General features: G+C 40.6%; 2 protein-coding genes across 2 annotated transcripts; both read left to right on the plus strand.

The window, feature by feature from the left end:
• Window positions 1-52,716: 52,716 nt before the first annotated feature.
• Window positions 52,717-203,625, plus strand: LOC310940830 (zeta-sarcoglycan-like; the record flags this gene model as incomplete). Its single annotated transcript, XM_083905853.1, has 7 exons — window positions 52,717-52,926; window positions 98,435-98,536; window positions 134,661-134,748; window positions 158,448-158,570; window positions 160,189-160,261; window positions 186,435-186,558; window positions 203,419-203,625. 7 exons carry the CDS (start codon window positions 52,717-52,719, stop codon window positions 203,623-203,625), a joined length of 927 nt encoding a protein of 308 aa, XP_083761979.1.
• A 74,345-nt stretch (window positions 203,626-277,970) lies between these two features.
• On the plus strand, window positions 277,971-279,017 carry LOC310940685 (galactosylceramide sulfotransferase-like; the record flags this gene model as incomplete). Its single annotated transcript, XM_083905674.1, has 1 exon — window positions 277,971-279,017. The coding sequence occupies one exon, from the start codon at window positions 277,971-277,973 to the stop codon at window positions 279,015-279,017; it is 1,047 nt and encodes a 348-aa protein (XP_083761800.1).
• Between the last annotated feature and the right edge of the window lie 9,341 nt (window positions 279,018-288,358).

A 288,358-nucleotide genomic window follows, 5' to 3' on the forward strand; every position in this document is an offset into this window, starting at 1 on the left:
TCCCGTCACATGGTTGGCATTTATGTGATTCCTGTTTCACGGATACAAATCTGTGGGGTTCCCTAGTGGTTCAATATATTTTGTTCTTTTGCCCTGCAAGTTATAGCTGTCATATATGGGAGATGTGCATTTGTTGTATGTATTGCAGCAGACATGGAGGTAATACACAGGGAAATTGTAGGGAGAGTCAAGTCCGTCTTTGCTGTATATGATGCTGCTTGTTCTGGGCCTCGATACGTTTTTGTCAGAATTATGAAAAGCCTCCATGGTTATTTCACAATAGCAGAGATGGATAAAGCAGATGACATCATTAACCAAACGGACCAAAATTAAATGTCACCTTGCATATAAATATGTATTTCTATGGATATATAAAGTGGGAAAACTCTAATGTAAGTAGACCACTGAAAAATACAGAACATCAGTCTTGTCGTTTTTCCGATATATGCAGAAATGTCAGATATTATCTTTAAGACTAACACCTTCCAACAGTTGTATTTAAATGTAAATTTTCTTCATCGCGGCAACCGCACATTCGCCCTGTGTCGGAGACACACCTACATGCACAGAAAGAGAGCGAGAGTAAGAGAGATACTGGCAGTCTTACTGACAGTGACCATTAGCAGGTGATGAACTCATGTGGTGAGAGAGAAGGTGAGGGCAGATGCAGTATGGGAAAAGTTTAAAATCATAGGACGAGAGTGAGTGAACATATTTTGTATCTGCATGATTGATGCTGATCTTTAATAGACCATCCATGCCAAAGAATTGATCACTGGAAACAGAGAGAAATTGAGAGTGTCGCTTACCCCAGCCACATTTGTCTTCTAATGGTAGGCGACTTCTCGGACCCTCAGACCTTGTTTCAGATCATACATAGATGCTACATATTCTCATCCTCTCTCAAACACAGCCAGATTTTCTTTTCATTAGCTCTCTGCCTCTCTGCAGTGTATAAATACACACTCAGGCAAGTCAGGCAGCTGCGGTTTCAGGGTGATTGGCAGCCATTTTCAAGCCATATCTAATAGCTAATTAGCAAGCAGTTAATGATCTCCAGCTTTCAATATCTTTCTCATTTTCCTTCCTCTAGAGGAGAGTGTTTTCTCCAGAGGGCAGAAGGTGGAAGTGGAAGTTAACAAAGACTGCTACACACTGAAGAGTTTCGTTCAGTTAACTGATGTAAGTTCTTTTTAAATTGAAGATGATGGTATGAATATAATGATTAGCACTATTGTGTAAGATATTCCTCCTGGATTCTCTTTAAAGGGACACTGTGTAGTATTTATGGGTTTATATAACCCAAAATCCACTTTTTTATACATATTATGTGCTCCTGCATTGTCTAGTCGCTGTATAATAGTTTTTGTTTCATTTTCGTAGTGTTTCAAAAAGTCATGTAAAATAACATGGTCGCGGGCCGCTGTTGCATAGCCACTGTTAGCAGCGCGACGCCATGTTCCTACTGAAACCTGTAAGGACAAACGCGAGAGAACAAATCAAGCGTCGCTTTACTCGTAGCGGAAGTCCCGCCTCCACTCTCTCCGCTTCGTCTGCTACGGCCGCGGTAGCTCGCCCTCTCCCTCGCCTCACGAACCTCATCTGCTGACACGGAGAAAGACGACGAGGACGACATTTGACCGGCTGCGGATACCGTAGCGCTCAGGGAAGGGAGGGGGTGAGCAGAGGAGCAGTTCTTTGTTGTAAATTTCAGCCTCTCCTCTAGATGTCACTATAAGCTACTTACTTCACCTTTAAGTAAAATGTGAATTAATGGTTTGTGTTTTCCACCTGCATTTGGCTCAGATTTTTGGATCGTTATATCTGCATAAAATAAGGTCAAAGCAACTTCCTTGTGATACAAGTTAAGTCGGTGGCTCTTAGCTTCAAACACGAGTATATCACAATGTAAAATGGATACTAGTCACCTATGACTCAGTTTAGAGGAGCAGCAGAGATGTAAGTGAAGAAGAAAAAGGGAGTTTGGCTCACCACAACCTTTAAGACCTGTTTTAAGAGCTTACTTTGACTGGAGCATACAGTGAAGGTAAAAAGCTAAAAAAAAAAAAAACCTCACGGGTAGATTAGTGCTGCCAAATAAACATGACGCATACGCATAAGATGAATGCTAAATGTGCCTTTTCATGCAGCTTTGATCTTGAAGCATCTGGCTTTTGGTAGAGGTGACCCATTCATCTGCTGTCAGTCACTGACTGCTGTCAGTCATTGTGTGTGTGGTAACAAAGTCCCACACTCTGTAAGGAAAGTTCTTGCACGAGGTTTTACTGTTATTCAGTGTTCAGACATGTCAAATATTGGTCTTGCCCACCTTGCCCATTACAATTAATGTAACAACGTATTTCTGGGGAAATCAGAAAACAATATGCCTCCAACAGCAGCATCGTAACAGTCTTTAGCAATAATGGAGATACACATCACACAAGTCCGGAAACCTAAACAGTATCCACTGATGTCCAGCTGTTAGGAAATAAAGGATGACAAAGTGCCCATACCTGCGAATAAGAAAAAAGACGATTTAGGAAGTACTGATAAATGTCGAAAGATTCCGCCTTACTCCAGGGACTCAGTTCAATTGAGGGTTTCTACATTCAGCCGATCAGAGTTTGCTTTCACACGGCACTTAAGTGAAAAGAGTCCGAACCTTTCGAAAAACGTATTCCCCTCCTCGCCTGAGGTGGTGCTGCATCAAGAATTACTGAAGGAGAAGACGAGACGAACAGAGAAAGGTTTTACTTTTGATTGGATCAAGTTTGGCAGCGGGCCACACGGTTGGCGTCGTGGTTAGCACTCTTGCCTTTGCAGCAAGAAGACCCGGGGTTTGAGCCCTATTTGGAACAATGGCCTTTCTGCAAGGAGTTTGCATGTTCTCCCCCTGTGTGTGTGTGGGTTTTCTCCGGGTTCGCCGGCTTCCTCCCACAGTCCAAAAAACATGCAGATTTAGGAGGATTAGTTGAATTGGTCACTCTAATATGATCGGGAAAGTGTGGGTGAATGATTGTTTGTCTCTATATGTGGCCCTGCAATGGACTGGCGAACTGTCCAGGGTGTACCCCGCCTACCGCCCTATGTCAGTTGAGTTAGGCACAGCACCCCCCTTGACCCTCCGGTGGAGGATAAAGCGGTAGATGATGGATGGATGGATGGAAGTTTGGCAGCTCCCAGAATGAACCTGGTGTTCATAACTGGCATTAACGTGTGTCTTGGGATATCCAGTGACAAGTGAACCGCTTTCAGTAAAGTTATGAGTGACCCTAAGTTGCTTTGAGGACACATCATGACATCATTCCACGTTTGGAGGTGGTCTGAGCCAAACTCGGCACTGTGTACATGCATAACATGTATCTATGTGTCTTGGGCCATATTCCATTGACTGCATCTGTGCAAAAAACTATTTTGTTTTGGCCTTTAGAAAACCAAAATAATGTCCATGTTTTGAGTGGCGATTTTGAGTGGATCACTCCAAAGGCTTTTTCGGGGTGTGAACTTAGAGGAGCTTGTGAGCCGATCACCAGAGACCTATCTGGTATGAATGCAGTTGAATTTGGCTTATTGCATTAATCACCAGGTGCGTGGCATATGGTTCAATCCCAGTGCTTTTAATTTGGCTTTCAATCAGAGCTGCTTTGTGTGATGTTATTTTACCTGTAGATTTGTCAAGAGCGTTTGTGTGTGTGTGTGTGTGTGTGTGTGTGTGCGTTTGTTTGTGTGTTTGTGTGTGTGCGAGCAACCTGTCAGTTTGATGCAAGGGTAATCAGCCTGGCTAATGGAGTCCTCAGGCAATTAATGGGTGTCTTAACTCCACCTAAGGGACACACACACATACGCACAGACACACACACACACACACACACACACAAAACTTCTACACTTATGCAGTAAACTCCTCAAACCGCCCAAGTCAGCATTTCCATTTAAAACCAATTACTGAAGGCATATTTCTTCGTCTATTAGATGGCCACTTGCTACACAGAACAAGAAAACAAGTCATTGCGCTCATCGGTTATCAATGACAATTAATCAATACAATAATACAACTCAGAATTAAGACTTTGTGAATGCGTCCATGGGGAACATGCACTCACAAACACACACACACACACAGACACACACATTTACAGGCGTTGTGGCATGCACAGACAAGTTGATTAATACAAACCAAAATTGTATCGATGGGACACAATAATATTAAGATACAATGAATACAATACATGCTTAAACTACATTGTGGTCATCTTTGTATTCCCTTTTATCATTCACTCTTTTCTTTTGTACCTCCTCCCTATCTCCTCCTCTCTCCTCCTCACCGAATCAATGGCAGCTACTTTTTAATTACTTCCCCTGACAGACTGAGAGTAAGACATGTACATTCTGTCAGTAGCCTCAGTTATCTGTTACTTTCAGTGCCTACAAGTAGAAATTCACCTGAAGTTCATTTCCACTCTGCTCCTTGTAGTCCCAACTTCATTTACTGATTTATTTTGGCCGTGGTACAGCATCAGTCATGAGGCCATGATGTTCACAACAAATGTGATATGCAGCATGTTGTTTCTAATGTCCGTACTCGTAAAGTAAATTGTAATTGTACACACTCACTAAGTAAGTAAAGTAGAGGACTTACTTTCAATGCCGAAGTGATCTATACGATATTCGTTCAAAATGCAACATGGACGTGACTTAGAAAATAATATACCAGGTGAGGATTTGTGTTACATCCCCTTTCAATAAAAGGTAAAATACGGTCACACACACACACACACAACAATCAATATGACTTCAATCAATTAAGTCAAATATTTGTGGGTAAAAAAAACACATATTTTAATGTATAATGAAAGTAAAGTATGGTGGCTCTGAGGTGCAAAACACAAACGCAAATCACAAAACACAAACGCAAATCAAAAAACACAAATGCAAATGAAAAACACAAACGCAAATCAAAAAACACAAACGCCAAACGCAAATCAAAAAACACAAACAAAATCACAAAACACAAACGCAAATCACAAAACACAAACGCAAATCAAAAAACACAAACGAAATCACAAAACACAAACGCAAATCACAAAACACAAACGCAAATGAAAAACACAAACGCAAATCAAAAAGCACAAATGCAAATGAAAAACACAAATGCAAATGAAAAACAAACACAAAACAAAACGCGAATCAAAAAACAAAACAAAAAACGCAAATCAAAAAACACAAAACAAAAAACCAAAAACGCAAATCAAAAAACACAAACTGTGTTCGTCCGCTGTGGGCTCCAGTAAAAACATGTCGTCTGTCGATCGTTGTTGACTTTGTAGCAGCCTGTGACCTTTTATTATAAATTGCTTTTTCTAACGCCATGAAAATCATACCACAATTATCATACATCGATTATACAACACAGGTGTTCCGTTTATGGACAGTAAATTAGATTTTTGCTAACATAGCTCCAGCAATACTACAAAATGTACCTTCCTGTCAATCTCTCCCTTTGAATTGTTCCTCTCCTCACACCACCTACAGATACAATTTATTTAGCATGTTTTCTTCGTGTTTTTAAAAGTCTGTAGTTGCAGTATACTGTACATATTTATATCAAGGTAAAAAGGAAAGAAACAAAATGAATAAAACAATGCATTCGGTGCAGTCAATGCTCTATGTCAGGTAGTCATCGGTGCTGGAGTTCTGGATTTGAGTATTACAACACTGTTCTCAACACAGTTGGAATTCCAGAACTGGAATGTAGTACTTCTAGATGCAGAAGTTTTTATGTTTTCAAAATACAAAGCATGTTTTCTCACCTGTTACAGCCACGTTGCCTGCAGGGAGAGAAGGAGTAATGAAAACTGCATGTAATCAGATTAAAATGGTTTGTGCATGAGTTTCAGTATATAAGAACGGTATCATGTTACGCTGTGAATTCATCATTAGTTTTGTTTTGCAATCGTTCCTCTGGAGGGAAAATTGTGCTGTAAACAATATTCCAACTGCACAAACACTGTTGTTTTTTTTCATGCAGCACACACACACACACACACACAAAACATTTACTTTTTACACAGGTTGTCACTAGAGACACACACACCGCACAAGCTGACAAATAAATTAATTCACTATGAGTTCAGTAATTCTTTCCCTCAGTTTCACTCAAAATAATGCAAGTAATAGTTCACTGGAAAAGATATTGAATAATTGACAAAAAAAATATTTTATTTCACTTTATGATTACAATACAACCTGTTTCTATAGGTCCATTCACGCCACCGGTTCTTGCATAAAACCCAATAAATAAAATAAAAAAAAACAGCTCCGTGTTTTTCTCTTGGTAAAAACAGAACTTTTCCTGCATTAACCAATAGATGAGCGAGTTTGCTTGTTCTCGTCTTCTCCTTCAGTAATTATTGATGCAGCAGGTTTGAGTTGTTTTCATTAAAGTGCAGTGTGAAAGCAAACCTCAATTGAACCGAGTCCCCAATAGTACCAGTACGAGTCTAGCGGACTATTAGGCGGGAGAACGACCTATGATAATCAACTGAGAGCTGTTCATCCACCAAATAGTGTCATGACTTTGCAAACAGATGAGGAACAAGATGGGATTCATTTTCTGCTTTATATTCCCTGATCAAATATGTAGGTCAGACCAAAGGTATTGATATTGTCACTGTTAAGGCCACATTATACTTCTCCGACTGCGTAATGCGTTATCCGACTGCGTAACCACGGAGACCCCTCGAGCCTTCATAATTCTCCTTCGTGGTGCCGGATACGCACTGCGATTTCCCGCCCGATCAGTAGTGGTCGCTACGCAAGGTTGTTGTCGCTTCTTGCTACAGTGAGCAATGGTGTCCGAGGAGAGAAATACTGTTGTTGCAGCTGAATAACATTGAAACAGTGGCCGTTTCTCACTTTTCTGTGTCACGGAACCCAGTTTTAAGATAATTTGAGGCGAGAAAATGGCCATTTAGAGTCTGAACATGTGCTGTGTGTGTTAAGATATGACGTAGTTATAGTTTGGCAGCGACGTTGTCGGCGGTGATCAGCTCCGCCTCTGTGGACGCTCGGTGCGCACTGTGAGCCGGCACAGAGCAACGTTAGCTCGGCCTGTCCTGAGGACCAATCGCAGCCCTTGCCGTCTCCGTTGTCCCTTTGACGGAGTGACGGACACTTATTTCGAACAGCCGGAGACGACGCAGCGGTTTTCCGACAGCCTCTCCGGCAATGTAGAGGGGCCTCCGTATAGTATAAATTGTAATGGGGCCTCCGTAGAGTATAAATTGGGCTTTAGGATGTATCCACCAGGTGGTTCTAATAATGAAAGGAACTGTATGTAAGATAATGCATAATAATAATCCTCCTTAGAGACCTGATAGACCAGATCATTTGAGGAACCAATCCTGCAGAAAAAAAGATGGAACTAAAAAAAAGAGCTGCACTTCGAACTCCTTTCCACAATATAAAGAGAATTTGCAGGTTCTAAACTGAAATTGAAATTGTTTTTGTCCATAAAGCCAGTTACACACAGCTCCTGAAAATGTGGGCCTTATTTGAATATAATTGACCATGACATAATAATAATGCATTATATTTAAGGCGCCTTTCAAGACACTCAAGGTCGCCGTGTATGAGATTACATCCACAAAGGCAATCGAACTTAACCAAACAAGACAATTTCAATAAATCTTTCATGTACTTTAAATGTTGTTGTTGTAAAATTTATTTTGACTTTATCTATTTTTTTTTGGGCCTTAAGTAGATTCTTACTTTCTTTTGTGAGTGATGGCCTCGTAGTGTGTGGAATTTACACCAGCCGTGTGACTTTGCACCGTCGGTGTAATTACATGTAATGCTCACCATGAATCGAAGGGGATAATGAAATGTGTAAACAAAAGGCAGCCATTTTGGCAGATGCGCACTCGCTAACCACTCTCGATGGTGTCCTTTGGCAGATGTGTGTGTGTGAGTGGCTGTGTGTCAGTGCATACATACAACGTGTGACTACATGCTTTAAGCAGCCCTTGAAGGAACTAAGGGAGGAGATAAAGAGCAAGTTATCAAGTGGGGGTAGCCATTAATCCTCTCACGTTGGTTTTCTCTCGCTCTTTTCCTGTCTTTGTCCAGATAAACTCTCACCACAGGGTTTTCAGTAATCATCTAACACATTACCGTAGGCTTGGACTATAGAGGTCAGAACTAGAGGTGTGCGACATTTTACATGTTGATTTTATGTCGATAGATAAACGGTATATGAACACAGCTCCACGTATTTACAGTCATTTACAAGAACAGACGTGCAGTTGAATCTCCAGGTTGTAAGGACCATTTATTGCCAGAAAGTTTGTTTTTTTGCAGCTGTTGAATAAGCATTTTAGGCAAGAGCCTTTTGCTTTACTGGAGCCGTCATCTTGTGCTCTATGTACAATTTTTTCATTCAAATGAAGAAAAATGGCTCTGCACCCACGAGTCAATATAGATCTGAAAGAGTGTTTACATCCTTTCTGTATGCAAAGTGGTATTTCTCCAACAGGCTTGGGAAAGGGAGGTATGGGCAAGGAGGCGTCAGTTTATTGCATTTTACAGTCAAACTATTGGCTCTTAGGTAACTCTACTAATATCTACTACTTTGATTTTAACCTAGCTAAAGTAGAGTGACTCCTACTGCTCTTGAAGTTGTATGTGCAGATTAAAAATATATTTTCCAGATCCTATTTTGATGAATATGGCCCCTAACACTGGTTTAACCAGAGTAAACCATTGCAGAAGTGGGCAAGTTGTGCCTGAAACTCCATTTGTTCATTCTACTGCTGCAACCCAAGTGAACGCATTATGTGCTTGGTGTGATGTAATTGTTTTGTTTTTTTTAATTATTATTATGTTGCCAGTTAATTGTGTTAATCAATGCTGAGAAAAATGACTTCACACTGATTTTGTACATTTACTTGTAATTTCCAACTCTACAGGTTTTCATTCTAACCTTCCAATCTCTCTTTACCCTGCTGTCTTCCTCCTTCCTCCTTCTAATTTCCCCTCACCACAAGCTTCTCTGCTTTATTGTCAGAAACTGCTGGAATAAAAGGCGATGGAAAAAAAGAGGGAAAAGATGCATGAATCGAGCCTAAAAATAGGGCCTACATTTAGGGATGATGAGGTGTCCTGTGAAGTGCCTGACTGTAATCAGCACTGTGGAGAGAGGAGAATAATCATCTGGCATCAGTGGGGATGGCCATGGATAATAAGAGGGAAGCGTAGGGCTTCAGATTAATAGCACATTTTGGTTCCAAGAGATTTTACTGACAAGAGTAGAATAGATGAAATCTGTGTTCTCCCTCTCTCTCTCTGTGGAGATACATTCATTTTTTTTGCCTGGGCGTTAGTGGATTACATGGGGTTCAAACCCACGGTATTTCTTTTTTTCTGACAAAACATTGTGCATCCATTGCAACACAGTTCTCTTAAAACTGGAGGCATGCAAGCGAAACACTGCCACGAGCAGCTGTTTGTTCTTGTCATTCAGTCCCGTGTTAAACTCACAATACTAAGTGTTCTAATTGAGATAGTCTGGAGATAAATGCAGGATGGTAACTAACAGTGGTGGCTGTCTCCGTGTTGATGAATCAAGCTCACATTTGTACATTTGATGACATAAAAATGCATCATGCCCTTGCTGTTACATTGAAGATGCTAGGATTTAAAGCTGTACATCTACCAAAAGCGCCAGCGCTTGTTTTTGCAAGAGGTTCAAACGGATAATTTGGGCAGTGCGACGTTTGCCTCCCTCCTCAGGCATTCACAGTGAGCTGGAGCCCTTGAGGGGAGAAGAAGAATCAGTTGGATTCGGTTGCCTGATTTGACCCCCAGTGCTTGTTCTACTTTTGTTCTCGTGTATATTACCCCCAGATCTTCTCACTGTGTGCAATGTTGTACGCTTAACTGTGGCACAATTAGCACTAATGGTGTCTTTGTTGTTTTCTTTCATCATACCGACCGCATCAACAAAACCAGTCGTCACACCATTTTCTGATCCGAGTAGATCCTTACAGTCCCAGGTTTTTATTCACCAAATGACGATAGGCACATTTGTTGCTATTTACTTGCTTTGTGATCTCGAAACCCTTTTTTAATTACTTACCCAAGCATGAAAAAAGTCATTTAGATCCAGACTTGGAGTTAGTCGAAAGTATTTTTCAGTGGAAGTATCTCGGGTCGTTTCACTCCTCACACACTGAAGGGCTCGTCCTGTTTATTGAAAGTTCACAACTTTTGCCAGCTGGTTTTTCGAACATGTTCAGAGATGACGATCCAGATTCAAAGTCTTCTCTCTTGTTATGTTTCTGTGAACAGCCTGGAAACTGTGTGCGAGTTTGAAAAGCAACCGCTGACTTCAAAATAGCCCAAAATGTTTCTCATCTGTCTGCACCTCATACTTCCCCATTAAGAGTTCGACTAGATCTTCATAATGTTGACAGTCGGGCTCAAAATGCACAAAGGAGCATATGTCTAAATACCAGCTGTTGTGTCTCTCTGCTCATTCATCCTTCTTTCTTTATTCCCTGTATGCGCTATTGTTCCCCGAACAGTAGCCTCTGGCACTTTTCCACCTTGGTCTGTTTTACTCTAGGGGTGCACCGACAGCATTTGGTGCGCACCAAACGTGTTTGGTCCCTTGGTTCGGTTGGTTTGCGTAGGTGTGAATGTAACCTCAGTACTTTGGTGCGCACCAAATCAACCGGTCCGAGACCTGCCCGAGGGGGTGGTCTCGGACCGCTTTATCTGCCCTACTTTGGTACGGTTCCTGTGGTGTGACCAAACCAAACCAAATGGGATGAAACTGTATAGTTTAAGGCATTATGGGTATGAGATGAGATACGGGATACATCAGTGGCGCTTACGTTCCACGGCGGTGACGCGCCCGGTGGAAATCGGGGCTTAGTCTGATTCCGGTGCCGATGGTCTTCGCGGTCTATTTTGGTACTGTTTAGAACTCTGCATATGTGAAAGCAAACTGTACCCACATCTGTTTGCTACATTGTAACATTTTTCTGACCGGTGCAGACCAAAGCAATCGAATTATAGGTGTGAAAGCGCCCTTAGATGTGCAGCTATCTGCCTAGACCGGTTGGGGTGAAAGGAACAATGGGGGTATGGGACCCAGGTACAAATGCTCCAAATTGCTTTAGTATTTCATTTATTACCCGTGTGAATAGGAACATTTCATTAGAGCTAATGCAAGCATTAACACTTTTTGTGAACCTCCTTAAGTCATTTTCGATTCATGAAATAAATGTTCCTAACAAAAACATTTTAAACAGAAACAAGTGTTGACAATGTTCAGTTCCCCGTCTCAGCCCATGGCAAAAATGTGCAGAATAAAACCCCACATGGGACATGCACTTAAAGTGGCCTGATGATAATTTCTCTCTAACTCTAAGCATTAAGCATATCAAAATATGAATTTAATATGGAAGTAAAGCCCGGAGTAAACCAAGCATTAAATTAAAGATGACGCTCGCTGAATAATTAATGTTCACAAATTAGAATGCAATATGTGGAGTGAAGCACAACTTCAAACAACACGTAACAATACGTTAACGCTACAGAAAAAATGTTAACTAACGTGATAAATCAAGTGAGATGTCGTCTCATTTTCCCCATACACTTCAATTCAAAGAAACTCTTGTTGCAACCTTGGTGTCTATATTTTGTTCCTTCCTGATTGACTTCGCTAAACTGCCGAGTTACTTTCCCGATCTTTCCTCCGTTTGTCAACCTTCTGCCAACCGATTTTATTCATTTACTTACACACAGAGAAATCTTTGCAAGGTGATCCGTGCTGGGGCAAACGTTGTTCCTTCTAAAATGACATGTTCAATAGGATGTTTGTTGGAGCTAAGTCTGTAAACAGTTGCGATAATGACTCACCGTGGAATTGGATCTTGGATACCAACCAATAATAGAGGCTAAGCGGCTTTTAAGAACATTTGATTGAACACTCTAAAGATAGCATGCACTGTAAAGTGTTTATACCTTACAGTTAACAACATCTTAATGTTGTTTTGGTGATACAGCAGCTATTTCCATCTGGCCTCAACACACCCTGCGGTGGAAATGCAAGCCAGATCAAGGTTTACTATTCCAAAGTGTACCGCGGGTGAACTGATCTGCAAACGCAGCTTTGAAAAAAAAGCATCATAAGTGTGGTGCTTTTGTTAAACTCTTGGGGGGCAGCTGCAGTTTTGTGTGAAAACTTGAATAACTGTCTGTGATTAATTTATTCTCTCGTCCCCTTTTAACTCTTCCTGAGCCGCACCTCGCCTCGTTTCTCTCGTGCAAAACAATATCAGCAACTGGTTTGGAACACATTTCTTTGGATCGTGAATATATATATATATAACTCAAGTATCAGCTTTTATTTTAAACCTAATTAGTGTGAACTAAATGTAAGTGGGGGGGAGCATCTAAAAGATGTCAGACTGAATTGACCAATTCATGCAAACCATTCCTTCATTCGCTTTGATATTAACAAATCTGGTGTTATCTAATTTTCGCAATCAAATAGACTCTGTATGTATTTTACATGGTATGTATTTATATATGTTGTGTTTATACAAAAGAGAATTGATCATTAGGGCCAGGAGCCAACGGCACAAAGTGTTTCTGTTCGGTTGGTCATTTTTCTCCAACGTTGCGCTCAATTTTGAGGGGGTTAACATGCATAAAAACTCTTGAAATTTGGCATGGAGGCAGTTACACAAAATATGCGATATTGGCATAGGGCTCCAACCCGTGCCTAGTCCCAGGGCTCTATAGCGCCCCCAGAAGTCAGGCTATGGTTAGACAAAAGTAGTCCGATATGGACGAAATTTGGTGAGTGTGTTAGGCTTAGTCCAAAGTGGTCAAAATTGCGTAAAAAGCTATTTTTGTGTGTGTGTGTGTGTGTGTGTCTAAGTTGCACATAGTTGTTCCAATTTGAACCAAACTTGGTACAGTTGTTGCTCTCATGATTCTAAACACATTTCTAATGTACTTCCATTAGCTCCGCCCACCCAGAAGTTGGCCATTTTTGGAAAAATTACTAGTCTATGAATGAAAATAAAGCGAGATGACGGAGAAGAGAATTTGCTCTGCTGGATATTTTTATGCAGTGTCAGTTCACCCTCATTCATACCTGCAAGATATAGAGAAGTGAAATATTTAGGACAGAATTGCAAAGTGCTCTTGTGGGTGCAAGACAAATGATGAGAAAAGGGAATGAGACAGAAAGTGAGGAAGTAGGGGGAGATATTGTGCTAAAGAATGTTCAGACCTGTTCTTATTTTGTTGCGGTTTCACGGTTCCTCAGATGTCTCTGCATGACTGGGTTCCTCACAGGGACAGAGCAACAGACTGATGAACATGAGAAACTGAAAGGCAGAGTTAATATGTTTAAATATAAATTTATTTATTAAATCATTTACAATTTCTTGTGTACCCGGCCCCGTCATGTGACGTCATATTTCCTGTTCCTTTGGGGCACACAAATCTTTACCATAGACTCTCGTTATAAATGGTGCATGCACAGCAGACCCCCCCCCAACTCCTAGTCCATCTATTTTGTTAGATGATTTTTTTATTTTTTACCCCTAATTGGTGATTGGAAGTGTTTACTATAATATGCTCTAATGTTAGTTTAGCTTTTTCCTCCGCTCCACAGTTAGGTATTTCACATCATGTCAAGTGCCTGCTCTTGAAGTGTGTCCTGTCTCTCTTGGTTTGCTGTGATGTAAGACAGCTGCAAAGCCGCATGTGTGTTTTCATGACACAGGTGGAGCTGACAGCAGGCACTGGCAGAAAAACAAGGTCTAACAGTTGGCATGGTACAAAGAATCTGTACCGAACGCTCACCGTGCTCTTAAATAAACCCCAAAACACACATACATACTGATTTACACGCACTCATTAATGTACAGTAATAACTCGCCAATATTGAAAAAAATACACCCATAGCTACTTCTAAGTATAGGCTCCGATTGGCAGAAGGTGTCGCATAAGGAACTGATTACTGCTCTGATGTATGATTTTTCTTACTACACTTTCTTGGATTCCATTTCACTTCCTGATTGTATTTGCATTTGCATCATTGCCTTGATTACGCAGTTTATTCATTTACATTATTTTGCAAGTGCTCCCGCATTCTTAGAAAGAAATGTGCTAAGTCGAACCATATAAGGTTCTTCCGCTTGTCCTAATAGGAAAACCATTTTTGGTTCCAGGTAAAACCAACCCTTAGTGTTACCAAGAACCCTTTTAAAACCCTTTATTCTGGAAAGGGTTTTTCAGAAGCAAATGGTTCCAGGTAGAACCTCAGCCCTTGTGGAAGAACACTTTTGGGACCCTTATTTCTAAGAGTGTGTTGGTATATAACAAGGCTATTCAACTTAAGGCCCAAGCAATTTGGACCGGCCCATTAACCCATACATAATGAATGTATTATTAAAAAGCCAACCATAGCTTTGCCTATTTCTGGCACTTTGCGACACTTCGCGTCCCTTTTTGGCAAATACTAGTACAGCTGTAATTGTATGCAGCCTGTGCACCAGAATATTTTGCACTATGAGCCAACTGTAGCGGTTGTACCTGAATATTATTGGTACTGTTACTTTTATTTCTGCAAAAATAGCCTTTTGTGGCCATTGCACCTTAGTGTTGTTTATATTGTTACCACTAATTTTGTAAGAGCCTTATCCAAATGTTGGTGGTACTGTAACTGTAACCTTTTTGCACTATACGCAAATTGTATTGTACCTGAATGTTGGTGGTTTGGTTACTTACCTTTTTAGCACAAAACTAGCAGCTATTTCAATAAATAAGTGCTTAATAATCGAAAACATTTTGTATCTATTTGTTCATGCAACACAAAATAGTAGTACAGGGGTTGACCGGCCCACTGGCTGGACAGCCTTCCAAAAAGCCGGCCCTCCGGAAATTTTTTGGAATAGCCCTGGTATAGTACATCATGTTAGACAGAGATGAGGGTACATAACTATACATCTCCTCGTAGCATCGGTACAGTATTACATTTGTCTTACCTGTGCATTTTCTATGATGTATGGGCCCGATCTCCTCGCTCACACTCCCTCACAGCAACACAAGAATCCGATTTATTCTCTGTCTCTCCCATTGGCTTTTCATTTTAAGGAAACAAAGAGAGATGACTTGATTACAGTATCAGTCAACGATGATTTATAGAGAAAGTACACATGGAGTAAGCTGTTAAAGTTGCCGGACAACAGCACGTTGTATTTTTTTTTTGTTTTTGCCCTTGAGTGTTTATTGTGTCAGTTGTCGGAATGACACACTGACTGGAGGTTAAACTGCTGCCTGCCTGTTGAAATGAACACACAGCTGCCTAAAGATGTAGGTAATTGTTTGAATATCATGCAGGTCAAGGTGGCAAAGTATTTGGATTTTTTTTTTGTGCTATATTTTTGGGGGCAGCGCCTCATCGGTTATGCATAATAACTTGTGCGGTGCAAATCAGTTATCCGTGGAGTAAGAGGAGTGACCTTTCAGTAATGAGAAGCTGGTGCTTTAATTTCTACAGCCTGCGAGTTTATACATTTTTTGAAATGCCACGCAGTAGAGCAGATGCCATTCATGTTATTTTTTGCTGTTTATGATAAATTCATTCTTTTTTTCCCCCTGATAAGAGTCTCCATAAGTCTTTAAAGTTGAACGTAATCGTTGTTTTGCATATAGGCAACATAAAGGTTCAGCACTGATCTACTGATTAAATGTGAATTTGCTTTTTGGCCTTTGCAACAGCAAATGTTCTAATGTAGGTGCAGCATGACAAGTTTAAAAAAAAGAAGAACATAATAATGGAAACGCCGCTTCAGTTTCAAGATCCTGGCTATTTTTATTACTGTCACTCTATCATATTTTAATAGGGCACTCAAAACAAGAATGTGCTTGAAATGTCAAAAATATCTGCTGTGAAAAAGTAGCACTGGATTCACTGACCTTCTTTTTTCCCATGTAATGTTATGTAATTAATTAATTAAACAAAAAAAAAACATTAACATACTTGGACTGGCTAACTGTCCAGTGTCTACCCCGCCTATCGCCCTATGTCAGCTGAGATAGGCGCAGCACCCCTCGCGACCCTCCGGTGGAGGATAAAGCGGTAGATAATGGATGGATGAACATACTTGGCTCTAAACCAAACATTATAGAGTACATGTTACATGGGAATAGGTAACACATTCGGTATTGCCGTTAGGGCGTTAAACACAACAAGCAGACCAGAAGACGCTCTCAAGGAGGATCAAAATCTACACTCAAAAAACGTAACGTATACTTGGTGACTGTCGTGGTTCTTGGACGACAGGATTGTGAAGCAAGACAGGCAAAAACAAACTGACACAAGACAAGGGAAACAAGGACTATGTATACACGAGGTAGGGGAACACAGGTGAAACGAATGAGGGGCAGGGTTGTCGATCTCAATGGGAGGAAATCATGGTCTAAAAACAGAGGGAACAGATGAGTACAAAATAAAACAGGAAGTGCATGACAAGACTCGATATAAGTGACTTCAAAGGTCCCATATTATGCAAAATCAACTTTTTTAATAATTGTAATCCTTATATTTGGGACTCTGGAGGCTCTACCAGTCGCCAAAGTGTGAAAAAAATGACTCATTCATGTTTTTGTGGTCCTCTTCACTCTAAGTACAGGAGATAAAAGATGCGATGTGGGACGTCACGAGACGCTAAATTCCTGTACTTATGTAAAACACGCATGAGTGCTGGCGAGAGCAATGGCAATGGCATCCAAAAACCGGGAGTCTGCGAAGTCCGCCAAAATGTCTATTCTTGGCTCCACAGTGCAGCACAGAGTCCTACACAAACTTCCAGCCTCAGAGGATTTATCTGTCCAGTGGATACATGTTATATATGATGACAATGTGCCGGCTAGAGCCTGCAAATGATCACTTTTCCAAAATGCTAACTGCTGTTAGCTCCCAGTAGCCTCTGTGGCTGATGTCATTTCCTGTCCATTAAGTTTCGTTTTACTTGGAGAAAGTTTATAAAGCCACTAACAACAATAGTAAAAGTTGCCACTGCTGCTTATTCCATGCGTGTTTCCAAATGTAAACCACTGTTTGTTTCTGATATGCCAATGTGTGGTCATTTGTGCAAAATCATCAGTTTTCTGTAAACCGATATTGGCCAACTATAGGTTCATAGATGTTGTTTGATCTCATTGAACATAATAATATGATAGTGTGCTGCACAGGAAGTGTGTGTTTGTGTGCCAGTGTTGTGATTAGTAGGTAATCTGAGCCAAACAAATTTTTCGACATCCAACATACACGCGGGCATTCGTACACACATGCGTACGCAGCTGCTCGTCCTTAGACACAGACACACTTGCCCACACACTCACGCCTCATGGGGAAGCTGCTATTATGCTGAATTACAGGTAATGAAGCAGTCCATATGTCTTCAGTCGGTTTCTAAGTGAGAGGGCAGCGTGTGAAAGCTGGGAAAAACTGAAAGCTACAATAAACTGCAGAATTAGTGCTGCCTTCCTTTTCTCTATGTCTTTCCTGACTTGATAATTACATCCTGAGTTTTTGTTCTTGTTTTTCCTGCTGCAGGAAATCATATATGTGCATAAGATTATCCTTTCTGCAGTTGAAAAACTGACGTTCGTTGCTCTGGTTTCTGGTTTCTTAAACAATTTCTGACATTCTGGCAGTTGTGAAATGAATACACGGTACATGACCAATGGTAAAACAGTTATATTTTATGTTATCCTTACTTGTGCAGTGCCCATAAGAAGTATGTATTCCTACAGTGGGAGCTGAAGTAGATTTTTCAGTTATGGTAATGCATGATAGTGAACCACTGGCATGGCTGACAAGTCACAACAGCGAGCTACGCTAATGCTAATCGAAAATTAAAACATTTGCGTTGTGCCTAATGAGGTTGCGCAGTGTTTGTATTATGTAAGCCCTACGCTAATGCTAATCGTAGCCTCGCTAACTTACCTTTGGAAACAGGTTCGCCAAGTTAGCCGCAAAGTAGTAGCGTGCTAATGCAAAATAAATATGTGCTCGCGTATTGGTGAATGGACACCTTGTCGTTTCAGTACCATGTTCTGCGGTGAACCGTGTGAAAATGTCTCACCCACCGTAAGGACAGCCTCTTCACTCCCACCTCCCTGCCTCAGACAGCGCAGCTGCTGCTGATGAGCCGCTGCCTGCCTGCCTGGTGTAGACAACGGCTGAAATTAAAATTGCTCCAAAAAATTTGAAAATCAAGGATGCATACCATCGGGCCATGCGCAACCCATATCCAAAGTCTTAGGGCGATTTAACTAACGTTCAGCGAGATATGCCTGTCACAGACAGACAGATAGACAGACACAACTTGCTTTATAGATAGATACTTAACTTCACTTACAACTTTGGGAGTCATTTGATGGGGGAGGGGGGTGAAGTTCTTTAAATTATCCAAAACTGCAACAGAACTGACCTTCCCTATACTTAATTAAACGATAAGACTGCAAAATTAGACTGTGCCATTAATTATAGATCATTACCAGGCTATATTATGAAGTCTGTCATTGGGCAAACACACTTGCACACACACACTCATGTTCTGTGGGAAACCCCTTGGGCCCTGAACACTACCAGTACTTGTTAGGTATAGGTAATTAATCATGCAAATTACCTGCTCCTCTCTTACTCCAGGGACAGATCGACATTTTTATGTTTGCATTTTAGGAGGTGTTCAGCAGCATCGCATTCCAAGTGATTAGCAACATAGAATCGGTATATTAAAACACAGTTTAGGTTAGTCACACATAGGTTGATTTAACTCTGCAATAGTATTTTTTTTAGGAGAAGTGAATAATGAAAGAATCAATTTGGGAGGGTGGATTGCATAGGAGAAGTATGATGCATTTGAATACAAACTAAACTCACTGAAACACTTTTTCTCATGAAGAACACAGAACACCCTGCCCTTATAGCTGCAGTGTATAATGTATGGTGGTTTTTCTTGTTCTTATTTTGCCTCTGTCTAATGGACATAGTTATGTACTGCATCTGTAAAGAAAAACGTACAATAGGTCTTAACCTACATCAAGCACACTAGCCAGCTAGATAGATCCTGCAAGTGCCTGTGAAGGTTCTCGGTCATCCAGGTCACAGTAATTTCTCGTTAACTCGAGGCCACCGCACTTGCCTAAGTAAAGTTTGAAGACATTTCACCTGTAAACCAAGAGGCCTTTCCTGCAAGTGTCGCTCTCATTCATGTGTGGGTCGTGTTCAGAGGAACGCATGCTGTTACCACAGCTGGATCAACCTGACCTCCAGACTTTCATGTCGCCATGGTTTCAGACAATGTTTTCAGATGCTCAGGTTGCTGCTTCATGCAGGCCCAGAGGGGGAAACAAAAAAAAAGGCAGTGACTTTGGAAAATTGAGTTGAGGCTTTCCTTCATCGAGGCGAGACTCTGATGTTGGCCCGACCAAAAAATGTATGATGTGTCAGAAATGTATTCGACCATCTGATCAGCTCCCGCCTCAGCGCTGCACAACAAACAAAGCCTGACGACGCTGAAATTGGGTCCTAAATGGGGTAAAATTGCAGAGTTTATGCCCAGCTTTAGGGTGTATAAAGCCTTTTCGAACACATTAGGAGGGTAACAAATCTCTTTCAGGAGAACTATTCTATTCCTCGGGGTTCAGTGAATTGATGCCTTTGCTAAAAATGATAATTGCCACCCATTATACTTGGGAAGCCGATTTATTAAGGCAGATTTTTACACACCTTTGCAGTTTTAGCTTCCTTCTGGGAACCTCTTGTGTCAGCAATGACTTCACTAACTCGCTTCCTGTTGTTTTACATTTAAAATCCCAACAGTGTTTAGAATGAATAATACTCTAATTTTTAGTGAACCGCTGCTGTGCCTGACACACATTTTCATTAGTCTCACAGCAACAGCATCTAGCAACTCAGAGCAGTCCCCATAAGCATCTGTTTGGTGCTGTTGGCTGAGAATGGGTACCCGGTGGGTGCATAGGTTATCTCCCATATTCATTCTAAAACAGGGGGAAATATGGGTAATTTGGTTTTAATGCTGTGTTTAATCGGGAGCGGATGAGCAAAGGAAGGAATATGCAGCAAAAAAGAGGAGGATGCAAACAGGAAGCAAAGAACGAAGGCAGAAAGGAAAGGAAGATGCTATAAAAGACATGTCTCCAGGCTTGCATCAGCAACCATGAGGGTACTTTCCCTTCTCCTTCTTTACTGCGCCAGATGGCCTTGGTCTTTAATCATGGTGAACGTGTTTGTGTGTCAGAGAAGTGTCAGTGTGTGTGTGTGTGTGTGTGTGTGTGTGTGTGTGTGTGTGTGTGTGTGTGTGTGTGTGTGTGTGTGTGTGTGTGTGTGTGTGTGTGTGTGTGTCAACCGGGGTATAAAGTCTAATTAAATGAATGTGTTTGTGTGTCAGAACTTGGTTTTATGTTGTTTTTACTTAAGCCATAACAAAAAAAAAAAATCCCTTTTCACTGCAGCAGACGTGATGTGATTTTTGTCAGATGTGATTGCGTGTCTGTTCAGCTACGACTGACAAAGTGGGAAACCAACCCTGCACGTCTAAGACCTTTTAATCGGATAGTTCTGTACCACACTGATGTTGACGCTGATAATTTACTTTCACAACATATTTATTTCTGAGTCTATAAGTATGTAATGCATCAGTGTTTTAAAACCTTAAGTATACCACAAGATGAAACTGGGATATGTATTTTATGTTATCCCCCTGAATTACAAGCCAGGTTTTTTCCATAAAAGAAAGTTAGAAATAGTAATATATTAGCTTTGTGTTTTCAAACAACATGCAAATTGCAACGGATACGTGAGGATTTAACTTATTTGGCTCCTTTAGTTCATGTTGGGCAGCTGCTTGTCAAGTTGCCCCGTGATGCTCTTTCTCAGCCAAAATACATACCGAGATGTCGAATGAATTCATCGTGTGTTTATTACATACATGCAAACAAACGTGGAACCCAGTCATAAAAACATTGCTGAAAATGTCGATCTATGCAGCCCACATGAACTTGGGGACATATTATACCCTATTTCTCCAAGTTAAACTAGTTCCCTGGTGTCCTAATGAACATGTCTGTGACAAGCTTTGGTCAAAATACCATAAGGATGAAGCACCACAGCAGTTCAATCACCCTGCCAAAACAGCCCTGTTCAGAACTCAAACTCGGTTTTGTAGTATCTCTTTATGTCCACCTTAAAAAAACAGGAAATTGCATCAGCCACAGAGGCGACTGACAGCATTTGGAAAAGTGATCATTCACAGGCTCTAACAGACACATTGCCGTCATATATAACATGTATCCACTGGACAGATACATCCTCTGAGGCTGGAAGTTTGTGTAGCACTCTGTGCTGCACTGTGGAGCCAAGAATGGACATTTTCTCAGACTTCTGGTTTTCAGATGCCGTTGCCCTCGCCAGCACTCTCTTGCATGTTTTACGGCCAAAGCGGAGCTCCGCGAGACAACAATTACAGTAATTTAGCATCTTGTGACGTCCCAAGGAGCGCGGAAGTCAACATCGCATGTTTTATCTCCTCTACTTAGACTGAGGAGCACCACAAAAACATGAGTGAGTCATCTTTCTTTCACACTTTGGCAACAAAGAGTCCCAAATATAAGGATTAAAATGATTAAACAGCTGGTTTTCGCATAATATGGGACCTTTAAGGAAATCAGTCAATGAGGATTTTGTGAATATGCATCAAAACATTGATACTACACAAAAGACTACACAATTTTACCGCGGTCGTGATTTACTTTGGCACGCTCCCATGTTCTCTACGAAACTGACACAACTCAAGTACTGTATATACTACAGATGTTGAATCTGTACTGAAGCAATCCCCTCTACACATCACACACACAACACACCTGCCAGAGTTGTCCATGCCAGCATGTTTTAACCCTGGGGCTCTACTGGCAAGTCGACAGAACAGAAGGAGAAGGCGAAAGAGAGACGGAGAAAAACAAGAGAGATGGAAACAGGTGCAGATGGAGTAAAAAAAAGAAAAAAATCAGAAATACAAAATAATGTGCGAAATCTGTCGGGTCTAATTGTTCGGTCCATAAATTGTTGATAAATGTCGATCAGTGTTTCTCAAGCCTGGAAATGATAATGTGATTTGTCCACAAACCAAAATGATTCGCTTTTTGATTGTATGGATCAAAGAAACCAGAAAAATGTTCACATTTAGGAAGCTGTTAAATCAGAGAACTGTGTTGAGTTATTTAAAAAACTGAATAATCAATGATCAGAATAGTTGACGATTCATTTCGGAAATAGCCTTTAACATCGAACGTATCGCTGACGATGCATCACTGTAGTTACGCGACTGGTTGTGCTATCAGAAAAATTCCGGTGGTTTCTGAAAGCTGAGATATTGAAAGTTTTTCTGCAAAAATGGGCAAAAGCACTTACTCACACGGCATTTTCTGGCCCTTTTATGGTTAAAACGAGCTAAAAAAAAAAAAAAAGTCCAGTCAATTTTGAGGTTTAAAGGGTTAATAATCTGTGATAATCTCTACTAGGGTGTAGTACAAAAATAGAGACCAGAGAAGGCGAATGTGAGAGAAGAGAGTCTGTGGGAGCAGAGGCAAAGGAATATATGTGATGTAATAATATATGTAAGGTTGATCACCTATCTGACCCTGAGCCGGGCTGCATCTGCAGTCAAAAACACAGGAAGGATGGAGGGACGAGCAGCTGGGAAAGGCAGATGGACACAGAGGCCGTGTACAGAATGCTTGTGCAGAGTTGAGAAAGTACACTCGAGCACATTTTGACAGCGGGAAAAACAGATGTCGGAGTTGACGGCCGTGTTGACCGTTGTCGACACACTGTACTGTATATGTGAAAGGAGTTGTAGATGAAGGGTGTGGAGCGCTGGAGTGAGATCGAATTAAAAAAAAAACAACAGGAAACACACACACACACTCTTAGGAATAAAAGTGCTAAGTAGAACGTAGAAGTAGTAGAGTAGTAGGAGAACCCTTTTTGGCTCCAGGTAGAACCTTTTTCTAGGGTTCCACCAAGAATCTTTTTAATACCCTTTATTCGGGAAAGTGGTTTTAAAGGGTTCTCTGGATCAAAATGGTTCTTACTGGAACCATTAATGTTACCAAGAACCCTTGAAAAACCCTTTCTTCGGGAAAGGGTTTTTCAGAAACAAATGGTTCCAGGTAGAACCTCAGCCCTTGTAGAAGGACCCTTTTGGAACCCTTATTTCTAAGAGTGCAGTTAAACACTTGCTTGTGTATAAGTGGATTAAAAAAATGGCTGAAGAGCCAGGTATTTTCCATTAGCAGCTGCTGGTGATTAAAACATACATGAATTCTGCAACCGTTTGTTGCCCCAAGTGGAGAAGCGAAAATCTCTGTTTCCAGTCAAGTTGTCAACAAGAGTTTGGGCAACTGCATAAAAAAAATCCGCCTCGATTGACTCTGTGAAAATAACAAAGACAAGTACGACGTTTCACACCCCCTTGTCTCTCCCCTGTGCTCACCAATCGTGCTTCGATGAGAAGTGAGTGGTCAGAGTAACAGGGATGTACCCATCTGTTGGCCATCCCTTCTAGCCACCTCTCTCTCTCCCTCTTTTCAACCCCCATAACTCTATGAGTCCAATCAGTTTCACTTCTATCCAGCCACGAGCTCAATTCTGCTCAGTTGAAGTCTCATCATCATTATCCTCTTTTCTCCCTCCCTCCAGCCCACTATTTCATTTTGGCCTCCATCTGTCCATCTCCTATTTTCCCTTTCTTTCCCAATCTCCTTTTCTCTGCCCTTTTTGTCTTGTGCCAGGTCCTCATCCAGGGTACCAGCTGCGACCCCCATAGCCCTACGTCCTCTCATCTCTGCCAAGCTTTGGGTCTTTTTTTTTTTCCCGATCAAAGATAGAGAAAAAAACAGAGGAAGTGAGGACACATGGATGAAAAAGCAGAGGAGGCAAATGAATCAACGATCGCATTTTCCGTTTTGCCAATGCCAAATACTCTGTGATACGCTGTGGACATCACAGTGTTAACACTAGAGGGACAAAGAAGTAGCTGAATAGTTTTTTTTATTTTTGAAGTAATAATTTCAAGTACTCAAAGTTGCTTTGTTTTGTTTTTCCAACACAGATTTAGACATAAAGAGGATATATTCTACTCTATCTTTGTAATTTAAGTTTACAACATGATTACAATTCAGTCTATGGCGCACAGTGACTGTGGTGTTAAACATCAAAAAGTTATGTATAAGTCCCTACTTAAAGGTCCCATATTATGCAAAATCTACTTTTTAATCATTTAAATCCTTATATCTGGGACTCTGGAGGGCCTATCAGTCGGCAAAGTGTGAGAAAAGACGACTCACTCATGTTTTTGTGGTCCTCCTCAGTCTAAGTACAGGAGATAAAACACGCGATGTTGACTTCCGCAATCGCTGGGACGTCACAATGTGCTAAATACCTGGAATTGTTTTCCCGCGGAGCTCCGCTTTGTCCGTAAAATATGCGAGAGTGCTGTTGAGGGCAACGGTATCCGAAAAACTGAAGTCCACGAACTCGCGAAAAAGTTCTATTCTTGGCTCCACACGGCAGCACAGAGTTCTACACAACCTTCCAGCCTCAGAGGATGTATCTGTCCAGTGGATATTGACGGCTAGAGCCTGCAAATGATCACTTTTCCAAATGCTAACTGCTGTTAGCTCCCAGTAGCCTCTGTGGCTGATGTCATTTCCTGTCCCTTAAAGGTGAAGTAAGTAGTTTATAGTGCCATCTAGAGGAGAGGCTGAAATTTACAACAAAGAACTGCTCCTCTGCTCACCCCCTCCCTTCCCTGAGTGCTACGGTATCCGCAGCCGGTCAAATGTCGTCCTCGTCGTCTTTCTCCGTGTCAGCAGATGAGGTTCGTGAGGCGAGGGAGAGGGCGGAGCTACCGCGGCCGTAGCAGACGAAGCGGAGAGAGAGGAGGCGGGACTTCCGCTACAAGTAAAGAGACGCTTGATTTGTTCTCTCGCTTTTTGTCCTTACAGGCTCCAGTAGAAACATGGCGTCTCGCTGCTAACAGTGGCTATGCAACCGTGGCCCGCGACCATGTTGCGACTTTTTGAAACACTACGAAAATTAAACAAAAACTATTATACAGCGACTAGACAATGCAGGAGCACATAATATGTATAAAAAAGTGGATTTTGGGTCATATATACCCATAAATACTACACAGTGTCCCTTTAAGTTTTACCTTCTTTTTTTTCAAAGAGATACTACTAAACAGAGCGTTGTGAACAGGGCTGTTTTGGCAGTGTGATTGAACTGCATTGGTGCTTCATCCTTATAGTATTTTGACCAAAGCATGTCACAGACATGTTCATTAGGACGCCAGGGAACTATTTGGCGAAATAGGGTATAATTTAAGACCTTTAAATAAATAATAAATTACTAAATTGCAAAAAGTGAAAAAGTGGCCTATGTTGCTAAGGTGCCTGAGGTTGTCACAGAGGGAGTCCGCTGGCAGCATTTAACTAATCTTACTTCTCCACAATTAATAGAATTAAAATGATTGATTGTTGAGCAATCAAAGACCATTGCAAAATAGCAACTCCCAGAACAATGTTTCAACGACTGCATTTTAACTTTCAAAGTGAGGATTTTCACTGCGGGAAAGTTAATTTCCAGAACACTAATAATTATCGTCAGCAGGGAGTTTCTCAGTACGCTAAGGCAGGAGTGTTTTGGCTTGCAGTTGGATTCCGTCATTGTTTGTGTTTTTAACAAGACGAAAAAGGTTTTGGTCGGTCATCGTCTGCTGTAACTTGAGACGAGTACGACTCTCCTCTCTGCACGGCCATCTACTCCACGTCTTCAGTTGGCTGTAGAGGCAGATGTGTGATTCGCAAGGTCCTCCAAACTGCAAGGGAATGATGTTAAACACTAAAGCAGTTAACCACCCAGATTGTGGGAGTTGGGTAACCTCTAAAGTTGGATGTTGCTGGTTCAGATTTTGGCAGCATATGCTTACCAAGGATATACCGTACTCTCCATGTTGTTACATGAAGTGTAGAGCGTGATACGTGCTTTGATTATGACCATATGCTGTCTCTTTTCCTATCTCACACTAGGGCATTTATTTATTGATCCACACTCTTAGAAATAAGGGTTCCAAAAGTGTTCTTCTACAAGGGCTGAGGTTCAACCTGGAACCATTTGCTTCTGAAAAACTATTTCCCGAAGAAAGGTTTTTTCAAAGGTTCTTGGTAACACCAATGGTTCCAGTAAGAACCATTTTGATCCAGAGAACCCTTTAAAACCCCTTTCCTGAATAAAGGGTTTTAACAGGGCGACTGTGGTGAGCGTTGATGTTGTGCTGATGCAAAGGTTGGATTGTTGGACGATTGTCGCGTTCTGACACTGGCTGTTTCCACGACATCAAAGAATAAATGTTTAGCGAGAGACAAAGTTTTATTCCAGGTGTGGGGTCGGTGCTGCAGTATTTGTGATGTTCTGGTTTGGATGTGGCTCGCGGGGATGTGTTATGTCAATGAGCATCCTTACAATTCAATTCTTGACAGACCCGATGAGTGGTGGGCGGGGTGCACGCCGTGGGCTCTACATTCTCTCTCTCTCTTGATCTAACCTTCATCCTTCCCCCTTCTTGTCTACATTTTATATTCTCACATCTTTCAAAGAGATTTCCCAACTCTTGCAGTTCAGCGAACCTCTGCCATGCTCGAATCTAACAAGAGAGCAAACGTATTTAATTGGTGGACTCTGTCCTCTAGCGTGCCACTCTGGTCAGGAAGCAGCCATTTTGTCTCCAGACAAATCATTTGTTTTGAGCCGAAGAGATAGTGTTGGAGTTTTTCTCCCTTTTTTTCGCTAAAACAATGGCACGCTGTTTAGCCTCATTAATTACAATGTTCATGTGGAGCAGGGCACTTGGGCAGTAGGACTGGACATTATCTTTGTTATTCATGAGCAAGCGAGCTTTGTGAGTAATTATATGTGGGTATTTTTTATATAGTCAGGTTGTCATCAAGCAAAGCTGGTCTGCAGTGATAACAAAACACCCAGTGGTAATTCGTTTTATCTTTGGTTTTAAAATAATGCTCATTTTAATGGGATTCAGCTTGAAGTGAAATCTCACATAGCGTTTGTTTAAGCAGAACCCTTTTTTCGCGGAAGCACGTTGCTAATTTCGGGGATTATGAAGTCCTGTCCTCTCGCTGAAAATAAACAAATAAGTACACATTCAAGGACTTTCATCACCCAAAAAAAGAGGCTCTATTGACAGTGTCTGATGATGAAGATTCAGAGCAAATTGCATGGTATTGATGTGGATGCTCAGACACTCTTCCAAATTGGTTCAGTGATCTCAGTATATATATATATATATATGTATATATATATATGTATATATATATATGTGTATATATATGTATATATATATATGTTTATATGTATGTATATATGTAAATGTATATATATGTATGTATGTATATATGTGTGTATGTATATATATGTATGTATGTATATATGTGTGTGTGTGTATGTATATGTATATATATGTATATGTATATGTATGTATGTATATATGTATATATATATATATATATGTATGTATGTATATATGTATATATATGTATGTATGTATATATGTATATATATGTATGTATGTATATATGTATATATATGTATGTATGTATATATGTATATATATGTATATGTGTATATATATGTGTGTATGTATATATATGTATATGTATACATATATATATATATACATATGTATTAATATATATATATACATTTTATTAAAGTCGTTTCACCAATCTTAATTAAACCAATAACTTGGCGGATCATGGCCTTTTGCCTGCTGAGACGTACATGATGTGACGAGACAAGCTTGCCTCCCCCCGTCAGAGCGGGAATCTTGTGGCCACGCTTCATTTGGCTGGTGCGCTAAATAAACACACACCTTATCATTAAATGCATTGGTAATCTTTGCGGGGCGTAATTTTATGTCGCACAAGATAATATTCGCTGTCGAACACACAACATTTGGTTTCCTGCTGCTGTATAATTTTCGGGGGACTCATTATGATTAGCGTTGCTTCACTTTACATCAGAGGAAAATCCCTTGGGCTCATCTTGAATTTGATCATAAACAAACAAACAGTCAGAAATGCCAAAGCTCTGTGATGTAACTTGGTGTAACCCAGATGCAATGCATGCTGGAAAATGACACTGATATTAAAAAATAGTAATAATACAATAGGTTGCTGTGTTATGTCTTTGCTGTCAGGGAACCCCCCTCGTGAACTGCGACTTTCCCATTGCTTTTCCTGAAGAGTGAGAACATGTTTGCTTTGAAGATATTCAAATTATTTAACCTGCTTGTAGCGGAAATTGCTGTTATATTATGAAATGGACATCATCAGTGCTTACTGATGGCACAAATGGTCTTTCCTGTCATTCTACGCTCCTCTCTAGATTTCTCTCTATGTATTTGTTTTTCTGCATGGCGGTGTGACGAATGTCCTTAGTCTCTCTTTTGTTCGGTTTTTGTTTGCGTCGTCTCAACCTTCCCTCACTATTATGTTATGGAATTAGATTTGTGTCAACAACACTTTCAACGAATCAAACCATTTTTAAGAAGCAAATGAAATATCGATTTAAAGCTCACATAGAGTGGTCCTGTTGCACATATATGTTAGTTATGGAGGTCTACTTACATACATTAACTTGTTTTTATGGTCAAAAACCTCCTAGTTGCTGTAAACGAGCCGATAGAAATCCTCTTTTCTGACGCTGTTTCCCAGCCGCGATATACTGTCTTGTGATTGGCCAGTACCCGGAAGTGACATATTCAGCACACCCGCTCTCAGAAGCACAGCTCCCCCCTCTGGAACGGTGGATGCACTGCTACTCATTATCAAAACATTGTTTTAACAATGTTTAAAAATAGCTTCTTCACGACTCCCCGCCGCAGTCCCTTTTACGACTTTGACCCGGAGTCAGACCCAGAGTCAGAAGACACTGTCGCTCGTTGAAAAACCTCCACAACGGACGTTATTCTTCTTCTGCGGTTCAATGTACGCAACCGGATGTGCCCGGACTAGTGCCCGGAGCAGGACGATCTGCTGTTCCGGAGAACCGTTGTTTTACGTGACCGGACCGGGTTTTTTCAGAGATCTTAGCTGAGCCCGAGATTACAATAAAACACAGCGTTCTCAGCAGTGGCTGAACTGTTTGTTTTGAACCTTCAGGGCTTCTTAAACAAGGTAATGACGCAGATACACACTAAAAAAAAGCGTTAATTGGAACTTCCGGTCAAGGTCCGCTTTAATCATTCAAAAATATTGTATTTTATTGTTTGAAAATACACTTGTTCTTTGTGTCCTGGTTATTTTGTTTGCGGGCGGGCTTTAGGAAGCTGCCTGCTGATTGGCTACTGAGTTTTGGAGTGGAAACTCATTAGACCAGAAATCGACACGGGTTGCTGTACATCGGACCGTCAACATCCAACAAAATAATTGTAAATATCTAACATTTATTATCTGACAAACGTTAGATATTTACAATACTTTTGTTGCATGTCGACGGGGAAAACTTGGGGAACAATATTGACACAAATCTAATTCCATATTTCAATAAAAGCAACGAGAGGTCCTGACTGATGATGAGTAGAGCAAGGATGACTCCCAAGGACAGAAATGTATTTCAATAGCACCCGTGGTTGTGAAATGTAGGATGAAGGCTGTATTTGCATTGTATGCAGCTTGACCTGTCCAACTCTAAACTTGTGAGTTGGTCAATATGGTGTCAGCGTTAAACTTTCAGCAGTCTCACCCTAACAGCAAGAAAGACACGCGCCGCAGATAAAGATAAAGGCATGACTGGGAACACCATATTACAGTGAAAGAGGAATTGTTTTACGAAAAAAATGTGACTAAATCCTGTGCTGCTGTGACTAACAGGAATAATTGGTAACACCAGCGCACTGGAGTTGTGGGTAGAGCTCCGAAATGACGAATGATTGCAACAGTTGAATAAGATCACAGGATGAAATTGTCCAGAATCCAATCTCCGAAATGACTCACAACAACATGATCTTTTTCTGCTTTTTTACCATCTATGTGTGAAGTTCTCTTACTTTGTCGTCACAGATACTCAAGTTTTCTGCCACACTGTCCATTTCAGTATCAACAGACAACTCAACAATAAATAATTGAAGAACTGAATAGCTGACTTGAAATAATTGTAATTATGGAACCACAAATCACAAAACCCTCCTGGGGTTCTGGAAAATAAGTAATATTTCATGTCCTCAATTCAGCTCAATCCCCCCTTTTGTAGACATACTAGGTATGAGGGTATGTGAAATATTGTCTGTATCTTCACATAACCCATAATCCCCCTGTAACAATTAACAATGAAGGTTTATTTATTTGGGACACAGGAAGCAGCAACCTCTATTTTCACTTTGTAAAACCTGCACCATTTAATGGCCATTTTCATGTAAAGGTCTCTGGGTGCTTCACAGCTCACTGTCTGCATTACTGCAGTTCGGACTGCACCAACATGACATAGACGTGAGAGAAAATCTGATTCATGCATTATTCACTGGAAGCCAAGTCTTTACTTATTAACAGGAAGGAAGTGGAGGGATTCTGGGTTTTAAATCCCACATGAGAATTGTGTTGATTCGAAGAAGGCGTCTTCCACTCATTTACACTCAGTCCATTTGCATGCATGTCCTATTTTAGTCGGACTAAGACAATAATTAGGTTCATGTAAACGCCTTATTCTGACTGAAATGAAGTTAGTCTTACTTGGGACCAACATACCTGGATAATGCAATTCATAGTCTGATTACTCCTGCATGTATACGCTTAGTCGGACTAGAGTCTGATGTGGCGGACTCCCCGATCTTTGACCTGGAAGTAGAAGGAGATAACTGGAGTACTGTTGCCGGAAATCCTACGGTGGCGAGGTCTTTCTTTCGGACAACACAGCAACCACGAGATTCATGCTCCATCTAATGTTGTATCACGATTAACATGTACAGCAGGTACGGAACATAGAGAACCACAGCACGATCTATCTCACCATCCATCTCGCCGTTCACGGTTTGTTTTTCTGTGACGCGACCAAATGAATCGATTTTCTCATTGCCTGACTCAGTTGTACAATGGCCTTCACTCGATTGTGCTGCGCACGTAAACGTACTGACTCTTACAAACTTGAACAAAATTATTCTTAGGACACTTTCACACCTAAAGTTTGATTGCTTTGGTCTGCACCAGTCAGAAAAATGTTACGATGTAGCAAACAGACGTGGGTACGGATTGCTTTCACATATGCATAGTTCTAAACAAACCAAAATAGACCAAGAAGAGCATCGGCACCGGAACCAGAAATACCCCTGATATCCACCAGAGGAAATTTGGGGTAATCCCATATCCCATCTCATACCCATAATGCATTAAACTATACTTTTTCATCCCGTTTGGTTTGGTTGCTTTCACACCAGAGGAACCGTACCAAAGTAGGGCGGATAAAGTCCGGTCCGAGACCACCCCTTCAGGCAGGATGATTTGGTGCGCGCCAAAGTACCGAGAGCACGTTCACACCTACGCAAACGAACCGAACCAAGGGACCAAACACTTTTGGTGCGCACCAAATGCTGTAGATGCGAAAGCACCCTGAACTACATATCCACAAAAATGAATTCATCATGAAATGAGTTTGTAGTGTAGTATATTTCCAATCATTGTTGTGTTTCTTCTCATCCCTCTCACCCTGTTGTGGTATTCTTGCAGTTACTCCCAGTTCGCCTCAGTGAGATTTGTATTCCTCTCATCATCCTGAATAGTGACACCAAGTTCCCCGTTGTTACTTTCACAGGGTCACTTAGTCGTGGTAGCAGTACAAACCCAGCGAAAACATCTCTTTACAGTGACTCTTCAGCATCTCATTCACCAAGGTCAGTTGTTTCCCACCTGTGATCAGAGCTCCCCCTCGCTCCCTTCATGTGATGCCAGCTCCGTGTTTGGTACCAGCTGGCAGACCGGTTTTCCTCTTAGACTTGAGTTGGTTTCAGATTCAGATTATTTCATGGCATTTATCACAAATGTTCACTTACGTCCATGTCCACCGCCCAGGAATTTTTCTAGGTGGATTGTGTGTTTTAATGTTATAATACATGTCATGTGACAAGAGAAACTGGCGATGGACATTGAGATTGACAGTATGACTATCGGACTGGAGCTTAATGGAGTGAAAGGGACTGAGGGAGTTTTGAAATGGGAGATGAAAACCGAGGAAAGAGAAAGAAGACGTTGGGGGGGGAAGGTAAACAAAGAAAGGTTGTTGAAGTGGAGGGCACACAGCTAGCAGGAAGCCAAAGATAACAAATCCAGAATTGTGTGTGTGTGTGTTATGTGTGTGTGTGGTGCAAGGGCACCAGATGCTCAGATGATGAATGGGTTGCTATCACAGCTCAGGCAGTGTAGTGACACAGAAGACCTTAGATCACATGGCTGTCACGCACACCCGTAATATACACACACACACACACACACACACACTTCCTATGGAACGACAGCGCTGCAGTAGAACCCCGAAGTTAATTAAAATGATCAATTGTCACGTTCCCTGTTTTCAGTCCTCAATCCCACATTTGACGTTATTTTACTTGAAGCCGTTGAGCTCGGTTAAAGTCGCTCAAAACCCCCGCTTCCTCTCGTCTCATGTCCTCGTTCCTTCTCTCTTCTCCTGTCCTGTTGTGTTCTCCTTTCCACTTGACTTCTTCCCTTGCCTCCTCTGCATTCATCTCCATTTCAATCGACCCCCTTCCTGCCGCATACCTTCTCGCTCCCTTTACCCTTTTTCTCCCCCCATCACTTTTTTTTTGCTCTGCTTCTTTTGACCTTGCCTCTTTCTCCGACATCTCAATAGTTCTTCGTGGGAGCTGACGCCGCGCCGCTCGTCGCGCTGCTCGTTTACAGTCAAAGTTATACGTCGACAATTCACTTTTGCCGCGTATTTGTGTAACCTCACACAAGCACGTACACTAAGATTATAGTGCATCCGGTCTGTAACTGGCACACAAAGTGTATTCAACCTTGTCTTTATACAGGGCACACATTGCTCACAGTGGGGGAATGGTGGAGAGAACAAAACTATGTTAGATGTTTCATTCCATTGTTAATGTTTTTATTGAACTATTTCTTTTTCCTTTTGCCAGTTCTCAACATGATTTGCTGGCCAAAGAAAGAAAGAAAAAGGCAATAAAGGCTAAGAATAAGATTCTACAGCCATGGCGTTTTGATCCTTTGAGGGCAGCTCTGGGATTCCCATTGTGTGTCTTTGTCTATGTATTGCCGTATTTATTTGTATGTATTGTGCGTGTGTGTGTGTGTGTGTGTGAGGCTGAGAGAATATTTTCTTTCTCAGGATGTAAGAATGAAGTGAAAGAGCACGTTGAATGTGGAGAGAATAATGTGGATTTCTGCAGGTCGGGTAGGGTCAGAGAAGTAAATGGATGAGGTGAAAAAGGGAAGATGTTTCAGAATAATTCATATTTACCCCAACCTTCACCTTCTTGCACATCAATCAAATGTGTATTCATTCAGCCAAAAAATATCTAAATAAAAAAAATAAAAATTATCCAAAAATTCTTATAAAAATATAATTTCCTTTAGATGTTTGTGTAAACTCTCCAAAACACACTGAGTTGGTAGCAACTGGACTGGAGGTTTTTTCAGCTCTCTTCAGTCTTCTTCAGTTCTGATAGTTTAACACTGTAAAGATCATTGTTAACAACTTGGTGCTCTCCAACGACTGTAATTGACTCTCAGTGGCAGTTTGTTTTCACACCTTGCGGCAGCCCAACAACTATCGTTAGAGCACAGTGGAGTTACAGTGAGCACTGGCCACTTTTCACAGAGTTTCCATTTCCCGAGTTCCACGACAAACTTTCAGAACTAAAGGCCACGTTACACTTCTCCGACTGCGTAATGCGCTATCCGACTGCGCAACCACGGAGACCACTCGAGCCTTCATACTTCTCCGTCGTGGTGACGGATACGCACTGCAATTTCCCGCCCGATCAGTAGGGGTCGCCACGCAAAGGTCGTTTCTGCTGCTTCTGGCTACAGTGAGCAATGGCGCCCGTGAGAGAAAGACTGTTGTTGTTGTTGCAGCTGAATAACATTGAAACGGTGGCTGTTTCTCACTTTTCTGTGTCACGGAACGCAGTTTTAAGATAATTTGAGGCGAGAAATTGGCCATCTCGGAGGCTCTCCATCGTCGCAGAGGGCTCCGCGTAACCTACGTAGAGCACTTTACGCAGGAGTATGAATTGGGCTTAAAGAAGCCTCCTGGATTAGGCCCCTGGTAAACTACCCAACATTCCCATGACACCAATTGGTTCATAGATGCGCAGTCTGCATGTGCAGCCTAGATTTTGGAACCCGCATGCAATTAGCGTAGTTGGGTGCGCGCGCGTGGACAGCGCATGTGCAAATTTAATTTCCGCCCCACTCACCAAGCAGAAAAACCCCATTTCAACAACAGCGACCTTGCGACCCTTGAATTGACTCACACCCTTACTCCTGACTCACCATTTTCCCGCTTCTGTCTACATTTCTGTTAATCATAATATGGGGATCTCTACAGCGAGTGCTATATACCATGATTAGTCAGGGGGTGCTTGTATATTTTGCAAATATCGCACCTTATGCTCATTATTTTACCGTCTAATTGCCTGTGTAATGTTTTATTCCCGTCATGTTCGAGCATTCACGCTCAAAAGGGTTAATAATCCTGAGATCGCACCCTGTGATGCCCCAAGCACCATTAAGTCGGCAATATGGGAGCATTTCTGTTCTATAACTAAAACAAGCATAAATAAATTCTAACCACTTGTGCTGCTGAAGTCACTTTTCCTCAGCCTGGCTTTGCTGTTTAATTATGACTAAACTGTTGGCCTGGCCTGGTCACATCATGTTGTAGAAACACACCCGGGGTCCCTGCTGTGACATACGAGGACCTTTGGCCGTGTTCAGGGTCAGCGCTGCTGGAGTTGAATGTTGAACCAGTTTCTCAGTGTGCTGTGTAACTTGGTGTCGCATGTGAGCAGGTGTGAGTTGGTCTCATCTGTTTGTTTGTGTGTGTGGGATGATCGACGTCGGTGATAAATAACCTCCACCTCTTTTATCTAGTCAAACTCAAATGACCTGAGGGCCAATTAGTGTCTACTTTCGTCAGAAGGGGGCCAGTCGAGTGAAAAAAAATCCTGCTTTTTGCAGAAAATGACATCAAAATAATACTATTTATGATGATATTTGACATAATTTCTCTTTATGATGCAATATGCATCTATTAATACAAAGAAAACATACATAAGTGACTCATTATAACTTAATATTAAGTGGTGGGCCGCATTCAGTGAATTGGGGGGCTTGGGGAGTTTTATAACTGATATCACCACAATAACAGCAGGCAAAGGTCAATGATGCATGTGTGTGTAAACTGAAGTTGAGGAAAACTTAATTTCCCGTTCAGTAAAGTGAGAAAAAAAAAAATACATTTATAAGAAACATTCAAACATGTCTGACTGATTATTGGCTGTCACACCACTGAACTTGCTAACTTTATGGAAAGTCAGTTTAATAACAGCCTTCATGCTGACACTGTGGTGTCCCGTAGCCTGCAGTAATGATACTGCGTGTTTCTGGATTTAAAATTATAATGATCTATCTTTCGCTATTAAAGCCTATTTCAGGAGTTCAGGGTCATTTTATAATTTTGTATGAATTTAAATTTCATAATGGCATGTTCCACATAATTTGACAGTGTCCCCGACAAAAAAGACAGCTCAATAAACATCTCAAAGTGATGGTAAGTGTGTGTTTTTAGAAATTAATTTTCCTTTTGCAATTCAACAGTCCCTTTCTGAGTCACTGTTAAATTATACATTATGGTGCCAAGAGCACCAGATGAGTCACACTGTACAAACTAAATGCATATAGATGAAAAACCTTGGCATAGCTTTTTTTTATTTACTGCTATACAGGATGTAGCATGAGGTGTTATTTAATATGCAAACATATGCAGTATACACCTAAAGCATACAGCTTCCATTTGGCTTATTTATTGAGTTTAGATGAGCACTTTAAGTATTTATAGGATTAGATTTGTGACAATATCTCTAAACAACACTTTTTTAGAAGCAAATATAATATTGACAATATTTAATCATTAAACAATTGTTCTTTGCGCTCCCTCACTCATTCTTATGGAAGCCTGTTTACGCCAATTAAGTCATAATTTTGCGATTTTAAGTCGTCATTTTGAGATTTTAAGTCATAGTTATGAGATTTCAAATCATAATTATGAGATTAAAAATCAAAATTTTGAGATTAAAAAGTCAAAATTATGAGATAGGAAAGTCAAAATTCTGAGATAAAAAGTCGAAATTATGAGGTAAAAAGTCAAAATTATGAGAAAAAAGTCAAAATTATGAGATAAAAAGTGAGATAGGAATGTCAAAATTGTGAGTATTTCATAATTATGACTTTTTATCTCATAATTTCAATTTAAAATCTCAAAAATACGACTTTTAATCTCAGGATTATGACTTAAAATCTCAAAATTATGACTTCATTTCTCATAATTCTGACTTTCTATCTCATAACTTTGTTATCTGGCAGGTTTTTCCCCCCAAGTGGCGGAAACGGGCTTCCATACATTCCCCGTGTTTTCCCCGTAGACATCCGACAAAATAATAGTAAATATAACGTTTGTCAGAATATAAACGTTAGACACTTACAATTAGTTTGTCAAATGGGGAACAAGTTCCAGATGGACAGGAACAAGTGTGGGAGCACAAAGACATGTATTTTCAAATTAAATACAATATTTTTGAATGATTAAATAGATATTTTATTAAATTTTATTACATTTTTAGCTTTAAAAAATGTGTGTATCAGATTGACTTCACAGTCGTGTGTGTGTGTGTGTGTGTTAGTCTGTAACTTTGAAGTATGGCGGCTCCCGTTTCTGTACACACAGTCTTCTTTATTTGCACCTCTCCTGACCTCTGTGTTGGTTAATTTATTAGTGCACATCCAGCTTTGCTCCACATCAGCTTTAAAACAGCAACTCAGCTCTGACTCCTCTGCTGACATGAGCAAACGTTAGCGACTCATGTGATGTGTTTTCCAGCGACACCATTCATCTGTCTGGGTGTCTGTATGTGTGTGTTATTCTGAGGTATTTGATGACTTAATTAAATGTACTGTACATACTGGTAAATATTAGGTTAAACATTAAAGTCTATGTCTATTTTTTTTAAGATGTTTTAAAGGGGAAATAAGTAGTTTATAGTGCCATCTAGAGGAGAGGCTGAAATTTACAACAAAGACCTGCTGCTCTGCTCACCCCCTCCCTTCCCTGAGCGCTACGGTATCCTCAGCTGGTCAACTGTCGTCCTCGTCGTCTTTCTCCGTGTCAGCAGATGAGGTTCGTGAGGCGAGGGAGAGGGCGAGCTACCGCGGCCGTAGCAGACGAAGCGGAGAGAGAGGAGGCGGGACTTCCGCTACGAGTAAAGAGACGCTTGTTTTGTTCTCTCGTGCTTGTCCTTACAGGCTCCGGTAGAAACATGGCGTCTCGCTGCTAACAGTGGCTATGCAACCGCGGCCCGCGACCATGTTATTTTACATGACTTTTTGAAACACTACGAAAATGAAACAAAAACTATTATACAGCGACTAGACAATGCAGGAGCACATAATATGTATAAAAAAGTGGATTTTGGGTTATATAAACCCATAAATACTACACATTGTACCTTTAAGTTGTATTAACTAATTAGTAATTACAATTTTTAAAAAGGGGACTGTTTAGAAAGGTTTGGGGCTTACTGTCTGCTAATTAATATTGTATTGAAGTTGTTTACAATAAAAAAAAAGAAAAAAAAAAAAGAAGTTGTTTACAAAATAAAGTAAACGCTTTATTTAAGGTGTCGTAGCTGGAAAAAAAACAGCGACAATCATCATCGACAAACTGCAGGGGATCAAGAAAATCATCAAATGTGTGAGAGAAAATCCGACATAAAAGACTTGCCGGAATAAAAATGAACATCACTGGCGGTGTGTATTTTTGCTTCATAGAAATTAAAGAGTTGCAAAGAAAGGGAGAGAGAAAAAAAGAATTGAATAGCAATTTTGGAGCAAAAGCATTTCTGATAAGAGCAGAGAGATGCTTTTGAGTTCATAATGGGAAAAGGCGGCTAAAGAAATGGCACAGAGGCAGACACGATTACCTCAACTCACTCGGCGTCAATTGGTTGTCGCTTCGTCTCTAATTTCCTTATCTCTCTCCCACTTTACTCTTTCTTTCTTTCTTTCTTTCTTTCATCCCCTCTTTGTCAGCCGGTCTCTCCTCATTCCATTACATGGCGGCAGGGCTCAGAGGTTGATATACGAGTGCTCCATAGAGGGACCGGGACATGAGCGACTGCCGGACGTTCATCATGCACATCACTCACATATATATACGCTCTTTGGTCAAACCCATGAAAGGGAGTGTTGAGTAGGGGCTGCTGAGCTGACAACACAACTCAATTAGGATGGAAGTCAGAGGGAAATGCAGGTGGAGTGAGTGATGGCAACAGAAGTGGACGAGGAGGGGAGGCGGGCGGGCGAGAGAAAAGGGTTAGAGAGATGTAAGTAATGCTAGAGACGGAGATAAAAGTGAAGCACAAAGGAGGATGGACGGGGGACTCTTTCTAACAATCACACTGCTTACACTGAATAATAGGCTATGTGCATACATTACACTATATCAGTTGAAGCTGTATGGTCTCCATGGTAACACAAGCACACAGGAATTGGCATTATTTGTAAAACTTTTTTGGTCATTGTGAGTGTGATTTAGTGTGTTTTCTATTTGACATATTATAGTATTGATTAGGTTCTTATTTTAAAGCGGACCTAGACCGGAAGTTCTAATTAACGCTGTTTTTTAGTGTGTATCTGCGTCATTACCTTGTTTACGAAAGCCCTGAAGTTTCGAAACCAACAGTTCAGCCTTTGCTGAGAACGCTGTGTTGTATTGTAATGTCGGGCTCAGCGAGATCTCTGAAGAAACCCGGTCCGGTTGCATAAACACCGGTTCTCCGGAGCAGCAGATTGTCCTGCTCTGGGCACTAGTGGAGCAGGACACATCCGGTTGCGTACATTGAACCACAGAAGAAGAATAATGTCCGTTGTGGCGGGGAGTCGTGACGAAACTATTTTTAAACATTGTTAAAACAAAGTTTTGATAATGAGTAGCAGTGCATCCACCGCTCCAGAGGGGGGAGCTGCGCTTCTGAGAGCGGGTGTGCTGATTATGTCACTTCCGGGTATTGGCCAATCACAAGACAGTTGGGAAGGCTCTACGCTGGCTGGGCAATCACAACACACTCTGTCTTCTGGGTGTGAAATATCGCGGCTGAGGAGAGCGTCAGTAAGGAGAGATTTCTATCTGCTCATTTACAACAACTAGGAGGTTTTTGACCAGAAAAACAAGTTAATGTATGTAAGTAGACCTCCATAACTAACATATATGTGCAACAGGACCACTCTATGTGAGCTTTAAAATGATCAAAACCAGTATTCATGTTCTCATGATGGGCTGTAATACTCAACCTCAAATACAGAACAATGTGCTTTCAAGGGCGGTGTACTGGCAAGAGTCTGCTGATACAGTACTGTGCATATCCTGATACAAGGTGTCAAGTGAAAGGAGTGGAAAGAGTCATATTTGGAACAAAGGCAGACACTAGGAATGACTGATGGAGCGTTGTGACAGGAAGTAACACATGTTGTCTGCGCATTATGTGGCTGTGTGTGTATTAATATCTGCTTAAAGGGTTCGTGATGATGGAGGAAGCAGGGTCATAAAGCCTGTGCTCTGATTCTGTCATCAGGGAAGATTTAGACACACACACACAGACAAGGGTGTAGTTATACCGCAGGCGTCCATCACATCTCTTATAGCATGTCTGCACCTCTAAATGACCCCCCAAACAAACATACATGTGAACCTTCCTTTCAGTCCTCTCCCCGTAAGTGACACTATCCTGCACACAAATGCATGTTTGTGTCCTGTTTTTAATGGAGTTAATTCTTGACCACCTCTAATGTCATTTCAAACTTGTTTTAAAGGTCCCATATTATACAAAATCAACTTTTTAATCATTTAAATCCTTATATTTGTGACTCTGGAGGTCCTACCAGTCGCCAAAGTGTGAAAAAAGATGACTCACTCAGTACTCAGTCCCAGTACAGGAGATAAAACTCGCGATGCTGACTTCCGTGCTCAGTGGGACGTCACAAGGCGCTAAATTCCTGGAATTGAAGTCTGTGAAAAGTTCTATTCTTGGCTCCACAGTGCAGCACAGAGTCCTACACAAACTTCCAGCCTCAGAGGATTTATCTGTGAGTGGATACATGTTATATATGCCTGCTTGAGCCTGCAAATGATCACTTTTCCAAATGCTAACTGCTGTTAGCTCCCAGTAGCCTCTTTCATTTCCTGTCCCTTCAGTTTTGTTTTACTTTTTTTTTTTAGAGATACTACTAAACTGAGCGTTCTAAACAGGGCTGTTTTGGCAGGGTGATTGAACTGCTGTGGTGCTTCATCCTTATGGTATTTTGACCAAAGCATGTCACAGACATGTTGATTAGGACACCAGGGAACTAGGTTAACTTGGAGAAATAAGATATCATATGGGACCTTTAAATTGAAATTATGGATCATGGTTTCGTGAGGAGATTAGATTGTTATTATTACACCAGGTACCTGTTTTAATGGTGTGGTTAAATGCTGATAAACTCACACAGCCATCATGTCATTATGCTTCATCCTTGAAGAAAATTACAAGAGAAACAGTAATTTTCTCTTGTCCTTCTCTCAAAGTCATAGCTCTTATCTTATGGACTGTAACACACCAACACGCACACGCAACTTATTATAACTTTTGTTCTTGCGCTCATATTTTGTCCTCTCTGCCTCTCATTGTGTTCCTGATCTAAGTGAAAAGTGAAAAGTGAAAAATGTATTCAAGGGAAAAATGTATTCAATGTGACACACATTTTGTAATAGGCTTTTAATACAAGACGTAACAGTTGGACAGTTGAGATGTTTTTTATGTTGGAGAATGAGTGGCATAACAGAAAAACTTGAACTTGGAGGTTTACTGATCAAATATTTTCTCGAATGAATTTGAAAATTGAATCTGAAATTGTTTTGATTCTTTAAAAAAGCTATACTTATGTGGAGTATGTATTTATTAAGTTATACATTGGTATCAAACTCGTATCACTTAACATGTAGCAACTTGGGATGGAAGATACCACTTCTGTGTGTCCGATATATATATATATATGTGTGTGTGTGTATATGTCTGTATATATGTATACATATATGTATACATATATATATATATATATATACGTATATGTATGTATGTATATATATATATATATATATATATATGTGTGTATATATATATATATATATATATATATATATATGTGTGTATATATATATATATATATATATATATATATGTGTATATATATATATATATATATATATATATATATATATATATATATGTATATATATATATATATATATATATATATATATATATGTTGAAATCCATCCTTTATGTAGACACTTTTCCTATGGTTGTTACCAAGCTATTACTTGGTGATTACTTTAGATTACTTTGTGAAACCCATTTTAAGACACAAGGCGGAGTAATAAAATAAAAGGAATGGCACCACATGTAGTAGCGTTAAATAAACTTTACGCTTTGACTGTGTAGTTAGATGTGGCGCCTTTCGGTACATAGCACTCGGAGACAAACCTTGCTCGTCAGCTTTTGTTGTGACTTTCAAGGAGCTGTAAAAAGCAACAAACTCTCTTTCCATCAATCTCTCAATAAGAAGAAGGAGAAACCCAAGCCTGAGCCGTTGTTGTTGTTGTTGTTGTTGGCAGTGTTTAAGAGAGGCGGCTTTCTGATTGACAGATACCGACTCAGTGGTGGGGGAGCATGCCAGAGAGAAGGAAGGAAGGGGGGGGGGAGAAGCTGAGAAAAGAAAATCAATGAAACTGGAAGAACAAGAATGGGGATGAAGTATAATTCAAGGAGAGAGAGAGACAAACACTCATAACGACAGAAAGAAAGGGGAAAGGGAGCGTAAACTGATAACCCAGGAGGGTTGGACTGAAGCACACTGATGCTGCAGCTGTGTGTTACTAAAATTAAAGTACACGTTAACATGAGCATGTGAGACTCTGTGGATGCTGTGGCAATTCAATACTGAGATTGTGTTAATGTCTTCACGGCATTTTATGACCACTGTAAAGGAAATCACACCTCGGGGACATTAAAGTTTTCTTTACCTTACATTCAAGTGTGCACAAGGTATAAGAGACTCATTGTTGCCAGGAGTGAATACACATCACTACAATAAAACGCTGGACTGGCTGCTATATAACATTGGACATGTAGTGAAAGAAGTATAAACTAAGTTTAAAGATAAGCTCTAGTGTAAAAACAAGAACTACAGTATGTCTGTCTTTGTAAACATGTTAAAATGGTACCATGTTTCAGCACTACGGAGAGCTCTTTGTGTGCCCAGTATACAGGAGTACAGACCAGAGAGCTGTCCATGGTGCTGAAATCTTCTTGTGAGCCAGTTCTGTTTTTGCAGAAATCACCACCGTCATGCAATGTTACTAAGTACAATGTAAAAAATAAATAAAGCAATTGGGGCTGTGACATTTAGTAAAAATTTCATCTATATCACTTCACCCATGTTGCACACCGACTGTTGCTCATAATGTCATTGTAAATGACTTAGATAGATAGATAGATAGATAGATAGATAGATAGATAGATAGATAGATAGATAGATAGATAGATAGATAGATAGATAGATAGATAGATAGATGGGGGGGGGGCAGTACCTGTTAAAAAGCCTGATGGTTGTAGGGACAAAGGATTTCCTGAACCGTTCAGTCCTACAGTGCAGTGAGATGAGCCTCTCACTGTGACTGCTCCTCTGTCCTGTCAGGATGTCGTGAAGGTGTGGGGTGTGTTTGTTGTCGCCCATTATGTCATGCAGCTTCCTCCTCCACCACAGTTCTGAGAGGGTCCAGCCCCCTACCTAGCACATAACTGGCCTTTTTTTCTTGTCTGCAATGCTGCTCACCCAGCTAACAACATCATACGTACAACATGCATGCTGTTTACAGTGCACTTTCCACAACTGATTGGAAAAAATAGGCGCGTTGCCCTTTCATGTGCACTGCATCTGTGTTAGTAGACCACTTGCAGGTACTTGGAGGACTTCAGTCGCTACATCCGCTCATATGACACAGTAAAAGAAATATGATCAAGCGTTAACTCTCTGACGGGGATTTGGGACCAATGGGGTAAATTAAACTTGCCAATAATAAAAAAAAGAAAACAGGGTTTCTATTTTCCCTTTGGTTTACCTGTTTTCCCTTCTCCCTCCTCTCATCTGGACTCTCTCTTTTTCTGTCTTCATTTCCTTCATCCACTAATTAGTCTCGTGGGTCCTGAAAAATAAGAAAGACATCATTGGACTGAGATAAATCTAGACAAAGACAAATGAGACGAAGTTCTCACTCCAGAGCCTCTATAAATAGAAAATCAGGCCCTTTAGAACCAAAGCGGGCTTTTAAGCAAACAACAATATCCAATGAACAGGAACACATACTGCAGGCAGCATTCTCCAGAAACTCCAGAAGACGCTTTGTTAATTAAACAACTTAACAAAAGCCATGTTTTAATTTGGAGCGGAAATGTAAAGCCAACAAAACATGAAAAACATGTTGGTGATAAAATGACTTACTTCCTTCAAGCTTAAAAAATGATTCCTTAATATACCATAATATAAATTAGTGCTCTAAACACAATCTTATTTGGACATTACATTGCTCCCCAGTTTATGGAGGACAAATAGCGTTTAAATAACTTGAGGCTTATGGACAGTCACTTGATTTGATGAATTGCTGCTAAATCCTTGCAGGAGTATTCCATTGACAAAATACTATGAATGATTATGACAAAAGCAAAGGCCGCATGCAAACTGCTCTTCTGTTGGATGATAAAGACTTTGTGTTTATGTATACAGCATATTTAGTTTAGGTAAAGATGTCGGGAATTATTTTAATAAATGAAGGACAAGCATATGTCTGTGTGTGTGTGTGAGAGAGAGAGCAATATTTGTCCTTTCACGCTTTCTCTTTTTACACCAGGTCAGCAACAGAACCTCGTAAATCTGTTGGAATAGTGAACACACCACTGCACAGGAGTCCTTTTTTGTGTGTGGGTGTGTGCGCATTCCGTGCATTGTTTATATTTACCGATGTCCCTGTGTGTTTGCTGGTGCGTGTAGCTGCAGTGATGTCCACCCCCATTGTGCTTTTGAGTATTTGAGTCTAGCATAATATGCACGTGTCTGTTATTTTTGTCTTTCTGGCATAAATATTAGTTTCCATTGGTACCAATACCTAGACCTAGGTTTCTGTGGAAATGGTTAAATTCATGTTTATGATTATATGATTAAGGTTAGGGACAGAACTTTGTTGAGGTTAATCAATGCAGTGTCCTAAGAAGAATAACAGAACAAACCTCTATGTGTGTGTGTATGTATGTGAGATCTATCCGCTGGCTCAACACCTGAGTGCCCACATTGACAGAGAAGGATGGCGGACTGTCCGAAACCATTGACCTACAGCCAACACCCAGTGTTTGGCTTAGTGTTTTATCACACCGTCTCCAACACAATCGCACACACGTGAACACAAAAACAAATGTACATGTATGAAAACAACCAGCAGTGCGTCGCGCGTGTCAGCGTTCCCCCCCCCGTGAAAATCCCACGTTGTTTTGACGGTCACACAAACAGACAACACACCTGATCCCCCGCCGCCAGTGTCGCTGCTGTTTTTATGAGGGTATTTATACATTATTCACTTCATACCCAACAAGGTCTGTGAGAGACAAACATCGAGTACAAAGACGTGATATTATGGATGGTCTGCTTTCTTTTATGCTGGAAACACAGCATGCAGGAACCTCGTCAACATACAGCAATCTGAGAACAGGTTTTTAATTATGTCTCTGCATTAATTGTACACACTATTTTCTTTGGGTACTGATGGTGTAAAATGGTTTGTTTTTCTTTTATTTCACAGGGTGAAATAAATCATTAGCATCCAAGACAACACACGTAACAGAGACAGAGTCACTCGAGTCATGTTAAGAGACCAATTTTGACAATAATTTTGTTTTCTTAATGTCATGTAATAAACACGTTAGTCTGACTAAAATACATTTACATTTACATTTAGGGCATTTGGCAGATGCTTTTGTCCAAAAATAGAGCTAGTCTTAATCAGACCAGGATACCCGGATAATGGGATGCATAGTCTGATTACTCCACTGCATGTATTCACTTAGTCGGACTGGAGTCGAGAGCAAAAGTTACAGAGAAGACGCACTTCTGGGCTTGATTAACACGTACAGCATGGTACAAAACACACAGAACCACAACACTGATTCAATAGCAACTAGCTTATAGAGAGACACAGCGCCACCTAAGGAGGCGTAGTCAGATGTACACAGCCAGTAAGACTCGGCAAAGTTGTCCGATTGCCTGTCTTAGTCGGACTACGGCCTTAGCTCGATTTAATCTGTGCATGTAAACACAGATCGAGATCAGAAGATGACTTCTTTTACTGAAGATTAAAACACCATGACATGTGATATTAACGCTGTAGCATTGGGAAGTGGAAATGAAGCAAGCAACTTCTATTGCAGGTATATTTAAAAAGACGTCAAATCCACAGATATAATATCAGTGTGTGTTCCTCACTGCTCTGTAAACACATAATAATCTAATTACTACCTCTCATAAATAGATGCACAACAGAAGCCTTGAGTCGCGTTCAAATATAAAGTAGAGGCACCAAATCACTTTGATTTGCTCTAAAAACAGCCTTTGCTTTTGATAAAAAAAAAAAAAAAAAACATTTGGAACTGTTGTTTAAGAGGCAAACAATATTTTAAGTATTTCCAACCAAGATATATATAGAAGTAAACAGTTGAGCTGTGATTACTGCTCATAATTAGATATTCAAACAGCAATGATCGTCAAGAAAATAAACTTTTATTTGTTTATGCGCGTCCAGAATAAAGCCACAGGATTCATGTGATTTATGAGACATGACGTGCACTTTCAAAGTTGTTCACAAAGCTTACATTATATAATAACAACAATGTAATAGTAGGGTGACAGTATGGTATTCATTTATGAATAGAAAGTATTGATAAGATAATAACATCTGAAACCATAAGTGCTTTTTAGGTACATAAGCCGTGGGTCGATTTGTTCAAACTGGTTTAACTGTGGTTAAAACCTGGCAGCTGAGTTTCTCTGTTGTCAAAGGAGAAAATAGAAATCATCACAGTAATATCCGAGTAATAGCGAGGTAATGGGATATAGGCTAACGTCAGTCTAAGATCCTTCTCGTTGAGTTTGGGAATCAAAATTGGCAATTAGCGTCGTAGAAAGTTGAGCTGGTCGAAAATGGCACTCGCACATTCACAGTAAAGACCTTTCCGCTGGAGCCTGCATGAAAAGGAAATGGAGAGAATATCAAGGGCTTTGGGAGTGGAGTGATATGGAAGTGGTGGTATTGATTGACTATAAGCAGATGCAAGGACAGGCAGTGTGAGGCTAAGTGATGCTGGCTGACGGATACATTGGATCGCCGCCAGCCTTTCACATGTAGCGGCGCCAATCAGCTGACCGCACATAGTAATCACGCTTTGACTTCAGATTTTCGGTCGTGAACCCAAATCTTGAGCTGTCAATGTGCGGACGTATCCGTCCGTCCGTCCGTCCAGGCTGCCGTTCATTATCCCCACCCGTGCTTCCGTGTCAAGTCCATCTATATTCATCATTCTGTCAATTTCTCATACATCAGGCGGCGCACGTTCTCCCTCTTCCCACTCTGCACCTTTAACAAACTGAATCTGACTTCACACGCATGTGAAATCCCACATGCATTAACATTCATTTAGTTGCATAATGAGATAGAGTCGTCGTGCATTAGTGTCTGTGCAGTCTGCGGTGTCTTTCAGTGAAAATGATGTAAAACATAAACATTATCTATAGCATATTTACAGTATGACACTGTATATATACTTGTATATATATATATATAAGTAAATGTGTATATATGTATATGTGTATATATATATGTGTATGTATATATGTATGTATATATGTATATATATGTGTGTGTATATATATATGTATATGTGTATATATGTATGTGTGTATGTATATATATATATGTATGTATATGTGTATATATATGTGTGTATATATATATGTATGTATATATGTGTATATGTGTATATATGTATATGTGTATATATATGTATGTATATATGTATATGTGTATATATGTTTATGTATATGTGTATATATGTATGTGTGTGTATATATATATATGTATGTGTATATGTGTATGTATGTGTGTATATGTGTGTATATATATATATGTGTTTATATATACATATGTATATATATGTGTATATGTATATATATATATGTATGTATATATGTGTATATGTATATATGTGTATATATGTATATGTGTATATATATGTATGTATATATGTATATGTGTATATGTATATATATGTGTGTGTATATATATATGTATATGTGTATATATGTATATGTATATGTGTATATATGTATGTGTGTATGTATATATATATGTATGTTTATGTATATGTGTATATATATGTGTGTATATATATATGTATATGTGTATATGTATATATATATGTATGTATATATATGTATATGTGTATATATGTATATGTGTATATATATATATGTATATATATAATATATACATAAATATATAAGTATATATACAGTGTCATCATCATGGTGATATGCAGAGTATTGTGGCCTCCAGGCCTGAGCTTTTATTCACCCTGATATATGATGGCAAACGTATGATTGCTTATTAGTCATAATGGATTTTCAAAGCCTTTTTTCATCTGGAATTAAGCTGAAAGATGAAAGACACATTTCATAGAAAGTCTCTTATCAAGTAATAATCTCTCTGTCCTCTCATCTCCTGTTATTCCTTTCTTCAAGCTGAAGCTGTTTATATTCTCCTCTTTTGCGGAGAGGGAGGGGAGGGTGCAAAAGTGGATAAGCCATGTGTGAGATGCCGCTGAAGTGGCGTTTTTTTTTTGGGGGGGGGGGGGATTTTGACCAATATGTCTTGCATTTCACATCCAAACCCAGCTAAAGTCAGCACTGCACAAACTGTTGCAACTCGTATCAGGAAATCGCCTGTCACGTTTGAAGCCCGTCGCACAGTTATGCAACTGACAGACAGACATTTCCCTGCATTTATAAATAGATGACAACGTCGTCGACGACATTGCAGTTTTTTTTCTTTTCTCGTCCACATCCAGAAGTCAGTATTTTTCACCCTCTACATGTGCTGAACCCTTCTTTTCATGTACTGCATGTAGAGTCTAAATTAAGCTGGTCTTTTAAACAAATAATAGCTGCGCTGAGATCATTGTTAGATTGCTTTTGACCGTATGCTCCTCTGGTAACCATAGTGACGTGACTCTAGTAGCTGATTTTTTTTGTTGTGGCTGTCAAGATATTATGATGTTAATAAAGTTAGGTCACACTGTGCAGAGCCTTCAGGCTGTTGCACACTATGGGATTGATTGATGACTCTTTAGTCAGTTCAATCTAAGAAATGCATCGGAAGGAGGGAGGGAGGGAGGGATGAGTGCGGGAATGAATAAAGGAGGGAGGACAAGGGGGGAACAAATGGATTGACAACAAGGAGTGTGAAGGAAGAAGGCAATGAAGTGAGATAAGGAAACAGACGGAAGGAGGAATATAGAAATGGAGAGGATGGGTGGTTTGCTGGTGAGTAAGAAGTATCTAAATCTGAATAACAATAAAGTAAAATAAAACACATAAGATATAAATGACAATATAAAATAGAGATGGAAGGAACGAGCTATAGTAAAGAGTTGAGCGTGAGAGAGAAAAAGGACGGAGAGGTTTTGAAAAGGCAGGGGTGCATTTCTCTGGCAAAACAATGTGTGGAAAAACATGACAAATGATATCATAATAAAAAAAAAATGGCAACTTCTGGGTGGGAGAAACTAGTATTCTTTGAGTTGGATTGATAACCGCGCACGGCTCTGACAGAAATGCGACACAAGTGCAAAGTCAAAGACGGAACTGAAGTCACGCATCACTTGTCGATTTGGGTGGCGGGGAAAAAAAAGGAAGAATAAAATGCACACATGCATCTATCGATTCTCACCGTGGAGACATAAAGGAAGAAAATGATAAGAATTTTTGGAGTCACAGAAATTCCACAACCGCACACCGCTCAGTTATTGAATCAATGCAGATGCTGAATACTGAGATGAAATGATCAGCAGGGCCATCCCAGTGCCCTATTACACAGCAAAAGCCTACTATTGATTCATATTCATTGTGTCTGCACAAAGTGAAAAGATGCACCCCAAAAAGTGAAACAGCAGCAGCCAGCTGAGAATATTGGAGCAGAATTGTCTTCTACGGGAAAGCAAAAAATGCCATTAATCCATTTTCCCATTTGACAAATATTAAGGTGTATTTTCACTTGGAATGAGAATGCCTCTCATCTCCAGATCGTGCCGAGATATAAACGAGTCGGATTCCGTTTTCAGCAAAAATCACAATTGTGTGCTTGTCAAACATTGCTTTGTCTTATACAGAAAAGATATATATATATATGTGTCGCATCCTTTCATCGCTTTCTCAAATCTGATCGAAAATCCAGGTTATTCTGTGTACAATATTAACAAATCCCTGTGCTAAAATTTCAATAACTGCTGCACACGAGCACAGCGAGTTCATACAATATAGTTAATATAGACATTTTTCTTGGTTGGCTCTTCACTGAATCCCCAGTGCATTTCCGCATGGATTTCTTGTGCCTTTACTCTGTTCAGTCGGTCCAGTGCACTCTGTTTATTGGAGGGCTGGTCACACTGTTGAATTAAAGTGACCTTTAGATGATTGTTCTACGATGTGTAATTTAAAATGACAAGTTCAGCTGCGGTTATCATGAAACAGTTCTACGCAATATGTGAGGTGATGTTCAGATAATGATAAACTGCATTGATTAATCTTTGGTGTTCATTCTGCCTCGGTATGCTCTTTGTAATCACAGAGAGGCAGTTTGAGAAACAATTCAGTCTCGTGCACACATGTTACTATCATACTCTCTCACAAACACTACTATAGTCACGCACACACTACTATACTTGTGTTAGAGAGTATGATAGTAAGTGTGTGTGACTATAGTAGTGAGTATGATAGTAAATGTGTGTGTGACAATGGTAGTGTTTGTGAGAGAGTTTGATAGTAAATGTGTGTGAATATAGTAGTGTTTGTGAGAGAGCATGATAGTGAGTGTGCGTGTTTAACTAGAGCAGTGTGTGACAATGGTTGTGTTTGTGAGAGAGTATGATAGTGATTGTGTGTGACTATAGTAGTGTTTGTGAGAGAGCATGATAGTGTGTGACTATATTAGTGTTTGTGAGAGAGTATGATAGTGAGTGTGCCTGTTTAACTATAGTAGTAAGTGTGTGACAATGGTCGTGTTTGTGAGAGAGTATGATAGTAAATGTGTGTGACTATAGTAGTGTTTATGAGAGCATGAGAGTGTGTGTGACTATAGTAGTGTTTGTGAGAGAGCATGATAGTAAGTGTGTGTGACTATAGCAGTGTTTGTGAGAGAGCATGATAGTAAGTGTGTGTGACTATAGTTGTGTTTGTGAGAGAGCATGATAGTAAGTGTGTGTGACTATAGCTGTGTTTGTGAGAGAGTATGATAGTAAGTGTGTGTGTGTTCAACGATAGTAGTAAATGTGTGTGTTAATTAATTAATGGAATGCATTTTATGTCAATAAGGATCTGGGAATATAAACTACAGCTAATGCTTATCCATCCATCCATGTTCTACCGCTTTATCCTCTTACATGAGTGTTGCGGGGGTGCTGTGCCAATCCCAACTGACATAGGGCGATAGGCGGGGTCACACCCTGGACTGATCACCAGTCCGTCACAGGGCCACATAGAGACAAACAGCCATTCACTCTCACACCTATAGCCAATTTGCCTAATCCCCAAATCTGCATGTTTTTGGATTGTGGGAGGAAACCGGAGAACCCGGAGAAAACCCATGCATGAGAACATGCAAACTGGGTCTTGAACCCGGGTCCTCTTCAAGAGTGCTAACCACTACACCAACCAAGTGGCCACATAATATTTAAAAAGATAAATTATACTTATATGTTACACATACATTATGCATTGTCATAATATCAAACCCAGTAAAAGAAGCGAAGTGAAAAACAATGGCCTTGTGTCGATGTTTGTTTTCCGTCTTCTGCTGAAAAACTCAACAAATCTCGAAGAGGCTGAGTCTGCATTCCTTTATTTATTTATTTATTTATTTATTTTCATGCAGGTCAGGCAGGAGTCAGCGTTTTTGTTTCCCATCAAGGCTTGTCGGTATCATCATGTGCGAGTGCAGATGGAGAGGGAAGAGCATCGCAGGCAGGAAGAAAACCAAGAGTCGCTGAGGTGTTAAGGGTCATGCAGTCTCAGCAAGTAAAGACATTATGTGTGAGAGAGACTGATAAAAAAGGGGGAGAGAGAGTGAACGAGAGGGACGGAGAGCGAGAGTGAGAGAGTTTGAGGTAGGTGTGAGAGAGTTAGAGAGGAGATAGTAGAGATAGTAGTGCTTTTTGCAGCCAGTGTCCATATCTCTTGCCACCAATGGCTCCTCTTGCTCCACTACAACTAATGGACTCTGTCCTCCTCTGCTGTCTTATCTGCCCTTTCTCTCTCCATCCTCCCTTTCTCTCTCTCTCTCCCTATGCTATCTCTCCACTTCACTGCTTCACCTCTATATTAGTTTTTTTTTTTTTTTTGTTCATGATTGGATCTTTCTCTTGCTCGCTTAACCCCCCGCTCTATCACTTTTAGTCTCCTTCAATCTCCTGTGCTTTGTCTCTATCGTTTCCCTCTTCTCCGCCATCGTGTTCGACTTTAACTGTTCACTTCTGTTTGTTTCCTTTCCCTCCACTATGAACAAAACCTTCAAAGTTCATCCTCTCCTTTGTCTGCCTTATTTTTAGGCTGTAATGCAGACGTATCATCTTTGTCTCCCCATTCTGTGCAGAGCTGAAACAAACTGAGATTTCTCCTCCTGAAACCACAAACCTTTAGTAAAACAAAACTAAGATTAAAGGGGTGTAAAAAAATTAAGCCGAATTGAGTGACTGACTTCTTTTTTCCTCTCAAACGGGATGACATGGCTACGGTGATAAATCATAAGGATCTCATTTACATGAGTGATCGTCACACGTATTCGCCCGTATTTGTGTCTTTCAGATGACCCAGGAGCAGTACATCCTCGCGGCGCAGCCCAACCCGCTCCACCAACGAGCGCCGTCCATGTGCGGCGCCCAGGTTTACCCGGCGGTGGGAATCTACGGGTGGAGGAAAAGATGCCTGTACTTCTTCATCCTCCTCCTTCTCGTCACCATGATCGTTAACCTTGCACTGACCATCTGGATCCTTAAAGTCATGAATTTCACCCCAGTAAGTGACGTGTATGTGTGTATGTGTGTATGTGTGTCTGTGTGCGTGTGTGCGTGTGTCATTAACATGCAAGGATATATGATTTTGGTTTATGTGAAGAAGTTCATATCCTATTCTATTATTCTTTAACATTTAGCAGCATCTATATGGAAATAACACAAACATATAAAACATGTTAATTATTTGTTATATTATAGCCAGGATTTTATTATTTTTTGATAATTTAAAGGTACCCTAAGGGAAACGTTCTTTTTACACGATATATTCTTAATGGGTAGGTTTCATACCTTTGTGTCTTGGCAGTGTGTAACCTTCACAAAGGACGTTGACACAAGATATTCAAAGGTCCCTATATTATGCAAAATCAACTTTTTAATCATTTTAATCCTTATATTTGGGACTCTGGAGGCCATACCAGTCGCCAAAGTGTGAAAAAAGATGACTCACTCATGTTTTTGTGGTCCTCAGTCTAAGTAAATGAGATAAAACACGCAATGGGGCAATGGAAAACTGGAAGTCTGCGAATTCTTGGCTCCACAGTGCAGCACAGAGTCCTACACAAACTTCCAGCCTCAGAGGATTTATCTGTCCAGTGGATACATGTTATATATGACGGCAAACATGTCTGTTAGAGCCTGTAAATGATCACTTTTCCAAATGCTAACTGCTGTTAGCTTCCAGTAGCCTCTGTGGCGGAGGGTTAACCCTCATTTCCTGTTCCTTAAGTTTTTTTTTTCTTCTTTTTTAAAGAGATACTACTAAACAGAGCGTTCTGAACAGAGCTGTTTTGACAGGGTGATTGAACTGCTGTGGTGCGTCATCCTTATGGTATTTTGACCAAAACAAACAGACATGTTCATTAGGACACCAGGGAACCAGTTTAACTTGGAGAAATAGGATATAATATGGGGCCTTTAAACTCCCCAACAACCCAAAAACAGAGATAACAAATGTTTTATTCCGAACACACATATTCAAATCATCACAAAGCCAACTAGTACCACCTGGATCTGGTACACGGCTCAAATCATATCTCATTAACCACATACACAGTTGGTACTTTGATCACCACATGACATTAAGCCTTTTTTTTTTTTAGACATGCTAGCCCAGTTGTCACACGCAGGGTGTTGGCAGGGGGTCCATTTAGTGGGCTAGTGACGCGCAGAGCAATTGACACATTTAAGTTGAGAACGGGGCAAAGCATGCCTCTAAAGTTGTTTACGCCGGTGCAAGCGGCGGTCCAGACGGCAGGGCCTTCCGAATATGGTTAATGTATGCTAACGTCATAATTAGTTCTTGAAATCTAATGGAAAGTGCGACGCTGCTGGGGATGGTTGCCATGGGTTCGGCAGTTGATTGGCATCAGAGTGCCTTTTGTTCTGCTCGCTCGCGGGGGAAAAACTGGGTGGGAGATGTTTACGTGCTACTCATGTTGTGAGTTTTGTGGGCTGAACGTCGACGGGATTCCTGCCAATGTGTGTGTGTGCGATCTATAGCAAGAATTTTGATCAAAATTACTACATTATCAATCACTAGCTAGAAGCCTGTGTCAGAGTTGGCAGAAATGCTAGTTTCCATCTGACGCATTGTCAAAGGGTCAAAGGTCATATTTCATTGTTGTCTGACGGTCAAGAGGAAGCTGAACACTTAAAAACTGCTGAATCAGCCCAAATAATCATAACTCATCTCAAAACCTATTTTTATTCATTGCCTTTTTGATGTAGTTACTTTCCTGTGCTCATTTGTTTTCAGTTATTTTTTTTTTTTACCCTTATCTTTTATGGCTATTGCTATTTGTGTTTTTTTTTTATTCCCTTTTCCATTGTTTTGTTTTGTTTTTTTGCTGTTGATGTTCAGGCTGGGCCATTTTGCTTCGTAAGTACATTCGGGATGCATTTACAGGAGCGATGGTTTTGTGCCAGATTAGTACCATTTCAGTTGACTGATTGAGGGAAAAAAAAACAACCACTAGAGAAACATTAACATCCACTGAAGAAGATATTAAATCTGAAAAAGTGGGCAATTCAAAGACCCTGAACACAGAATGGAAACACTGGCACTATTAGGGTGAAAAACAAACACATGGTTTAGATCTTTCTCTAGTCAGTACTTTCCTCTGTAAGTATTTGTGTGGTCTTTTAGAAAAAAAAATCTCAGTGTCCCTGAGCATGTCATCCACGGGTTACAGCACCCATAAATCCAATATCCTATACTGCCTTGGGGCACTCGAAACCACAATGTGATAGTATACATGCAAATAAGACAAGATTTGACCTCTGCAAACCCCCGGTAAAGCCTATCCACATCATGCCTTATTTTTTTTCAGTGAGGCAACTTCAAAATATGAGACAGGAAAATAGAAAGGGAAGGGCAGCGAAAGAAAATGCCCAAGGGAAGGTAGAGCCGGCATTAAGTATAAAAGAGGGGAGGATATTCAAAAGGCTGTGTACCAGTGTGGAAAAACAGAGACAAGTATGAGAGATCAAAAGGTAGAAGGAGTTATAAACACAGGGAGGAAGTGAATAAGTGAATAAAAGTTATTATTTATGTGTGGATATTATGTTACGTTAACTGTTTATTAAACGCACACAACCTACTAAAGGCTGCAAAGTTTGTAACCTATGGAAATGCGATCAACTTTGCAGGGTATATACGTCAAATAATGTTGCCTTTAAAAGATGATATGTTAAAATCCAACACGTTTGCGTTAGTTGTTCTGCTTTTGTCGGACAATGTAAGGGTTTAAAGCTGGGGTGTAAAACTGGTGGCTTGTTTATATATATATATATATATATATATATATGTATATGGGTATATATATATATATATTTATGTATATATATGTGTATACATGTATATATATGTGTGTATATATATATGTATATATATGTGTATATATATGTATATATCTAGTGTATATATATGTGTATATATGTGTATATATATGTATATATGTGTATATATATATGTATGTATATATATATGTGTATATATGTATATATATGTGTATATATATGTGTATATATGTATATATATATGTATATATATGTATATATGTGTGTATATATATGTGTGTATATATATATGTATATATGTGTATATGTGTATATATGTATATATATGTGTATATATATATATGTATATATGTGTATACATATGTATATATATATATGTATATATATGTGTGTATATATATATATGTATATATATCACAACACAATGGAAAACACTCTGTAGCTTTCTTTCTTTTTTTATAATTAAATATGCTGAATAACAGAAGCAAAAACAGCAGAATGGCTGTCAGAATATTCATTGTCTGTAGTGAACGTTTCAAAACAACCCAGTGGCTATGTAGATTAAAAATGATTAATAATGGGAGACAAAAATCCCAAACATGACGAGACAAAAATCCCAAACATGACGACTCAGTTTGGCACTTCAGGTTATAGAAATCTCCATTAAAAAAAAAAAAAAAAAACACCAAGAACCAGTTGAGTTGAGAAGGCATGCAGGTGCATTATACAGCAGCAATTTCAATTCTTGCAGAGAAATCTTGTTTTTGGCAATTTTAAATCATGCTGCAGAAAAGTCCCAGCCATACATTCAAAAAGGCTCTTGAGCAGCTCAATGTGAGATAAATTTGACACAACTTTGTCCCACGAACTTACATAAATGAGGTGATTGCAGCAAGAAAAAAAAAACATTATTCAGATATTTCAGTACACAAATATGTTAAGACAGTTAAGAAATGAGTTTATACAAAAAAAAAATATCAGAACATGATTGACTTTTTCAAAATAGACTTCTGGGAAAAACGGAGAGAATTACACTGATATTGTACGAGACTGAAAACGAATTAAAAATGCACTTGACCTCTCTCTGGGGCCTGGTTTTTTTTTGTTAGCTGTCAGGTTGATCTTGAAAGTAATATTGTAGAGATTAATATCCTGTGTGTTGTTCGCTTACAGCATCATTTCAGCTGCCAGCTCCGAGTCCAGTCTCCAGCTCTGCTTCAAAGTCGAGTTTTAAAGTTGCCGGCTTTAAGTGTGAACTGCACGCTTAATAATATAATACAGAAGTCATATTTTTTCTATTCCATTTAATCATCATACTCATTTTCTTGAAAAAAAAAAGAGTCAAACTCATCATGTTTTTGAGAAGAACTATTAACATATTGTGCAGGGGCAACTTTTACCTCCTGACAGTGGCTGCGCTCATAAAAAAACATCATTACATGCTCTATTAGTCATGTGAAAAACAAGGATGCAGGAGGTCATCTAAGCTTCAGTCCATCACAGCAAATAAGAAATGACACCCCAAAGGAATATGTGACCTAAAACTGGCTGCTAGTTGCTTGTTAAAGGAGCATACCGTGCATTTTCCCTTACACACACACACACACGGACCGTCACCAGGAAATGATTAGCATTTCAAAGAATGTTTACAACTGTGTTTGACTGCATTAAGCTCTAAATAGGACCTGAAAGATGAAGCACACGAAAAGATCATAAGAGTGAGTGAGTGAGAATGGGGCTGTTTTGCTTTATTACTGCTTGTTTTCCCTTGTGGTACAAAATTGTCTCTAATCTGTCTGCAGGAAGTAAATTTGCCTGTCCTTGCGTCACAAATTCCTAAATTTCTGATACAAGTTGTATGAAATATAACGTTCCTCGTGAGAAAAAGTGACAACATTTGTCAGTTTGTAAATCATTTAGATCATTTTGTTTAATGTAATTAGAGGTAAGGGCACAACTGATTCTATCATTAGAATCAGCAGCAACATTAAATAATACTAATAATAATGGTATGTATTCATGGAGAAATTCTGAAAATAGAATTAAGATAAGATAATAATAATCCATCCATCCATCTTCTACCACTTTATGGGGGTCGCGAGGGGGCGTGACATAGGGCGAAAGGCGCTGTAACACCCTGGACAGGTTGCCAGTCCATCACAGGTCCAGTAATAATATATATTAATAAAAATAATAACACTTTATACACCAGATTGCGGTACAATCATGAAATGCCGGATATAAAACTACCTTTTAAAGTTAAAGGAAAGCGTCTTACTCACTCTGTTCAAATTTTAAAAGATCTACCCAGCTTCAATTTCAGCAGATAATCTCCAATTGTTTAAAAAGGCATTTTGTCAAGAAAGAGCTGAAATAGCGATAAAAGCTCGCCAATATACTGGAGAATCATAAATACATTTTTAAAACATACCGGAAGCCAGTGTGAATAGGCTATAAGTAGGTCATAATTATGTTGAAACATGTTTACTCATGTGTGTGTGTGTGTGTGTGTGTGTTCTTGTACTTGCGGCATACTGAGGACCAGTGAGGGTTTTTAACCAACAACGTGAGGTCATTTATACGAAGTGAGGACATTTTGGCCGGTCCTCACTTCGTTTTCGTTGAAATCACTTCCTTAGGTTGTAAACATGTTTTTAACAGAGGTCCTCAATTTGGCACAAATTTTCACACACTTTTTTGCTCTGGGGCTCCACCTGCAGACATTTTATAGCACTGCACCCAGTAGTTCTTTATAGATGTCATTCATGAAGTAGATATTTGTAATTGTGTTGATTTATAAAGTAGAAATGCTGGTCCTCACTTTGCCAGCATTTTTTCCCCGGTCCTCAGTATGCAGCAAGTACAACTGTGTGTGTGTGTGTGTGTTTTGACCACAAGAGGGAATTAAACCAGCTTTTTAACATGTATTTAGACATTTTAAAACAGATGAGGTATGAGCACTTACAAATTAATGTCAGACTGTTGCACCAAGAACATTTTTTCCTCTGATAACCTTGAGTCATCATTATTATTTTTAAACTTTGCGTACACACACATTCATATCATCCTGACTCTACTATCTATTATTTTTAGTTCCAGGACTTCAATCCATTCATCCTTTCATTCTTACAAAATCACACTATCACTCAAATTTCCCCCAAGTTCCCAACTGGAAGAAAAAAAAATTCGACCTACTCTCCCTCTGATTAACTAGCTCTCATCAGTATCTTACGCTGCAGGTCTTGATGCCCAATTTCGATATGTTGCCTTTATCAGATTTGTTCTGGAGGACTGGATGACATTGTTCTGCAAGAGTGAGCCATATCTGAAATCTGCTTTTACACTGGTTAACCTTGGGGGAGACGATTCGCTCACAGGAGCGCGCTTGGCTACAGACCTGAAAATGGTTTAAACCCAAAGGTTTTAAAAGGCATGAAACCTCGGCATGAGTCCACTGGCTCGAACCCTTGTTTGTACAACGGTTGAAAGAGAGTCATGTGATCATAGATAGTACACACGTGTCAACACACATAAGTGGCATTGACAGGGAAGTATCTGATCTGTCTGCTTAAATAGCCGATGCAAATGTACATTATCTGATTCATATCTTATAGGAACGAGGCCTGAAACCAATCTGACAACATCTGAATTCAAATTTTTTTTTCCTGCTTTGAATTTGCTTTGTTTACATGTGTTTATGCACGTTTGATAGACAAAGAGAGGGCGTGTGAACGGTTGCTCGTGTCCCGAAATGTGTCCTGTTTGTGTGCTTTTCGTGTCTGTGTGAACAACTGCATCTCACTTTCCCTTTGTCGCTCTGTGCATGTGTGTGTTTGTGTGTGTGTGTCCTCCCAGAGTCCTCTGGGCTTTCACTCCAGAGAAATTCAATTTCAGCTGTCACTCACCAATCAGTCTACCTAATTCCTGATCTGGACTAGTGTGTTTGTGTGTGTGTGTGTGTGTGTGTGCGTTCCATTGTCATTACTACCTGCTCAAACCACAATGTTTGGTCTGTTCATAACACAGTTTGTTTTGTGCCGTTTTTGCATGACGGCATCAAAGAAAAGCTGAAACATACTGAATCCCTTATGGGCTTTACACTCCACACAATCTTGGTATGACATGCTTGTCCAGTGCTTACTGTAAAAATAGAAAAAAAAATAAAAAATAGTTATTGTCAGAATTAGCAACAGTGGAAAAAAAACCATGAATAACTGTGGGAAAAGCATTAAACACACACACATAACAATAGTAAAGTTTTCCTGGCAGTGTTTGAAGTGTGCCTTTTTTTTATTCTGATTGGGTGCCAATCAATGGGGATATAAAATAAAAGTTTATTCATGTGGACGCTTCCTAAATCATAGTTATAGGGCGCTTTATAGACGATAATGAAACCTACAATGAGACGATCAATATAAATCACCAGCAGTAATTATCAGTAGGGTTATTGCTGCAGGACATAGGGCTGCAGCAGGGAAACTACAATAATAAAACAGTGAAACAGAAAAACAACAACAACAACAACAAAAAAAAATGATCTCTGGCCCATGAACAGCTCTAAAAGAAGTTAAGGAAGTGAGGCTGACTCGTGGAGGGGTCAGTATTATCCCTCAGTGTTTCCAGAACAAGGGCTTAAATGACTCCCTTAAATATAATATTTGAATTTTAGCATAACACTTGCTGAACTTGAATCTGAGCATTACAACACAAGTAAAGCAATTTATTTAGTCTTAAAGGTCCCGTTTTATGCAAAATCAACTTTTTAATCATTCAAATCCTTATATTTGGGACTCTGGAGGTCCTACCAGTTGCCAAAGTGTAAAATAAAGGTGACTCACTCATGTTTTTGTGGTCCTCCGCAGTCTAAGTAGAGGAGATAAAACACACGATGTTGACTTCCGCGCTCACTGGGACGTCACAATGCGCTATATTCCTGGAATTGTTGTCTCGCGGAGCTCCGTTTTGTCTGTAAACATGCGAGAGTGCTGGCAAGGCCAGTCCAAAGTCCGCGAAAAGTTATATTTTTGACTCCACAGTGCAGCACAGAGTGCTACACAAACTTCCAGCCTCAGAGGATTTATCTGTCCAGTGGATACATGTTATATATGAAGGGCAATGTGCCTGCTAGAGCCTGCAAATGACCACTTTTTCCAAATGCTGCACTGCTGTTAGCTCCCAGTAGCCTCTGTGACTGATATATCCATGCTGGTTAGCATCCATTTTGCATGCTTCTGTGTTTTTCATTCGAAAAAAAAAAAGCCTGTCTGATGTTCAGTGGTGTGTGGCCGCTCACTCGGTCAGACTGTTGCTTCCCTCTTTTCTCAGATTCTTTTTCAGCGGCTCTGCCATGATGAATATCTAAAAAAACTAGAAAATTCCGCCGGCATAATTTCGATGGTGCCTGCAGCTTCCGGCATGTGTCGCCGCGTGCAGGACCTTTGCTGGTAAAGTTGTACAGCAAAGTTAGTGGGCACTTGCCATTAAAATGGGTTGACTTCCTGTTGGGTCAAGGGCGTGTCCCTTAACATGTTCAGGATGGGTCCCTTGTCTTAAATATGATGTTTCCTGCAGATCGGTCAATGTATGGCAAAATTACATTTAACTTCCTGTTCCGTGCGTTCCATTTCCTGTTGTGAGGTCACCTTCTGCAGACATGTTCAGGACGGGTCTCTGGTCTCACATATAAAGTTTTAGGTCTCTACGTTAAAGTATGACCCCACTGTGAGGTTCTGAATTGGACTGGGTCCTGATCATGTTTTTGACTGTTTCCCATGTATGTGTATGTGGAAATGATTGCACAGTTTTTTGGGATTTTTGTTGCCATGGTTACTCGAAACACTTAGAAAAGACATAGCACACCTTTCTCGATCAAACCGCACATTTTGATATAGGATGTGTGGGGTTTTTCCCAAAACTGTGGGAGGAGTTGAGTGTCAAAGTTTGTGGTGGAGAAGTACATTTAGACAGTTGGAGACTGACAAGCCCCCCCTAGCCCCTCCCCCTCCTCCTCCTCCTATCCTCACGCACACACGCACCTGTGTCTCTGTCGAAAACCTCAGACAACAGAGAAAACAGGCCCTTTTAAAGTTGTCATATCTCATGAACGGTAAATGATAGAGCTAAAATTCTTGGTTTGTGAGCGCCACAAGGCTCTGAGCAGCGTGCACATTTAATTTCGTAAGAAACGGGTGAGAATTGACCGAGTAATGACAGTTTTAAAATGTCCTAAACTTGACTTTTCAAAAAATCCAAATCCAAATTTTTAACATGGCAGTCGATGGGGACGTTGACCGGAACTCTCTGCGCAATTAGGTGATTTGAAGAGAAACCGCAAGTCGTATGAAAATAAAAACAACACACAGGGTTAGCCAACAACCATAGCAACATTTCGATGTAAAAAATGTCTGTTTAAGTTGGAAATTATGGGCAGGAGAGGAGTTTGTTTGGAGATTTTAAGTGAATAATGTTCTACTTCTCACTACAGTGTACACTCTAGCTACCGCCCACGCACGCAATACACACCCATTATAAAATTTAAAAACGTAGTTTTTTTTTGCAAAACTTAAACTGCGATTGTGGAAAAACAGTAATATGTATCGAAACCGTGACTTAGGTGATAAAAGTCCCAAGTCTTGTGACCCGTTTAAAGTTAAAATCACGTTTCTACGTGAAAGTATGACGACACTGTGAGGCTCCAAAGCAGGCTTGGTTTTGTCGACTTGTTCCGTCCATTTCCCATTCATGTCTATGTGGAACTCGTTAAGGGTTTTTCGCAATTTTTGTCGCCATGGTAACGCGAAACCCTTATAAAAGTCATAGCACACGATTCCCGATCAAACCGCACGTTTTGATATAACTTGTGTCAGGGTTTTCTCAAAGCTGCGGGACAAGTTACGCGGCAAACTTTTGGCGGAAGAGGAATATCAAGAAGAAAAAAAACACGAAGGATTATAAGAGATGCTTGCTCCGCAATGCATTTAGGCCTGAACTCTAGTTCTACTAGAGTTGAGGCCCTAAATGCATTGCGGTGCAGGCACCTAATAACACCATCACCGCCTTGATCTTATAGCCGTTGTCTGTTGAGGGTCGTGAGTGTGTCGTGTTTTTTTTTGCATGTCCTCCTGACTCTGGGTTTCTGCTTCATGTAACAAACAGTAGGGGGAGTGGAGACGGTCCCTCAGTTAATCATCACAATGACTCTGAAGCTGTTAAATTAGAGTAAAAAATGCTGCATAGTCCAGCTTTAATCTTTACAGGCAAAGATGCAACAAACAACTTTCCCTATTGGTTCTGGCATACAAGAGAACATTATGCAATTTTAAATAAGAAAACATTTGCAAGCATCCCAAATGCTGGTTTAACCATTTGACTAAATCCCCCATGATGCCCTGCTGAGATTTGGGAGGCATTTGCGTGTCACATGACCACGGTCACAAACCATGGTTTTGAACCGTCTAGGTCATTTTTCGCTTACATGTTCCCTCGGACTCACCTTATCGTGCTCAACGCGTGAATGTTTGTCATCACTCATCGCAAAAAGGTGAAGCATTATAACGTGTAGATACAATACGTTCATGTCAAAATGATGTACATCGTCTAAAACAAATTACATTGTCATTTTTATTTCCTTATCTAACAACAACAACAACAAAATAAAGTACAAATATTACGTTTAATGTCAGCAGACAATTTGATTTAGTAATTTCCTTCGGGCAAACAGAGCAACAGGTATGCAATCTCAATTAGTGGATGAGGTGCCCTTTGCTGTCACAGCTGCACTTTTGAGTTATGTTGATGAGATGTGTATTATCTATATATATATATATATATATATGTATATATATGTGTGTGTGGGTGTATAAAAGCCTTGCCTGAGGTACCTTTGTTTCTCAAAGAAATAAACTAATCTGTGAGATTAGTGTGGTAAAAATAAAAACAGAGAGATTGGAGTGAAAGAGACAAGCGAGGATGGTGCATGCATGGAAGAAGACTGATAGGAGGGGGGAGGTGTGAGGTGTGTGTGTGTGTGTGTGTGTGTGTGTGGTTTAAATAGAGTGTCCCATCATCCACGCTCAGCTTCTCCCTGCTGTCCCTCTGCCTCTGGGGTCCTTGGGGACTTGGAGAGGTATCCGTTTCACTGCCTCATGGAGTAGAAGTAAGTGGATGATGGGCTGGCAGAGACAAGCACAAGAGTGTTGAGTTTGATGCGTGGCCCGTGTGTGAGTCACCTTCACCGTCTCCTATACTTCAGGGTCTTGCCATATACGGACGCTACGTGAACTGTTCTGTTGTTGTGTCTAGATGTAGTTTCATACAACCCAGCTTGCTTAGGTCCACCTTAAAAAAAAAAGTAAAACAAAACTTAAGGGACAGGAAATGACATTGGGCACAGAGGCTACTGGGAGCTAACAGCAGTTAGCATTTGGAAAAAGTGATCATTTGACTCTAGCAGGCACATTGCTGTCATATATAACAGATAAATCCTCTGAGGCTGGAAGTTTGTGTAGGACTCTGTGCTGCACTGTGGAGCCAGGTTTTCCAGATACCGTTGCTCTAGCCAGCACTGTCGCGTGTTCTACGGACAAAGCGGAGCTCCGCGAGACAACAATTCCAGGAATTTAGCGCATTGTGACGTCCCAATGAGCGCGGAATTTAACATTGCATGTTGTATCTCCTGTACTGAGGAGGAACCACAAAAACATAAGTGAGTCATCTTTTTTTCACACTTTGCCGACTGATAGGACCTCCAGAGTCCCAGATATAAGGATATAAATTATTAAAAAGTTGATTTTGCATAATACGTCCCCCTTTAAAACTAGCAAAAACCCGACAATTAACACACAGAGTCCGAGCGCACGGAGGCGAGCACAGAACTGCTCACTTCAAAATCCCAGTAACACACGACGGTTGCTGTTTTTTTTTGTGTATGTTGTGCGTGAGTGCATTTTTGTGTACGAGAGATAAAAAAAATGTGCTGTTGGAGGCAGCCTCCAAACCTGCTGTTCTCAGCTCCTCCGTCTAGACCAGCCAGTGTCATTATGGCTGCTCACACCTGCATTGTGTATTTTATCATGGGCACACAGGCATGCGCAACACACACACACACACACACACACACACACACACACACACACACACACACACACACACACACACACACACACACACACACACACACACACACACACACACATGCCTGCTCACATCTTTCTCACTTTGTCAGTAACAGTGCTGACCTCAGGAATTGGAAGAGTCCAGCATGAAATACTCTTTCTCGCACACATACACAGAGATATTGGAGAGGGGTTGATGTGTCGTATCCGTCAGACTTAGAGTGCTGACACACCTGATGTTAAGTGCTTGAATGGTCAGTGTGCGCACACACACACACACATACACACACACACACACACTAAAGATGTATGGAGTTTATTTGTGTGTGTCTGTGATGCAAAATATGTCAAAACACCAAACTCTTCCATGATTCTAAGCAAATCCATAGAGCAATGAAGAGATGTATTTAATCAAGGGTACAGGGGTTGAGCCTATTAATCCTTGTTAAAACATATTATGGCTAATTTTTCAAACTACATCTATAAGTAGAGCAATGCATCAATTACCTTGTGTCTCATTTTTGTTCTTAAAAGGTAATTATGTTATAATGAGACTCTCGGCTTCAGGATACTCACAGCATTGAATTTCCATCTAATGTCCTTCCCACACATTAAGTCTTTAACCTCGGGAGGATCTTCCCTTTGCCTGCTGGAGAATTTAGCCTACATAGTGGAAACTATTGGACAGGTTGAATATCACATCTTATTCAGAAGTTTCCACAGTTGAGACTTGTATGTAGGCACTGACGTTGCACACTAACCCTGGCAGGAACAGGTCAAAGGTTATCCCACTCTGTGAGGCCTTGTACAAACACAATCTTTCCAAAGTTACACCATTGGAACTATTCATTGAGTGGATGTCGAGCACAACAACTGAAGAGGTTAGGGAGAGCGATAGAACCCTGGACTTTCACTCGCTCGTGTTCCTTATACTGTAAATTCCATGTGCATACTGTGTATATTCTGCAGACCGGTTATAATGTACATTCTACATTCTATTTTTAAACCTATTTTTATAAATATCTTTATATATTATATATATTGTACTTTATATATTGTATTTCTTTTTGGTAATGCATGTTAATTATTTATTATCCTTATCTTTATTGTCTTGCTGCTGTAACACTGGAAATTTCCCCACTGCGGGACTAATAAAGGGCTTATCTTATCTTATCTTATCTTATCTTAAAAGGAATATGGAGGACCAAACCAGACATAATAATAAATAAATAAATACAGGAATAAATAAATAAATGCATAAATACATGCTTTACATTTATTTCTACATTTCTATTCACCTACATTTATTTATTAATGCATTTATTTGTTTATTTATTTATTTATTTATTATTACGGAAGGTTTAGTCCTCCTTATGGAATAGAGTCAGTGTATGGAGTCAAAAAGTAAAAAACAACAACCGTGTTTTAACTTTGAAATAAAACAAAAGATGCACATAAAACAGTAAAATACAACACAGGGTGGAATAAAATAGGAGAAGGCTAGAGTCTTTAAAACCCTATTATATAGTTTGCTTATAATCTAAATGATATGTGTTTTGAGCTTGCTGTGTATCAAGTGATTCAAGTCAGCAATGAAGAAAATAGATTTTGTGTTACTTTTTCTGTCTGATATATTGAAAAGACAAGTAATAAGACTATGCAATAGTATGTGTATACAATGCTATAACACAGGCTCCTGTACCTGGTCTAAAAAATATGGTTGTTCCATGTTTAACAAACAATACTGTTTGCCAACTATGGGGGGACCTAGAGAGCAAAACCTACATTGCGTTACTTTAAATGATTAAATCACTATGTATGTGTGTGCGTGTGTGTGTGTATGTGAAAAACCACCATGCAGTGTCTCAGAGTATACAGTATGTGACAACTAAATCTGAATCAGTCAGCACTTTAGGCCTATTATTTCCAACGGCAATATGTCAAATGAAGATAAATCAGGGGCACACACACACAAACGGCAGAGCCGCTGCCTGTTTGTACAGTTTTATACACTCAGCGACTGTGTGTGTGTGTGTAGTGTATGTGCTGTTTATGTGAGAATAAAACACGTGTCAGCACTTTTTGCTTTGTTATCTCTGCTGGCACTCGATCAAAGATGTAAACAAGGATAAATAATGAACACACCTCATTTTACTGTATGTAAGCTTGTGTGTATGTGTATGGGGGGGGGGCCGTGCAGGCCACAATTCCTTTTTTACCCCACACAAACACAATTTTACCCCTCACATACACAATTTTGTAGTGAATGTGAGAGGCAAAGTTGTGCACGTGAGAGGTAAAATTGTGTATGTGAGGTAAAAAAGGAATTGTGGCCTGCACGGCCCCCCTCCATACACATACACACAAGCTTACATACAGTAATATGAGGTGTGTTCATTATTTATCCTTGTTTACATCTTTGATCGAGTGCCATACACAATTTTGTAGTGAATGTGAGAGGCAAAATTGTGTACGTGAGAGGTAAAATTGTGTATGTGAGGTAAAAAAAGGAATTATGGCCTACATGTGTGTGTTTTGTGTCTGTGCATGTACTCTACATTATACATGTTTATGGGGTAGGCATGCTTGTTTGTATACGAGTGTATAGTTATACATGTACCAAGACATTTTTTAGCATAAAGCCAAGAAAGTTTAATCACTTATACTGTCTTTACATACATTATTATTGAGTATTTATTATTCCGTATTTGTGACTTTTTGTTTGCGGCAAACAAACAAACAAACAAACAGATGGCAGTCACTATAAGACTAGAAGAGAAGAAAGAATAAAATGATCAAACAGGAAATCTACATTTGCTCAAATATGAATTTTCAGAGTTAAAAAGTTGCCATTTTCTTTAAATTAATAATTATTCTTCTCTTTCTCAAGTGACAGCTCAAAACCCCTACTGAAGATTTTCTACAGTGTGTACATTTGGAGATGACCCTCAGTTGTAGTTTGATTTTAAAAGTTTCGAGCATCATTGGACAACAATGGTTTCGTGCTATGGCTCAATAAAAAGGTCAGTTCTTAAGGCGGCTAACACATGTGACCCTGCTAGTTTCTGTTTTTGTGTGAATCAAATAATGGAAGCATCCAAAATAAAACGAGGATGTTTGAAAAAGCACTTGAAAACAACCTTTAAAACAATGGAATCGACTGTACATAAAATTATGTTTTACAATATAATGCATGGCTATAGTTTTTGGCTCTACATTAAGTCTGTAAAACAGCAGCATTTAAATACTACATATAATGCAGCAGTGATTTTAAGAGAATGGAATCTTTATAGTCATCGAACAATGAAATTAAATGCAAATATGCAATTATAGTACAGCAGCTTTTCTTTCTGAAGCAAACAGTGTTGTTTCAACCTACAGTAAAGTCAAATGTTTGGAATTATCTTACACCCATGTTCATTTGACTTTTTTTTACTCTCAAGTGGAGGATCTTGCATGAAGTTTCAAGATAAAAATCAATTGGCAATTGATAAAAAAAAAAAAAAAAGCAATTTTACACAATATACCAAACTACCGTTCAAAAGTTTGGGGTCACCTATACATTTTTTGTTGTGTTTTCCATTAAAAGTCACACTGTTATTCATCAAAAGAGTTGCAAAATGAATAGAAAATATTGTCAAGAAATTGACAAGATTAGAAATAATGATTTTTATTCACAATAATAATTTTGCTCTTCGTCAAAGAAGTAGCAACACTGTTTTCAGCTGTGCTAACATCATTGCACAAGGGTTTTCTAATCATCCAATAGCCTTTTAACGCGATTAGCAAACACAATGTACCATTAGAACACTGGAGAGATGGTTGCTGGAAATAGGCCTCTATACACCTATGTACATATTCCATTAAAAAAACAGACGTTTGCAGCTAGAAAAACCATTTACCACATTAACAATGTATAGAGTGTATTTCTGATTCATTTAAAGGTGCCATATGTAAGAATGTGTCCAAAAATGGTTACTACATTCAAATTCAAAATACCGAGGTTTTTTAGGTTTCGTTTTTCTGACGTAACTGGCAACCCGTGGTTGCTCGGCAGCTGAGACTCTACTGACTGCAATGATCCGGTAGACGGCGGTAGGTGGCGCCACATGCCAAAACATGATTTCAAAACATAAACATGATTTGCAGTCTGCAAAATGTTTTTTTTTTAAATGCAAATATTTTGTCTGTACTGTTGTTGTCGGTGAGTTCAGTTTGTTATATGAACATTATTCCTGAGTCTCAGTGACATATTAGGAGGATTTTATGGCCAGTTGCTTTAGATTTATTACATAATGCACCTTTAATGTTATATTCATTGGAAAAAAAGAGCTTTTCCTTCAACAATGAGGACATTTCTAAGAGACCCCAAACTTTTGAAAGGTAGTGTAGGTGAGGCCAATTAGATTTGTAATGTCATCTTCTACAATTAAAGGTTAATAAATAATATACTACTTTTGTATTTACCCCCACACACACCAAAACAAGGCTGTTTACATTTGTTTATATTGCATGTATAATTTATAAATATAACCCAAACATTTATTGATGCTATCTGACAAGTAAACGCCATTAGTAAAAAAAAAACACTAGTCCGCTTTAATTACACACAATGCTTAAAAACCCTTATGGCTGCAAAATGTTTAACCTCCACAGCTTTAGGAACAGCTGGTTTTATTATTATTATTATTATTATTATTATTATTTAAGTATTTACAGAAGAGACAACCCCCCAAAGGGTTAAAAGATGCTTTCTCTGTTCATTTGTGCATTAAATGGTGTCTGAGGGAGATGAAATTTTAATGACCCCCAAGGGGAAATTAGATTGTTGTGGCGGCAAATAAGATACACAGCAAAAAGAAGAAGAAGAAAAAAAAAAGACCGTGTTATAAATAAGAATATGAGAGAATGAGGTGACAAACACAACGAAGCAGACAATCGCAACACTACAGCTTATGTCAGTGCAGTCGTGTGTGTGATCACACTAGATAACATACCGGCGTTATGATACAAATACAGTTAGTTAGTTTTTTTTTTCATATATTTATTTAAGAAACATAATTGAACACATGCATGGATCCTGTGAGATGTGGGATGAAAAAAATAAAGGAAACAGTAATGGACCAAGCTTTAATGTTACAAATCTTCCCCCCCCCCCCCCCCCCCCACTATAATAGCTTCTCCCAGCTCCGGAAAGTTGAGTGTCAGGGCTCTGTTGAGTTGACAGTTTTGGATGTAATGGTTTATACCACTGCACTCTGTGCAGGCACTTCTATAATAATAATAATAATGGCTGTGACAGCAAAAACTGACACTTGCTTCCCAACCCCCCCCCCGCCTAAGAATAGTAAAATATTTCAATCTAAAATATGGATGAAAATGGCGTGACATGTGACAGCAGGTCCACATGAGCTACGTTACACTCTACCGATGAAAACTCCTAATGCTGAGTGTGTTGTTTGCCGTGTTCAACATACAAAATAAATATAAAACAGTGCACGCAGAATAGATGCTCATCAGATTAAACACTGGTTCAAAGCAAAGAAGATAAGAGAAATAGAAGAGATAAATAAATGGGTTTGTATCACTTACCCACTTTAATCCAATTACCTTCAGTTTATGAAAATAAAGTATGAACCGATAGAAAATAGTTTTCAAATCTTCACACAAATTCAGAAATGAACAAACCAAATAAATAACTTTTACAGTGTATTTCGAAGGTTAAAATCTATATAGAGGACATATAGATCTTATCTTCTTTTGATAATCAGGAAATCAAGAGGAGGTAAAAATCTGATCCTCATTTGGTTGAAAATACAACGTTTGATAATACTACATCTACATGAGGCATTTATACTGAAGTGACTTTATGAAATATGACCTGAAGAATGTACACATCAGTCATCACAGATTTGCCGTTCGAGGTGAGAAATAGATTCAGACAGTGTCGTAAAGAGCTTTTAACATGGTGTTTACTGCTGTGCTGTGTGTGTGTGTGTGTGTGTTTGTGTGTTTGTGTGTGATCGAGGGAAACTGAGAATGTGTGACTAATGTCCTTCTTTACATTACCCACTAATACTGGCAGTCATTTACTCCCTGAGGAGGCTCTTCAGGCAAGGGTGTGAAGTAGACGTCTCACTCGCTTATGTATATGTATAAGCTATGTACGTGTTATATGTTGACAACTATGAGAGGGGAAGAAAACACATATTATTATTATAAATGAAAATAAATGCCTCTCTTTGCATTTGCTCCTCCTCAGAGGTTGAAAGAGGTCTGAAATATTCCAATCTAAATTCTACTCAAGTTAAAGTTCATTCACCTGTCCCCTTCATTCACTTGTCCTCATCATTCACCTGTACTTCAGTTCACCTGTCCTTTTCATTCACCTCTCCTTGTCATTCACCTGTCCTCGTCATTCACCTGTCTTCTTCATTTAGTTGTCCTTTTCATTCACCTGTCCTTGTCATTCAGCTTTCCTCGTCGTTCACCTGTCCTCTTCAATCCCCTGTCTTCTTCATTTACTTGTCCTCTTCATTCACCTCTCCTCGTCATTCACCTGTCCTTCAATTCACCTGTCCTCGTCATTCACCTTACCTCGTCATTCACCTGTCCTCGTCATTCACCTGTCCTTTTCATTCAACTGTCCTTTTCATTCACCTGTCCTTTTCATTCACCTGTCCTTTTCATTCAACTGTCCTTTTCATTCAACTGTCCTCATCATTCACCTGTCTTCTTCATTTAGTTGTCCTCTTCATTCACCTGTCCTCGTCATTCACCTTTCTTCGTCATTTACCTGTCCTCGTCATTCACCTGTCCTCTTCATTCACCTGTCCTCATCATTCACCTGTCTTCTTCATTTAGTTGTCCTCTTCATTCACCTGTCCTCGTCATTCACCTTTCTTCGTCATTTACCTGTCCTCATCATTCACCTGTCCTCGTCATTCAACTTTCTTCTTCATTCACCTGTCCTCGTCATTCACCTGTCCTCATCATTCACCTGTCCTCGTCATTCAACTTTCTTCGTCATTCACCTGTCCTCGTCATTCACCTGTCCTCTTCATTCACCTGTCCTCATCATTCACCTGTCCTCGTCATTCAACTTTCTTCGTCATTCACCTTATCTCGTCATTCACCTGTCCTTGTTATTCACCTGCATTCACCTGCCCTCGTCATTCACCTGTCCTCTTCATTCACGTGTCCTCTTCATTCACATGTCCTCGTCATTCACCTGTCCTCGTCATTCACCTGCCCTGATATTTCTGTGATCACATTCTCTATTCCTCCACTCCACTCCTCTATGACAAAGAGCACAAGAGGAGAGTGTTTCATTTCCCTGTGAGATGCCCTCTGGTGGATGAGATGACTGAAAAATGAGCTGAAATGCAGAATGAAGGTGTGAAAAATGTGAGGAAGAGACAACACAAAGAAATATGAAAGTGTGTGTGTGTGTGTGTGTGTGTGTGTGTGGGGGGGGGCGGGGGGGGGGGGGGGGGTTGACAAGAGAGGACAGAAAATGAGGAATAGAAGAAAGGAGGAAACAGTGCTGGAGACAGAAGATACAGGAAACAATCAAGGATAGCTTTATAGAAGAGAACAAATGGCAACTGGTGTGTGAGGAGATGAGTGTATACGATAAAGTAATGAGGGAAGAGGAAGAAAGTTATTAAAGATCTGATTGCATCACTTGTATCGATGAAACAAACCCGATGAGAAGATTACTATGTGTGTGATTTGCTCTGTAGACAATTTCCTCTGCTACTCCCCCGGTACATTACTGCTGATCAGCACCTTGCTATTGCCATTATTATGTTTCCTCGATTTTTAAAAGGGAAGTTGTACTGTATTAGCCCCTGTGTAAATCCAATAGGAAATTGATCTCTGCACCGAGTCCCTTAACGTGGCAGTTTTGTTCCAAATGGAGAAAAGCCAAAGCTACTTACGAGACAAAACACTGATTTTGTTAGTCTGATTTCAGGTTATTCTTATTTTGTGTGTGTTTGATATGTGAATGTGCAGTAACGATTTCAACAAACCAGCCGGACAACACTGAAAAACACAGAGATGAATCCACCTTTGATATTTACTTTAGTTTTCAATCCTCCTTAACTTTATTCCATTATGTTTGGTAGCTAAACCTTGCAGACCGACACAAATGAATTTAAACATTATTGTTCTCGAACAACCCTTTTGTGTTCGCTATGACCCAATGTTCCAACATTTTTTTAACATGATTGATTCTTTGAAGTACATGCTCTATTCTGCTGGCCAACAATATCTTTAATATCAATCTTACATGCAGGTAACCCCTATATTAACAAAAAAACAACAAACAAAAAAAACTAGCATGCTTGTACTGCAGCTCTTTTGGGCCGTTTAATATCAACAAGACTGAAGCAGATTTTATCATTTGTAGTTGCAATAGATGCACAATGTGCTGAAATAAATACATAAAGGCAAAGTTTATCATGTGCATGCCATCTCAGATTGCTGGAATTGCACACTCTGTATGACACCGCACAAAGTATAGTTGGTTTTTCAATGACCATCAATGTCCACCATGCAATATTATTAAAAAAATGTTACATAAATGACACTGGGTTACAAAAAAGTTGTCGATGTCTTTTCAACTGAATTAGGACCCTTTTGCACCGCTGAATCCAAAAATGATTTTTCTCAGTCAGGTCAGGTTTTTATTTTAATTTGATTTTCAAAAATCAGATCTTCTGACTAAATTGATTACATTTTTTGTTGTCACATTATCAGTTGATTTTTGTTAATATTTATCATCCCAAAAAGGTTTTTAGGAGAAAAAGAAAAATAGTTTTCTCACAGATTCCTGTTAGGAACAATGGCGTATTCACAGCAGATGTAGCAGAATACGTCAGGGTTATGAAAAAAAACATTTGCCAATTAATTGTCATGAATTGGCAAATCTTCAGAATTTGTTTATTGCAAGAAATATCAAAGAATTTTGCATCATATGACGTGAAAATACCCGTACAAAAAAAACCACATATGTAGCTTTGTTCACAAAGTTTAACTGATTGAGCAAAACCAATGTGATTTTTGGATTCAGCATATCAAAATTATGCTAAATCAGCTTAAAAAACTTAAACAATAAATTTAGTGTAATCTGTCCACATAATAATACATGCACCAAGATTTTACTGATACTATATTACCAGATGGGTACATAAAACTTTCTTAATTTAACTTTCTTATTAGTGCTTCATTTACAGAGTATTATTTGGCATAAGAGGCCATCAATTTAGTTTTCTCCTTGTTGAGACCAGGGGGCAGTTTTATTTTCTTGACATTCAATTGTAAGTGAAAGAGTTTAATTGCAGCACACACGGTTTTTCCCTCTATACTAATGGTAGCTTGTGACCGACGGTGAAAGGCGATGAGGAGCTGTGTTATCATAGGGCATTCCTTTTCTTCTTTTGTCTTTGGTTTACATTCATTTTCTATTACAGTCCAACAGAGATTGTCTTAATTTTTTTTTTTTTTGGGGGGGGGGGCTGTATTCAAATTCAACAGCTGTGACACAAAGAACAGGGAGGTTATGCCCAATGGAAGAGCTTTATCTTGCACTCCTCTATGATTTATTCTATTTCAGATAATACCCAGTGTGCGGTCCCACATATTTCAATTTTGAAATGTGGCAGGACATGTTCCTCACAGATCCTCACACAACGAGAGCATGACTCCCGGCTAATGAGCCAGAATGACATTACTTCTGCTCCTCGTGGGTTCTGAATCATAGTCAGTGAAATATATCGCAACAATACAAATGACACATACCAGTTTTTACGACGGCATAACACAAACATCACCCAGTGTCTGTTGTTATAAATCTTAAAAAAAGAGGCGAACGTGATTGATCACCGGAAGCGATCGCAGCCAATAAACTCAGCAGACTGTGAATTATCAATTACGGAAAAAAACATGTGTGTTCCCCAATCAGAAGGGTTGGGATAAACTACATGTTGTACAGTGTACAACGTAAATGTATACTGATGGGTGTTTTACTGCTGAACATCGTGTTCAGAGACACTGGATGTGGAAGGTTAAGTTGAAAAATGGCTGTTTACAGGGGAGCTATTTGTGTCATCAACAGGGGAATCCTCTCTCTCTCTATGTCTAGAAGAGTATAATGGCATCATGTCACCGTCTGCCGGGGATTGTCTTCATTTCTTTGCTACCTCCACTCAGTCTCTTCATCAGTTTCCGTTGGACAGGAGGGGCAAAGTCCCTCGAACGCACAAGAACACATTGATCTTGCCAAAATCTCCATCGCAATTTATCTTAGTTTTCGTACTGTCTCAAAGGCTGCCTGGTAAACCTCACAGGGGATTGTGTTTGTAACCTTTACGGTGCAAACATGTAGGAAAACGAAAACAAGAAAATTAGGAGATCGTGGTCAAGTGATCTTTTTCACAAACAAGTGATTTGTTTGTGAATCCTATCTATATGTCAATTTATCTTTGTTGTTGAAAATGTATTAACCCTCCATGGACGTATGTTGGAAATCACCTTAGTGTGGATGTTGCAGTAGCATAAAGTATGGGTCATAGTCACTGTCCAATAATTCTACCCCAAACATAGTATAGCTTCCAGTGGGTAAGGTTGTAATGATTTTCTTCTTCTATCATGGCTCTTCACACCATTTCTCATGATTTGATTTGTACAGTTAACATCACACCTGAGAATGTCATCTTATAGTTAAGTGTGTCTGTCTGTGTGTGTCTGTGACAGGCATATCTCGCTGACCGTTAGTCAGATCGCCCTAATACTTTGGATATGGGTTGATCATGGCCCGATAGTGTGCATCCTTGATTTTCACATTTTTTGGAGGTAATTTAATTTTCACTGATTTATCATGCTATACCAGACAGGCAGCGGCTCATCAGCAGTAGCTGTGCTGTCTGGAGTGGGTGGTGGTAGTGAGAGGCTGTCCTCACTGTGGGTGAGACATTTTCACACGGTTCACCGCAGAACATGCTGTTATACTGAAACAACGAGGTGTCCATTCATCAATACCGAGCACATATTTATTTTGCATTAGCATGCTACTACTTTGCGGCTAACTTGGCATATCTCGCTGACCGTTAGTCAGATCGCCCTAAGACTTTGGATATGGGTTGATCATGGCCCGATAGTGTGCATCCTTGATTTTAAATTTTGTTGGAGGAAATTTAATTTTCACTGATTTATCATGCTGCACTTTCACTGATTTATCACGCTGTACCAGACAGGCAGCGGCTCATCAGCAGCAGCTGTGCTGTCTGGAGCAGGGTGGTGGGAGTGAAGAGGCTGTCCTCACAGTGGGTGAGACATTTTCACAATACCGAGCACATATTTATTTTGCATTAGCATGCTACTACTTTGCGGCTAACTTGGCAAACCTGTTTCTAAAGGTAAGCTAGCCAGGCTACAATTAGCATTAGCATAGGGCTAACATAATACAAGCAAGCTACTTCTTTGCAACTAACTTTGCAAACCTGTTTCCAAAAATATGCTAGCGAGGCTACGATTAGCATTAGTGTAGGCTGACATAGTACAAACACTGTGCAACCTCATTAGGCACAACACAAATGTTTTCATTTTCGATTAGCATTAGCGTAGCTAGCTGTTGTGACTGTCACCCACCCAGTGTATTATGTTCGCATTTTACATTCTTTATCGTGCATTACCATAACTGAAAAAACTTCTTCAGCTCCAGCTTTAGGAATACATACTTCCTACGGGCACTGCACAAGTACTGTATTCTGACAAAATCAGATATGATTCTCATACTAGTTTAATAACTGCACAGCCTATCTGTGGATGTATAGCAAATGTATGATTCAAATAGTAAATACTATTTTGCTATAAGAGATGGGTATGTCCTACTTTCTTACTTGTGTCTGCATTGACTTTGTTGTCACATTCTTTGTCCGTTGGTTTTGGCTGGTGTTTTGAACATCCGTATTACACACACCTATCGGTTTTCTATGCACACCTTGCACACAATTGCACACAATTACCATGAGGTCCTTTGAGAAAAGACCATTGAAAAATGTGCTCGACTCTCATTTAAATACAAAAGCGGATGCATTCCTTGGAAAAACTCAGTTTAGGTCTTGAGAAGATGTCTCCTTTGGTCACTTAAGTTCTTTATGAAGGGCTTGCATACAAATCTTCCTTTTTTTTGGTTTCGCCGCTGTTCTCGAGTGGCCAGAGAATGACAGCGTAAGTCGGAAAAGAAGGATCTTATGCGGCAGAAGTCCTGAAGCTCTTATCAATATGTATTATGTGCCTTTTAGTGGAGTCACTTTAGCAGAATAAATAAGGCTGCAAGGCTGAATATTTTTATATACAGCATATTTTTAAACAGCACCACAGAAATTCAGTAAATCTACTCGACTTTTTTTGACTTTTCTTAATGGAAATAAAGTTTTGTTTTGCAATGAAAATATATACTTGAAACAGGTCATTTAAAACCTAAATTAATTCACAGAATAATACAGTTTTGGACAATAAGTCAGGGAAGTGCTAACCCTCCCTACCTTGACCCCTGGCCAAAGGTTTGTTGGACACATACAGTACTATGTACAGTATAAAACCTGACCATAACTGGGGTTATTTATATAGTATATTTGAGTCTTAAAATTCTCTCATTTCCTCAGTCTCATCCTTCTCCATCACAGTCTCACGTCTCACAGTACAAAGTTCTTCAATGCAGCTCAAAATCGCTTTCTTGTCTCTTCAGTCCTCCTCCTCCTCCTTCTTCTTCTTCTAATAATTTCCGGCAGGCTGTACACTGAGAGGTGTCATGCTGCCCACAGTTCGAATATCTTTTTTTTATATCACAGTTCTTCCCCATTTTCACCTCTCTTTTTCGTCTAATAAATTCTTCAGCACAGAAGTTCAAAGCTTCAGTTTTCTGGCAAGGTGACGATTCCTCTCCATATTGAAACTCGGATTCTAATCCGCCCGTTCTCTCTCGGTGGTTCTTTAGCACAGAAGTTCAAAGATTCCCATTGCAGATCAAAGTTCTCTCCTTCTTTTCGCAAATAAAAGTTTCTGTTGCTTCATAGTCCCAAGCATTGACCAGTGTGTAAGAAGACATGCTGAAATTGCCTTAAAGCGGAACTAGACCGGAAGTTCCTATTATCGCTGTTTTTTTTGGTGTGTATCTGCGTCATTACCTTGTTTATGAAGCCTGACGGTTCGAAACAAACAGTTCAGCCATTGCTGAGAACGTTGTGTTTTATTGTAATCTCGGGGCTCAACGAGATCACTGAAAATCCCGTAAACGTTACGTAAGCAGCGGTTCTCCTGAACAACCGATCGTCCTGCTCCGGGCGGTAGTCCGGGCACATCCGGTTGCGTACATTGAACCGCAGAAGAAGAATAACGTCCGTTGTGGAGGTGTTTCACGAGCAACAGTGTCTTCTGACTCTGGGTCTGACTCCGGTTTAAAGTCATAAAGGGACTGCGGCGGGGAGTCGTGACGAAGCTATTTTTAAACATTGTTAAAACAATGTTTTGATAATGAGGAGCAATGCATCCACCGCTCCAGAGGGGGAGCTGCGCTTCTGAGAGCTGACGTGATAGATTACGTCACTTCCAGATACCTGGCCAATCACAACACAGGTGGGAAGGCTCTACGCTGGCTGGCCAATCACAACACACTCTGTCTTCTCGGGCGAGATTTATGGCTAAAAATAGCGCGACTGACAAGCGCTCCGAAAAGGACAGATTTCAATCGGCTCGTTTACATCAACTAGGAGGATTTTGACCATAAAAACAACTTAATATATGTAAGTAGACCTCCATAACTCACATATATGTGCAACAGGACCACTCTATGTGACCTTTTATGGCAGGGTGAAGATTCTAATGAATAGTGAACGTTGATGTTCTCTTGCTGTCAGGTTTGAAGGACACATAACTGCTAGTTACAGGCCTTCGCGAATCCACTGCTTCCTATAAATGTACAGTTTCTGTCTTAACGTCCGCGTCATTGGGGGTAATTCGTTCTGTTTACAATGAAAGTCATCACACCTTTGGTGAGCCTCGCCACTCCAGAGGGATTACTGCAGGTTAATTGAACATGTTAAGGTCAGGCAAAGCTTATACTTCTGCTCAGAGCATTGTGATAACAGATGTCACTCAAACACATACTGTATCTTAGTGTGTGTGTGTGTGAGAGGAACACATTTTTTACCCCCTCTGTGACCAAACCTTCTCATTATTTCCATGAAGGTCTTTCTTGTTGTTTTGTTGGCTCGTTGCTCACAGGAACTGAATCCAGGCTGGATAATACCCACCTACTGCCTCCAAGAGCAAAATTACACGGTGCCACCGGTTTTTGTTTCACGCTCACGCCGAGGTACAGAATAGATACAGCTCGAAAATTTAATACCATTCCGCAATTGTTTTTCATTTGTCAGTGGAATCTAGTGTCGACGAGAGTGTGCGTTCCAATACATTTACTTGTTCTACAGGAGCATTGTTTGTTTCATTGTTATCCATAACTATGAGTGGAGAAATGATGTTGTTTTCTTTATTTAAATTGACTAAAATTGATCATTTGTGAAAAGCAGATAAGAAGCGATGATACGGAGACTTTCGGACTTGTTGTCACACGCTATCACTTTTTACGGGGTCCAGTGTGTGGACGGGTAAAAAGATTGTGTGGAAAAGTAACTGCTGCATCGGTAAAAATTTTACAGCATCGCTGTGTGTTTTATTTGTTGATCATTGTTTCAACGTGAAACGCCAAACTAAGGATTTTTTCCGCTGCAGGCAAACATTACACATTCATGCATCATAAATGGCAACAAATCAATACGAGCAGAAAATCCAAATCGAGACCTTTCTATGAACCACTGACAGATATTGATGTCTGCTTATGAACCATTTTTACAGTGTTTATTTTATTTCTTACTTCACATATTATTGGGAATAAATGTTTATCGGGGGCCCGTTACACAAACCACTGGACTGGAATCTGACCACAACATTGCGTTCTTCACGGTCACCATGTCGTGTTGTATCACCAAATTAAGATTAAACCCAAGCAACAGTGAGGTTAAAGTGTGGCCATTTGTTTCCGTGAGCGACACAGAAAAGTTCCACGAATATGACTTGATGAAGAACTTGAAGAATGCTGAAAAAAAGAACCATATGGAGAAGGCATGACTGGCTGACTGTCGTTGACAGATGTTTTATTTCTTTAAATAACGTAATGGTCTTGCACCAGTCAACGTGACTGACATGCTTACAAAGTTACAGTGAAAGAAAAAACTTCCAGTGAAGCAACTATATTTTTTTGCTGAGCTGTCAGTCTGAGGAACTTGGTACCAAAAGGAGCTACAATCCTAAAATATTCCTCATTAGTTTTTGTCCATTACTTCATTATTAATTGTATGTAGGATTTTCTATTCCCTTTTCGCAAGTTTAGTTTCCTCTGCTTGTTATGCATTAATTAATTATATATCTTTTTTTCCATTCACCTTTAAGTGTTCACTAGAGCTGCAACGAACGATTATTTTCGTAATCGATTAATCTGTCGATTATTTTCTCGATTAATCGATGAATCGTTTGGTTCATAAAATGTCAGAAAATGTTAAAAAACGTTGATCAGTGTTCGTCAAAGCTGGAAATGACGATGTTCTTGAATGTCTTGTTTTGTCCACAAACCAAAATGATTCAGTTTTAATGATTTCTTTGTTTATGTGGAGCAAAGAAACGAAGAAAACATTCACATTTAAGAACCTGAAACAGTACGAAATCTTGTTTTAATCATGAAAAAAGCTTCAAACCGATTATCGATTATCAAAACAGTTGCCGATTAATTTAGTAATCGATTAATAATCGATTCATCGATTAATCGTTTCAGCTCTAGTGTTCACCTTTGTAATGTTAGCCAGCCAATAATCTTTAAAACACTGAACTTACCATACTCATCTGTCCTAATATTTTGTTGTAAAATAGCAGTTGGTGTAATAGTTGGGGACATGAGAGACAGGGTGAAATGTAGGCAGATGATCCGCTGTGGCGAGAAGCCCAAAGAAGAAGATGGCTTCTCACTTTGTCTCCCCTAGGAATGTTTGGGTCTTTTTTTTCCGCAGTGCGGACAACGCTGTCAAACTCTCTCCTTAGCAACAAAGTTGTTCAGGCAGGAACACTCTCATCACAATTACACAAATTATTTCAACAAAAGAGAAATGCAGTTAGACTTGGCACCACCGGCGGCTCCGCTCTTAAGATGCTCCCTGGATATCAAGATGCCAGGCTGAACAGGGAGTGCAATGCTAGGATAGTCCCCTTACAGGTGTGAGCCCAAGCAAGACACTGAAAGATTCATGTCATACCACTGTGATATTATATGTACATGTGTAGGTCCATGTGTCTTCAATACTCATGATTACAACATTACAAACCTCTTCTTATACTCGGTCTCCCTCGCTCTTCTTTTCATAGTTTTTTCTTTGCCTTATTGGCTCTTTTTTCTTTCTCCTGTCTCTTTCCCTCTGGCTTTCTGTATCCGTTTTCCAACTTCCTTTGTCTCACCCTTCTTACCTTCTCTGTCTTTTCCCACGTGTATATTTCCCCGTTTCCTTTCAACAATTCTTCATCCATCTCTCTCAACTCCTCACTCTTGTATTGTTTAGCCAATGGCTGTCTGCTACGGTGGCCCTGAGGTGCAAAGCACAAATCACAAAACACAACCACACAACAAAAACACAAACGCAAATCACAAAACACAACACAACACAACACAAAATAAAAACTCAAAACACAAACGCAAATCACAAAACACAACAAAAAACACACACGCAAATCACAAAGCACAACAAAAAACACAAATCACAGTGAGCTAGAGTGAGTTAATGTTTTTGCGCTTTGTGCTTTTGTGTTTGCGTTGTGCAATTTGCGTTTCCGTTTTGAGTTGGGTTAGTTTTTTGATTTGCCTTTGTGTTTTGTGATTTGTGTTGTGTTTTGTGATTTGCGTTTTGCGTTTGTGTTTTTGTTTTGTGTTGTGTTTTGTGATTTGCATTTGTGTTTTTGTTTTGTGTTGTGTTTTGTGATTCGCGTTTGTGTTGTGTTTTGCGTTGTGTTTTGTGATTTGCGTTTGTGTTTTGCACTTCAGGGCCACCGTAGTCTGCAGTGACTGACGGCGTACAAGCAGCACTCTTGAGTTGTAGGTTAGGGGCACACGCAACAACCATCCTCACTTCCTCTCTCACACAAAGATGATCATATGAAGCATACTGGGGAATATGCATATGAAGGAACATGTTTTGCCAGTGCTTTGTGCAATTTCTTACACACTGACTACACACCTGACATCTACACTCATGACAAACATCACACGTACAATAGAGTCATCTGTCTTTACGGTGCCATATGTTGCACTGACAGATTGTCTGTCTTACACACATGCACACACACACACACCACACTTTCCCTATCGACACATATCACTTACACATACTCTAGGACTGATGGATTGATATGAATCTGATGAGCTCATAGCCCGATGTCACTCAATGCCCTTAACAGCTAGTCAAGGTTTTACGCACACACACACGCGTATGAGGGGCCGTGTAGGCCATAATTCCTTTTTTTTCTTTACCTCTCACATACACAATTTTACCTCTCACATACACAATTTTACCTCACACATTCACAATTTTACCTTTCACATACAATTGTTTTACCTCTCACATGTAATGTGTAAAAACTCACACATTTAACTCACACATTAAATGTTTTTACCGCTCATATTAAATGTTTTTACCTCACACATTAAATTTTTTTACACATTACATGTGAGAGGTAAAACAAGTGTATGTGAAAGGTAAAAGAGAGTATGTGAGCGGTAAAACAATTGTATGTGAGAGGTGAAATTCTGAATGTGTGAGGTAAAATTGTGTATGTGAGAGGTAAAATTCTGTATGTGAGAGGTAAAAGAAGGAATTATGGCCTACACGGCCCCTCATACACTCGCGTGCATTTGCGCATTCGTAGTGAGGACACTCATAGACAAAACATTACTGAGCCCCTTACCCTAACCATAACCATCACCAATAAATGCCTAAAAGCAAGTCTCAACTCCCAAACAATACCCTTTTGATCCTGCTCTGCCAGCTCTGAAAGACAGTGTGCCCTTCTGTGCTGTCAGTTTGTAAGTGTGTGTAAATGAGTGCATGTGATGTGTGTGTATGAAGCAATTTGAATGGTCAAAAGGAAAATACAGTCCATTTATCACCCACTTCACCATACCCACTGTTCGCTCGATGAGCCTCTCAATTCAAATCAAATTACTACAACCATCACTTACCCTAATGTGAAGACTAATAGAGGCAAATTTCTAACGGAACAGTCCATTCATGCAATGCTTGTCTTTCAAAGACATGCCGAAATTGTGTTAATCCTTGAAATAAATGTTCAACTTTTAGGCCCCGTCCCATTTCTCCCCCTGAAAATTTCCCCTTGGTTTGGAGTGCCATCAATCGTAATTCCCCCTCATTGAGGGCAGTGGCTTCCCTATGGAATTGGGAAGCCACTGCAAATTAGCATAGTGAACTTAAGGAACGTGCTAACCTACGTCACATGTTCACAATTCTACCGTTGGAGCGTGCTACTATCATTTTTACTATACATATATTTTTTTGGCCTTACCACCGTCCGCCATACCATTGTGTCCCATATCATATTTCTTTCTCAGGGCTGATCTTTGACTGACAGCATTTTCATTGTCTTCTGTGTGAATCGAAAGAGTCACTTAATAGTGTTATGCAAATGTTAATGGTCTACACTGGTAGAATCTTGCCATGAAATTCAAAACAATGGATATTCTTAATGGCAGCTAGCAGCGGTAGTTCATTCATTGGCTTGAAGCTAACTACGTCTATTAATAATGATAAGCTGGTAATTAAAGGTATTCCAATAACTCCAGAATCGACCATCACGTGATGTCCAGGCATGAAAGGTATTAAACTAAAAGATACAATGATCTACTACTAAGTTATTTATTACCTTCATCAAATGCGTCTTTACACAACCACTGATCTTGTCACTCTACGATATCTTTGCAGTATCCTGATCATATCTGTACCCCTGATCTGAGGCACACATTTGCTGAGAGATGTTTTTGTAGGTATAGGCTCTCATCAGCCCATAACACAGCGTGAAGGACACACGCTGAGAGAATTTATGTGGCCTGATATCGACATAGACAGGCAAACACCGACGTCCGCCCTCACTTGTCCGTCAGCTGTGTAGCCATTCATGATACTTTCCACTCGTTTTGGTATTCGGGTCGTATCAGTTCCAGGCTGACAAGTGACCAGATAGTTGACAAAGGGGCTGAAACTGCACAAGCATTCACTTGTCAATCACAAAGTCCTTATCACATATTATTGTGTTGTTAGGTACTGTCTGCATGGCAATCACAAGACTGGACTTTATTCTGAAATTGGCCTGCGTTTACACAAAATTCCTTTTTTGTTTGAATTGTTATCCAATGCATAGGTTTGCATTGCCTGTTTAATTTAATGTTATTATATTTATATATATAAGGCATCAGACAGCCAAATGCACTTGTCAGACAGACAGGTAGAAAAAAAAGGCATATTCCTGGCAGTTCCAATCAGTGGGCAGAAATGAAGAACAGAAATAGAGGGATGATGGATATAGCCAGACATGTTTTGTCATCTGTTACTCAGCGTGTCACTCAAAAAATATGAAGCATCCCAGATCCTAAAATAGTTAACTTTGCACCTTTATTTTCTGCCTCTTTTGCCAGAAATGGATCAATACAGACCCAACAGATGAAAACAGTTGCATTTTTTTATGCTTGTCACTCAGAAACAATCCCAAACGTGGAAGAAGACACGCTCTGTGTGTGGGTGGCCTTCGTAGGCATGTGATTGGCAGACAGGGGAGCTGGTGGCTACAGGATCCAGCAGTGATGATCTGTCACCCTCAACTCATTACACCAGTCACGTATCTGGTAGAGGGTGGTGAGGATGACGCTGGATCATATTCATCTGGCTTATTTTTCCTCTCCGTGCACAAGTCATACAGTCAGACTCTGTGGACTTGGACGGATTAAGTCAGGCATCATAATCAGTCGTCAGCTCTGTTGTGTATTAAAGCGGACCTAGACCGGGAGTTCCAATTAACGCTGTTTTTTAGTTTGTATCTGCGTCATTACCTTGTTTAAGAAGCCCTGAAGGTTCAAAGTCGTGAAGAAGCTATTTTTAAACATTGTTAAAACAATGTTTTGATACTGAGTAGCAGTGCATCCACCGTTCCAGAGGGGGGAGCTGCGCTTCTGAGAGCGGGTGTGCTGAATATGTCACTTCCGGGTACTGACAGTTGGGAAGGCTCTATGCTGGCTGGCCACAACACAGTCTGTCTTCTGGGGGTGAGATTTATGTCTGAAATATCGCGGCTGAGGAGAGAGCGTCAGAAAAGACAAATTTCTATCGGCTCGTTTACTGCAACTCGGAGGTTTTTGACCATAAAAACAAGTTAATGTATGTAAGTAGACCTCCATTACTAACATATATGTGCAACAGGACCACTCTATGTGAGCTTTAAAGGTGGACATTGGTGCACAATTGCAACACATGTCATTGTAATTGTGTACGCTCATGTGTTACTAAAGGTTCTTTGCACATGTTGACCAAAAAAGACAACCCTAAAGCCTCAAAGTAAAAATTAGAATGTGCTTTTACATTTGAGTCATATTCTGCCTGTGCAATATTGACTGTGATTGATAGCACTTCCACTTTTATTTTCATTCATGAGCATCAAACAAAAGATGACTTGCTATTTATTCACCATTGACTGAACATGGATCTGGTAATTACTTGAATATGGAGAGCAACATAATGAAGGTTTAAACATTATTCGGATGAAACGGAAGTTCCATCTTCTTCTTGCATCCGTACGTTGGCTTTGGTTGAGGATCCTGGCAACAGACAATCGAGTGTAGACCCGTCCGTCACTGAATCTTGAGTCCAGTCGTTTAATATGAAGAAGGAAACACAGATGCGTTATACATGTGGATTAACCGTGATTCTGTGTGTTGTGAAGGTTAATAGCCAACTAATGCAGAACATGACACGATGCCTTGATTTCCTTGTGTTTTGATTACTCTCTTGGCCCCCAACTGTGGCTCTTGTTAACACAAAACATAAAAACTGACATAAGGAGAATAAGATAAATTATAAATCAATGTGACTGTTCACAGTCTGAAGTCCTGACTTCAGGCTTTCGGTAGCAGCTACAGTTTTAACCTCCGTGTACGGTGAATGCAAGGAAAGGATAAGTGGGTCAATCAGGAGTCAACACCTCGAGAAGTGCTTCAAAGAATAAAAAGTGTTTTTTGTTTTTCATTGTGAAACCTGCTGTCCTGTGGCAAAATAGCATAGTATGAGTTTCTAACCCACCCATGATCTCAACAATTTTACAATTTTAAAGTTTACATTGCGGTAAGAGATTATGATTTGCGGGGCCCACTGTTGTTGTAGTGGTTAGCGCTCAATTTGCAGCAAGAAGACCTGGGTTCCTGGGGTCTTGGACCTGGTTGGAACAAGGGCCTTTCTGCAAGGAGTTTGCATGTTCTCCCCGTGTGTGCGTGGGTTTTCTCCAGGTTCTCCAGCTTCCTCCCACAGTTCGAAAAACATGCAGATTTGGGAGTTTGGTGAATTGGTCACTCTAAATTGACCGTAGGTGTTGATTGGTTGTTTGTCTCTATATGAGCTGTCCAGGGTGTACCCCGCCTATCGCCCTATGTCAACTGAGATAGGCACAGCACCCATCCAGTGGGGGATAAAACGGTAGATATTGGATGTATGGATTATGACTTGCATGTTAACTATACTGCAGTTTCAAATATTACTTTTGAAAATGACCAAATTGTAATCTTGGTCATTCTTGTGAGCAGTTAAATGTGAGAATCTAACAATATTCAGTGCAGATTGTAGGTTTGATGCAACACACACCTCCTGATATCGGTCGTTCAGCCTGTTTCTGATTGTTTTAGACAGATTTTTGCAGATCAGATGGAAATGAAGTCTGCAGTCACTTATATCAACTGGTCCACTTGTATTTCCAGGCACTTAAGAGATTTTGTCACGTCTTGATGCTCAATGGCGTCTCCGTAAAAATGAAACATTTCCTCAGACTGGTCATCCAAACTGCTAGAATGTGTTTGCCTCTCTTTATTAAAACAGTAAATATGAAACGGTAAAAGAGTTCGAGAGAACTATATTAAAATCACACAATGATGTACACTCTGGCAAAGCAATAGATGTTTAATATGTGTCCAATGAAAAGTAAAAAAAAAAAAAACAAATGATGGTATGATAGCCTTCATCTAACTCCTGAGCCTTGTAGAATCACCTTCCCCTCTCTCTCTCATCTCATCCAATATTTTAGATTTATTTCAGCTTTTATGACAAGAGAGTCGAGTAACAGCAGTGAACCCAGGCAGGCAAACACAAGTGTGAAAATGCATTAGACCTTTTGCTGTCATTTGTCACTCAGACTGTCTCAGGGGCTGCAGAGGTGTAGTGAGACACAAAAGGGAGGTGATGTTAACTGCACTTGTCCACTTGTGTCTTTTGCGATTTGAGGAGGCGAGCGGGTCTGCGTGGAGTGAGCGAAGCAGGAGGAAGCTCTCTCCGCTTGTCAGTTATCAATCAGAAGCGATTTGGGACCCCAGGTCTTGGCTCCTGAGTTGCGAGACAAGTGAGTGCTTTGTTTTGCGGACAGTTTGCTGTCTGTTCATGTAGATCCATGGTCAAACAGAGAGCAACAAATAAGTACACGCGAAAGGCCAACACCCGTGCTCATTTGAAAGCTGGGGAATCGTGACATCTCTTAACCATTAACAACATTTCCACCAAAACTTTTGTGACCGAACTGAAAAAGCTGCAGCGCATAACAATTAAATATAAATCGATATCCTTTACATTCAAGCCTTTAAGGTCAAACAACGCTGATTAAGCTGAAAAGCTCCACACGACTCTTGGTATTCCTCAGCCGTGTTTTGGATTTCGTTTCATCCAGTGACTTGTGATTTGTGTGCTGCAGGAAGTGATTCTTTATTTTCCCAGGACTGACGTTAGACCCTGTGTGAACATGGCTATAAGAATGTGCAATATAGAGTGTCTTATATCGTTTATTCCAGCAAAACGCAATCAGATGGAACGTGTTGCTCATGTTCACCATCTATATAAACACACCTGAGCAAAAAGTACTCAAAATGTTTAAAGGTGCCATATGTAAAAATGTGGCCAAAAACGGTTTCTACATTCAAATTCAAAATACAGAGGTCTTTTAGGTTTCGTTTTTTTCTGACGTAACTGGCAACCCGTGGTTGCTCGGCAGCTGAGACTCTACGGACTGCAATGATTGGTAGACGGCGGTAGGTGGCGCCGCATGCAAAAATGGGATTTCAAAACATAAACACAATTTGCAGTCTGCAAACGATTTTTTTCAAATCAAATATTTTGTCTGTACTGTATTGTTGTTGTTGGTGAGTTCAGTTTGTTATATGAACATTATTACTGAGTCTCTGTGACATATTAGGAGGATTTTATAGCCAGTTGCTTTAGATTTATTACATAATGCACCTTTAAAATTGGATTGAATTTGTGAAATTTGGAAATCCGTCACAGTTCAAAGTTCACTATGAACAATAAGAAATGAGAAAAAAACGGTCTAATTCTGTGAATTCTGCACAATTATTGGTACTTTATATCCCTATACTAAGTATCCCTATACCTTAACTCAGCAGGAGATGCATTTTATTTTTTTAAAAGCCTGATTATGTGACATATAAACACACCCCCCAGGATGTCCATATAAGGAGTTGCGTATTATTCCAATGGCAGATCTCCATGGGTGCACCTGCGGCACAGCACTAAGGGTTAATAATACATGAATAAATAAATACATTTAATGAGACAGTTACATCAAAGATATATCTCTATATATAGCCCATTCCAGTCCAGCTCCAACCTTTGCCACCTGACACATCCTCCTCACACCTACTGTCTTTTGCCTCGAGGCGTCAACTGTACTCTCTCTGACCCCTTTTTTTTCTCTCTTTCACAGTGTTAACAAACCAGCGCAGTAATGGATGGGGTGATTGCAGTAATTGCAGACTATAACCATAGACGTACGCAGCACATAAATGATTTAATCCTGCGCACCTCATTTTTTTAAAATTCATTTTATTGATTGTCTGCAATCTCGAGCAGTGTTTATGTTCCATTTATACTTGAGATAAATAATGAGACATGTACACTGGGGGATGTCAGATAAATGGAATGAAGATGAGGCTTTATTTTAAGAGAAAAGAAAAACAATGAGCAGAGAAAAAAGAATCCACTCTGAATTCCATACAGAGCTATACATGTTAACTTAAGTAGATTGCGATAATTCACATCTCATACAGGAGACATGTTATGATGTCAGCGTGATATTAGTCCATTATATGAGTTGATGAAATTTGAAATGAATGAAAAAAAAGATGTTTGGACGTGAACATAATTGTTTGTATGTCAAGCATCTTGGTAGAAATCCCAGTCCTTTTTTTAAAAATAGAATTTAAATTGGTATTTGTGCAGCACAATTTGTCTTGTTTTATTAAAAGTCATCAGCCAAAGGACGCCATTGGAGTAAATATAAACATTTTTTACCAATAACAAATGACTTTAATTGAAACATGTTGAGTAAAGCGTGGGGCTGGGGCCAATCCCAGCTGACATAGGGTGATGTAAAATTGTGTGGATAAAATAAATAAACAAGTAAATAACAACAGTGATGCTACAATCAGTAGAACCCGGCAGAATGTCTTTGTCAATGCTCCTTCCCATGTTGTAGGAACTTCGATGTATAGCATTGGCTGCATTCTTCTGCAGTGTTAATTTCATCACTAGTGGGTTTTCCTGGATCAGTAATGGTGTTTCTTAAAAAAAAAAAAAAGGGTCCTACGGGGAGGTGAAACAATTCCCCCATTTGAACTCCTTAAAGTGCTTTAATTTGAAACAGATGGAAAGCAGTGCTGACTTTACATTAACCGCAAATGGAAGCGACGAAAGCTTGACACAGCATACGGGAGGGCAGTGTGTTAAGCTGTAGTACATGGAGATTGTCCCTTAGTGTAAAATGTAAAAACTTGCAACACATTCGAAAAAATGAATTCACGACACTAAATCCATCCATCTGTTAATTCAACGTGGGGAAAAAATAGCTTCAAGGACCAACGTGAAATAAAGATATACTCACAAAAAAAAAGCCACACAAAGTCATGTTCTCAGACAGAAATACGTTACCGTGTCTCCAAATGGTCAAAAGGGCAAAGAATGACTACTTTACTAATGTGCGCATCACTTCAGCTATTTTCCCTTTACCTTTACGCTTTTACCTCTCTGTGTCTCTCTCTCTCTCGCTCTCCATCCTTTATCTCTCTCTCTCTCTATCTCTCTGTGGGTCTGTTGGCTGACATAAAAGGTTGTGTGAAAAATTACAGCAGGCCTGAATATTAGAAGTGCCTGCAAAATACTTTCCTGGTCTATCCATCACCACAGGGACACATGGGTATATCCTGTAAGTGTGTGTGTGTGTGTGTGTGTGTGTGGATGCCTAAAAGTCATGGTGATACTTGTCAGTACTTGGTGTTTGATTGGTGTGGGCTGTTGCGTATGTGTGTAACCTTGCATATTATGATATGCTTTCACGTAATGGGACAGTTTGCCAGTTAACCTCAGTCTGATGGCGGAATCCATCATTATCTCTACCACTGCTACACTGTGGAGGACGTCCATGGACCCTGTTGACCTTGCCCAAAAAAAAAAAAAAGAAAGAAAATCTCTCCCACAGACCTGTTTTTATAGCTGGTATAAAGATGTGTGTGTCATCTGGACACTGTCTGAACATTCTGCGCTGCATGCTGATTGGGTTGCCAGGTTGTTGTCATCGACGAGTAGTAACCACTTGCGCAATACTGGTCTGGTGCAACTGAAATCAGTAAATTATGACTAGCTGCATGCTTGTTATACATTCCGAAGGGTTTAGTCGTTTAGTAAATACTAAATCTTGAATTTAGTAGGGACTTATGCCGTGTTTCCACTATGTGTTCCCGGCTTGTTTAGCCTTGTTTCACAGCGCAGCGATGCTAACGGCAGACATCGTGCTAGCTTGAGCCCGCAAGCTACCAACCGCCGGCATATTTTACAGACCGGGTTCGCCTGCTCATGGTCGCGTTTGCAGTATCCAAACCACGTCCACACAGTTAACGTCGTGCTGCCTTTCTTTTCAACAATCTCTTCGCTGTCTTCGCTCATTTTGTCCTCATTTCTTCAACTTCTTTCCCGTTCTCTCTCTGGTTGGAACTTTAGCGGCACTGCTATGGGAAGTGGGCGTGTCCGACGGCGGCCGACAGACTCTGATACTGTTGTTGTTGCGCTTACCTTTTCATATCGAATAATATGTCCCGAGCTTATTATCGAAATCAATCAAAATTTTATCGCGATCCCGAATCGAGATCGAATTATCGCCCAGCCCTAGGTTCTTGGTAACACTGGTGGTTCCAGTAAGAACCATTTTGATCCAGAGAACCCTTTGGAACTCCTTTCCTGGATAACGGGTTCTGAAAGGGTTCTTGGTAACACTAAGGGTACCTGGAACCAAAAAGGGTTCTCCTTTGAGGACAAGCCGAAAGAACCTTATATGGTTCTACTTGGTTTGGTTGTATTTCCATTACATTATAGTGCCTCCTCAACATGGGCAGAGTCATCACAGCACAGCTTGCGTGAGTGGCCAGGACTTCTTTTTACACACGACTCACACAAACTAGTGACAAGTGACTTGCACTGAATCATTAGAATCAATTAATTAAAAAGATTAGTTCAGCACTTCCTGCATGACCGGAGCACAGCGGCTCGCCACTCTAGATCGCCCGCTTTCAGCAGTGCTTTCGCTAAATACGCCAGACTCCTGTGTTAAATTTAGACATTTCCTTAATAACTGTCGGAGATTGACCCACATTTTTAGGATTGTTAAGTATTTTTAACTGATCTACAGTTCGGCATTGTTCGGCTTGATTCTTGTGTCGGACGTCTTGCTCATGCCTCTTCCTGTGACGGCACTCTGGCCAATCAGTGACTGGCAGTCTGACGACGTCACGCATAGTATCATCTCAGCTCGCTTGGAAACAGAGCAGATACTTAAAACAACTACCAGGTACCAGATACTATAGCTAATGCAAAATAATCGTACCGTGCCAAGGCGCGGCGTGCCGCACTAGTGGAAAAGGGGCTTTTTTCCCGCAACCCCACCCTGCTCACTTAAGTCGCCGACAACCAGCCCATGTAAAAATTTTAAAAAATCCCAGATAGAGATCAATCTAAAACTTGAGATCAGGATCAGAATATCCCAATTCCAAACTGTTGCTACTGGATTGCCAGTATTTTTCAACGTAACCCTGAGGTTTATTTTTGTAATAGAGAGGTTACTGAATCTGAAAACTGTGCAGGGAGATGTTGAACAGTAAGGAAGGATGATACAGGGGGGACAGAGACATTGACTTCCACCCATGCATTCTTTTTTTTTTTCCATTTGCAGATTTTATAACACGACTCTGTAGGTGTTGTGTCAGGGAGTCGTACTCAATCTGCATACTCACTGTGGATATATATGACTTTTTGTTACACTGTCATTTTTATTGGGTTTTATTTTGTGTGAGCTCAGCACACCAGGAGTTTTTATTTTTTCACATCCCATACAAATATAAATGTACTGTCAGTCATATCCCAGATAATAAGTAAAGTACAAGTACAAATGTATTTTCCCATTTTTTGGGGGAAAATACTCGATCTGTGAGTCATTTTATCAACTCCTGTACCTTCCAAGACAAAGTTGTTGGTCCCCTATCAGTCCTGTGATATATACATACTGTATATTTGTATATATATGTATTCAGGTGTCACGACTGAGGTATAGAAAACAATTTAACAGGATTTAAATGAACTGAAGAACAACAAAAGAACCTAAGACTTAACCTAATCTAAGGCTTGAAACAATAGACAGCCATCCAAAGAGAACACAATCATGAATCCTATATTCTACTCACGTCTATAGATGTCCTAAATCATTCCCTGAATGTAAAGCGCAATGTAAAGAAAGAAAATGGAAGAAGTAAGCACAGTTCACAGTTTGGTGATTAACTATTGTGTCTGCAGTCATTCTCACTGTGCTGGGATTTGCCGTTTTTTTCTTCCTTTGGCAAAAGAAATTCCTTGTAAACCAAAGAAGCTCATTTCTATTGGCAGGACAAAAAGGAAATAAACAAAGCCAAGCTTTGGATAATTTGTACTGCGATCACTTGTTTTCTTTGTCACCGGTCGAACTTGAATCCCCTGCTATTTTATGTTGTTTATTTTTATTAACTAAGCTTTGCAAAAAAAAAAAAAAAAAATGCCAAAAAGGATGCATTCATTGCTAATGGAGCCATGACGAATGGAAGACTGCGTGTTTGGCCTTCTTGTGTTATATCTCGGCTCATCAACACACAAGCAACTCAGAGCATTCATTCCCCGTTTTTTTTTCGATTTAAATTTAAAATCTGAAAGCCAGAATTTATTCTTTTGAAAAAATATGAAGCTACCATTGAGAATATGTTAGTGAAATCTGACGCCCTGTAACAATTGAAACTGAAGGCTGATGTTAAAGGTGAACAATTATATAAATGACCCAAACAATGAACAGTAATGAGTTGAGTAATGTAATAGAGCCTACACACTCTTAGAAATAAGGGTTCCGAAAGTGTTCATCTCCAAGGGCTGAGGTTCTACCTGGAACCATTTGTTTTTCAGGGGTTCTTGGTTAACACTGGTGGTTCCCGTACAAACCATCTTGATGCAGAGAACCCTTTGGAACCCCTTTCCTGAATAATGAGATTTTACGAGGGTTCTTGGTAACACTAAGGGTTCTCCTATGAGGACAAGCTGAAGAACCTTATATTGTTCAAATTGGCCTTTTTATTTCTAAGAGTGTATTATGTGAAACTTTGAACAAGAGAGCACATCATTAGAGTATAATATATTTATAAAATTAAAAGACAAGCCTGAACTATTATTGATTTTGACATTTTGATCAGAACTGGTGTGAAATATTCATCCTATTATTAGGGATAGATTGGTTATGCCTTCCAGAAAATCATCAACACTTAGTGTTCACGCGGCACGAATCAGTGCCGCAGGTGCATCCGTGGTAATTTGCTGTGGGAATAATATACAACTCCTTATATGGACATCCTGGGGGTGTGTGTTTATAGGTCATATATTCAGGCTTTAAATTTCTTATGATTTTTTTTTTCTTCTTATGAAGACTTCTTATTAATCTTATGATTCATTTTAAATCACATTTTTAGTAGTGATATAAAGTACTGTTTGCACATACAAATGAACCAACTGTGACGTATTTCCAAATTTCACAAATTCAATCCAACTTTATACATTTCGAGTACTTGCTCAGGTGTGTTTATATAGTTGGTAAAAAAAAAAGGAAGTGCTAAACTCTATATTGCACATTCTTATAGCCTCTGTATATACTGCACGTTTAAACATATTTGGAAAAAAGCAGCGAAAATTCTCTGTGTTCGAAAGGGTTAAACTCAACCAATCTCCAAGATGACGTAAGATATCCACATAACCTGATCCTGGCACACGATTTGAAATGACCAGTACCCTGCAAGGCTTTGTAGATTACAGGAAGATTGAAACAACTGCTGGGGAGCTTGGCAGGATAAAATGTCTCCTGACATTTAAACAGGACAAGACTGAGCATAGAATAAGAAGAAGAAAAACAGTCGGTGAAGAAGCACAGATGTAATTACAAAACTCATTAAAGCCGGCCGCTTTCACAGAAACATAAACAACTGTTTTTTTTTTTTAGTTTGTATCTGTTATCAAAGCAGGCCTGACAGTATTCATATAAACCCACTGTAACTAAGCATCTGTGACATATTTTGAAGAATCACACACAGTGTGTGTTATTATGAAGCCCAGTTGAATGAAACAAGGGTTCCTGGGGTCAATTTGATTTGTAACATTCTATTATGATTAATTAACGGGTTTATTTATTGATTTTTTTTAATTATAAGGAACCCGACCTCTGATAGTCTTTCCTGGATTAATCCCACAACAGGAAAGAGGCAGACAAAATGGAGAGAGAAATGAACAGAAGTAGGACAAAGAAAAGCCTTGGCATAAAGAGAGAACTAAACTAATAAATGAACGTAGAGATTTACTTTCCCCCTTTTGTTTTTCCCGGGCTTTGGCAATAGTGTCCATGTAGAAATTCATGCAGGTGATGCATACTGGACTGCAAATACATTCAAAAGATCGGAGTAAGTGAGACACGGAGTGAGGAGGAAAGCTCCCCCCTGCCGAATCAACGAGACTTCAGTGTTGGACAGTGGAGCAGTGAGGTGGAATAAAAACCACCTGATTCATTTTTACATTATCGTCTTCATGTTTTTTGGAGCTGAGCAACACGGAACCGTGAGTGAGAGAGCGGGAAGGATTAGAGAGGCATCGCAAGGGAAGGCACCGAGTGCAAAATATGTTCAGGGAGAAGCTAAATCTATATGTATGACACACTCCTTCACCCTGTGTACGTGTGCATGTGTGTGTTCTACACTGCGCGGTAGCATTCTCGTCCATGTACGTGGGGTTCTATGTAGACTTGTGATTATGTGTAAGTAACGGTTTCAGGGAGTGAGTACATTTTTTTATTTGCCAGGTCCTCAGGGGTCTGTTATAACTTAATGAATAAGCTCCACGTGCCACTGTATATTCAGTGTAATGATTATGGATCTAACAACAACACTGAAAACCTTACCGCCATCGATCTGACCCCACTCTTATCACTTGGCTATGCAATCAGTTGTAAGCAAGTGTAAAAGGGTTAATATCGGTCTTGGCTGCCTGACTCTGATATGATAAGGTTTACTTGTTTACACGTGTGCAATGAAATGGATCGATATTAACCCTGCAATGCTATCAAAGACGATATGAAAGTTCTGAGGATTAGATGTCGTACAAATGTTCTCCCTCCCTTCACGTGTCTGCCTCAGCGTATATATATCTTCTCTCTCTCGTACCCTCTGAGTATATTTTCAATTTGACACGCTCGGTTGGTTTGTTGCATCTAACAATTGCTGATAATTCACTGCCGCACTCCGCAACAGAATCCACATCTTCATGGAGAGGTTTTATGTTTGTGAGCATGAAAAGAAAGCCGTGGAACCCCGGGAAGTGAGACTGATTTGTTGCCCATCACAACATTCTGTGGGAGAAGTTACTCCAGCTGAAGGTTGAACTGGTTCAATCTGCAACATTTGGGTTGACATGTTTCCTATTAAAATCACTTCATTTCACAGGAGACCAATTGCTGTAGCCTGGAATGACGTTGACCAGGAACACAAATGCTGTTTTTGTTATTTTACTTTATTGTTTAAATACTGTAGGCCATTTTGTGATAATAAATCGGTGTTCCCAGTCCATTTCAGCTAATTTGAGGGTCTGGCATGTGTATCTGTGATGGTTTGAGATCAAGCCCACAGACAGCAAAGTTTTTGCATTGCTCTGCTCCCTGCTCTGTTACTCCCCCAAGCATCGATTTGACATGGTGCAGTGGCTGCTACTTTGGTCTGAAAGAGCCCCTCTATTCCAGTAGCCTACATGAGTTTGATCTAACCATGTAAGTCTGAATCCAGTGGTTTTGTAATGCTCACTCATGTGGAATCGATAAAAAGCTGGACATTGGATCAGAAACCAGCACAAACCCCCCCTTTTTTTTAATGGCAGTTGCTCAGAACTGGTGTGGCACAGCATGCAAATCACATCTTTGCCTGACATAACTTTACAGAACCCTGCAAAACGATACTAATAGGTCTAACAAAAAAAAAAACAGCATACATATCTATGAGAAAAAGTTTCTGACCTTTGTTTGAAGATGCTCCCCCAAACTTGCACTGTTTTCCCTTAGCATACATCAATTTCATTCGCCTCAATAACCCTATGGGTTTTCTCAGCAGGAGTTTCTTTCATTTGTCTTTCTGACAAGCTAAAATGTATTCCTGGTGTTTTATGTCTGCATCGTAAGCTAAATTGGCTTCTCAAGTTTCAGCACCTTTTCGGGTTGTTGTTTTTTTTTTGACAAAGACATAGAAAACAACGGTTTTGTCAGCGTTTCAGAATTACCGATCTCATGTGGCTTTGACAGTGTGCTTTAGGTTTCTTTTTTGGATGTGTATTAAGATATGTATGCATTAATGTCCTTTGAGGTTGAATATATGCATTGATAAACATATGCATATCCGTCCATCCATCCATTATCTACCGTGCCTATCTCAGCTGACATAGGGGGATTGGCGGGGTACATCCTGGACAGTTCGGCAGTCCATCGCAGGGCCACATATAGAGACAAACAACCTTTCGCTCACACTCTCACACCTACGGTCAATTTAGAGTGACCAATTCACCTTATCCCCAAATCTGCATGTTTTGCCCTCATATGTAAACATAATGTAAACATATGAGGGCATATCACAAGTAGACAGCTTAGGGTGTTTATAAATGGGGATCCGACTGTGTATGAAGTGGAACTTCAGTGACAATACATGATATGCAAGTACATTTATTCATTTTTAGCTGCTTTATCCTGCTTGAGGGTTTTGCGAGGCTGGCATGAGGTCCATCACAGGTCCCATTTTATGCAAAATCAAATCGTTTAAATCCTTATACTTGGGACTCTGGAGGCCCTATCAGTAGGCAACGTGTGAAAAAAGACGACTCACGCATGTTTTTGTGGTCCTCCTCAGTCTAAGTACAGAAGCTGAAACACGCTATGTTGACTTCCGCACTCACTGGAACGTCATGATACGCTAAATTCCTGGAATTGTTGAATGCAGAGCAAAGCATTTAAGGATTATTGGCCTCCAGCCACATGTAAGATCGGGATGAGATGAATAAATAAAATGTATTTATTCATCTCATCCCATTCATCTCAATCAGACCCTAATCGTATTTATTACATATGTAAACGAAATCCTGACAAATGTTCTTTTATATGATGTGAGGGGCTGATAAGATAATATTTAACTGGATCAGTTTGCTGTACACATTTTGCTGCATGTCGAAGAATTCAAGATGAGGCACTTTTGTTTTATGGGGGGAAAAAAAACAGAACTCAAACCTTTTTAACATAAATTTAGAATGAGACTTCAAATATCATTTCAGACATTCTAACTTTGTACATGCTGTGTTTTGCTGTAGGCTGGAGCTATAAATGGTTGCTATTTATTTATTTATTATCAACAATTAGCCTACGCACAAGTGGGGCTACTTAATAAACAAGGCTGGAAAAACAACAACAAAGATACACGGATAAATTAAAACTTTATGTTTCTTGTATTTTCACACATACATTTGCATTCATTTGACTTGATATTAATTCTATGAATAACCACTCTGTGTTTTTGTGCATATCTTCTTGTTTTCTTAGGATGGCATGGGGAACCTGCGGGTGACAAAGGAAGGCGTCAGGTTGGAGGGAGTGTCCGAATTTATGCTGCCTTTGTACGTGAAAGAGATCCAGTCACGCAGGGTAAGACTGTCTCCGTGTCTTTCTGTACTGTATACGTCATGTGTGCCTTTGCGTATCAAAATGAGCTCTGCGACTACAGAACAAAGTATTATTAAAATTAAAATTATTATTTGTATTATCATTAATATTTTTAACTGCAAACATCCCTCTACCAGTACTGCTTTATTACTGTATTACTGTGTGTCTGAGTGTTACAATGCCAACATTAAGTGCAGCAGTGTGGGGGTCAACATTTGTCAACTTTGTGACAGAGCAATAGACGTGACACAGCGCTCTTCTATATCGCCGTTAATCACCGATATCACAGATTCATCATTGGTTTCCAGCAGCAATGGCAACACGGTGTCACTCCACATAGACGCTGTGTGTATGTGCGCTCGAGTCATTGTGTGTGTGTGTGCTATGAATGATGAGCGAGGGTGTATTGACTGAAATAGTGTCACACTGTAGCAAACAAATATGGCCCTTTTCTACTATGGTCCCCGATCTCCTCGCCATGGCACGGCATGGTTTAGGTTGGTTTTCCACTACAAAAATAGTACCTACTCAACATGGGCGGAGTCATCACTGCACGGCTGCATGGAACTACGGTTGTCTTTGTTTTCACGAGTGACTCAGTGTAACTGAATCATTAGAATCAGTTAATTAATTTTAGTAAATTATCTTTGTCATTGTTTGAGATTAACCCATTTTTTACAGATTGTTAAAGCTCCCATAGAGTGGTCCTATTGCACATATATGTTAGTTATGGAGGTCTACTTACATACATTAACTTGTTTTTATGGTCAAAAACCTCCTAGTTGCTGCAAATGAGCCAATAGAAATCTCTCCTCCCTGAAGCTCTCTTCACACCGAAATCACACCCCCAGAAGACAGAACTGTGTTGTGATTGGCCAGCCAACGAGAGCTTTCGCAACTGTCTTGTGATTGGCCAGGTACCAAGAAGTGATGTTATTAGCACGTCAGCTCTCAGAAGCGCAGCTCCCCCCTCTGGAACGGTGGATGCACTGCTACTCATTATCAAAACATAGTTTTAACAAGGTTTAAAAATGGCTTCGTCACGACTCTCCGGCCGCAGTCCCAGGTTTTTTCAGAGCACTTGCAGAGCGCGACATTACAATAAAACATAGCGTTCTCAGCAGTTGAACTGTTTGTTTCGAAACTTTAGGTCTTCATAAACAAGGTAATGGCGCAGACACACAAACAGCGTTAATTGGAACATCCGTTCTATGGGCACTTTAAGTCTTTTTTACTGATCTCGGCTCAGTTCAGCATTGTTCGGCTTGATTATTGCGTTGGACGTCTCTACCTGTGACGGCACTCTGACCATTCAGAGGCTTGCGGTCTGTTGTTGTTACGCTGTCAAGTACCTACTCATATCGATTGGAACCTTGCCAGAGCAGGTACTGAAAAAGTATCTGGTAACACAACATAATCGTGCCGTGCTGAGGCGAGTTGAGCCGGTGGAAACACGCCAATAGTTTGGATGTGTCTGTATGTACTTTAATTTAAACTGCATAGCACAAGATGAATGGGCAGATGGAGAGGAATAAAAAAAATATAGCACATTTTAGTGCTGGGGAATATACAGGTTCATGCATCAGTATCATCAGTATCATTATCAGTATGTTTCCCACATGGCATTGTTCATACAGTGAGATGATAAAGAGCAGCTGTAGCAACAAACTATTAGCTGTAGCCATGAGCAAGAGCAGAAACCTGTTCGCTTGTCACTTGAATTCAGTTGCCTACAAGTCAACACACACATACAGTATAGCAACACACCGCAGCAACTTATTGCCAAAAGAGAGGCTGTCTGCACTTTAGATTTGTCTTTGTTTTAAACGATGCAGACCAAAAGACTGTATATTGCAAAGTTAATTGACCCATTGTTGTCGCAGCTCGTGGTAACACTGGAAACTTACAGACGCTTGCGTCACCTTAACAGAAGACATGTGGTGGAATACTAAGAGTGCATTAGTCTTTGGATCAAGGACGTTGGTCGCTGAAATAGCTGAAGGTCAGACTTTGCTTAAAGTGGCGTTTTTCTTGATGTGCTGCATAAAACTGCAAACGAAAGAGAGGTATCACGAACACGGTAACGATATGCAAGGGCATGGTCGCTACAGTCATTCAGGGAGGACGGGCTCAGAGAAGCGATTAAAATACTGAAATCTGAAGTATGTCTTACCACAGTGGAAGCACTTGAGCCAGAATGCTATTCCAACATTCTCATCAACAACACCAAAACAAGCTCGTGGCAGAGATTCAGTCACTCTCTTTTTCTTGAACTATAGACCAGTGGTCAAATCACACAACTGAGCCACATGTGGTGGGGAAAAGCCTAATTTCTTACCTTTGCAATAGAAAATTCAAGGCATGCTTTTTTTGGTATATTTATAGCTGTTGGTATATTTAGTTGGATGTTCTGTTTATTATGTTGCAGTTTGCACAATTGAAAGTTTACATAATGCTACTTGGGCTTTAGTAGCCTAGTATAACACGGTGCATCTGCTTAAGCCCAATTATCTACGTAGGTTACGCTGCTTCGACGCAGAGCCTATCAGAGAGCCTCTGCATATTTTTTAAGTGTCCGTCACGCCGTCAAGGGACAACGGAGATGGCAAGGGCTGTGATTGGTCCTCAGGACAGGCCGAGCTAACGCTGCTCTGTGCCGGCTCACAGTGCGCACCGAGCGTCCACAGAGGCGGAGCTGATCACCGCCGACAACGTCGCTGCCAAACTATAAATACGTCATATCTTAACACACACAGCACATGTTTAGACTCTAAATGGCCAATTTCTCGCCTCAAATTATCTTACAACTGCGTTCCGTGACACAGAAAAGTGAGAAACGGCCACTGTTTCAATGTTATTCCGCTGCAACAAAAACAACAACAGTCTTTCTCTCCCAGACGCCATTGCTCACTGTAGCCAAAAGCACAACAACCTTGCGAAGCGACCCCTACTGATCGGGAGGGAAAGTGCAGTGCGTATCCGTCACCACGACGCAGAAGTATGAAGGCTCGAGGCGTCTCCGTGGTTACGCAGTCGGATAATGCATTACGCAGTTGGAGAAGTATAATGTGGCCTTTATTCACCACCTAATCATGTTGCACTGCAATACATGGAATCATACAGATGAATACTTTGATCTTTGATCTTTTAGTCTCCCGGGGTGTTTCGCGGATGACGGTCTCTCAAGTTTTTTACTCAGAATAATGAAAAAAGGGTCACGAGAGAGACACATTTTCCGATTGTAGCTCACAGAAGGAGTGTTGTAACTCAGAGAAAAAAATGCTCTTTACAACCACGCAGAGCAGAAAAGCATCCGAGAACACGCAGCACCTGAAACCTTGAGGCAGATCGGCCAACAGCCAGAGATGTTTATTTTCAAGTTCCAATCATGTCAGCCAAAAACAGAAATCTGATGCTGTAATGGACACAGGCTCACCAGTCCTTGACAGCTGAAAACTGGAAATGAATGAGCTTGGTTTTAACAATGTAATCTGGATTGTTGCAAAGGCACGCAGATGGTTGGGCCAGTATATGGCGTCAGCAGAATGAATCCAATCAACAAGGGTTTGAATCCCATCATCTATACTATTGTTGTCATGTCAATCCCTCCGCGGCCACTTAACTACCTTCTAATGGCTTCTACCACTATGATAATGCACACTGTTGCAAGTCATCTCATATTGGCGATACCCCGATTATCAACAACATGGTTGTGAGTCGAATAGATAATAGAAAAAGGCTTCTCCTGGTCTACCAGTACAGAATAAACCTTTTTGTTCTGTTTCCCTTTCCAGTCTCAGTGGCTTTCATGTTTTCTATGTGAAGTGATGAGTAAAAATCATGTAATCTGCCTCACAAATCAGAGATTAATTAGTAAAGGATGAAATTGTAAACAAAACTTTAAGCAATTTAATTATATCTGATTAAATTCTTTTAAAACAAATATGTCTGGAAGGAACTGATTTTATAAGATACAACTTTTTATTTTTATATTTCCGGTGAGAAATTAGAGTCAGTCTCCACATTGCCATGTCGCTATTTATCATCTAAAAGCTGACAGTGCTGGCATGTTCGTGCCTCTTGCTACACAGGTATTACCCATGTTACGTAAATCACATCCACATCAACATGATTAAACACGAGTCACTTTCACCCCAGTGTATTGCTTTCAAGATGACAGTGAATTATAGTCCACCGCCTGACTTTATACCTTGAAAGTATTTACTGAGACAAACGTAATAAATCACTGAGATTCTGCGATTGTGTGACTCATCTGATCTCGTCAGAGTGTCTTCTGTAGCGCAGTAGTACTTTCGTTCCTGGATTGTTTATGAGTGAACATGTGCTTTATGTCACCAATACATCCAGGACTGGAGAGATTCAGAGCCTCCCCCGTCTAAAGCTCCCCTGTGAAGTTCATTACTTTTGCATATATCTGCAATCTGCAATAGTTCATTTCAAGCTGCACCAAGCAAAGAAATATAACTCCAAAGCATGTTTTCCACTGTGGTGATATAGGTAATCAGTATCTAGTAATATCTATAATCAATAATCTGTTTTGTTTTTTTTTTGTCCACAATGGCACATTCCGGTAATGTAGTACCATTTGTGTCATGATTCTCAGTCAAGATTAGTAGCGTGGGCACAAGTGTGCGTCTCACACAATGGAACATTGTGACTCCTATGGCGAGAGAGCTAGATACAGAACACGGGGTATAAACTAAATGCTAACAACAGCAGCAGTGACACAAATAAAGTTGTTTTGCTGGGTGCATGGTGATAGAAAAGGACTGGGTACAGGAGTGTGAAAGGTAGCTGGACAGATAGAAAAGTGCAAAAAAAAAAAAGGAAATGTAGAGGTGGAGAAAATGTGTGGATACAAAAACAGGAATGAGGCAAAAGTTAAAGGTGCATTATGTAATAAATCTAAAGCAACTGGCCATAAAATCCTCCTTATATGTCACAGAGACTCAGGAATAATGTTCATATAATATACTTGCAACAACTCACCAACAACAACAGTACAGACAAAATATTTGCATTAAAACAAATATTTTGCAGACTGCAAATCAAGTTCATGTTTTGAAATCATGTTTTGGCATGTGGTGCCACCTACCGCCGTCTACCAGTGATTGCAGTCGGTAGAGTCTCAGCTGCCGAGCAACCACGGGTTGCCAGTGACGTCGGAAAACGAAACCTAAAAGACCTCGGTATTTTGAATTTGAATGTAGTAACCGTTTTTGGCCACATTATTACATATGGCGCCTTTAAGTTACAGAAAATAGTTAAAAAATAACGACCGAAAACGTGGGTCTCACAGGAAACAGACTACAACGCAGGGCATTGTGGGTACAACACAGGGCACTGTGCACGTGTAGAACGATAGCCAGGAAAAATGACTGAGCCCATTGTTGCAGTGTAAATGTGTGGTATGTTTGCAAATGTTAGTCAATATTAAGCATGTTTTAACACCTTATGCAGGAAAAATCTTAATTCATGTCGTAATAGAGGTAGAAGAATATGCTGTTAATATGTGCTAGTATGCTACTTATATATGTTAGTAAGCACCCAGTTAATGGTGAATATGTGTGACCGAGTTTTCTTGTTGATTGAAGTCTTCTCCTTCAGTAATTCTTGATGCAGCGCCGCCTCAGGTGAGGAGGGGAATACGTTATTCAAAAGGTTTGGTTGGTTTCACTAAAGAGTGAAAGTGGGAAAGCAAACTCGGACCGGCTGAATGTTGCAACCCCCCACTGAACCCAATCGTATGGAATCTAGCGGACTATGAAGTGTGAAAACGAGAGGGGGGAAAGGGGTTTTCAAGGGCTCTTGGTAACACTAATGGTTCCAGTAAGAACCATTTTGATCCAGAGAACCCTTTCCTGAATAAAAGGAGCCAAAGAACCTTATATGGTTCTACTTAGCACTTTTATTTCTAAGAGTGTAGTCAAGCTGTCTTAGCCTGCCAACCTCGTAGCAAGGCTTTGTGAAACCCACCTCCCCTATGCAGCACCTTTTCATGATGTATCTGGTCTAAATCTGCGTAATGTCTTGTCATCGATGCTTCCTCTGATCTGTGCTTTCATAAGCTGCTGCTCACCCTGCCTCCTTTTATGTGAGAGGTGTGCTCTTGCTACCTTTCCTCATAAACCCATGGGGAGGGAAAGATGTCACAGATCAGAGCCATGCTTTTTTAACATAAATCAATCTTCTTTTGACTGATGTTGTCCTGGCTCAAATAGAGTTTGTTTTACAGCGTGAGCATAACCACCGCAATTGTCACCAAATGGCAGCTGAGCGGCAGTTGAGCAAGACACTGAATGAGATGAGAACAGAGACCTCTTTTGAGGCATACATCACGCAAAGATATAAGAGGAAGACAGGAGTCACTTGAGCTCTTGGCAGTAAAAAGGCAACATAGATTATGTGGAAAAGAAGCACCACAGGCACCAGCCAGGAAGTAAAAGGCACCAGAGGAACACAGGGAAGTGTTCAGCCGTCATTTGAAGGAATCAGAGGAGCTTTGAGAGACACACAACCTGGAGCAATGTGAGCGTGGCTTCTGAATAAATCTGAAGCAGCCAAAGTCAGCCAGCCCCAAGAGCAGCATCAAATGCTAATGCTCGGAAGATATCCAACCCAGCACGCTAGATGTGTTCTTACAACAAATGTAGAGCCACATGTGACTTACATTGACCACAGACAAGTCAAGGTACACTATATATTGTAAACCGATCACTATAATAAGTTTTTATTATAGTGATAATAATATAGTGATTTCTTTTAGGTTTTAGACCAACATCCCTCATTTCCATCCATATCAAATATTAATATATATATGTTTGTTTTTTAACCCTTAAATTGCAGGATTTATTCATGATGCCCCTTGATTATTTTCAATATATTTCATTACTTCATGCAAACTGGATTTGTTTGTTTGCCTGGTATATGTGAGTGTAAGAGTGCCCTTGATCAGAAATAGCATTTTTTCTCCATGTGCCAAAAAAAGAAAAAATATGTTATCTTGATGGAAATCTGTCAGAGCACATATTTAAAGCCTTTTGCTTCAAATGATGTGAAAAAATCTGATGATTCATGTTTTTTACTTTATATTTGAGCAGGATCAAAAATAGTGATTTGAATGGGCTTCAATGAGCACATTTTGGTGCAAAGGTGTGTTAACGTGACTATTTTTGTTAATGTTGTTTAAAATGGACAAAAAAAAAAATCACATGAAAACTTTTTTAAGCACCCAAAAATACACAACCTGGCAAATTTTGAACAATATGTATGAAAAATGAAGTCAAAAACACAAAAAGGTGTCTCGGTGTGTTAAAGGGTTAACCGAGTCCATTGTTGCGGCGTGTATTTGTAGTATGTTCTCATAAAAAAAACCAAAAAAAAAAACAAGACCAATGGGATTTGATGCAGCTCCATGTTTTGCTCTTATGTGGAGATGAGTGAGTTCATTGTGTGTCTTGTCTTCTCCTTCAGGAGGGGAATACGTTATTGTATATGTTTGTTTCACTAAAGTGTAGTGAGAAAGTAAACTCGGACCGGCTGAATGTTGCAACCCCCGACTGAACCGAGTCCCCGATCGTACTGAGTCTTGCAGACTATTAGGTGTAAATATGACCTGATTCAACTTCACTTTCATTTGGAGTCCAGTGCTTCATTCCGGCACAGTTCAATAGTGGACATATACATAAAAAAGTTCTTTACAACATGAGAAGCTATTAAGCTTTAAACTGATGGTTAAAATCTAATATTGCAGTATTAATGTAGAATGAATGCAAAAGTACTACAATTCATTTACTATTGTTTAATAAAACATAGATCCTCTCCAATGAACTACAGGTGGAAGTACTTACATAAACATAAAACAAGGCCAAACTAAAAAGCCGAAGAAGAAAATCATACCGTGAACTACTCAAACAATAGTAATAGTGTTAATTTTGGATAATAATGTTGTAACTAGAGACAGTGTTTTTGAATTTTCTTGCTCAGATCTGACCATTTTATGTGCGTCTTCTCACTTTTGTGACTTCTCTGCAGGTTCTCCCTGTGCTGTCGTACAGCAGCCTCAAAAAGCAAGACTTAGGGCCAATTCCAATTCCTATCTTAACCCTCAATCTTAACCCTCAAGCTCAACCCTTAATCTTAACTGGCCCTCAAAACCAAGTGTTGAGGGTTAATTTGTCACTTAGAAATGGGACACCCCTTAAATGCAGATACGTCTTCAGACTGTGGGGGGCAGAATAACGCGAAAGCTGCGTCCTGTCTGTCAACTCCAAAAAAGAAGAAGAAGAATGTTATTTATTACGATCCGTTTGTCAGTCAAGTTATTAGGTTGTCAGTTAGTTATAAGATGATACTCATACAAATACCACAACCACGGACATATTCAGCTGACAGTTACCACACACCACGGCTTATTGAAAAGTAAACCATAGCAAACGATCGCTTGTCCGCACCGGCCGGCTATTGACAAAAGATCATAAAATTAAAATAAATCTTACGCAACAATGACGTCAGTAATCCATTATATGGGTCTAAACTAAACCAAGGTAATACAATGGTTTTCATCAACAAGAAAATACTTAATTTGTAGCGTACTCGTTTCGCTGCTTTCGACGACATCTTTATTATATGAAAACACGCAATGCATTCTGGGTAGCCCTTGCTCCCAAGGGTGGTCTCGGAAAATCTCAATATTGAGGGCGATACAGCCCTTAAACTCGCCCCTCACTTAATTTTCATGAGAATCGGGACAGCAATTGCACTAGAGGGAGCGCACATTTTTGAGATTGAGGGTTAAGCAAGGAATTGGAATTCACCCATATTTTGACATGGTAGTCTAATTAATGCTTATTTTAACTATGAGGGAAAATGAGCAGTGACCATGGTTACAGCAGTAGTGTGTTCTGCTAAGTTTATTATCTTAGCTGCGTCGCGCTCAGGGTTAAGGTCGACTCGGCCGCATTAATCGTGTTTGATTTAATTATGATGAACAAGTTAACGAGTTGTCACGAGTCTTGGAAATCAGGACTTAAGTCGGACTCCGGGACTGGGATAATAATTAATATGCTAACTATGATATAATACTCCCAACACTTGCTTCAGTCCTGATGATTTGTGCTGATCTGGGCGTGAACCGCAGCTTGACTGGTTGGCGAAGGCGTCCAAACACACCAGTAATTCTCAGTTTTCCTCAGTCTACTCTGTGCACGGAGATTCGTATATACTCCCCGTAATAGAATGCATTTACTCGGAAGATGACTCCATTGCACGCCAGAGGCAGTGGGATTATCACGAGAGCAGCAGGCTTTGTAGGATATATTTCACGAACGCTGGATGCAATTCTTGCTCCATCTCTCGCTCTTCTCGCCGTCATTAGACACATGCATGAGCACCCACGTCCACATGCAAAAACAGACTCTTGCCACCACGTCCTATAATTGTCTCTGTAGTGATCAGATGATGACCGATTCCAACCCGCCTATACTGTATATATATCCTTTTGATTGAACTTTTCCTTTCATCTCCACCCTTCTATTCGGTATTTTTCCTCTATCCCTTGTCTACAATATTTCTTTCCATGTATCATTTTTCTGTATGTCGGCCTCTATCACCCCTGTAGTGATACAGGCTCCCAGGGAAGAGGCCTTGTTATGTGCTATATCGACTGCTGGGATAAGGCTTCCACTTCCTGGGGAGAGAGAAGAAAAAACCTCCCCGGTGCACACAGTCATGGTAGTGTCAGTACATGTGAGCAAAGGGAGTGATGCAGAGTATACAAAAGGGAAGTCTTGGGAGGGTGCACGGAAACCATAATTGAAAAAGTTCAAAGCAACAACAAATAAATACATAAATAATCCATATCCTGTACTGAAGCTTCACGGAAGACTGAGGAATGTGGGGGTTGGGTGAAGGTGGGGGAGGATGCCATAACTTTATTTTTTTGTCAGTTTTAGATTTATTACTCCACCTCTCTCTCTCTCTCTCTGCCACATACTCTCTGTGTGCTTCTTCTCCGGGGACCTGAGCTAGCTGAAACTTCCCCAACTCTAGAGTGGTAATTGAATAGCAGAGAGTTCTAATGGAACATTAGGCTGTCCCTGTCTTGGCAGCCCCTATTGATTTTGACTTTGCAGCATTGTAAACAATTCAGGGTAAACGCAACCGAACGGATGCAGACCTCGGTACAGGCTATAATTTGAGGGCTATTGCTGTGCAACGGTTGTGCTGTGACATAACTGTTACAGTGTGGCTTTGTTTTCCCCCTTTAATAGCAAGTGGTTCATGCCAGGTAACTGTGTTAGCTTGATTTCCTATTCGTCCCCTGTCTCCGCGTTCTGGAAAAAGGATGCCGTAAAAGTTCAACTGTCAAGCACACTTGATTTTAATTGCATGGGCTGCACGATGGTGACATATATCAGGAAATGAAAAAAAAAAAAAGCTTATTTGATTTCATTTTATTCTGTCCGTGTTTGTGTCTTGGGTAATTTGTGTATTTTATGCCCATGGTGATTCCCATCATCACTCTTACACAGTCTGATGATGGCGAATTCATCCAGGCAGACTTTAGCCATAAAGAATGCATGAATTGGATTATATTTCACCCTCATCAGGTGTGATCTGTCACATGAAGAGTCTATAGGTGAGAGACATTATGCAAATGAAGTTGTTACCAAGAACAATTTCCCATCCTCTCAGAGAGCGCTAGAGAGGGAGACTTTGTTACGCCCCCCTCTAATGAGCAGATTTCACGAGATTTCAGATTTCACAGCATCTATTTGTCATTTTGTGACGTATACAATAGCTGTGCATGTGATTCAATATTATTTTTCGTGTCATCATCATCAACATAGAATCTTTCATTTCGGTATAGTCCACACGACCGTTACTGTGGCTGCACATGCACACGCAAAAATATATTTGTGTTTGTGTCTTGTATTTGCCTGCTCTAAATCTACTTACTCCTAATTGCCCAGTTGTGTTGCAGTGGGTTACAAACACTATAGCAGCATTATTGTTTACATCTGTTTACCGATGTCTCCGTATTCCTGGTATAATTTTTTATATTCAAAGAAATTGTCTTGCGAGAGCATGGCCCCTGTTTTATTTGAATTCAGGCAACGTATATGACATGTTTAAAAGTGCCCAATTATGCTCATTTCTAGCTCTATATATATTGTGTTATTCTGGAACACCATTGACAAAGCTTTGCCCAAACCGCAGTTCAAAAAAAAAACCTCCTTATTTATCTCAAATTGCCTGTTATGCAGCCCCTCAAGTGAGCCTCTCACTGATACAGGAAATATTATCTTAAGGCCTCTTGAACAGTATTCTAACGGATACGTTTGCTTTTGACTCGCTTAGTATCTATTAGCCTTCTGAGTGGCAGTTCTTGTGAATGAGCTGTAAAACTATGCAACTACTAACAACATAAAATACATTGGAAACGGCCACTTTTCTAATCTGTTTGTACATGCTTGAGCCCAAATATGTTCCAGAATATGATCATTAAAGGCGCCATCTGTAACAATGTGGCTAAAAACGGTTACTGCACTCAAAATCGAAACACTGCGGCGAGTCGTATCCGGATCTCCCACTCCACCCCTCCCTTCCAGAGTCGAGGTTGCCAAATCGGTTGACATGCAACTCCGTCAGCAACGAGTGAGGAGCGAGCGTTTAATCATAAATGAGTGACTCTAAGACACACAACTACGTTGTGGGCAACGCCGTCCACCACGGGGCGGTGGTGGTCGTTCTTCCCGGAGCCACAACCCCCGCCGCACCGAAGCGGAACAGTTCACAACAGAACTCGACAGTCGAGCTATGATGCTAACGTAGTTAGTTATTTTCCGCACTATAAGTGTGCTAATGTCCTATTTTAGAACGGTTTTCATATATAGGGCGCACCGGATTATAAGGCGCATAGAATAGAAGATATTGCAGTCAAACGTTTGACTGGGCTTGCGTTATGCATCCACTAGATGGAGCTGTGCTAAAGGGAATGTCAACAAAACAGATAAAGTCAAACTTTACCAATTGATCCATATATAAGGCCCTCCGGATTATAAGGCGCACTGTCGTTTTTTGAGAAAATTAAAGGCTTTTAAGTGCGGAAAATACGGTAGCCAAGCTGAACTTACCTGTCTCGGAGAAGAGTAGCCCATTCTGCATCCGTTTGAAATTCCTCCCAGCTTTATTCCTCTCCACCGTCCAAAAGCATGTCTTATATAGACCCTCGCTTTGCCGTAAACTTTATCTTGGCGTTTTTGACATTCACACCGGGGTCTTTTAGGTTTCCTTTCGTTTGATTTCAATTGTAGCTACGTAACTGGCAACCCAGCAGCTGAGACTCTACTGACTGCTATGATTGGTAGACGGCGGTAGATGGCGCCACATGCCAAAACATAATTTCAAAACGTAAACAAACTTTCCGGTGCGGAAAATATTTTTTTAAATGCAAATGTTTGTTTTTTTTACTAGTTTTGTTGGTGGGTTCGGTTTGTTATATGAACATTATTCCTAAATCTCTGTGACATATTAGGAGGATTTTATGGCCAGTTGCTCTAGATTTATTACATAATGCACCTTTAACATACAATACCGATGATATCTTATACAGAGGAATGGGTTCCAGTGAAATGGTTCACTCATTTAAACCAAAAAAATCCTCCTTTATTCATGATGCCTCTTCCATGATCTCTCACAGTATCTGTTCACCTTTATGACATGCTTTAAGACAAGCTGAGCTGCTGCTTCCTTGCATTTCATTTCATTACTCCCATATCCCATTGCTCAAAATTGTATCACCACCAATCAACCACAAAAGAACACTCGACATGCATCGTTCCCCGAGTCCAGCAAATGTAAAAATGTATTTGATTTAATCAGCGTGTCACCTTTACCGGGTGGCTTTCTGCACATGAGAGTTTCTCCTGCAGCCTGCCAGGAGGAATGGCTTAGACATGCTGTCAGTGATAATACGTGTCTGTGTCAGAAGATGAGAACCCGACACATCAAACAGACGCATGCAAAGGGCTTTTCTGGTGTCCTGTAAAACATTAATAAATATATCACATCAGATTTATGTGCCGCCACTAAAGTTAAATTGAGGATAACAGGGGAAAAAAAAAAATCTGAGAGAGGTTTTGATCTTTTTCTCAGGGAGTAAGAATATGATCATAATGTTTTTAATCAAAACTGAACATAGAGAGGAGTTTGTACTGTCTGCATATTTGTCTCTCTGCGTGGGGGCGAACGTCCAGAGTCTGCTCTGCGAGTGTCCAGCATTGCACGCGTGTACCAGACGTGGTCACGACCCGCGTAAAAATAGTCCCCATTAACATTTAACAGCGTTTTCAGAATGTCAGGACAATGAAAGTCACACTGGCCCCTTTAGGGGGAGAGCGGGAAACGGCACAAAATGAATGACAATATTAATCCCTTGCTCCAAAGGATCACTCCATCCATCCATCCATCCCTCTAGCTGCTGTCTCAGAGGTCATATCGTCCAAAAGCGACAAAAGATCCACTCCTTACACAACTTCACTGGAGAAAAAAAAGTAGTACATGTGGCACCATGTTCAATGTGACATGTTTGACAATGCTGTGATTAAAGGGGATATCTCCTCACAGGAAGTCCATCGACACGTTTTGTCCATTTCGTCTCGTTAAATTGTACATCTGCTCAGATATTCATTAAGGAAAAAAAAAAACTAAAGTGTATGCTGTGGCGAACACATCTTAGATACAAGATGCAGTAGCTCTGAACACTGTTTATACCCGTGGGTGTTATTTTATACCTGTTTTTTTTTTTGTCAGGATAAATTACACATTCATGGAAAAACTACATCATTAATCACCTAAAGCTGTATAGTGTTTTCTTTATGTTGTTCAGCTTCTGTTGATTAAATCCCCACTAACATAAAAGTGCAATCATTATATATATATGTATATATATATATATATATACTCAATAAAGTGATTCTAAAATTAAAGAAATGAATAAAGTATCTGCCTTTGAGCACACTCCCTAACATCTGATCCAGGCTCTAGGCAGCTTACCCATCCACATTCATAAATACTGAATTACTGGCATAAAGACAGTAGTAACCACTGAGCACAAGGCCAGCACTCCATTTAATGTTTGATTTAGGGAACAACACACACTCAGGGTCAAGGATAGTTGGCTGCTTTTCTTCTTGAGTGCAATTTTAGTTTAGACTTTAAACCCCAAAGTCATAAGTCTGTATTGTACTGTGACAGACGTGCGTTGAGTTATTATGCCAATATTTAAAGCAAGCGGAATTATTCTCATTATTTATTGCACTTTGGAGACGCTTGTCCTGTTGTCTGTGAAGTAAATGACACGGGGATCAGGCAAGTGGATAGCTCTGTGCATTAAAATCAATCTTTAAGCCTAGGTTTCATTGATGGCGGCAGTGGGAAAATGAAAAGTAGTGCGTGAGATTTTGGTGAAATTAGAAGTGGAAATGTCGCCATGTCAGACCACTAAGGAATTAGATCTGTCAATATTTTCAAGCAAATAAAATACAATATTTTTGAAGAATTAAATCTATATTTTATGATATAATGATAACTGAAGGCTGCCACATGGGTCTCTTATGTGTTTGAAAGGGAAGCTTGAGGTGAGAGATGTGTATGTCTGTACACAAGTTTGCCTCTCACATTCACTATTTTTGGCTTTTGTACTTGAGAGGTAAAATTGTGTATGTGAGAGCCAAAAATAGTGGATGTGAGAGGCATAATGGTGTACATGAGGGGTAAAATTGTGTTTGTGAGAGGTTACATTGTGTATGTGAGAGGTAACATTGTGTATGTGAGAGGTAAAATTGTGTATGTGAGAGCCAAAAATAGTGTATGTGAGAGGCGAAATTGTGTACATGAGAGGTAAAATTGTGTATGTGAGAGGTAAACTTGTGTATGTGAGAGCCAAAAATAATGAATGTGAGAGGCGAAATTGTGTACGTGAGAGGTAAACTTGTGTACATAAGAGGCAAATTTGTGTATGTGAGAGGTAAAATTGTGTATGTGAGAGGTAAACTTGTGTATGTGAGAGCCAAAAATAATGAATGTGAGAGGCGAAATTGTGTACGTGAGAGGTAAAATTGTGTGAGAGCCAAACATAGTGAATGTGGGAGGCACAATTGTGTACATAAGAGGTAAAGTTTATGTGTGAGGTAAAAAAGGAATTATGGCCTACACGGCCCCCCATAGATGTACGCTTGCAACATGAAACTTCGCCAAAAGATGTGTCTAAATCCTACACACTATACCTTTAACTGCTGATTGTACAGTTAAGGAGAACAAAGAGTATCCAGTCACTGTGTTGGTGTGAATTGGACACAACACCTGCAGCAGAGTGCAGGGCAATGTGGTAATGCTGAATATACTGTTATTCACAACAGGTTTTCGACTGCCACTACGCTGTCATAAAAAGCACTCTGCTTGATAACTTTCTAAATCTATGACAGCACTCTTTCTACTGTACGTCTCGGCTGTCTGGAGAAAAGCGGGCCCTGTGCCTCCTTAGCTTCAAAACACTTTCATACATAATGTACAACACCTGCACCGTACAGTAAAATCACTATTTAGGTCATCTCTCAAAAGTGAAAAGGATGTTTTTTTTAAGCTTCTCACTACATATTATTTAAATTACTCCCATTCCTCATACATCATTCTCAATCCACAGCAAACGACGTTAAACACACTACAATATGTTTCCTTCTAAATTCATTCATCGATAAAAGGATTATGGAAATGAATGTGATAAATGTAACATACATACATACATATTCATACATTCATACACAATACCTTCCAACACTGACAGCTGACGGTGTATTGAGGTCAGGCATCCTTTTCACAAGATACATTTGAAAGAAAAAAAAAACAATCCAACTGTATCCGAAATACTCTGACGTGCTTATAAGCAGCCAAACGTACTGAAAAATACATTAAAGTGACATTTTTTATGTGCGTCCCTGCTCTTCACCGTCCCTGCAGAAAATATGCATGCAGGTTGTTATGAGGGGAACGGTCTCAATCCTCTGTGTGAAATTAATTAAGGGTGGACATTTGAATTAATTAACTGCAAGGGAGTGTGGCATTACACTGCTGTGACCTCATGACATTAAACACACTCACATTAACACACACACACACACACACAACCGCAAAGACAAAGACACGCACAGATTGGATTTAATTACCAGTATGCAGATCATTGGTACAATGTGGTTCAGCCTTAATTACATATTGTAATGTCCTTCCCTGTCTCTCTTTGTGTGGGTGTGTGTAACAAAAAAAATAGAGAGTACATGGATGAAGTGCATTTTTAGTTCCGTGAATCTTAACGCAATTTGAGCAGGTTTAATTTTATGCTGCTACAGTGTTACAGTCGCATATGGCACGGCTTGTGTGTTATGCTAACTCAGCTTAAAAATAGGCATCTCTTCACAGTTGCAATATGTGTTTTGAGTTTTTTTTTTCCCTAAAGTAACATTCTAGCAAACACCTGTCTCCACTGTAGGGCTTAAAAAGTTGATACTAAAACTCTGCGATCTCCTGTTTGGCAAAGGACAACAGCTGGAGTCGGCTGAGATTCAGCTATTTAAATGCACCCAACGTACCACTTTCACAATTTCAAATAAATATACGTGAATATTCCACATAGTTTTGTTGTTTAATTTTTGCCCTCACCAATGAGTAGCATTTGTCCACATGCATTATGTCAGCAGAACACCGCAAGGTTTGCTACAACCCTAGACTTACACGATGCCTCAGGTAAAGCCTGCAGAGCTTTCTGAAACGGCGACTGTCCATTTTCCAACAGTTCTCTTGTTTTAGTATCTCATTACTTAACTCACATTTTAGTCAACTGGGGATTATTTCTATAACTAAAGTTTGCTGCTGTCTTTGATCTCCCTCAGTCAGTAAAATGCATCACTCTGTGTAACCACAGACACAAAAACAAAACACTATCATTCTGAGAAACAGAGAGAGAGCGTCATGTGTGTCCATTGTGTTGTCATCGTTTTCATGGTTGAAGATAAGTTAAATAATGGCTTGCACAGCTTGAACGTGGTCACTGCAAAGTGCCAAAAGTGGCTGTGCTGTGGTAAACAGCCTCAGGGAGATTATCCTCATGCATTTATAATTGTAGAGCAGAACCACTGAAGTAAATGTAGAGGGACAACACCTAATGCTTAAGTGCTCCATGTCTGGTGAATACCGCGACATATCGAGGCAGGCTTACTTTAGGCATCGTCGGCACATTAAAATAACATATATATATAAAAAATAAAAAAAATCTCAAAAACTGCCTTTGAAAGTTAATCAAAAAAGCAGAGCATTTGGCAATGCATATTTTAAATCAACTTTTTAATAATTTAAATCCTTATATTCGCGACTCTGGGGGCCCTATCAGTCGGCAAAGTGTAAAAAAAGATAACTCACTCATGTTTTTGTGGTCCTCCTCGGTCTAAGTACAGGATATAAAACATGAAATGTTGACTTCCGCACTCCTTGGGACGTCACAATGTGCTAAATTCCTGAGATTGTCGTCTCGCGGAGCTCTGTTTTGTCCGTAAAACATGCGAGAGTGCTGGCGAGGGCAACGATATTCGGAAACTGGAAGTCCGTGAAAAGTTCTATTCTTGGCTCCACAGTGCAGCACAGAGTTCTACACAAACTTCCAGCCTCAGAGGAGTTAACTGTCCAGTGGATAGATGTTATGCCAGCAATGTGCCTGACCAAATGCTGTTAGTTCCCAGTAGCCTCTGTGGTAATTTCCTGTCCCTTTAGTTTCATTTTTACTTATGTTTAAGGTGGATCTAAAGAGATACTACTAAAAAAACATAATAGGAGCGGACAGAGATGTATCTTTTTGCGCAGGAGTTATTCAATTCTCCGGAGTGGCTGCAGTCATTCTCTTCCACTCTGCCAACCCCAGTTCTCCAGATCAGAATTAATTTCTTAAAGTGTATTGCCAGAATTCAAGAAGCTGTTATTTCATTAAAAGCCAGGCTGAGTTTGTAAACAGGTTCCACGATAATCAATTCTAAACATCATCATTAATACCAGTGTAAACAATTTTTCTTATTTTAATGAGACAGGCTGATTGGATACGTTGAGCTGAGGTTTTTGTCATTTCCAGGTAACGGATGGTGTTAAAATTTTATTTTATGTCACAGTTATTAAGAGCCCACCCTCTTTTGCATTCTGTTGAGGAAGAAAATAATAATCCCAGCATTTTCCAAAGATCAAAACATTCTGTATAAAGTAGGCAGGAAACCGTAGGGGAACCGTGATGAATGGAGATAGAAGACTCAAAACGTATATTCAACTGAAAATGACCACAGAGTGTATAGTTATTTGGAGCTTGGTCGAATTATCGCAAATAAAAACCCATTGGACATTAGGGCCAGGTGATAAGGCCAAAATGTTGTCACGATACAAGCGTTTCACCTCAGTGAATCAAAACCAGTTGATTGTTGAAAATAGTCATATTGTGATGTATATTTTTATTGAATGATTTCCTTGCCCTTGGTGGCAAAATATGACATTTTCATTGATAATGCAGGGGAAAATACGTTGACTTGTTGCTGGGCTGTCTATTGCATTAATAAAACAGATATATACTATAGAGGCGCTGGACAAGAAAATGTGCAATGAGGAATGCCACACAAGATTAAGCACCAAGTAATGGATGGAGATCAAAGTGAGATGTAACAGGAATTGTAAAGGCAGGGGGTCTTTGGTCTTTGCCTGTGCGACTGAGAGTTTAAAATTAAGTGAAGATAAGACGAGTGAAAGAGAGTTGAAGGAAAAGTGAAAGGAAATGACAGAGGAGAAACATGAAAGATTATTGATATTGTATTTTATTTGTGCATATTCATGCTTTTGCCGTTTCCACTCCTAGTCACTCATTTCATAGTTCATGTACACTATCTTGCATCTGTCAAGTATCACATGTTTTCCGTTTTCACTTTCTCAACACCCTTTCGCCCTTACCTCTGTTTTCCGTTTTCCCTGTTAAGAAATTAGGGAGTATTTCCTCACGATCTCTGCAACCCCACCGTGGTGAGATGTTAGCAGGGCGTTCACTTTTCAGGCAGGTAGGGAAACAATATATGACTCTTTTTTGTCTTGAGAAGCAGCAGCTGGCATGTAGCAGCCCATAATATACCTCAGTGGTTACTATAGCTCCATAGGGGCTTCACTAAATGTAAAGTTGAGTGGTGGATCTCAGTGTGGTGGTCCCTCCCTGGGAACCACTGCTCTGGATTTACTGAGTACTGACAACTTATTGATAGGGTCCTTTTCAACACTCTACTTACTGCTCCACTGTCTCCTACATTCTGCTCACTTGTTAAGCACCCTAAAGATTTGTCAGTACCCTTCCCTTGGGTTACTAAAGTAATAGTACGGTATGGTTGAAGCTGGACCAACGACAAAAATGTCTATCCTTTGTGTCCGGTGTCTATTCTCATACGAAGTTTGGCGTCTTGTTGAGACAAACAGCCACAAACTGAGAAGGAATAAATTAGCTGCTGGATATCCTTGATTGTTGTCCATCATGGTTGTCTGTTGTGTTGGCGCACCAGTAGGGCGTCATGCTTCATGATTCCCGCCGACACGGCCATCGCACACACGGCTCACACCCTGCATACCAAGTCAAGGTACTCAGCCCAAACGCAAGCCTGTATTGTACTGTACCAAACCAAACTGCACCATGATTGAAACCCTTATGTACAATGACGAAGGGGTCTGGGGGGGGGACTTGATGGTGGGTATTGTGCTCACAGGGTGTGTTGTTAGTTGTGAGTGAAAGTCATTAGTAGTGTGTTGATGATCATGTGCATGTTTTGCTGCAGTGCTGAATGAATGTAGGGCTGACACTGAAGTGCTGTGAGGAAAAATAATGAGTCCATATTACAAAAATGGAAGTAATTCAAATGTTGTTCAATGGGTTTGAACTATTCTGTCCTTTTTTTTTATTGCCATCATGCTGTATCTCTCAGTCCAATTCCCACTTGTGCCTCTCACACTGTCCTCGCATCTTTGTAAACCATTACCATTGTCATGTTTTCACCAAAGACAATCCTCTTCATCTCTCCCATGTTCCATCCTTGTAAACCATTTTCAGTAATTATGGAGGCAGTTACCCCGACTGGGGATTTATCGCATGGCTGCAAGCGCTGCAAAGAGGCCAAATTCAGGGAATCCCTATCACAGTAATAACAAAGCGCAAGACACATTATGCTGCTTGAAAATGAGCCAAATAGCCTGGAGGGTTTTGAAAATAAAACCTCAGTTCAGAAACCAAATACAAAGGGTTGCTTCACAAAAAAGTGAAACACAATGCATATTTTGCATTTTCTTATTTTGCACCGAAAGAGATGATTGAATCATATCTGATTGTTTGTTGTTACAGCACACATCAAATCTGCAAGCAGTCAGTAAACAAACATCAGTGTTTCTACAAAACTTCTAAAAAGTGTTTGTATACAGACACACTAATTGGATTTGTTTCCTCCTGAACTATTTACGATGATTGGACCTTCATGGAAAATATGACCATGAAAAGTCTCATTAGTCTCCCACCTAGTAAAAGATTGATGTTAAAAACACATTGCACATTTGAAGGTGCCAGATGCCTTCTACAAGACCGTTCCATCGGGATGAGATTGCATACATTATTTAATAGCCGTTGCCATGAGACAACATGCCGAGAGACTGAGCTGGATAAGATGGATAAGAAAGAGTCAAGAAGAAGGTGATATATGTTTAATTATAACGGTCACTTGGGGAAAAACATACTGTATGTGGATGCACTTCAATGCATCCACATATGTTGTCACACTAAACAATTATAAAGCGATATTCTTTTTTTAGTTCTGTAGCGATTGCCTTCCGCTTGTAATGCCTCAGCATCAGTGACAGCCATTTATCTTTACTATACAGGTACATTCAGAGTTATAAGCTGGTATAAAATATGAGAATGAATAAAATATCCAAAAGGTTAAAGGCCACATTCATTTGGACATCAAGATGTTCTGCAGATTAACAAAACATGAGGTCTTTGCAAGGTAAACCTTGCTGATCCTGCACGCTCCAGGGTGCAGGATTTTGTTTTTTAAGCATTTTAATAACCTGTGGATTTGGATTAGCATTTCTTTTGAGTTGCCTATGCCCAAGATGGCCCTGGTAGAGCTACTATAACCATGGCCCTCACTTAACCACTGTATGGTCGCCTCTATCAGTGTAAACATAAGGCAATTCAAATTAGTTATAGAGAATGACTCTATGTTAACAAAAGAAAATTACAATTTCCTCTTAACAGACATGGAGTTACATTTGACTGCTTGGTGATGGCATAATGAGCATGACTCTTAATTGCGTTATGTGATTCCATCGCTTCTATAGTTGTGCCGTCTGTGATGTAAGTCAGCTTTGAATGGCGACAAACATGAGTCAAAGGCCATGCCAGTACATTTTTTTTTTATTATGCTTCTCAAGAGTATATACATATATATTAGCACTTAAACCAGCAGCCTTTATGCCAAACATAAATGGTAAATGGACTGTATTTATACAGCACTTTTCTAGTCTTAACGGCCACTCAAAGTGCTTTACATTACATTTAACATTTGCCCATTCACACACACACACACACACACACATTCATGCAGCACTTCTTTATCCAGCGCTCACGCATCCCATTGACTTCCCATACATCAGGATTTTAAATGATATTTATTTCAGCTCGCGATGATATCCACGAGACAGTGCGAGTGCTGTTTTGATGAAGTGGTTTGCCTGACTTTGTAGAGGTGACAGGGTTAAAGAGAAGAGTCTGTATTGGAAGGAAGGGATTTAAATACTCACACATACACATGCGGTCACATCCATGTGTTAGGTTTCAATGAAAGAAAAAGATTTGTTATGGTCCCCTGAGCAATCAGATGGAACAAAGACAGGGAATAAAGAGACATATCAGACCAGTAAAACATATTAAAGAAATAGCATGATAATCCTTTATTAGTCCCTAAATAAAGAAGATATTGACTATGTTAAAGAATTTTTGAAATACATGATATCATTGAGTGACTGCTTGAAATTCCTTGAACCTTGAGCATCTGTCTTGCAACCAGGGCACCCACAGAAGTCATGTCTGAGTCATGAGTGAGTAAAAAACACAATTTGGAAGTTGTTGCCTGAAGTTATGTTTAATGGAAAAGAACTGAGAAGACTGCAAGTCAATAACACGATAGCTCTTATTCATCAAACGTGCATATACCCCAAAATAAGTGGGTATACGCTCATTCCCATGCAAAAATCGGACGCTATCAACATGGAGGTTGCACAGTGCAGCACAGAGTTCTACACAAACGTCCAGCCTCAGAGGATTTATCTGTCCAGTGGATACATGTTATATATGACAGCAATGTGCCTGCTCGAGCCTGTAAATGATCACTTTTCCAAATGCTAACTGCTCTTAGCTCCCAGTAGCCTCTGTGGCTGATGTAATTTTCTGTCCCTTAAGCTTCATTTCACTTTTTTTTAAGGTGGACCTAAAGAGATACTACTAAACAGAGCGTTCTGAACAGGGCTGTTTTGGCAGGGTGATTGAACTGCTGTGGTGCTTCATCCTTATGGTATTTTGACCCAAGAATGTCACAGACATGTTCATTGGGACACCAGGGAACTAGGTTAACTTGGAGAAATAGAGTATAATATGTCCCCTTTAATATATCACAAATTGATGCATTTAATTAAATAAAAACTCAGCTTGTCAACACCATTGTTGTTGTTGTTGACTGCAGCTGTGATTTATCTCCACATTGTTGCTTTCTGACTTCCTTTGATCCCATTTTTCAGTTTGACAAAACAGAGTCACCCTGTCATTTAGAATTTCCGATGTTACGATGCTAATTCTCAGCTTCTAGTCCTCTTGGTTATAATTCCGCATCTTATTGTCGTCAACTCAAGGGGCAAAGTCTCTAAACCGTGAATGGTATTCAAATTACGATCATTTTCAGCTGCCACATTTATCAAGGGCTGATCAGGCTTACGGCAGGATCAGCAAGTTTCACACGTGAGACTTTGCGTACGCTGATTTTTGCACATGAGTCAGTTTCTATACACGTTTGATAAATGAGGGCCACTGTGTGTATTTGTGGCTTGGAAATTGACTCTGATCAATACTCTTTTTGCAGGAAGACAGTTCTTTTTTCGACGAGCATTAAAGCGCATGCACACACAATCAGCGATAATGCAATTAGACACAAATATTGTTAGATTTGTAATGTGCATTACATACGCACGCACAAACTTCCCCAAAGTTAACTTATTCCTCTTTCACCTCGAGTTTTTCTACCAACAGAGTAATATTTCACAGTAAAGGCAACACTGCAACTTTTATCTGCTCTGCTTTTCTCTCCGCCTCCGTCCTTTCCACTTATCTTGTCTCCTCTATTTAACTATGCGACAGGACAAAGAACTTGAGGCGAAATGTGTTTCTTTGAAGACAAATGTGACCATAATGTCGCCACAGATGTTCACCCATGCTGATTTGGTTTCACTGTATGTGTATACGCCCAGATGAGATTTGTGCGGCTTTGCGAGCCTGTTATTGTTTGAACACATACAGCATAATTAATAACCTATGGCCTAAGTATAATGACTTTGATTGTGAGATGTGAGATGTGATGACATATGCAGCCTGGCGTGCATGCGTGCATTAGCACATATGCTTACATGTGTCGTGATGGATCAGTTCTGCTGGTTCCCATAATGCTGTGACAGCACAGGATCGTTCAACGTCTCACTGCCTCATTGCCATAACAACACAATTGAATTTGCACGCAAACATAGCAGCAAGCATATCCCGCTGCACAAACGCATGTCACAGCACACAAAATATTTTTTAAGTGTCCGTCACTCCGTCAAGGGAGAACGGAGACGGCAAGAGCTGCGATTGGTCCTCAGGACAGGCCGAGCGAAGCTGCTCTGCGCCGGCTCACAGTGCGCACCGAGCGTCCACAGAGGCGGAGCTGATCACCGCCGACAACGTCGCTGCCAAACTATAAATACGTCATATCTTAACACACACAGCACATGTTTATTAGACTCTAAATGGCTAATTTCTCGCCTCAAATTATCTTAAAACTGCGTTCCGTGACACAGAAAAGTGAGAAACGGCCACTGTTTCAATGTTATTCAGCTGCAACAACAACAACAACAGTCTTTCTCTCTCGGACGCCACTGCTCACTGTAGCCAGAAGCACAACAACCTTACGTGGCGACCCCTACTGATCGGGCGGGAAATTGCAGTGCGTATCTGTCACCACGACGCAGAAGTATGAAGGCTCGAGGGGTCTCCGTAGTTACGCAGTCGGATAACGCATTACTCAGTCGGAGAAGTATAATGTGGCCTTTAGCTGTCCACCTATATCTGAAGGACAGGGGACACTCTTTCGAGGGTTAGACTGTTCACATTCTGGCCAGGGAAGACAGATGGTTTGAAAAGTGGAGTGAAAGAAGCCATCTATGTTAACCTGGAGGAAACCATCACTCAACAGAGGAGGTGGACAAAGACACCGGCTATCAGCCACCTGCAACCCTGTCCTGAGCTGTCTTCCAAGAAGGAATCAGCAAGCAAACACAGAACAACAGTGAAGTCCAGCACCCACATAGTAGAAGACTCTGTCTCTCAGGTGACACCAACAACCTTGTCAGAGCTGAGGAAGCCTCTCGGATGAGAGGTGAAACGTCTTCGGCCAACTCCTGAAGAAGAGTACGACCTGGATGATTGAGAACCCTTCACCGACAACATATCTTAATGTTAGTGGAGGCTTAATGCGGTGCAACACCGTGATTCACCTTCACCTTATTTAACAGTGACAGTATATCGCCACGAATAAAACTGTCAGACGAGGTGAGGACTAGGTTTTGGTTTGGTTGCTGCAGCTGTCTTTGCTTCATGTGTGATGAGAACTCCCCACCAATCCCTGTGACAAAAGGGGTGCAACAAAATCAGTCGTGGGTTATAAAGTAAAAAATTCTATAAGCACACTATAAATCTACTGTGAGCAATGTGTTGCTCATAAATAGCAAGCCTTAAAGCGGAACTAGACCGGAAGTTCCTATTATCGCATTTTTTTTTGTGTGTATCTGCGTCATTACCTTGTTTATGAAGCCTGACGGTTCGAAACAAACAGTTCAGCCATTGCTGAGAACGTTGTGTTTTATTGTAATCTCGGGTCTCACCGAGATCACTGAAAATCCCGTAATAGTTACGTTAGCAGCGGTTCTCCTGAACAACCGATCGTCTGCGACTGCGGCGGGAAGTCGTGACGAAGCTATTTTTAAACACTGTTAAAACAATGTTTTGATAATGAGGAGCAGTGCATCCGCCGTTCCAGAGGGGGGCGCTGCGCTTCTGAGAACGGATGTGCTGGATAATAATGGCCAATCACAAGACTCTGTCTTCTGGGGGTGAAAGTTCACTCTGAAACATCGCGGCTGAAAAACACTGTCAGAAAAGAGGATTTCTATCGGCTATTTTACAGCAACTAGGAGGTTTTTGACCATAAAAACAAGTTAATATATGTAAGTAGACCTCCATAACTAACATTTATGTGCAACAGGACCACTCTATGGGACCTTTAATGCTTTAAATAATTGTTACTGTGCGTCTGAAGTCTGAATTATTTGGTTGAATGCACTTAAGACATTTCAGTATCAAAGTATGGATGTATCTAAAACACTGTTTGATTTTAATATAGTACCCCGTAAAACTGTGTCCAGTATCATTCTTTTCATCTCTTTCGCGTCAATAGTGAAACTGAAATATGTGCTTTGTTTTTCAGTTTTAGAAGAGGCTTTGCAAAGTTAATAAATCGCAGTGTCAGGCTAAGGAGAGCCGTGGCTTTAGGTTTTGTTTTGTTTTGTTTTTCATATTTTCCCAGCGACTGCCAAAGTCAGGCACCTGGGCATGAGTGTGTCAGGCAGGCTTAACTTTATATTTGCGAGCTCGCAAAAATGTTTGTTCATAAAGTCTAGGCCTCGGGACTTTTGTCTAAATGTGCCTAAGTAAATCTAACGGCAGGGTAGGTAGTTCTGAAATGATGCATGGGTTATAAAATGAAAAGAAAAACAAAACAATTAAAGAGTAATTAATAGGATTCTCTGCTCTTTTATTAGGTACATTAAATGAAGAATGGTGCATCCATATCAAATAGTTGCATAATAAAAAAGTATCTTCCCTGAACTGTATCATAGTATCTAGAACGTCCTCTAAGGAAGAGCTACACACACATAATAGACAAAATAAAGAAAAAAAAAAAAAAAGTATACAGATGCTACGATACACATTTTTGTGGTTTTTGATGCATATCTTTTGATTGTTTTTTTTTTTGTTTTTCCTTTCTTTTATCATGTCATGACAAGGTTTTGTTCAGCCATGGCAGAAACTTGCAGTAATATTCAAATGTCACAATAGGACAAACAGTAGCCTTAGACTGTGGGCTCAAATCCATTATATGAAAATGTAGCCGAGCGCTCTAATCTGAAACGTTATGAAAATGTGTTCAAATGCATTTTTATCTCCAAGCCCTCAGGTGGAAGGTATGATTTGTAAAGCCTAACACCCTGGGGCTATAAAATACATGGCCTGAATACTAGTCAAATATTGCAGTGAGAATTTCCACCCTCAGTGTTGGGCAACTGTGCATAAATCATCTATTTAGCACAAGTTTACTGCTCTGTACTTTTTTCAAGACATTCCGAATTAAACTTACATATTTGAAACGAATATCCCCATATCTACTATCACACAGAAGTGCCCTGTCTAACCTTTATTTTTTCTCAAGTATGACTTCCCAAGCGGGCAGATATTATTTTCTCAGGCTGGGGTTGACTTTGTTGACTGGTCCCTTAAAAAAAAACGTACGTTATTGTGGAAAAGCAGAATGTATGGCTTCTGTGAATCGGGCTATTTATTGTTGCTATCTCTAAAACAAATGTTGTGTATAGTTTACCCTCTTCTGCCTTCCATCTCCAACTTGCTGTCCTACATCTTTTTTTCTTTCTCAGTGTTTTGAGATTTATCACTTTGCACGTGTGAAGCTGGGAGGTCCCAGCTTACCCTACTTCTCCTAGTATTCAATGTGCCCATTTTCCTTTGAATCTCTCTTTTTGCCCTAAACCCCTCTGATAGTCTAATCATTTTTCCCCTCACTTTCCCCCTGTGGTAAAAAAAAAATATTCCAGATTTTCCAAAAATGAGCAGTTGGACCCAGTGGCACAGGGGATAATGTGTTTACCCACCACATAATGTTGAAATTGAAAAGGCATTTAAGTGTTTTTGTTTGTTTGCTTGTTCAGTCAATACAGCTGGATTATAATACATTATAGTTTTGGGAAACATGTTTCAGTGGGATTTTACAGTGTAAACTGAATTACGAAGATATTGCCCATGGGGCAGGGAGGAGAGCTGGATTAATGGTTTTAACTGTTTTAGATTAGTCTGGAGATTTACAAATATCACCCACCTGCTCCTGTTACCAACCTATGCTGTATGTAAATAAAAGCATCTGTTAGCTGACGTGAGGTTCTTGCATGAAGATACTGAAAATCTTAAACTTTGTCCTCACTGCTCAATGCTCAGATTTACATACTGCAGTATTAACTGACACAGAATGCAATGCATAGATATGTAACGACAATTTGCAATATTGTCATCCTGTGTGCATCGGTATAGATCTATCAGGTCTCAGCAGTGCTGTCCAGCAGTCCTGACCTTGAGGTACACAAAATAACTTGCACCTATTTGATTTTGGTCATGTATGACATTATAGTTTGATATGTGCCACACAATATTTTTTTTACTAAGGAAGTAATGTTTCAACTCGGACCAAAGCCATTGACAGATTAACATGACGTAGACACTTGGTTAGGCATGAGGAGGCCAACACATAAGATTTTAATATCCATGCAATTTAGTACCACACTAACTACGGTGGCCCAGAGGTGTCAGGCCAAATACAACACAATTCCTGTAACACATATAAACTAAATAGTGACGGTCCTAACCGCTGCCTTGTCAACATCCGTTACCGTTCACTTCCGTTGTGGGTCACTTCCGTTGTGGCTTTTGCATTTGTGTTGTGGCTTTTGTATTTGTGTTGTGGCTTTTGCATTTGTGTTGCGGCTTTTGTATTTTTGTTGTGGCTTTTGTATTTATGTTGTGGCTTTTGCATTTGTGTTGCGGCTTTTGTATTTGTGTTGTGGCTTTTGTATTTATGTTGTGGCTTTTGCATTTGTGTTGTGGCTTTTGTATTTGTGTTGTGGCTTTTGTATTTATGTTGTGGCTTTTGCATTTGTGTTGTGGATTTTTGTATTTGTGTTGTGGCTTTTGCATTGTGTTGTGGCTTTTGTATTTGTGTTGTGGCTTTTGTATTGTGGCTTTTGCAATTGTGTTGTGACTTTTGTATTTGTGTTGTGGCCTGACACCTCTGGGCCACCGTACACTAACACTGCAGTCCTGCAGAACCCCTGGTTCAAGGGTAATTTCAGTTCATACTTTTAACTAGTAATCTGAATGCCAGATCAACAACTCTGAGCTCAGCTATAGAGAGAGCTGCCCCTCGTTACAAGTTATAGGGCTGCATCAGCATCCACTCAAAGCAAACTGAGTTCCTTAATAACATTAGTTAGAAACATTTTGAAAATGGTTTTGCACTCATTCTGCACCCAAACCAATTTAAATCTTAGACCTTAAGTCAACTATTTCCTCGGAAGTAAGGTTCTGCTTCATTACGACCAGGGTTTCGTCTCCATGAGGACGACTAGTCCTGACAAGGTCAGTGTTTATGCCAGAAACGGTCCTTAAGTGGTTACAAGAATGCGCATGCACACACACACACACCTGACGCGGCTTGACTGGCTCAGGCTCATCTCAGCTGTCACTTTGAGATTTAATGGATTATACTGATCTTAAAAGTGTTGACACAAGGCTTGTGCAGGACATTGATGATATGCTAAATAGATGATAAAGCCCCTGAATGCACATAAGGACAGTTGAACATATTAAATTCAAGTGCCCTGAGACTACGATCAGGACTCTGATTTATTTCCTGTTGTTATACGACCATGGGGACCATAAACAACAAATTAGCACTGCACACCAACAATCACATCACTAATTTAAGAACCCTTAATTAGCTGACTTAAAGTGGAAAGAGTAATGGGAGGATACAGCAGACTTTTCCTCACAGTTTGATTGGTATTCTATTACTCTGCTATCTACTTGTCCTGACTGATTAAACAACTTTTGAGTTGAGACAACCCTTTTTATATCGCTCCCCACTCCTTAACTCATTCCCCACTCGCTGTTGTTGTTCAACACACCTTCTGTTTATCCGGTTCATGAAGTTGACTTTCCGCATTTATATTTTGTTGAAGAGTATGCGTGATTTTTGGACCTAATTCTCACATATAGGCAGATATTATTGACAACTTTAGCTCGAGCTTTTCCTCATCTGGTTTTAAAAAAGAATCCTGTCCACACACATCGAGTTCTCAAAAACATCTTTGTCCACACAGAAACTCCAAACCCCTCTGTTAAGTGGTGTCAAAAGCCATGGAGTAAATGCCAGGTAGCAGGTAGCAACATTACATTTACTTTTAAGCATTGAGATACAAAAGAGGAATAAGCTACATAGAAGAATTCTTGGAAAGAAATCCACTAGATAGGAACAGTGGACTGACAGAGGGTGAGAGTGCAGTGTATCCAAGTTCAGAAGGAGATAGGGGTAAGGTAAGTGCTAGGACAGAAGATGCTCTTGGAAGAGCAGGTCTTCAAGAACTTCTTGAAGATAGACATGGACCCTGTTCTGGTAGCGCTCTGAAGGTCATTACACCAGCGTGGGACGACACAAGCAAAGAGTCTGGATTGCCTTGTGCAGCTTTTATGAGAGCATTTAAGTAGGTGAGAGCAGACCCATGGATCACTTTGTAGGCTAGCATCAGCCATTCGAGCTCAATAAACAGAGGGGTGACGTGCCCTTTTAGGCTGATTGAAGATCAGATACGCTGAACCATCTGTAGCAGGAGATGACCAGAGCTTGTACAAGGAGTTGGGTCGCCTGTTGGGTTAGGTACGGCCGGATTTTTCTTATATTGAATAGTGCAAATTGACATGACTCGGCGACAAAGGCAACGTGATCTGTAAAGGTCAACTGGTCATCAATCATGACACCCAAGTTTCTTGCTATCTTGGAAGGAGCCAGAGATAGGGAGTCGATATTAATCCAGATGTTATGATGTATCGTTGGCTTGGCGGGGAAGACCAGCAGTTCAGTTTTGGAGAGGTTGAGCTGGAGGTGATGGGCCAATCAGAAGACAAGCAGACAAAATGCCATTGCTTGTCACAGGAAACATCGAAAATGCGACGGAAATGCAGCCCATAGAGTTTGCAGTTTACAGTTTTTAGGGCCTTAAAACACAGTGGACAGCAGGCATATATGGAAAACGACGATGGCCATATAGCAGCCCTCTTGGTCGGAATTAAATGTGCTCCCAAATGGGCTGTATCAAATCAGAGTTTTTGGATTGGCTTGGTCAATTGACATATTTTTATTCTGATTACTTGTGTCCATGTAAAACATAGCTACTTAAAAACATTGGAAACTTACCAGGAACAGACAATCAGCTGCAGAGGACACTTTACATTACTGCAAAGCCAACTGAAAGAGGTTCTGTGATTATTGCATTATCTTCTTAAAATGACAATACCCGTAATCTATGCTTGTAGTCACACCCACCTATAATTATAAATCCTACCATGGCTGATTACTGAAGTGCAATCACTGAGCATTGGAGAGTCAAGTCGCCTGGTTGAAGTAGATTTTTGGAAAGTCAGAAAGAGGGAGGCGAGCTGAAAGCTTTTTATTAGATTGGCAACTTAAAGTATTTCTTGTTAACCACATGACCATGATACCGAGATAGTATTCAAGTGAGATTGGCAATTACAGGGATGCAGTCAGGAGAGCTAAAAGCTGTTATTAGGCTCATGGCAAAAATGAATCAACCAAATGTATCTTGGATGAGGGTTGAGTACACTGCTGTTGAGCTAAAGCTAGTGAGTCCACCCATTAGAGACTGAGTGGAGACGTGAAAGCTTTTACTACTGTGATGACGAAACACAAATAAACAATCGCATCATTTCTTTACCTTCCTGACCTGTTTCACCTGACAGTCACAAAGAAACGGGGGTCAGTTTCGAGGCACAAACAGACATCTTTGCTAAAAGCTGTTGTTAGGATACATCTGCACTTGTGTTTGCACTGCTTTGATGAGCCACTGTTCCACAGATGATGCCTATTACCTAACTAATTACATTGACTACCTCAGGCTGGACGGCCTGTGCCTGTAATTCTAATCAAGGCAAAATTCAATTATTAACCCGGATTAATGGTGCTGTGGTGTGTACGTTGTGCTCACAAGAGAGTGCATGATGTGTACGTGTTGTTGTTTGGGCCTCTGTGCACATTTTGCATGATGAGGAGAGATTTATGCGCATGAGAGTGGAAACAAATGCCAGAGGGGCAATGCAGAGACTGGGTGAGGGAGATAAACAGAGAATTAAAGTGAATGTAAACACCTCAAATGATGTATGGCGGATGGGAAGAAACTCTATGCATTAGTGATACACAGGGTAAAAAAAAATATATATTATTCATGCATCCATGTCCATGTGGTTGGGAATTGGACTTGAAGGGATGCTGGTTCAAGTTTTGGGACCGGTCAAGGACGGGGGTGCCCCTGAGCAAGATACAGTACCTAACCCCCTATTGCTCCCCAAGCGCAGATAAAATCCTGTTATGTGCGTTATTCCGAGGTCACTAATTGGTGTGTGTGTGTGTGTGCAAATAAAAGTGATTCCGAGTCTAACCAGTCATTTACAGATGGAATTAACAGTGTTCTGTTCCACAGACTTTAGCTAGAACTGTTAGAAAAAACAGTTAAGAAAACAACTGACTAAACAAGAGATCTTCAACTGGAAAAAAAATACATAATACACATCAAAATAACAAAAACCCAATCATAGATTTTGATTAAAATAACTCTCATAGTTTAGACTACTACTACTACTACTTACTTTACAGTAATGCATCAATGCATCTTACGTAGTGGAGTAATGTGTTACGAAATAAGGTCCCTTTATATTGCATTGTTTAACCAGCCTGCTTATCCAGAATTATTGTATGTGAGCGTGGTGGATGATGGTTCGAGGTTGGATTCATCTGCAATTGTCGTGACGCAGTGATTATGTAAATGTGCCACAGAAAAAAAATCTATTGGCAGTCGCCATCAGAGTGCAGCTGTTGTCATAATATTATAATAGATCAGTATTATATGTCAATTTCTATGTAACTAGCAATAAACCAGGCATCTGGTATACACTCTGCCCACACACTCTTTCTCCAGTGTGCGGAAATCCGAATACCAATTGCGCCTTAAACACGAAACATGGTTGCAAATGTATGATGTCCATCACCGAATGGAATAAAATCAAAATTATATATACATATACAGTATATATATATATCATTCTGCATCGAGAACGTCGTTCCACTGTAACTCCAAAGCACATCACATAAAAAGGTTGGTCATTGTACTCATTGCACACTTGGCCTTACTGATGAAGTAAGGCCAATATGTTCCAGTGATATTTCCGATGTTTTGAATTATGGCTGTATGACGTATGACTGATGCATTCAGCACTGACTTTGCCATGTGTGCCAAAAAAATGGCCTCCAGCAAAGACGTTGGAAAAAAAAACAGATTGGCTATCACAAAATGCTCACTGAAAATAATCAGGGCGGCTTTTTCTCACAGCCTTTTTTCAACTGGAAGCCGAATAGTCCCTACTGCACTGCAATCGGTGTTAAAGAAAAGAATATCTGTGTTATAGCTTGTGGGAACACAAAGAGCTGGTGGTCTACTACTGCTTTGTTCGGTTAGTTTGTGTCACTCGCTGTAAAATAACACTGGACAAAGATGCTCAAACACCAAAGTCACACGATTCGAAACTTAGCAGTGGTTGTAGTAGTGGATCAACTACTCACGGGTGCTGATTTTATTATTATTGCACAGGCCTTCAGTAACATGGCTGTGTTTCCCCCCTGCAGGCAGCTATGTCCTTGCTGAGAGAGTGGGCATAGCAGTCAACACCTCATGCAACCACACATCAAACAAAGTTGAAGCTTTACCTGTAAGAGGTTCCTTATGGTTTGGAGAAGCTTCATGAGACAGATTGTATATTTTCAATCAGCCGCTACATAAATAGACATTAGCATCTGTTTAATGTGCAGCAATTATTTACCCCCCCCCCTCTAATTTCCATGTATTTGCATATGGGTGCTTAATCAAATAAGACTTTCCATCTTTGGTCACTCATCTAAATGTCAGAGTCCCGCTCAAAGTGAATAGGATCAGGCGTGTTCATGCACACTGCCCATTGAGCTGGAATGATTCTAAACACATTACGTCTGTCATGCTTTACAAAGCGCCCGTTGCCTTAAACAGAGTGGAAAGATAATACAGTGAAGCCTATCACACGCCCCGTTGAAAATAATTAATCCAGCATACAAGCATTAGGAAAAACAGATGAGGGAGGCAATACTCAATAAACTCTGTGCGGCGTTCACTTGTTGTTTGGCAAATTTGTTGCCCGACTCTCTGGGTGGATGAAGGATGTCTGTCCATTGAGGCAAAAATGCACATGAACTTGCACCTGAGCATGTATTCCAGTGAGAATATTATGCAAATGTGGAGGAATAAATGTTGAAACACGTCGGAACACAAGTCCATATGAGGGGCCGTGTAGGACATAATTCCTTTTTTTTACCTCTCACATACACAATTTTACCTGACACATTCACAGTTTTACCTCTCACATACACAAAAACATGTAAAAACATTAAATTAAACGTTTTTACCGCTCACATTAAATGTTTTTACACATTACATGTGAGAGGTGAAACAATTGTATGTGAAAGGTAAAAGAGAGTATGTGAGAGGTAAAACGATTGTGTGTGAGAGGTAAAAGAGAGTATGTGAGAGGTAAAACGATTGTGTGTGAGAGGTAAAAGAGAGTATGTGAGAGGTAAAACAATTGTATGTGAGAGGTAAAATTGTGAATTTGAGAGGTAAAATTGTGTATGTGAGAGGTAAAAAAAGGAATTATGGCCTACACGGCCCCTCATAAGTCCAAGTCCTGTTTGCATTGTGTTTGTGAATGTTTTTTGTTGTTGTTATTTGTTCCTCGAACTTGTGCAGTGACCTGTGTTTGTGATCATTTTGTGCGGTAGTCTCTGGACAGGCGTGACAGATTTTTTTGTATCACACGAGCAGACAAAGAATATCTAGAAACAACAAAAAGGGGGGGGAGGAGGATTTCAACTTTTTCAACAGATCAACAAATTATAAATTTTTTTAACACAGTTCTCCTTTCCTTGGAATACAAATTGGAACGTTGCACAATGTAAATGTGTGGAAATCAGCAGAGAAACGGGGTCACCTGTACGCTAGTCATTTCACGGTGACAAAACAAATAAGCAATTTCAAAGAGCGAGTAAAACAGAGGTGGGACAAGTGAAGGGAACTGGAATGAAATAGAAAACGACGTGAGTGTAGAAGTTTAAAAATAGAAGGAGAGAGAACAGTTAGTTAAGAATGTAAATGTGGATGATTTGTAGACGTTTTATATGCAGTAAAGTGACTCCAGGCTGAGTGAAAATGGAAGACACAGGGTTTGCATTCCCTGGTAAATGTTAACGGGCAGTGTGTTTGTGTGGGTTTCAGTCCGACCGTTATCGCGTGAGCAGAGGTCAGGGTCATCTTTGCCCTAAACTTGTTTAGGTTGAGGATAATTGCCTTTTTGCAGACATGCTCACATAGACAATGGGAAACAAGCGAACACTCAGACACAGGATGCTATTGTGAATAGATTATGCAAACGAGATGCAGAGTGTATCAGGCTGGCGGAAGAGAGGGAGTCAAGTGTGAAGGTTGATACAGACTAAGGCATTATTGGTTATGCAGGTTAATGCAGTACTGATTGGTGCTCAGAGGGGTGATGGCAGGTGTTTCAGGGCAGAGGATTTTAATTCAAATGGAATGTGTGAATATTTAAAGGCGCATTATGTAATAAATCTAAAGCAACTGGCCATAAAATCATGCTAATATGTCACAGAGACTCAGGAATAATATATAATATATTATATTATATATTATTATTATATAATATAACAAACTGAACTCACCAACAACAACAGTACAGCCAAAGTATTTGCATTAAAGGTGCATTATGTAAGAATGTGGCCAAAAACAGTTACTACATTCAAATTCAAAATCCCGAGGTCTTTTAGGTTTCGTTTTCTGACGTAACTGGCAACCCGTGGTTGCTCGGCAGCTGAGACTCTACTGACTGCAATGATTGGTAGACGGCGGTAGGTGGCGCCACATGCCAAAACATGACTTCAAAACATAAACATGATTTGCAGTCTGCAAAATATATTTTTTAATGTAAATATTTTGACTGTACTGTTGTTGTTGGTGAGTTCAGTTTGTTATATGAACATTATTCCTGAGTTTCTGTGACATATTAGGAGGATTTTATGGCCAGTTGCTTTAGATTTATTACATAATGCACCCTTAAACAAAAATCTTTTGCAGACCGCAAATCATGTTTATGTTTTGAAATCATGTTTTGGCATGTGGCGCCACCTACCGCCGTCTACCAATCATTGCAGTCAGTTGAGTCTCAGCTGCCGAGCAACCATGGGTTGCCAGTTTCGTCTGAGCTACAATGGCGGAGAATACGAAAACCTAAAAGACCTCGGTATTTTGAATTTGATTGTAGTCGTTTTTTGGCCACATTCTTACATAGGGCTCCTTTAAACTGAAAGGGTGCATGAATATACATGAATGTGTTTTTGAGAGCTGGTTTTCATTTCTCGTCAATGGACTGACTCTTTCCTCTCCCTCCCTTTAGGACAGTCCACTTATTCTTCAGTCAGACAGAAATGTGACAGTCAATGCTAGAAATGATCAAGGACAACTGACCGGTCAACTAACCGTGGGTAAGATGTACACACTCACACATGTGCACATAATACAGTCATAATAATACCTGGTTTTGTGGAACAACAACATACAAAATACAATAAACTACAAACCGCAACATAAAAGTCATCCATGCATTGTTATAATATTAGTGCTGAATTGATTAATTGCTGAAAAGATGAGTGAAGAAACTGATCAAGACATAAAAAATACAGTAGAATGGTGGCAATAAAACGTCCACTTGCTGTCCTGTATATGTTGTGTCACTGCCATCACAGAATCTATTTACTGTATAGGACCTTTAATGAGCAAATGCTTTCAGTAAGTTTGAATTTGACATTATGTTTAAAATCTAAAACTAGTTAATTGAATTCCATTATTGCTATGATACTATGACCTATGAAAATCTTTCACCCTGTCTTCCAACCCTTGGGAACTTTTCAGTTCAACATTTTTTTAATGATATATACATATATTATAAATATTAAATTCCAAAGGCAGGACCAAATGTTGACAGCCATCTCTTAATTATCCTTTTTTGGCGCCATTGTCCTTTGCAATTCACCAATACGTACATGACGTACGTCACATTGTCCTTAAATCCTCTGTAATTCTGATTCGCTTTCTTTTTTTTTCATAATAATTTACATACACCTTTTAGCTGCAATAATTTACTATATGTGTGCAATTTCCAATTATGAATTATTATTATTAACAATATTTTTGTAGGTACCTTATTTTTATCGGCAACCTGCAGAGTTTTTGTAATATTTTAATTATAACATATTTGTATTCATGAAAATAATTTATTAGGGCCACTTGACAAGGCCTTGTTAATTAATAAATCTGATTTAATGTAATTACTTTAATTATCTCTCTAGGTTATCCCGGTCTCCTTTCAGATCAATTACAGCTGGAAATGGGTATTTCTTCCATCCGCGATGACAATTACACCAGCTAACATATTAATCTATCACCATAATTGTCTCGCTGAGCTATTGCTATACTGTGTCACGACTCGGCTCAAGGCCCTGAGAAATAAAGGAGGGAAACTCAGCGTTCAGTGCTACGGGAAAAAAAAAAAGGGTAATTTATTTTATATCAAAAAGGAAAAATAAAGCAGGAACATAGAACGAGCTGACACAATATGTGGTGTGTCATCAGCAGTGTCAGTGGTGAATGTGGGTGTTTGGATGAGAAGTGTTGATGGTGGAGGAGTGGTTTAGAGCTGTTTCCATGCAGCAAAAAGACCCGGGTTCACGTCCCGGTCGGATAAAGGAACTTTCTGCTAGGAGTTTGCATGTTCTCTCTGTGTGTACGTGGGTTTTCTCCCACAGTCCAAAAACATGCAGCGGTTAATTAAACGCGATCACTAAATTGCCCTTAGGTGTGAATTTGAGAGTGATTGGTTCGAAAGGTCGATCCTCTCTATTGGCGTTGTTTCCGCCTCGCTTCAGCACGGCAAGGTTAAGTTGTGTTTCCACTAGCTTAGTACCTGGTACTACTTTTTAGTACCTGCGCTCAGGTTCCCAAGCGAGCCGAGTAGGCACCATGCGTGGCGTCGCTAGACTGTCGGCCACCGATTGGTCAGAGTGCCGTCACAGGAAGAGACGTCCAAAACAATAATCAAGGGTTGTAATAATGTCTAAAATCTCAATATTTAACAGAGGAGTCTAGTGTACACTCTTAGAAATAAAAGTGCTAAGTAGAACCATATAAGTTTCTACGGCTTGTCCTCATAGGAGAACCCTTTTTGGCTCCAGGTAGAACCTTTTTTAGAAAGGTTCATCAAAAACCCTTTTAAAACCTTTTATTCCGGAAAGGGGTTTTAAAGGGTTCTCCGGACAAAATGGTTCTTACTGGAACCGTTAGTGTTACCAAGAACCCTTGAAAAACCCTTTCTTTGGGAATATTCCAGATCCAATTCCAATTCGCAATTAGATCTTATTTCATTTTGGGTTGTTTTTACAGTATATTTCTGTAATTTGCCTTCATAATCCAGTTTTTATTCGTGGCATAAAACATAACACATATAATTGATTGTAGCAAGAGCAATGTAAAACAGCAAACTGTATTTCTCTCTTTTCAAGAGGAGGCCAAATAGCCAAAGATTCAAACACTTACTTACTTTCCTATCTGATTTTAATAAAAGTAATGTTTTTTTTTCTTGACACAGATAATACTGAAAAGCTTTAATATATGATTTTTTTAATTAAGCGAGGATTCATAATCTTCTCTACCATCATATTTGCCCCCAATCTTCACACTATAACCAGGGTTTAACCATTTTTGTTCTAAATAACTTCCATTTCTAAAACCATTATTTGATAATGTGTTAGTATCATAATAGAACAAGTGGGTTAGATTTTAGCTGATATGATCTTGTAAAGGCATAAATACACATAAAGAGTGTTACTTAGTATCTAAGACTTATTTTTATATTATCTTTGTTGTGTCATTTTTATAAGTCATACCCATCAGATTTCCTTCAAATGTTGTCATCTTTAAGACAGTGGACCAGCAGTCCAATAACAGCATCCAAAAATTACTGGGTTTAGAAGTCAGCAATGCTGTCAACCTTGAGATGCAATAATGAAAACAGATAGCATATACAGCATGTCTGTAAATAGAAGGAGGTAGAATGGATGTATGAATTCAAGCAGAAGCAAAGCAATATAAAGGACTGCAACTGGACAAATGATCAGAAAATATTTACTGTGCCCAAACATGAATAGATGATATTGTGTTGTGTGCTTATGTACGATAAGGTTTCCAATGCAGGCGGAGTATAGTTATCTTATTCCTGTGGGTTACTTAGCCATTTGACCTCCCTGTTCTTGCTAGTTGCAGAGGGAAGCATGAGCGAGGATAATTACCTAGTACTGAAGACCAAATACTATATATTAAGGGTATCAAAACATCAAATAAAACACCTTACCATTATGTTCAAGTATAAAGACGGCCTGAAGGAGTTGCATTGTGTCTTTGTGGATCGAGAGAAAGCTTCGGATTGGGTGCCAAGAAAGGAACTGTGGTACTGTGTAGACAAGAGTGGCAGAGGCGTATGTGAGGGTGGTGCAGGAGTTGTACGAGGACAGTGAGACTGTGGTGATGGATGGGTTCAAGGTGGCAGCGGGATTACATCAGGGATCGGCTGTGAGCCGCTTCTTGTTTGCAATGGTGATGGACAGGTTGACAGATGAGGTCAAGCAGGAGCCTCTGTGGACTATGTTGTTCGCAGATGATACTGAACGATTCGGTGAACAAATCTTTAGAACAAATCATTTTAATGAACGGATTCTAGTGATTCAGTACACTCAAATGATCCCATCACTGAAGACACATTTTGTCTGACATCTGTGATTTTTTTTGTTGTGGTTGGTGGTGACATCAGAATTCAGGATGTTAGGAGAGAGAGAATAATTACCAAGTCGCATTGATTTCATGACAGGTGAAGTAAATGCTATTTTCAGGGCGAGGGCTGGTCTACTCTCCATATGCAGCTTATAGGCATTCTCCTGTAGGCCAGCGAGCCACCTCTGGTGTTTTTCTATGCACTTAGAGTTTTTTTTTCAATCCCTGACACTTTGAAGGTTTGAAATCCCTGACAGCTTACCTCCTGCTGATACAACTCCCCAAAGTAGCTTTCCTCACAAAGAAAAAAGCACTTTAATGCTTATGTGGATCTGAGTGAGTATCTGTCTGCCTGTCTTTGAGTCAGCAGAATCGGTCCGTGTTAAAACGAGATGGCCAGACCGCCCACTGCAGCCAGCTTTAGTAAGGCTGCTGCAGGGTGTCTTAGGGTGTCCGGGCAGACAATTGCTTGCGTTGGACAGCCATGTACAGGTGACTGCATTTTTTGCAATTATTTGATTTAGTTTCTGGTGCTATCTTGTAGGGCTTGTCAGTAAAGATTACGCCGACTTTTACCTGGTGTAAAAAGGTCCGTAAAAATGACCCCAGGTAATACTAAACCCAATGCGAATAGACCGGCAGTAAACGTGTGTGAATATTCCATCATCTCCTGTTGACAAGTAGTTCTCCGTGGATTTACAAGCATGGAGGCGCCATGTCAATGTGTGTCTGCACTTGTGTGATGTCAAGAAGCAACATAGTACGTGGTGACAGACGGTGCCTTGTCTAGTGGTCACCTGCCGTATGGCTCTGGTCGACCAGACTGGGGCCTGCAATGGCAGGGAAGGGCAATTTACCCTGATTTATCCCTCCCAACTGTGAGTTAGGGTGGGATAGGGTTTTAGTTTTACTGAGATTTCTTATCCACTGCAAATTGGGCATTAATCTTACAGATGTCCTGTGGTATAATGACATTACTCCACTTCCCCATGTAAAACTAATCCTGTTCGAATAGTACTGTGTCTGCATAGCCTCTGGTTTTGTACCCAAAGCAGCAAGGCATTAACATGTGTGCCCTTAAAGCTCACATAGAGTGGTCCTGTTGCACATATATGTTAGTTATGGAGGTCTACTTACATACATTAACTTGTATTTATGGTCAAAAACCTCCTAGTTGCTGTAAACGAGCCGATAGAAATCCTCTTTTCTGACGGTGTTTCCCAGCCGCGTGATTTCAGTCTCAACTCTTTCACCCAGAATACAGACTGTCTTGTCATTGGCCAGTACCCGGAAGTACACCCGCTCTCAGAAGCACAGCTCCCCCCTCTGGAACAGTGGATGCACTGCTACTCATTATCAAAACATTGTTTTAACAGTGTTTAAAAATGCGGTTCAATGTACGCAACTGGATGTGCCCGGACTAGTGCCCGGAGCAGGACGATCTGAGAACCGGCATTTACGTTACCGGACCAAGTTTTTTCATTGATCTCGCTGAGCCCGAGATTACAATAAAACACAGCGTTCTCAGCAGTGGCTGAACTGTTTGTTTCGAAACTTCAGGGCTTCTTAAACAAGGTAAGAACGCAGATACACACTAAAAAACATCGTTAATTGGAACTTCCGGTCTAGGTCCGCTTTAATTATTAGTTTAGTTAGTTGGTTATTTATCTCAATGCATGTTTTTCCAAACATTGTGCAGCTCAGCTGATACATGCTTATGCTTCACACAATCCCATGCTTTCTGTCACCTTTTCATTCACATGCAAAACAGTTCCACCTTTGGGAAAAAGATTTCCCCACACACAGAGACGATTGCCAAGTAAGTAGTTCCATCAATAAGCGCTTTGTGACACACAAGCCAAACCAAAGATCTAAAAGGCTTGGTGATAAGTTGGAATGGGACAGAATGAATATCCCTGGGGGAACTTCTTACTGCATATTGGTTTCTGGAAATCCCTTCATCTACTCCTGCTGCCACCTCCTGTTACCTCTTTGCTGACACGGCAACACTTTTCACACACACAACAAACACACACCCCTCCCTCCTATCTCTATGTCTTTTATATCCTCATAGTGATATTCAGAAATCACAAAAGTAAGACGGTTATAACCTCTCTCCAGATGCTCGCCACATCGGCAGCGGAGCGGTTCCACCTCAGTGAGCGCCCTTATTAATATTCATCACTGAAACTCACCAGACAAGCGGCGCGCTTGTACAAGACCTTACAGGAGCACCGTGGTCAGTGGTATGGAAAGGTGAAATGGCCGAAAAACGTTTGGACTTGTACGCCGGCGGAATACCGAGACGCCATTGCACTGACGCCACGTTTACGTATCGCACTGTGAAATAGAAGCTTACAGAGAGAGATACCTGACTTTAAGCAAAATGTAGATGGCAGCAGCTTTTCCAGGAAAAGGGTGTATAGAGTTTTGATCTTTGTGCTGTCTAATGTAATACAATAATTATCTATTAGGGAGTGTCTCACACCTACACCCTCCCACCTTGTGACCCAGTCAGGGCCCTTATTTTGAGAGACAGAGACAGACTGAGTACATGTGTTGGCCTTGAGCTTCTCATCTCAGTTTTATCCCTCTCTTGCTTTCTCTCTCTCTCACTCTGTGTGTGTGTTCCTTCCGTCGCCTCCAGTGCATCTCTTCCTCCCTGTCCTTTTCCATTGCTGTCAGCTCGTTAATTTGAGGGAGAACCTGCCATCTTTGTCTTCTGAATGGCCCACCATAAAGATGATGAGTGAACTCGTGAGGTTTTGAGGCTATACCCTCTTTCCCACCTTGGTGATGATCATTGGAGGCGGAGCGGTTTGTGTCCGAGCAGCATACACTGAAAGGAAACAAAACAGGCAAAGGGATCATCGTCATTTAGGTCCATTTTTTACAGAAATAAATAAAATGATGTATAATGTGTATAGTTTTGTGTTATAGATTCAAATGTATTCTTCAACAGCAAAACGATTCACACCAAATTCGAATGAAGTAGTGTTTGCCTGACGAGGAGAAATAATACGGTGGCCCAGAGGTGTCAGGCCAAATAAAAACGCCACAACACAAATACTAAAGCCACAACACAAATACAAAAGCCACAACACAAATACAAGAGCCACAACACAAATGCAAAAGCCACAACACAAATACAAGAGCCACAACACAAATACAAAAGCCACAACACAAATACAAAAGCCACAACACAAATACAAAAGCCACAACACAAATGCAAAAGCCACAACACAAATACAAGAGCCACAACACAAATACAAAAGCCACAACACAGATACAAAAGCCACGCCGTACATGAACAACGAAAGGCATGATGGGAGTACACATTTCATGAATTCACTCAACATGTTTATATTCAACTCTTGTGGCTTTTGTATTTGTGTTGTGTCTTTTGTATTTGTGTTGTGGCTTTTGTGTTTGTGTTGTGGCTTTTGTATTTGTGTTGTGGCTTTTGTTTTTGTGTAGTGGCTTTTGTGTTTGTGTTGTGGCTTTTGTACTTGTGTTGTGGCTTTTGTATTTGTGTTGTGGCTTTTGTTTTTTTGTTGTGGCTTTTGTTTTTTTGTTGTGGCTTTTGTATTTGTGTTGTGGCTTTTGTGTATGTGTTGTGGCTTTTGTATTTGTGTTGTGTATTTGTATTTGTGTTGTGGCGTTTGTATTTGGCCTGACACCTCCGGGCCACCGTAGAATTGTGCTTGAACTTGTGTTATTCTTATTAAAAAATTGTTCTTCACTGCGAGTTAAAGTATTAGCAAACCCCCATTTACATTTAGTCACTAACCTGCAGTTAGTACACTTACAGTTAAGGCAGCAAATTGCTCATGTTCCAATTATAATGACGACATAAACTTTCATGAAAGTGTGCACTTAGAATAACACATAGGACATCAACTGCTGCTTAAACTGTCCATCTCAATTATTGTTAACTGTTTATTTCTCATTTCCCGTCCTTTCACCTGTGTGCCCGTGTCTTGGCAGAGCTGGCAGTCATTACAGACTGCCTGAGTGTGTGTTTATGTTCTGGTTGTCTTATTGACTTTTCATTTTTCTAAGTGCATGGTGCTGATAATGAATGCTGCTTCTCCCCGAGCAGGGAGAGGTATTTGTAGCACTCATTATCCGCATGTGTGTGTGTGCTGATTTTATGGGAGTAGGGAAAAAATGCTGCTGCATTATTGAGTGAGTACAGAGGAGTGTTTCCTTTTTTTCGCCTATGTATGTTTGTGCATACGTGATCATGCTTTTGACAGTGAAAAGGTTGCCAACTTTTACCTGCTATAAAACAACCCTCCTAACTTTAAGCGTCTTTCAGTGCTCATGCAATAGTTCCTTATCATTCAACACGCGCGCCGCTCTATCTTTCCCCTCTTTGCCCTCTCTCTATCCTGTCATCATTTTTTACCTTCCATTACCGCTTTTTTAAACATGCACAGACCTCATCTCCTATTAAAAAAAAACCCTGAATTCCCTTCTAACCTTGTCACCTTTTCCCAAACTTAAGCTCAAATGTATAACTTCATTATCGTTATCTTCCCACTCTAATTATGTTCCATTTCATCAGAATTTGCTTACTTCATTTCTCTGGCAATCGGCTGATTATGGTTCATAATGGATTATCAGAGCAGCAACATTAGGATATTCAAAGGCAAAGGCCATAGAGTAATAGATGATTAATGATTTGTGGTAAAAGTTGGGTGAGTTTCTAAAGAGTAAGTCAACGTCTTAAGACTCTCAGTTTGTAGCTGTAGATATGTAAGAACTGCATCATAGCTTGGAACACATGGAAACATGAAAGTAGTTTAACAGATGAATGTTGACAATTTATTTTATGATTAGTATACAAAATGAGCACTTTCAAAGCCTTGCAAAAAAAAAAAAAAAAAAATCAGTTGTTCCATTACACACACTCCAATTATGAATTGTCATCTTTGTAAATCCCCCTCTGAGAAACAAACGATGTACATAACAATCACATTTCTCAGTGATCACATTTGAGCAGCCATTGTGAGATCTTTGGGATTTGGCTGACTAAAAAAAAACACAACTACTGAGGAGTCGGAGTCTTTGTGTCTCCAATCAGCAAAGTTCAGACAGCACGTCTTCCCTTTTTTTAATGTTGCTACTCTATGATCAAATCAGTGGTTTTAATGTGGCAATTAAAAATACATAGAGCTGAGCATTAACAAACTGGAATACACTTAAGGGGCCATGGATGACTCCATAAAGGCACGGAGTTGACTGCCGTTGTTGTCATTTGTCTTTATGATTGCACTTTAATTGGACAAAGGCTAATTGTCTGCATACTGTTTTGGCGGCAAGATGGCAAATATCGTTCACGTCATTTGTTCATGTGCTGAATATAGATTCAGTGGTCCATATGAAATCATCCCTCAATTTGTACTGTTTGCTGGTGGTTTGACATCATGATAAAACGGCAAATGCCTACTACTTCAAGCATGGGAGTACACTCTTAGAAATAAGGGTTACTTATTCAAGGGCTGTGGTTCTACCCATAATCATTTGCTTCTGAAAAACTTTCCAGGAAAAAGGGTTTTCCAAGGGGTCTTGGTAACACTAATGGTTCCAGTAAGAACCATTTCGATCCAGAGAACCCTTTAAAACCCCTTTCCTGAATAAAGGGTTTTAAAAGGGTTCTTGGTGGAACCCTCCAAAAGAGTTCCAGGTGGAACCTTTATAAAAAGTTTCTAGAGGAGCCAAAATGGCTTCTCCTATGAGGACAAGCCGAAGAACCTTATATGGTTGTACTTAGCACTTTTATTTCTAAGAGTGTTCATACATTTGGTTTTGGAGGTGGTATTCAATAAAGGAAAGGTTTGGGGTGCAACCTGTAAAAAAAGTTTATTTAATACTGTAGCTTAGTTTTTCCTCTCTTGCAAATGTCAGTTGTAGTACTATTTACATTTGTCAAACAACAAACGGTGGCATGATGTTTTATTGCGTTCATATACTTGATTTCATTATGTCTACAGCAGCACCATTCTTTTGGCCACGGAAACTGAGTTTTTTTTATTGCAAGTACAAGACCTGCAAATACTGCTACAGTATTATTTTACAATTGACACACTGAAGTGAGTTCTACTGCCCTGGACAATGCCCTTTATGTGTAATAAGTGTTTAGTGTTTCATAAAGTGGATACAATATATAATTCCGGGTGATATAACGCAAAGAAAAAACCATGCAAACTCCATGCAGAAAGGCCCTTGTTCCAACCGGGTCGTAAACCTGGGGCATTTTTGGTCATATATCTCCCAAATGTGAGCACATGTAACAGTCCTAATATTCAACTTGATTATTAAAACACTTTTATTTTGTCCACAGGACATTAAAATACTATTTTGTACATTGTCAGAGTCAAAGACTATGAATAATGCAGAGACCCTCATGGTCAAAACGTCTGCTACAAGGTCAGAGCAGTGACTTAGTATTCCTTTAGGCATGTTGGGGGGGGGGGGGAAGCAAACATAATTTTGTGCGTTTTCAATAAAAAAGATAGAATGGCCAAGCTTCCTGCAAGACTTGAATTCAATTTCAAAAACTATTACAGCCCCTTGGGCACTTTTGTCACGTGTTGAGTTGTACATATTAGGTATGATGATTTTATCCAGAGAAGAGTTTCAATCAAGGGAGATAGTCAAATATAATAATTATTTTCCTGTTATTTATATGTTAAACAGCTTAGCACCGGTGGCGGTTGCTGGATCTTTGAAATGGGGAAGCTCATTTCAGTTATTTACACATGAATTCTTCTATAAATTCTGCAAACGAACAACTAGGACAAGGAAACGCTATAATTATGTAAAACTGAAATTATATAATAGTGTTTTTTCTTCACAGTGTATATGTACAAAAGAAAATGGTCCATATCGCCGTGCAAATAACACTCAACGACCAGCTATTTGACTTCCCTCGCAAAATCCATATGTTCCATATGGCGCGTTTCCATTCGCTCGACTTGACTCGCCTCACCTTGGCACGACGTTCTTATGTTTGCGTTTTCACAAAACATCCGACACGTGAATCAAGCCGAAATGTAGGTCAGTTAAAAAGACGTAAGAATCCTAAAAACGCGAGTGGCATCACAAACCCCTACAAGTCACTGGTCACTCCGCCCACGTTGAGTAGGTACTATATTGTAGTGGAAAACCAAACTAAGCCGTGACGTGTCGAGGGGAGGCGAGGCGAGCTGGGACCATAGGTGGAAATTGGGGTTATGGAGAACAGTTGAAGCCGAACTTCGAGTGGTTTTAATGTGGAGGCTGCTACGGGAATATGAAAATCACGTAAGGCGAACCACCGTCCGTGATAAACAGCTGATTCTTAACGAACTGCTGACACGTTGTCATCGCGTTGTAGTCATGTTTATGTTTTGAAGTCATGTTTTGGCATGTGGCGCCACCTACCACCGTCTACCAATCACTGCAGTCAGTAGAGTCTCAGCTGCCGAGCAACCACGGGTTGCCAGTTACGTCAGAAAACGAAACCTAAAAGACCTCGTTTTAACTGTTTTTTGGCCACATTCTTACATATGGCACCTTTAAATGTAAACACAACACAGTTACATGTTTGACCACATCTTCCGTTGCTGTCTTAAAGCAATCGCCACTGCTTAGGCCATAGCAGGTGTAGCTCTGGATGTGTGATGTTATTTTTAGCATTGTGTTGTTTTTTTTTGTTTTTTTTTTACACCTCTAAGTAAAAGAAAGAAGGGTATTCAATATTGCACAATTGGCACGAGTCAATACAAGAATTGATACTGTGAAAAGATAAACTGTCGTACTGAGTGAAACACGTTTACCAAGGACAACAACAGAACACGAGCACCAGTCTACACAGAATAGGGTGAAGGTATCGTATTAGAAAATAAATATTACAAAGAGATATTACAAAAACACTCATAAGTAATAAGAATATGAAGGGCATGTTTCTATTGTCTTTTCTTTGTCCTCATTTTTGTTTGTCTGATAAAGAGATTGAAGGATGCTACAGTGACACAGAAGGCCTCTCTTTCATAGAAAGCCCTCAAATGACACTCTTTTCCTGCTGTTGCATCAAATTCATGCTGCAAGTTGTTTACCTTCAGACGGCCAAAAAATTATTAAGTTGCTTTTTTTTTCTATTTACCACTACTCTTTCTGTTTTTTTTTTCCTGTCACTCCAGTCAGCAGGTGCTGCACTTATCTCTTTAAAGGTTTAAAAGCTGCAGCTGCTCACTTTACATTCCAGGCAAATAATTCTGCACCCGTTTGACTCGTGCCTTTATCTCTTCCTCTCTCACGGTTGCTCTTCAAGATGTGGCGTCTTTTGTCTCGGTCTCATAATTGATTTGCCTTCAATTGACAACTAACAAAGTTCAAATAGTTCATAAAGGAGAAAACGTGTCAACTACAGAAACAACACATTTTATGTGAGCACTTTCCGAAAAGCGAGTGCTGCTTAGCACTCAGCCTTTATTGCAAATTATAAAAGGTCAATTAATAAAATGTTGTAGTTCACAAGCTCACAAATGCAAGATTATTATCTCATCCAGCTCATATTTTTCGTGACTTCAGGATGTGAATGCTATTACAAAAGAGAAGTCACTGTGAAAGAGCAGACCCATCTTTAGGCCATGCATTCTTTACCTTTTCTCTGTTATGGAAACAACTTTAAAAGTTTGCACGTGAATAGAGGGGAGATTTCTTTTCCTTGTTTAATCTTGTTTCTCAATCATGTCATATAGTATCTTGATTTGTTACAGGACTGAAGTGAATGCCTCGAGCTTTGAGAGTCATACTAATAAGGAAAGTGGGCATGGATGTGCTTCCCTTTGCCGGCGCTGTGACCTTGATCACATTGGGAGCTGCAGTGCCCCATAATTGACATGTCATAATGCACATCATTTAGCATGCAAAACCCGACAGTCAAGGTTGACAGTCAGGTTTGTTTACAGACGTCGTGCTTAAGTGTTAAAGCGGACCTAGACCAGAAGTTCCAATTAACGCTGTTTTTTTAGTGTGTATCTGCGTCATTACCTTGTTTAAGAAGCCCTGAAGGTTCTAAACAAACAGTTCAGCCACTGCTGAGAACGCTGTGTTTTATTGTAATCTCGGGCTCAGCGACCCGGTCCAGTTACGTAAACGCCCGGTTCTCCCGAACAGCAGATCCTCCTGCTCCGGGCACTAGTCGGGGCACATCCGGTTACGTACATCGAACCGCAGAAGAAGAATAACGTCCGTTGTGGAGGTGTTTCACGAGCGACAGTGTCTTCTGACTCCGGGTCAAAGTCATACAAGGGACCGCGGCGGGGAGTCGTGAAGAAGCTATTTTTAAACATTGTTAAAACAATGTTTTGATAATGAGTAGCAGTGCATCCACCGTTCCAGAGGGGGGAGCTGCGCTTCTGAGAGCGGGTGTACTGAATATGTCACTTCCGATCACAAGACTCTCCCTTTCGCGTTCCTCCAATAGACAAAGGAGTCTGCCTTTCCAGGCCGTGTTTGCACACCTCTTTGTCCACTGCAGGTATCGCGGAGCCGACTCCCAGCCGATGTTGTAGGAAGGAACAAGTTCAGTCTAGTCATCCTAATTTGAATACACAAAAGGACCTGACACCAATGAGCTTAATTTGTGAAGTACAGTTCTGTATCTTTAAAAAAAAGAAAATAAACAATGTCAGCTGGTTCTTATTTCAGTGTGAAGATCAGGAAAGTTTTAATGAAATGAAAATAATTTATTGATAAAAGTTTCCGTCTTTTGCTGCAAGTATAGGCCCTCATTAATTAATGGTCGTAATTATGACAGTGTTGCTGTTTCATATTCTGGGTTTAAAAATTTCATAGAGATATACAATGTAGGCACAGCCTGACATGCCAGTCTTTTTCATTTCGCACTCACTCCTGAGATCAGACTGATTAATATAGGTGACAAATGGCGGCCGACTAATTTATCTCTCCTTCTGTCTCTTTCTGTTTCCTTACTATATTAATGAGTCTAATCAACGCTAAATAAATAATTTGTGTCCCTTGGTGCATAAATCTCACTCCACCACAAAACTTGAATTGACAAAAGTACTTTGCAATGCAGTTTCTTTCCCCATAACCCGCCTTCACACCCCCCCCTTGATGGAGTGCTGTAGTAAAACAGAAGGCCTCGCTCTTAAACATGATGCGATGACCCCTCTTTCCCTACTGTTGTGTCCAGTGTTGTTTACATTCAGAGGGACAAAATGATAAAGTTGCTTTCTCTATCTACAGCTTCAGCTGTTCACTTTTGATTGCACTCAAGTGATCGTGCACCATGTTGACTCATATCTTGAACTGTGTGAATGCGCGTAATGATTTGCAGTGTGCGAGGAGTTTGTTGAATGGCTGAGGTTCAGGCGGGCCTTGCGGTACGGGTCATTCTGCTCTTTTTAGTGGTGAATTGGTGTTGGACAGTGTGTTTCTGTACATCTTCATTTATTTGAGCCTGAGTTGTATAGATATATTTTTTCTGTGGACGAAAATGACCCAACTGCAGAGGTCTTTTCACATTTCTAGTAAGTAGTAGCCTTTTCTGCTGTTTTCTTGGGGGGATCTTGGCGTGTTTGCCGATATCTGACAATACTTGTTACAACCAATATCGGCCAATAACATCGTGCATCCTGTCTGGGGCCTTTTTCCTATTGTGGTTTGTCCAAATAAAGAAGCCCCTCAGAGACTCCTGCTCCCAGTGGCCACTGCAGTTTTTACACCTCTAGGTGAAATCTAGGAGAGCAAACCGTCTTCTGTCATTGGCTGCTTCAATCAAATAATGTCCTGCTTGACCGACTGGGAGCATGCATACTAACCTCACTTACCAGTGCCTTTGCCTTCTTGACCGAGGGTAATGAAGGTGCTGTCACGTACGTCAGCCTTGCCAGTCTTAACCTCGCTGGTCGAAATAGTGACTTAGTATGTTCAATCATCCACAGTTCTTGGATTCTCTGCTGAACACCAGTGTTTTCCACCCTTTACCTGCAGTAGACAAGAAGGGAAAGAGTCTTCTCCAAGACTCTGAGCTGCTTCCCTCACCTCAACGCAGAGGGATCAGCTGCGCTTATCCTGCACATTCGGATAACAGCCCATCAACGCAGCACACTCCCTATCATCTCACTACCTATAGCCACCCAATTAAGAGTGTAGTTTCTGGGCAGATGAGAGTAGTTGTGTTTGTTTTCACACATTTGTTTGAGTACAAGTTATTGTCGGGTGTTTATGCTTGCTCCTTTGGTTTTAATTGCCTGCTAACGGCACTGTCTGCTCCGCAAACCGCTTCGCTGTTTGTTAGCGGCGCTGACCGCATTTGCTGCCGTGTGTTTGCTCCACTGGAACCTAGTGTAAGCTGTCACAGTCATGTGGCTAAAATAGTTGATCGTTTCCGAATCTTTAAAGCTGCAGACTGACCACGCTCTCAGCTGTGCCCATCTGTGCGATTAGAGACAAGTCAAGTCCCATCGTGCTGCTCGTGTGGCCTTGTCAACACTCTCACGTTCTCTTTCTGGGACTTTTTAACTACTTTCTGCTGTTCTTCTCACCACATCATTTGCCTTTAATCCCCATTTGTGCCAGTAGCGGTAGTCATATTGTTTTATTTTGAAAATTAAAAAAAATGTTGTGCATGTACATGATGGCGTTGAGAAAGCCAGTGTGCGGATTCACCCCTGATAATCTGACATTCTCCAAATATTAGTGAGGACACGGAGGTCCCCACCGTCCATACACAAACCTTATGCCCTTGAATCTAGAAACTTTTTTATATATAACTTCCAGGTACTATAAGCATTATTCCAACACAGTCAAGTGACGTCATGTCAATCAAAACAAAAGGCTTGAATTCCCACCTGAAAAATATGTTTGGTAAATTGTATTCCTTGTAGCAATATATTTGCTATAATTATACCATTACTGTGTGCCAAATTTTTAACAAACGTTATGTATGGCCCAAAAACATACCCATACCCCTACCCAGGATTTGAACTATGGGCCCATTGTTTTGAATGTTTGGGTAAATACACCAAAGGCAATTGCTGTTATATCTGGATGCTGTGGCTCCGCACACAATGAAAATGGCCAATAGCACTATATTTTACATAGCAACATATTTTGCACTCAAAAGGAAGCATGTCCTTTATTTGTACTTTATATGTTCACATCATCAACAAAACTGCCTAATTCTCTGTTTTAATTTGTGTTTGCAGAGACACCAAGGGCCCCGATTTACTAAAGTTTTGCGCGTGCAATCCAGTTTTCACGTGTTTTTGCACGCGCAAACTGGATTGCAAATTTGGGTTGATGCTGATCTACTAACACGGTGCAAAGAGGATTGCGTATCTCAGGCGGGCAAAATAGCACTCGCAATCCATTTAGCGGTCTTGCCTAAATAAATAATGCAATAAACAAATGTTCTGTGTGGCCCACAAAACTCCAGCTATTTTCCTTTTTGGCCCACCAGCTTCTGACATTGAATAGCCCTGCCCCCCCCTACATCATATGGAAACGTCTTCCGATATCTCGAAAAAAGATGGAGTAGTTTCTCAAATAAAAGGGAGGTTAAAAGTAATAAAAAGCATACACCGTCTGCACTTTTACAGGGTCATTTAGCGAAAACTTAGCTGAATAGCAGTAACATTTAATCAGATTAGAGTTAAATAGACAAAAAAAAAAGCCCAGAAAGACACTTTGTGGGAACTCCATCAATTTGTCTCTGATGTATAAAGCGAGTGTCGGAGAAAGGCACGACAAAGAGTTCATCTTACGATAAGTACTGCACATAGTAGGTCAGCACTGTTTCTTATGTAGATCTGTTTTAATGGCATGGAGGTAGATTCTATTTTTGATTAGAGAGATACGAAACCACAATTATTATCGTTACATTTTGACCTTAGCTGCTTCTTACATTAATTATGCATCTTTCAAATCAGAAAAAGTTCCAATAAAACACCAAATAAATTACCTGTTTGTTTCTAACTTCTTTTCATCCCTTGTTGTTCTCATTTGTCAACATGAACCAAATGTGCCACATTATTTGCTCAGTAGAAATAAAGGAGCGTTATTTTTCTAAAATAAAGACAGACAGATATTGTTTCACACATGTGCTCTGTGTTGCATAAGCTGATTGGCACAAATCTTCCCCTAGGAACATCCTTGTAGAACACACAAAATGTGCCGAGTGAATTTTGAATATTTGAATATTCATTAAATTTGACATTGTAGACAGGAGGAGAACTGACAAGCATATCAGCCAGACTCACTCAACAGAGTGCCCATCTTAATCCACTGATTAGCTGTGCCATGTTTGAATAACAAATCAGGAAAGTTTGATGAATGAAATCACCTGAGAAATTGATTTTCAATTGTGAATGCATTTAAATTATAAATATATATTAAAAAGACACAATTTGCAAGTATACATGTTGAAAAGTTTAAACATTCTACAAGGAAAAGATTTAAGCCCGTTCATGGTTTTCTGTACATCACAGAGCTGTCGTCGTGTTTATGCTCTGATCCATTCTTCTTCGTTTGCGTGGCTGTCAGTAAACACACAAATATGTACCTCTCCATGAATAAGGAACCAGGTTTGCGGTCTGCTTTGTGTGAATTCATGCGCGTGCCTCGCGTGCGCTATGGTTGCTGATCACTGAAGTGTAGCCGGGGTGTAGACTTGAAACCAATATAAGCACAGGGAAAACAAATCAAAAGTCAAAAACATTATTTTCAAAGTTCTTTAAATTAATGTGTTTCTGCCAAAACAGATTGCCTGATTTGGTGGATTTTGTGTTAGGCAACATGTGGGTTTTTAGGATCAAGAGATTTTGGGAGCTTACAATTAGTTATTTTTGCACCAATTAGTGACAGTGAATTTGACCTCTGGATTGTACACATCCTTATTACACCCCTGTAGAAAGAGCAGTGGGCAACACTTACAGTATCTGTGCTCGGGGAGCAATGGGGGGGATTGGTGTGCCTTGCTCAATGGCACCCCAGCCCTTGGCCTTTCCCAGGATTTGAACTATGGGCCCATTGTTTTGAACGTTTGGATAAATACACCAAAGGCATTGCTGTTATATCTGGATGCTGTAGCTCCGCATACAATGAAAAAAGCACTATATTTTACATAGCAACATATTTTGCGCACAAAAGGATGCAAGTACTTTGTTTGTACTTTATGTGTTCACATCATCAACAAAACTGCCTAATTCTCTGTTTTCTCTGTTCTCGTGCAAAAACACATGCTAACTGGATTGCACACGCAAATTTGGGTTGATGCTGATCTACTAACAGGGCGCAACGAGGATTGCGTCTCTCAGACGGGCAAATATGCAATGTGGGGTGTTGTAAATATATAATTTTAGCACTGGCAAAGTGATTTATGAAACCGGAAACTCATTGCGATGCTTATTTTTGCATCTATAATTAGCAATCTTTAAGCTAGCGCGCGCAATTTAGTGCTCTCTATTTGGGATCGTAGTAAATCAGGCCCTAAATGTGTTTTTTTTTCAGGCAACATACTTGAACAAACATATGTAGCACTCGTGTTTAGCACTGGTGCACATAGTTGGTGAAAGGCCAGTTTTTCAGCTCCACTGTCACATGGTAGAGTAAAGGACACAGTATTTTCCAAACTTATGACGCCACTTACAAAGAGTGCGTTTTACAGAGGCTCCTGTACTTTTAAGTGTAGCCTATTGTATATCGTGATAGGCCCAACTAAAGATCCCCGACTTTATTCCAATTCATAAAAGATGAAAAGTGATTTAACCATTGGTCAGACCCAGCCAAGCACTAAAAGCAGTCAGAAAAAATCTTAAAAAAACAGCCATAAAATCCACATTTCACCAGCACAAGGACGCTAAATTCTGAGTTATAACCTTGCATCTTGCTTAAAAGCATTAATGCAGCATTCAACATATTGCCAGAATTTTGACCTGAGGAAAACTATAATGATTAAAAGGAGACAAAGTACGTTTAACTTTTTCCACATAGCCAAGTGAGCCAAAAGTCAGTTTTTTAAGACTTTATTTATAAGAATTTGTGTTAATACTGCCCTATTTGCATGGATGTCACACACTTCTGTGATCTCATATCTCTGGGACAGTGAGAGTAGGATAAGAGAACATTGCGGAGATGCTTAATCACAAAGCACATCGGAGCTGCTTTTAATTGAAAATTCACCCTGACCTGTTTGAGAAACCCACTCATGAATGCAGTGTTTACTTTGCCTTGCCACACTTCTCCTCTATGTACTTATCCCTTTGTCTTTTTTTGCGTCATATCCCTTCATTGCTCGAAGCACCAATTTGAAGCCATGAATTAAAAAATCCAAGATTGCAAACCCATATAACTTTATTACGGCCTTGGTGCCTTAATGTGCTGTAGTAATAAAAGTTACACGAGTACCATTTTAATGTCCTCGAGTAGCTAATTGCAGAATAGAGAGCGAGAGAGAGAGAGAGGGAGAGAGAATTGGAGAACTCCAAATTCCACTGAAGTACTTTAAAAGTTTGACGAATGCTGTTCAGAATTTGACATTTGCGAACAAGAGTAAATTCTCGCTCCGAACCCAAAGAGAAAGAATTCAGCGAAAGTTGTGATTAAAGGAATCGATGACCATCAGTTTGCTGCACTTGAGGAGAGCGTAGTATTTTTTTACAGTTGTCAGCATCAAAATGGACTTAAATGTTCCATTGCGAGGGTGTATTTGTCCTTGTGTATCATTTAAATTCCAAACATGATGAGGGTATAATGGCGTTAAAGTTAAGCATCGCAGGTATAGGTTGACATCCCTCTTAACTGTTTTTATGGCTTTTCAAAATTCAAACCAGCAGTCATTCACAGCAATTACAGTAATTATTTACTGACATACCGAGCTTCGAGTATTTAGTTCCCTTTTATCTGGTGGTTTATTTTTATGTGCGTGTGTGTGTGTGTGTGTGTGTGTGTGTGTGTGTGTGGTGTCCTGCACGTCACATCACATCACATTTAAACAGATATGACTGACAGCAGGTCATGCTTCGTGGGTATCGTTGTTCTCTGCCGGTTGCGTTCAGAGCTCAGGAATAAAATGACTAATTTCAAGTATTACCAGTAGCATTAGGCTGCAAATCAATCAATGGCTATAAACAATGACAAACAGGCTACACTGAAGGATTTTATTGGACTTAATGAATTGCCAAAGAATACTGAGGATCAAAGTGGAATAAAGTGCAGTTTTTACTGTTTTTGACTGCCTGGTTGTTCATGGTAAAATACAAGGCTGTGTTTGTTACCAGCCACACGATTGGTGTAGTTTCCCCGGCTTCCTCCCACAGTCCAAAAACAATGCAATATGGGGATTAGGTAAATTGGACAATTGACCATAGGTGTGGCTGTGAGAGTGAATGGATATATAACTGCACAGGGCTACTTTTAAATCAGTTAAGAGAGGCAGTCAGATCAATACAGAATGAAAGAAACATTTCTTTAAAAATGTATTTGAAATGCTCCGTCGTCGAAAAAAAACAAAACTAATGTTTCTGCAGTCGGGCCGTAGCATCCAGTAACTGGAAAATCAATGATTAGTTATGTGGGTTAAGTTAAGTTTCAGTTAAAGCAAACCAATCGGCTTATGTGTGAATCGCTCTTAGGGCCAATTCCAATTCCTATCTTAACCCTCAAGCTCAACCCTTAATCTTAACTGGCCCTCAAAACCAAGTGGTTGAGGGTTATTTTGTCACTTAGAAATGGGACACCCCTTAAATGCAGATACGTCTTCAGACTGTAGGGGGCAGAATAACGCGAAAGCTGCGTCCAGTTCTGTCAAGAACGCATTTACGTCAAGATTATTTATTACGATCCGTTTGTCAGTCAAGTTATTAGGTTGTCAGTTAGTTATAAGATGATACTCATACAAATACCACAACCACGGACATATTCAGCTGACAGTTACCACACACCACGGCTTATTGAAAAGTAAACCATAGCAAACGATCGCTTGTTCGCACCTGCCGACTATTGACAAAAGATCGTAAAATAAAAATAAATGTTACGCAACAATGACGTCAGTAATCCATAATATGGGCCTAAACTAAGATAATAAAAAGTTTTTTGTAATTTTTATATCTCTATTAACAAAGAAAATACTTAATTTGTAGCGTACTCGTTTCGCTGCTTCCGACGACATCTTTGTTATGAGAAAACACGCAATGCATTCTGGGTAGCATTGCTCCCAAGGGTGGTCTCGGAAAATCTCAATATTGAGGGCGATACAGCCCTTAAACTTTGGGACAGCACTTATCCACTAGCGGGATCGCGCATTTTTGAGATTGAGGGTTAAGCAAGGAATTGGAATTCACCCTTAGTCTCTACCTCATCCCATGTGGCCCTTAAGCAGCTAAATGCTCCACTTTGTCCGTCTGCTTTAGCTTCCTTGCTTTGTCTTGGTGCTTTACAGGTGATATCCGCAGGGCAAGAATGTCCAAGTTCATGTCAAACGTCCAAGTACAGATCAGATTCCAGTCTCATAACACAAGAAGTCTACTTGGACGTTTTCTCCTGCATGTCTCCTCCTTGGTGATATGGTGTTGCTATGGTTTTATTATTATTATTGAAGGGTGCTGCTAAGGTAGGCTCATGTCAGCAAGTGATTATTCAAAAATCAGTGCATGTAATAATAAGTCTGCCTAACAAGGACTCCTGGCGTTACTGTTGACAGCAGAATTACAGTGGGATATATTTTCTAATTGACCAAAAGCAGTTAATTTACAAAGCAGTAATATTAGCTATACTTGCAGATTGCTAATAAGGTGACGAGGAGTGATCGGATTGATATGCAGACTAATCACTCTTCATCAAAAATGTAAAATGTGTACAAGGAAATTTAGCAAACCCCCCCCCCCCCCCCGCAACTGTTTCAAGAGCCTGAACGCTTTGCATGCTCCGTTCTCTTCATTGTAGGAAAAAAAGTCTGAAACGATGACAGCCATAATGAGCCATTCTTATTACTTTGCATTGTAAAGCGTTACTGACACATCAATTAGACCAAAAACTCAAAGTTTTTTTACAGCAGAATAGGGGAGAGGAAAAAAAATGGGGAGAGAACACATCTACTGTTTAATTTCCCATTGTGACACGACATCACTGCTTATTCTCATAAAGTAATGCTGGCAGTCATTTTTTATTGAAGCAATCATGTGAAACAAATAACTTCTGGCCATTTCTGCCTCCTGTTGTGACTGCTGGTGTTGTGCGCTTACGCACTGTGAATTTCACCGTATATTTTTCCCTCCCATTATTACCATCCAATGGCGTTTCATAACGCCCCTGTGAAGGGAATATGGAGTCATATTGTAGCTAAAGACCTATTCATTTTAACATGATATTCCATACCTGTATGCAGTGGCCTGAAATTAACATTCACCAAAGTACCAAATGCAGGTAGGTTTTTCCATTATGGGAATAAGTCTCAGGGGCCTCACCGGAGTAAATATTTGATCCAAAATAATCATATAATAAAACCCTATGCTAAGAGTTTGTACCTCGTGCACTTACCCCACCGTGTCATGTGAGAAATGGAGGCGAGGCGATGTTGGAGTTTTCCTGTGTGGAAGCAAAGGCCATTTGTCACAAACCTGGAGAACTTTTTCTCTGGATTGCCAACGTTAAAGACATCTATGAATAATATATTTGCTGAATTAGTTTTAGCATTAAACACAATAACCTTGTTTTCTCAATAACATACTGTACCATTAAAACTCAATTTATTATGTTGGCTTAGAAAGAAACATTTACAGGAGGAGTTTTGCCTCCCGCACCTTGCCCAGTGAGTCCCTTAAGTCAATTTCAGATCCTGCCCTCATATGGTTATTTTTATGGCAGCGTGACACTGATCTGTAAATGCACTTTTTATTATAAACTGTCATGTCATGGCAAGTATTATGTCTTGTATAACCCCCGTCTAATACTAAAGATGGTCTGCACCATGTCCAAATAGTGTCCACAAACTTTTCTAAATTCTGAACCAACGTGGCCACAGATTTCCTGCCGTTTTAGATCCGTTCATGTCATGAACCCCCCCCCCCCCCCCCCCCGCTGAGAAGAAAAGGAGAACATTCTCTGCGAATAATAATACGCACAAACTCTTGGAAATGTGCTGACCTGGAAACCTGCACTGTGAGCCGTGTTATGGGGACAAGAGCTGAACAGCTAAAGGGAAAACCAGCTAGATGACAGTGACAGCAACTCTCCCAGCACCATCACCATTAACTGTCTTCCCCACCAACACACACAGACACAGTCTGAGGAGGAGTGAAAGGCTTCATAGACAGGAGAAAGCCCAAAATAGACGAGGAAAAGGGGAGTTTATTCCGAAGTTGATGGCTGCTAACAAAGGTTGGTTTTGACTGACAAGGTAGTGTGGGTTAATAATTGACACTTGAGACACTAATTGACAATGAAGGAAGAGGACGGGGGAGAGAGACACGTTCGAGACTTGTGTTTCGCCCTCACCGCAGGGTTAGAATCACAATCCAGATCACAAAATAAAAAGGATTAACAGTCGATTAATCTTGCCACTGCCACTGTGACCACAGTGGTTAATTTAGCAACTTTGTCAGTTGATTTACCTTGTCTTCAAAACCACACTTTTCTTGAAAGGCTTTCCCAGTTCAATTACAGGGGAGCTCGGCTCCCTCTGAATAGAACACGAGCTCCTGTGAGAGCCTGCTTTAAAGCGGACCTAGACCGGAAGTTCCAATTAACGCTGTTTTTTAAGCGTGTATCTGCGTCATCACCTTGTTTACGAAAGCCCTGAAGTTACGAAACAAACAGTTCAGCCACTGCTGAGAACGCTGTGATTTATTGTAATCTCGGGCTCAGCGAGATCTCAATGTCGCTGTCGCCTCCATCATCAAATCCTAAAGAAACAAACCCAAAATGAACGTCATTTGAACAGCACTTTCCCTTTCCAGACGCAATACACTGTCAAAAGTTGACTGTTTGTTCAGTAGAAAGTACAAGAAAAGTTGGAGGAGAGCTTGATCTCTGGATTTTTCTCCTCAAACTGGGACATTGTTCCGCATGCGTTTTTTTTTTTTTGATGATGACAACTCCCAAAAGCTCTACAGACTGAGACAACATGAACCGTACAGACAGATACTGGAGATGCTGGGGTTGAGAGTTCAAATCCCTCTGTAGTCATTCAGGCTAAACTGTCGCGCACTAATGGTTCTGTAAAGACCTTTTTTTTTTTTCAATGAGATCGTCCACCAGATGGTACATGTCACGTGTTTTTACTCTGCTATCAATTTTAACCCAATACCCCCCCCCCCCCCTCTCTCTGTCATGTCCACCTTCTCAGGCTCAGACATGGTGGAGGCTCAATGTCAGAGGTTCGAGGTGAGAAGTACGGACGGAGAGCGAGTTCTGTTCTCAGCAGACGAAGAGGAGATAAGCATCGGTACGGAGAAACTCCGAGTTACAGGTACGGATGTACACCGACATATACTCTGTAGACCAGAGGGGCCACATGCAGCGCAATTTGAACTCAAGTGGGCCGGACCAGTAAAATAATAGCATAATAACCCATAATAACAAGAACTCTGAATTCCCCTCTCCCTTTTTTTTATTTATTTTTACCTTTAAAGGTGTATTATGTAAAATCCTCCTAATATGTCACAGAGACTCAGGAATAATGTTCATATAACAAAATATTTGCATTAAAAAAAAATATTTTGCACACTGCGAAATCATGTTTATGTTTTGAAATCATGTTTTGGCATGTGGCGCCACCTACCGCCGTCTACCGATCATTGCAGTCCGTAGAGTCTCAGCTGCCGAGCGGCCACGGGTTGCCAGTTACGTCAAAAAACGAAACCTAAAAGACCTCGGTATTTTGAATTTGAATGTAGTAACCGTTTTTGGCCACATTCTTACATATGGCACCTTTAATGAAGTATATTTTTTTTACAAAATATGAGAAAAAATGAGGAAAAATAACTGTTATTTCAATAATATTACCCCTAAATTTACCATTTACACATCACAGAGGTACTTTCATATAGTTTTTCAACAACAAATGAATCCCGTGGGACCAGAGCAGACCCTCTGGCGGGCCGGTTCTGGCCCACGGGCCGTATGTTTGACACCCCTGCTGTAGACTCATCTAAGCTGTTTGTTGGGCTAAAACTATTAGCTAATCTTCAGTCCGCGATTTATTTTCCCTGCGTTCAGGAGCAAGCTTTTTAATAAATGTCAGAAACGGAAGGCAAAGGGTGGACTTAGTTCTGTTGAGTCATATGGTTGCTCTAAGACACAGGCACATAGTCACATTATAAGCTTGGAGACAGAGTGTTTTTAATGAGTGCAGCGAAACAAGATCAGCGGATGAATTTTTTTTTTCTTTTCATTTCTGTAATGGAGAAACAGCCCAAAGAGAGAAAAAAAGGGTATTTAGGGGGAAAACAGATAGAAACATTGACCTTTTTGCGGTCACTACTTTCCTAACTCTCTCATTTGCACATTCTCTCCTATGAGATGAGTGAGAAATATGTGTGTGTGTACTGTTGTTGTTGATGTTTAGGAATAAATGTGCATTTATAAAAAAACTCACACATTCAACATCCAAGTTGAACTGCACACAAATAGGACTTACACAGCTGCACACTCACATAATATATCTACCCCAGTAATTGGTTAGATTTTTCTATTAGATGCACTCTGGAGGAATGAGTGAGCAGAGGACGCAGAGTTAAAGGGGAGGAGGTCTAGAGGTGACTGTTGCTGTCATTTACTGGTGATGGAGGTGAGAGAACGGCAGCTGAAACGGCTGAAAGAATGCAAAACATCAACTCGTCTATTCAGCTCATGCACTGAGGGCCAGTTGAGACATGCAGTATTTGTTATTTATTCATATCTAATATATATATATATATATATATACATATACATACAGTATATGGAGCTCCAATCGCCATGCATTTTAAGAGTCCCATACAGCTCTACAAAACAGTCGCATGATGCAATATTGTGCAGATTTCCACACAAACTGCGAATTAACGTACCGTCTTTCTTTCATCCGCTCTTGCTCTCTCTCTCTCCAGGGAATGAAGGTGTGGTGTTCAGCCATTCTGTAGAGACGTCACATGTAAGGGCAGAGCCCTTCCAGGACCTAAAGTAAGTGTCTCCTATATCGTTTTTGCAAGTGAACGTGTGTCAGACAAGCATTCACCTTATTTTCAATATATTATTCTGTGTGATTAGTGGGAAATCACAAATACATGTATGTATTTATTAAAAATGAGGGTAAAAACGTGTTGTTATGTAAGACTAAATATGTGGCCTATAGCTCAGCCAGCCCTGTGGTACAGTGTGCTTGCGACTTGTAATCGGCTCTCTGCAGAAAGACATGTGGTGGTGATTGGCAGTCTGACAGGCCTGACAGAGGGAACAAAATCCCTGCAGGCGACTGTGTGCTGGGGTCACGTTGTTACCAAGCAGAGACTTACTAAAACATGCACATGTAATGCAGGGTGTAATGTAGAGTAGATTAGCTGTGCTAAATCTTATTTTAAGTGGGCGAGTTCATTTTATGTAATTATGAAAGCATAATATAGCCATTACGCTGGCCTTACACTAGGAAGGGAAAAAAAAACACGAACAGAAAGACAGGAAAAGGAAAAAAAGGAAGAACCCACGATACAAGTCAGAGAAAGGAGTAGCCAGGGATCGGGCAAACATATAGAGGAGGGCAAACAAAATATCGAGGAAAAGGGCAACAGAGGTGACACAAAGGCTTAGTGTGGAAGGAGGCAGAAGTTAGAATAGATTTAATCTGGAACTGGACTCCCGCAGGGATTTGAGTCATATTAGCATCCGATAATGGGATACACTCATATGTACATGTTCAGGGTGTGCAAAATGGCAACAGCTCATTTCTTTTTACACAAAACCCCCGTGACCCTCTGGTGGAGGATAAAGCGGTAGATAATGGATGGATGGATGGATTAGCAATAGCGTAGCTAGCTGTTGTGTCAAAATGAGGTTGCAAAGTGTTTGTATTATACACGAATGCTAATCGTAGCCTCGCTAGCTTAACTTTGGAAACAGGTTCACCCAGTTAGCCCAGCCTCTTCACTCCCACCTCCCTGCTTTAGACAGCGGAGCTGCTGCTGATGAGTCGCTGCCTTCCTGGTCACAAAAGCTAGCTAAGCTGATGCTAATCGAAAATTTAAAAAATTTAGTTGTGCCTAATGAGGTTGCACAGTGTTTGTATTATGTTAGCCCTACTCTAATGCCAATCGTAGCCTCGCTAGCTTACCTTTGGAAACAAGTTTGCCAAGTTAGCCGCAAAATAGTAGCATGCTAATGCTAAATAAATATGTGCTCGCGTATTGGTGAATGGACCGACTTTTTCGTTTCAGTATAACACCATGTTCTCCGTTGAACCGTGTGAAAATGTCTCACCCACCGCGAGGACAGCCTCTTCACTCCCATCTCCCCGCCCAGACAGCGCAGCTGCTGCTGAAAAGCCTCTGTCTGCCTGGTGGAGGGTGATAAATCAGCAAAAATACTTCAAAAAATGTAAATAAAGGATGCACGCCATCGGGCCGTGCTCAACCCATATCCAAAATCTTAGGTCAATCTGACTAACAGTCACCAAGATATGCCCGTCACAGACACACAGACACTTTAAAGATAGATGCTGGATATTCAAACTTAGACAAAGAGGCTCTGTAGACTCATATCTACCTCCCTATGTCTTCTTTCCAGGCAATAACCTTTAAAGAAAAAGTCAGACATAAAATACGGTTCAGGAACAAGGGGAAATTGAAATAACTTGATACAAAGGTATTAGACGGATCAAAAGAGAGAGACGAGAGAATAGTGAAAGCAACACCAAATTTGTTGTCGATGAAACAGGAGCCCACACATGCTGATGGATCAAAAATAGATGAGGGGATTGCTTGAAGAAAACAGAGTAGTGATAGCAGGTGGAATGGGGTCGGATGAGGACAGAACGATACAGAAAAACATGGCAGCACTGAAGAGGTCAGTGCAAATAAGTAAGGAAAAGAAACCTGTGATAAAGGTCCATGGAGAAAAAAAGGAAGCACTCATGTGACTGGTGCAATTATCAGTGCAGCATATTATTAGGGCTGTTTTTAATTTCCATCAATTTTAACAGATTCTGTGTCATGAACGTCATCGCGGAGAGACATAAAACAAATAATAGCTGCTAAAAAAAGCACTTAGTGGATCGGTTTGAACTAAATTGAACTTGTCATCATTACCGCCACCATGAAGAAGACTGTCAACAGAAAGGGCTATGCATAAATCTGGATATAATAATAAACTAACACCTTATACATGACTGTTCAGCGGTCGAGAAAGAAAGAGACAGAAGCGTCGTTATGATAATAATGTTTTCTTCAGTTGTGTTAGAGTTAGATATTCTACACTATAGATAATTCCCCAAAAAGAAAAGTATGCTTTTCTGCTCTTTTCCTGTTTCGTCCTTTTCTGGTGTGAACTGTCTTCCCTTAGATTTATCCTTCCTTTTCTCCTGCTTTAAACTCCCGCCCCCGCCCGATCTCTTCTGTCTCATTATGAAAAGTAGAGCGTTATGCAGTGAAGGTAAATGGGACATGTAATGAGTGGATTGAAATCCATTTAAAACTAATGATCTATCTTACAGTCACACAGAGGAAAACGGGGGGTAGAAGAACGGAAGAAAACAGGAAAGATAGATCGTACACACTTTGCATGATAGAGTACAGGTCAAGGGATTCCAAGAAAGCCTTGGTGGCCTCATAATTTCTGCAGATAATGGTTGCACGTAGTGATCTGGATGTAACGTGGCTTCACTGAGTGTTGAAAACTGAATTTATACTGCAAAACATAGGTTAAAATGCTTTAAAAAACGACCCTAGTTCTGCATATCAGTCTTTTGGAAATAAGTTGACCCAATGTAAACAAACAGAGCCATTTATATCTGCTGTATATTTTCCCTGTTCATGACCGAATCAGTGTAGAAACGCAATTCCTGTGGCATATGCGTTACAGGGCAACAAACAGAGAGGACGCCATAGATAAGGTGGCATGGACGCCAACAACAACTTGCCAGTGTCTTCGACTGTCCACCAAAGCCATAGATTGGTGCCTTCACCACAGAATCACAGATATTCAGAAGAGTCAGGTGATACATTTCATGTAGCAAGTAACAATAGAAGGAAAAAGCAACTACTAGCTGAGCAGAGGTTAATTAAACCTTCATGTTTTGATCTTGAACAGTACACTCTTAGAAATAAAAGTGCTACGTAGAACCATATAAGGTTATTCGGCTTGTCCTCATAGGAGAACCCTTTTAAAACCCTTTATTCAGAAAAGGGGTTTTAAAGGGTTCTTTGGATCAAAATGGTTCTTACTGGAACCATTAGGTTCCATGTAGAACCTCAGCCCTTGTAGAAGAACCCCTTTGGAACTTATTTGGAACCCTAACCCTTATTTGGAACTCTTATTTCTAAGAGTGTAGATCCTTCTACAGGTTCTACATCTGGGTTATAGTAGAAACATCTTAACAAAATGCTCAGTTGCTTTACAGAGAATGCTTCAGGACACTGTGCCATCAATCTTCTTCTTTGACCATTGCAAGCCTTGATTTCATTCATCTTCCTTAAAAGAGTACAGGAAGTGGCAGGGACTAGGGCAGAAACCAGCCAATTTGGAAAAGAGACTGTGGTTGGCATCTCCTTTAAGCTGCACAGTCCTTACAGAGGCCTTCACGACGGCGTCTACATCGCGCGACAAAGGAAGCAAGGACTGACAATAGACTGGCAACCAACAAACAAATTGAAAAATGATGAATTATCCTTACAAAAGTTAATAAATGTCTCCTGGAGGAGTTTGAGGATGTATAGCTGGTGTAGTTTTCTGTTATAATAAAACAGATTTCCATTATTAACACAATATGCAGCTGAGGTTGCTCTTTTAATACACCATAACCACAACAGTGCAAATTCACCCTTAGGCAGATAAGAAATGTGAAAAAGAGTGCTACTATTGTTATGTTATCTAGCAAAACAAAGTAAAGGGCACCTGGCTTCAAGGTGAAAGGACAACATCAAGTATCGGTCAAGGTTTGATGCTCACTGCATCTGCTTATTTTAAAATGGATAAAAAACATATTAAATATATTATATATATATATAAACTCCTTTTGCACCTGTATGAGAGCCTTAAAAAAAAAAACTCTATGTTTCTATGTGCTGGCAATCATGAGCAAAACTGTCTTTGTACAGCTGGTGCATTATACTCAAATCAAAAAAACAAATCAAACGTTGAAATGATGAAATCAGGTGTCGAGCATGTTCCCTGTCGTCTGTCAGATTACTGATTAACCTTTCATTTGTTGGTTATTTGTATTTCACCCACTGTAATTTGTGACTCAAATCAAAACAGTGTCTATTCTTTTGAGGTTTATTTGAGATCTTGGTCATTTATTTCGTTTTCCTTTGCCTTTTTTACTGAGACATATGATGTCGGTTGAGTTGTTGGTTGGCCTTTGGGTTTAGTTTTAATTATTTACCTACAGTATAAAATCTCACTGCGGTGAGATTATCATTCCAAAAACAAAAATTGCCCATCTCTGCTGTGGTTATTGTTGTTGTTAGGGTGGGTGTCACGGGAAGAGGATAGAATATATGTCACTTGAAATAAGCACAATACACAGTTAGACAAGGAGAATGTGCTACTGTTAAAAAAAAAAAGTACAATTACTGCTTGTCTGTGTGAGTGACATGTGTCCTGGAATCGCTCAATAAATACTGACAGCGAGTTGCCAAAGGTGTCAACAGACACTGTGGTAAAAAGGAATGAGTGGCTGGAAAGTTAGAGTGACAGTCATTCAGGCAGTTTGACAGACTTGAGTAAGTCAGTAAGTCATTGTATTTATATGGCGCATTTCACAGATACAATCGCGAAGTGCTTCACAATAAAAGTGCATAAAAAGCAGAGCGTTAAGTAGACACAAGATTGCACACAGCAAATTAAATTAAAAAGAATAGAAAGCGGAATAGGCTGAAAAAGATAAGAGTAAAAAGAACACAATGCTATACGGAGCAAGTGAGTCTTCGGTTGCAGTTTAAAACTGTCCACACTGTCAGCAGATCTAATGACAGGAGGAGGAGCATCCCATAGTATGGCCGCAGTTGAAACAAAAGCGCTATCTAAGAAAACCTATTTCTACGATGTAAAACCTAAAGAAATGGGGAACAACCCAAAGGAAAGTTGGACAAATATCAAATGATAGAATACGCTGTAGACTACAAAGGGACTCTTTGGTTGTGTGGTACAATACCCAAAAAAAAGGGATTATTATATTATATTATCCACTGGGGGATTAGGTGAATTGGTCACTCTAGAATTGACCGTAGGTGGGAGAGTGTGAGTGAATGGTTGTTTGTGGCCCTGCGATGGACTGGCGAACTGTCCAGGGTGTACCCCACCTATCGCCCTACGTCAGCTGAAATAGGCACAGCCCCCCCCCCCCCCCCCCCGCGAAGGAGGATAAAGCGGTACTTGATGGATGGATGGATTATCCACTGGATACCTCAGATTTGTACCTGTGCCAAAGCGGCACCACCACTGCAGAAAATCACAAACCGCAATTCTGACAAAAATCGATCGACAATTAACTGACCAAAAAGTTAAAGCAATCTCACAACAGTAGCTTATCGTCCACTGCACTGATGCTAGCAAACAATGGGTTACCTCAGGTCTCTGACTTCACTTGATACTCAGCACCACATCAGAGAGAAACAATATGCTGCCAAGTCAATATCTCCAATTCCATCCACTCTTTCATCCTCTTATCCCTCCCTCTGCGCTGCCTTCTCCTGTCCAAGTCCTGGGGTCATGAGGAGGCTCCCTAGAGAGTTTTAGCCCCAAACACAGACAAGGGCATCAGAGAGGGATTTGTTCTGTGCCCCTTCCTCTATCCCTGGATCTATTTCCATGTATCTATCTCAGAATAGATATGGCTATAGAGCCCTGTCAGATACAGGAGCATGGGAAAGGCTTTCATAGAGAAAGGTTACATTACTTTAGGTTAACAATTTTTAAAAAGTGGGCTTAGGATTGTCACTGTCTCAGATATGAAGCCAAAGTTTTAAAAAAGAATGTACCTAAAGAACATATTGTATTTTGTGGGGGGGTTTTTTCTCAAAAGTGAGGTATTGATTCAGAGAAAACTGCACATATTATGGTATCTCTATGATTTACAAAGAAGGCTAAAGGGAAGTTAGCAAAAATGGCTGCCATTTGAAGTGACACTTCAAGCCCCAGTTAGTTAATACAGGTCTGAACATAGAAAACAATCTTCTGCTAAAACCTTATTTCTCATAATGTCCTGCATTCTGACATTTATCTCTCCATCCCAGTAAAAGCTTCTAAGTGTGGAGAGAACTGCGCTCTTATTGTTCTTGATCAATCGAACCGCTCTGCAGCCAATGCATTACACAAGTTGTTTTACATGTTTCTATGTAGAAGGTCCCTAAATGACAAGAGTATTAATATTTCTTAATGCTCCTGTGTCCTACAGATACTTTCAATTGAACCCCATCACACATCGTAAACTTTTACGAGTCCTTGAAGTAGAGAATGGGAAACTGACTCACCCTGCGGCCTTAATGGTTCCCCCTCTGAACCACACATCAAACAGCTGCCTCAATTATAAAAGAAACCACTAAATCTGATGCTGAGAACAGAATATATTTATATTTCTTGTTATTATTCTGTTTGGAAACTGTTTGATATGAAAGTGAGTAAAACTTGTCTAGTGGACGATGATGATGATGATGATGAGGATTAAGGGTGCTCTCACACCCTCAGCATTTGGTGCACACCGAACGTGTTTGGTCCCTTGGTTTCGGTTCGTTTGCATTGGTGTGATTGTAATCTTGGTACTTTGGCGTGCACCAAATCAACCGGTTCGAGACCTGCCTGAAGGGGTGGTCTCGGACCGCATTATCCGCCCTATTTTGGTACGGTTCCTCTGGTGTGAAAGCGGCCAAACCAAATGGGAGGAAATGGTATAGTTTAATGAATTATGGGTATGAGATGAGATACGGGATTACCCAGAATTTCCACCGGGCGAGTCAGCACCGCAGTTTTGCGCCGTCCTCTGCCCAGCGTCAATCCCCAACCGGGCGCATTACAGTCATGCCATGCCACGCTACTCCGGTGACTGTGAGGCTGACGTTCCGCGGCGGTGGCGTGCCTATTGGAAATCAGGGGTTAGTCTGGTTCCGGTGCCGATGGTCTTTGCGGTCTGTTTTGGTTTGTTTAGAACTATGCATATGTAAAAGCACTGTGCGAAATATAGGTTGATTAACATTCGAGACCCCTGAAAGCCTCAAAGGCAAAACTTGAGGGGGGTCTAAACATGTTGCATTGTAATTGGAAAACAAGTTTTTTTCCTAAAGCTTTTTATAATTTCAGTTTTACATACAGTATATGATACTACATATACACTTTGCATGCTTTCTTATCCCTCAAAACCACACAAAATGTAAATGATTTTATCTGTAATGATGTATTTTAATGTTTTAATGTTGTTGCTTTCCAAATGGCGCTGTGGAAAAGGCAAACACAAGCCCACATTTGACAGGGAAGATAGCCAATAATTCAGGGGGAGATGGGACCCCCCCCGATTATGAATGGGTATTTCGTTCGCACACTTTGGTGCGGACCAAAGCAATCGAACTATAGGTGTGAAAGCGCCCTTAGAGCAACACACTGTTTATCTGGAAAAGTAGAAACAGCAATGTGAACCGAACTAGATCCTCTTCCCACACTTATTTAGAAAGTCTGATAGAACATGAGTCGATTTGGTTTTCACATGAGCAGCCAAATGGAGGAGCGTGGTGTAGGATTGCAAAGAGCACCACCTAATTAGCTTTAGAAAAGTCAGAAGTGAGTCTGCCCCTAGCTGTTTTTTTTGTTGTTTTTTTTTGATTAAGAAGTTGGGGGTTGTGTCAAAGTAATTGGAAATCATTAAAATTTAGAAAAGGCCCAATTCTCTTTGAACTGGGCCTTTGGGAAAAAGCTGCTCTCCACACAAGTGTTCCCTATAAAATAAATAGCAATTTCACTTGCACGGTGCTTTTGAACAATGCTTTTGCTATCGTGCTACTGTGCTAATATGACAGTGACTGATTTCAAGTTTTGTGTCATCTGTAGAGGAGCTTCCCGTTTACTGTTGCTGAAGTGGAAATTCCGATATAAAGCCACAATTTATTCACTGTATTGGCAACTTTTTAGTAAAACCCTGAAGACAGGTGAACCAGAACCACATTTGCACTACAGCCTCACCTACAGTTTGCTGTCCCGAGATTGGATTTTGGATTTATCTAATACTTCCCTTTTTATTGGTACAACAAGGACAATCGGCCTTACCCTGCTCTGTTTTGTCTCTTATTGATTAGACACACAGGGAAATCATTGAGAAGAGAGAGAGAGAGAAAGTGTGTGTGAGAGAGAAAGTAAGCACAGTTATGGGAACAATCCATAACGTATCTGAATGCCTGTGCGCTTGTGTGTGTTTTTATTGATGCAGGACTCTTTTCCCAGACGTTGACATTTCTCGATGAGTGTCATACATTTAATGAAGACGGTGTGATGTGTTAATAATGTAGCTGGTCCTGCAATGTCCTGAAATCAGACGTCCTCTTTCCCGATTATCCCAGCATCCCAAAAATACGGTGGACCGACAGGGGCAAACGCACTGCAAACCCCAAAACACTAGCAAATAAGAAAACACCAGCAAATAAGAAAACACCAGCAAATAAGGAAACACCAGCAAATAAGAAAACACCAGCAAATAAGAAAACGCCAGCAAAGCCCCCACAGACCCGGAGCACTTCCGTTTTGTTACTTGCTGGCGTTTTGTTATTTGCTGGTGTTTTCTTATTTGCTGGTGTTTTCTTATTTGCTGGCGTTTTCTTATTTGCTGGTGTTTTCTTATTTGCTGGTGTTTTCTTATTTACTGGCGTTTTCTTATTTGCTGGTGTTTCTTATTTTCTGGCGTTTTGTTATTTGCTGGCGTTTTCTTATTTGCTGGCGTTTTCTTATTTGCTGGTGTTTTGTTATTTGCTGGCGTTTTGTTATTTGCTGGTGTTTTCTTATTTGTTGGTGTTTTCTTATTTGCTGGTGTTTTCTTATTTGTTGGTGTTTCTTATTTACTGGTGTTTTGTTATTTGCTGGTGTTTTCTTATTTGCTGGTGTTTTCTTATTTGCTGGCGTTTTCTTATTTTCTGGCGTTTTGTTATTTGCTGGCGTTTTCTCATTTGTTGGTGTTTCTTATTTGTTGGTGTTTCTTATTTGCTGGTGTTTTCTTATTTGCTGGCGTTTTCTTATTTGCTGGCGTTTTCTTATTTGCTGGCGTTTTCTTATTTGCTGTTGTTTTGTTACTTGCTGGCGTTTTCTTTTTTGCTGGCGTTTTGGGGTTTGCAGTGCGTTTGCCCCTGTCGGCCTCTGCACAAAAAGATAATAAATACCACCCAGCTGAGGTAAGATACTTTTTGTGCCAAGGTTGGTTGCAAGGACAGTGCATCTCAAGCACAAAGGAAGGGGGCTCAGTACTAAAAAAGAAACCACTGTACTTTAAGAATGTTGTTGATGTCACCCGTGTTGTCCCAAATCAAACACACCCACTGTGCACACAGTACCTAGAGATAGCAACCGTGGCAATGTCTGTCACAATGCAGTCACGATGGTGACCTTTGAGGTGGAGAACTTTCCGTCATTTTACAGTCAACTTTTTTTGGCAGTTTTGAGTGCACCTTCTGGGTATTAGTGTGCTGCATTTTTGGCATACTTGTCAGTGTCAACACACCCATGCACTCAAAATAACAAGTGTGAGGTACACAGTTTCAGACACGGCAAAATGATTTTATTTCTACAGTCTGGCTAAGCCTCCAGCTTTCAACAGTGTGTTTGTTTTGCTAAGGCTTTTACACTGAGCCCTGTGCACATATCAACCCTGGGTCCTATCGTAGAAATCAACCCATGTCCTACTAATTTGTTTTGCCAAAATATATTTATGTAGTATTTTTTTTTCTAGTGGAAGATGTGCTAGAATGAAGTCGTACAGGCTGGTAGGTGGTCAGTGTGGGTGGTTGCGTTGTTATGTCCAGGCCTGCGGGAACACCTGGGAGCAACATGAATAAAGGGATTTCTTTCCCCCCCCTCAACTCCCAAGAAATCTCTATCAACAAAATAAACAAACCATTTTAAAGGCTCATTAAAAATAAACAATAAAGATGTCTGCTGGTCGCCTGACTGTGAGTGGTTCAAGAAAAGTCCATTGTTACCGGAGGAAGCCTGGCCTCTTGTACCAGAACCATCTGTGCAGGACCAATCAGCTCCCAGGACTTATCTTAAGTCAGTTAATCATGCACACACATACATGGATAGAGAGAGAAAAACACAGACGGGGAAAGTTCAACCCTGGGGTTACAACGGTGTATAAATCACAGATTGCGATTTGCGCGTTGATCCCTACTGAGCTTTGTTTCAACTGTAACTTTAGATAAGAGAGTGGTTTTTTTAATGAGTTTCATGCCACTGACAAGTCTTGGCCAACCCTATGATGTAGATCTTTTTAATGAAATTGGAAAATAAAATATGATGCTAAAACAACATTAAATACCCACAGTCCAGTCATACTATTTAGTCATAGCCCTCATAATAGAGTACAAGGCTCTCTTGACATGTTTCACATAAAAAATTATGTGTTTTTCATCCATGTTAGCTCTAATTTATCAACTGCCAATTCATTCATCAATTGTTCAATTGCTATTTTATCAAAATTAAGCCCAAATGAAGTATTCGGATCAGAAAATTGCCTCATTATCATTATATTGCAGCTACTGTATGTGTAGTTGTTTTTTCCCCGTTGCTTCATAAATCATTTTAAGATTAAACAGTCTGATGTAAAGTGTGATGAATTATATGGATTTATGCAAACAAAACAGTGATGCAATATATAGATACAAGGTTTCTGTTGTTAAACGACTGTACTGTATGATAACAAGACAACAAAAAAGGAAAAAAGGAGCAAGTGTGCGATTTTTTTGGCAAACACTTCCAGTTTTTAAGTACCTGAAGGCAAAATACCAGACTTCCAGTGCTCCAGGCAGGATTGTAGTACATAGTTGAAAAACCTTTATACTAATTGTTTTATAAATGCATGTAAGAGTTGTGTTGAGTTAAGTATCCTCTGCTTGTTTTTTGTGTTTGTCAAATAGGAATTGGGAAAAGCCTTTTTTATTTGTCACAGATGAACCTGTTTCACTGTATTAGCAGCGTTTTTATAACTTTAATATGGTTTTAAAAGTTGATACCTATCTTTTTTTTAAAGGTGTGGGGAGACAACACAACAGCGTCAAAGAGTGAGAAATGAAGAGATGTACACACAAAAAATACCTTTCATCAAATATGGCACTGAATAAAAAAAAAAAATAGGCGGCTGAAAAACGACACAGGAAAGAATTAAATGAGTAAGATAAAGTGGTGGGAATGTGTAACATTTTTTTTTTACCAGCAGGACTCCTCTGTTCATTTTCAGCTGGGGGAGAAAGAGTGAGCACAGCCGGAAGCCTCCCAGGAGGCAAGGGACAGGCAAAAAAATGAGAGAGGCGTAGATATGATGACTGTAGGAGGGAGAGCAATGAGGCAGAGAAAAATAGACAAAAGCAAGAAGTTCACTGTATGATTGTGTTTGTCTCTGCTCAAGCCCCCATCAACCCCCACCCCCCCAACACACAAACACAGTCCCTTTTTTGTCTTAAAGTACATTTCTCTTTATTTCCTACAATTCCACTTCTCTGTACCATACAGTATCATCGATCAGTGTACTGCATCTACCCACCTGTGTTGTGATTCACATCATCGTGTGACAAATTATAACATTCTCTGGTAAGATGAGGTTCACTACGATGTAGCTCAGAGTTAAAGGTCCCATATTATGCAAAATCAACTTTTTAATCATTTAAATCCCTATATTTGGGACTCTGGAGGTCCTATCAGTCGGTAAAGTGTGAAAAAAAGATGACTCACTCATGTTTTTGTGGTCCTGTCCAGTCTAAGTACAGGAGATAAAACATGCAATGTTGACTTCTGCACTCATTGGGACGTCACAATGCGCTAAATTCCTGGAATTGCTCCGCTTTGTCCGTAAAACACGCATCTGAAAACCGGAAGTCCGCGAAAAGTTCTATTCTTGGCTCCACAGTGCAGCACAGAGTTCTACACAAACTTCCAGCCTCAGAGGATTTAACTGTCCAGTGGATACATGTTATATACGACAACAATGTGCCTGCTAGAGCCTGAAAATGATCACTTTTCCAAATGCTAACTGCTGTTAGCTCCCAGTAGCCTCTGTGGCCGATACCATTTCCTGTCCTTGTTTCATTTTTTTTAAAGATACTACTAAACCGAGCATTCTGAACAGGGCAGTTTTGGCAGGGTGATTGAACTGCTGTGGTGCTTCATCCTAATGGTATTTTGACCAAAGCATGGTCATTAGGACACCAGGGAACTAGGTTAGCTTGGAGAAATAGGGTATAATATGGGACCTTTAACATGACAGTCATCTCTTGACTGATTCATTTGCTTTACTTGAGTTACACATCATTTCCACGTCTGCTGCTTAAGCCTATACTCACTCGTACTAACGACGACCGAAAGTTATTACACTCATTTGCGTACACAACCTACGCCAGTACAAATCCTGACACAAATATATAATTATTTTACCAACTTAAATCTTGAGCAATCTTTTTTTGCCTAAGATTAGTACTTTACAATTAGGAGTAAAAGGTTCTGCTTATTTTATAGTGGCATCAAAACAAGGTGCAATTATGGCTGCATAGAGGGGGATAATACGGTGGCCCTGAAAGGTCAGGGGATTAAGAACGAGCAGACAGGCAGCATCAGGACATCCGGTTTCCAAATTAAGATAAAATGGTTATACATTATAAACTTAGAGGTGCACCCTGCAGGTGTGGAGACGTGCATCACTTTCAAGTGTCCCCTGGAAACACTTCCGTTGTGTTGTGATATTTGCAGCGCTCCCTGACCGCTCAGGGCCACCATAGGAAGAAATATTCAAAAATAAATAAGACACAACCTTCACCCGTTCTTAACCCAAAAGGACACCATCTTTGTCATTTTGTGTTGATTAATGTTAGAAAATTGCGTTACATACTGAGCTACCGAACAACACCTGATGATGACATGAAATCCGCAGACTTTTTTTTTTTTTACCCTCATTATCGGCGCAAAAAAATCAGCCAAGGCAGTCGCTTCTGAGAAGAAGAGTGGGTTTAAATACCTTTCCCAGGGGCACTTTAGGTTTTATGGGAACAGAGTGACATTCACAATCTCATTTCCCAACATATGTTCGTCCATCTGCATAGCTGCGAACATGAACAACTAAACCTGCATACTTGCAGGCACATCTCTCAACTGTAAATCTTCTGATGAGTTCACACTGTCTATCTTCCTTTTTTAATCTACTGTTTAACCTGATATGTTCTGGCAAAAACTAACAAATTATCTTAAGTGCTTTCTCTTTGTTCCTTGCTTTATCTATATCCTCGTCTATGCCTCTGCAAATACCCAGCCTCGCCATAGGGATCTGTAACATTCTATCCTATTTAGGAAAGGATAAAATAGCACGATTTGGTCGAAATTTTAAACAACTGTGACTGTGCGGTACAAAGGACATGTAGCAGTCGAGGCAGCCGATTCAATTTCATTCCCGGGTCACAACGAGCCTTAGCTCTGTCAACATGATTGATTTTTACACGAGCAGCTGAACTGCAGTTTAAAGGTGAACTTTGGAGTTAGTTGAGTTACATAAAGAGATTCGTTTTTTTTGACTTATTACGTCTTTAAAAGAATGAATTTTGATCGTCGTGTCGAGTTTCAGGATAGCAGAGTGCACGGACCGTCACAGTGGGGACCATTTCCGTTCTCCGCATCCTCTCTGATCAAACCATCGCAACTTTATGGCGCGTCAGCGACGTAATTATTGTTTTTTTTTTCACGGACGTGCGTGTCGCTGTAGTTTCGGTGAGAAAATATTATTCTTGAAACGCTGTGGTTTAGTTTCAGTTGCTTTTTATTGAGGTGTCACCACCTGACAGCGACAGACAAGAGTTTGCGGCGCGCTCCACATATTTTCACACCACATTTACACACCATTTATACATGAGGCAGCTGCTCTCTTCTTGTAATGTGTACCGCCAGTAAATCCTTTGGTGGGACACTACTTTCACCCCTGCCAGAGACATTCACTGTCAGGTTCCACCGTTTGAAATACCGACTATAGAAGCATAGGAGATTGTTTGTTTGTTTGTTTGTTTGTATCTGGGTCCTCCTTTCTGTACTTTGTGATAGAATGAAACCAAATTTGGCGAAATTGGCACTCTCATCTTCCCCAGGATAGATGGAGGCAGTGCCACCTCCTGCCACCAGGTACAATCAAGGACTTTTCACCAGCCACAGCTCTCTGGACTCGCTGCTGCCCAGTTCTTCGGATTCACTGGCACCAACTCTTTCCTCTCGTCTTCAGTCGGTGGCAGTAGTCCAGCCGACTCCGGCTCCTCGTGCCCCTGACCTTCAGTTGGAGACTGTCCGTCAGCATCCAGAGGGGTTCCGCCTTCACTGCCGGGCCTGACACTTGTCTCGCTTCCTTGCCACCCAAGGCGTCTCCTTAAACTTCCCCATGGGCCTGCTCTGACTCCAGGCCATCTGCCTGCACACCCCTCCACTTTCCTTGGCCTGCTCTTGGGTCGTCCCTTTGCCCTCCTCCCTGACCCCGTTCTGCCCACCCGTCTCTGGGTTAAAACTTTTGAGGTGCTGTCTTGATTTCAGACTTTTTTTTTTGTCCTTTCTGTTTCCTTACCTCTGCTTTTTAGTGTACCGTGTCTGGTTTTGTGTTTTTTTATTTTGAAGTGTGCACCTTGTTGAGTTTTGCTTCGTGTCTTGTCTACCCCCGCCCTGATGAGTTTCACCCGCGTCTTATTACTCAGTCTGATTATCCCTGCCTCCCTAGTATTATTTAGTCTCAGTGCTCCCCAGTGTCTTGGTTGGTTCATTTGTTTATTTCAGGAACTTTGTTCAGATTCCTATAGTTTTTACTCTCAGGCTCCACCGTCGAAATATTGACTAAAGAAGCAAAGAGGAGACTGCCCAATTATTTATGTGTTTATTTATTTTTTATCTCAAAACAACAACTTAGAGCAAAGCAAATACCGAAATTCATTGTTCTGTCACGATCCCTGGATTTATCCAGACACCCTTTGTTTTGAAATTTGTCTTTGAACTTTTTTGTTCTTATATGGTTCTTGCTTGCATGTGTTTCCTGTTCATGTTATCCATATTTCTGCATCTTCCATTTGAAGGTATTTTTGTTAGTTTATTTTATTAGAGAATGTTTTTTTTTTATGCAACCTGCGTTCGGGTGTGTGTTTGGCTGTTTTTACGCTTGTACCAAAGTGTCAAGAAACGAAGCATGAAGCTATTTTTGTTGGTATTTTTATTTTATTTTCTTCTGCTCAAAAGCAACAATCTTTGGTCTGCGTTGAAACGTTCAGTGGAGGATCATTCCTCGTGGAACAAATTAGTTAATGGCCTTTAAAAGATGGAACATAATGCTGCAGGGCTTTTGGGGGTTATACAAGAAAAAGAGTTTTACTTTACTTTTAGATTTTAGAGATGTTTTGAAAGAGAGAGTGGGAAGTGTTTTTACCTTTGGCATAAAACAGTAATTAACTGTATTTTATTCAGACTATCAAACCTGGCCATGGTTCTGAATAATGTTTCCTAATATTTTCCAGTCATAGTCATCATATCTATTACTGAGGAACAAACGTGTGACTAGTTTTGTAAACTTATCCAGTTGCCCCATTCTTTTACTTTACTTTCTTTTAGACTAAATGCATTTCCAGCTTTTTCCCCCGTATGTCAATAGGTAGAAAGACTGATCTTGTGAAGAAGTGAGACTAGTCCTTCACTACTTATTAAGCTATCAGCTTGGTGCCCCATCAGAGGTACAAAGGCATGAGATTGCTTGACATTGTTCCTCCTCGTGTAGTCTGCCATCACCTGTTTCATTGTCTGTGTTTCACAGTAAGGGACCTTGAAACCAAGTTTCAGGTTCTCTCTACATAGGTTACCGAGACCCCTCTACGTCGCCGGAGAGGCTGTCGGAGAGTCTCTGCGTCGTCTCCGGCTGCACGAAATATTTTTTAAGTGTCCGTCACTCCGTCAAGGGACAACCGAGACGACAAAGGCTGTGATTGGTCCTTAGGACAGGCGGAGGTAACGCTGCTCTGTGCCGGCCACTGTGCGCACCGAGGGTCCACAGAGGCGGAGCTGATCACTGATGACAACATCGCTGCCAAACTATAAAGTATCTTATTACAAAAACCACATGTTTAGACTCTAAATGGCCAATTTCTCGCCTCAAATGATCTTAAAGCGGACCGAGACCGAAAGTTCCAATTAACGCTGTTTTTTAGTGTGTATTTGCGTCATTACCTTGTTTACGAAGCCCTGAAGTTTCAAAACAAACAGTTCAGCCACTGCGGAGAACGTTGTGTTTTATTGTAATCTCGGGCTCAGCGAGATCTCTGAAAAAACCCGGTCCGGTTACGTAAACGGTTCTCCAGAACAGCAGATCATCCTGCTCCAGGCACTAGTCCGGGCACATCCGGTTGCGTACATTGAACCGCAGAAGAAGAATAACGTCCGTTGTGGAGGTGTTTCACGAGCGACAGTGTCTTCTGACTCTGGGTCTGACTCCGGGTCAAAGTCATAAAAGGGACTGCGGCGGGGAGTCGTGAAGAAGCTATTTTTAAACATTGTTAAAACAATGTTTTGATAATGAGTAGCAGTGCATCCACCGTTCCAGAGGGGGCGGATGTGCTGAATATGTCACTTCCGGGTACTGGCCAATCACAAGACAGTTGGGAAGCCTCTACGCCGGCTGGCCAATCACAACACACTCTGTCTTCTGGGGGTGAGATTTATGTCTGAAATATCGTGGCTCAGGAGAGCGTCAGAAAAGACAGATTTCTATCCGATCGTTTACAGCAACTAGGAGGTTTTTGACCATAAAAACAAGTTAATGTATGTAAGTAGACCTCCATAACTAATATATAATATATATGTGCAACAGGACCACTATGGGAGCTTTAAAACTGTGTTCCGGTGACACAGAAAAATATTTATTTCATGTGAGACAGTCTTTCTCTCTCGGACGCCAGTGCTCACTGTAGCAAGAAGCACAACAACTTTGCTTAGCGACCCCTACTGATCCGGCCGAAAATTGCAGTGTGTATCCGGCACCACGTCAGAGAACTATGAAGGCTCGAGGGGTCTCCGTGGTTGCGCAGTCGGATAACGCATTACTAAGTCGGATAACACATTACGCAGTCGGATAACGCATTACGCAGTCGGATAGCGCATTACGCAGTCAGAGAAGTATAATGTGGCCTTTAGGGTAACAAAGTGACTGCGGGTGAACAAAGTATCTGAAGAAAGTTATATATCGTTTAATTTAATGTATTTAAAAGATTTGTGCCTATAGCCCTTACAGCCGGAAAGGCACACATTGAGCTGGATTTTTTGAGTATCCAGAGTTTCTGTGGAGCATTTACACTTCAGTGATCTTGAAATCCTTTTTTCATCTGAGCACACAGTTGTCTGTCTGACACGCACAAACGTTACACGTATAGTCTTTTCACAAAGACAATCCATTAATGTACCTTGTCCCTCTTCAGTAACTCTATAAAGAGTTTTATAATGTTTCAAAAAGCCCAGGGCTTTCTCCTTTCATTTTTTTCCTCCGCATACCTGCAGTGTCATGGGGTGATTTAACACAGACTCACTGGAAAATTCTGTCACAGCGTAACTCTGTAAAAGTCAAAGTCTTTCTCGTGTCTTCAATCTTGTCTGAACGCATCACTCAGCAGCAAGTTTTTAAAGTGCATATCTCACACAGGGTGTTGGGTGTTGGGCCGAGAGGGTGCACCAAGCCAGTGATGGAGCGTTTAGTGTGAAAAGGTTAAAGGTTTGGCAAGATGGCAATAAGGTTGTGTGGCCTTCAGCGCTTCTGAAAAGTAAAAGGGCAGGATGAATGTCAGTGAAGTTTGCTGGGAAATATAAATCATAAACAGCCCAGGTCTGAACATTTCCCGTAGTATTTTTCTGCACCACTTTTCCCAATTGTGTCAGAATTATACATCGAATTAAGTAATGCATTTTGAATGAATGCAGATTTATCCAATAGCCAAAAGCTGTACCTGTCTCTGTCTTAACTTGTTTTCTGTCCGTTTTAGGATGAATGAGCTCTTGAGTTAAAGGGGTCATATATGTTATACCCTCTTTCTCAAAGTTAAACTAGTTCCCTGGTGTCCTAATGAACATGTCTGTGACATGCTTTGGTCAAAATACTTTAAGGATGAAGCACAACAGCAGTTAAATCACCCTGCCAAAACAGCCCTGTTCAGAATGCTCTGTTTAGTAGTATCTCTTTAGGTCCACCAAAAAAGTAAAACGGAACTTAAGGGACGGGAAATGACATCAGCCACAGAGGCTACTGGGAGCTAACATCAGTTAGCATTTGGAAAAGTGATCATTTGCAGGCTCTAGCAGGCACATTGCCGTCATATATTACATGTATCCACTGGACAGATAAATCCTCTGAGGCTGGAAGTTTGTGTAGCACTCTGTGCTGCACTGTGGAGCCAAGAGTAGAACTTTTTCGCAGACTTCCGGTTTTCAGATAATGTTGCCCTCGCCTGCACTCTCGCGTGTTTTACGGACAAAGCGGAGCTCCGTGACACAACAATTCCAGGAATTTAGAGCATTGTGACGTCCCAGTGCGTGCGGAAGTCAACATCGCGTGTTTTACCTCCTGTACTTAGACTGAGGAGGACCACAAAAACATGATTGAGTCATCTTTTTTTTCACATAAGACCCTCCAGAGTCCCAAATGTAAGGATTTAAATGATTAAAAAGTTGATTTTTAAAGTCAAATGTTTATCTTATAACTGAAAACTAAAGTAACAGCATCAAGTGGTAAGCAGTGGGCATAATGGCCAGTCTGCAATATGTGATGTAGCGGTTAGCGCTTTCCACCTTCAGGAATGGCAGCATGTAAACAAGTGGGGATAAGGGATCGATTATGTCTATTTGTTTTCAATCAGTTAGATTTAAAGGGGAAGTAAGTAGTTTATAGTGCCATCTCGAGGAGAGTCTGAAATTTACAACAAAGACCTGCTGCTCTGCTCACCCCCTCCCTTCCCTGAGCGCTACGGTATCCGCAGCTGGTCAAATGTCGTCCTCGTCGTCTTTCTCCGTGTCAGCAGAAGAGGTTCGTGAGGCGAGGGAGAGGGAGAGCTACCGCGGCCGTAGCAGACGAAGCGGAGAGAGTGGAGGCGGGACTTCCGCTACAAGTAAAGAGACGCTTGTTTTGTTCTCTCGCGTTTGTCCTTACAGGCTCCGGTAGAAACATGGCGTCTCGCTGCTAACAGTGGCTATGCAACCACGGTCCACGGTCATGTTATTTTACATGACTTTTTGAAACACTACGAAAATGAAACAAAAACTATTATACAGCGACTAGACAATGCAGGAGCACATAATATGTATAAAAAAGTGGATTTTGGGTTATATAAACCCATAAATACTACATATTGTACCTTTAAGACCTAAGTACCTACACAAAACAAAATATTTAAGCTAACTTGAAAACCCCGAGAAGATGTTGGTTTCAATGCAAGGATTTTTTCTTTGTTACTCTCTCTAGAGGTCACCACCCCTTGACCTGTTGGGATTCAAACCAGCAACTGTCAGGTTGTAAGCCAAGTTCCCTTCCACTGGGCCATATTCTGCCCCCTCTTACATTGCAATGATTAATGTACTTATGATTCATATCAAACCACTAGTTTCAAAAATGGCCTTAACAGCCAGAAAAGCAGATAATGTATAGTCGAAACTACGTCCATTCACAGCTCTCAGGATGCTGTAATAATTGAATACCGAAAAGACGAGAGCGCAGGTCTAAATGACAAACTAGTGGTGGGTAGAGTCAATTTAGCAGTTTCAGTTTCAGGGTTGTGCATGTAGAATCTGCTGTCATCATGTACTCAGACACCACTTTTAATGTTATAAGTAACACTTGTCCCCTTTTTACCATAACATTTCAAAGTGTCTCCTGTTTTACAGTGAATAAACGGTGAGATTACTGAATGAAGCCAGTTTTGCGTGGAGAAAATGTGCTATTCGAACGCCACACCATGCCTCACAGGAGGTGTCATTATTTGAACCATTCAGGAACAAGAAATGCATAAAACGCCTCTTCTCTCCCCTGCTAGTCCTCCTCTGTCTCCCCCCCCCTAAATGAATTAAGATAAAAAACCTTTTCATGTTGATGTATTCCTGTCCTGCTTATCTTGTCAGGTTCGACGAATATGGACGGTGTATAAAAATGGCCTAGTTGTGACTGAAGGTCAGGACGAATCAATGAGAGGGCTGGGGAATATCGGTGTGTGTCTGAGGGAGCGGGAAAGGAAGAAGGGAAGAATAATGCAGGAAATAGAGAGGTAGAGGAAACAGTTTTCTCTCATTATATTAATTCCAAAGATAACATCTAGCTGCAGCCTTCTGATTTGCACAAAGAAAACACCGCAACCACTCAGGGGCCAGAAATGTCTTGAGTGGTTTAGAGTTTAAGGCTATGATGGAAGTGATTAATTGTGCAACTCTGATTTGTTGATCGTCATATGATACATGGTTTAGTCCCTTAGTGAACAGAGTCTGTATAGGAAAAGAGATGTGTTTTTTTGTTTTTTTGTCACTGTCTGATAAACCTAATAGTGTCTCCCCGACAGCGAGATACATGATTATTTGCTCTGATGACACCAAGACTGAACAGTTTGAAATGCATCGAATGCCCAATATCCATCCCAACAATGACGCGTTGGGCCACTGACACTCTCCATTCAACCTGACAGACACAAAACTCTTGTATCCACAAAGTCACAATGCCTTGTGTTGCTAAAGTGAAAGGTAGCTCAAGTAAGTTCTGAAAATTCTGAATCACTGAGCTCAATGTTGGATTATTTTTGTTTTAAATTAGATTGCACTTCACATTGTCATTATGGGGGAAGTGACTGCTGATTTCGCGGTGAATAAAAAAAACGATTTAACTGTTTTAGCGCGAGTCTGTTATATAACAAAATGTCAAAAAAACTGAAGGGCTCTAAAGAATTGTGTGTGTGTGTGTGCACCCATCGGAGCTGGTTTCAGCCTGCAGCGGTGTCACTGTAATTGCCTCAGCTGTCAAACCACGGCAAGATTTTCACTGCCGTTGACTAGACCAGCAACCTCCCCCCCCCACCACCCCCATTGCAAATGCTAAACTGTAGGATAATGACTGATAAGGTTTTTCTGTTTTCATCCACTCCAACTGTCTCTCGTCTACACCATCTGCCTGTCTCTAAATATCTCCTCTGCTTAACCTCTGTGGCAGCATATGCTGTATTTTTGTTAATCAATAATATAGTTGGGCTCAATGAGAAGTGTCCACCTCCAACACTTATTATATCACTTGGATTCAGAGCACTGCACAGCTGCAAACCTTCCCTCACCTTTAATCCACCCCACTACACCTCTAGAACCTTCAACGTCAACGCAGAATATATTTGGCGACAAATTTAGTAGAATCAATATGTTTTCTACTACTTCCACTCCTAATTCCATAGCTCAAAAACGGACACCTTGTCAATCATATATTCTGATAAGGACCAATAAGCTCAGAAGAAGATTAAGGGCCAATTCCAATTCCTATCTTAACCCTCAATCTTAACCCCTCAAGCTCAACCCTTAATCTTAACTGGCCCTCAAAACCAAGTGTTGAGGGTTATTTTGTCACTTAGAAATGGGACACCCCTTAAATGCAGATACGTCTTCAGACTGTGGGGGGCAGAATAACGCGAAAGCTGCGTCCAGCAAAAGAAGAACACATTTACCTCACGATTATTTATTACGATCCCTTTGTCAGTCAAGTTATTAGGTTGTCAGTTAGTTATAAGATGATACTCATACAAATACCACAACCACGGACATATTCAGCTGACAGTTACCACACACCACGGCTTATTGAAAAGTAAACCGTAGCAAACGATCGCTTGTCCGTAACCGGCCGGCTATTGACAAAAGATCGTAAAATAAAAATAAACGTTACGCAACAATGACGTCAGTAATCCATAATATGGGCCTAAACTAAGATAATACAATGGTTTTCATCATTTTTTTATATCTCTATTAACAAAGAAAATACTTAATTTGTAGCGTACTCGTTTCGTTATGTGAAAACACGCAAAGCATTCTGGGTAGCCCTTGCTCCCAAGGGTGGTCTCGGAAAATCTCAATATTGAGGGCGATACAGCCCTTAAACTTGCCCCTCAACTTAATTTTTCGGAGAATCGGGACAGCAGGGTTGCACTAGCGGGAGCGGGCATTTTTGAGATTGAGGGTTAAGATTGAGGGTTAAGCAAGGAATTGGAATTCACCCTAAATTACAGGATGAGAATACTAACTTCTGCAGTAAACATATTTCTAAATCAGCCGCGTGTGTCTTGACATCTCGACTTCAGCCCGTTTTTTCGCAAAGGGAAATCTAAATCCAATTAAAAATGTTATCAGCAATAAATGGAATCAATCAGTTAATTTGTGTTGTATAACACAGTGATTGGTTTTTGCAATGGAATATAAAAGGTGTGTAAACACCTTGACAATACGTTTGAAAAGAAATGTCCCTCTTAAGTTCATGTTCATTACTTGGGTGCAACCAAACATGGAAAACCTCTGTCAAGGGAGCTCTTCTCTGGTAATAGTTCCATCTTCACAGTGAAACCAGAAAAGTATCTGCGAGGAGGGTACACACACATTCCCAGTCCAGCGAAGGAAAGAACATTAAAAAGATTGGTTAGTATGATTACTGCCAGCTTAACGGCTTTCTGCGCTAAGGCATTGGTGGTTGTTTATTTGGACCACAGACTGGGCACTGATCATGAGTTTAGTTAATATAACCTTTTGGGCTTGTGTTTTTCAATCTTCCAATACGACCTTCAAAATGCACTGCGTAAAAAACTTTAAATATAAATACACGTCGGGGCAAAATGAATTCACACAGTGCTGATTACGCCTATCAGCTCCACGCTGCTATGACTGTTTCTCAGTAGAGCAGTGTTTTGTTCTCTTTTTTCGCCTGCAGGCATCCCCGCGCTGTGCAGCGTGGGGGCTGCGAATAATTGTGGTATGAACAAAAAAAACATTAAGCACCCACAAAAAAAGTTTCAGAAGTGGTTTCTACTGCTAAAAAAAGAAAAAAAATGGACATTCAGCAGTTTGATGGGATAAACATTTATTGCAGCTAGGGTAGTGGAGGGGTGGTGTCTTTTGTAATTACTCGGAGTTCCTCAGGGAGCAACAGAAGTTCCACACTGGAGCTTTAAGCAAAGCATATCTGGGAGAAAAAAAAGTGCCCTTAAAGTAAAGCTGTTTGATCTTCGTGTTATCTTCCCACCTTGGCGATTGTAGTTCTGCCTGCATTCTTTATTTCTCTTTTCTTGCAACATCCCCCTTGAACAAAGCACAATCTACTGATCCACTTTAATAACACTGGCAGTCTTCCGTTTTTCTTCCTGAAGCCAATCAGGAAATAGGAATGTGTTCAATAGCCACTAGGGGGTGACTCCACTAGTTGCAAAAATAACTCTGTTTAAGGGTGCGTTCACACCTACAGCGTGTTTGGTCCCTTGGTTCGGTTCGTTTGCGTAGGTGTGAATGTAATCTCGGTACTTTGGTGCGCACAAAATCAACCGGTCTGGTGGTCTGGGACAACTTTATCAATGAGACGAGACGGTATAGTTTAATGCGTTATGGGTATTAGATGAGATATGGGATTACCCCCGAATTTCCACCGGGCACGTCGGCTGCACGGAACTTCAGCACCGCGGTTTTGTGCCGTCCCCTGCCCAGCGCCAATCCCCAGTAGTAGTTCTAATTTGTTTTTTTTAGAACTACGCATATGCAAAACCAAACCGTTCCCACGTCTGTTTGCTACATTGTAACATTTTTCTGACTGGTGCCGACCAAAGCAATCGAACTATAGGTGTGAAAGCGTCCTTAATGGAAGTCTATGGGAAAATGTTAGTTTACTTCTCATTTGATTTTAGGCATCAGTTAACATTTGCCTCGGGAATTAATTGTCTAACTCAGAGCTTCCTCAATAGTTCATAATGATCTCATTAAAGGAAACTAGATGATAAAGCACAGCACACATGAGTGAACACCAGTGTGATTGACAGCTGGCATCATCCAATAGGTGCCTGGTTGCAGGTGACACACCGGTTGCCACTTGGTTTCATCATCTCGGTGTTTTCTTTCTACTTCAAATCACAGACGTAGCCGTCGACTCAATCGGTTCAGAGGAGAATAAAACCAGTCAAGTGCATAGTACTTTAATTCTGCATTCTTTAATTCTCATAGGTTTTTCCTCAAAGAAAAAGTCCGAACCTCAAAAAAAGCCATTTGCTGAATCACTCTAAAATGCAGTCAGTACATGGTGACAAGCACAGAAATGTATCCCCGGATTGATGTAGCAGTGTGATATATCCTTTGTGTATTTATTTGAATGCATCTGGAAAATTGTTTTTAATGCACATAATCAGAAAACACATTGGAACAGTTCTCTGCCACCGCTGTCCTCAACTGCTGCCTTTGCTGTGTCTGAAATGTTTTATTTTTATAGGGACAGGTATATAAAACAGAGGCCAATGCTACACACCACAGCATTTATAGTTTGCAGTGTTTGCCCCATGGTGTTGTCTCTATACTTCACACAGAGAAGAATAAAACACATGCAATGATACGGTAAAAAAAAAAAATAGCATCAGAAAATATTGATCCGATAACAAAGCCATGGGTATGTCCAAAGGAGGGTTTTTGAAAGCTTCCCTCACTTCAACACATTTTACATCTGAAGAGCAACAGAATGCCGTGATGCACTGTTGCACAGTATATCACTTTAAGGGCTCAGATTATTATTATTATATATTACTTTGCAAGCAGGGCTGTTATCTCTGAAGACCAACAGTAAAAAGTCAAAATGTGCTACAATATGTTTAAAGGGAAAAGAAAAACAGCGGCCATTCTTCACTTCCAAATTGCGCGTTCAAGAGGCGGCGTGCTATTTTATGTTGTACGTTGCACAGTTTCGGGGTGTAGTACTCCACTGAGGCCTTTAAACGAGACGAAACCATCAATCTGCACATGCTAATTTCGCCTTTGTTATGTTAGCTTTATCAGCAACAACCATACATTTCTCTTGCTTTTGATCGAGCTGGAGAATTGAGAACCTTGTTCACAGCCAATTCATTATTGATGCTGAAGTAATAGTCAAATGGGGGCTAAAGCGGGACCGTATCTATGTTCCCCGGGTCCTATGTTCTCCGGGTCCTATGTTCCCCGCTTTGTATGTGACCGCTTTCACCCAAAAGGACCCGGGGAACATAGGACCCTACCCCTTTACCCTGGAGCTCCACACCCAGGCTTCCACAAAGTGAGGAACATAGGACCTTTTTTGGGAAAAACGGGGAACATAGGACCCGGGGAACATAGGACCCAGGGAAACATAGGACCCGGGGAACATAGGACCCGGGGAACATAGGACCCTACCCCTTTACCCTGGAGCTCCACACCCAGGCTTCCACAAAGTGAGGAACATAGGACCTTTTTTGGGAAAAACGGGGAACATAGGACCCGGGGAACATAGGACCCAGGGAACATAGGACCCGGGGAACATAGGACCCGGGGAACATAGGACCCTACCCCTTTACCCTGGAGCGCCACACCCAGGCTTCCACAAAGTGAGGAACATAGGACCTTTTTTGGGAAAAACGGGGAACATAGGACCCGGGGAACATAGGACCCGGGGAACATAGGACCCGGGGAACATAGGACCCGGGGAACATAGGACCCTACCCCTTTACCCTGGAGCGCCACACCCAGGCTTCCACAAAGTGAGGAACATAGGACCTTTTTTGGGAAAAACGGGGAACATAGGACCCGGGGAACATAGGACCCAGGGAACAGGAAGACCCCGCTAAAGCAGCGTTGCCTTTTCGTACCGACGTCTGTGCGTAAAGTGTGTGTCTCCCTGTTTCCACTGCTACCAACATTGCTAACGCGCGCTTCTGCTTCTCAGGTTGGAGTCCCCGACTCGGACTCTTACCCTTGAGGCCCCGAGAGGCGTCGAGGTCAACGCCGGAGTGGGAGACTTCACAGCGTCCTGTAGGAAAGACCTCCTCCTGCAGTCCTCAGAAGGAGAGGTGAGTGGGTGTTTTCAAAAGTAGCTCTTGTTGCCTTTGTGTTTATATTGCCGTGAGCTGCTGTACACTCTTAGAAATAAGGGTTCCAAAAGGGTCCTTCTACAAGGGCTGTGATCCTACCTCGAACCATTTGCTTCTGAAAAACCTTTCCCGAAGAAAGGGTTTTTCCAAGGGTTCTTGGTAACACTAATGGTTCCAGTAAGAACCATTTTGAACCAGAGAACCATTTAAAACCCTTTCCTGAATAAAGGGTTTTAAAAGGGTTCTTTGGTGGAACCTTTATAAAAAAGGTTCTAGTTAGCACTTTTATTTCTAAGAGTGTATGTTTTTAATTGGCACGTTTTAATATGCCAAAATTGCTATTTATATTTCCCTGTGTTTGACTTTGTGTTACACTCACAACAGAAACTTGCAAAACCAGTGCGATTGTGTGTGTGTGTGTGTGTGTGTGTGTGTGTGTGTGTGTGTGTGTGAGTGTGTGTGTGTGTTTGTCTCTATACTTTGTGGCAGTCTATGGCGTTGGGCCTACTTCATTAAAGAACCTTATTAAGCTAATGAGCGTCATCAATCCAGGCGACCTTGTCCTCCTTTTTCTCCTCTCTTCTTCTCATCCCTCTTCTCTTCCCCTCTTCTATTTGGGAGAAGTGACTTCATTAAAGCCGGTCTGATGAGGTTCCCTGTCAGTTGTTGCTCTATGTGTGTGTGTGTGTGTGTGTGTGTGTGTGTCAGTCATTTTTACCCAGATATCTCACTGTCAAGCTTTTTGCATTGCAACGTGCCATGTTTCAAACTTAGCCATTATCCTCTTGTGTGTGTGTGTGTGTGTGTGTGTGTGTGTGTGTGTGTGTGTGTGTGTGTGTGTGTGTGTGTGTGTGTGTGTGTGTGTGTGTGTGTGTGTGTGTGTGTGTGTGTGTGTGTGTGTGTGTGTGTGTGTGTGTGTGCAAGCTCATCAGCCTGCCATGTTGCATGTCTGCTGGAGCAGTGTGTCATTAACTCAGTAATTAACAGAAAATAGGCCTCTCTTGTTCATTGCACTCACTGTCATTGTCAGTCACACACACTTTCTTCAATCACAAATGCACACACACTCTCATTATCACACACAGCCCGCATGCACCCATAATTCAGCACTTCGCTGTACCTCTGAGGACAATAATACCCCACATGAGTGTGTGAGCAGCTAATACTAACTCTCACAGTTAAAATGTGTGTCACATATAGTAGGATGCCACCTGTATCCTGTACCCTAAAACCTAAAAACCCTGCGTGGACCATAGACTATATACAAAAAGTGGATGTAGTCATCCGGGTGAGGCTAAACAGGAAGGTAGAACATAGTGAATTGCTACCATCGGGTTGGAAAAAGAACTCTGTTAGAATGAAAGTCTATGGGAAAAGGAACAAAGTCAGAGTTCATAGTCTCAGTTGCTAGATACAGGTCTTCTTCAATGATAAAGCATAGCACATATGAGTGGACACCAGTGATGTTGGTATCTTCCAATAGGAGCTGTGAATTTATGGTTGCAAAAAAGTTTAGATGTTACAAACAGTTGCCCACAAGGTCCTTAACTGTGTCTGCGCGATTGATTAGAGTCCCTCTGGGCTGGTGTGTGTTCAGTTTGAAGTTCCCACCAGGACATAAACAAAAATGTGTGAACACATATGCTTTTGATGACAGAAGTCTTTGAAATCAACAGTAAAAGTTTGATGCCCCGCTGCAAAACTTATTCCTCATTTCATTTCCTGTATCAACCCCGTTTTATTTTGTCTTCGTTTGGTCTCAACTTTTACTTTCAGACCACCACTGGACTTAAAGATCCCATATTATGCCCTATTTTTCCAAGTTAAACTAGTTCCCTGGTCCTAATGAACATGTCTGGGACATGCTTTGGTCAAAATACGATAAGGATGAAGCACCACAGCAGTTCAATCACTCTGCCAAAACAGCCCTGTTCAGAACGCTCTGTTTAGTAGTAGAAACAACATCAGCCACAGAGGCTACTGGGAGCTAACAGAAGTTAGCATTTGGAAAAGTGATAATTTGCAGGCTCTAGCAGGCACATTGCCGTCATATATAACATATATTTTTGCATACTTTCGGTTTTCGGATACCATTGCCCTTCGCCAGCACTTTCATGTTTTTTTACGGACAAAGCGGAGCTCCGCGAGACAACAATTCCAGGAATTTAGCGCATTGTGACGTCCCAGTGAGCGCGGAAGTCAACATCTCCTGTACTTGGACTGAGGAGGACCACAAAATATTTTTTTTTACACTTTGGCGACTGGTAGGGCCTCCAGAGTTCCAAATATAAGGATTAATAAAAAAGGTTCTACCTGGAGCCAAAAAGGGTCCTCCTATGAGGACAAGCCGAAGAACCTTATATGGTTCTACTTAGCATTTTTATTTCTAAGAGTGTGGGTATTTGATTTGAAAACCCAGCTGGGTGTCAAAACTACAAAAAAATACAGTAGGAAAAATCACCAGTAGTCCTGGTGATACTTCAAGTGGATGAATATGTGTTCTTTATTCAATTGTAACAAAGCTACAATGAATAAATTCAGTTATTTCAAAATAAAGAGTCTCCGCGACCCTCATGTGCAGAATAAAGCGATAAAAGATGGATGGAAATAAAGAGTCTCAGTCCCACATGCCATAAACTCAGTGTATGATGTAAAACCTCTTAAGAGCTTGAGTGAAAGCAAAATGATTGACTGCTGAAAGAGCAGAGATTTTTTTTTTTTTTTTTTTTTTTACATCCATCAATGGCCATGGAGTACGATGCAACCTTGAAGTTTAGTTTTCATGAACTATCATCATAATCACAGTAGTAAGATTTTTCTACTATACGACATTCTAAAGCAGGGCTATTCAACTAAAAAAGGGCCATCTTTTTCGGAAGTCAACCCCTGTACCACTATTTTGTGTTGCATGTACAGTAAACGGATACAAAATAGATATAAAATGTTATAGATTATTTCGCACTTATTTATTGAAATGGCTCCTAGTTTTGTGCTAAAAAGGTAAGTAACACAACCACCAACATTCAGGTACAATACAATTTGTGTATAGTGCAAAAAGGTTACAGTTACAGTACCACCAACATTTGGGTATAACAGTCACAATTGGCTCTTACAAAATTAGAGGTAACAATATAAACAACATTAAGGTGCAATGGCCACAAAAGGCTATTTTTACCAATAATATTCAGGTAAAACTGCTACAGTTGGCTCTTAGTGCCAAAAATACAAGTTACAGTACCAACAAGACACAGGTATCACTACAGTTGGCTCATAGTGCAAAATATTCCAGTACATACATAGGCTGCCTAGAATTACAGCTGTACTAGTATTTGCCAAAAAGGGACGCAAAGTATCACAAAGTGCCAGAAATAGGCACATTTTAATAATACATTCATTATTTATGGGTTAATGGGCCACGGGCCGGTCCAAATTGCTTGATCTTGCCCCCGGGCCTTGTTCTAAAGCAGGGGTTCTCAAAGTTTTGATACCTGAGGGCCAATTTAAGAACCCAACGTTGGACTGAGGGCCGCCCAAGAAAAAAAAAAACAGAAAGAAATCCTATTTGTAATAATTCTAATGACCAGATTGTAGTTCTACCATTTACCAGAGGTGGAAAGTAACGAAATACATTTACTCAAGTTACTGTATTGAATACTTCTTTTGTGTATTTTTGTATTTTTTAAGTACAATTTAAAATCAGGATGTTGTATTTTACTTGAGTACATATAGACTCAAGTATTGTACTTAGTTACTTTATAAATACTATCCGTTACTGAGTAAAAATAGCAAAGTAACTAAGTAACTTTTACTTAAAGTACATTTCAAATGAACTACTTTTTACTTCTACTTGAGTACATTTTCAGATGACTACTTTTACTTCTACTTAGTAATATTTCATCAAAGTATTGGTACTTTTACTTGAGTACAATATTTTTGTAGTTTTTCCACCTCTGCAGTTTACACTTATTGGTCTGTATCCAGTAATGTCCAATAAACATTTAACAAGCTTAGTACATCCTGGATTATAACTATCAACTGCAATTCCTTGCGGGCCGCCAGAAATGTTTCTGCGGGCCGCCATTGGCCCGCGGGCCGCACTTTGAGAACCAATGATCTAAAGGTTTGCGATAGAGCTAATGACCAAGGGGAATAAAACATTTTGATTTTTAGATCTGTCGTCTTCACACATACAGGTGTGTCTGTCTGTCTGTCTTGTGATGGACCAGTGACCTGTCCGGTTTACCTTAGTGGAAAATACAGACAGGTCACTGGTCCAGGAGAGACCAGAAGCAGTGAAATCCCAGGGCTGCACTTGGTCGTTCGTGGTGAATGCGGTGCTGTCTTTGCGTGACACATGTTTGTTGAGGAGAGAAAAAAAAACCCACCTGAGTCTGCAGGTCTGCTTTTTGTTTATCCCATTCTCTTGGACTGATGGAGGGCAAGACATCCAGTCAACCTGCACCAGCAGTGCACATGACATGTTTAAGTGTGTCCTTGAGCCATGCACACGAGGTGACACTGACAGGGAGAGGGATCGAGGCTGTTGTTGTTGTTGTTGTTGTAATTTATGTTTTTGATTCTACCTGGAGTTAAACCAAGTGCTAAACATACTTTCAGCCAAATCCTCTTATTTAAACTTCCTTACCATACCATGTCATGCCTTCTTTTGTTTACTTATTGTTTACTTTCTTTGCTGTCTTCTATAGCTCTCCCTTTCTATCCCTTTCTATTGTTTCTATTTTCTCCTACACCTTCTCCTGATCCTCCTCAGCCTTTCAGTCCTTCATCTCTAAGTAACCCTGCCTGTCTAATTAACTTTCCACTACCAGGGTTATACATCACTGTGGCTGTCATTTCACAGGGAAAGGGGAGGGAGGAGAAGGGGGGGGGGTATTGTAATATTTTTTACCTCTTTTCTGTCATCTTTTTTTTTCTGTTCCACGTTGTCCTTCTGCTCCCTCATCATCTATTCTCTCTCTCCCCTGCCATCCCTCCATAAATAGATGTCATGTCTTCCTATTGATGCCGAACAATAGCATTAGTGTAACAATGATTGCGCTGTGGGCCTGAAACTGTGAAAGGCTGAAGAAAATGAAGGACACGCGGCGCAGGGCCTTTTTCAACCTCGTCGCCCTGTACTTCAGCACTGAAGGACAGGGAGGGGGAAAAAAAAAAAAGCGATTTTTCAAACAAAGCACAACTTTATAAATATACCACAACGAAATCTTATCAGAAGAATAAATGTGTTCAGGGAGGCCCGTGTAATTACACTGCCCCAGAGGAAATGTGAGCGATTTAGAGGTACATTGACTTGATAAATGTCTATAACAGCTTTGAAGAGGAAGCGTTAAGACAGAAAAATATGCTCCAGATTATAATTACTGTAGTGTCACATTTTTTGTTTGTCATGTTTTGGTTTTTTTGCATCACTCACCATAATGAACAAAAATATACTCGACTGTCTGAAAGTCACACTGTTTTGAAGAACCGCATATATTACCCAATTATTTCCATTTTATGTGCCCACCATACTCACTTATACCAAGCAGCTTTGCCAGTATTAGGAATTGTTCTTTTAAACTTCTCCAAAGAATGGTAAGAGAGCTAACCTAAGTCAATGTTGTATCACACACAGTTTCTGCTTACATCACGCATTTCAATTAAACAAAGGACTTGGATTAACATTTACGGCACTTCCTGTTTTGCAGTAGCATCCATCTATAAAGCAAGTTACGTCTGTGTGTCTGTGACGGGCATATCTCGCTGACCGTTTGTCAGATCGCCCATAGACTTCGGATATAGGTTGAGCATGGCCCGATGGTGTGCGTCCTTGATTTTCAAATTTTTGGGAGGAATTTTCATTTTCACTGATTTATCACGCTACACCAGGCAGGCAGTGGCTCATCAGCAGCAGCTGCGCTGTCTGGAGCGGGGAGGTAAGAGTGAAGAGGCTGTCCTCACGGTGGGTGAGACAATTTCACACGGTTCAACGCAGAACATGGTGTTATACTGAAACGACGAAGTGTCCGTATACACCAATACGCATATTTATTTGTCATTAGCATGCTACTACTTTGCAGCTAGCTTGGCGAACCTGTTTCAAATGGTAAGCTAGCAAGGCTATGATTAGAATTAGCGTAGGGCTAACATAATACAAACACTGGCGTGGGTGACAGTCACAAAACAGCTAGCTACGCTAATGCTAATTGAAAATATTTGTGCCTAATGAGGCTGCACAGTATTTGTATTATGTTAGCCTTTACATTCTATAGGAACGCACTATAGGAATACATACTTCCTACTGGCACTGCACTGGTGTTTTAAAATGAAAATATTTTAATATAAAGTAATTTTCCCCAAACAAAATGTACATGTACTCAACATAAAGGCCTCCTTTGATGTCCACGTACATGAAAACCACAAGCTGCACTTATAGTAATTTCACTCTTGTGCCTGAGTGACAACAGGCAGAAGAACAGATGGAAACAAACATGAAGAGATGAATTAGTCCAACAAATAGAAATTGGCAAATAAGAAAAAAAGGGAGGACACATTGCAGTCGGCTCACCACCGTGTTTTGTTTTGTTTTTCCCTCCCAGGATACTACACACTCCCCTGGTCCTGTGCCAACATTTTGCTGTTTTGCTTTCTCTGGAGATTACTCGATACCTTGAACCATTTTATGACTGCGGTGCTCGATGTCTCGCACAACTTTCTCATTATAGAGTGGGTCTGTTTTATTAGTTGTTGTTTGGAGACAGATATACACACACGGTATTTTTTTTTTTTGTATTCTAATAACCTGTGACAACCATCTATTCATATTCTACTGCTTATCCTGTTCAAGGTCATGGGGGGAGCTGGAGCTTGTCTAGGCAAACAAAGAGAAAAAGGGTACATCTCCAGTCCATCAGCATACACACTCTTAGAAATAAGGGTTCCAAAAGGCTTCTTCTACAAGGGCTGAGGTTCTACCTGGAAGCATTTGCTTCTGAGGGTTCTTGGTAACACTAATGGTTCCAGTAAGAACTATTTTGATCCAGATAACCCTATAAAACCCCTTTCCTGAATAAAGGGTTTTAAAAGTGCCATTTAACCCATAGTGCTCATGCGGCACAGATCAGTGCCACAGTTGCACCCTTGGTAATTTGCCATGGGAATAATACGCAACTCCTTATATGGACATCCTGGGGGGGTTCAGACATCGCATTTATCACAAGTTGTGATATAAATATTAAGCGATATTTGTGCAGAAGTCACAAAATTAGACTGTTTTTTTATCTATTCTTTTTGTTCATAAAAAGTGAACTTTGAACTGTGACGCATTTCCAAATTTCACAAATTCAATCCGATTTTGAACATTTTGAGTGCTTTTTCCCTCATGTGTGTTTATATAGTTAATAGAAATGAATGAATGAAAACTCATCCGATTGCATAGGTTGTACTGAAAAAAAAAAGGATATAAGACACTCTGTGAGGCATTCAATCTTCTGGCTCTGAGAGAGTGGTAAGAGAATCAACTCACTGCAATCAGGTGTGTGTGGCACTGATAGGTGTCGATTAAGCCCAGGTGTGAGGAGAGTTCATATGCTCTGAGTCTCCAGTGCTCTGTGCTTACTCACTGTCTCACCTTCAGAGGTAGTGAGAGGTTCTCCTTGTGGCTTCTTAAGTTGTCGGTGTATCTATAAACACCAACGCAGAACTGTGTGTGTGTTTGATGTCAATTGTAACTTGTGGTGCTGTAGAGTTTGTTGTGACTTCAGCCTTTTGGGGTATCAATGGTTTCCTGGGCAGCCTTTGCCTTTTGTTTCGTGTTTTCTGGGTCTCCTGGACAATTCTGGTTTTGAGTCATCTGCTTAGCAGCATTGGTTTAGTTAATCATTTTAGTGCTTTATTTCATTAAAGAAACCTATAGTGTCTCTATACAGTTTTGTTGTATTTTTTTCTCCCCTTTCCAATCTATCGCCACTGCGATTTTGCAGTTACCAACTGGGATAGATGGAAAAAGCAGCCAAAATACCCTGTATTTTCAGGGTTAATATGGATATGAGATAAAATCACTCACTCGCTCATCTTCTTCTGCTCGTCCATCAGGGTTGTGGGGCGCTAGCATAGAAGATAACATAAATAACAAAAAGAAAAAGTATTAAGTAAGAAGTCAGAAATTAGGTCATATTTATTTTATGAAAATTAGATGTTTGTCCACTGGATATGGTTTAAAACTGTCATTTGATCAGCCAATATTGAAGAGATCCTGCTTACCTGAAGGAAAAAATGCACTTTTTCTTTCTCTTTGACTTACCAGTGAGACTGCCTTAAGAAAAAAAAACATGTAATCTTTCGAGAATAAAGTGATAATATTATGAGAATAAAGTCGCTGCAAACCTGCGTCAAGATGAGCAAGCGGAGCGTTTATGTGACGTTACATTTTAATTGGGGCTTCACAAATAAAGAAATACTTCATATATTTGTCACACCAGCGCCACGTTATCTTTAGCATCAGGACTTTGAAAAGGTTGTGGAAGAAACGGAGTTTATTTGGAAGAAAGAATCACGCAGACTTGGAGGAAATCATCTCTTTTGTGGACTGGAGGAAGAAATTGGCTGCTTGTGATCGACTGCAGGGACACAGGTTACATCTTTGTGCTGCTGCTATTTAATCATAATACGTTAGATAGATATGTGAGATAATGATTAAAAATGACATTTTATTCTCGTAAAATGATGACTTTATTCTTGTAATGGGGCTTTTTTTCAATATTCCAACTTTATTCTCGTAAAATTACAACTTTATTCTCATAATATTCCGACTTTATTCTCGAAATATGTATATTTTTTAATCTGTAAGATAATACAGAACAGTATTGCTGAAACCAAAAACACATCGGCTCTGAATGCAGTATCTCCTCTCTCTATTTCAACCCGCTCTCCTCTCTATTCAGCAAAACAGCAAAAAAATATATATACATATCCATCTGAATTCCTCAAAATAACTTTATCTGTGTTGTGGTTCTTTCCAACCATTTTCATCCAAGCTTTCCTCAGACGCTGACACCATCAAATGAACAAAGGCGAGCAGATGAACAGAGGACAGAGGGAGGATCAGATGAGTGGGAGGTGCATGAGGATGTCGGGAAAATAGATGTTTCTGTCGATTTTGCAGCAGAAAATAAAGGCGTGGAGGACGAGCGCGGCTTAAAGCCAAATCAATGTTGTCAGCAGCTGGCAGTTAAGAAGGGGCCATTAAAGTTTAAAAAGTTTGGAAAGCAGTACTGGAATTAGGGCCAAATGGGTTAGAGGTAGGAGAGCACTGGCTTCCATTAAAATCAACCCCAATGAGAGTTGACAGCTCCTCTCAGGATTCCTGTAGTCCTCCTTTTTCATCAACTTATCTCTGTCTTTCTTTCTCCCTCTCCCTTAATCTCTCCTACATTCATTTGCTTTTCATTCTTTCTTGTCCGTCCATTTTCTTCCCCCCCTTCAATGCTGTCCACTCTCTCGCCGCGGCTCCTAAACTCTTTGTTGATTCATTTTGCTCTAACTTCAATCAATCTTTTCAGACCTTTTTAGTTATTTTGTTATAGTGTCATGCACGGGGTCTTTTGAGCAAATTTCATGCAGCGCTAATCTCCATCCTCTTCATTGGAGAGAGGTTGTTTCACCTCACTCTATTTAGTTTAACGGACAAGTCCTGATATGAAGAGAGTTCAACTATGCAGCCTACATTTGACACGTGTCGGTAATGTTTCTGTCAGCGATAACCCTAAGCCTCAACTTATGGCTGAGAGTGTCTGTTGATTATAGCCCTGATATTAAATTTGATCCTCATCATATTATTAGAAATCCAATGCTATTTTTCAGGGGACATATTATACCCTATTTCTCCAAGTTAACCTAGTTCCCTGGTGTCCTAATGAACATGTCTGTGACATGCTTTGGTCAAAATACCATAAGGACGAAGCACCACAGCAGTTCAATCACCCTGCCAAAACAGCCCTCTTCAGAATGCTCTGTTTAGTAGTATCTCTTTAGGTCCACCTTGAAAAAGAAACAAAACTACATCAGCCACAGAGAACTTTTCGTGGACTTCGCAGACTTCCGGGTTTTCTGTTCCCCTCTCCAGCACTCTCGCATGTTTTACGGACAAAGCGGAGCTCCGCGAGACAACAATTCCAGGAATTTAGCGCATTGTGACGTCCTAATGAGCGCGGAAGTCAACATTGCGCGTTTCCTCTCCTGTACTTAGACTAAGGAGGACCACAAAAACATTAAAAAGTTCATTTTGTATAATGTGTCCCCTGTAATACATTATAGTATAGTCCAATTTCATTTAAAAAAGTACTAATTGAGTGAAAAAGGTCCAGTACAGTTACATCTCCGTCTGTACTTGGATCCACTTCTGCACTTCCACCCTCTGTCATTCCACTGTTCCTATCTCGTGGATTTATTTCCAAGACTTCTTCTATCTAGCTTATTCCTCTTTTGTAAGTCGCTTTGGATTGACGTGTCTGCTAAATGCTTAAATGTAAAATATGCAACATTTTAACATTTTTATGTTTATTTCCTTTTTTTTGTTTTGTTTAGAGGTACACTCTTAGAAATGAGGGTTCCAAAAGGGTCCTTCTACAAGGGCTGAGGTTCTACCTGGAACCATTTGCTTCTGGAAGGGTTCTTGGTAACACTAATGGTTCCAGTAAGAACCAATTTGATTCAGAGAACCCTTTGAAGCCCCTTTCCCGAGTAAAGGGTTTTAAAAGGGTTCTTGGTGGAACCCTCCAAAAGGGATTTTTATAAAAGTTCCACCTGGAGCCAAAAAGGTTTCTCCTATGAGGACAAGCCGAAGAACCTTATATGGTTCTACTTAGCACTTTTATTTCTAAGAGTGTAGGCAGCACAGAAATAAACCCCAGTGAATGATATTGCAACACATGAAGCAAATACTGTCTTAAAAGCTCCAACACTATGGTTTGTTGTTACAATGGGTAGTCCCTGCATGTGAAGGTATATCAGAGGACCATTAGCTGGTGGTAAGAAATCCACTGACATCACTACATCATGTGAAAGATGTTGTCTTTAGGGGCCACACTTGCAGATTTAATGATGACGTATCCCTGTGGATGATGGGTGTCATCCAACTGGATACTGCCCTTGGGGGCTGAGCATCACATTACATTAAATATACCGCAGTTAATATTTCTTGTTGTGTTCATAATACAAATAAAACTGACTGCTGGGAGATGAACTTAGGTTAGAAAAAAAAAAAAAACCTTAACAAAGTTGGGTTACCATAGAGTTTTAATGTTTGTTGACACAATGCTTGGGTTTATTAAGAAGCTATAGCCTGTAGGTGTTTATTGGTGTGGTTCCCTGGGACTGAGCATTCGCTCTCCCACTCTCTTGTTGTTTTACCTGCGGTTAAGGCAAAATGGTGAGTGAATTAGAGAATTAGACTGCCAGCAGGGGGGGGTCACACCCTGCAGGATACTCTGTTGCTGTGAAAGTCATGCAAATATATGAATGTACACTTTTTTGTCATTTATTATTCTCATTCATTATCCCCACCTATACCTCTGTGAATTGAGAATCTGCATCTTAATGTGTTTGTTACTGTGTTTATAAGAAAGGCAAACATTAACGCACAATATCTGCCAAAAGCTGAAAGGATTGGATTGTTTTTTTAGAAGATTTGATGAAAATTTGTTGACCTAGGCTTGTGCGTTCTCATACTTTTTAGGTTAGGGTAAGGGTTAAGGCACTTATTCATGATGTTACGGTTCAGATAAGGGGATAGGGAATGCATTATGTCTATGAGGGTCCTCATTATGAATGAAGTACATAGTGTATGTGTGTAGTAGTACAGACTAATGTTGCTTTATGTCCCATCTACATCTGGGTATCTGGGTTACTACACTCAGTCTCTCACCAGCTTCTGTCATTTAGTCCATTGTCAGCTCCTATTCCAGCATCTGTCCCTTCAACAAGCCTAATGGTCTGTGTAATACACTTAGATAGCTTCACAACCTCCCACCTATTTGTGTTGTTGGAGTGTGTGTGTGTGTGTGTGTGTGTGTGTGTGTGTGTGTGTGTGTGTGTGTGTGTGTGTGTGTGTGTGACTGAAGCGCAAGCAACAAGGAGAAACAATATGAGCTGAGGCTATGTGAACAAAGACGTTCAATTGTCTGTGTTTCTGGGCAGAATTGTGTTTGAGGGAGTGAGGTGACAATAAACTGGTATTGTCAGTTGGTGTTGTTGTTTTGCAGCAGTTGGCCTCTTTCTTGTTCCTATCTCCTTCCTGTTGTCTCTGGAGTACTCTCTTCATTGCTATTGTGCTGTCAACATCTGTCATACCTTTCTCAACGAACTCCTCACTGCCTTAACCTTTGCGGTCAGACCTAAAAGTTGACTTTTTCCGATGTAATTTGGTCCCAGGTCAGCATGATTTAAACTGGTGCAAGTCTTGAATCTTTGGAAAAGTCTGACTCAACTTGACAATGATGAAATGTGAATCTGATAACTATCTGAATACAGCCCCTGCTGCCTGAATGCAGCACAAACCAGTCTGAGTGATATCCGCCCTGAAAGTCCCAAGGACGGACTGAGACGGGCATTTTCTACAGTCAAACAGATCTGGGTCACGTCCTAGGTCTGTTTTTCAAAACTGGATTCGACCCAAAAAGACTAAGACGTGATCAGTACTGAATGTTTGTCTTGGGTGAGTTCCCCCCAATCTGGAGGGGAAGAGTCGGAGAGCAGAGAGCTCACAAGAAAACACATTTTGCAATGTAAGCAGCTGTGGCATTAAACCATTGCAATTATACAAAAGGGAACCAGTTAGTTAGCTGAAATAATAAGGGCATTAGCTGCACTGCTTCAGTCAGCAGAATGGAATACTGAGACTTAAGTTAAACAGACATACTCATCTTTTGTAGTCTTGGTGAAAGTGATATTTCTTTGTCATTTCAATCCCATTATATTTCATAGTTTTCGTTACAGTTTGAATTCACAAATTGAAAATATGCCCCCGATACTTGGACACTTGGGCACCCCTCCCCCTCTCTTGTGCTGTCTTTTGCTCTCCATTTTACCTCCATTCCGGGAAAAGTTCGCTCCGTCATTGCCACCGTTCCCCTCCTTACAGCTCATTTGCCCTCGCAACTCTTTGTCCTGTACCCCAGCTGTGCCAAAGGAAATCATCCATGAAAAATGTTTTTGACCCTCTATAATTGCCACTTCCCACATGTTTGCCGTCACTTTGAAGCCAGAGCAACATTCTTGCTTAACTGAGATATGGGTGTAGACCCATTTATCCTGTACACACCCAGCCACCCACGCACATGCTACACTTGCAGCTCCATGGGGGACACATACAGTACATATGACACTTTACATCACACATGCAGTCATATGGGTGTAAACAAATTGAAAACCTTTGATGCTATAATCCCTGAGTGAGTATTGCATCATATTGATTTATATTCAGCTTAGTTTTTCATGGTTTTAGAATCTAATGTGTTTCCACTGTTTTGCTTGAGGAGGTTTTGGGTAGGTTTGGCATTAAGAAGAGAAATGTAGAAGGTCAGAAGGTCGTTAGATAGGGTGATCTATGAGAGTGGAGGAAGATGCTCACATGTAGACTATGCAGAAATCCTTTATATTGCATATGAAAGAGATGGGAGACTGCAAGGTGATGCCAGGTGAGAACGTGGCAAGGCAGCACTGCATGGTAGGGTTAGGGTCTGTAGGATGACTTCAGAAACTAAGACGACGAAGCGAATGAAGGCAGAGCCAAGGATTAAATGGTGGACGCTAAGGAGGGAATAAGGTTACACAATGTTCAGGGAGGGAGTTGCAACAGGCTCTGGAAGGCATTGAAAAGTAACCAGATGATTGGGAACGTGCGGCTAAAGTAGCGAGGGATACAACCAAGAAGTGTGTCGGTGGAACAAGGAAATAAAGCGAAGTATCCAAAGGAAGGGAATTGCATAGAAAAAGTGGAGGAGGAGACCTGCTATTATGATGTGGCAGAGCTGAAGATGCTGAGATTTTCATTGGGAGTTAACCTGGATGGGCAGGATTAGAAATTAGCATATTCAAGAGCTTGTAAATAAAGTAAGAGAGGCATGGTTGAGATGGTTTGGTCACGTGCAGAGGAGAGAAAGTGAATATATTGGAAGGATGTTGAAGAAGGAGCTGCCGGGCAGAAGGAAAAGACCACAGAGAAGGATCATGGATCTTTTGAAGGAGGACATGTTGGACAGTTTGATTAACAGAAGAGGACACAAGAGCTAGAGCAAGACTGAGGCCGATGATCTGCTTTGCCGACCCCCTAGGGAGAAGCTGTGCACTGAAACTGCTAATAATCAAATAAGAAATTGAACACTGCAAAAGAGAATTCCTGTAAATTGTTGTTCACTTGATAACATTTTATAACAATGTGATCAGACCTATTCCTGACTTTGTTTTGTTTCAAAGATCTAAAAGAATTGAGGGCGTAAGCACATGAACAATAAAGTCAGAAACAAACCATATTCACAGAGACATGTATTTTCAACATGCCCTTGTGTACAGATCAACCTAATGTTCACAGACGCTTTCATTTCGGGTGAATGTCAGCACTAATCCAACCTAAAGCGACAACAAATGACTTCCTCTCTTCTTCCTCTACTTCCCTTCCCTCTTTTTACCCATCTATCCAACTGTCCATCCACCACTTCTCCTGAACTGTCCTCATTACCTGCTACCAAGCGCCGATCCATTTCTATCTTACCCTTCCTATCCACCGGCTCCTCCCCTCTCACCTCATTCCTATCGATCACTTACTCATCCCATCCCTCCTTGTACATTGTCATTTCTAATCCCCACCTTTTTTCCAATCTCTAATAATCATCAACCTCCTCCTCCTCTTTGCTTCTTGTTCGTCACCTCTCGTCCTCCATCTTTACCATTTTGTTCACTCCCCCTCAGTTTGTTGCCATGATGTTTCCAATGTTATGGGAGGATAACCTGTAATTTTATTGGCATTTCCACATGCACGCACCAATCTCCCCCCATTCTCACATCACATCGCCATGCCCATGTTAAGGATTGTGTTGCCATGGCAAGCTGGGTGTTGGAATTAGATTTGGGTTATGTTGTCAACCGTGACTGAGTCCTCTCCTCAGTAAGGCTGTAACTGAGCCCTGGCAGCTTTTTATTGGGGGAGCCAAAGGGAAGATGACAGGTAAGCACCGGGGACCTGTAAAAGGGATACATTGACATTTAGAAATGTGGTGTGGTATTTTTTTCTTTGCCTGGCACATAGGAAAAGAAGTGCACATAATATGTTTTTTCACTACATTCTGAAATGTCCCATTGTCATTTTTACTATGTATCCATTAAAACCAATGACCATGGCAGGCTAATAAGTTGGTTGAGTGAGTTGGAGTAAATACTGAAGTGTTAAAACTACCTATGTACAAACAGGAGTGTTAAGCAAACAATAAATATGTCTACATACGAAGGCAGTATATCGTTTAAACGTCATAGTAATAAAAGGTATGGCCATGAAAAATGCTATCAGATTTAACTTAGACCTTATCATCATAAATATGTATAGCCAAATTAGCTTTCACTTCAGTTGTAGTGAACGTAGCTGTTTTTTTAAATTAACTTTAGCTCTATTATAATAATATTTTTTTTTCTGTCCTGCTGAAACACACCAGTAGTTTTGTCAGTGCAGTGGATGAAAAAAGCTCAATGATCAACACCATTATGTATCTACTGAAGCTATAACACTTAATTTGCCACCAGCAAAAACTAGGTATTGTCGCCTTTAAAAAAAAACAAACAAAAATCTACATATTATTTAAATGTATTTGTTTTCCCTTAGGAGGAGTTGTGTGATTAAAATACTGCATATCCTGTTTGCCTAGTCATTTATTGATTAAATATCACCCCATATAACACATCAAGGTCCACAAGACCTTGTAAAAAAATACCTCTTGACTAAAAGGATGACACCTCCTTTAGGCTCTGATTACCTTCCTTTTTATATTGAGGTCAGTGACTTATGAATGCACATCATTTTATTCTGTGTGTGTGTGTTGTTTAAATAGATTGAGATGTGCCCTGTCAGCCAATGTAGAATCATTAGTAATACTAATTGGTTTCTCACTTGTGGGAATGTCTCAGTCCCTCAAAGCATTCTTTGCCTTCTCCTTCATTCATCTTGTGTTCCTTTCTCTATTCCGTCTCATATACTTCCAATAACTTTGGAGTCAACATTTTTATTTCCCTCTCCCCATCCCCACCCCCACCGCCGTTTCCCCTCTGTTGTTGCATTCATAGCTTTTTCAGTGCAGTCGTGTGTGTCAGTCACAGTTAGCAGTTAGCACAGTTAACAGGGACAATACGGCATTAATGTGAAGTATTGTGAGCCGCTGGACAAAATGCAACCAAAGCTGAGTGTTCGACATACCTGTCATTTTAAGTCAGAAATCCAGAGTGTTAGCCTGAAGTTACAAAATAAAAACTCCCATCTTTCTCTGTATATGTTTTTTCACAATCTTAGTCTCCAATAGCACAAACCCCCACAGCAGTGTGCTCTCTGTTTTTCTGTACTACAACTATAGATTATTTTCTTCTTTTTGAAAACATAACTTTATGTTTTTCTGTGTTTACTTCGTCAAGACAGTCCATACAGTATGGTCTCCCTCCTCGACAGGCATAACATCAACGCCTCTGAATCCATGTCATATTTATGTATAATTGTATTGTACTGTTGTGCTTGCTCTTGTTGCTGACAGTTGTTCTTCATTATATCAAGTGTTTTCTAAATCAACTTGTGTTCCATATTCACAGATCTTTCTAGATGCCAACGCCATCAGGCTGGGCAACATTCCCCTCGGCAGTGCTGTGGATCCCCTGGAGGGGGCGCCTGCAGGTACCACCTACACTAAACAGACTGTCTACGAGCTGTGTGCCTGCGCTAATGGTAAGCTCTACCTGTCCCCAGCTGAGAAAGGCTCTACCTGCCAAACCACAAGTAACTTTTGTCTCTGGAGCTGAAAGTATGAGGTGGACATATGGACCCAGGACAAATGGACTACTTTCGAAGTACGAAGCTCATGCTAGCCAAGAGACTGAATCCTCCTGAATCAGGGCTTGGAGGGATACTAATGCCAGCTAACAGATCAAATCAACATGGATTGTGGCATGGCCAGAAGTTTGTGTCCATTAACCAACCAAATACTATATGGCTTACAGCTTGGCAGAGAGTTTAACGCTTGCTAACAGACCAAATCAACATGGACTGTGGCACGGAGTGATGCTAACGCCAGCTAAAGGACTTGACAAGAGCTTGGTGAGAAGCGACCTCACCAACCAAATTAATATGGATTGGTCAGTTGCTAATGAATTCAAGTTAACGGATGACTCAGCAGGAAGCAAAAGCCAACTCGATGGGTTTGTGGGTTAAAAGCTAAGATCATGCATGGATGGTCATGGATGGACAGTCTCTCTCCAAGATGCTCAGTGGCTGCCTCTGCCATCGTTGAATAGGTGCAATGATTCTTCTGAAAGCTACAACGATTACATTTGGGGGGGGTTTGCTTGACAACAGCCGACTTTTACAAACAAAGTGAAGTGTGTTCACCGTTTAACCAAAATGATCTAGAAATCACACTCCTGCTTTTGTAAGGATGCTAAAATATGGACAGGCGTATTTGCCAGCGGGGACTGACGTACCCTGCCTTCGAATTTTGGGTTATCTGTTGGCAAACTGACATCAGTAAAGACTTTGGTCTAGCTCTGCAGGTAACTAACAATTAAATCAAACAATGGTTTATTCTAGTGGGAAGCTAGCTAATGGACCAATCTATACCAGTAAGGCCTTCCCCCTCCTTCCCATATAATATTAAACCTTAATGTTGAAGTTTGACCCTTCCACGTTAACACGCATCCTGTAGTGACTACTGTATGTTCTTTAACCCCAATTCATTGGATAGACAAACAAATAACTGTGCTTCAGCCTTGCATCCACCAGCTTTTCCCCAATACATTCTCTGATTTCCATGTTTAATGTTGTTGTAGTTATTTCTGGTCTCCTTTACTATATTTTTGCGACTATTTCCATTTTTTCTTTTCTCCATGTACATGTAATGATGCCCCCCACCCAATGTATGTCTACATATCTTTTGAGTTCCACAGTGCAGTACAAAAGAAAAATAAATAAAATGGAGATACAGTAAAAAAAAAAAAGTAATTATGTCTTAGGTTACAATAAGGTATTAGTTTTCGTTCGGTGCTATGGTGAACAGACATTTTATGGTATGATTCTAGACAGGTGGCACTCAGGTGATCGTCAGAGCAAGTCTGATCTTGTTTGATGTATTATACATCTTCATCCAAAATAGCTTACCTGTCTGTTTTTCACGGCTTTTGCATGACTTTCTTTTTGCTCTTGTGTTGTCCCTCCCTCCATCTTTTATTGTACTTTTCCATTCCACCTTGCTTAGCTTCCTTACCACTCGCATTTCTCTTGAGCAGTCACATTTGAAATTTGGTCTTATCCCACATTTATCTATCTATTCATCAGCACTCGTCAAATAATACATCGTTATATTTCACATCTCCTTTGGCCATCACCTCAATATCGCCACACTCCTATATAAGGAATAATTGCTCGTCCAATCTTTGTCCCTTCAACTTTTCAGCAACATAAGCAGGCAAATTGTAATCAATTAGAGAGTTGAGTGTTGTCCTCCTATTTGTGGGAGATCCAAAAGCATTTCTGGTCTAAATGGCATATGAAGTCTAGTCATGAATTCTGAATGCTGGGTTTTTTGAATCACTCTTACCCTACCTTGCTTGGTTGTACTCAACCATTGTACGAAATAAACCAATTTCAGCCAATCTAATACAAACATTTGTGGCACCAGTGAAAGGTTATTGCCATATCTATGAAAACCACCAGTGTGAAGCTGTGTAATGAGTACAATTATTTCAGCACACCCTCTCATCCCACTTTTTAAATTATAGGAACCACCACCCCAGTTTGCCAGGCCACTGACACATTGTTGAAATCCAGGCGATGCTTCAAAAGTGTCAGCCAAGACAACCCAATTTTCAGAAACCCTGATGATCTGAGGCAAAACATACCGAGCCTCTTCCTTTTTAGGAAAACATCTGAAAGATACATGAAGGCTTCCCATGAGTCTGCAAATCTTAACCTAGTTCCAAGAGTTCACCAATATGTTCTTTTCACTAGCCAACACTCTCTTCCTTTGCCGAGTATAAACTGGGTTAGGCCTAATTCCTCCTCCTGAGTTGTCCAATGGTTTGTCATGCTTTCCTCGAGGTCGATTGAAAGTCCTGCTCTACTTCCCACAGGTTTTTTCGCCAACCATAACCACTGCCCTATTGACCTTTACCTGTTGTTTCTTGGGGCCCTCAAACCAACCTTGCCCAACAGGCTTCCATCTTCATCTGACGACCATCCTCCCCATTGGTGTCTACCAGTTCTTTGGTTGCGATGAAAACAACCTTCTAACTGCAGTTGTTGGCATCTTGATGAAGGAGGCTAAATTCCTCTGATGAATTAGGTTTTCTATAGGTGGGATTTAAAGATATTGCTAAAAGAAGCACTGAGAGGCCATTTTAACTCCATATTTGTGTTCATATAAACCATATTGCAGCATTTTAGGCCCTGGGCCCATCTACACTGATGGTACAACACAGATTGCCCATTACTCCCAATCATAACCCTATAGATTTCTCTATCATTGTCCACGTGGGTGTTGAAGGCTCCCAAGCGAACTATAGAGTCCCAAGTTGATACCCTTTCCAGGACTCCGAAATACACACAAACCACTCCATCATGTTGAGATGGCATTTCAGAGGTGTCTTTATCGGTGTGAATGTTCTCAAGCTGGCTAACGTATAAGTTACTGGAATTCTGCAAATGTTCTTGGTTGAAATTATGGGTGCATAAAATATGGTTGTATGTGAATGGACTCCGCTGGATTGAGGCCCTGAGACGTACTTTCTTTTTTTTTCTGTCTTTTTTTTTTTCTTTTTTTAAACAAAGCGATACACAGGTGCCTTTGCTGCTGTTGGTAAAAGCACATCACAGTCTGAACGTTCACCCTCAGTGGACCATTTGCAAGTGTGTGGACAAACTATTTATCAATCTACCTATCTATCTATTAAGTTGTCAATGTTTTTCCTTCCCTCTCTCCTGGTTTTGTAGAGTTCTCAGTATATCCAGTTGAGCAAATTAACAATTCAATCCTGGTTTAAAATTTTCTGATGTGTTACCTTATGGTTTTATTCTTGATAATAAAAAAGCACAAATTATGCCATGTATATAACAATACCAATAAAATACAAAATAAAATAATATTGTTTTTCAAATAATCTTTGGAGTCTTCATTTTTTTTAATGTGTTATCATCACTTTTACAAAAATATTAGTTAATCATGAACCTAAACCTAATGTATTGGAGTGGTTAAAAAGTAATACAGTTATGGAAATGGTATAGAAAAACACCTTGGGTGATGATTGTGTGTTTTTCACCAAATTACCATATACCCAACCAGTCATACTTTGGTTCAGTCATTATTATAATAATATTGTACGTCATAATATTTTTCTTGTGTGTTCAGTATGTATCACGATTTTGTAGCTCGGTGAACACATTTTATTGAGAATGAATCTTCATTATGGGGATAAAATCCTGACAATATGGTAATTCTCTCCTTGTTGCAGAATAGTGTAATAGGAACATGTTTCATTATCAGCCATTTTGTTTGCATGGTTTTTCTATGCAGCTTCATAACACTGTGATGTCATGTCGCCAACACGTTTCTGTATATGTAGCATTTACCTACTGCTGATGGAATAGCCACAACGAGAGATGATTCATCGTGGTTCACATCTCCTCACCAATTCTCTTTTCCTTTATCTTTGGGTGTTTAAACCAAAGCAAAACACACCTTTTTTCGCACCTTGTTTCTTCATGCATTTTATCCTTTGTTGTTGTTGTTGTTGTTGTTTGGTAACAATGTAACTACATCTGCACATTACGGACGGTCACTTTGTGCAAATCTAACTTTCACGAATCTCTTGATAATTTTGTTTTACGTCCAGTCAGCATGCTTTCTCATTCCCTCACACTGCTGGATGTCTTCCTTTCTTAACAGTAATTTCAATTGTCTCCATTTAACCGAAAGGCTTGTTGACAGTAATGGGGTAATTTACTGAAGACTCTTGTTGTGCTCAGTGCCGCGCCACACACACGTACACTCACTTATTTTTACTTTCCGTTCGTAGCGTTTCAACTTATCCTGTAGTTTGTCGATAATGGTCTCTTCATCTTTTTTCCAGGTGCAGCCATTGAAAACCCATTGGCAGTGCATCTGCACTGTGCTTCCACCCATAAAGCCAAACACTTTTCAGTCTTGTTAGCAACAGAAGATGCATTTACAATATAAGGCGAATGTTTCTTGTGTTCAGCGTAAGCGCCGGACCCAGCACCTTCATCCTGAAGATCGCTTTACCACTCGGGGCCTCTTTGTGGACACTTTGTGTCTCGAACGTGATTTGAGTATTCCATTAAATAAGGCAGGTTACGGATTGAAGCCTGTCGCAATTCGTCAGCGGCAGATTTCAATGCCAGCCCCACATCGGCTGACAGCTTAGCTGATCTCCTTCTATTCAATTGGCAAACTCATTGTTCTCCGTATGTACAGCCGGGGAAAATAAGTATTGAGCGCGTCAACATTTTTCTCCATTTCTAATGGCGCTATTGACAACCCAAGTAATCCACACATACAAAGAAATCACAACGTAATGTCCATAAATTAAGTGTAAATGTAATGTGTAATAAAGTGAAACGATACAGGGAATAAGTATTGATTGGAAAGGAAGAAAAGGCATGGGAAAGGCCAAGAAACCAGCTGAAATCTTTCAGCATTTAGAAAGGAATCCCCTATCAGTGCACATTAATATCAGCTGGTTTAGTCCTAACTGATGGCCTATAAAAAAGGTTTCTCATTACCAAGGTGTCACACAAGAGGCATCTCACGATGGGTAAAAAGCAAAGGTCTTTCTCAAGGCCTTCACAACCGTATTGTCGCAAGAACAATGACTTCAAGCCAAGGAAACTCCCGATTGGTTTCAGAGAAAGAAAATAAAGCTGCTCAAATGGCCCAGTCAATCTCCTGACTTGAATCCAATTGAAGATCCAGTGAAACGCTTCTCCATAGAGGAGGTGTCCAATTACCAACAAAGGTTTTGTTTTTTTACTTAGTATTAAGTGCATTTCAGTAAGCATGTTCAATACTTTTTCCTTGTGTTATTCCACTTTATTACACATAACTTAACTGATGAAGTTCTGATTACTTGGGTTGTTACTGACATCCGTTGAAGATTTCACGTCAATAGCCCCATTAGAAATATACTTACTGAGAAAAAAGTTAATGTGCTTAATACAACACTTATTTTCACCACAGTAAGCTGCCTGAGTGTACCTACTTTTCACAGCAAGGTGTTTCGCAACATATTTAACTTGGAAAAAATGTGTGATGACATACACCCATCAATTTATTTTCTTAAAAACGTATAATCTGGCCGTTATTTACAATTAACTGCATGTTAAAATCGTGTACTAACAATTTAAAATGAAGAAGAACAAAAAGAAAACATTGTAGTTGTATATGAACACCAGATTGTCCGTGTTACATTTGACATTTCAGTATAAAACATAATTAAAATAACTATGCACAGGTGCTTTTTTGCTGATTCGACGGCTTCTTGCAACAACGTGAGTGAAACAGCTGGAAATTTTTCCGATGGCACAATACAATGCTCAATGTTAAAGGGTTAAGCTCAGAAGCATTGATTACCATTAAGAAAAAAGTTATATAAATTCTAATCATGATAACTATAATAACCTTTCCTAGTAGTTATTTTCTAATTTATTAAAAGTCCTTGAACATGTCTGAATTGATAACAAATTAAAATGAATGAAAACAAAATAATTAACCTGTGAGGGTAAGGATGAATTTGACAAAACTGAATGTCAGTAAATGTGTTTTTAACACTGTACCTTTTTGATAAAAAATAAAAAATTAATTTTTGGATTAATTTTTATGTGACATAATTGTGTGGTGAAGACTGCATAATAACACATTAAGAACACAGCATCATGAAACCAAGATCAATCTCTACGGTTACATCATGGACATGACATCAGCGTCATCTTAACTTTTACTCGTTGACAGTGGAATTGAACAAAGTAACAAAAGTGTTATGTATGAGCAGGACTTGAGAGCGGAGGATATCAATTCTGACCGGGCAGGCAGAGGCTCATCAGCAGCAGCTGCGCTGTCTGGAGCGGGAAAGTGGGAGTGAAAAGGCTGTCCTCACGGTGGGTGAGACATTTCCACACGGTTCAACGCAGAACATGGTGTTATACTGAAACGACGAAGTCGGTGTCCATTCACCAATACACAAGCACATATTTATTTAGCATTAGCATGCTACTACTTTGCGGCTAATTTGGCGAACCTGTTTCCAAAGGTAGGCTAGCAAGGCTATGATTAGCATTAGCGTAGGGTTAACACAATACAAACACTGTGCATCCTCACTAGGCAGAACGCAAATGTCACCGGCGTGGCTGACAGTCACAACATCTAGCTACGCTAATGCTAATCGAAAACGAAAACATTTGCATTGTGCCTAACGAGGAGGAGGAGTGTGGCGGCGCAGTGGTTAGCATTGTCGCCTTACTGCAAGAAGTTTACCAGTTTGGTTCTCAGTTTAACCAAGGGCCTTTCTATGTGGAATGTGCATGTTCTCCATGTATTAGATTAGATGCTCCAAAGTGAATGTGAGAGTCAATAGTCATGTGTCTCTGTATTCTGTCCCTGTGATAGACTGGTGACTTCTCCAGGATTTTCATGAAGTGAAAATCACTTAATATTAAAGGGATAAAACTGATGCCATGGCATCAAAACAGAAGAAATGACAGATAGACAGGAGCAGAGGACAAAATCACCGTTGAAGGCCAAGTTACCCATGCAGCTGTGGCCTTGCAGCTGTCATCTGTTCAAGGTGGACCACAAACTCAGACTCTGGATGATCCTGAGAGCTAATCAAGTTGTTTTACAGCTTCACCCTGGAATCACTCCCCTGTGTCCTCACGGGACGGGGAGACGGGAAAGGCTGCTGTACAGTAAACTGGCATGTGAGGCATTCTGTCACCCTTGGACAATGAGAAGCAGTGAACAAGGCCCAATTGGCTCGGATTCCTCAAAGAGGCGCAACTGGGTTTGATAACTGCTGCCGGGAAAGACACAAGGTTTGAATGAATAGACAAGGACAATGTGCTCTAGGATTTCATTACACACATTGAGCTGACACGGTTTAATTTAAAATGAAAAAAAAAACAAAAACAAAGTAGAGATGGTAAGTTACTGATGTCACAGCCTCAGGATATATTGTAAACATAATAACATCAGGTACTTTGGAGCGTTATTGTAGAATTTATCAGCTTTTCCTGTAGAAACTTTGTTTCAGAATCTTGTTGTGAAATTATTAAATTTGTGAGTGTGTAGTTATTGAGTGTTTGTCAGAGTTTCTTGAACGGGAAACAGACAGAGGGGACCCAGGGGAAGACGGGCTGATTGAGTGAAGTTACTTTAATAGGAAATATGACAACGAGCAGTCTTTCCGGCAGATGTTAAGGTTAGGGTTAGGGTTGGGTTGTCAGGTTAAATTACTCCAGAGCAAAAAAAAAATACACTACTCATAATTTTGCTGCCCCTTGTGTGAAAGGCTTCACGGGAGATATGCCACATAAAGTACATGTATTGTCCCTTTACTTGAATGGCAGCGTGGGAGTGACAATTGACGACATTGTGCGGCGGAGGTGTTGAATCTGAACGACGAGCGCTGCCAAAGCAGGAGATAAAATTCTCTAATTTCTTTACTTGCAATTTTTTGACACACATTACCGTCAACAGGAAAACGGTTTGGTTCTTCACTGTGAGAGAGGCAGGTGAAAACGGTGAGAGGCTGAATGATGGCGAACAGGTGGAGGCAAGATAAGGTCTTCTGTTTCCACGACGTGCCAAGATTTCTTTGGCCATTATGTAACCAGAGGCACGGTTTTGGAAATGCACTGATGTGGGAGGACTGAATTATCGGTTCATATGGTGAGGCCTGCGTCTGCCAAAATGTATCACAGTGATCGAGTAAATGCTGAAACAAAAATGTGTTTGGATCCTGAAGCATGTATGTTCCTTTCTGGGCTTTTCAGAATCGTGTTCACACTGGTCCTATTTGGTTTTTAATATGTCTGAAGTTTTTTCTTTGTTTACTATCGTTTTAATTATCCAGAGAAAATAAAAACACGTTTTTTATTTTGGCTCCAGAGTGAAGCGCGGCCATCCTGAGGGAGTTCTGTGATGTGGAGAGGTAAGGAGAGTATAAAATGTTCTGATGATGGGTGTGATCTGTAAGCACTTGTCTCCTCGGGATGTTATTGTCTGTGTTCTGAATGTGTCGATGTGCGGTGTGTATACTCACAGGCTGTGTGGGAGTTTTGTTTGCAGCCACTGCCTTTAGAAAACAAAGAAAACACAGTCAATTGTACACTGCCTAAAGGAAGTCGGTGGGCAGAGTCGAGTCAGGGAAAGTCATTCACCTTGTTACTTACTTTTGAGTGTCAGCATGCCATTATCAGCACAATAACCAAAAATAACAACCTTGTCAGCATGCAGTGTTAAATAATGTGGTGAAGCTTTTCTACAAAGTTTTCCAAGTAAGACAGCCCTATATACAGTATAATAAATAGAAAAAGGCTTAAGTTGACTAGTCACAAAAATGATCTGGTGGTAAGAGGTCAAAGAAAACCCAATGATCATGATGTTCTGTCCATTTGGGAGAACAAAATTATGTTTCCTTTGCCGGTTTAGCGCGAAAACGTTTTTCCTGCACATCTTAGTTGGACGAATAAAGTTAAGTACAGTAAATAGTGTTAAATAAACTTTTGAGTACAATAGAACATGTCAGCGTGTTTTAATGTCGTTATCTCGTCTAGTATAGTATCTAGAATAATTACTGGGGATAATGTTAACGTTAACGCAGGGGTGTCAAAGTCAAATTACCTGGGGGCCAATGAGTGTCGAGTGTGGTCAATAAGGGGCCGGCCTAGAGAACAAAAAGTGGGACAAAAACAACTTAGTTATAGGGCACTTCCTGTATTGTGGCGAATGGTTGAAATTTGCCAAAACGCCAAGGGTTGCCGTAGTCACGCCGTTTTTGAATCCGCAAAACCTTTCGACAACTTCGCTAACATTGCTCCTACATAGATTTGTAGGAGCATATGTAGATTTGTAGAAACGCACGTAGATTTGTAGAAAAGTACATATATTTCCTGCGCAGATTTGTAGGAACGTATATAGATTCCCAAAATCGGCAAAATTCAAAAAAGGCCAACTTCCTGTTGAGTTGAGGCCATGGTCTTCCCACCAAGTTTCAGGAAATTAGGTGGAATTCAATCTATGCTGAAGTTATGGGGCACTTCCTGTATCGTGGCAAATGGGTTGCCGTGGTCACGCTGTTTTGAATCTGCAAAACCTTTCGACAACTTTGCTAGCATTGCTAACAAACATATTTTTATATTATATTCTGTCTGCTCGCTGATAGCTGTGCCTCAGTGAAACACTGTGCTTAAAAGACGGTGAGGTCATGTTTTCATTATAACATGATATTAAGTGGGGGGGCCACATGTCATTGATTGGGGGGCCGCCAGTTTGACACCTGTGCGTTAGCGTAACACAACTAGCCAAAAGTTATTTATGGAAAAGTCGGCTAGCTAGCTAGCATTATAACAGCTATATAAACATGACGTTTAGAAGATGTCAGCACATGGTCAAGTAAAAGCCAGGAATTGGAAGGATAGAAGACAGGTGTCCATTTTTGTCTGTAAGCAGATTTTCAGACACTGCAAATGTTATTATCATACTTTACATTTACTTTATTTACCATCCACATTACCTGGTACGGAGAGCCATCTCAGTCAAAATTAAATAAATAAATAAAAACAGAACTTAATTACTATGGCTATGACATAAATAAATACAAATACTCTTTTCAGGGGACTTTCCAAGTGTCACATGTATGACTTTTATTTTGAAGTGCCACATTTATTTCAGATCACCATATTTATTTCCAGGCTTTTTTTTTTCATTTCCAATCGTTGTATGCAAATGAGGGGGCGTGGTTAATCATAGTTCCAGACTGAAGCAACAGCAGCTAACCTGTCGTTAGCTAACTTACCTCGCGCCTTCTTTGGCCAATCTTCTCTGAATTGTGCTGGATGACACACCAAACACAATGTTGAAAGACCGGACAGAACATTATGTCGATAGCATGTCCCTTGGAATATCGACATATGTCCTCCAGCTTATTTCTTCTTCAACGCGAACGCGGTGCTCAGTGAGTCTCAAACAACTAAGAATTCCATCGTCTATGTCGATGTGTTTGGTCTGTTGACTGAAGATTGGGTGGATTTTAACCCTTTCCACTCATGGGATGATCACTCTTTACCGAAGTTAGTAGTAGGTTAACGATGGCGTCCACGAAAAAAGACCTGACTTTTTCTTTATGCTTTGTAACATCGGTAGGAACCGGGTCACAGTCTACAATGATGAATAGTCTTCAAGTACATTGGGGGCAAAGCCAGTGGCTGAAATGGTCAATGGCCTTTTAAAAATGTGAGAAGGTTGGATGGAAGCCAAGTTAATGATAAACAACAGCAACAACAAAAATCATTTACTGGCTCTTTCCTTGTGGTGATTTGCTTCTTTTTGTATTCAATTGGACCTCTGTATTTTATTCATTTTATTGCTTTGTGTCTGTCTGCTCTGTAAGTTTTATGTGTCTGTCACGACCCGTGGATTTTCCAGGGCGCTTTCCATCGAACGTTTATTCAGTTTGGACTCTTTATAGATCTGTTTTCTTTACATTGTGCTTTTAGTTCCGTCTGGTTTTCAGTTCTTTGTTTGTTTTTTCCTTGTGGTGTTAGTTTGACTTCCTGTCCTGTCTTTCCTGTTGATTGTCGGCCCCCCGCCCTAATGTGTTTCACCTGTGTCTTGTTTGTCTCACCTGTGTTTGACTGTCTCTGCTTCCCGTGTATTTAATCACTATTGGTGCGTTCCAGAGTCCATCCAAACGAATGGGATGTGGGACTTATTTCTACCTGAATTGTACTAGCTCCTACTTCAAAGCGTTCCAGGCAATTGAAGTGGAATGTTAGAAGATATGGACGATCGCGACGCTTTCGCTTTATGTTTGACGAGGCATTTTGACTGTCAGCAATCCAGTCTACTTACATACACAAGGGGAGCCGTATATGTTAAAGTGATACATATCGATATGTAATGTCATGAGTATATTTTTAACGTAGCCCTACATATATTCATGCTAACAGATAACAATGGCAACATAATTTCAACTCTATACACAGAAAAGTAAATAATAATAATAATAATAATGCATTATATTTAAGGCGCCTTTCAAGACACTCAAGGTCGCCTATAAATGTATAGCCTATTCTTGTGACTCAATGGGCGCCGCCATTTTTTTTTTCGACTTAATTTGGTGGATCAGCCCCGACTTCCCTAGTAGGAGGTCCCACTTCGACAGGCATTCCAGTGCACGTTTTCTACTTGGAGGTAGGATAAGTCCCACATCCAACTGGTTTGGATGGGCTCTGGAACGCACCATGTGCTCAGTGTGTGTGTTGATCCGTTTTGGCTTGTTTGTTCGTTTCGTGCCATGTTCAGTCTTGTCTGTTGCTCCGGTTTTCATGTTTCTGCTCCATGTTTTTCCTTCAGTTTGAATTTTACCTTTCTCGCTTTTTGTACGTTTTATTCAAGACTCAAAATAATGAGTAGGTCTAAATTGTTTTAGCTATATGATTCATACTTTCTCTCATAACACATTTTGACTATACACTGTACGCTGTGTTTGTGAGAGAGAGGTGACTCCATAATTCATCTACTGTGTAAATGCTGTTTCTGTTTGAGGATAATCAGACATTAATGTATGAATATTAAAACACATGCAAATATTTCCAGTTGTTTATGTGCAGCACTACAAGCCACGAGCAGTTACAATCATAATGTAGCCTTCTATTGTTAGCAGTACATGGTGCAGTGTGGGCTTAGTGTCAAACTAAATCAGCCCAGTGTGAATCTGCACATGACTGACTCATTAGATGTACATTTGCACTCATTAGACAGACAGACCAGGAGCCCCACCCTGGCCCCTGTGGGGAGGATGAGGCTCCTGCTCTGCCATCATGCCAATTTGTGCTGTTGCAGCCTTCAGCCTCACAGCCAGACACCATCATTCCCAAGAAATTGTATCTTACCCTTCATGCCCCATATATCTACCTCTGAATACATTTTTATCAAAATTGTGAGGAGACTACTAACAAGCCTGCAACACAGTAAAAGGATGTGATGATAAGGTTCAGGCCTGTGCTGCATTGTGTAGGGGCACTGATAGCAAACAGCCGCTGTGTAAAGGAGACAAGTCAGCCTCTCTGTGACCAGCCATCTTTTTTCAACTTTCTGTCAAGCTTTGCTGTCACAGCACTTTCAGAAAAGTGACAAATGACAAACGCTGCCGTCGTTCTGCCACAGAATATTTAGAAATTTGTGACACTTTAACATTTCCTGTCTATGCTTTCTAAATTATGTTGGAGGTGTTTTGCTGAAAGCAGGGAAGTGATTATCAGGACTAGGGCATTAACAGAAAAGCAGGCGTATCAACACGTCAGTGTTGGTGGCACAAGTCGACAGGTCACAAGTTTATTTCAGTAATCTCCTTCTGCAATTCTTCTGATTTATTTGAGAGTTAGGTTGGCGCATGGAGGGCAGCCAGGCCGGCCCTGGGAGCTGGTACGATGGGTCACTGAGCTTCGGGGGATTGGGGGGAAGCACACCTCCGGATGTGGACGTAGCCCAGACTAGAGCCGGATGAAAGAGATCTAAGGGCGTGTACACACCTATAGTTTGATTGCTTTAGTCTGTAGCAAACAGACGTGAGTACGGTTTGCTTTCACATAGCATAGTTCTAAACAAACCAAAATAGACCGCAAAGACCATCGGCACCGGAACCAGACTAACCCCGATTTTCCACCGGTTGTGTCAGCGACACGGTCACCGGAGCTGATCGCTGCCACTCTAATCAATGTGAGCATTTTTTTCCACCGGGTACGCCGCGGCTTCTTGTGTGAATACGGCTGGCTCGCATGGCAGCGCTGCGCCCGGTGGGGATTGAAGCTGGGCAGAGGATGGCACAAAACCGCGGGTGCTGAGGTTCTAGGGGTTAGACATCCGGGGTTATCCCGTATCTCATCTCATACCCATAATGCATTCAACTATACCGTTTCGTCACATTTTGGTTTGGTTGCTTTCACACCGGAGAAACCGTGCCAAAGTAGGGCCCTTCAGGCAAGTCTTGGACCGGTTGATTTGGTGCGCACCAAAGTACCAAGATTACATTCAAACCAACGCAAACGAACCGAACCAAGGGACCAAACACGTGTGTGAAAGCACCCTTAATCTGTTATGCACTTAAATTGCCTGAAAATTCAAGGTATTAGCCTATGTTTGGTTTAAATGTCTTTGAGAAGGCATGTTTACTATACTGTTAATGTTACAGATAACATATGATAAAGGTTGCTCATTGCTCAGTGTTCGTCCTCTGTGTCAATGTGATTACATCAGCAAACGAGTTGGCTCGACTTTGACTTTATTGACAGATAAATCGAGAAGTCATTAATGCACCTAATCAAGACAGGCTAACACAATCAGTTACAGCTATTGTTTAAAGTCTAAAACAAATAATGAATAAATAAAGGAGCAGTTGTACAGTATGTTGAGGTACTGGTCTCTCTCTCACTGAAGTCATCTTGTCTGTGGGGCAGTGGGAATGCCCTCCAGAAACTAATCTTGTCTGGTTGAGAGAAAGAGCAGCTTGATGCGATCGTTGTTGTCGCTGAAGTTACCGTTGTTGTGTACATTGGCCACCAGGGGAAGAGTGCAGAGATAGCTACACGGTTGTCAATGACAGTCAATGACACCTTAGTGCTAAGTGAAAGAGATTAGCCACCATCCTTTTCCCCCTCTCCCCTCCCTCACACACATCGACCTATATTATACAGTACCTACCTATTTTCCTGAAGAGTCATTGTAACTGGCAAATGGAAAATGGTCACGAACATAACATTAATCCAAGCAATGTTGTATTTTTACTTGAATCTCTATTTAATTCACCGTATTTTAATTATAATGTTAGTTCATTGTTGGATTTTGTTTGCAAAGCGCGTTGAAGACCTTGCAACAATTGCACCATCCATTGGATGGAAGAGGAGTTCAGCTAACTTTTTCAATCTCTGCTCTCAAATCAAATTGGCCAGTTTACGAGCAAACCTGGAGTTCTTAAGTGCCTTAAGATAATTGGGTTCCACCCCCTGCCCTTGGCACTAAAGTCAAACTTAACACTAACAATCTGGGCCCTTTGAGTTGCACTTGTGATGTTAGCCAATTACAGCTACTTTCAAAGTCATATCATCCAATTACCTTCTCTTGTCACCCTGGATTCTGTGGACCCATTAGCCAATTATATATCTCACACAATGGGTTTCTCTAAGAGCAGATCCTGCAATGTGTGACTCATCACCATGAAAACACATCACTCCCCAAGTCTTTGCCTTACATTCAGAACCTGTTATTAACAGCTATCACAGCCAAAATGGAGCCCCTCCCCCGACAACTCTAGCTGGGAGCCATGTGCACCTTTATCACTCGTCATAATATTACACTTAAAACTCACCTTCATTAAAGTAGCATGATAATAACACAGAGATGACTGCACAGGGAGAGAGTCTCAGGGTTCCCCTTTGACCCTAACTTGGCAGTGCTTAAATCTACAATGCAACTGTTGCTAATCACCCCGATTATCACATCCTTTGTTGTTGTTTGTCCTTCGTCAAGCTGTCAATCACAGCGCACGTACTATGTTCTGTGTTCTGTGGCAGTGAGGCTTCAAGTCAGCATCAGCTGCTGGAGCGGTTGCTCTGACTGACTCACAGGCTGGCGAGCCCCTAGACAGCAGAACAGATGTCATTATTCACAGCTGTGAGTCTGTATAATGCCCATACCACTAATCTATCACGCGTATTCATTGCAGCGACATCTCAGTCGTCTAAATTAAATCTGAGAAACGGTATCGCTGATTAATTTATACACATGTTGAAACAGACTTGGAAGTCATGAGTCGTTGTTTGAGGATAAAAATAAACGATAGCTGATGGAGAAGTCAACTTTATTTCTAGAGCACCTTTAAAAAAACAACCAAGGTTGAGCAAAGTGCTTTGCAGATTTAAAGGCACAGCAGCATAAAAGGTATAAAACATTACATCAATAAAAACAGAAGTAAAACAGTAAAATAGGGGCATAATAGAATAGTAAAATAGAAGTGTCCGGGTTGACTATTTTTATCCTGAAGTAGAAGAGATGTTCGATTTAAACTTTTTAATAGTGGGGGCAGATTTGATTTCCATGGGTAACTTGTTCCAAAGTTTAGGGGCAGCTCCAGAAAAGGCCTGATTGCCCCTGGTTTTGTTCTAAATTCAGTCAGTTATTAGACCTCGGAGCTCAGGATGGAACGTGAGGAAGAAGAAGAAGTTCTGAGGGATGATATTGTGCCAAATTGTTCAGAGCTTTAAAAACCAAACATGACATTTTAAAATCTATCCTAAAACGAATAGGAAGCCAGTGGAGACAGCGCAACTGTGTGATGTGGTCTCTCTTATTTTTTCCGGTTAAAAGGTGAGCTAAACCAACATATAGAGAATTACAATAATCCAGTCATGATTGTTATAAAAGGATGGGTTAGATACACTCTTAGAAATAAGCGTCCCAAAAGGGTCCTGCTACAAGGGCGGATGTTCTGAGGTGGAACCATTTGCTTCTGAAAAACCCTTTACCTATCGGGAAAGGGTTTTTCAAGGGTTCTTGGTTACACTCATGGTTCCACTAAGAACCATTTTGATCCAGAGAATCCTTTAAAACCCCTTTCCTGAATAAAGGGTTTTAAAAGGGTTCTTGGTGGAACCCTCCAAAAGAGTTCCAGATGGAACCTTAATAAAAAGGTTTTACCTGGACCCAAAAAGGGTTCTCCTATGAGGACAAGCCGAAAAACCTTAAATGGTTCTACTTGGCACTTTTATTTGTAAGAGTGTAGGGAGGTATGACTTTGCATTAGTTTTATTTTTGATCATTTATTTTTACGAAAAATGTCTGCCTTTCATCAGATTTTATCATGGGCTCATTTACATATATCAAAACCTAAGGACACATTGCTTAGGTTGAAGAATGCATTGCTGGATATGAATCTAAAAATTATGTTATGGAATAAATAACACTTATTTAACTGTATGCGGTTATATATGCAGTCAACAGAATACTATTTTGTGAAGGACAGCCGGCACAAGGCTTAGAAATGACTGGTACATATCACAATATAACTGCATGTCATTTCAATCAGAATTTTAGGAATCAACAAGTTATCACTTTTCGATGACTACCTATCAGTGATGAATGACTATTTCTCACCTTGGAGCAAACAGGATTAAAAATGAAAAGTGACATTGGCATCAATAATGCAGGTAATTCAAAAAATATATAAAGGTCACACATTCATTTAATTATGTACTGTAAATGGCAACTAAATCATGGCTCTAAGGACTGAAAATGAGCACTTATTGTACAACTGTAATTATGCATTAATTATGATATCACTCCCCGACTTCCTTCACATTATACTGATTCTTTCCTGTGTTATGGACTCCTATTGTGAAATATCATAGTCGTTGGGGGGAAACACGACCAAAATGTCACCTGACGCTACATGGACCTGGTGCTGTGCTTGCACCATGGCTCTCCCTAGGGGTCAATGGGTAAATTGTGATACCAACCTTCATATCTCACCGTTCATTATTTAAGAGACAACATAGCTATTGTTAAATAAATAGTCCTCTGGGTTCCTGCTTTGTGTGGAAATGGATGCCCGTTGTGGCATCATAGCAGCAGGCAAATATAGGTGATATTAAAAGACTCTTTCTTATTCAATTACTCAGCTTCCATGGGGTTTGTTTATGCCTCTGTTCATGAGTTTTAATGCAGTTAGAACTGGTTCTGTGGCACCAGTAACTCAGTTACTACCTGCGGCAAATGAATACCAATTATCTGTGTTTTTGTACGGCTGGATAATGACTTTAAGGTATTTCCCGTGGAGTTGCGAATCAGTTTTGTTGGCTGTGTAAATGGGGTTTGTGATGCATTTAAAGTCCTACATACTCTGGCGATTGAAAAGCATTTTGTCTTTTCATATTTGGTTCATTAGCAGTCATCTGATCTTTACACAATGCGATTGACCAGATTCACACTAAGAACGTCAAAGAAAACATTTATCCAGGTTAATACCGTCCAGCAAAGCACAGTATTAGAATTATCAAAGATGTCTGTATTAAAAGATACATTCGTTTTCAAAACATGTTCACCAGACTTTGCATTATTACAGCTGCAGATTGTTGGCCTCATCTATTTTGTCTCATTTTTGTCTTTTCTTGATTATCTTTTCCATTTCTTCTTTGCAAAATTGCTGGTGCCTTGCCAACAATTGGTCCAGTCCTGCACCCTTCTGCTCCTGGACCGGTGAGGTCAACTAAAGAATTGTGTTTTGACCCCTAGATCACCTCTTAAAAAATTCACCTCACTTTGTCCTGTCTGTCATGAAATTGGGATGATCTGTGGCAATAGTGAAGCCTCAGTAAATGACTCTGGACTGGGCAGGTCATTTCTTTCAAGAACTGACAACTACTAAAGTAGCTACATTGGTTTGGCTTTTTTGACATGCTTTAGTTTTCTCCTTTGGTTTTATGTATTTTCTTGGCTACAGCATCCCTTCATCCTTAATTTGTAGTTCTACCTCAGTTGTTGAGTGTTGTCAATAACAGTTCACTTTACTTGTTCAAGGTACCATATTACGCAAAATCAACTTTTTAATCATTTAAATACTTATATTTGGGACTCTGGAGGTCCAGTGGAGGCAAAGTGTGAAAAAAGATGACTCACACATGTTTTTGTGGTCCTCCTCAGTCTAAGTACAGGAGATGAAACACATGATGTTGACTTCCGCGCTCATTGGGACGTCACAATGCGCTAAATTCCTGGAATTGTTGTCTCCCGGAGCTCCGCTTTGTCCGTAAAACACATGAGAGTATCTGAAGACTGGAGGTCCGATAAATGTTCTATTCTTGGCTCCACAGTGCAGCACAGAGTTCTACACAAACTTCCAGCCTCAGAGGATTTATCTGTCCACTGGATACATGTTGTATATGACGGCAATGTGCCTGCTAGGGCCTGCAAATGATCACGTTTCCAAATGCTAACTGCTAAGAGATACTACTAAACAGAGAGTTCTGAACATGGCTGTGTTGGCAGGGTGAGTGAACTGCTGTGGTGCTTCATCCTTATGGTATTTTGACCAAAACATGTCACAGACATGTTCATTAGGACACCAGGAACCTCGTTTAACTTGGAGAAATATGGTATAACATGGGTCCTTGAATGAAAAGTACAACTGTTAAGGTCGTATCCCTTTGAACACGAAAAAGCTGAGGTGTAACAGAGAAAACAACAATGTGCAATGGACAAACTTTTGTTCTTTCTCAAAGTAAAAGAAAAGTAATTTTGCAGGAACATGGCCCCAAAGATGAGACTGGGCCAAAGTCAACGTTAATATGCAGAAAAGTTACTGCTCTTTGACAGAGACAGTGTTACTCGGGCACGTTTCCTGGTGGGTGATCTAATGGGTAAGAAGCCGAAACCTTTTTACAAATTCTTACAAAGGCGAATTTACATTTCTACTGAGGAGCTGCGAGAACCAGATAAAGTGAATTTGTCCCAAAGTGTCTGCAGGAGCTGACACAGAGCTGAATATTAATATGGAAGAAGATTGTGAAGACACTGCAGGCCACATGCAAGGCTACACCAAAGGTGAGGACTGAGCAATACTTGAATAGTTTTATGAGTACTCAGCTTCTGTTTTGATTATTTTGCACTTGGGAACTGTGACTTAAAACTCGAGTCAGTTTCCAAACACAGAGGGTTGGATATTATGTGGGTCACCAAAAGCCTCTTTAGTAGTGTATGAAGTTCAAGATAAAATGGCAATAGACAAAGCGTGTAATGTTTATTGGAACACACACACAAAGCTGGAATGATGATATATTATTATTTAATAGCACATTTGATCCATTTCAAACATTCATGATATACAACGTGTGTGAAGTTTATAACAATATAACAAAAAAACGAATTTAACAATTTGGTGAATGTGCGATTGCGGAGCATGACGGCGTGCGCCAAGCTATGGCTGCGACTCAGAAACTGTGGATGCAAGAATTCAAGCTGCGGTAAAATACTGTAACAGAAGAGCAGGAGACGAGGGAGATGATAATGGAAAGCGTTGCTGCACCAAGAACACTCATTAACCTGTCTCATACCGCAACCCTCGGTGTTCAGCATTTTAACAATGAATGAAAACGATGGACCAAAGGGGATAAGAAAAGAAAGAGAAAGCCCTTCATTTAGTCCTCCATCCTGAGTTCATGAGGAGGAGAAATTGGAAACAGAGACATGGCTCTTGGGACCCTCAGGAAATTAAATACTGAATTCAATGTGCAGACCGACTCAATCACACTGCGCTTTTTTTGTAAAATGACTCGGGAATTGAATCCCTTGCCACTTAGTCAGGGATGTTATTGCTCTTGTAGCTATTTCTGTTTAACTAGCCCCCGACACAGGCGGGGTCAAAAAGGAGACGCGCAGCTGTGGATAAGGAGATGAAGCAGGTCGTCGACCAAGCGGATGGTCGGTGGTCCTGAAATCAAAACACGGAATACTTAAGTTCCAATGACTGCTTTGTCTGTGAAGACATGGACGTTTGTTGTTATTCAAAAGCGTGGTCTTTCATTTATAAGATCATTATTACTTAATTACACATCTAGATTGTGTTAGTCTGTCCCTCCGATCTCTGCCCTCTTTCTCAAATAGACTCTGCTTTTTCCAAATTTGCTCTGTTTCCACCTAAAACTGAGGCAGAGGAGCAGCCTGAGCAACAGAGTGAACTCAAACAGAGGCGCAAAGTCAGCATTTTAGGATTCCACCCCACTTATCCAACGTCCCCCGCTTCACCTGCTGCTTTTAATTGCCCTTTGAGTTGTGTGTTGGTTCTTGTTCTGTCACTTCCCCTGTCCACAGTCATTGTTTGCTCGATGTTGCGGAACAAGCACGTTCTGAAGCGTGTTTGTCTGCCTCTCTCATAGAAACCCTCAGCCAATGTTTACCCACTCAGACTCACCTGATAGACCCTTCAATCACGTTGGACTAGACTTTAATTTGCTCAGCTTTTGCACATTCATAATAATCACATTGAAGCCCCGTCCCAATACCTCCCCCTTGGTTTTGAGCGCCCTCAACCGTAAATTCCCCTCGTTGAGGGAAGTGGTATTGGGATATCACTACATGCAAATTAGCGCAATGAACGTAACGAACGTGCTAACCTACGTCACATGATGACAATTCTACCGGTGGAGCGTGCCACTATTTTCATTCAGGAAAAATGCCAGCGGATTCAGCTGTTTGTTTTTCTCTGTCAACGCCGTTTTTTCTCCATCCTCGTAAATGCTTTATCACGCATGTGATTGAAATCTGAAAGGCCACGGTATTCGGGTTGAACGCTGGTACACACATCCACACACTGACAAAACTACTCCGATGTAGCAGAGCTGGCCGGCGGTTGTTTGGCGGGAGTGCTCTCTCGGGGCGCTCGGCGGGTAGCCGCTCGCTAGCTAGTTAGCTAGCTGCTTTCATAAATCGTCACTTTTTTTTCTGACATTAGTGTTCAAAGCTCAGCGGTCGTTTGGATGTATATCAAACCAACATATTCCAAACACAAATTGACATTGTAACGCGCTTATTTTGCGAAAATATATTACAACGAAAATGTTCCTCGGTAGATGTGGCCGCCATCTTTGTTGGCTCGCTGAAATCACAAAGCGTCATGGGTAATTCCATCTTCCACTTCTTTTTAAGTCCGCATCAGAGCTCACTACATTTTGAGGGTTGATTATAAGAGGAAAATCACATTTCCCCTTGCTCCCCCCTACACGTGAACGCGCAAAATGTAGGGTTAGGGGAAAAATGTAGGGGAGGTATTGGGAAAGGGCCTTCGTATAATTGGCCCTTTATACCTACACTTACTCTCTTTTGTCATTGAAGTCTTTATTAACAATATTACGCATGACGCGATTTGAGTCATCAATGCGCAACCCGTAGGCTGCACGTGGAGCCCAGATTTTGGAGCTGTGTGCAAAGAGTGAATTTGGAGCGCGTGGACAGCGCGGTGAAGTATTAAGCCCCGTTCACCAAGCGTAAAAAAACATTTGGACAACAGAAGAAGTAGTCGCCATTGATGGTCACCCAAGCCTTGACCTGGCAACTGGCTGACACCCCGACTCCCCCTTCCCGACGGCCTTTTCAGCTCGAACCAGACATGTCCGAGGGAGATGAAGCATTGTGTCCTTCTTCTTTGGTAAGAAAGCGTCCTATCCCCTGCGTCCAGACTTGTGCCTACACCAGATGGTGAAGTCAGATACGACATGACCCTGACGCAGAACTATACCAGGGCCTTTTGTGAGAAAATCCCTCCTATTTTGATTTTTTTCTTGTCCTTGTCTGTGTGCACTTTACTTCCCCCCCTCTGTGATTACCCCAACCTGTTTCACCTGTTTGTCACGGCTGTTCGTCGTCGCCTTGATTCCTCAGTGTATTTAAACCGCGCCCTTTTCCTTGTCTTGTGAGTTTGTCTTCGTCTGTCAACCGCTCTACACGTACCTTTGTGAGCTCTCCTCTCCGTCTTGGGTTTTTGACATTTAACAGTGGATTTTGTTTGAGCACGTGAGTGCTTTTGAGCTGCTGTTAAAACTCCGTAATTGATAAAAATGAGGATCTTCTTCCCGTCTGCCTGCTTTGTTTTTTCGTGTTTAATAAAGACTGTGACTTACCACCGTCCTGCATCTGGGTCCGGTCCTGTTACGTTACAGTCTGCCAGTTGCGTGCTTGTCTTGTCTACGTGCTTCAGGTAGATCTCTCAGCTACCTGCAATAACCTCAATGCCACGACCACCCTTGTCACCCAAAACCTTTGTATGCCCAGTTTTTTCAATAATCAGAATTCTGTGGCTCACACAGTCTCCCAGTCTGCTCGACTCCTATCATTTTTGCTCTTACACATTAAACATACGAGAATATCTTCTATCTCTGCCCCTGAGAGCAGAAATTCATACCCCTAGCTACAACAGAGCCAAGGGAAAGGGAGACAGGGGCTGCATTTTGATGGAAAATGCTGCAGAATCTGACTGTGTAATAAAAAAAAAAAAAAAAGTGCTAATATATTCAGATCAACACAACAATCAAATGTTAGAATATCTGGTGTCTTCTTTGTGGATTTTGAGCATATGCCTGTGATATTGTTCTATTCGGCCACCGAGGCTGAGCATTCGTGTTTCTTCTTCTGTTTATTTCAGACTAGATACATAATAAATAAATCAAATCACTTCCTTTGCAGCAAAGGATTTTTTTTATATATATAAAGACCTGCAGACAGTGAGTGTTAGTATCTGTAATGAATGGGATTCAGGATAAAACACTTCTAAAAGAATGGGAAATAGGAAGCACAGTTTATAATAATAAAATAGTCATGGGAACAGTTCAGTTTTCGACATCTAAATTTAATAATCAAATTAAATCTTCATACATGTTTTCATGCAAGTGTAGAGCTGCCTTTCCATCGGAGCCGCTGTCATCTGAACGCTTCAGCTGTACACGACGGCGCGTCATCGGTGCAGCAAAGTGCACAAAATTATACGGTAAACATTTGCAATTATCAATCAGAATAATCAAATGTCGTTACCGTGTTCCAGCTACAAGAGGAATGAACTGAGAGACCCGAGAAGTGAGAGTTCCCGTTGCAGCTGTGAGCCTCAGAGCAAACAGAGCCTCTCCGCCTTCAAACGCATCCCTCCTTGATGTATCACACAATAATAACTCAACAAACCTGACTTTAGGGTAAAAAACTGAGAAAATGTAACGTAACCGCTTCAACATACCAAGACATTTTGGACAATGCTACGCTTACAAATTTGTGGCAACAGTTTGAGAATGGTCCATTTCTATTCCAACGTGATTGCGTCCCAGTGCACAAAGCAAACGACTATAAAGACATGGTTTGACGACTTTGGTGTGGAAGAACTTGACTGGTCTGCACAAAGCCCTGACCTCAACCCCATCGAACACCATTGGGATGAACTGGAACTCAACCCTTAATCTTAACTGGCCCTCAAAACCAAGTGTTGAGGGTTATTTTGTCACTGAGAAATGGGACACCCCTTAAATGCAGATACGTCTTCAGACTGTAGGGGGCAGAATAACGCGAAAGCTGCGTCCAGTCTGTCAACTCCAAAAAAGAAGAAGAAGAACACATTTACGTCAGGATTATTTATTACGATCCGTTTGTCAGTCAAGTTATTAGGTTGTCAGTTAGTTATAAGATGATACTCGTACAAATACCACAACCACGGACATATTCAGCTGACAGTTACCACACACCACGGCTTATTGAAAAGTAAACCATAGCAAACGATCGATTGTCCGCACCGGCCGGCTATTGACAAAAGATCGTAAAATTAAAATTAAAATAAATGTTACGCAACAATGACGTCAGTAATCCATAATATGGGCCTAAACTAAGATAATACAATGGTTTTCATCTTTTTTATATCTCTATTAACAAAGAAAATACTTAATTTGTAGCGCACTCGTTTCACTGCTTTCGGCGCCATCTTTGTTATGTTAAAACACGTAATGCATTCTGGGGTAGCCCTTGCTCTAAAGGGTGGTCTCAATAAATCTCAATATTGAGGGCGATACAGCCCTTAAACTCGCACTAGAGGGAGGGTTAAGATTGAGGGTTAAGGAAGGAATTGGAATTCACCCTAACTCCATATTAAAGTACTGTATGTATTTGTGTACATCATTACAGTCCCTGTTGGTGTAAAGGTCAGGTGCCCAAATACTTTTGTCCATAGCTATTATTACTCAGAAATTGGGTTCCGCCTTATTAGGACCGGGTTTTGGTCTCCATGACTGTACTACTGGTCCAGTCAAGGGCGGTGTTAATCCCAGAATAGGTCCTGCAAACTTCGATAAGCTTTTAAAACATAGTCAGTCTAGCATGAGTGGCATTATATGATGTGTTTCAGGATATTGGGGGTAAAAGGAGGTGAAGATTGCTACATTTTGCTGTGACTCTGATGTGAGTTAAGACCACTATTCCTAAAGGTTTTTTTTTTTCCTGTATTTTCTAGTTACTAGGGGCCTTAAAACAGGAAATTGCCCAGGGCCCTCAACAGCTGATTACTTTAAGCCATAATAACAACAATTTTGTGTGAACCCCCCCCCCATAGCTGGAAACCCCCAAACTCGGCTCAATGCCACGTGTTTCTGCTGTTCAGTTTGATGTAGAGCTCCTGGGCCCCTTTTGCCTGGAGCCTCCAAAGTCTTGAAGCTTGAAGTGCTTTCTGCTTCTCGTTACATGTGTTGTTGGCCGTCAAACCCAGACTCTATGCAGTTGCAGTTTTACCTTTTTCTACCTCAGGACCCAAACAGAAATAGCTGTGAAATGAAGCAAATGCATTGCAATATAATGTGGAATGTAATAATACTGTAATATTGTTTTTTCATAAAACTATATGGTTAACTTTATCAAGGGTTTGCCTGTTTGCTGTGAGTCACTGCACCTGTCCGATTGCCTTGCTTAGTCAGACTAAGGCAGGGGTCTCAAACTGGCGGCCCCCCAATCTATTACATGCAGCCCCCCCCCATTTAATATCATCTTATAATGAAAACATGGCCCACGATCTCACTGTCTTTTAAACACAGTGTGTAGCTGAGGCACTGCTGCCAGCGAGGTAATAGAATATAATATATGTTTTTTGCTAGCAATGTTTATTATAACAGTAATAATAAGACATAATTGGGTCATAACTATCCCAGTATTAAATGTATCATATACAACAGTCAATTATATATGTAAATACACTTGTTAGGGCCCGAGCCACGAATGGCAGTGGCCGCACATTGGCCCCCAGGTCATTTGAGTTTGAGAGCCCGGACTAAGGCCTTAGCTCGATTAAACTGTGCATGTAAACGATATCATCAGAGCATATCATGACCGTCGACATCATTGTCTTTTAGTGGAGTTGTGTGTCGTCCTTTTTTTGGTGGCCACCCTACTTAGTTAATTAAAACTCCTGCAAGTGAGAAAACGAAGTAAAGAACAGATAGAGGAGCAGACTCCTGCTGTGAGGCTGCATTGTGGAGAGGAGGAAGAGAGAGAGGATGGAGGACTGCTGCTAGTCCTATTTACTAGGCCTGCTTATGTGCAATGTGTCGTTAAACTACCACCAAAATGGTGAAAATGTCGCTTCTCTACATTGTTACCGGAGTATTGACGTTAATATTCCGTGCAAACACTGAAGACTCTGGTCTGCACTTCAGTGTTATATCCTCCAGGTTTACATGGACTGTTCTTTTTCATTTTGCATCCTCTGCTTCTGATTCAAAATTCAAAACACACATTCTGTTCAGTTTGTCCATTTGGGCTGCTGTAGAATTGTGACACAAAATGCTAATATTTTAAAGCGAAAGCACTGTATCAGGTATTCTGACAGTGGTTTTGTGTTGTAATTAAGCCTCCGACTGATAGTTGACGACGGGTTAGGCCATTGTTGATGCTTTTTTTATCATTATTATTATTATTTTATATTGGGATCTCGATATCGATCTGACATGCAGCCCTGTGTGTTTTACCGTTATTATTATCATAATGACGATATGATATTACACCTATGTTGTACACGCACAAGCCACCTCCTCCTGCTTCCGTTGATATAAACATCTCCATTTTCTTTTCATCCACAGTGGTCAAATGTGTCACAAACACAGTGTTCAGTGAGGAAATGAAACATCAACTCTGGTTTATTCTTTTTGTTGTTTATAGCTGGTGGCAACAGGGAAGAGCATCTGCAGACAAATTCAAACCCAAAGGTGGCTGTGAGGGGAATTTGTGTCACAGATTGAGTTTCTTATTGGGCTTTAGTGTCAGTGTATGTGTGTGTGTGTGGCTCTCACCTGGGAGTGTGCTTTCCATTTCCAGAGCAAGGCGCCCTGTCTGTCATGGGACTTTGATCAACGGGACACCATATGTTGAGGCTAATGATTAATGTTTATCTAGCAAAGGCCAGAACACTAACACACAAAAACAAACTCGTCGCAGCTGCTGCAGCTCATACCCTCCAAACATTTATCCTTCCCATGTCCACTGGCACAAAATACGGACAAAATTCTCTCACACTTGTGGTATCTACCAAGCAAAAATGTGAATCTGAACTGTGATTTCATTGGACATAATAGCAGGAGTTTTTATGCATTTTTGTGTTAGTGCCACATTCAGTTTGATTTATGTACAGACTTTGTTTTTTGTTGTGCACACCTTGGGTTCTGCCATTGCATTAAGGAAAAGTCAGTTGGACAAAAGACCTTAATTAGCCCATATTTGTGAATTGTGAAAGCCATTTGATGAATGGCACCCAGTCAAGGCTGGCACGACAAAGAAGGTATGGTGGGAGCTGGTCCAGTACCCATGGTAATCTGAAATGAAATAAATGGATCTTTACAAATTAAGATTGGACAGGTTCACAGGATGAGGTGCTTTGTTTGTAATGCTCAACCAGTAGCACCTTGGACTAGTAAATCAATGACTGAATGCTGTGAAATCATGTGAAAATATTCTCTATTTCTGATTCAGCATGGTGAGCTCTGGTTTTTGTAACGATGGCTGCTAGATTATTGTAAGCTGAACTACTGTATGTGATTATAGATTCAACAGCAGAACAAATACACACCTCCATTTAGAAGCTACGCCCTCCTTTATTATGGACACACATCAATATGCAAAATACTTTAAGAACTTTAAAGCGGACCTAGACCGGAAGTTCCAATTAACGCTGTTTTTTTGGTGTGTATCATGTGACATTACCTCGTTTATGAAGCCCTGAAGGTTCAAAACAAACATGTATTGATGTATTGTAGTCTAGGACTCAGCGAGATCTCTGAAAAAAAACCTTCTGGTTACGTAAACAGCGGTTCTCCTGAACAGTGGATCCTCCTGGTCCGGGGAATAGTCAGGTTCCGTACATTGAACCGCAGAAGAACAATAACGTCCGTTGTGGAGGTGTTTCACAAAGCGACAGTGTCTTCTGACTCTGGGTCTGACTCCGGGTCAAAGTCATAAAATGGACTGTGGCGGGAAGTCGTGACAAAGCTATTTTTAAACATTGTTAAAACAATGTTTTGATAATGAGTAGCAGGGGGAGCTGCGCTTCTGAGAGCTGGTGTGCTAATTATGTCACTTCCGGGTACTGGCCAATCACAAGACAGTTGGGAAGGCTCTACGCTGGCTGGCCAATCACAACACACTCTGTCTTCTAGGTTTGAGATTTCAGTCTGAAACACCACGGCTGAGGAGAGCGTCAGTAAGGAGAGATTTTTATCGGCTCTTTTACAGCAACTAGAAGGTTTTTGACCATAAAAACAAGTTAATGTATGTAAGTAGACCTTCATAACTAACATATATGTGCAACAGGACCACTCTATGTGAGCTTTAAAATATGATAAAAGGGAATAAGAACTGCATACATATAAACATAATCCAGAACACAACAAACACATATAAGCATAATTCTACTCCCTGTTCTTTTTCCATGCTTGCCTGACCTTCTTAATGTCATATGACCTCTACACCCCCCTCGTTTGTACCTGAATAACACCTGCACCACGAGAGAACACACATCTGTTTGCTCACCTCATATTGAGGGCAAAGAGTCAACCACCATTAGTTTCATGTGTTTTATGCTAAGCTGAAAATTGCATTTGTTGATGTCCTGGGATTAGTTTCTATAGGATTTACCAGAAAGCAGAGGGTTTACTGAACAAGCCAGAGAGGATTTAGGCTGCACAGTGTGTATATGTGTGTGTTGGAGAGCGAGAGGTGCATGTGTAGTGATGTGAATATGTTTACCTTGGTAAGTTTGCTCTCCTTGAGTTTTTCTTTGCGTTCAAATGTGTACATATTCATGCTCATGATGTCTCGTTCCATGTGTCTGTGGGCGTAAGTTTATGAGTTATACGACACGTAAAGTGTCTGCGGGTTCGTATGCCAGCACACATTTTTGCATTTGTTTGTTTTAGACTCGTCTCACACCAGTTCCTACACTTGACTCTCACTCAATTCTCTGTTAACATAAGCAAACACCGTCAGATATCAGGCTAGGTATAGCGCTGTGGCCGCATTATTACTTTATACTTCTTAATATATTCAGTATTAATTATTTCATCAGCTGACATTTTAATAGCACACCATTATCTTCTATTAAATAGCAAGGTAACAACTATAATGGTGCTCAAACTAATCAAATATAGTGTATCCAGGCAACAGAAGTATCTGCACAAGGACTAAGGGCGCTTTCACACCTATAGTTCGATTGCTTTGGTCTGAACCAGTCAGAAAATGTTACAATGTAGGAAACAGACATGGGTACGGTTTGCTTTCACATATGCATAGTTCTAAACGAACCAAAATAGACCGCAAAGACCATCGGCACGCTGACGTTCCGCGCCGTTGGCAATTCGGGGTAATCCCGTATCTCATCTCATACCCATAATGCATTAAACTAGACCGTTTTGTCCCGTTTGCCTTGGTTGCTTTCACACCAAAGGAACCGTACCAAAGTGACACCACCCCTTCTGGCAGGTTCTCGGACCGGTTGATTTGGTGCGCACCAAAGTACCGAGATTACATTCACACCTATGCAAACGGACCGAACCAAAGGCCCAAACACGTTTGGTGCGCACCAAATGCTGTAGGTGTGAAAGCACCCTAAGTGTTCACAAGTTGCAATAACATAAGCAGCATTTGGCGAAACATTCAATTAGCATCATTCCTGCTCTACAATGCGAGCACGCAGAAACGGCACCTCTTTCACTATCCTCTAATTCTTTGCTCGGGTGACTGGATGTGATTGACAAACACAAACATGCTCGCACACACATTAATGACAGTGCTCACATTAACTAAAGAGTCAGTCGGTGTTAAATATTGTAAAATGTGATTAGATTCATGCTGCTTGTTCGGTTCACTTTTCACGCATGATTTATTCAGACGTCTGCGCCGGTCTGAGTTAAGTGAGGTGAGAGATCAGGGAAGAACGGGAAGAAGCTCTGGTCAACGAAAAAAGAGAAAATGCAGAGAGTGTTCTCTTCTCAGGTCAAACGAATGATGATGCATTAGACTAAACTTGCTGAAATAGATACTTTACTATCCAAAATATGCTATATGCATCACCAACTAAGGGCCGGTCTGCTAGAACCTGCATGAATTTCATCATCTGCCCATTATTGTGGCGTTCCCTTGGGGCGTTCCCTTAGGGCGTTCCCTTGGGGTACAAGAGTAGTGGTACAGCCCAGGATTGGACAACAGAAAACTGTCACTACCCTGCAACAGGTGTTTCTTCGGCGCCGGCTGTACCAAACCAAACTGTACCATGATGGAAACACGGCTTAACAGTCAAATGAAATGATCCTGGCTCTCCCTTGACAGGCCGTGTAGCAAGGCCATTTCTAAGTTGAAGTATATCCTTTAAATCTTCTGTTCCAGTATGTCAAATTGGGGATTATTTAAACCACTCAAGGTTCTATCATTATTATCTCAGACTTACTTTAAACCTTGCCTTATGGGATGGGAATTTCAAACCCGTTTTGTTGTACAAGCTGATGATACAACCGTAGGATTTGTTTTCTGTTTACTTGTGTCTGTCTCTCTCTGCATGTGTGTGAGTGCGCGTGATGGGATGCAGGTGTGCTTGATTGACTGATGGATAGATGGATCCTGGGAGCTGATGATCCTGCACAGGAGGTTCCAGTACAAGAGGTTGGCTTCTCCCAGCTGAAGTGAACTCCACCTGAACCCCTCACAGCCAGACTCCCAACAGAAATAACATTCTTATTTTTAATAAACTTTCACAAATTATTTGTTGCTGGTGGTTTGTTAGGAATTGGGGGGAAAAGAAAATGTTCAGGTCGTGCCCAGGTTTTCTGGACGGATGTAACATGAAGGTTAAAAATAAACAAGACTTAAGGCCAGAGTTGAAATGAAAACAGTGAAATTCTACCATAGTTTGTGAGGAAAAAAGACGAGTGCATCAACAACAGGTGTTTACCTATTACAAGTTCAGCAAGTGTAGAGTCAGCAGCAGCACATATTTTTATTTCTATACGAGCTCATAGCCCCAGATGCACCGCCAGCTCATCTTGCTCAACTGATATAATTCAAAGTTATTCATAGGGTGTGCTATAGGAAGTCCAAACTTGCAAGGATATATCCTGATACGGTTGACACTTGTGTTCCCAGGCTCCCTGTAATCTCACTCAAATGTTTTGGTCATGTCCAAACTTGGGAGAATGCTAGGACTCTTATTTGTGAACTATTCCAACATTATTACAGCAAAACATCTTGTGAACAGGCAACTGCTTGGGGCCCAAAGCCGATTGGGGGCCCCCAACACTCTGAGCCTGAGGGCTGTTTTTACTGAAATGTATTGAAAATGTGCAGTGACCAGACACATCCCCCGTCCCCCTTAAACAACAACAATTTGCAATGACATCTCAGAAGGAAACCTCCCTAAAGGGGCCCCACGTCAATCCCATGAGCCCACCACACGTTAACCTGTGTGAAGTTATTGTTCTGCAAGTTGGAAATGAAGCTGAAGGAAAATTAAGAGGAGTTATCAATCAGGTAGTGAGAAGACGAAGAAAAATAAGAGGATGAAGAAAAAAGACAGTGGTAAGTGGCGCTCCTGGCACAGATAATGATATAATGATAACATTAACAGTAAATGACAGCTGTTATTGAACTGTTACTGTTACTTTGTCTAACTAACGGGACACAGACTTCAACAGCAGCTAACATTAGCATCAAAACGCTAGCTGACGCTAATGCTAACTAATAGAAGCATTGCTTAAAAGGTGCTGATGAAGAATCCCCCTGGGAATTTTTGCTTAGGGCCCCAAATGACTCTAGAATCACCTCTGCGGCAACTCCATGACTTTCTTGTATCTATCAGCAAAAATATTTGCAAGAAGGATCAAACATAACTTTGTTCACCTGGAAGAAACCACTGCCCCCATCACCAACATCCTGGTTGCATGATGCAATGTCTTTCTTGTCTTTCACTTATGTTCACTTATTCCCTCCTCAGACTAAACCAATCTGTCGCTATTGAACCCTAAAGTCTTGACAGGGCAGGACTTTGCCCATAACAATGACCCATACCTTTCTTTAATTAATTATTAATTTGGCCGGTTGTCCCAGCAGCTGCTGCGTTGAGCTGCTGACACGACCTCTGCGCTCACCTGGCAGGTGGGTCCTCGTTTGAAAGTGCCTGAGCAAAATGAAAATCAAGCTTTATTTGGGGAACTGAGCATGACATTTAAAAAATCGAAATGGTTCCATGCTCACCAGCACTTTTTTTTTTTTTTTTTTAAAAGCCTCAAAAAACTGTTCTGCAGACACAGCAGCCCTGTACCTTCCCCCTGATGATAAAGGTAAATAACTTATGGCTGAAATACAGTTCCACTGCAGCATTTCATCTCTCTGCTTTTACTTTTATTCTACATTACTGATTATAATTTTATTCATGGATTAGCATGTTATGACATTGTGTGTGGGGTGATGCCAGAAATGGACACCATTTCTTGTGATTCACTGCAATTGAATTGTGTTTAATGCAACACATATCAATATGGAATTATTTGGCTCCTGTCATCACCTGATAAATATGTGGACCAAAGTAGCAGCACTGGTTGTTGTTTATCGCTGCTGGAAAAACCTTTAATGGTTTAGTGTGTGGCGCATTTTTATCAGCTGTTAGATAGAGGGAGATAGAGATAATCCAACAAGCATCCCCTGGAATCCATTCAGACCAAGTATTAACATCTGTCTTAAGCGATTTGATCACGTTCGCTAAATATAGGTCTGAATGCACCGTCAGATCCAATCACAAAAAAACACATTCAGAGGTGGTTTGGGGCCACATATGGCCACATTTCTGATCTGCTTAAATACAATCCGTCCTGTGGATGGATTATCCACCACCTCCGCAGATGATGCTCTCAGTTTCACTGGATCTTTACACCTCTCAGTGCCCATGTGTTAATTTATTTGTCGCCACCACCACAGTGTACGCTGATTTAAGTTTTTTCTGATGTCTAAAATCTAATTTCATGTTACAGCGGCAAGAGATGAACACAGGATGCATTTCAGTGCCAAATGGGAACAGTCGTACTAAACGATGTCTACATGTTGTCATATCACTCACTCAGGACAGATGTTAATACCAGGATCAGGGGGGGGGGGGGTTACTCCTTGCAGCACAAAAATGCCCACACAACAACTGGTGTGTAACCTGTACAACCTGTACTCTGTCTGTAGTACACTCTTAGAAATAAGGGTTCCAAAAGGGTCCTTATAAAAGGGCTGAGGGCTTTCCTGAAGAAAGGGTTTTTCAAGGGTTCTTGGTAACACCAATGGTTCCAGTAAGAACCATTTTGATCCAGAGAACCCTTTAAAACCCCTTTCCTGAATAAAGGGTTTTAAAATGATTCTTGGTGGAACCCTCCAAAAGGGTGGAGCCAAAAAGGGTTCTCCTATGAGGACAAGCCGAAAGAGCTTTATATGGTTCCATTTAGCACTTTTATTTCTAAGAGTGTACTTATTGCTTCTCTTTGCTTTGCACATGCAGAACATGGAAGACTCTGGGTTCTCTATCTGTACTAGAATGTACCAGAAAATGAGTGGCCTGCTGGAGTTCATTTTGTAGGGCTCTGGCAGTGCACCTCCTGTTCCTCCTTGCACAATGGAGCAGATATCAGTCCTGCTGTTGGGTTGTTGTCGTCCTGGGTTGTTGTCGACTCCCTCCACATCTCCTGGTGTACTGGCCTGTCTCCATGCTCTTGACACCGTGCTGGGAGACACAAGCAAACCTTCTTGCCACAGCGTGCATTGATGTCATCCTGGATTAGCTGCACTACCCCAGCAACTACTGTGGGTTGCAGACCACTGCCTCATGCTTCCTCCAGTGGTGAAGCAAAATGCAAAAGTGATCAAAAATCAACCTGAAAGGAGGACAGGGAAATGGTCTGTAGCCACCACCTGTAGAACCTTTCCTTTGTTGGGGTTGTTTCGCTAATTGCCTCTCATTTCCGCCCACTGTCAGTGCCATTTGCACAACAGCAGGTCTTCCTATCTGGACAGGGTGATATATATTATATATTTTTTTGTCGTTAGCCTTAGTAATTTTGATCTTGGTAGCATGTGTGAATGTCAGCATTTGGTGAATTGCCTCACAGAGCTGCTAGAGTGACTGCAGGTTTGTGGTCTTGTTTTAAAATGATTATAAACCCCCTCTTCTGCAGCTAACACCACCCAATGCCTTATTTTTGAAAATGCCAATAAGTGGGCTGAGATCTGTGTGTGTTTGTGATTAGTCAAGACAAGAGTGCAGAGAGTGTACCAGTCATGCAAACATTACTGAAATAGCCAATGGCAGAATTTGAAGCGTTTGACCAGGCAGAAGGTAAGCTATAATTTCAATATACACTAAACTGTGATGAATTGCACCTGGATCAGAAAATAACATTACATTATACAGTGGTTTTCGCCTGAAAAAGTGTTTTCGATGATAGTTACATGTTAAGTTAATTCAGGGGAAAAAAAAGTCTACCTGTTTCCCTGACTGCTATTTCACAAATTATGGTTAATGAATATGTGTTATTGAAAAAACAAACCGTAATACTTAAATCCACATAAATACAGTAATTATAGATTTCTGGCTGCGGACATTCCAAGTTTTTTTTTCAACCAAGATTTTATAAATGTCTGTTATTATCGAGATACACACAAGAATGTTTCCGACTTCAGTCATTTTGACTTTAAGTGAGGGTTTAATGTGCAAATGACAAAGACAGCGACCAAAGCGAACCTTCAAACTGCAAATTCCTACTAACAGGACCCCGGCACTGGAAAGAGTGACAGATGAAACGTATCAAAATTGCAAAACAACAAACACCTTCACGTTATTTCATCCTTATTCTGTGCACTACATGGTATTTTCGCAGCAAAAGTAAAGACGTTTCCTGCCTTTTTGTCCCAGTTAGCTTTGCTTCTCACTATGACGCCCTGCATTGTCTGCATGTTTCTTCATTTTGTTCCCTGAGTGTGATGTTTTTGCAGCAAGGCTGAGAAATGGTGTTACAAATATAGTCGTTCTGGATTCTTTCCCAATTCACCTTGCGAGGATTTGACTGTTGCACTATTCACAGTGTAACGGTGCAAAAGCTGATTGTCTGAGAAGATCACTGTGCTAAATGAATGTGTGCTAACTGAGACTTATACATTTTTCACGTCCAATTTTGTCACACAGAATGATTAAAAAAAAAGTATTGTTGCCTCAAATATTTACTTGATTACCATGATGTTATAGCATGCTGACACATACTGATATTGGAAATTTGTCATTTACTACATTGCACATTATAATATTTTCTCCAACATAGTTTATCTTGATTATTAGCACATTTGTGTGTGTGTGCATGTGTGTGTGTGTGTGTGAGTGTGCTCTTGTATTTCTATGTTTGTGTGGACCACCCCCCGGCAAAAAACCTTTTTTGTGGGGACATTTTTCCTTGTGGGGACATTATGCCCGGTCAAAAATTGTGGTCCCCACAATGTGGTACAGACATGTAGGTGTGCGCGTGTGTGTGTGTGTGCATTCATCAACCAGTAGAACAGGGGACTTTGGCGTCGTCACACACTCATAAAGAGGGGACTCGTGGCGAACATTTTTCCAGGTCCCCACATTGTCATGCCTTAAATCAAGCTAAAATAATGTCAAACATGCTCTTGTGAATTTGTTTTAATAGTAAAAGTAAAAGTGAGGACTTGGTGTGTGTGTGAGTGTGCTCTTTTCGTGGGGACATTTTTCCTTGTGGGGACATTATGCCCGGTCCCGAATGTGGTCCAGACAATGTGGTACAGACATGTAGGTGTGCGCTCATGTGTGTGTGCACTCGCCAACCAGTAGAACAGGGGACTTCGGCGTCGTCACACACTCATAAAGAGGGGACTCGTGGCGAACATTTTTCCAGGTCCCCACATTGTCATGCCTTAAATCAAGCTAAAATCATGTCAAACATGCTCTCGTGATTATTTTAGTATGAGGCGAAGTGGGGACTTGGTGTGTGTGTGTGTGTGTGTGTGTGTGTGTGTGTGTGTGTGTGTGTGTGTGTGTGTGTGTGTGTGCACTCCCAAAGAGGGGACTCACGTTGAACAGGGGACATTTTTCAGGTCCCCACTTTGTCATGCCTTAAGTCAAGCTAAAATCATGTCAAACATGCTCTCTTGAATTTTTTTTAATAGTAAGCAAAGTGAGGACTTGGTGTATGTGTGTGTGTGTGTGTGTGTGTGCGTGTGTGTGTATAACCTTGACTGCCACTTCCTTCGCTGATTTCCCGCTTCAGCAGCCTCCTCTACCACTTTCTCTTTCTGTTGGTCACTGCCTGTTCACATCTGCCTCTTCACTATATTCCCCATAGATAGAGTAACAGAGGATGAACATTTAAAGGCCAACAAAAGTACGAAAGTACATGCACTGTAGACAAGCTGATAGACATGTCAAGCTGCCACCAGTGTGTAAGCCTGACTAGGCGTTTTCCTACATGTACAAGCATCACTTTATCATCCTGACTTGTACATGGTGTGGAGTCCTGCGTATACATAATTACTGGTATGTTATAGGTCTGTTTCGATTGGAATGAGCCTTTATCATCCAAGTTGCTTTGGAAGTGGAAAAAGGGCAACAATGAATCACCGTATTTACCACCAATACTTTCACACTAAAGTTTTAAAAAAGTGCCATTCTCTAAAAATGGTTTCAATTAACATCCATGCATACGGTCACACCCTCAAACACACACAGATATTTATCATCACGCCAGAGGATGGATGGAAAACAGGCATAGCAAAAAAGGAATATCCATTTCAGAGATTTACAATTGAAAACGCAGTAGCTTCAGTGCTCTAAGTTAGAGGTGCATTTTTACCTTATGACTCCACATGAATGTCTGAGAGAGACATTGCACCCTGGTGTAAATAAAATGGATGAGAGCTGTTTTAAAGATGGATTAAGGCAGAGATCTACAATGTTTACAAACAGACCTACAAGGGGAATATAAAGCAGTACACCACTTTTCCAACCAGATGGAGAGGGATTGTAGCAATGCAATACTATATATCACCTGATATTATTAGTCCTGAAAAACACAGAGAGTGCAGATAATGTTAAGTTTGGGATTTTTACAAAAATTTGAAGACGAGGACCAGAAAATTGACTCCTCTTTTGGGTTGTAAATGATGATGGAGTGGATTGGTCAAGGTGATAAAATCAACACCTGAAGATGCTAAAAGAAAATGCTAATGTAGAAAAGAACCCAATATCACAGCGATGGAACCAAACCGACCATGTTTAGATTCAAGGGAATACTTAGTGTGAAGCTTTTGGTCTCTGTGCTGGACATACCGCTTGAGGGAGCTGGATACAGGACGAAATACACCCTAGACCGTTCACTCTCACACTCACACTTCCTAATTAGAGTATCTAATTTATCCAATCTCCAATCTGCATGATGGGTTAACCTGGACAGAAACCAGGATCTGAAACTGTGACCCTTTTGCCATGTTTCCACTACATGGTCCCAGCTCGCCTGGCCTCTACACAGTTTGGTTGTGTTTCCATTACGGTAGTACCTCCTCAACGTGGGCGGAGTCATCACTACACGGCTGCATGAAACTGCCGTGAGTTCCTTTTAAACGGGACACACACAAACTCGTGACTAGTGACTTGTAAAGCAGTTGTTTTCCATCATTAGAATCAGTTAATTAAAAAAGACTTGTTAAGCACAGTCACTGAACCGAAATACAGCAGCAAGGGTTGTGATGCAGCTCGCCGGTCATGAATTGCAGGCTTCCAGCAGTGCTGTCGCTAAATACACCAGACTCCACTATCAAATGATGAGATTTTGGACATTTCCTTAGTAAATGTTGGAGTTTTTAGTCCTTTTAACTGATCTACAGTTTGGTATCGTTCAGTTTGATTCTTGTGTCTGACGTCATGACTCTTGCACTGACGGCAAATCAGTGGCCGGCAGTCTGACGACGTCACGCATAGCATTAGCTTCAGCTCACTTGGAACCTCGCCAGAGCAGGTACTAAAAAAGATGCATGTACCAGATACTATCACTAATGGAAATGCAAAATAAGTTGTGGGAAAAGGGCTTATGTGGGGAATCATTACCGTGTTATACCGGGGGGACTGTATCTATGTTCCCCCGGGTCCTATGTTCCCCGCTTTGTATGTGACTGGGGAACATAGGACCCTTATTTAGAAAAAGGGTCCTGTGTTCCCTGCTTTCACCCAAAAGGACCGGGGGAACATAGGACCCTACCCCTTACCCTAACCCTAACTCTAACCCTAACCCTACCCAACCCAACCCAACCCTAACTCTTTACCCTGGGGCTCCACACCCAGGCTTCCACAAAGTGGGGAACATAGGACCTTTTTTGGGAAAAAAACAGGGAACATAGGACCCGTGGAACATAGGTACGACCCCGTATACCGGAGGCGTGTGCTTCCAGTAACTGCACATCATTCACAACAAAAACTATTCAACTCTCTATTCAGACACTGAAAGAAACGGTGATTCATTTTTTTTTCTGGCAGCTTTCTATTCAAAGTGAAAACATCTTAGTAGTGGCATGTCCCATTCTTTATTCACTTATACATGTAATATCAGAAAAAAATATCTCTTTTCTCATCTTCAGGCTTCAAATGCAGATTTGTCCTTTGCTATTATTTTAAATGTACAGCTTCCTTTACATTTCATTTGGCTGTATTGTATATATCGCTTATGCAACGGTGAAAGCACAGTGTTCTGTATTAAACTTTGTTCTTCGGGGGGTTGTGCATGAAGATGAAACTATGATGTTTTTGTAATGGATCTCACCTGGGGAGAATTGCTAGTCACCTACACATTCTGTCAAAATATATGAATTAGTTTTGTTTGTAGCGCAAAAAAAAATACATAACGATGCCTTCGTGAATTGTCAAAACTGGCCGCATCAATTTTAATTACAGTTTTCATTTGTGTGTGAGCGGCGGCGGAATGCGCTGTGTTGCAATTTATCACAAAATGGATAAACATATCTGTCAAATTAAAAAGGATTGGAGGAGGCGCAAGCGATGCCTTTGTAGAGATGTGAATCCCCCAGAAAACTTCCCCACTGTAATGTAATGATTTTTGGTTTAATTACCTCTTCACACACACACACAAACTTGTTTTTATATCTTAGTGGATTCCTTAGCCCCTTAACCGAATCTTATCCATAACAACTCAGTGCCTAATCCTGACCTAAACCCAATTCCAACCCTGAACCTAAAACCAGGTCTTAACCCTGAAAAAGCCCTTAAAAGTTGTGGGAAACAACTCTCCGAAGCACAGCTCCCCCCTCTGGAACGGTGGATGCACTGCTCCTCATTATCAAAACATTGTTTTAACAATGTTTAAAAATAGCTTCTTCACGACTCCCCGCCGCAGTCCCTTTTATGACTTTGACCCGGAGTCAGACCCAGAGTCAGAAGACACTGTTGCTCGTGAAACACCTCCACAACGGACGTTATTCTTCTTCTGCGGTTCAATGTACGCAACCGGATGTGCCCGGACTAGTGCCCGGAGCAGGAGCATCTGCTGTTCAGGAGAACCGCTGTTTACGTAACCGGATCGGGTTTTTTCAGAGATCTCGCTGAGCCCGAGATTACAATAAAACACAGCGTTCTCAGCAGTGGCTGAACTGTTTGTTTAGAACCTTCAGGGCTTCGTAAACAAGGTAATGACGCAGATACACACTAAAAAAAACAGCTTTAATTGGAACTTCCGGTCTAGGTCCACTTTAAGATTGTTGAAGTCTTTTGAAACTGATCTACAGTTCACTATTGTTCTGCTTGATTCTTGTGTTGGACAACTCTGACCAATCAGTGTCCGGCAGTCTGGTAACGTCGCATATAGTATACACTCACTCGCTTGGAACAAAAAAGTACCTGGTAGTGGAAGCTGGTGGAAACACGCCAATAGTCATCCTGTTTTTGTGCTTTGGTTATTCTGCATCACAATGTAACTTATGTACAATAAGCGATTCTCACACCACCTCTGTGAGGTTACCGGCGGAAATAAGAGTAGAGCTCTCTGACGGAGCATTGCACCACCGAGTTAACATTCCTCCCAGTTACTGGGAGCGATGCAGAGTCCCCCACAGTTTGCCACTGCAGTGTCATTAGAGTGGGTAATTCTCCACTCAGGTAGTGTCCCCATCTGATAGTAAACCAGAGAACAGCCTTGCTAACAGAAGTCGTTTATGACCGTCAACTACAGAGGCTCGGGGAAGAAAGGAAATGCAGACTTTCATCTTTTGCAAAGACTTTACTATCTTTTGGTTAAATGGGTCGTGACTGTGTTTGCAAAAATGTCAGTATTGGTAAACGCAAAGATTTTGATTGAGGATCACTCTTTAACTTGTGTTACTGAAGATATTATAAGGTTGGACTTTGCAGCGTCACGTTTGCATTTGGTGCATATAGTGTTATAAAACTTTTTTTGACTTTGAACTGGCCTTCTCTACATCAGTGCCGATCATTTTTGAAGTGTGCGTAAATGCAAACGCGGAGGTTCTGCTCCTTTACCGCATTATGTTATGTTTGGAGAAAAAAAAAGTGTCTGAGAACGTGTGAAACGAATTAGAACTGTGAAATGAAGAATTACGGAGTAAAGACGAGGCTGCGTTTCGTTTGCTCATTCTTAACGATGACAAAAATGAAGTGGAGAAGAACTGAAAGGAGAGCGGGGCTCTGTTTGAACAGCATGGTGTGAAGAATGTCAATAAACTGACACAGAAATGTTGAAAATGCTCGCCGCACAACAAATGCTTTGATACCAGGGTGTGGTGCATAGGACATTATTGACTACACCGAAATTACACTTGTTAGTGTTGTTGATTTCGCAGTTTGCTCGTGATTCATTAACATCAAGAAGAATTTATGTAAAAAAAAAAAAAAAAAAGACCTGAGAGTAATTCATCTTTCCTAAGCTATAGCGTTTACTCTTGAGGTTGTTCCACTCTTTTCCGGCGTAGATGACAAGATACTGTACAGCAGGTCAGCCTCTCCCCCACTTTTTTATTTTTATTTTTTTTTATTGTATGACTTTCACTTTCAGTTGTCTTTTCTTTTAAAAAAAAAACAAAAAACAAAAGCAGCTTTGTGATGCGGTTATTCCCTCTTCATTCAGCGTAGTTCTTTGTTTGAGGAACCTCCTGCAGAAATACCTGCAGGCGGGAATGAAAAGACAGAGCCTGAAAGGAAATGTCAAGAGAGTCTTATATAATGTGCTCAGGCAGAATGCAAACAAATCAAAAAAAAAAGGCAGAAGGGGGGCTTTTATTGTGACGTTGACAGTTGTGTTCCCTAAACTGGGAGCTGATATTACGACCTGATGGCGTGAGATTGGACACCGGAGACAGTCAAAACACACGTGAGTTGTGCAGGTGTGCGTGTTTGTGTTTTGCGATGCAGGCAGAGATTATTGTGTCTTTTTATTTCTTTTGAAAAAAAGCACAGCTGGAGAGAAGAGCTGAAACAATGAGTTTGAGTTTATGTCATCCTCAGTGTGTGTGTGTGTGTGAGAGAGAGTGTGTGTGTGTGCACAGTACAATGTGTCCCAACAAATCCTGATTCAAATCCATCACCGAAAAACCAGTTCCTGTAATCCGTCACAGTCTCTGATGGCTCCGCTTCTCCGGGTTTTTACGCAGCGTGTCATTTGAAAGGCTGCCGTCTGCCCTCTTTCAGAGACGAACGCATGAAACGCGGGGAAAAAATAAAAGTACCGCTGCTCGGTTGGAACACACGACTGAAAGAAGTGACATCCTTGCCTTCTTGAATTCTCTCTCTCTCTCTCTCTCTGTCTATCGTGGTCCTCATCTTGCAGGCTGCAGGAGCCAGATCCAGTTTCGATTCGTTATTATTATCATTCAAATCATATCATATCATCAGCATTATTATTATGCTATAATTAAACTCGATAATTTTTATCGGCGATCCCTGCTGCTACTTATATAAATGACATTGTAGTTCTATAAACACGTCATCACTGACTCAGAACTGTCTTGTCTGAACTGAGAAGTGTTTTTCTCTCCACTGATGCCTAGCGTTTGCTTTCATTGTGTGAATTGTTGGGTTTCTCTGCTCTCGATAATGTTGTCTATGTACAGTGCCTTGAGATAACGCGTATTGTGATTGACGCTATACAGATACGTTGAATAGAATTGAATTGAATAGCATCAGTAATAGCTATTTGGGTGACTCACCGGGGTGACTTTGCACATTGCAACCCACTGAATATCTGTTTCCATCAAAAATGGTAGGACAAAATGATAGAGGACTCACTCCAGTCTTGTGTGATATAAAGGGCTAATTTCTAAAGTAATGAAAAAGTGGTGCCTCTTCATTTTCATGTAATTTTTCAAAAATGTTCAATATTGTATTCTGTTGATAGATCCCCTCAGAATTCAACACTTGAAGTGCATCGATGTCATTCAAGGAAACACAACGCTACGCTCTACCCTCTTAGAAATAAGGGTTCCAAAAGGGTCCTTCTACAAGGGCTGAGGTTCTACCTGGAAACATTTGCTTCTGAAAAAACCCTTTCCCGAACCCTTTCAAGGGTTCTTGGTAACACTAATGGTTCCAGTGAGAACCATTCTGATCCAGAGAACTTGGTTCTTGGTGGAACCCTCCAAAAGGGTTCCAGGTGGAATCTTTATAAAAAAAAAAGGTTCTAAATGGAGCCAACATGAGCGACTGGGATATCTGGAGCCATCCTGACGGTCACTGAGGTGCCATGTTCTCATTTACAGTAATGAGCTCAGCGTTATCTTTAAAGATGCTTGTTCTTGTTCGATCTGATAAACCATCGGCGAGGAACACGAGTACATGCACAGATTCAGTCGATTTACCCTTACTGTGCATTAGAAGGTGTTCAGATTCAGAGCAACCCTCATCTGATAGCGTGAACCCTTCAGGCCATTCTTTAAATGATTCATGGGAAATAGCATCCATTATTTTCTAAATCCACTTCCACTTTTGAAAACAGCTCTGCCACCTTCACCCCTTTGTCTTTGTACTCACTGGGAGCTCAGCAGATTAAAAAAAATGCAATAATTTTCACCCCCCTAAGAAGTTTTTACATGGGTCAAATGGGTCTTGTATCTTTCAGATGCTTTGTTAGGTCCCATTCTATGTAATTACAAAAGTCCCATAATCCCCGAATCCCCGCTGAGATTCAATGTAAAATCAGACAGAAACTCAACAAATAAAGGATTCTTCTAACTTCCTGTGATCATTTGGAGAGTGTGAAGCCAAATTAGGGCTGCCTCGTTTGACTTCAACAAGGTTAAAAACAAGTTTGATCACGTTTTTTTTTTTTCACACGCTGAGTGTGTCACACTGAAACAGAAGATATTTTTTTGTGGCTTATGTGTGAGTTTTTGGGGGTGGTATGAGGATTTTTTTGTCTGCTCTCCCACAGCTGTCTCTCAGAAAATACAAAGGAACTGTATAAGTCACTAAAGTCCTTAATTCAGCAGTTTGAAACTAGGCCATTAGAGTCTGTGTGTGTGTGTGTGTGAGCCTGGAAGAGAGGAGAAAAAGAGCTTTGTAGGACTGTGTGTAAGCATGTTCCTCCATCCCTCTCACACACACACACTGGTACTGGACCCATGTTTCCAGTTCAGTTTATTTTTTATGCATGAGAAGTCCGATTTTCCTCAGAAGAATTTAAACAACATCCAGCAAAGCAAGAGGGCTTTCACACAAGAGCACGGACACTGGGCGGCTGCTATTCAGACGGGGCCAGGTTTGGGAAAATAAATCCAGAAATGAGTCAGGCTCAGGTCGAGATCAATTGTCAAGAGTAAAAAATTAATGAATGGTGAATTGAAATTGACATTTTAATTGCTATATAACAGTTTCTGGAGCATTTTTTTTTACTGTATTGCTTAAAATCCTCATCACAACCTGATTGTAACCAATTTATTAATGTATTGTCACACAAAATATTTTGTGGCATTTAACCACTTCTTCCCTGACCCTCTTTTTGGAGTCCCCGCTCCAAAATGACATGCCCAAACTAAATCGAGTAAACCTCTGCAGTTAGAAGTTACTAAGTTTCACTGTAGATGCCACTGTGACAGAGTAAATGTACATGGAACAAAGCATAACTGAAGGATTTTTTTCTCTCGCCTAAAAAAAATATTGCATTTTAAAGCAAATATCACCTTTAAAATATGCAGTAGGAGCTTAAAAACACATGGAGGTCATATAACAACATGTGGACATGAGCTGTACAAAGTCTGATGCTGCTGAAATGAAGCAGAGTGAAATTACAGAGGTTTTAGTAAAGAGATGTCTGGGTACCAAATTATTAAAAACCCATTTAATTTTGTCACTACAGATCTAAAAAGAACTTGTTTTGAAGAAACATGCGCCTACACCTCTTTGTGCACTAATCGCTCACACGCAGAAGCCAACGCCAGAGTTTATGCTAGCTCGCTAAATCCAACAAGACAGTTGCAGCAACATTATGACAGAAAAAGGTACTAGCATCAGGCTTTTGTTGCAAATTAAAGACGTTTTTAAGGAAAGCTACTGCCAAGAAAAAGGCTAATGCCGAGCGATCCAAGACCAGAGGGAACATCGGTGCTGCGTTTGAACGGTGGCGACAACTGAAAGCCCAGAAAGGGCTGCAAAGAGATGCTATGTTACCGGACAGGTAGGTTAACTTTGTGTCTTTGTGATCTTTTGAGAGTATTGTTTGTTTTTCATTAATCACGTTGTCAATTGAACAAGTATCCAAAAAACTTAGCATGACCGAAATGTACTGAAAGTTACAGATGTTGCGTAGTGCTCGTGAATCCAACCCTAACTTTAATGTATAGATGTACTGTGTAACGTGAACAATATAAGTAGAAACTGAGAACCAGAGTTTACAATTACTATTACGGCACACTGAACGCAACACAAAGGCTATTGAAGCCATCCACGTTGGATGCAGAGGCGATTCTAGAGTCTGTAGGGGCCCTAAGCAAAAATTCCCAGGGGGCCCTTCCAACCAGTGTTGTTATAACACATTTCTGTAAAAAAACAGCCCTCAGGCTCGGAGTGTCGGGGGCCCCCTATCGGCTCGGGGCCCCAAACAGTTGCCTGCCTTGCCTGTTCACAAGCTGCACCTCTGGTTGGATGCTATCATTCAGTTCAACAAGAGTTAATTAAGTGGTCATTAATGGTGACTTGTGATAAATGCTGGTGATAACTCATAAGTCGCATGCTTGTGTTCATTAGGTTAGCAGTCGCTTTTCCCTTGATGTAAATATAACTTTTGTCAGTTGCCGGTAAAACTGACAAAAGCGGCGAAAAAACGGTAAATAAAAGATTCAACCGCCGTGACAGTCAAAGTACACTTCAGCTTACTCTAAGTGTCCGGTTCGGGTCGGGATCTGTCGGTAGTCTCTCGGGCTCAGTTAGGTTTAGACAGAAAAATGTGGCCAGAGTCACACTCTATTTCACACCTCTTGGTGTTTCGGGCCCTAATAACTTTCTCTCGACTTCTCAGCCCTTGTCTGTTTCACATGATCTGTCGATGAAAGAGTGTGTGTGTGGGGGGGGGGGGCGGGGGTTCTAATTCAGTTGCATTTGAGCTGCCTAAAGCAGAAAAGATAAAACTGAATTGGTGATGCAGAGACCAGATGGAATGAGTTCAGCACTTTTTGAGTCAATGAGCAGAAAAAAAAGGAATATACTACAAAATGTCAGTAAAACAGAAAAGAGACATTCCATAATGCACCACCTTCAAGAGACCCAAACGCTAAAAATGCATTTTAAAATAGTGATATGTAGTATTAGTACCCGTAGATGTTTAATAGGGAGAATGAAACCTTCCCATTCTGTGCATACAAGATCATTGCTCTATTATGAGGGTTTTTATTTGGTTGCAGTCACGCAGTTAAAGGAAATAATGTCAATATGACCACGACAAAACACAGAGGGTTCTGAAACTGCAGATCAAGAGACTCACTAAATGCTATGAAGAGAGTCCGCAGACAGAATGAAACACCCAAAAATGAGTATTTAATGAAGACATTTGGTAATTGGTCATTTATATCCTTTTCAATCTCCCATCTCCATTTCTCACAGCTCTCCCTACTTAACCAGAAGAAGTAGTAAGTTACTATTTGCTCTTATTAATGTATGTGTATTTTTGTACAGTTCAGTTCATATATATATATATATATATATATATATATGTGTATGTACATATATATGAAACCTGCTCCGCACACCTGCTCCTACACTACTGCCTTTGGCTTGCTACAGTAGCATACCACGTAGCTGAGACGTCTATGTCCTGAAAACCTCGATGCAAAAACACACAGAGAAGGTTTCTCACTTTATCTAAAATTCCTAAAGGTGGGAAAATGAAGAAGAGAAAAAGAGCAAGCAGAACACACCCCTGCTGTGAGGCTGCAGGCACCACTGAGAGGAAAAAAGAAACCAGCCCTGTGTTTGTGTACATTGTGTACATACAATGCTGCTTCTCTACAGGTTTGTTAAACGTGTGGTTTTAATATTGGAATGTTTACATATATATTGGGTAAAAACACAGAAGAACATCAAGGTTCAGCTGCAAAAGTGTGTGTGTGTGTCTGTGTATGCTCTTGTTTTTCTATGCTTGTGAGGACCACCCCTGGAAAAACACCTTTTTTATGGGGACATTTTTCATTATCCCGAACGTGGTCCCCACAATGTGGTAAAGACATGTAGATAATAACTAACGTGTAGTTAATGACGTATTTTCCTGTAGAATGAAAAATTCAGAACCCTAACCCTATATATATGTATATTTGTATTAACATTACATGACATTTTCCATCTTTTTAAATACATAACGCTGTACCATTTACTCATACTCAAAACTTTTGAACTTGAATTTGCTTTGTACTTGTTTGCTTTTTCAACTAATTCTGTTTCAGTACACTTCAATCGCAGTCCATTTGCTCGATTACAAATTTCCCTGGAAATACGCAGTCAGTTCAAAGGGGAAATAACTAGCACAGCGTCCCATCGACGGAAAATGAAACACAACTGCACCTTTTATCCTTAAACAAATGCAGTAGTCGACCATACAAACGTATACTTGCATAGACAATTGTATTAATAATGCATTAATACAAACACACTAAAGCATCAATTTGTATGTATATGTATGCAAGCTCGCATATGCTGGCGATACATTTGCAAACAAACACAGGGGGAGATCTCAGTGGGGCGTTTCACTCTTAATGTTGGTTTAATAACTATTTGGGACGCCTGATGGAAAATGTAATAAACTTCAGGCAACGCACGGATTATAGATTAAACCGGACATTTTATATCTGTATTTGCACTTTGCAGTTTACCCAAAGGCTTATGTGAGTCACCGTTGGGGACCGTATACTGACATCAATTCCCTGGATATTTACCTGAACCAAAATGACTTGCCAAACACAAGTCTTTTTCTAATTGAAAAAATAGCGTTTGTCCCTCGCTAGACACCACCAGCAGCATCAACAGCACACACACAGAGGTAATTTTCATGATTAGCCTCAGTGGTTGGTGAGGAAAACAAAGGCTTGCTGAAGCGCCCTGCAGAGACGAAGTAACAGAACGTCTCCTCGCGCATACACAGGTGCACATAAACACTGCACATGAATACTGTAAACACGCTGGCTTTAAATATGCACTGCAGATACAATTTTTAAAAAAAAGAGTTTTAGCTCCCAGTGAGATTTGTAATGAATGAAACATTACTATGGACACTGCAGAACCCCTGAGAGGCAAACCATTTCTCCCAGGGTTATCTTGTAATTTTCTTATTTGTGTAAAGAGGAAAAAAAAAAAAAATCAGTGATTTTTCATGCAATATCTTTATGTGCACATTATGCACAGTATATGGGTGCATGGGAGCCTATTATGTCCAAAGACATGCAAATTAATTGGAGACTAAAGGCCCTGGTGTACACTACTGTTCAAAAGTTTGGGGTCACCTAAACCATTTTTTTGTGTTTTCCATTAAAACTCACACTTTTATGAATCAAAAGAGTTGCAAAATGAAGATTATAAATGATTTGATTTGATGATTTGATGATGAATGATTTCTATTCAAAATAATAATTTTGCCCTTTCGTCAAAGAACCAGCAAAACCGTTTTCGGCTGTGCTAACATCATTGCACAAGGGTTTTCAAGGGTTTTCTAATCATCCAATAGCCTTCTAATGTGGTTAGCAAACGCCAATAGCCTTCTAACGTGATTAGCAAGCACAATGTACCATTAGAACACAGGAAAGATGGTTGCTGGAAATGGGCCTCTATACACCTATGTACATATTCCATTAAAAACCAGACATTTGCAGCTAGAATAGTCATTTACCACATTAACAATGTATATAACAGTGTATTTCTGATTCATTTAATGTTCTATTCATTGAAAAATGTGCTTTTCCATAAAAAAAATAAGGACATTTCTAAGTGACCCCAAACTTTTTTTGAACAGTAGTGTACTTCCGCGGTATACCAGTACCTGTAGTATCCCACATCACCATCGGGTGGCGGTACAAGTCTGGGCACAGGGAATAGGACGCATTCCTACCAAAGAAGAAGAACAATGCTACAGCTCCCTCAGACACGTGTGGTTCGAGCGGCTCGCACGCAATCCGCCCGCCCACCACGCTCTTTGCGCGGGGTTCCACAATCTGGGCTGCACGTGCATCCTGCGCCTTGATGACGCAATTCACTGGCCATTTTGGGATGTTGCACCGGAATAATATACCGTTTTCTGACATCACTTTCTGTCTGTCAAAGTGACTTTGATGAAAAGCGATGTCATCAAAGTCACAAAATCGTTGCGTGGCAATGACGGACAGCTTCCGTTCCCATGCACGGGATTACGGACGTCAAAATGTGAGGTGGGGCAGAATTACACGTCTCGGAGTTCAGCCTACCGGAAATTATTAGAAGAACATGGGACTCCAAGAGATGTCAGTGATGCAACATCATGAATGCAAGCTGTTGTTAAACCCCATAGAAGGCTCCCCACTGGAGCCTTGGAGGCTCAAGTTAATTAATTTCAGCTTGGGGGAGGCCATTTCATTCTGGCACACCCATTTGCGTGCCCTATAAACTATGTGCATTTTCTCCACGACTGACGGATGGATTTTTCGAGCATGTTCTATAAAAAAACAGAAAAACAATTGTTTCATAAGGGTCCTCACACTATTCAGTGCTCAAGCTCTAATTTGTTGCCAACTGTGAAAATGTTAAACAGAAGTAAGTGTTAGCAGTTCATTGCAGGATACACGTTGGCTTCAATAGTAGTAGTACACACATGTGGTTTCCAACAAACAGTATGCAAAGACCCCACATTTGAAAAAGTACAATAATCCTCATAAAGCCATTCAGAAGAGATAAACCACACAACTCTGTTGATTTATTTAGTAATAAATAATTTTGACTCATACATTAGCTCTGAATCTAGTTGATTTCACAGGTATAGTGAGAGTGTGGAAAAATGTTTGGTCGAGAAGACCTGTGTTTTCCGTCTATCCATCCATACATTCATCATCTACCACTTTATCCTCCACACGAGGGTCGCTGGTGCCAATCCCAGCTGACAAAGGGCAAAAGGCGAGGTACAGCCATCATAGGGAAACATCAATTTAGGGTGTCCAATTTGCCCAAAACCCCAAATCTGCATGTTTTTAGACAGAACGCAGAGTAAACACACAAACAGGAAGAGAACATGCAAACTTTGTTTAGGCTTATTTAATTCAATGCATTAATCCCACCAATAATAAACGCCCATTTTAACTTTTATACGAGTCTGAATAATACATTTTACTTGTCAGGTTTGATTGGGTGCAAATCTCATGTTGGATTACTCCTTAAAAGAAATTTCATCCAATATATTTATATGTTGCAGGTGTTGAAAAAGAAGCACATAACAAGTTTCTCATGAAATTAACACTGCCAGCAGTTTGAGTAATTATTATTTTCACTGCAGATAGCTGTCCGTGGCGTTCAACAGATGCTTAATAGACCAAGTGGAAAGCTGACACTGCATCTCACAGAAAGTTTCAGTGCCATTACCTCCCCTGCTGCTCAACTGAGCTGGCTAAATAGCTTTGCAGTCAGCTCCACAAAAGGATGGCCCTTACAAATTTGAGTTCAGTGGTCGCATGGTATTGAACTCAAAATAATTTTTGACTGTCATACCCTTCTTTGGATTAAAGAAAGTGGTATAAAATAGGCCAACATTACCTTTTTAGTGAAATAATATTAGGATTATGATTATTTATTTTCTCCTTTCTCTTGGGAGTTTTAGTTGTGCCATTCAGCAAGAAGCAATTTCCACCTCAATAAATCAGTTTTTCCGGCATTTGTCACCAGATTCCTCCATCAATCAAATCAGATAAAAAATAAACTTGCATGAACAATCTTGGATCCAGTCATGATTTTGTTCAGCCCAGCTATGCAGACTGACAGCAATCAGCTGATGAACAATGGTGGTCAGTGAAGACCAAAACGGAGAGTGAATGTTGGACATTTATCATGTGGACAGAAAAACAACACTGTTGTGGTTGTGGTCGTGTTTTATGGTAGTTGACATCCAAAATGTTGCATTGCTGCCTTTTCTGCTCTTCATTTTCCTGTTCTCTGCTCTCCTACTCCCTCCAAATATCCTTGTGGTCTGTATCTGCTGGATGTCATGAACATTATGTCATGTGATGTCATGTGTTGCAACTATCAACTTAAAGGGACATACTTTTTATCCTGTTCAGACATCTTTCTGTGTTTATTGTGTTCTGGCTATCACATCAAAGGACACATTTTTGAAGAAACATTGAAAACAAAAATCAGAACTTAGTCGGTATTTGGGAGAAGAAGAAAAATGGAGGATGAAATCCAGAAGATGGCAGTAATGCAACCGTCCACCACCAGCCAACCAACCAATAAACCTCAGCTGCCCCTAGGTCATCAGTCAAGCGAGACACAATCTGATCTTTGCGACGTGGCAACTTCATCAGATATTAGATTTGAGCCAAATAAAACAATGGCCTCTACAGTCTTAAGCAGCATCTCTTCTCAGGCCACTGAGAAAGATCCAGAACGGAGAAGCAAACCCAATGTGCGGGTGAGACCCAATAAAAGGAAGGCCTGCACGGACAAGGAGCCACCCAGTAAAAGCAAACCCACAGAGACACCACTGAGCAAGGCTATGGCGGAAAAGGCCTCCACTGGAAAAGAGAGAGCGTGTAAAAGGAAGAGGGGTGCAAGCAAACCCACTGAGATGCCACTGTTGGAATCGCCGATGAGGAACGCCTCCTCTGATACAGAGAGACCCAGTAAAAAGCAGAGGGGTAATGATAGTTTGCTATCCGAGTGCTCCAGTGGTTTCTCTACCTCCAAACAAGAAGACAGAAGCCGCACTGTCCTTTTAGGCAAAACCAGAACTGCTGACTTCAATGCCAAATACAAGCAGCTTGGAAAGATTGGAGGTGGTGGCTTTGGATTAGTTTATGCTGGCACAAGAATCTCTGACCAGTTACCAGTGGCAATCAAACACATCCATAAAGCAGACGTTAAGAGACGGTCTATGGTATTAAATGGAAGAAAATGCCAGATACCCCTCGAGGTGGTCCTCATGCATAAAGCAGCAGGTGAACCTGAGTCGGTGGGCAAATCGACAGCAGTATCATTGCTAGATTGGTATGATCTGGGTGACAAAGTTCTTCTGGTCATGGAGAGACCAGTCATGTCTATGGACCTATCACGATACTTGGACATTAGTGGTCCATTGCAAGAAGCCTTGGCAAAGGTCATCATGAAGCAGGTGGTGGATGCAGCCATACAGATGGACTCCGAAAAAATCTTCCACCGTGACATCAAATCTGAAAACATCCTTCTCCAAGCCACCTCCGATGTCCCTCGAGTACGAGTCATCGACTTTGGATGTGGCTGCATTTTGAGCAACAGACGCTACCGTTACCGCACATTCTTTGGAACCTTAATCTATGTCCCTCCAGAGTTCGAAACACATGGGGTATACGAGGCTGGCCCAACCACGGTCTGGCAGCTGGGTGTGCTGCTTTTTGAAATGCTGCATGGATGCTCACAGTTTAACACCAAAGGGTTCCTCAGCAACAAATGTAGAATCAGCAATGAGCTGTCGGAACCCTGTCAGGATTTGTTGAACATGTGTCTGGCTTTAAACCCTGAAGACCGAGCCATTCTGAAGCAAATACAGCAGCACCCCTGGTTAAATCACAATTCCCCCCATCCAACTCCTCTCCCACCCCCTAACCCCATGATCCCCCTCCAACACCCACAACCTACAACCCCATTCCAACTCCTACTCCCTTCAATGCCAAACCATCACTCTCACCCTACAAACCCAACCCAACACCCACACCCCTCAACCCCATTCCAACCCCTTCTCCTCACAATGCCAAACCAGCCACCAAACCCATTCCATCGCATCCTCCCCACAATCCCACCCCAACAAATGTTCCCTCCACAAACCCAGTGTCACGACTGTGGTCATCCTGTTATGGATGCTACCTTTCACTGTGTATGTCAATGTTGTGTGCGTGAGAGAGAACGAATTTGGTTGAATAGGTTTCACAGACTCTGGCCTGGCCCTATGCCGTGGTGTAACACCATCCTGATCCCTACTCCCTACAATCCGAACCCACAAGCCACTGCCAACAGTCCACAAGCCCAAGCGTGTGGAGAGGTTACTTTAGCAGAATTGGCCTGTGACACAAAGCTTGAAACGCCTAATAAAGCTATGAGGCACACATCGGATGATGACATCTATTATCTGGCAAACGTTAAAGACAATGAGTAGATGTTTGCTGTCAATATTGGGTGGTAATCCCTGTCATCCTCAAATAGCTGGCAACCAACAATAGTTGATGTAGTGTGGAGAACCTTGTGGAGACACTAGATTTGCCCGTGCAGGAAAAAAAACGGGACTTGTAGACCTTCTTTAGAACTTCATCCTCAGAGTAGCGTCAGATTATCATCATGATGAATTTACATACAAACATTAAAAGGGAATCTCCACTCTGAGCAAAAGGAATCTTAACCACATGCCAACCACCTGGCCTGACTGTAAAGCTGACACCAGGGCCAGACTAGCTGCATTGGCAGAGCGTCTGCAAAGCAGAAAATCTTACTTTTCATTTCCGCACCCATGTTAACAGATCAGAGACAAAACAAAACAAGGCAACCAAATGTGTTTGATAAAATTGTTGTTTTTGGTTTCTGTGTCTTGGGTGTTTTCAAATGGATGTGGCGTTTCAAATCTGTCACAACTGAAATACTTTTCTTCTTCTTTTTAAATGTTGTTGTTTATATTTTGTTATTTAATTGTAACACCTGTCCAATGTAGCTACATGATATTAGCTAATTTGCTAGGGGTAGTAGCACTGTGGCTGGGGCCTGGCTTTAGTTTAGAAATGTAATGGTGCTATTACCTGCACTCTGACAACTTAAATTTCCTCAAGTTAATAATACCAAAAATAAATAAACAAAATATTGTTTAAGTTTCCTATTGCTTTCACTTCTCTTGAAGTTTAAAGGGGAAATATTATGCAAAATAAACATATTAATTAATTAATTGTAATTCTTATATTTGGGATTCTATGAGTAGGCAAGTGTGAAAAAATATGACTCACTCGTGTTTTTTGTGGTCCGCCTCAGTCTAAGTACAGTACAATACAATACAATACAATAAAATAGTCCGTGAAGTGTTCTATTCTTGGCTGCACAGTGCAGCACAGAGTTCTACACAACCTTTCAGCCTCAGAGGATTTACGTGTCCAGTGGATACATTTTATAATATGACGACAATGTTGCCAACTGTTGCCTCGGGTTTAAAGGTAGAGTTGGAGATCCTGGAAAAAAAACTGTTCTAGCAGGCTACATTTTGAATTCAAAAGTCTAAGCCCCTTTCTTCAGACTTCCCTCCTGAACGACCCCTTCGGAGCACAGGAACACACAACAAACACAGATTCACGAGTACTTTCGGTACTTAGCGGTGACGCTAACCTCAAATGACAACATAATGCCCGAAAAACAATAAATAGTCTCAAAAGATCACAAAGAAATAAAGTGAACCTTCTGGTCATGGTGTTGAGGCCTTAAAACTGTTGTAGCCACTTCACTTTTTCATACTACTATTCTCAACTATTGCACTGATGCCAAGTGCTACCTCATTGTGTGAATTGTTGGGTTTCTGTTCATGCTCTGCATGATGTTGTCTATGTACAGTGCCTTGAGATAATGTATGTTATGTTTTGGCACTATACAAATAAAATTTTATTTATTTAATTCTGCCAGGAAGACTCGACCTACTTGAACTCCAAACTTTGACCTAATACCTGTTCACATTGGATTCTTTTTGCAAAATGTTTAATCATTCAATAGTGTTGTGCATTTTAACCGTCCATACTGTATGTACTTTGTCAGCACATTCACACATTTTTTAGTAAACTATTAAATCCTTTCAAAATGAATTTAAGCCAGGACTACATAATACTAATATTGGTGTTGTACATCAGATTACAGTTTGTTATACTGAAATTTGATCAGATGTCAAACACGGGGGGAATAAGAGAGGAGGAAGTCAAAGGGAGTTTGAATGAACACAGTCATAAGACGCTCAGGATTGATATCTGGTTCTGTGTTGCCACCCAATGGTTAACGGGTGAAAAACAACACACCATCCACGGTCACAGCACAAGTGTGTTTCCAGCATTTATGAAACGAGGACCGAACGCAGCAGTGAACACTCTTTGTTATTGGAGCCTGATGGAGTTTAAATGTCCATACTGTCCCCACTGGACTTGTCCATGCTTGTTTATATTGAATCAGACAATGAAAGTGCACTGTATAACCTATAACAATTTTTTGTTGCTGTAAAAACCAGCAACTGGAAAACACATATAATCATTTCGTGACGGTTAAACTTGATGACAGAAATTCGAGTTTGTTTTGCAGCAACAGAACCTCCGAATCAGCCGTAGCGATAAAACATATTATTTGTAAATCAAAATTTACATTGATTTGCAAATTATTATGTCATGGACGTTTCTTGGATTTGTCGTGGTTGATGCCCAGATTAAAAAATGCACAAGCACACGATGACATTCCCATGTTAACTCAATAAAAACGAATCTCCCACTACAGCACAAAACAAAATGTATATGCATCACATTAAAATGTAGATCTGGTGCTACCTATCTTTGTAAACTTGTGCTACAGCCAAAACAATGAAAATGAGAGTTTCTCTATGTTGCTTTCCCCCCCTTCTCTTTCTCTGCCAGTTTCTCCCTCACCTAGGTTTTCTTGAATATGCTGATGATGATTGGTTTCCACCTGAGTTGGTGGAGAGAGAGAGAGCTGATTGGTTCCTGGTCATTGAGGTAGCCACCCACCTTCCAGGAGTTGATTATATAAGGAAGGCCTGAAGAGGAGCTCCTTCCCTTTCTCTTTCGCCTGCTAGAGCACGGCTTGGTTCTGCTTCTGGGATATGTTGTGGGAAATGTTGTGGGAAGAAGGACTGTTAGACAAGTGGTGGGTCCCCCCCGTGTATGTGTTTTTGAGTAGGGCAAGGCAGTTTCCTTTTTAGTTTGTCTCGATTGGTGGGTAGTGAGGCTTCATTTTTGGGTTTCTTTGGCACCTCACTTTAGTCCTGTCCTCCCCCACAGAGTGTTCTTTTACAAATAAAACCTTCCTTTTTTTGAAACCATGACTCGTTTCAGCTCTCGATTTGCGTAAAGCTCTTTAAAAACCAACTCAAGGGCTGTAACAAGGCCCTTTAAAGCTCCAGTGTGAGACTTGTGTCGCCAAAACACCGCTGCTGTAGCTACTTCAGTTTTTACTGGATAAATTAACCACTTTTTGAGTTGAAATAACAACTGATATCTACCAATGGGTTTTCTATATGCTTTTAAGGGAAGGTGATAGATATTCATCTAAAACAGAGGTGTATGAGGAGGGGTGGGTATAGAAGAGAGTTGCACAAACAGAGAAGTGATGGGCATGGTGGGAGGAAAGGAAGTGTGGGGAGAAAATGGTGAGGTAAAGGCAGCACGAGTGAGATTAACATTAAAGAAACAAGGCAATCAGAGATGGCAGACTTCAACCCCATTCACGCAACAAGCTTATGGCCCTCTCTGTTGGTTATAGCGACAAGTGCAAGTGCGGAAACGCAAACAAACAAAAAACACATGCCGAGCCACCGAAAACAATACTGGTAACAGATGAAGAGGGAAGGTTACGGTGGGGGGAAAGAAAGATGAGGATGAAGCGTAGGGAGAAGAAAGTGTGTGTTCATTATAATAATTGGTCTAAATGAGGCAGAACCTAATATCTGAGGAACTTGATTTAAGTTTAAGGTTAAGATTTAAATTGTGGTTAGGTTACGGTAAGGGTAAAGCAGCAACTGGTTATGGTAAATGTTTATTTATGCTGTACAAATGAAATCAATGCACTCAGGGATTTAGGTCCTTAAAAGGACATGCAGACCTATCGTTGTGAGGACATTTTGGCTGGTCTACACCACTTTAACAGGTTTACTGAGGATTAAGACCTGGTTTTAGGGTTATAAGTAGGTTTAGGTTAGGTATTTAGTTGTGTGGCTTGTGAATGCATTATTTCTATGAGTGTCCATCCAAATTATGCAAAACCAGCATGTGTGTGTGTGTGTGTGTGTGTCTCCTGCTGTCGAGGTATACAAGTAGCTCGTAAGTTTTAAGTGTTCAGAAAAGTGGAGCAAAGGTTTCAAACGTGAACACTAAAAGATGAACAGGTCCAAAAATAACACCAGTAATTAAGACGCTGCGTCCTAATTTTTTGGCCGATCTCCCAGAAATTGCGAACTCAATTACTGTACAGATTTAGTCAGCGTTGACGACATTTTCAGAGACGGATAATGGCTTTTAAAAGGTCACTAAAACGGGACGCACTTGAGACTTTTACTCCATAAAAGATGCAATGAACTTCCTTCCCGTTCGCTGTTGTCAGGACAACAGTTTGAGCTGATATCTCGGGGGGGCCTTGGGACAAGACTTGTCACATTCCAAAACAGGTTTCAGACGCATCTATTAATCATGTGTCGACAAAACAAATGCCTCAAAAATGTCTTTACCTTACAAGCAGAGAACAAAGATTGTGTTGTTGTTGAGCAACGGATGCTGCCAAAATTGAGCAAATGCATGTCCACTTCTGCCAATTGTTGAAATATATGCGATGTCCTTTGTAGCCAAATGATGTGCAGAACAAACTAGACCTCACTGATGCGTGAGCTTGACCACATGATTTCTGCCGTCAATCTTGGCCTTTTATCACAGTTTTATGGCGCCAAATAACTCTTATCGGAGAAAGCGGAGAGTCTAACATACATCAGTGTGATAAGAATGAACTGAAATGTCAAGAAAACACATTTGTCCCATCTATTATATCAACAGGCCAGCAAACCTTTAGGCCGTTATACTGCAACAAACCACTAGGGGTCACTAAAAATGCTTCATCTTTTGGTAGCATGCATTTTGTTTCCCTTTATATGAATTTGATGGTTAACCCGGCTGAGATGTAAATGGCCATGCTATTTCCAAATAAATGTACATTTCATTTTTATGACCAACATACTAAGCTCTTTCTTTATAGAGAGGAAGGAGCTCCTGAATAATATTTGATGATGATAGTTTTATAGTTTTAGTGACAGTAAACACTAAAGCCCGTTTCAGAAATCACAAGCAAATTAGACAAAAGTTATGGAAATTGCGTGACCTTTTCATTTGATTGCCTGCCTGCCCTCATCATCCACTATCACATGGTACCTTTTTGTTTAGTTTATCTGTCTTTTCTGCTGTCCAACATTTCGGGGGGGAGGGGGGGTTGGCAGTGTGTGGGCAAAAAAAAGAGAAAGGATTTTAATTAAATCCACGGTTTTGCTGAATGAGCTCCTCAGAGAAGAGAGATGTGACAACAAAATATTAAAGAGAGGGGTGACAATACGAGGATGGCGCGATAGAGCACTAATGATAATGATGCTGTGTTTTTATGTCGCTCAAATTAATCCAGCATCCACATGAGTATTCTGAGGCCATATGGAACTCTGCGTATGAAATAGAGTATTCTCGGGGTGTGAACGAAGAAACTTGCGCTTCTAAATTTAGAGTTGTTTATCTGCATTATGTTCTCTTCCCACCACTGTGACCACTGATCCATATTCACGATGTGCTGGATTTTAAAACATTTCCATAAAGTAACGTTTGTTAACTCCGTCTTGCAGAGCCACAGCGACACGGCGAGATCCTAAAATCGAGATAATTTACCCACAAACTGCAACGGAGCTTAAAATGAGGTAGATTTAGGTCCGGTTGAAACAAAAACTGGGACATTTACTGAAAAATAATTGACGGTGACTTTTTTCCCTATATCTGTATGATATAGGTCTGCCTACATTTTTCATTCAAATTACAATTCTGCCTCTGACATACGAGGAGCAGCGAGACGGCAGGAACTTTCGCTGGAGGAAAGAGAGTAATTTGAATTTTTTTGGCTTGAGATTTGTGAGATGTATGCTCCATTAAGGAGAAAGATAATTGAGGAATAGCAGTCTTGCATTGTACTGGGAGTAATACGTCAAATCAGGGGTCACCAAGGTTACACTGCAGTATAAGAAAAGCCATGAGGCAAACAGAAAAGACTCACTGAAAGTGTTTGTCAGGGGAAAAGCTGCTCAGCACGCTTTTATCTTTGACAACTTTAGAGCCCCGGGGTTGAGATTTTTGGGTTTCTGGACCCTGACTAACGCACGGCTCAGTCGTCCTCTGACGATAAAAAAAAAAGCCCTCAATGTTTACAAGTATGCTAATATTTAAATCTAATATATCCAGGGTGGGAAGTGGAGGATCAGCCTGACCCTCAAGCTAGTGCGGGGTCTACCCCTGACACTTAAAGCGGAACTAGACCGGAAGTTCCTATTATCGCTGTTTTTTTGGTGTGTATCTGCGTCATTACCTTGTTTATGAAGCCCTGACGGTTCGAAACAAACAGTTCAGCCACTGCTGAGAACGCTGTGTTTTATTGTAATCTCGGGGCTCAACGAGATCACTGAAAATCCCGTAATAGTTACGTAAGCAGCGGTTCTCCTGAACAACCGATCGTCCTGCTCCGGGCGGTAGTCCGGGCACATCCGGTTACGTACATTGAACCGCAGAAGAAGAATAACGTCCGTTGTGGAGGTGTTTCACGAGCAACAGTGTCTTCTGACTCTGGGTCTGACTCCGGTTTAAAGTCATAAAAGGGACTGCGGCGGGGAGTCGTGACAAAGCTATTTTTAAACATTGTTAAAACAATGTTTTGATAATGAGGAGCAGTGCATCCACCGTTCCAGAGGGGGGCGCTGCGCTTCTGAGAACGGATGTGCTGGATAGTACTGGCCAATCACAAGACTCTGTCTTCTGGGGGTGAAAGTTCAGTCTGAAATCTCGCAGCAGAAAAACACTGTCAGAAAAGAGGATTTCTATCGGCTAGTTCACAGCAACTAGGATGTTTTTGACCATAAAAACAAGTTAATATATGTAAGTAGACCTCCATAACTAGCATTTATGTGCAACAGGACCACTCTATGTGACCTTTAACTAATGTTAAAAATGGCAAGTATAACATAACGCGGAGACCAAACAGATAGAGAAACAGCCATTTTTATAAACACGCTCTTATCATGGATCATTCTTGGACAGCGTCTCGTTGATAAAGTTCTCAAAATATGACAGATAGCCTTCTTTTCTGTTGAAATGTGAAATGATGCAAAGTCATAAAAGCCAACCAAATTACTAATTGCAGTTTCAATTACTTTTGTCCGATTTATCTATTGTTTCCGCATATTTTACACGTGTACTGCTCCATCGCTTTGTCTTTATCTGATGGTGAAAATGAGCGCGCTTGAGTTTATTTTGCAAATCCATCATCTGACGCACGTAGTTGTAATAAGTATAATGTCCCACACAGCAGCCAATTGTCCCATAAAGGCATACAACGTCCCAGAAATTGTGCATTTTTGCAAGAGTAGTCACTGACGCATGAACACGGACGGTGTTTATTAACGAGAACAAGCTACTATCAGTCTAGATAACGATCGAAGAAAAATATAGAATCTCTTCGGGTTGCGTTATTTACTTATTTTGCAAAATATCGCAGTGGGATTACAGTGTGGATGCCGGGTGGACGAGTGCAGCATGGGGAGGAGAGAAGGGGGGGGGGCTGGTGAGATAAGGTGAGGCAAAATATTCAAGACCTTTCTCTCGAAAAGGTCTCCTTGACAACTCATCCTGGAGGCAAGCGCTCTCTCTCCCTCTCTCCCTCTCTCTCGCTATACATAAATATGTATATATTGTACTTCTCACTTGATTTCCAAGGTCAGTAAACATCTTCTTGAGGAGTTCATGGTCCCAGTCTCTAGTTATGATCCCATTTAAAGGAAAAAAGACAAGTGTGTCACATGTGGGTGGACACCAGTGTTATTGACAGCCAGTATTATCCAATAGGAACCTGGTTGCAGGTGACATCTGTGGATCTCCAGTTGCAAAAACCTCACGGTTGGGCCACATGGTAGGTGTAATGAATCAGTTCACGAAGTGATTCCACTCAAAAGATCAGTTCTTTCCAGCGACACACAACATTAGCGCGACCCTCATGCGGAGGATAAAGTGGTAGAAGATAGACGAATGGATGGAAAAAACTCAATATAACACTGGCCAATTCCTGAATCTGAAGACTTAAAAAAGATTGACATCATGATCGGTTGCCGCTTGGTGTAACTATGACAAGAGAATGGTGGAAACAATACAAACGCTAGATAGATTTTGTAGCATTGGTACAAATCCGCCAAAAACACCCAATAATGGCCGTTTAGCCCAAGATGGCGGCCTTCCTGTAGGACTTACGGCAAAGTCGTCATTGACTTTTTGGACTGTAACGACAAAGTTGGTGTCTGTTCACCAATACACGAGCATATATTTATTTCGCATTAGCATGCTACTATTTTGCAGTTAACTTGGCAAACCTGTTTCCAAAGGTAAACTAGCGAGGCTGTGATTAGTGTAGGGCTAACATAATACAAACACTGTGCAACCTCATTAGGCACAACGTCATTTTTTTACATTTTTTATAAGCATTAGCGTAGCTAGCTGTTGTGACCAGGCAGCCAGCGGCTCATCAGCAGCAGCTGCGCTGTCTGGGGAAAGGAGGTGTACCAAATTTTGTTCATGTACGTGGAACACGACAAAAAGTCACCTAATGAAAAGCTGATTTTCATTTTCATAAGCCCCTCTCACTTCCAATTTTTACGCACATTCCCACGTAAATCTTAAATCTTGCACATTCATGCTCAAACCCTAATTATTCATTAAGGACACAGGGCAAAAACAAAGAGTGAAACGAGACAAAACTTAACGTTAAGATAAATGAGAGAGCATGAACAACAGAGCCGGATTTGAAGAACAAAAGTAAATGCCAGAGAAAGTAAGAGAGGCAGGGGAGTGGGTTTGGGGGGAGGCGGAGAGGGAAAAATATCTCCCAAACGATTTCAGCAATTAAGAGCGCTTCGTTAAGGAAGCTCTCAGTGACTAATGGACGAGGCACACAGGCATACACACACACCACAGGGGATGAGTGATGGGCAAATACATTTAAGAGCGTCTGCAGACAAATCTTTGCACTTTTGCATTATCTCCACTTCTTGACTCATCAGTTCCCTTATAATGAGATGCGGAATAAACACAACATATCACTAATATACATTGAAATACAATATATTAATAATGGTTTTGTCTGTGTGTGTGTGTGTGTGTTTCTTTCACTTCTTACTTAAAGGGATAGTTCGGAATTTTGGACATAAGACCTATTTTCCATCTCAGACGTTTTCAAGAAATTTCATTCAGTTCTTCTAGTTGCCGAGTTCGCTGGTGCTATGGCTAGCGCAAGTCAATGGTACAAGTTAGCATGGCATTAGAAACACCGACTCCACAGTGCACCCGAGGTAAATCAATTGTAACGGCAGACGATCGATGTACATATGTGTTGATAGAATGTTTGAAATAATATTTGTTAATATATTTGTTTATGTGCTGTCTTGAGTCTTCTCAAAAAGTGGCCATTTATGTGAGATTGAAGAAGCTAGCACTGCAGGCTACGTAGGGCCATGTACATCGATAGTCTGCCGTTACAATTGGTTTGCCTCGGGTGCACTGTGGAGTCGGTGTTTCTAATGCCATGCTAACTTGTACCATTGACTTGCGCTAGCCATAGCACTAGGGTTGCCACCCGTCCCGTAAAATATGGAATCGTCCTTTATTTGGCAATTAAATGTCGACGCGGTTTGTTCCGTATTTCCTTAAATATCCAATATAATATACTATAATTGCAATGCCTTGACTTCAGTGAGGTAAGCACACACAGTCCCTGCCATAACAAAATTAGAAAAAAAATAAGCAATGGTACAGAATTAGCACAATAACTTATATCGGTTTTTCGGTTTTGGCCAACTGGTTCCTGATTTTCGGTGCATCCCTAGTTATGTTGCTCTTGCCAATAAAGACATTTCTTGTTCATGTGTTCCCCCAGCTGCTTCCCAAAGTAGATGTTTTCTGTAATACAGAGTTCTGTAATGTTTTGAGTTACTTGGCCTTACTTCATGATTCACCATAATGGTCCTTCAAAAAGCCTCAGAATGCCCCATTTTTACCTCATTTTTACCTTCTTCCCACCCCATGTACTCGCCATAGTGAAATTTTACTAGAAAACCCCCCCCCCCCCCGACACCCTTACAACACACGTGCCTAGATGTCCTACATTAGTCGGCTCCGTGGTGGTCATGGCCCCGAGGAGCCGCGGTGGGGCGTCCCTTATTTTCATTTCTGAAAGGTGGCAACCTTGCATAGCACCAGCGTACTAGGCAACTAGAAGAACTGAATGAAATTTCTAGAAGACGTCTCTCCATCACACCGGGCTGAGTTGGAAAATAGGTCTTATGTCCAAAATTCCGAACTATCCCTTTAATACTATGGGGGACAAAAGTGGAGGTTCTCACTTCAGGCGCACCACGTTTTTTGAAGGTCACCTTTTGAAAGACGATGTCAGCATAATGGACGTCTTAACTCATGCGTCATGAAACCAGAAAACAGTTCCATCACTTTTATTTGCAAAAAAACAATCGTCCTCACCAGGTATTACAATTCCATGTCATTACCAGGTTGCCGTTTCATGCCTCATTTAGCAGGAATGTGACGCTTTATTTCTGCGTAACAGCCCCACCTTGTGATTAACACTGATTATACGAGCTTTTCATAACGATCTATTTTTACGTCTGCAACGACACAGTCGCTCGCCGAATCCATTTCAAGTATTTCCCATTTTCCTCGGAAACCGGAGAAAGAAGCTTGTGAGAAACACAAGCTTGCTCGCATGCTGCTGTCGAGGTGTGTTTGCTTTACGCTCAGACCTGTGACTCCACCGGGAGCTGTCACATGTTCACATTTGATTCACTCGGCCATACCTCACTATAGCTTATAGTGTCTGTATTTATCCAAAAGCCCCGTGGCTCACAGTTGAGAGCCAGACAGGGTTGTTTTTCTCGACTGGAGATTGGAAAAGCTGGCTTTTGTTTGGAAAGTCACGTGTTTCGAGAGGTTGATAGATTAGAATGTGCTGCGAGTAAAATATAGCTCTTCAGTAGCATCTAGTGGCAGCTGCTGCACTTAAGTACTTGCAGATGCACATTTACCACGATCAATCTCCCCGCACACATTTTTATTTGTCTTCTTTTTTTTCTTTTTTTTTTTTAATTACTATTTAATTTGAATATTTCACAAACATAAAGTCACAACTATATATATTTAATTTTGCATCTCTTTCCTCCATTAATCTTTTTAGTTTTCCAAGGAAGGCATATGAACCAATGAGCTAGATCATTTCTATCAATCAGATTCAAGTTGTTTCTGTATTTTATTTAACCTTTATTTTACCAGGAAGTCCTTTGAGATTAAAGCTGCATTATGTAATAAATGTAAAGCAACTGGCCATAAAATCCTCCTAATATGTCACAGAGACTCAGGAATAATGTTCATATAACAAACTGAACTCACCAACAACAACAGTACAGTGGCGTGAGCATGTGGCGCCACCTACCGCCGTCCACCAATCATTGCAGTCAGTGGAGTCTCAGCTGCCGAGCAACCACGGGTTGCCAGTTAAGTCTGAGCTAAAATTGCGGAGAAAACGAAAACCTAAAAGACCTCGGTATTTTGAATTTGAGTGTAATAACAGTTTTTGGCCACATTCCTACATATGGCGCCTTTAAATCTCTGTTTCAAGGGAGACCTGGTACAATAAAAGAACAAACACAATAAAAACATATACTTAAGACATCAAAAAAAAAAAAAAAAATTATTCGCCCAGGGAAAACCCAGCAAAAGCAAATTTGAAGGGAAAAATTATTATTTTGAATAAAAATCATTATTTCTAATCTTGTCAATGTCTTGACTGTATTTTCTATTTATTTTGCAACTCTTTTGATGAATAAAAGTGTGACTTTTAATGGAAAACACAACAAAAATTGTATAGGTGACCCCGAAGTTTTGAACAGTAGTGCATATAGAATAGAAGAATTAGGTTTCCTATGCTCTTTTAAATGCATGCATGTAGTGTGAAGATGCTGAAAGGAGCTCAGCTTAAAGAAAAAAGCCAATCCTTCAGTTTAGGCTTCCAGTATAATGTGATATGATTGTCAGATGTTCTCGTCAGTGTTCTTATGTCAGTTTGAGTGGTATCGACCAACTTTTTATTAAGTTATGATTGAATCACTTTTGCTTCTGGTGGTTCAATTACATTTGAATGAGAAACTAACTAAGCTGAAATCGTTGACTACATGCACTCGCCATGTCCGTCTGATTATCACCTTCATTTCTGTTTGTTCTGTCAATAAAGATTTTTGTTACCTTCAGAAATGTTTATCTTCTTGAAACATCTATATATATGCAACACTCACAGTTCACCAACATCACCGCCGACAGTGACAGATGGTGATGATATGTTGTGCTGAGATAAAGCATGATATGATACAGTACACACTGATAATAGGGAAACAAATCTATGATAACATCTATCTATAAAGCAGGTCGCGTCTGTGTGTCTATAACCAGTAATTAAAATTCTTGCTGATTTATCCGCTGCACTTTCGCTGATTTAACACCAGGCATTCAGCGGCTCATCAGCAGTAGCTGTGCTGTCTGGAGCAGAGAGGTGGGTGTGAAGAGGCTGTCCTCACGGTGGGTGAGACATTTTCACACGGTTCACAGCAGAACATGGTGTTATACTGTAACGACAAAGTTGGTGTCCGTTCACCAATACGCAAGCATATATTTATTTAGCATTAGCATGCTACTATTTTGCAGTAAACTTGGCGAACCTGTTTTCAAAGGTAAACTAGCGAGGCTACGATTAGCATTAGCGTAGGGCTAACACTGTGCAACCTCATTATGCACAAGGCAATTTTTTACATTTTCGTTTAGCATTAGCGTAGCTAGCTGTTGTGACCAGGCAGGCAAACGGCTCATCAGCAGCAGCTGCGCTGTCTTGAGCAAGGAGGTTGGAGTGAAGATGCTGGGCTAACTTGGCAAACCCGTTTCCAAAGGCAAGCTAGCGAGGCTACGATTAGCATTAGCGTAGGGCTAACATAATACAAACACTGTGCAACCTCATTAAGCACAACGTACTTTTTTTAATGTTTTGATTAGCATTAGCATAGCTAGCTGTTGTGACTGTTAGCCACGCCAGTTCCTTATCATGCATTACCATAACTGAAAAATCTTCTTCAGCTCCCACTATAGGAATACATACTTCCTACGGGCACTGCACTAGTTAGATTAAAGTTTTGTGACAATAATGACACAAAACAAAAGCTGAGACTAAAGATATACAAAACTAAAATATAAAATATATGGACAATGATTTAAAAAAAAAAAAGGGCACACCAAGATAAAGGGAAACAACACTAAGGTAATATTAGAAAAAGGTTCAAATAAATAATGACTAAAAGAGAGGAAATAAAAGTATGTGCAGGTCACTAGATGAAAAAATTGATACAACACCAAAATAAATCAGTTTCTTTCTTCTTCTTTTTTCCAGGTTAAGTTATTTTAAGGTATTTGTTTGTGGTGCAGTTACTAATTTGTGCTATTTATCCTAGATTAGAACAGACGATCTACATTAATGAACAACTTTTGAACCTACATACAGTGGTACACTGTCATTTAATTTCACTTTCACTCACAAGTAATTTTCTGCAACAGATTTATGTAATTAGTTAAGTAAAAGAGACAAGTAAAGGGTATGTGAACATGTGTTTAAGGTAGAGTTACATGGAAAATGAAGAGAGTGCCAGTGGTAATACCCTTGTGAGACCTCTGTATTTACTGCACTGTTAAGCAGCGTTAATTTATCTCCAAAAACCTGTGATACACACACACACAACTGCACACACACACAGTGTAAACAGATGGCCCAATGTGGTCCTTCTCCCTCGACGAATCCTCTAATTAGCTTCATATAAATGAATGGGTTAAGGAGAGTTCTTTTTACAGTGCGTGCTATACTTCTGTCTCTACTACTGTTATAACTACATCCACACACAGAATAAACCAGCGTTTATCCGTCTTATTTTACAATAAACCTGAGAGGGTTGTTGAAAAGTAAGAGTAAAACCAAGATGGAGCTTCAGGGTTTTCAGATACAGATAAAGAATCGTGGAGGAAATGAAAGAGGTGGATGGATAAAGCAACATAATGACACTGGGAAAAGGAAAGGTTGAGGTCGGAAAAAAGAAAATATACTGCGTGAAGAAGAGGAGGGGGGAGAGGGATGGAGAGGAAATATTTGAGCATGTTTTTAGTCAAAGATAAATCATAAATTAGTGAGAAAATACAGATATGGAGGAGGACAGAAAGAAAGAGTAAACTCAAATGGTAAAAGTTACAAAGTCATGAAACCGTGTAATTTAACAAATGTTGTGTTTCAGAAGATCACATATACCACTTATAATCCATATAAATGACTTCCTGTATCGCCGTATCATCTTGTACGGCTGACAAGACGCAATGTTGCCGTAAACAATCGCTTTAGGATGCTTAAAAACCGGAATATTTACAATAAATCCAAGAAGAATAAAACTTTTTTTCTGCCGACTCAAAGTACCGTTTCCCCTGCCACTGCAATAACCACTCACCTCCTGCTGCCACTTCTCTACGCAGGACTACTTCATAATGTGTTATAGCCCAGCTTTCAATTCTTAACAGCTGCTCTGACCCTCACTGTGGAGTGACAAGAATACTGCTGACAAGGCACAAAACTCATACTTCATACTGTCACGTCGTCAGCTACGCTATACACCCACAGTCCCCTGAAGTGTGTTCAGTCTACTCCTGCGGGACTAGATTATATGTACTCTTATATGAGAATGGGACTGAGGAACACAAGGTAACAGCAAGTAGACTTTGCAGGGGGGCAGAAAGGTGATGGAGCCAGTTGATTAGATGACCTGGATGCTAGGCAGAACTGATCTGAAGGTTGACCCAGAGACTGGGAAACGTCCAAAGGCCCCCAGAAGACCGAATGAGGCAAGAATGTTGACAGATCCTATCTGGAGGTCAAACAGGAGGCCAATGAAGCAGGCTGGATGCTGTAGGATAAAGGATGGATTGCTGACAGGAACAGACTTAAAGGTCCCATATTATGCAAAATCAACTTTTTAATCATTTAAATCCTTATATTTGGGACTCTGGAGGCCCTATCAGTCGGCAAAGTGTGAAAAAAGATGACTCACTCATGCTTTTGTGGTCCTCCTCAGTCTAAGTACAGGAGATAAAACACGTGATGTTGACTTCTGCACTCATTGGGACCTCACAATGGGCTAAGTTCCTCGAAGTGTTGTCTCGCAGAGCTCCGCTTTGTCCGTAAAAAAAACACGATAGAGTGCTGGCGAGGGCAACGGTATCCGAAAACCAGAAGTCTGCAAAATCCGTGAAAAAAGTTCTATTGTGCAGCACAGAGTTCTACACAGTTCTACCTGCAAATGATCACTTTTCCATATGCTAACTGCTGTTAGCTCCCAGTAGCCTCTGTGGCTGATCCTGTCCCTTAAGTTTTCTTCTTTTTTTTTAAGGTGGACCTAAAGAGATACTACTAAACAGAGCGTTCTGAACAGGGCTGTTTTGGCAGGGTGATTGAACTGCTGTGGTGCTTCATCTTTAGTTGTTTTGACCAAAGCATGTCACAAACATGTTCATTAGGACACCAGGGAACTAGGTTAACTTCGAGAAATATGGTATAATATGACTCCTTTAACGTAGGCTAACAGAAAAGACATTCTACAGGAGCCCAATCCCATTTCTCATTTTACTCCTTGGGTTTGCCTGGTGGAAATCAGTGGCTTGAAGGTTTCTGTGTTGCTAAAAGACCTGAGTAACAACCAAGATGTGTCCCACATCTGCTTCAACTTCACACTATGGAGATATTAAGGGACAATTAAGGGATTATCGCACTTGGGACTCAAGCACTTTTGGACTTGCTCCTGGACTTGTCATGCTCCAAAAGAGAAAATGGCGCCAGACATCAGGAGATAAGGTTCTGTAGTGAAGAAGCGAAAAGGACCAATCATAGTAAGCAGTCTCTGTTATGTTAAGAAGATGTACAGCATCTGCCTCAGCCAGTTGGGAGAGATGATCAATCAATAAATCAAGAAAAGCACAATAGAGCAATAAAATAGGCACGCTACAACATGCTGTTGATGTCGTTTTAATTGCTCGAGGGTCTGGGCAGCTCTCGTGTAAAGCAAGGCTCTTCCACAGGTTAGGAGCTGCCACAGGAGCCTTGATCTAGGCAAGTACAAAAGCAGACCTCAGAGTTCTGGCCACTCTTTAAAGGTCACATAGAGTGGTCCTGTTGCACACATATGTTAGTTATGGAGGTCTACTTACATACATTAACTTGTTTTTATGGTCAAAAACCTCCTAGTCGCTGTAAACGAGGCGATAGAAATCCTCTTTTCTGACGCTGTTCCCCAGCCGCGAAATTTCAGACTCAACTCTCACACCCAGAAGACAGAGTCTTGGGATTGGCCAGTAACCGGAAGTGACATATTCAGCACACCCGCTCTCAGAAGCGCAGTTCCCCCCTCTGAAACGGTGGATGCACTGCTACTCATTATCAAAACATTGTTTTAACAGTCCCAGCAGTCCCTTTTATGACTTTGACCCAGAGTCAGAAGACACTGTCGCTCGTGAAACACCTCCACAACGGACGTTATTCTTCTTCTGCGGTTCAATGTACGCAACCGGATGTGCCCGGACTAGTGCCCAGACTAGTGCCCGGAGCAGGACGATCTGCTGTTCAGGAGAACCGCTGTTTACGTAACAGTGGCTGAACTGTTTGTTTAGAACCTTCAGGGCTTCTTAAACAAGGTAATGACGCAGATACACACTAAAAAAAACAGCGTTAATTGGAACTTCCGGTCTAGGTCCGCTTTAATGACACAAAATGTCACGCGTTTTGAGAACATGCAATTGGAAGTGAATGTTTGTTTCCCTATTTCAAATTGCCTTTTGTTGTTTCCAATGGCAGACCGCACGTAACCATGCCAATCGCGGACCACCACAACCTCCATCTCGATCCCAAATCAGCCACTGACACAGCTGATGAAACAGTGGGTTTATACGGCCTCAGGCAGATGGCAGACAGTGGGTATGGTGTGTAGTAAAAAACTATCATTAGCAAAATACCAACAACATGCCGTTACAATTTAACTAGCGTTTGTTTCTCTCACTCTGTTCACGCCATTAGCTCATTTTATGCTTCCAAAAAAAGAAAAATTGTTCCTCACCGATCAACTTCATAAAAAAAAATCAGTGAAGGCGCTCACCATAGGATGCACACCTCATGAATAATTCATCTGCAGGATGAAGCTCTTATTAAAGCCATGGTTAACATTTAGTTTCTTACTTTTCATATGCAAAGTTGGTGTTTGGTTAACAAGTAGGGGATCCTATTTTCATTTTCCTTTGCTTATAGTGCGAGGGGAGATTTTCGGGCACTCATCAAATAGGAGTTTAGCACCACTCCTCCCGTGGTTTTATCTCCCCCATTCACCCCCATGGGTTCCCAGTGGAAGCTGCTCTGCAATGCCATACAGGAAATACATTCTCTATGTGTGTAGGCCCATTAGCTGCAATACTTTCATTTATAATAATGCTGATACAGAGACGGAAAACTCAGCAAAAAAAATTCCTCTCACTAAACTTATCTATTTGGCCGACACAGTGTTATACCTCATAACTCCCTCTGAGCTCTCTTCAATGCTCCAGTCACTGCCTGCTGCTTTTGGTTTGCAAGGCCACCAGAGGGAAAGGAAATATGGAGGTAAATATTGTTCTGTTGGACCCTCCGGGCTGTTTGTTCATAAAGCGCAGCTCATGCTGCACAAGCTGTTTGGACACATTTGGACATGTTTTGTGGAGCTGTAATAAGTATGTCGCACACTGGGAGAGGGGGGGGGGGTTGCTTTAAGGTCTGTGTCTAATCAAATAAGGTCCCCTTTTTTTTTGTAACGTCCCATATCATCCAAAAACCCTAATTTCAGTTTGGAACACTGTGGCTCAGTTTGGTACGGAACATATATTTTTGCAATTTTTAACCAGCCCCAACCATTTGTTTGTTTTCTGCAAAAGACAATAACATAAAGCCATTAAGTTTATGCAAAAAAAAATGTGGTCCTCATTCGTCTGCGTGTGACGCTAAATTTAGTAAAATACTATGCATTTCAGGCAAATAAATCTCAGATGCATTGCTCATGCTGCAACCTATACACTATATGTATGCATGTATATATTCAGATTGGTGTATGTGTACATACATGTAAAGTATAATGTACAGCCACAACATAAAAACACACAGTGTTATGGCTGATCAGTGTAGTGTTGAATACAGATCAGATGTATATATGTACAGTGGTTTCTTATTTGTTCTGATTTAGGAACATGTGACAGCTTTACTGTACTGTACTGTATGTTTGTATGTATGACCAAAGGTTTGGCACATGTTGTTTATGCCCCTTGAATTCACTGTCAGTTTATAACAGTAAAACCTGACAGACTGATGGATGTATTTGTCAGATAAATGCAGTGAAGTGTATCAGTTGCTACAGAACAGCTTTGTGGGTTCATTTTCACAGGTGAATATCAGAAATATTCTCCACTTTTCAGATAAAACTGAATTTAATTTAACGACCTGTCATTTAAATCCCGTCTTATGCTGTTATTATTTTTCGAAAAAGGAAAGAGTAACGTGGCTGTGAACCCTCTCCTGATGCATTAATTATGCATCAGCGTCTTTTCAAAGATGAGAGGAGATTGTTTGTTTTTTTCAAGGAATGGAGTTTTTCCACATTTAATGTGTACAGATGCACAAACCCAGAACCGTATTCATTTTCAGCTGACTAATGAACAGCAGTGCCTACAACAGCGTCTCTCAAACAAATGGAGTTTGTTAGGACTATGGTGAATCGCCAGTTATTAATATATTTAATTATATAAATATATAAGCTTTTGGATTTAGACAACATGTGTATTGTTATATAATGTACTCAGTAAGGGTTAAAGTCCATTTTTTTGTCTTGATAAAACTTGTAACCAAGGTTTCATTTGTAACCAAGACTATTTTGTAGTCTCTGACACACCCTGCTGCCAGACAACTGCTTGATCACAAACCATGTCAATACTCTATTTGTGTCAGTAGAGGTCACTGTTGCCCAGCTACAACACATTTGCTTGAACATATAGAAATCAAATCTCCAAAAGTGGAGAAGACTTTCTAGTCCACTCACAAAACGGAACCACAATACTGTGCCAGGAGTGAACGATAAAATGACTTACTCGTCTTATATCTTGGCATATCAAGAGGAAAGGTATTGGGGCTTGGAACTGGAAGGTCGCTGATTCAATCCAGGGACGGGCCAAGAGCTGGGGGGTGCCCATGAACAAGGCACCCAAATCCCCCATTGGTCCCCGGGCGCAGTTACTGTATGTGCTGCCCACTGCTCCTGCACCCGGCTTGTGTGTAATAAGGATGGGTTAAATGCAGAGGACAAATTCACAAATTGGTGTGTACCTGCACAGAGTACACACTAAGAAATCCCTTAGAAAGTACGAGACTGCACCTTTTACTGTCCAGTTGTACCCTATCAGGGTACAAGCATTGTACTCAGTGTGTACAGGTACATTTTTGTCACTAGGGGTGCAGAAATGTTTCTTTTTAGAGGTGCAAACAAGCAGGTACACATTTTAAAGGTACAGTGCTTGTACCCTGAAAGCATTCGTACCTTTTTAGGGTACCAATTATTTAGAGAAGATTGAGTGTGCGCAGTGCGAAATCAACCTGTGCGAAGCAGTCGTCATCAAAGCTTTGTCGACCGAAGCACTTTTTGTATATAGATAATCTTTTATTTGTTTTCGTCTTCATCTGCAACTGATCATCAGAACCCGTATGCTTTGTCGGTTTATAACCTATTAAGTAGTGTGTTAAGTTGTGTGTAGAATAAAAAAATGGGAAGAACAAGGTCTGAGTCATCAACACATACACCGTGCCGGTCATTATATATACCTGGCTGCAATGATTAGCGAGCTAAAAGGAGGAGACTGTAAAAAGGAGAGGCATAGGAGCACCACAGCTTGGATGCCCCCTAGACTATTTATTTGATCTCCCGCTGCACGCGAGACTGGTCGTTACTGGGATTTTTTTTTTTCATAGTGTCGCTCCAGCAAACAAACAATGCGGACCATTAAAAGCCATAAAGATAAGAGATCCGATCCGCCGCACGAACACATTCAGTTTGACTGCCCAGCGACTGGCACGCGACACGAATGGTAAGTTTACCCTTTTTTCAAATATAATGCAGTTGATGCATAATACATTGAAACACAATAACCCAGTTGATGTGTTTCTTTTGTTCATAAGAAGTGTTGTCCCTGATATCCATGTACTCCTATAGCCTGGTTTCAACTTGAAATAAAATCTTAAATGGCATTACTTTAGTCTTTTTCAGAAGTTTTTCAACAATAGCAAGAATAATGTTAACCCAAAATACAACCGAAGATGTCTGCAGGCGTGTGTTTTGTCCGTCCATTTGACTTTTCGTTCTCCCACCAGGTGATCTTTTTTTCCAGTTCTTCATTACCATGCTGCAAGTGCAACAAAAACCCGCTTCGTGGAAGCAGCTCTTGGTCAAACGGGTCACCGTGGCTTGCTTCTTCGCGGCTGCGATCGCGCTGTACTGTCTGTCTACGCTGCAGATCCGCGTCAGTCCGCCGGAGTAAGAGTCTTTCAACTGCATTTTCATTTTTGCACAGTTTACGATTTGAGATTAAAGATTCAAATTCGAGCATCTCCAATGAACCCCCTAATCTGCAAAAACCTCTACACAGATATGCTCTCCGTCAAACTTGGGATAAGGTTTCCCGGTAAAGCCAAAAAAAATACCACCCACTCTGCAAATATGCATTGTTATATCATTGTTCTTGTTTTATTTTGTTTTGTAAAAAAAACACATCAAAATACTACTGAATCAATTTCCTGCCTCGAGCTGTGTTGCTGCACACGGTAATGATTTACCAGACAATGATTAACAACTAGACTCAAAGTCCAGATTATCATCACAGAGACGAGATCACCGCAGACAGTGATCTTTATTATATCTAGTTATATTATTATTATTATTATATATTGGTATCAAACAAGATGGCAACGTCTAAGCCATTTCAGCTGGTTGGCTATAAAAAGCTTTATTATAGACGGCTGGATATGTCATCATTTTTGAAATGGTAAAAGAAAGTTTGGTAACGCTTTCTTTTACAGTCCCCTGGTAAATTTGTGGTAACACAAACGTGTTACTAGGTAGTTACCAATGGTAAATAATAAAGTAAATACAATGAAACTATGGCCAGCAAACTGGACATTTACCTGGTAACTCGATCTTGATTTACCATACATATAACAGGGAAATACTTACCTGCTTATAATTTACTGGGTAATTACCCAGTATTTTGGCCATGATTTCATTTTTCTTAACTTTTTATTACAGGCTAATACCTAAGTAAGACATTTTTGTTACCATATATTTACTGGTTAAATAGCTAGTTATTAGGGGACTGTAGCTACCTGCTTATTACAAGCTTATAACCCAATAACAGACGATAATTTATTATACAGTTACCAGGTAAATACCCAACATTTTGGCCATCGTTTAATTGTACTTACCTCCTTATTACCCACAGTATTTACCCAATAACACACTTTAATTTACCATATAGTTGCCAGGTAAATGCCCAGTATGTTGGCCATAGTTTCATTGTATTTACTTTCTTATTACCATTGGTAATAACCTACCGAAAGTTTGTACCCACACACGTTTGTATGTGTCCTATAGTGGCTAAAATGAAGTAATTTGACCTTGAAAATCACTGATGACATTATTATGACTTCTCTCATATCTACACAGAATAAGGATGTTGTAAAAAAAATTTACAGTGATACTAAATCATTTCCACTCTTTCTCCAGGCTTCCCGTTCCTCTCTCTTGTGCTTCCCTTCCAGGCCAACACAGCCCTCATTCACCCACAAATGGCTCGCGGCAAAACAATCAAAGCTGTGTCCCTAAAATGGACATCATGTTCATGAAGACTCATAAAACTGCGAGCAGCACCTTCGTCAACATTCTCTTCCGCTTTGGAGAGAAGCACAATCTCAAATTTGCCTTTCCGAGTGGCCGAAATGACTTCTTCTACCCTTCGTATTTTCAGCGCACGTACGTTCGCGGTTTTAAATCCGGAACGTGTTTCAACATCCTGTGTAACCACATGCGTTTCAGTGCAGCTGAGGTGGCCAAAGTGATGCCGAAAGACACTTTGTACATCACAATCTTGAGAGATCCCGCAGAGCTCTTTGAGTCCTCTTTCCATTACTTTGGTCATTTCATTCCTCTGACCTGGAGGATACCAGGAGAAGACAAGATGGCCGAGTTCCTGCGTGATCCCGATCTCTACTTCAGCCCAGATGGATTTAGCTCCTTCTACCTGAAGAACCTGCTCTTCTTTGACTTTGGACAGGACAACACCCTGGATCCAAGTGACCCCCACGTCGACAAGGGCATCCGGCTCATCGCTGAGCGTTTTCATTTGGTCATGCTAATGGAGCACTTTGACGAATCACTCATATTGCTCAAGGACATCCTCTGCTGGGAGATGGTCGACGTCCTGTCCTTTAAGCTAAACTCTCGTCAGGAAACCACGATGTCTAAACTGACCCCGCGACTGAGGGCACAGGCCTTGCAGTGGAACGGCATCGACTGGAAGCTTTACAAACACTTCAACGTGACTTTCTGGGAGAAAGTGGAGGCTTATGGAAGAGAGCGTATGACAAAGGATGTGGCAGAGCTCAGGAGGAGGAACGCAGAGATGGAGAAGATCTGCGTCGAGGGAGGTCACCCTGTGGCGGCCGGAGACATTCATGAGGAAGCCATGCAGCCGTGGCAGCCCATCGGAGAAAGGTCCATCATGGGATACAATTTAAATACAAATATAGACAAAGGCTATCAGGCGTTGTGCCGAAAGATGTTACTCCCAGAAATTCAATATCTGACAGACTTGGGGGTTAACCTGTGGCTCACTAAGCTGTGGGGACATTTGAGGAATATCATTAACTGGTGACAGGAGACACATGAGATAAAAGGTTGAACGAGCTGTGAAGGGCATGGATGAAAAAATGAATATGTTAAAGGTGCATTATGTAATAAATCTAAAGAAACTGGCCATAAAATCCTCCTAATATGTCACAGAGACTCATGAATAATGTTCATATAACAAACTGAACTCACCAACAACAACAGTACGGACAAAATATTTGCGTTAAAAAAAAGATTTTGCAGACTGCAAATCATGTTTATGTTTTGAAATCATGTTTCGGCATGTGGCGCCACCTACCGCCGTCTACCAATCATTGCAGACAGTAGAGTCTCGGGTGCCGAGCAACCACGGGTCGCCAGTTACGTCAGAAAACGAAACCAAAAAGACCTCTGTATTTTGAATTTGAATGTAGTAACCGTTTTTGGCCACATTCTTACATTTGGCACCTTAAAATAACGAGACAGTATTTTTTGGAATGTGGTAAATTTGTTGCAGTCTGAGATAAACATGTAGAACATGAATCTACAACTAATAAAAAATAGCAGGTTCGACCTATTTGCTATTTATGTATCATAATCAGCTTATATGAAATATGTGCATCCTTCTTCTCATATTAAAGTTTAAGTTGCGTACTCTTCTTTGTTTTTTAAAACACTCTTTTAAAAAAGAGCTGCACAAAATACATGTTTGCAGAAGTTCCATTCAGGTTGGACTGTATAACCACTATGGTGGAATATACATTGGTTATCATTCGATGACAAATTCTCCTATGTTGTTAGGCCACTCAGAATTGCTGGTACTGGTGCACCTGAGGTCATATCCAAGCCCTCCATGTGACCTCAAGTGGCCGTCTCTTTACATTAGCTTTTCTTTTATTGTGCTTTGATTTTTATATATATATATATTTTTTTTTTTTATATACATATAAAAATAAAAAAAAACTTGGCTATGTATCAAGTGTCAAAGTCACTACATGACTCATGTTACTATGAGTTGGAATGTGTTTGTTTAAAAAACGCCTATTTCACTAAAGATTACACTATCAAGAAGAAGAAACACCTCTCTTTAACTTTCAATAGTGTGTGGACTCTTTGTTGCTGTTGAGCTTGATGTTTATCAGAGTCATAGACTGTCGTGTCCAGTTTATGGAGGTGTTCCTTTGCATGCATGTCAGTGTACTGTATCCCCCGTAAATCAAATAAGAGAAGGCTAAGTGAGTTTCGGGGTTAAGTTTAGGTTGGTAAATACCAGTTGTATTTCATAAAAAATTATGTTTAAGAGACTTAAAGGGGAAATAAGTAGTTTATAGTGCCATCTAGAGGAGAGGCTGACATTTACAACAAAGACCTGCTGCTCTGCTCACCCCCTCCCTTCCCTGAGCGATACGGTATCCTCAGCTGGTCAAATGTCGTCCTCGTCGTGAGGTTCGTGAGGCGAGGGGAGAGGGCGAGCTACCGCGGCCGTAGCAGACGAAGCGGAGAGAGAGGAGGCGGGACTTCCGCCACAAGTAAAGAGAAACTTGTTTTGTTCTCTCGCGTTTGTCCTTACAGGCTCCGGTAGAAACATGGCGTCTCGCTGCTAACGGTGGCTATGCAACCGCGGTCCGCGGTCATGTTATTTAACATGACTTTTTAAACACTACGAAAATGAAACAAAAGCTATTATACAGCGACTAGACAATGCAGGAGCACATAATATGTATAAAAAAGTGGATTTTGGGTTATATAAACCCATAAATACTACATATTGTACCTTTAAAAAATTGATCTGGAGAAGGATCGGAGGCATATCATCGTCATATAAGTGAATACAGGCTTTGCAGACAGTTTGTTCAATGTCATTTGTAAATATAGCAAAAAAAAAGGGTATAGGACCGAGAATTGAGCCCTGTGGCACACCTGACGGCATAATGACAGGCTGAGAAAGATGGAGGTCTAGCATTAAAGGGGCATTTGAGGACCATGTGTCATGCACTCACTGGCTGCTTCTCTACCTCCAGCATGCAATCAGCTCACCTGTGGCGGGAGCACACCTGCTCCCAATTCACTCATCACATCAGCCTTTATATTTCCTTGTCCTGAAGTCACTCATCGCCAGATTCTAACAGACAACGCAGTGGTAACATCATGGCTCTCCTGAAAACCCTGTGAACCCTAGTGTCTTCTTACCTGTGCTTGGGTCCCAAACCGTCTCATAATACCGTGACAATGATTGACCATGAATTCCAAATTCTTATCTCACCTGTCATGTGCGATAAGAGTTAAAGCAAATTTTAATAATACTTCGCCCTTTGTAATGACAAAGTTGAGCAGCTCTGTTGTGTTTACGGTCAGTTTGGAAGGGTTTATTTTTGTGTACACTTCACACTTTTAAAAGCTGTAGTCTGTGAATGTAAACGAACATCTATATAGCTTCATTTAAAACCAATCGTGAAATGAGTTCACACGCTGCCGATAAAGCTTATCAGTGAGTGGAGGTGGGTGCAGTTCTGGCAGTGAAGAGAGAATAAAGATAGTGAGTGAGACCAGAGGCGCAAGCTTGTGAACAGGCAAGGCAGGGAACTGGTTGGGGCCCCGAGCCGATAGGGGGCCCCCCGACACTCGGAGCCTGGCGGCTGTTTTTACAACCTCCCCGTCCCCCTTAAAAAAACAATGGGCAATTTGCATTTACATTTATAAATGCAAATTGTGAAAGTCATACATTTTTCGTTGGTGTCAGATTATTTATAACGTAATGGTGATGAACACTGGTTGGAAGGGCCCCCCCGGGAATTTTTGCCTAGGGCCCGTACAGACTCTAGAACCGCCTCTGAGTGTGAGGCAAGGCAGAGGTGGTTCAGCAGGAGCAGCGCCAGGTGTGTCGATTAGCTCAGGTGGCATGAGGTAACCTGTATTTAAGTCTGATTTTTGCTAAGGGCTACCCAGAATGCATTGCGTGTTTTCACATAACAAAGATGGCGCCAAAAGCAGCGAAACGAGTACGCTACAAATGAAGTATTTTCTTTGTTAATAGAGATATAAAAGTTATGAAAACCATTGTATTATCTTAGTTTAGGCCCATATTATGGATTACTGACGTCATTGTTGCGTAACATTTATTTTTATTTTACGATCTTTTGTCAATAGCCGGCCGGTGCGGAATAAATAATCGTGACGTTAATGTGTTCTTCTTCTTCTTCTTCTTTTTTGGAGTTGACAGACCGGACGCAGCTTTCGCGTTATTCTGCCCCCTACAGTCTGAAGACGTATCTGCATTTAAGGGGTGTCCCATTTCTAAGTGACAAAATAACCCTCAACACTTGGTTTTGAGGGCCAGCTAAGATTAAGGGTTGAGCTTAAGGGGTTAAGATAGGAATTGGAATTGGCTAACAAATGTGTTAAAAGACTGGTATACAACACATCAGGGAAAGGAAAGGAAAGGGAAAGATCTTTGTTGACATTATACAACTGACATTTCACACAGAAAGTTCCCAGATCTTGTGTGTTGGGGTGGTTCTTAAACAGGTATCTTTGTGAGGACCCTAAAAAAACCGTATAAACCTGAGGGAGTGAGGACATTCTATCACCCCTTTAAAAATTATGTTTTTTAACCAAGGGGTTGCATTATGTCTGTGTCCTCACTTTGAATGCTGTGTAATGTGTGCGTGTGACCCTTTGCCTTCTGTGACCTCATCTGGCCTGCAACCAAACGGATATAATCACATTGTTGTTGTTGTTGTCTTTAACTCCAATGCTTTACAGTTCGCATTAAAGGAAGATAAGACGTCCCCGCCTTATGGTTCAGTAATGTCATCGCTCATCGGTTAATTATTAACTGTCGCTTGTAAATGATCAGTCAATGTTGTATGATATTAAAAAAAAAAAACACACAGTCTGAGTTTACCTTCTCACCTTCTCTTTCTATTGGACTGCTTCTTTCTTATTTTATTATATATATATATATATATATATATTTCTGTATTTTATTTAGTAGTTTTTAATTTTTCATTAGTTTTACCTGTTTCTGCTGTGTATATGCTCTGCCTGTGCACCATATTGGTCAATTAAGGTTGTCTTAAATGTTTAAATGTGTTTTAAATTGATCAGCACATTTTTTTTTTTTTTTTTTTTTCAAATAGACACAAAATGTCTAATTCTTCATGGAATGTATATATTTGTATTGATAGTAATAATAATAATTAGCTCTAATTGTAGTATTTTTCCATTGCCACTATTCATCACGTCACCTTTTCCAAGCAGACCCTGGTAGGAAAAGCACAGCAATCCCCACTTCTGCTGCAAATTTTTAAGTGCTTTTCTATGACATGTACAGTAGATGGCGCTGGAGTCCAGCATTACTGCTGCTTCCTGGTGGTGACTTGGAAAAAATTGGTCATCATTGTCACCAACACATTTCACCTGTGAGCTCAGACACACCAGGTTACATTCAAATAATACCAGTGTGACTTTACCAGGGATGACACCTATTATTATTATTATTAGTACAGTGTGAAGGAAGTAATTTAGATGTTTTTTTTGTTATGCTGGTTACATTTTGGTGTCAATATAATTTGCATTAGAAATGATCTCGGATACTCTGGGTTCTCCGGTTTCCTCCCACAGTACACAAACATGCAATATGGGGATAAGGTAAATTGGACACTCTAAATAACCCCTGTAAATTCTCATGCAAAGAGGAGAAACATAATTGGCCTCAGATGTTTTTATATCTCTCTCTGATTCACTATGTCTGGGCATTTTTTTCATTGCTCTCCAAAAATGTCAAAGTTGGAACATCATACAAATGAAGGAACCGCAAATCTCCTGAGGTCATGAGTCATTATAGAGCTGATTTGTCATTTCCAGTGAGAAATCCTACGTGAATTCAACATGACACACACATCCACATCCTTTATAGAGTCTCAACATGGCTGACTAAATGTTGATGGAAAAAACTCCCCAACTCAACATTAAAGTATGTAAGAATGTAAAAAAATCTGGCCAAAAAACGGTTACTACACTCAAATTCAAAATACCGAAGGTCTTTTAGGTTTCGTTTTCTCCGCCATTGTAGCTCAGACGTAACTGGCAACCCCGTGGTTGCTCGGCGGCAATGATTGGTAGACGGCGGTAGGTGGCGCCACGTGCCAAAACATGATTTCAAAACATAAACATGATTTAAAGTCTGCAAAATATTTTTTTTTAATGCAAATATTTGGGCTGTACTGTTGTTGTTGGTGAGTTCAGTTTGTTATATGAATATTATTCCTCAGTCTCTGTGATTTTATGGCCAGTTGCTTTAGATTTATTACATAATGCACCTTTAAATGACCAGAACAGCATCATTGTATCATTTAACTAAAGAAAACTTGATGCAGTCAATATTTACTGACTTTTTAGTAGAAGAAACCTATTCATATTTGATACCAAATTTATTAGTTTCCTCCTGTCCCTCACCAAAAAAAATTGAAAATTTGTGAAAATGAATATTTTCATACATTTTAATCTCCTTTGACCTGCTTCTTTCTCCCTGATTTTAACAGAAATGCAAATCTGCATATGGCCAGAGTGATGGAGCAAGATTTCCATGCAGTGGTGTTCAGCAGTCCCTTCCCCCTACCTTCCCCCCTCCGTCCCCTCCTTTCTCACGTGGATGCGGCGAGAGCGGCATGAGGGAGAATGAAAATCTCTTCTTCAATGGGATGGCCTGTCTCTCTCCCTCCCTCCTCCCCTCTCGCAGATTCTTCACACCTTCGCCGTCTCCTGTCTCAGTCTCGTCACGCTTTTACGACCTTGTTTGTTTGTTCTCCTCAGTCTCTCTTTTATTTCCCTGTGGCCTTCAAGGTCACCCTGGAATTTAAGGTCCCCCTTTTTGCATGTATGTGAAATGTATGAGACACAATATCTGCATGCAGACACGTATATATAATATTAGCATCTTAAAGGACCCATATTCTTTGTATATTATAGTCTTATAAAGCAGGTCTATAAGTCTATGAAACATGAATGGGGAAAATATAGATCCACATGTATTCATAAAAGGATTGTGATGTAACAACTCTGAGCAGAACTTTTGGAATTTGACCATCTGCTTGGCTGATTCCAGCTATAACATCACATTTTATTTACCAAGCAGCAGCAGCATGCTTATTATCTGATGTCTGCATTCCATTCCATAGCATTTAGTGAGCCAGACAAGAGGCTCAAGAGACAAAATACGCTGTTGTTGCTCAGACTCCAGAGTGTACCTGGGTAGAAAAGACATGCAACTATATATACACCCACATAATGTGTTTATGTACCTTGTTTATGGTCAAAACTGTGTAAAATATGGAACCATTAAACTAACACTGTTTTGTCACTTATTCATTTTCATGCTTTTTATATACACTCTTAGAAATAAAAGTGCTAAGTAGAACCATATAAGGTTCTTCGGCTTGTCCTCGTAGGAGAACACGTTTTGGCTCCTCTAGAACTTTTTTTTTTTTTAAAGGTTCCACATTGGAACTCTTTTGGAGGGTTCCACCAAGAACCCTTTTAAAGCCCTTTATTCAGGAAAGGGGTTTTAAAGGGTTTTCTGGATCAAAACGGTTCAGAAGCAAATGGTTCCAGGTAGAACCTCAGCCCGTGTAGAAGGACCCTTTTGGAACCTTTATTTCTTAGAGTGTATATCACATTGACAAGGTATAAAATAGTAGCTTTAGACAGAGTTGGAAAGAGTACTGAAATATTCTACTCAAATCATTTCGATAATGTGTTCCTTAAATGTGCATTATGTAATAAATCTAAAGCAACTGGCCATAAAATCCTCCTAATATGTCACAGAGACTCATAATGTTCATATAACAAACTGAACTCACCAACAACAACAGTACAGCCAAAATATTTGCATTAAAAAAAATATTTTGCAGACTGCAAATCATGTTAATGTTTTAAAATCATGTTTTGGCATGTGGCGCCACCTACCGACGTCGACCAATCATTGCAGTCAGTAGAGTCTCAGCTGCCGAGCGGCCACGGGTTGCCAGTTACGTCAGAAAACGAAACCTAAAAGACCTCGGTATTTTGAATTTGAATGTAGTTACGGTTTTTGGCCACATTCTTACATATGGCGCCTTTAAGTACAAGGAAAAAGTACCCGTTCTAAAAGTGTGAAAAAGTAACTTGTTTAAAATTGACTCAGAGTAAAAGTTAGGGGGTTGGGGGGTTCTTTCTGTGTCGTGCAAAAAGGGACAAGGGGACTCTCTTACTTAACAGTAATTCTTTCACACATCCCAAAATAGCCATGGGTTCTCCTTTGGGAACAACAGGACTTTGCTCCAGTAATCCCCACCACCACCACATTCTTAGATTGCAAGGGACATAAAATGTTGCTTGCTCAATCGGCGGTGTCAGAGGCACAAGCCCTGACAGAATAAAACGACGACGGCGGCAGCAGGAAGACGGAAAGAAAAATATGTCTCGACTCGTCCTCATGGTGGGGCAAGAGAGTCAGAGAACCAACACACACGCATCCGTGTGCGCCCTCCCGTGCTGTACAAAACACTCCAAAGAATCTTGAAATGGCTGAAAGATCACAGATAATGTATAGAAAACAGCAGATTTAATCATTTAACATCTCCAAACCCACCCACCCCTTACCTTTCCTTTCTGTTTGAAAGTTAAGGACAATGTTTAAGACTTTTTTTTTAAGAAAAGTCAGGACGAGGCAGGTTAATATTCATGTTAGCCTGCTGCTTTGTGTGCACACAAACACACGGTAAATAAACCCTGTGGTTTCCCGTGGTGTCCCGGCAAGAACTCGTCAAACGGAAAAGGCTCAATATTAGATGATGTTCTATAGAACTAACTAAAAAACAACCGAAGATCCACGGATCTTTAGGCCGAAATGGCTGAATTGAAGTGACCACCGTGGCTTCTGACGTGGGAACATATTTTGTTGAGTGAAATTGATTGCATTTTTTTTTCCCTAATGTCATTCTTCCACTGGAATTGGATCAGGGATATATCAGGGATTTTAAAGTGAGACCTGAATAAACAGACTGAGAGAGAGAGAGAGAGAGAGAAAAAAAACAGCAGACAGAAAGATAGACAGAGAATAGACAGGGGTCAGAGTGGCTGCCAGCTGTTTGAGATGAATAGACCATTATATAGAGCGGAGTGGTGACAGATGGCTCGTCAGCACTGTAACAAACACACACACAATTTAGAAAGTTGACAGTCATCAAAAACACAATTTCATGGTTTAGATTTTGTAAGTAAAGTATGTTTTACTATATATATATATTATTATTACATATGTATCACAGAGGACTGGGTTAATTCCCTGGGTTATGCATTCAAGCAGTGAAACTGAATAACAATAAAACTAAAAAACACATGTATGCCAAACACATCATTTGACAAAATCGGTTACATAAAATAGCTTAACTTAACGTGACTTGAACCAGGGCGTTTTTTGGTTTGCTAAACTCAAGGGTTCTTTATTGTAAAAGTTCAGGCAGGTTGACAGGGACTGAGAGCACGAAGGGGCATCTTGTAATGGCTTAGTTGAACCTGAACCGCGGCCAAAACAAAGCATCTGACTGGAAAACTGAGTTAAGTGTGGCTCTGACATTGCGTAACACAACAGTGACCGAACCATCTGGCACGGTCTCAAGGGAAGATCTAGCAGCAGCTGATGAGTAGAGTCTCTGGTGGAGGACAGGTGTCCAGGAGCCACATGGAGCACAACGGTGCTAAGAAAGTGAATGCCTGATTCACACTTTTCCCTTTTCAATTCAATTCAATTTGTTTGTATGGCACTAAATCACAAACACACGTCATCTCAAGGCACTGTACATTGACAACATCATGCAGAGCAGATTTTAATTATAGCATAATAATAATAATAATGGTGACGACATGTATGATAGTAATAATAATAGCAGTAGCCTCGAAACTGGATCTGGATCCTGCAACCTGCAAGATGAGGACACAGAGAAAGAACAAGGTAAATGACATATAATGAAGTCATATTCATACTATAACTATAACTAAACGTATAAGCGTTATCAAAAAGGACTGATTGATGATCGATTAATCAAGTAGTCGTTGCAGGCTTGTGTGCTTTATTCTTTCGTCAAGCAATACTATCAGCAGTGGCAGCTTGTCAATAGGGGGCTCTTAAGTGTCTCACAAGTAAGCCTGAAGTTTGGGACCTTAAGTGATCTGTTATATAAGTGATAAGGTCAAACTAGGTCTTTCAGGTATGAAGGGGCCTGACCATTAAATGCTTTATACGTGAGGAGGAGGATTTTATATTGAAGTGGGGTAGCTTCTAAGCTAGCACTGGAGTTATATGGTCTCTCTTTCTAGTTCCTGTTAGAACTCCCATGGCTTTTGGTG

This window comes from Microchirus variegatus (assembly GCF_963457635.1).
Source record: "Microchirus variegatus genome assembly, chromosome: 19".
Lineage (NCBI taxonomy): Eukaryota > Metazoa > Chordata > Actinopteri > Pleuronectiformes > Soleidae > Microchirus > Microchirus variegatus.